Source organism: Carcharodon carcharias, chromosome 20 (genome assembly GCF_017639515.1).
Source record: "Carcharodon carcharias isolate sCarCar2 chromosome 20, sCarCar2.pri, whole genome shotgun sequence".
Lineage (NCBI taxonomy): Eukaryota > Metazoa > Chordata > Chondrichthyes > Lamniformes > Lamnidae > Carcharodon > Carcharodon carcharias.
This window is the reverse complement of record NC_054486.1, coordinates 31,803,886-32,018,031: the sequence shown is the minus strand read 5'-3', so window position 1 is coordinate 32,018,031 and position 214,146 is coordinate 31,803,886. Positions and strand designations below refer to the sequence as shown.

Below are 214,146 nucleotides of genomic sequence, written 5' to 3'. Positions count from 1 at the left end.
ATGTAACTTCATCTGAATAGGAACAGATGGAAACGTGTTTGTACTCAAAAGAGTTACAGCTGGGAAGTTGTCAGGGCCCAATGCCTTTGCTGTATCAAATGTGCTCAGCTGTTTTTAATTCTAGTCACACCACACTGTGTACACATTTCCATTGACTTCAATTAAAATGAAAAATCAGGAGAAATAATGCAGTCAGGTAACAGGCTATCACCCGTTTCACAATATGGCACAAAGTCAAGATATACTGCAACCAAAAGAGCTGAATCCCAGAGTTGAGGCTAGAATGATTGCTCTTGACATCAAAGCAGCATTTCACTGAGTGTGACATGAAGGAGCCCTAGCAAAATTGAAGTCAGTGAGGAATCGGGAGGAAAACTCTCAACTGGTTGGAGCCATACCGAGCACAAAGGAAGATGGCTGTGGTAGTTGGAGGCCAATTATCTCAACCCCAGGACATCGCTGCAAGAATTCTTCAGGCCAGGATTGTTGGGGCCACCCATCTTTGTGTTTCATCAGTGACCTTTGCTCATAAGGTCAGAAGTAGGGTTGTTTACCGCTGGTTGCACAATGTTAAGAACTTAAGAAAGAACATTATGAGCAGGAGTAGACCATATGGCTCCTCGAGCCTGCTCTGTCATTCGGTAGCATTGTTGCTAATTTATATACCAACTCCATTTTCCTGCACTCTTCCCATGTCCTTGATTCCCTTAGTGTCCAAAAATCTATTGATCTTGGTATGAATGTACTCTGACTGAGTATCTACAGATCTTTAGGGTTGGGAATTCCAAAGATTCACAACCCTCTGAGTGAAGAAGTTTCTCCTCATGTCAGGCCTAAATAGCCTGAGATTGTGACCTCAAGTTCAAGACTTTTCATTGAGAGAAAATAACCTGTCATCATCTATTTGAACTGGCCCTCTAAGAATTTCAATGAGATCACCTCTCTTTCTTCTGAACTCCAAAGAATGTAGTATCATTCTACTCAGCCTCTCCTCATAGCACAGGTGTCTCATTCCAGGAATCAATCTAGTGAATCTTAATTGAAGCCCTCTAAAGCAAGTATGTATTTTCCTTTTTAAGGAGACTAAAACTGTACAGAGTATTCCAGGTGTGGCTTCACCTATATGATTGCAGCAAGACTTCTTCACTGTAATACTCCAACCCCCTTGCAATAAAGGTCAACCTACCTTTGTTTGCTGTACCTGCGTGTTAACTTACATTGATTTGTGCACAAGAACCCCCAATTTCCTCTGAAAAGAGTTCCATTCACATTCCTCAGATAATGAAGAAGTCTGTGCCCACATGCAGCAAGACCTGGACAACATCCAGACTTGGACTGATGTGGCAAGTAGCATTTTCAGCATGTTAGTGCCTGGCAATAAACATCTCCAATAAGAGAGAGTCTAACCACCTTACCTTGAATTTCAACAACATTACCTTCATTGAACCCCACACACCCCCTCCCGCCCACCATCACATCCTGGGGTGGGGTTGGGGGTTCATCATTAACCAGAAACTTAACTAGACTACCCACATAAATACCTTAGATACAAGAGCAAGTCAGAAGCTGTGTGTTCTATGACACCTGGCTCACCTGACCCTATAATGCCTTTTCACCTCCTACAAGGCACAAGTCAGAAGTGTAATGGAATACTCGCCACTCGCCAGGTAATTGAAGCTCTAGCACCATCCGGAACAAAGCAGTATGTTTAATTGGAGCAAATACCACTGCCTTAAACACCCACTTCCTCCACTACTACCACACCATGACTGCAGTGTGTACCAAGTACAGGATGCACAGTGATAAAATCAAAAAACTGTGGATGCTGGAAATCCAAAACAAAAACAGAATTACCTGGAAAAACTCAGCAGGTCCGGCAGCATCGGCGGAGAAGAAAAGAGTTAATGTTTCGGGTCCTCATGACCCCTCCACAGAACTGTGACTGACGAGGTTTCTTTGATAGCACCTTCCAAAGTTGCAATCTCTACCACCTAAAAGAAAAACAGGTGCATGGGAACATCTCCAGCTGTAAGTCCCCTCCCATGTCACACACCATCCTGACTTGGAAATGTATCATTTCTGTTTTGTCACTGGGTCAAAATTCTGGAAATTCCTGCTTAACAGCACTGTGGGAGTACCTTAACTACGTGGAATGCTGTGGTTCAAGCAGGAGACTCATACCTCTTTTTCAAAGAAAACTAGGGATGGGGAATTAATGCTGGTCTTGCCACCCACAGCCCAAGAATAGGCAAATCAGAAATTAAAAATGATGTATAGAGTCATGGTGTGACTTGGATTGTATGTGGAGTGATGGTATGACTGATTGTGAAGACTGTTGTGAATAGGTGTGTGTTTGGAGTGATGGCGTGGCAGGGATTGTGTCTGGAGTGACGGTGTGGCAGGGATTGTGTCTGGAGTGATGGTGTGGCTGGGATTGTGACTGGAGTGATGGTGTGGCTGTGATTGTGCCTGGAGTGATGGCATGGCTGGGGTTGTGTCTGGAGTGATGGCGTGGCTGTGATTGTGCCTGGAGTGATGGCGTGGCTGGGGTTGTGCCTGGAGTGATGGCGTGGCTGGGGTTGTGCCTGGAGTGATGGCGTGGCTGGGGTTGTGTCTGGAGTGATGGCGTGGCTGGGATTGTGTCTGGAGTGATGGCGTGGCTGGGATTGTGTCTGGAGTGATGGCGTGGCTGGGATTGTGTCTGGAGTGATGGCGTGGCTGGGATTGTGTCTGGAGTGATGGCGTGGCTGGGATTGTGTCTGGAGTGATGGCGTGGCTGTGTTGTAGTTGTGTGAATATTCTCTTCAGTAGCATTGTCCATTTTACAATTTGGCTGGTGTCTCAGTGTAAATTAAGTTCATCATTGAACAACTTTGCCATTCAATCCTGAGCTTGCTTCAAAAAATAGTATAAACATACTTCCATGTGATGGAAACACCTTTTTTATTTAATTATTTTTCAGTATTAAAAGAGATTACAGTACTAAATATAATGGGAAACAGGGTTAACCTAATATCACAGTGACACCAGCTCAATTCCATTTAGCACAAACTAATCTCAGCAGTTCTAAAAGCACAGCTTCCATTGGGTATGATTTAAAACTGGAGCACGGTCTAATTTGCATGATTGACAACATTTATCTTTGTGGTATTTGGAGCAGGAAGTAATAATGCCAGTTATTAAATCTATAGCTGAAATATAGCATCTCTTTGGCAAGTGACAGATTTACTAATGATAGAAGCAGCTCAGTCTCTCCCTCCCTCTGAAGTGAAATGGACTTTTGAAGTATTTCTTTAGCAGTTAGTCTATTTATCCTGGTTGGTTGCGTTGATTCTTTCAGCAGTAGGATAGCACAAAGTGAAGATGGAAAGTTGAGCATATGTTCCAAGGATTCAAGAATGGAGTTAAGAACAGGTCCACTCAGTGTGAGAGAGACATGCAGGGGAATTACTCAGTGGCAATTTTGAGTTACATGCTTCTGTTATGGTTAATTCTGAGAACTTTACTCCTCGTCTTGTTTTACCTTGTACAATCTTGGCTATGGAGGAGGTGGTTTTTATGTGACTCCCAAAAAATTCACCCACCTCCTGACACTAAGTTCTAAATATTGAATCAATAGACCAGAGATCTGAAGGAGCCTGTTGGGCAGTACTTGTACCTGTGTCACCACCTTGAATACAGTGGCGGGGGGCAGAAAATAGTAAACAGGGAGGAGAAATGTTTTGAAAAGATACAATGCTGACAGTTTCCTCAAACTTACTTCCACAAACAAGAAGCCCCCCTGCATCAGTTTAAAGCATTACATCAGTGGGTTCTCTATGGCATCAAGGCCTTTCTTGGTCACCTTGAATACGTTGATTTCTTTGTCTGCAGTCCTATGAACAATTTCCGTGTTAAAATGTTGCGGGAGGAGCTTCTCGTGAAATTCAATAGCTCCCATGCTCTCACGCATCTTGGAACAGAGGTAAATGACAGTGTTTTGGTTACTCAGATGCTGCAAGGTCTTTATCAGAGCAGGGAAGTCCCGTGAATTATAGACAATATCTGAACCCAGGATGAAGTCGTAGTTTATAGGAAACTGATCCAGGTTATCACCCCAAAGGAGAGTAGAAACTTTTGCACGCTGCTGAATGGAAACAGGGATGTTGTTGGTGATGTTGAACTGTATTTGATTCAGAACCATCAGTTGGTCTGTCAAGGTTACATCTCCACCTGCCAAAAGAATGTTAAATAGTAACAAGGCATCTCCACATTGTTTCCCCTTTGGCAGCAATCGGAAAATGGGAAATATAGGCAAATGGAATTCTGAGGCAAAGGAGGTTAAGTAAAATGATTAACTTTTGCAGCTGTCACAGTACTGAAAGATGCATTTTACAGCTGAGAGGCAGCAAATTAGATATTTAAACATAACAGCGGTGGAATCATGGAATATAAAAGAATTGCCAAATGGTTAGCTTCTGGTCCTGGCTGGGTAGTGGAAGATATGGTAGGATATGGGGAGTGATGTGCTTTATAGAGTCATTACAGCACAGAAGAGGCCATTTAGCCCATTGCCATTTCTCTGTAGAGCAATCCAGTCAGAGTGGGAGATTGGGACTTTCTCAGTCACCCTGTAAGTTTATTTGCCTCCAGTGTCTGTCCAATTTCCCTCTGAAATTATTGATCATTTCCACTTCTGCCACCCTCATACTCTGGAAATTCTGTGCTAGAAATTCTTGCTTTCCATTTATCAACTATTTATGGTTTGGGCAGCGGAACAAAAAGAATGATGTGGAGGTTTGCTGCTGATATATTAGGGAGCACAGGAAACAATAAAGTGGGAGATTGCAGCTGGATGTAGGGGTGAGGGCATAAAGGAGGCAATTACAGTTTAATGCAAAAAGATGTGAAGTATATTTTGCGACAAAGATCAAAGCTTTGCCAAATCAGTAATATTAACAGAATGGGAATAAACTGCGGGAGGAGTGCTCAGCAAATGAGATTCTGAGTTTTATCACACTGGAACATTGTGTACAGAAGGAAGTGATATAGAATCTGTACAAGACACGGTTTCTTTCTGTCCATTCATTCACAGTCAAGTGGCCAGCCCAGCGTCATTCTTTCTAGGGGCTTGATTAACTGCGGGGCTTGCTGGGTCATGTCAGAGGGTAGTTAATTATTTTAGTCTAAGTCTCTGGGTTAACAGTCCAGTAACACAACCACTATGCGAATATAATAGGAGCAGAACTTGGTGAAGAATAGAATACTGGTAAAAGAGTTTTGGATGAGTTGAAGTTTATGAAGGGTGGAAAGTGAAAGGTGGGAGGCTGGCCAGAAAAATCACTAGAATAGTGGAGTGTGGAGATGACAAAGGCATGGATGAGGGTTTCAACAGCAGTTGTTCAATAATTCCAAACAGTTGCAATATCCTATACAATTCTGCTCAACAAGCTTCAAAAAGGACATTGGAGACGTTACAAAGAACAGAAGCAGGAATGATCCGAAGTGTACTGGAGATGAGCTACGAATAAAGGTTAAGCCCTATTGTCCTCAAAGAGGCAGACTAAAGGGAAGCCTGTTTAAGTATATAAAGTGCTAGATCAATATTACCTCAAAACAAGTTGAACTAGTGGTATAAAAAGCTACAATGAAAGAAGTAGCATTGTCCTCCACTCCTGCCTTATCCCACCTGCTGTTGAAACCGTCATCCATGCATTTGTCACCTCCATACTCTACTATTCCAGTGATTTTTCTGGCCAGCCTCCCCCTTCCACCCTTTATAAACTTCAACTCATCAAAAACACTCTTACCAGTATTCTATTCTGCACCAAGTTCCACTCCTATCATATTAGCATAGTGGTTGTGTTACTAGACTGTTAACCCAGAGACTTAGACTAAAATATTTAACTATCCTCTGACGTGCCCCAGCAAGCCTCACAGTTATATCAAGCCCCTGGAAAGAATGACGCTGGGTGGACCACCTGACTGTGAATCAGGTGTTGAATCAGGAAACAAAAAAGGCACAAGCAATCCAGTCAACCCTGCAAAACCTCAGTCATATAGAAGCAACACTTAAAAACATAGAAAATTTGCAGCACAGAAAGAGGCCATTCAGCCAATCCTAATCTCAGCTTAATCCCACTTTCCATTCTTGGTTCATAGGCCTATAGGTTATGACACTTCAAATGCATATCCAGGTATTTTTAAAATGTGATGAGGGTTCCTGCACCCTTTCAATCTGAGTTTCAGACCACCACCATCTCACGGGTGAAAAAACGACTCCTCAACTCACTTCTAGTCCAGGGTTCTTCTGTTCCCCTACATTTCTCAGTATCCTACCATTTATTGTGTATTCCCTTGCCTTCTTTGTCTTTCCCAAATGCATTCCGGAAAAGTGATTTTCCAGATTAAATTCTATTTGACACTTCTGTGCCCATTTGATCTGCCCATTGATATTTTCCTGGAGTATACAACTTTCTTCCTGTCAACCACATGACCAATTTTCATTTCATCTGCAAATTTCTCAATTATGCCCCCGACATTTAAGTCTAAATCATTGATATATATATACCATGAACAACAAGGAAACCAGTACTGCTCCCTGCAGAATCCCACTGGAAACAGCCTTCCAGTAACAAAAAACACTCATCAACCATTATCCTTTGCTTCCTGCCATTGAGCCAATTTTAGATCCAACTTGCCACTTTCCCATGAATCCCAAGAGCTTCAATTTACTGAACTGTCTGCCATGTGGAACCTTGTCAAAAAGCTTGCTAAAATCCCCGTAGTTTACATCAACTGCACTATCCCCATCGACCCTCTTGTTACCTCAAAAAATTTAATCATGTTGGTTAGACACAATCTTCCCTTAACAAACCCATGCTCACCTGTCCCTTCTAAATGATGATTTATACTGTATCTCAGAATTTTTACCAATAATTTGCCCACCACCAAGGTTGGGGCTGTAATTAGTGGGCTATCGCTTCTTCTCTTTTTAAACAATGGTACAACCTAAGCAGCCCTCCAGTCCTCTGGCACCACACCTGCAGCCAGAGAGGATTGAAAAATGATGGTCAGAGCCTTCGCTACTTTGTCCCTTGCTTCTCTTAGCAACCTGGGATTCATTTAATCATCTGTTTTCAAGGATGTTAAACACACTAATATTTTCTTCCTCACTATATTTATCCGATCCAATATCTCACACCCCCTTCCCTCCTTAACTTTAATTCACCCCCTCTTTTATGAAAATGGACACAAAGTATTTATGAAGGACCATGTCCATGCCTTGTTCCTCCACACACAAGTTACCTTTATGGTCTCCAGTTGACCCTACTTCTGCCTTTATCCTCTTTCTCTTTCTGTGTTTACAAAACATCTTTGGGTTTTCTTTGATTTTACTTGCCAAACTGAATTTGGTTTAAAAATACAAAAGTAATAAGATGGTTTTGGTAAAAAGAGTAAATCTCAACCTTGTGCGAGACTATAAATTGCATGATAGGTTAGCAGCCCACTTTACACTGGGAAACCAATGTCAAAAGTTGTTCTGCAGAGTCTTTGCATCCATTGATAAAGGAATCTAAGTGCTAGTGACGTCTAATGGTGTAACATTGGCATAATAATAACCCTTGGTTGTTACTTAGGGGCATGTTTACTGTTTCATGGTATTTAATTTGATTACCAGTTGGGTGCTGGACACATGATTGGCGCTACCAAGGACTCAGAAACATTATTGAAGGCTACAGCTTCCCTTTACAATGTCTGATCAGAGGCAAGATGTTCAGGGTGATGTGGAAATGTCACATTGTAAGTAGCTAGTCCATTTCTGACATTAGCTATTATCATTATTGGCTATCCCTCCAAAGATGGCTGACGAGGCACTTTATGGCATTTGTTATCATGTGGGATGGCTGTTATTAATTCATGTCATGGTGTGTTGTTTTTGCCATTCTCGTTTTTTCTTTTCATTTTGCTGTCTTAGGGTCTCAAAATGCTGGGATCCTTCCCACGGACTCTTCTGCCATCTGATTCAATCCAAGGCAATGGTCTCCCAGGAATAGATGTCAATGTTGCATTTCTTCATGTTGGCTTTCAGCACATCCTTGATCTTCTTCTGTCCTCCTCTGGTGCATCTGATCTGACTGAGCTAGGAGAAGGAGACCTGCTTTGGGAACCTGATATCTGACATCTGAACCCAATGAAGCTGATGGCAGATGATCATAGCCACAATGCTTGTGAGAGGACATTAATATTGGTGTGTTTGTCTTTCCATTTAATGTGTACGATCTTCCGCAGGCAGCATTGATGATATAACTCCAGTGCCTTGAGTCCATACTTCAGCCCCATACAGTAAGGTAGGGATCACGACTACATGATAAACCATGAGTTTGGTTTCAGTTTTGATTTGCAGCCTTCAAATACTCACTTCCTCAGGTGACCAAAGGCAGCACCAGCAGACTTCAGGTGATGCTGGATTTCTTCATCAATGTCAACCTTCTGTGAAAGATAACTTCCGAGGTACTGGAAGTGTTCCACATTTTTCAGGCACCCCTCATGAATCCTAATCAATGGGGCTGGGGTGTGTGCATTTGGAGCTTGCTGATGGAGGACTTTGGTCTTCTGAATGTTGAGTGTAAGTCCTATATTCTCTCATGCCTCAGTAAATATGTCGACGATTCTCTGGTGATCCACTTCTGACACAACACTTACTGCAGCATCATCAGCATATTGGAGCTCAATGATTGAGGTCGAGGTGGTTTTAGTTTTTGATTGTAGTCAGCTGAGATTAAATAGTTTACTGTTCATTCGATAAATAAGCTGAACTGTAGCAGGAAGCTTGTTTCTAATCAGACGGAGCAATGCAACAAGGAAGACTGAAAAAGAGTTGGGACACAGACACAACCTTGTTTGACTCCTGCCTTAACCTTAAAAGGGGCTGTAATGGAATCATTGTTAAGGAAAATCGCTCACATATCGTCATAAAGCAGGCAAAGGATGATAAATTTTGGAGGACACCCATACTTCAGGATCTTCTAGAGTGCCTCACAATTTACAGAGTTGAAGGCCTTTTTCAAGTCAAAGTATGCTATGTAGAGAGACTGATGTTTGCGACATTTTTAGTGTAGTTGGTGAGCTGTAAAAATCTTTTCGGCCATGCCTCTTAATGGCCTAAACCCACATTGAGATTTGGGAGTAGCTCTTCAACAAGTATATAAGTTATTTCAGAAGAGCTCTTGAAATGATCTTTTCTGCAGTGGAAAGCCAGGCGATGCCTCTGTACTTCCACAGTTGAATTTGTCCCCTTTTTTGAAGATTGCCACAATCATGGCGAGCTTGAGATCATTCAGGACTTCCTCTTCATTCCCTATCTGTAGGATAAGAGCATGGAGCTTTAATGTTAGTTTCTCTACTCTGTGCCTAAAGATTTTATAAGGTATTCCACCACCTCCTGCTGCTTTGTTCCTCATCATTTGTGTGATGGCTTTTATCACACCCATAGTTGTTGTCTCTGACTGGATATGTGGAATGGAGTTGAAAACACTCATGTTAACAATTGATTCTTGACTGAAAACATCTTCAAAATGCTCCCTCCAACAGGCGTTGATTGCTTCCTTTCCCTTGATCAGTTCTCCCCACTGTCCTTAGGCTTCAGAGGAGATGGTCCTGGACTACTTGGGCCATAAATGGCCTCCGTACCAGTGAAGGAGCTGTGAATATCATTCATGTCAACGAGATATTGAATTTCTTTTGTCTGCCCACCACATGTTCTTCATGTGCCTTTGCTTGTTGCTAAGCCAGTTTCTTCTGCTTCAAGTTTGGATCATTCCACCAGGTACAGAAAGTCTCGTGCTTGCGATCAATTAGTTCATTGATATCCTGATCATTTTCATCAATCTAATCCTGATGTTTCCTGACAGAAAATCCAAGTGCTTCTTTGTAGGCATTGATGATATTGGACTTAAGGACATTCCAAGCACTGTGGACACTTCTGTTCCTGATTGAAGTTTGAAAGTTTTTCCCTAAGGCATTGTTGGAATCAGTCTCTTTTGATTGGATCCCTCAGAGCTTTGACGTTGATCTTTCATGGACATCTCTTCTGTTGCACCTGTTGTTTGGGAGCCAGTTTGATGGGTATAACTGAACAAATAAATCAGTGATCGGTCCAGCAGTCATTAGTTCCTGTCATTGCTCTGGTAGTGCAGACACCTTTGTGATTCTGTATATGAACGATGACATAATCGATCAGATGCCAGTGCTTTGACCAGGCATGTTGCCATGATATTTTGTATTTGTTTGTCTTGCAGAACAGGGTATTGGTGATGATAAGCCCAAGTTCTACGCATTTGATAAGGAGAAGAATGCAGTTGGAGTTGGCATTCCCAATTCCTTCCCTGCCAATAGTTCCATCCCAGAATCTTCCAACACTGGCATTGAAGTCTCCAAGAAGAATAAACCTGTCCTCCTTCGGAACCCCACAGAGAATTTTGTCAAGCTTGACATAGAAATCTTCCTTGGTTTCATTAGTGTCCAGAGTTGGGGCATATGCACTGGCCATGGTGGCGAATTGGCTCCTTGCCAGTTTGAGACGAAGAGTCATGAGACACTCATTTGTTCCAAGAGGGAACTCATCAAGCTAGTTCACAAGTTTATGCTTGATGGGAAATCCAATTCAGTGAACTCTGCGTTCTTCTTCTGATTTCCCTTTCCTAAAGAAGTATAACCGCCTGGAGTTCCTTGAGTTGGCCCTCTCCACCTTGCCGGGTCTCACTCAGAGCAGCTATGTTGATGTCATTGCCAGAGCTCTTGGGCAACAAATGCGGTGTGATACTCTGGGTGTTCTCTTGCAGCTAAGTACAAGAGGGTTCTGATGTTCCAGGTCCTAAACTTTATTACTTGTGTCTTTTGTATGTTTCTACCGCATAGGGTGATCTCTCTGGGTATGGCTATGTTTCAGGCACCTTTTCTAGCCCCTTCCCCGTTAAGGGTTAGGCAGAGTAGATCCTAAAGAAGGTTGCTCAGCTACAGCCAAAAGGCACCCATGTCTTGTCCAAGTGCTAGATGACAATCTTGTAACTGCCGCCTCTGTGCCAGATCGTGATGAGAAGCTTCCAGACAATGCAATCCTGCTCCTGTCGCCCATTTGCTGGTTGCCAAATAGCTTGGGAGATGCACTTGGAAAGAAAGGCGTCTGTGTGTGGAGAAACCATTGCTCATCAGCTTCCACACGTGCCTTAACAGAACAAAATCTTGATTCAATGGCAAAGAAACGAAGACAACCGGAGGTTTTGTTCTGCTGCAGCCTTTGTCTGCCAGAACAGCCATTGAGATATTCCAGATGGCACATCATCCACTGCCTGTTCTGCCATTGAAGACTTGTTTGCCAGAGGCCCATCAGCTGAGTATTTCTCCTAAACAAGCCTTCACAGTAACCAGAGTGGCCCAGTACATATGGAGTCCCATCAAACTTCACCCTGTTTTGATTGACCCTTTGTTACTGATTGCCCATGTTCCTCAGCGAGGACAAGAGGGTGGACTTTGGAACCTTGACATTATTTAGTCCTCAGCTTAGCAGCTAAAGGAGAAATATGTTCACTTTTATATTTATTGGAGTTTTTTCAGGTCAGCAGCAGCACAGTTGCGATACTGTGCCCGCCAGAAGGGAGGAGGGACTTGTTTCATAATGGTAGGTGAACTGGGAGAGTCTGGATACTGTATAGTTTTCTTGGGGAATTATTTTTTATTTCCTGAGGTAAGGGTATTTTGCTTTGAAAGCATCTCTTTGAAACAATAAATGTTGATGCTAACAACATCAATACTAAAAGCCAAGAACTGTTGTTGGAAAGGACCACAAGAGAAAACAAAAATTGAAACACTTATCTATAACTGGGGATTTATTTACCCTAATGATTCACCAGATGGGTTAGCATGGTGGGCATGACATTAGAAAAAGTGATCAAAAAAGTATAAAGACATTTAGGATAGAAGGTGGGAAGGGGGGTGGGGTGCGAAATAATTGATAAACTAATCAAACTTAATGAGGCTAAAACCCTCTGGTCTGGATGGATTGCATCTGTGCATAGTAATTGCAGAACCACTACTACATGACTGGGAGAACAGGTGCAGTTCTTCAATAAGGTATCACATGGTAGAGTCATGGTTAAGGCAGGAAAGTGTGGAGACCTAGGATGAGAAGCTAAATGGATAGCAAGCTGGCTGCAAAGCAGAAAATAGAAAGTAGGGATTAAATAGTTGCTCAGACTGGCAAAAGCTAGAAAGTGGTATCCCACAAGGATCAGAAGTGGGATCACTGTTGTTCACAATTTACATAAATGATTTGTATTCAGAATTACAATTTCAAAATTTGTGGATGACACCAAATTGAGGGATACAGAAAAGGAATCTTATCAAGAAAGATTGAACAAGTTGGTGGTTCTCTTCTATAGAAAAGAGAAAACTGAGAGGTGACCTGATGGATGCCTTCAAAATTATGAAGGGGTTTAATAAGATAGGCGTAGAGAAGATGTTTCCATTTGTTGGGAAAGCTAGAACCAGGAGCCATAAATAAAAGATAGTCACTGATAAATCCAATAGGGAATTCGGGAGAAATTTCTTTAACCCAGACAGTGGTTAGAAATAAAAACAGAAAATGCTGGAAAAACTCCAGGTCTGACAGCATCTGTGGAGAGAGAAACAGAGTTAACATTTTGAGCCTGTATGACCCTTCTTCAGAAATAAAGAGAAGTAGAAACATGATGAAATTTATACTGTTTAAGGGGGTGGAGCAGGTGAAGCTGGAAAGAAGGCCAGCGATAGGTGGGAGCTAAGGAGAGATTGACAAAGATGTCATGGACGAAAAGACAAAGGGAGTGTTAATGGTACTGGTAATGGCTAAAGAAGGTGCTGATAGTGGCATTAAGGTAAGAAAGCAGAATATGTTAAAAGCAGAACAAGGGTAAGACTCTGAAAGAACAACGTGGACCAAATAACAGATGGCCACTTTGGGGGTGGGGTGAGGGAGGGGGTGGTAGTTGGGAAAAAGGGTGGAAAAGGGGATAAAACAATAAAAATGAAAATAAGTCAATACAAATAAAAATAAATATACATTTTTTTAAAAGGGGATTAAAAAAGGGGTGAGGAGAGAGTTCATGGTCTGAAGTTGTTGATCTCAGTGTTAAGTCCAGAAGGCTGTAAAGCACCTAATCAGAAGATGAGGTGCAGTTCCTCCAGTTTGCATTGGGCTTCACTGGAACATTGCAGCAGGCCAAGGATGGACATGTGGGCATGAGAGTAGGATGGTGTGTTGAAATGGCAAGCGACAGGAAGGTCTGGGTCATGCTTGCGGACAGACCGATGGTGTTCCGCAAAGCGGTCACCCAGTCTGCGTTTGGTCTCCCCAATGTAGAGGAGACCACATTGGGAGCAGCGAATGCAGCAGACCAAATTGAAGGAGGTGCAAGTGAAGTGCTCCTTCACCTGAAAGGAGTGTTTGGGCCCTTGGACGGTGAGGAGGGAGGAGGTAAGTGGGCAGGTGTTGCACTTTCTGCGATTGCATGGGATGGTGCCACGGGAAAGGGATGAGATATTGGGAGTGATGGAAGGAGCAGACCAGGGTGTCCCGGAGGGAATAGTCCCTACGGAATGCTGATTGGGGGGGTGGGGGGGGGGTCGGTGGGGTGGTGAGGAGAAGATGTGTTTGGTAGTGGCATCACGCTGGAGTTGGTGGAAATAGCAGAGAATGATCCTTTGAATGCGAAGGCCAGTGGAGTGTAAAGTGAGGACAAAGGGGACCCTATCATGGTTCTGGGAGGGAGGGGAAGGTGTGAGGGCAGAGGCGCAGAAGATGGGTTGGACACAGTTGAGGGTCCTGTCAACTACAGTGGGTGGGAAACCTAAGTTAAGGAAGAAGTGAGATATGTCGGAAGCGCAATTTTGGAAAGTGGCATCTTAGGAACAGATGAGACGGAGGTGAAGGAACTGAGAGAATGGGATGGAGTCCTTACATGAAGCAGGGTGTGAGGAGCTGTAGTCAAGGTAGCTGTGGGAGCCAGTGGGCTTGTAATATTGGTGGACAGTCCATCACCAGAAATGGAGACAGAGAAACCAAGGAAGGGAAGGGAATGTCGGAGATGGACCATGTGAAAGTGGTAGAGGGGTGGAAATTGGAAGCAAAATTGATAACTTTTTCCAGGTCCAGACAAGAGCAAGAAGCAGCACCAAAACAGTTGCCGATGTACCGACAAAAGAGTTGTGGGAGTGGTGCTGAGTAGGGCTGGAGCAAGGAATGTTGCACATACCCCATAAAGAAACATGCATAACTGGGATTCATGCGGGTACCCATAGCCACACCTTTTATTTGGAGAAGTCTGATGATAACCATGAAACATTTGCCGATTGTTGTAAAAGCCCATCTGGATCACTAATACCCTTTAGGGAAGGAAATCTGCCATCCTTACCCGGTCTGGCCTACATGTCACTCCAGACCTACAGCAAGGTGGTTGATTCTTAACCGCCCTCTGAACAAGGGTAATTAGGGATAGGCAATAAATGCTGGCCTAGCCAGCGATGCACACAACCCATGAACAAATATATATATTAAAAAAAAAGAAAGTGAGACAAGTTTAAGGAGAAACTGTTCAGTCAGAGAACATGTTCAACTAGACGGAGGAGAGTGGTGGTGGATGGCGATTGTTCGGGCCTCTGTTCAAGGGAGAAGCAAAGAGCCCTCAGCCCATCCTGTTAGGGGATGGAGTGTAGAGGGATTGGACGTCCATGGTGAAGAGGAGGTGGTTAGGGCCAGGAAACTGGAAATTGTTGATATGACTAAGGCATCAGTGGAATCGTGGGTTTAGGTGGGAAGAGACTGGACAAATGGGGAGAGAATGGAGTCAAGAAAGGAAGAAATGAGTTCCGTGGGGCAGAAAGAGGGTCTACTGAGACAGTCCTGTTTGTGGATTTTGGGAAGCAGGTAGAAGTGGGCTGTCCGGGGTTAGGAGACTGAGGTTGGAACCTGTGGAGGGAAGATCTCCAGAGGAGATGAGGTCAGTGACAGTCCTGGAAACTATGGCTTGATGTTCGGTGGTGGGGTCATGGTCCGGGGGAGGTAGGAAGAAGTGTCTGAGTGTTGGTGCTCAGTCTCTGTGAGCTAGAAGTCATTACGCCAGACAATAACAGCACCACCGTTGTCAGCAGGTTTGATAAAGTCAAGGTTGGACCTAAGAGAATGGAATGCAGCAAGTTCAGAAGGAGGCAGGTTAGAGTGGGTGAGAGGAGCAGAGAAATTGAGACGGCCAATGTCATGCCAACAGTTCTCAATGAAAAGATCAAGAGCCAGTGGAGGGAGAATACTAGAGGCAGGTGGTTAAAATGTGGAACTCGCTACCACCAGTTGACTAACAAAGATGCATGTAAGTAGGAGTTAGCCTAACATGAGGGAGAAAGGAATAGAAGGATATATTGATGGAGTTAAAGAAAGATGAATGGGAAGAGGCTCAGCTGGAGCATAAACACTGGCTTGTCTTTATTGGGCTGAATGGCCTGTTTCTGTGCTGTAAATGTTTTGTAATACTACCTAGTCCTTCTCTACATGACCCATCCTATACTCCATTGCTCTCCTTCACATCTACAAAGTCACTTGGAATCTTTAACTCACCTAGTAGAGCAGCAAGAATCCCTACGATCCCAGTGCCCGATCCCAATTCAATCACTTTCTTCCCAGAAAAACTGATCTTTTCTTGTTCAAAGTACCGGCAGAGAACAAGGCCCTGAAAAAAATGTTGTATTAACGTTAGAATTAGTTGACCAACAACTTTCACAAAAGAACATAAACCCAGGATGCCAGGATGGATATAATCTTGTACATGGTGCTGAGAAGGGTATAAATATAGCACAAAATACCAAGGAGGGTCTAAATCCAGCACATAAATCCAGTAAGGCTACAAACGTAGCACATGGATCCAGGAGGGTTTAAACCAGCATGTAGCTTCATAGAGGATGCAAAGGCAAATTTATGCTGCAAGAATGGTGTAATCCCACTCCATGGTGCCATGAAGGTTACAAGACTAGTACGTTGTGGCATGAAGGGTAAAAAGCAATTGTGTAAGAATGGTACAAGTCTAGCATATCATGCCAGAGAGGCTAATTCCAACACATGGTGCACAGGAATGCACAAATCCATTACACGGTGTAAGAAAGTGTTCAAGCCCATTATATGGTGTCAAGGACTGTAGAAAAGAAAATAACTTGCATTTACACAGTGCCATTCACAAACTAAGGATGTTCCAAAGCTCTTTACTGCCAGTTTCCAACTTTTTCAATGGTGCCATGAAGGATAAGAATCCAGTAAATGGTACCAGGGAAGCTGCAAACTGAGTGTATGGTGATGAGAATGATAAAAACACAATGCACGTGCTCAGAAGGATATAAATCTAGCATATGATGTCATGGATAGCATCAACACAACAACTTAATCCAAAGAGGTTGTAAATCAATTACATTTGGTGTTGAGGGTACAGGAAAAGAGATATGATGGAGGAAGGGTATAAAACTAGTACATGTGCCTGGATGCTAACCCAATCCAGGAGTATACAAACCCAATAGATGGTGTACAGGAGGCTTCAAACCCAATATATAGTGCTCAGGAGGATGGAAACCCAATATATGTTGTGCAGGAAGTTTCAAACTCAATAAATTATTCCCAGAAGGATAGAAACACAGCATGTTGCTCAGGAGAATATCAATCCTGTTCATGGTACCCAGAAGGGTATTAACCCTGCACATGGTACCCAAGAGGGTATTAACTCTGTTCATGGTGCCCAAGAGGGTATTAACTCTGTACATGGTACCCAGGAGGGTATTAACCCTGTACATGATGCCCAGAAGGATATTAACCCTGTACATGATGCCCAGAAGGATATTAACCCTGTACATTATGACTAGAAGGATATTAATCATGTATATCATGCCCAGGAAGGTGTGACTTTGACTCAAGCACAAGAAGGGAGATTGGCAAACGAGAAGTGTCCCTAGCCTACTTTCAGTCAGACTGATTTTGCTGCTTGCAAATGGTTGGTGAGATGTTGGGTGATACACTTTGTGGTCAATGTTATCTCTTGGAATTTCTTTGTGGTTGCTTTCTGGAATTGGTAAGGATTTCTCCAGAATTATTCTTTTTGGCCTAGGATTGGGTATCTGGTAATTTGAGTGTGGTGAGCATAGCATGTTTGCTAAGAACAGATAACTTTGGACTTATGGTTCCCAAAGCTCTCCACCACTAGGTCTCACCTCATGCCTGGGCCTGTTTTAGCCTCATTGATGGAGATTGAATATAATCATTGATCAACAACTCCAATATAGGTGTATCATACAAATACCAGGATGGTAGAAGGAAAACTAGGTGATCTTTCTTCATCTACCAATTCCTATCTTCCTATGTGTATTCATTTATTCACTGCATCAAATGAGTTGGGTGTTTGTAGTAGGAAGCAGATGCCACAAGGGAATCAATAGATTTGCATCAAATTTTGGACTTACAGCTTCCCAGATTATTGCTGATATCCCAAGGTTACTGCTGAAGTCCCGAGTGATCCTTAAAGGGTGCCCGCAGAACTGATAGCGACTTTCTAGTTTGCTGATTTCTTCCTTGGTGTAGGAACTGCTGGAATAGTTATTTTCCTGCTGTGCTTGCATTGTCCTCTCTGAACTCACTTGACACTGTTCTGATCCTGGTTGACTTTCTCCAATATACAAGCGACTTCCTTCCAGTGTCCAGATGTGAGTCTGTTTCAGTGCGTGCTGTCCGCTTGATCTATAGTGGACAAAGCAATAGATACTCAGGGTCTTTCTAGTCTCACTCAGATTGTACCCGGAAGCAGTTTCTTAGAACGCAAAAAGAGTTAGCTTGCTTATCATATGACCTCCTCTCACCAACTAGCCAGTTACCTAAACATGGTCACATCAAGCTGATTCCAGGTCCATTTTTAAGAATGATTAGATTATGCCTGCTGGAGTTCCCTTCTCCAAAGTTTAATAATTGAGTCTAATGGCTTGGTCCACACCCAGTTGAAAATACGTGTCTGGATGTTTTGTGAACGGTCCAGGAGATGGATCATTCACACTTGTCTAAGTTGTTGTCTCTGGTGGGCTACTTCAAGACAGCCTGGCTCCTTTCAGATGGCTTTGCAATTTGTAGGGTACAGCTATGTAAATGTTCAGCCATCTTAGGAGCTGCTGCTTAGTCACTTAAAATACTGTTGTTCAGCCTTTTAAAACGTATCTTGTGATTTCTGTCCACTCAATAAATAAAGTCATTTTCGATATAAAACATGATTTTAGAACAGGAACCCTATCATGCTTCTGGGAGGAAGTGCAAGGAGTGAGAGCAGAACTGTAGGAAATTGGACGGACAGGGTCGAGGACCCTGTCATCCACAGTGGAGGGGAATCCTCAGTTGAAGAAAAAGGAAGCCATCAGAAGCACTAGTATGGAAAAAATGCAATGGAGGCAGAGGAACTGGGAGAATGCAGGGAAGTGTAGTCTTGTTAGTTTTGGGAGTCAGTGGGCTTATAATGAATATTCATTGATCTGCCACTCCCAGAAATGGAGACAGAAAAGTCAAGGAATGGAAAGGAAGAATCAGAAATGGACCTTGGGAACGTGGGAGAATGGGAGAAATTGGAAGCAAAGTCTATAAAATTTTCCAGTTCAAGACACAAGCAGGTAGTGGCACCAATCTAGTCATCATGGTACTGGAAAAAGAGACGAAGGAGGATGCCTGTGTTGGACTGGAACAAGGAATGTTCCACACATGCCACAAAAAAGGCAGGCATGGCTAGTACCTATGTGTGTACCCATAGAAACACCTTTTATTTGGAGGTAGTGAGTGGAGTTGAAGGAGAAGTTGTTCAATGTGAGAACAAGTTCAGCCAGGCTGAGAGAGTGGCGGTGGATGAGACTGGTTGAACTCCAGTTCAAGGAAGAAGTGGAGAGCCCTCAAACCATCCTCATGGGAATTGAGATGTAGCGAGATTGGATGTCCATGATGAAGAAGAAATGGGTAGGGTCAGGAAGCAGGAAATTCTTAGAGGGATGGAGGACATCGGAACAGTTATGGATGTAGGTGGGAGAGACTGGTCGAGAAAGGAAGAAATCAGTTCAGCAAAGCAGGAACAGGCTGAAACGATGAGTCCACCAAAGCATTTGTGTTTGTGGATCCTAGGAAGGATGTAGGAATGGGCTGTTTGGAGTTGGAGAATATGACATTGGAAGCCATGGAGGGAAGATCTCCAGAGGAGTTGAGGTTAGTGACAGTTCTGGAAGTGATAGCTCGATGTTCAGTGTTAGGGTCGTGGTCTGAGGTAGGTAGGAAGAAGAGTTGGAGGGTTGATGTTAAGCATCTGCAAGATAGAGGTCAGTTTACCAGACAACTACGGCAGCACCTTTCCAGCAGGTTTGATGACAATGTTAGTGTTGGACTTAAGAGAACAGAGTGCAGCAAGTTCAGAGGGAAACTGGTTAGAGTGAGTGAGGGGGGCAGAGAAATTGAGAGGGTAGGAGGTTAGATGAAGGGGTCTAGGTGGACAGGAATATTGGAGACAGGCAAACATGTCTATTGACACTTGGCCAAAGAAGTGGGCGGGGAGGTGAAGGCAATGGAAGAAGAGCTGATCATCACGCTGAGCTCAAAATGCATTGCGATGGGAGCATAAGGAGGTGAAGCTGAGGCCTTTGACCTGGACAGATTTAGGGTCAGAGAGCGGAGTGTCAGAGGGTATCATGAATACACAGCAAAGGGTAAGATTCAAAGAAGGAATGGGATCAGAGGGAAGTGAAGTGGATGAAGAATCTGAGAGGCATTGGTAAACAAGAGTTGTTAAAGCTTGTGATCCATAAACATCTGAAAGAAAGGAAAAAAGTCCTTTTGTTAAAACACCATGAGGAGAATTGAAACTAAAAGCCAGGACAGTTTTGAGATAGAGTGAATCAGTGCTGCTGAAGGGAGAGGTCGAGAGCATGCATGCGGCAGTGCATGAGTGCAGATTTCAGATGCGGCAGGGAGAGCGATTCAAGGAATGCTGAATGTCTTGGAGCTATCTGTAATCATGAGTGGATCCAAAACATGAAGGGTGGAATTTCAATTGGAATCCATGTGGAATAAGTTGGAGCTGGAGACGGTTGCAGAGGAAGGGGATAGAACTGTAAAAGTAAGTTTTGGTAGATTTCTGATCAAACGCAAAAAGGGAAATAGAAAACAGTGAAGGTGAACAAGATAAAAGAACCAAACAGAAATCCTGTTGGAGGGAAGAACAGAACTAAGATGGGCATTCCTGGAAGAGAATTGACTGTGAATTAAACACTAAAATAAAATCAAAATACTGCAGATGCTGGAAATATGAAATAAAAACAGAAAATGCTGAAAATATTCAGCAGGTCAGGCAGCATCTGTGGATAAACAGTGGGCAGAATCTTCGGCGAGCGGGAGCGGTGCCCGTTTGCCGAGGCATTAAGTGACGCGCGGTTATGTCGGGCATGCGTCCCGACGTCACCGCTTGTCAATTAGATTTTCAGTTCAGCAGGCGCGCAGCCAACCAGCTGCACGCCCGCCGAACTGTCAAAGGCCTATTAAGGCCATTTAAAAAGCCAGTAAAGCAATTAGCTGAGCTGCCCGTCTAATCTTAAGGTTGGCGGGCAGGCGAAGAGCCCAGGCAGCCTTCACGTTTTTCCTGGAACCTCATCCACAGGCGGGATGAGGTTTCATGAATGTTTTTAAAGTGTTTGAAAAAATTGTAATAAAATTAATGGACATGTCCCAGCTCATGTGACAGTTTCACATGAGGGGACATTCCAGAAAATTTTTTTTTACCTTTAATCAATATTTTATAAGTGAAAGTAATCTCTCTGAGGCACCTCTGTGCCTCAGGGAGATTTCTGTGCTCTTTCACGCACGTGCGCGAAAGAGCGCGCTCCCTGACTCAGGCAATCCTCCCCACCCGTACAGGGAGAACTCAGCGCTTCCGGGCATGCATCAGGCTGGGTGGGCCTTAATTAGCCCACCCATGTAAAATGGTGGTACCCCAGCCAATCGGGAGCGCCGATCAGCTGTGCGCCCGCCCCCGCACAACCCCACCTTTGGGAAGAAAATTCTCCCCAGAGTTAATGTTTCAGGTCTGTGACCTTTCATCAGAACTTTGAAAAGTTAGAAATGTAACAGGTTGTACCCTGTCTTAATATCTGGTCTTAAGATGTAGCAACAGTTCAGGATGTCTGTAAACTCATGAGTGCCCCTTGAAAACTCTTGAATATTGTGTTAATGTGTCATTACCAAATTTATTGATGAGATAAAATTTATGTTGGTAACAGGGAGAAGAACTTGCAATCTCTCTCTCTCTCTCTCTCTCCATCTATCCTGCAAGCTTGTGCCCTGCCTGTTTTTTGACCAGCCACACACTACAGGCAGTGTGTTAAATATCAATCCAGCAGCTGCTGACTCCAGAAGAAAAGACAGAAATTGTCTGTGAACATCTTTAAGTCATCTCGACGCAGAAGCTGGAAAGACCATCGAGCCCATTCTGAAAACATCCAAGTCATCAATCTGCAAGCTCCATATACAATTGAATGAGTGAGTGTGTGCGTGTGTATGTGAGAAAGAGAGAGAGTTAGAGCATTTTTATTCTTTTATTTAGATCGTGTTACAGACAATAAATGTTATTCCCTTTTTTAAAACTTCCAAGAAAACCTGTTTGTGTGTGTCTTTTAAAGTTGCAGTACCTAAACATTAAACACTCACTGAATTGGCAAGCGTATTCTTTAAAAAATGTGGTCAGCTGAGGGGCAGAAAGAGAGGGGAGCCATTCAACCACTTCTCACCTGACGCTAACAGTTCTCCTTGTCCTCATCTTCCATCCCACCAGTGTCCAAACTCAATGGATAATCCCCACCATTTCTGCTACCTCCAGAGCACCACCAAACAAATAGCCCCCTCTCCTCAGCATTCTGAAGAGACTGTTTCCTCCACAACATCCTAACCCACTCCTCAATACCCCCATCATTCCCTCCCCTTCCCAAGACACCTTTCCATGCAAGCACAGGAGATGCGAAATCTGACTTTTTACCTCCACTCTACTCACTGTTCAAGGCTTCAGACATTTCTTCCAGGTGAAACAGCAATTTACTTTCAATTTAGCATGCTGAATTCGCTGCTCACAATGAAGTCTGCTTTACATTGGAGAGACCAAACGCAGAATGGATGACCGCTTCATGGAACACCTGCATTCAGTCCACAAGCATGACCCTGAGCTTCTAAACGCCTGCCTTTTTAATTTCTCCATCTTGCTATATTGCTGACCCCTCTGTCTCGTCCCTCTGCAGTGTTCCAATGAAGCTCAACACAAGCTCGAGGGATGGCACCTCATTCTTCAATTAGGCACTTTTAACAGCCCTCGGGACTCAACATAGTTCAACAATTTCAGACCATATCCTCTGCCCCCATTTTGTTTCCCTTTTTTTTGTAGATTTTGGTTTTACTCTCTTATTTTTCTTTTTTTGCCTTTGGATGGCAGCTGTTCACCATTCTGCCATTCACACCTCCTCTAGACACATCTCTTGTTTCTTTACTTGTCCCATTACCGCTCGCTTTGGTCTTGCACCAGCAACTCTTTTGTCAGTCAATCCCTCCTGCCTTCCAGCCTTATGTTCTTTTTCCCACCTACCTTTTCACATGCTTGAAGCCTATTACATTTCTAACTTTTTGCGTCTGATGAAAGGTCATCGATCTGAAAAAAAACCTTCTTTTTCTCTCTCCACAGATGCTGTTTGACCTGCTAAGTATTTCCATCATTTTTTGTTTCCACCTCTTAAGACAGGGGCCGGTTTGCCTTGTGGGAACCTGTGTAAAGGTTTATTTTATGAGACAATGATACTAAATATAACTTGTTTAATCTAGCGACAACTCCACATTTAGAGGTAAATGTCCAAAGCCGGTTCTGCTATTGCTGAAATTCCAGACACGGGATGAGGTTGGAGAACTGATCCAGGACAGCTCCCTGCTGATAATGAGTTTATGGGAAAAGATAGGTTTGCCGAGAAAATTTTAAGTAACATACAACACAAGAGTAAGTAAAGTTGAACTATATTAAAGGTCCTGAAACACTGATATTATTTCAGTATGATTCCTGTGAACATGACAAAGTAAAAATAATTAATTGGGGGAGGACCAATTTCAATGGTGTGAGAACACATCTGGCCTAGATAAATTGGGGTCAAGGCACAACTGTAACTGAACAAGGGGCAGCCTTAAAAGAAGAAATTGTCCAAGTATAGGTGAGGTACATTCCCCCAACTGGGAAAGGTAGGACAAACAAAGTCAGAGCTCCCTGGATGATGAAAGAGATAGAGAATAAGATGAAATGGATAAGATGTTGGGTTGATAATATAAAGTGAGAACCAAGCTAAATATAGAAAGTTCAGGGGGGAAAGTGAAAAAAGGAAATAAGAGCAGCAAAGAGAGAGTATGAGAAGAAACTGGAAAGCATCGTAAAAGGGAATCTCAAAGTCTTCCATTGACATATAAATAATAAAAGGGTAGAAAAAGCAGGAGTAGGGCCAATTAGGGACCAAAAACAAAATTTACGCAGGATGATAGAGGGCATATGGCTGAGGTGCTAAATTTGCACTTGTCTTTACCAAGGAAGAAAATGCAGCCAAAGTCATAGTGAAGGAGGGGAAGTTGAGACATTAAAAGGGCATTGATAATGAGTTGGTATGAGAAAGGCTGGCTGTACTGAAACTAGATAAATCACCAGGAGCAGATGAGATTTATCCATTCCTCCTTAGATACACTGGTGGTCCCAGAGGACTGGAGAATTGCCAATGTTACATCCCTGTCCAAGAAAGGATGTAAGGATAAATCCAGCATTTGCAGACCAATCGGTTTAACCTCAGTAGTGGCAAATTTTATAGAAATGATAATCTGGGACAAAATTAACAGTCACCTGGACAAATGTGGGTTAATGAAGCAAAGATTGCAGATATTGTTTAAGGGCAAATTGTGTTTAACTGGTTTGACTGAGTTTTTTGATGAGGTAACAGAGAAAGTTGATGAATGTAATGCAGTTGATGTGGTGATACAGTGGACTTCCAAAAGGCATTTGAAGTGCCACACAATTGGGCTTGTCAGCAAAGTTGAAGCGCATGGAATAAAAGGGACAGTAGCAGTATGGATGCACAGTTGGCTAAGTGACAGGAAACGGAGTTATGATGGAATGGATGTTTTTCGGACTGGAGGAAGGTACAAAATGGGGTTCCCCAGAGGTTGGGACTATGACTACTGCTCTTTTTGATCTATATTAAGGACCTAAACTTGGGTGTGCCTGGGTACTATTTCAAAAGTTACATATAACACAAATTTTGGAACCATGATCTGTGAGGAAGATAGCTATAGATAGGCTGCTGGAATGGGCAGACATGTGGCAGACCAAATTAATGCAGAGAAATGTGAAGATATACATTTTGGTAGGAAGGACAAGGAAAGGTAATATAAAACAAAGGATATAATTCTAAATGGGGTGCTGGAGGGGAGGGACTGGGGGGGTATATGTGCACAAATCATTGAAGATGGCAGGAAATGTTGAGAAAACAGTTAATAAGGCTTACAGGATGTTGGGTGTTATAAATAGAGGCATGGTGTACAAAAACAAGGAAGTTATGGTGATCCTTTATAAACCATTGGTTCAGCCTCATCTGGAACACTGTGTCCAGTCCTGGACACCACACTTTAAGAAGGATGCGAAGGCATTAGAGAGGGTGAAGAAAACATTTATGCAAATGTTTCTAGCAATGAGATACTTCAGTTATTAGTTTTAACTGGCAAAACTGGGGCTGTTCTCTTTAGAGAAGAGGACGTTAATAAAGGTGTTCAAAGTCATGAGAGGTCTGGACAGATGGAGCACGGGATTTTTCAGATGGCAGGGTTTCCCACCCCACCACCAAAAAAGTCGGCAGGGAATGCTTCCCTGCTGATGTCGGCAACCCCCCAGCCATTTAGTGCTCCGTGAATTGTCAATTGACTGGAGATGAGAGTTCCACCCTCTCACTCAGGAGGAAGTCCCGTCTCAGAGAGCTGCCAGCCAATCTGATTGATATAGGTCAAGAAGGTAGGCTGAAGAGGAATCAAAAATGAACATAAAAATTATATTGATGGAGGGGAAACCCCTCTGAGGTAATCTCTGGGGTTGTGGGGTTGCCTTGCCTGCCCGTCACCTCCTCATTAAATAAAAAAACTTCCTCCTGGCTGCCACTGGAAGGCTGCCTGCATTCAGCGGGCAGTCTCCATTCAGTGAGGAGGTCGCTTTTGTCGACAGCCTGGTAAAATGGCCCTCAATAGGGCATTTGAATATTTAAATTTGCTTCCTGCCTTTTTGTGGCAGGACCTGTCCAAAGCCGGTCCTGCTATTGCTAAAATTGCGGACATGGGACATAGTCGGGGAACCAATCCGGCACAAATCCCCCGCAATTTTATTGCACCCTCTGGCGTGATCCTGCCTCATGCCGGCCAGTAAAATTCTTTCCAGAGAGAAACTGTTTCCATTTGTGGAAAGGTCAAGAACCAGAGGACATCGATTTAAGGTGATTGGTAAAAAGAACCACAGGTAACCTGAGGAAAATCTTGTTCACGCAGCGAGTGGTTACAATCTGGAATGCACTGGCTGAGAATGTGGTGCAGGCAGATTCCATTGTGGCTTTCAAAGGTGAATTGTATATTTACCTAAAGAGAAAAAAAGTAGGTCTACAGTGAAAAGGCAGGGGAGTAGAACTAGCTGAGTAGCTCTCACAGATAGCCGGCACATATGTGAGGCTGAGTGGCCGCATTCTATGCTTTAATCATTCTATGATTCTATGACAACTCAGAAACTAGCTTCTAATGTTTCAATTGCAGCAAAGCCTGATATAATACCGGGGGAATCAAATGGTACTTACAGTTCATAAAAACTGCATTTCATCTTCCTATCCACTTCAAATGTATCTATGAGAGAGCTGGTGGGGTGGGTGAGAGGGTGAAAATGGAGTGGGAGAGGGTGAGTGGGGAGGGTGAGAGGTGAGTCGGTGGGGGTATCAAGATCAGATCTTGCTGTAGGTTGCTGCATGTCTCCTGATTACTACTCTTATTATAGGAGAGCAGCAAATTTTCTGCTCTCCTTACATACTCTCTTCTCAGTAAATAAAATTTAATGCGGTGTTTAATTGTTTATGCAAATTGTTTTTTTCCACCTTTAAGGTTTAACTTAAATGTTGGGGAGAAAGGCTTGGTATTAAAAAATTATCATTGCATAAGTCTCTCTGCTTCATGAAAATGCTGTTCATACTATGATTATATCCCCTGGTGCAGAACCGCCTATGAAATTGTTGGCAAATTTAGGAATCCTGAGTGTCAGTACTGCTTCCATTTAACTAGTATACACTCCAAGACTGAGCACTTCAGGCCATGTGACCAGTGTCCATGTCAAGACTGACTGGTCTCAGATTAGTATGCACAATTTAACTACACCTTAAATCATTTCAGTTAAGTTAAACAATAGTTACAATCTTCATCTTAAATTTTTTAACTTTACTATCAGTTTGTATCATTGAAAATTGGAGGCTGGAGCAGAAGAGCTTTTGTTGCAAATGGTGGTATCAAAAGCAAAATACTGCAGATGCTGGAAATCTGAAATAAGAAGTAAAAAATGGAAAAACACTCAGCAGGTCAGACAGCATAAGTGGGGAGAAAAACAGTTATCATTTCAGGTCAATGACATTTCATCGGAACTCACCAGAGTTCATCATCTGTACAGATAGAACATATTGAGGCTAATAAGAGAGTAAATCATGAGCTCCGAGGTGAAAGCAGTGTAATGAGAGGGAAGAGCCTGGACCGTGGTTATCTACAAATTTTAAAACATAGCTAGAAAACTTACTTTGCAATTCCTCTGTGCCCCTCAGTGATGTTGAACCCTCTTCAATACAGTTGACCTGAGACTGCCAAGCTCTCATCGATAGCTCCCACTGAGCACTGCCTCCAGTTTTAACTGGTCACAATCTCTTCAGATTGCTACATCCTCACATTTTGTCCTACAGTTGTGAAATGGTTTGATGCATCAGCTGGACTAATAGGAGGTATCAAACGCAAAATATGTTTTCTTGTGGTGGTAAACTCCCTTCATTTGGTATCCTGCTGTTAAGTTGTTGCATGGGAACATCCAGTCCTAGGCTGAGATGAGTCAAGAGTGTTCCATTCTACTGAGAGTCTCTTCCTGTCCCTGTCTCTGTCCATTTGAGTGCAGTTTTTATCAGTTCTGACTTCTACTATTTACAAAAAGAAACACCCACTGGTGATTATTCTTGGTCACCCTATCTGTTGGTTATACTTTGCAACTCCTTGGCAGCCCAAGAACATCCATGTTTCCTTGAATGCATCACCACTTTACTCAAACTTTACTAGATTGTTTCAAAGGAGTTACTCAAGTAATTTGCCTGGATCTCTGTTCCATACAAGTCTTTATTTTTCAATTAGAATTAGTTCATTTCTTGTGTTCCTGTCCATGATAACTGAGAACCCTAAACATTGGAGTCATTCTTGGACTTCTCAGCTGTTGTCATTGCATTATTAGAAATTACAGTGGCCAGAATTGGAAACAATGTTCCAAATGTGTCATCACAAATGGCTTATCTAAGGTTCCAATGACGTGTTTCAGTATATGTCCTTGAGATACATCTTGTACTTGAGCAACATTATCCCTGGTGTACTGCCTGAGTCCGGGATCAAAGAGTCCTGTGGTGTATCAGCTGCAGTGCAACAGTAACTTGACTTCTTAGCCTCATGTACACTGACAAAGGCAGAAAGGGATACAAGGGCCAACAGAATATTAAAGAGGAGGCTTTTAGCTCAGGCAACATATGGACAGGTATAGGCCTTTCAGCCCCTTGGGCCTCTTCTGCCATTTAATTGGATCATGGCTGAAATGAAACTTATCTTAAACTACCCGTGATTTCTCCATATTCACAATCCCTTACCTAACAAACATTTGATCTCAGTCTTGAAAATGTAAATCATCCTAGCATCCACAGTTCCAGATTACCATTACCCCTTGTGTACCAAAGTGCGCCCTCATTTTAATTTTGAATGATTTTAGATAGTGCCTCTTGATCTGCAGACCCTAGCCAGAGGAAATAGCTTCTAGGCACTGAATCCATCTGTTTATCATTTTAAGGACCTCAACTAGATCACCCCAAAGCGGCAAGCAGGGATTGACAGCACCTCATTGTGAAGAGCCAGCAACACTGTCCATACAACACGTGCTAAGTCATACATAAGGATACAGCGGCCTAAATGCTCAATCTCAGCCCTTAAATATTGTCCCAGGCAGCATGCAAAATTCCTGTTGCCTGCTCATTGCCATGATTCAGCTGTGTAGCCATTGTTACTTGCACTATTCATTGGCTGATGCCTGTTTGGGAGGCAGGATATCAGGTGATTGTGATGTTTAGGCATCTGACATATCTCAAAAAGGAGATGCACTCTGGCCACAGAAGGATGGAAATGCAGAAATGGCTGCTGCAAGTACACCAAAGTGCTCCTATGCAGCCTTGGACAACCTGGTGCAAGCTGTTGTCTGAAGGTGAGAGGTCCTGAAGGCCTCCTAGGATACCGCTCTGTTGCCGATGACAATACGTCACTGAGGAGGTGAATTCCAGGAGCTTAGATCCAAGGATATGCCTCAAATGCTGCAAAAGAAATTCAATGGTCTCACTAGAGTTGTTAAGGTAAGAATCCTGCTCTCTCACTCTCTGCTCACACCTCAACTACCTCCAGCCTCATGATTCACAATACCCTTGCTTCCCTTCATTCACCTGCAATTACTACAGTGCACCACCTTCTCACCCTATTCATGGTAACCACCATTGCAAACCTCACTTCCCCACACGTCACATCTGATACATTGCATACAGCTATTCTCACATGATAGACATGTTCTTTAAATACCTCACAGGACTCTTATTGACATGTTCCCTTATTTATTGCTGGAGAAGGACACATACAACTTGTTAGAGTGATTTAAATGATCAAAGTATTCCAACATCCTTTTCCTTAGCATTGTTAGCATTAGAGTCAATGTGTAGGAAACGGAAAATATTAACCTTGACTCTATGTAGGAACAAAAGACAGTTTGTAAATGCAAGGACAAAGGATGATAAACATCCAGGTCAAGGAAAGGTTCATACCCTGCTAAGAAACTAGTTATCAAGAAGCCATATGATATAATAAACAAAGCTTGTAGAATAGATTCAAAGGCTGAAAGGATTAAAAGGGGCCAATCACCTAAAAAGATAACCTCAGCAAAACATGTAACTATGTATCATATTTTATGTAGGTTGTATTTTAGTATGTATAAGACCTATTTTAAAACCAGAGCATTCTCAAGGTGTTCAGGTGCCATGCAGCCATAAAGAGCCAGAGCTGGTTGCTCCAGGCTTAGGAACCAGGCTGTGTTGTTCTTTTGGGATCAGAATGTGCATGTGAGATTGACAGACCCTACTTGCATTATTTGCATGTCATTTAATATAATAAATGTTAATGGTTGATGCATAAAAACTCGTTAAAAACCACTTAGGTGTGTATCATGAGCGGAGTTATTGTCGGCAAAATAACAAACCATTGTTATGACAGTAATAATGAAGAAATCTGCTATCGTTGACATTATGTGTGGGCAGAAAGAAATCATGATTTGACAAATTAACTTCTTGGACTCTCAAACAGAAACACAATAGATTCCCTATTTTTCTTTAAACAGGAGACCGTGGTCTTCAGGACCACATGAATATTGAGGGCAGTGCATGATCACTGAAAGTAGTTCTTTGACAAAAATTGCTTCATAGAGTTACAAAATGACTTTTGAAAAATTTTTTTTATTCCTTCATGACAGATCCCAAACTGAGCATTGGTGAGCAGGTTTTTCAGTAAGTGCCGCTTAATAGTACTGTCAATGACACCTTCCATCATTTTGCTGCTGTTTGAGAGTAGACTGCTGGGGTGGTAATTGGCTGGATTGGATTTGTCCTGCTTTCCGAGGAAATGTTATACGTGGACAATTTTATAGCTAGTGTTGTAACTGTATTGGAACAGCTTGACTAGGAGTGTGACTAGTTCTGGAGCACAAGTCTTCAGTGCAACAGCCGGATGGATGTTACTGGGGCCCATAGCCTATAGTTTTAAGAACTCTGATAATAGGTCATCAACCTGAAATATAAGGGGGATTTTGTCAACAGTGTGCCACCCTGATGGTAAAACCCAAAATGTATTCCGCTTCCACTATCTTGCTTTTTCCTTTTTCCCACATGATTACAATTAAAATTTAAAGTGCCAGCTGCATGCATGGGAGACACCTGCGATCATGAGATGGGGAAAGCTTTTTAGTGGTGAAATCCACCATCAGCTGACAATACACAGCTACAAGTGGGCTATAAAAAAGCCTCCTGGTCAAACAGGGAGGCTCTTCTTCACAGCCAAAAGTTTTCCTGCCCAACTCCTTTGCCATTAACTTAAGACTTGAGAGCACAAAGGTGGCATGGATGCTTTTCAAAATTAAATATCACTTGTGAGCTCAATAAAATCTCTCCCGTTAACTTTCTTTCTCCACAGATGTTGCCTGATCAGCTGAGTACTTGCAGCATTTTCTGTTTTTATTTCAGATTTTCAGCATCTGATTTGTATTACTTGCATGTCATTTATTAAGATAATGCAGAACTTTTATCTGTCTCTGTATGAAAACTTATTATAGAAACAAGTTGGCCATGAATTGTAATCAGAGTTATTGTTGCTGGACTAACAACCCTTTGTTACAATGGTAACTACAAGAAAATCAGCTTGAGTAACTCCTTAGGATGTGACCAGAGGAGAAATCGAAACCTGCCTCCACATCCTTTTCCCCATTGGGCTATCATGGGCAGGGGCAGAGTCATGACAACTGGCAATACTGGAGGAGATGCTTCACAGGGACTTCACCCTAATTAATTCTATTTCACAGCACATGCTCACTTGCCACCTCCTCCTCCCTACTCTCCCATCACACTAAAACCTAACTCTCATTCCTCTCTTTTATTTCAGGCATCTCTACCAGTGGAAGAAGAGTTCAGCCTTCCTGAAGATGCATCATTAGTTAATCACACTCTTGTGTAAAATTCACCAGTTCAGGGTATGAAAGGCCAGAATCTGTCAAGAATGTGTACTTTACTAAGTCTAAAGAATTTTACTTAACGGTCAGGCATGGCACTTTTACCAGAAAGAAAGAAGTAGTTTCTCATGCAGTCTTTTCCTGGTGAGCACAATTCAAGAAAGGAGGAGTAATCGGGTCCAAAAACAAAAATAGCTGGAAAAACTCAGCAGGTCTGACAGCATCTGCGGAGAGGAATACAGTTAATGTTTCGAGTCCGTATGACTCTTCATCAGAGCTAAAGAAATATAGAAATGAGGTGAAATATAAGCTGTTTGAGGAGGCAGGTAGAGCTGGATAGAGGGCCAGTGATAGATGGATGCAAAGAAGAGATTGCCAAAGATGTCATAGACAAAAGGACAAAGGGGTGTTGACAGTGGTGATATTAGCTTAAGGAATGTGCTAATGGTAACATTAAGGGTAGAAAGCAGGACGACCAAGTGACAGATAGCCTCACTGGGGGTGGGGTAGGGGGAAGGGATCGAAATGGGCTAAAAGGTGGAGATAAAACAATGGATGGAAATAAATATAAAAATAATAGAAATAGGTGGGAAAAGAAAAATATATGAAAAAAAATTATAAATTATTGGAATAAAAGGGAATGGAAAGGCGGTGGGGATGGAGGAGAGAGTTCATGATCTGAAGTTGTTGAACTCAATGTTAAGTCCGGAAGGCTGTAAAGTGCCTAATCGGAAGATGAAGTGTTGTTCCTCTAGTTTGTGTTGAGTTTCACTGGAACATTGCAGCCGGCCAAGGATGGACATGTGGGCATGAGAGCTGGGTAGTGTGTTGAAATGGCAAGTGACAGGGAGGTCTGGGTCATGCCGAAGGTGTTCTGTAAAGCGGTCACCCAGTCTGCGTTTGGTCTCTCCAATGTAGAGGAGACCACATTGGGAGCAGCAAATGCAGTAGACTAAATTGAGGGAAGTGCAAGTGAAGTGCTGCTTCACTTGAAAGGAGTGTTTGGGCCCTTGCACAGTGAGGAGAGGGGAAGTAAAGGGGCAGCTGTTGCACCTTCTGCAGTTGCATGGGAAGGTGCCGTGGGAGGGGGTTGAGATGTAGGGGGTGATGGAGGAGTGGACGAGGGTGTCCTAGAGGGAATGGTTCCTATGGAATGCCAACAGGGGGGTTGAAGGGAAGATGCTTTTGATGGTGGCATCATACTGGAGTTGGAGGAAATGGCGGAGGTAGATACTTTGAATGCAGAGGGTTGGTGGGGTGATAAGTGAGGACAAGGGGGACCCTATCATGGTTCTGGGAAGGAGAGGAAGAAATCAGGTCCTTTGTCTTGGGTGACCAGAAGGTCCCTCTCCTGCACCATCTTCTGGATCTCCTGAAAATCATTGTATAACAATGCATTGTTTTATATAATTTTTTTTTTGGTTCAGCTACTGGACATAGTACCACACTTGGATTTGCTTTCAATCCTAATAGTTCTTTAGGTCTCATTTCTTATCTCTGCAACTGCCAGTGTTGTTGGAAAAGTAGCCTTGTAGCTTGAGAGTGAGATGAGAGTGACTGCCCTTGACATCAGTGTGGTATCAAGGAGCCCTAGCAAAACTAGAGTCAATGGGAATCAGGAGGAAGATGCTGTCATACCTAGCACAAAGGAAGATGGTTGTGGTTATTGTGGGTCAATCATCTTAGCTCCAGGACATCACTGCAGGAGTTCCTCAGGGTAGTGTTCTTGGCCCAACCATCTTCAACTGTTTCATCAATGACCTTCCTTCCATCATAAGGGTCAGAAGTGGGGATGTTCACTGATGATTGCACAATGTTCAGCACCATTCACGACTCCTCAGATACTGAAACAGTCCATGTCCAAATGCAGCAAGACATGGGCAATATTCAGGCTTGGGCTGACAAGAGGCAAATAATATTCGTGCCTCACAAGTGCCAGGCAATGACCATCTCCAACAAGAGAGAATCTAACCATCGCCCCTTGATGTTCAATGGCATTGCCATCAATGAATCCCCCACTATCAACACCCGGGGGTTACCATTGACCAGAAACTGTACTGGACTAGCCATATAAATACTGTGGCTACAAGAGCATGTCAGAGGCTAGGAATCCTGTGATCAGTAGCTCACCTCCTGACTCTCCAAAGCTTGCCTACCATCTGCAAGGCACAAGACAGGAATCTGATGGAATACTCTCCACTTGCCTGGATGAGTGCAGCTCCCACAACACTCAAGAAGCTTGACACCATCCAGGACAAAGCAGCCCGCTTGACTGGCATCACATCCACACACATTCGCTCCCTCCACCACTGACGCACAGTGCACTGCAGAAATTCACCAAGGCTCTTTAGACAGCACCTTCCAAACCCACGACCACTTCCACCTAGAAAAACAAGGGCAGCAGATAGATGGGAACAGCACCACCTGGAAGTTTCCCTCCAAGCCACTCACCATTCTGACTTGGAAATATATTGCCACTCCTTCACTGTCACTGGATCAAAATCCTGGAACTTCCTTCCTAACAGCACTGTGGGTGTACCTACACCACATGGACTGCAGCGGTTCAAGAAGGCACCACCACCTTCTCAAGGGCAACTAGGGATGGGCAATAAGTGCTAGCCTAGGAAGTGAGGCCCACATCCTGTGAATGAATTAAAAAAAAGCTTACCAAGATTCTAGCCAGTCTTGCTAACACATGCTTGTCTCTTCAAGTATCCTGCACAGTAAGCAAGGCACATTGGATGCACTCTGATTACGACTATGTTAGCAGTTCTGTGTTGCATTCCCTTGTTGTTCATACTTTTAATCAAATTCTGTCCTTTACCAAGTCCATCCTTTTATTTACTTCATGATTCCATCAATGGAACCTCTCCTGATAGCTCTCAGAGCTGCCTTGGAAGCTCAAATTACTTCACCTTGGTTTCAGAGGACAGCACTAAGAGGGGCACCTCACTCCAGCACCCTGTTCTTTCGCAGAGCCCAAAGAGTGCTAAGATGTAGCCCTGAGAGAGTGGCCTAGGCCCCATGGGAGAGGCACATGCTGTCTTCTCTCAGGATGGCAGCATGCCTGCTCCCCCCACTACCACTTCCTTTATCAATGTCACACCGCCAGCTGGCACAGACTAATCTGGCTCACACTAATGTGCAAGTTGCTCGAGGTCATCCACCATGGCTATCTGAAAAGTGCTTAATGCAAGTTCAGCAGCCTTTCGCTCTCAAGTTGTAACCACTGGAAAACACTTTGCTATCAGTAGCTTATGTAAATGACCACACAAGACAGGATTGAAAAGGTTCCACATTTGATTAAACTTTCACAAATAGCCCAAGGACAGTTGGCTACCATAATTGCACGTGCGTTTTTACATTGGATGTTGGTGGAATTGGACCAAGTGCAATGGTCCCGGAGTATTCCACAAATGGTTAGATGGTACATGATGTGTATGAGTCCTGAATATTTTGCATGTGTCTGGAGCGTGCACATGCCTGGAGTGTACACATGTCTGGAATCTACATGTGTCTAAAGCACCAGGCACTTGTGCTCTGAGGGGAGGTTACGATTCCTTTTCCTTTACTCCTGTAGGTGGATGCTAGTTTTTCCACTGTCCATTTTAACTGACAGTGTCATATGCAGAGTTGCAATGATGCCTGAAGCCTGAGCCTTGTGGAAAGTGAATAAATTCCCACTATTAAAGTCGGTTCCCAAGCAGGATTACTGGCAACAGTTTAGTAAGTCACCACTGGTCGCACTGCCAAGTGGAAGTGGTTTATTGGTGGACTGCAAGTTCTGACTGAATTTGAAATCCTGCGCTTGAAGTGGAGGCAAAGGTTGTGACTCGGAACCACTCGCCCAGGCCAGCAGCTGTCAAACTGTGGTGCAGAAATTAGACTGGCAGCTGGGTTAGAGTTAGGGTTAGGATTAAGGTGAGGGTTTCATTCAGGTTAGGTTCAGGATGGCAGCTGGCTTAAAGTTAGGGCCAAGGTATCGGCAGAGTTATGGTTGAGTTAGAGTCGGGGTGGTGGCAACAACTGGATTAGGGTCAGGGTCAGGTTGGTGGCTGGGTTAGGATTTGATTAAAATCAGGGCTATGGTGACAGCTGGATTAAGGCAATAGTTAGGCTGGTTTAGGGTCAACTTGGGGTGGCTGCTGGGTTAATGTTAGGGCTAGGGTTAGAGAAGTGAGTTGATTAGGATTAGATTCACAGTGACAGCTGGTATAGGGTTAGGATTACTATTGCAATTGGGTTGGGTCAGGGTTTAGGTGACAGCATAATTAGGGAGTGTATGTGCGCAGTCAGATAATTGTTCTCTCTTGTTTTTGTATTCTTATATCTTGAGTTTTTTTTGTTTCATTGATGCTTGCCAGTATTGTTAGGCTGATGCTTTCTATTATTTTTTATTCAGTCTTACTTGCCATTATTTATCCCTGTCTGGGGTTATAATAGTGGGGTTCAGTTCACATCAAACTGTGATTTCCTGTATTAGGATTGCTTAATCTGGGGGTGCAATTTATTTGCATGTTGCAGATGGCTTTAGTATTGAGAGTTGGTGTCCAAGGTATATGTTAGATTCTTAAAAGAGGGTATGTATATTTGAAAACACAGGCATGCTTAAGAGCAAGATAATGATCATGGTTGAATTATTTTAGGTTGAAGGATTAGTCTCATACTTTTTTAGTGTGCTGGTCCCTTAAATTCTTTTGCATGGCAACTTAAAAGGGCTATTTGCATAGAAAGCACAGCTTCGAGGGAACATTGGTCATTTGGGTAAGAGTCATGTTTAGGATGCTGCTGAGTCAGGGTCATGATAGGGTTGTAGTTAGAGTTAGGATAGCAGTTGAATTAGAGTCATGGTTAGGGTTAGGATGGTGGCTGGGTTAAGGTGATGTTGGGTTCATATCAGGGTTAGGGTGGGGTTAGTTAGTAGTAGGGTTGGGTAGCTCTGGGTTAGTATCAGGGTCAGGTCAGAGTTATGGTAGGGCTGGGGTTAGTATCAGCTTTAGGGTGAGATTGGGTTAGTATCAGAGTTAAAACATCCTTCAAAGACATGCCATTACCACACCTTTTGCATCTGATTCTCATCTTCACCATATACACTACATCTGTAGGATTCACACATTCCTCAGAGTCACACATAGCTCTGTCATACTCCCTTTGCAGAAAGAGGGACAGCACAGAATTCCAGGGAAAGAGCCAGGACTGGTGGAGGGCCACAAGACATAGTTGAAGTGAACTGAATGGAGAACCAGGGAGTTGATATCAGCAGCACTCTAAGCACCTTGAGAATTGGTAATGGTGAGGTTGGCAGTCCGGCAGAACAGAGTTACTACGTTAAACTTTGAGACTTGCATCTCCTAAAAAACAACTTCTCTGTCAGCTGACTTCAACACACTAACAATTCTAACCATGTGACTCACAAACATATTAATATTTTCAAAGTATCATGACTAAAACTTATCCCTTTCTTCCATCCTCTAGCACCGTCATCCAAAGCCAACAGTCATCACCAGGAAAGGACAATGACTCCTCGTCATTGCTCCACCATGTGAGGTTGCACCATCACAGGATATGTTTGACCTATGCACCAGCGCAGTTCCCAGCACATTGATTGGATATCTCAGTCGGGTAGACGAGATTACACCAGTGATTCTCACAGCACAAGTGAGCATGAGCAGACTGTTTTGGCAGGGTCAGCTCAGGAGAATCTATGTGGGAGCGTGCTACCCTCTCCCCAACAGAACAGAGATGCAGAACCTGAGAGGGCCAGTGACGATAAGGAGAATAAGGGACACACTGGAGTAACTGTGTGAGATGTTGGCAGTCCTGCCAGGCAAACTGTCCACAACGGCAGAGAGGATGGAGAAGCCCTGTATAGGGTTTCTCCAATCTGCAGGGGCCATGCAGTATATGGCCATCTTCATGGAAATTGTAACTGAGACACTGTCACAGGCTCAGATGACTGCTGTGCAGCCTCTGAGTGTGAACCTTTGTTATAGATCTGAGAAATTGGTGGACAGGATAGATTAGGGGTTCAAAGATGTCACTGATCTTCTTTTCTGCTCTCCTGCAAACATGTAGGACAGATGTCCAGCTATCCAGAAGAGAGGATGGAGAAATGTGAGGGACAGGATGTCTGCACAGCTAATTTATTTCTTTGTGTTGGCTCTCAGCTGTTCAATGGCCATCTGCTCAATGGAAGTGCAGCAGCTTTTCACCTCTCAAGCTGCAGCCCTTGGGGAAAAACTTTGCAGAATCTTCATAAGTGTCATCAAACAAAATGTGACACTGAACCGCATAAGGAAATATTAGGACTGGTGGGTTTAAAGAGTGTCCTAAAGGAGCTGGGAGGGGTGGAGAGATTTTGAGAAGGAATTCCAGAGCTTAGGACTCAGAAAGCTGAAGGCAAGGCCACCAATGGTGGAGCAATTAAAATCAGGGATGTGCAAGAGTTAGACTTGGAAGAGCCCAGATATCTTGGAGAATTGTAGAGCTGGAGGAGGTAACAGAAATAGGGAAGGGTGAGGACATAAAGGAATTGAATACAAAGATGAGAATTTTAAATTGTCCCAAATATAGCATTGGTGAGGGTATCACCAGAGATGAGGTGAGTAGTGTAAGCTGGCCTAGATTTTAGATTTTATTTTAGTAGGATTTAGTTTGCCTAATATTGACAATTTTTAAAAGTTTACAACACGTGTATTCTGCAGTAGGCTATAAACTTAAGTCACCACTTTGTACTAACACATGATCTAAAAGAAGCCATTTTGTGGTTTGAACATCTGCTGACAAAGTATGCAACATTTTGGTACTGTACACTAACCACCTGTATTATAAAGTAGCAACTGAATGGCAACAGATGATTATTACCAGGCCATGGTAAAAGAAAAGGTAATTGAGACATTAGATGGGTTTAAAATTGAAAAGGAGGAGGTATTAGATGGGTTATCTATACTTAAAGTTGATAGGACACCAGGATCTGATGAGATGCATCCAAGGATACCGAGGGAACTGAGTGTGGAAATTGCAGAGGCCCTAGCCCTAATTTTTCTGTCTACCTTAGACTCCTCGGTGGTCCCAGAGGACTGGAAGATTGCAAACGTTACACTCTTGTTCAAAAAAGGGCGTAAAGATAAGCTCAGCAACTACAGGCCAATCAGTTCAACTTTGGTAGTGGGGTAACTTCTCAAAACCATCATTCAGGACAGAATTAATAGTCACATAGACAAATGTGGGTTAATTAAGGAAAGCCAGCATGGATTTCTTAAGGGAAATCGTGTTTAACTAACTTGCTGGAGTTTTTTGAAGAGGTAACAGAGAGGGTTGATGAAGGCAATACTGTTGATGTAGTGTACATGGACTTCCAAAAGACATTTAATATAATGCTACACCACAGTTGCCTTCAGCTTTCTGAGTCCTAATCTCTGGAATTCCTTCTCAAAATCTCTCCACCCCTCCCACCTCTTTTAGGACACTCTTTAAACCCACCTGTCCTAATATCTCCTTATGTGGTTCAGTGTCACATTTTGTTTGATGACACTTATGAAGATTCTGCAAAGTTTTTCCCCAAGGGCTGCAGCTTGAGAGGTGAAAAGCTGCTGTGCTTCCATTGAGCAGATGGCCATTGAACAGCTGAGAGCCAACACAAAGAAATAAATTAGCTGTGCAGACATCCTGTCCCTCACCATTTCTCCATCCTCTCTCTCCTGGACAGCTGGACATCTGTCCTACATGTTTGCAGGAGAGCAGAAAAGAAGATCAGTGACATCTTTGAACCCCTAATCTATCCTGTCCACCAATTTCTCAGATCTATAACAAAGGTTCATACCCAGAGGCTGCACAGCAGTCATCTGAGCCTGTAGCAGTGTCTCGGCTACAATTCCCATGAAGATGGCCATATACTGCATGGCCCCTGCAGATTGGAGAAACCCTATACAGGACTCTTAATATAATATAATGCTGCACCACAAACTTGTGAGCAATGTTATAATTATTGAAATAAAAGGGACAGTAGCAACACGGAAACAGATTCGGCTGAGTGACAGGAAACAGAGAATAATGGTTAATGGATTTTTTTTGTGCTGGAGGAAGGTTTGCAGTGGAGTTCCCCAGGGGTCAGTGTTTGGACTCTTGCTTTTCCTGATATATATTAATGACCTAGACTTTGGTGTGCAGGGTACAATTTCAAAGTTTGCAGATCATACAAAACTTGAATGCATTGTGAACTGTTAAGAGGATAGTGTAGAACTTCAAAAGGACAAGTTGGTGGAATAGGTGGACAGGTGGCAGATGAAGTTCAATATCGAGAAGTGTAAAGAGATTCATTTTGGTAGGAAGAACATGGAGAGACAATAAAAAGTAAAGGATCCAGTTCTAAAGGGGGTACAGGAGTAGAGGGATCTGATTGTACATGTGCATAAATCATTGAAGGTGGCAGGACAGGTTGAGAGAGCAATTAATAAAACATATAGTATCCTGGGCTTTATTAATAAAGGCATAGAGTACAAAAGCAAGGAGGTTATGTTGAGTTGACGTTTCGAGTCCTCATGACCCTTCGACAGAACTTGTTCTGTCGAATGGTCATGAGGACTCGAAACGTCAACTCTTTTCTTCTCCGCCGATGCTGCCAGACCTGCTGAGTTTTTCCAGGTAATTCTGTTTTTGTTTTTGTTTTGGATTTCCAGCATCCGCAGTTTTTTTGTTTTTATATAGGTTATGTTGAATTTGTAAAGTCACTAGTTCGGCCTCAGCTGGAGTATCGTACCCAGATTTGGGCACCACACTCTGGAATCTTTTCTGCACCCTCTCCAATGTCTTCATATCCTTTCTAGAGAATGGTTCCAGGTATGAGGAACTTCAGTTATGAATATAGATTGGAGAAGTTTGACCGTTTCCCTTAAAGAAAAAGGAGATTTGATAGAGGTATTCAAAATCATGAGGAGTCTGGACAGAGTAGGTAGGGAGAAACTGTTCCCATTCATGAAAGGGTTAAGAACCAGAAGACACAGATTTAAAGTAATTGGTCAAAGAAGCAAAAGTGATATATGGAGAAACTTCTTTATGCAGCAAGTGGTTAGGGTTTGGAATGCTCTGCCTGAGAGTGTGGTGGAGGCAGGTTCAACTGAAGTATTCAAAAGAGAATTAGACTATTATCTGAAAAGGAAGAATATGCAGGGTTACAGGGAGAAGGCAGAGGAATGGCACTAGGTGATTTGCTCATTTAGAGAGCTGGTGCAGATGTGATGGGCCAAATGGCTTCTTTCTGCACCGTAACAATTCTGTGATCAAAAGTACCTCAATTACTCTGTAATTGAAGGATAAGTAATTAATAATGAAATAGTTAATAGAAGTTGGATTATATCTATTTCTGTATTTTTACACTAACATTTCTATGTTAGAATCGAAGTCTGAGACTTAAACATACTGTGACAGCATTTGTGAGAAAGAAATCTACAATATCCAGTAGAGGCCCTTATTAGAACACAATGTCCTTGACTAGTTTCGTACTGGGCCTAATGGTTAAGAAATCTGTTTCGTTTAAGATAAAAAATACATCTTGAAATAATCCATTGTTTTATGTTTATAAGACTAGAATCAATTAAATTAACCCTTACAATATTATTGACCAATTGGCTATTAACAACTTTAGATCAAGGTGGGTGATAGCAGAATTAGATATAAAAGAGAGCTTCGGGAACTATCTTGTTTGTGTATTGTGTATTGCCCTGTATTGTGTTTTCTCAGAGGCAAAGGTAGAATTCCTGTTGCATGAGAACGGTTGGTGTAGCACTGGGCTGAGGGACAGAGCCAGAATTCCTGTTGGCTGGACCCTGGGATATTACAGTTTCCTTCCAAGACAGAGGCAGAATTCCTTTCGGCGAGAAGATTTGAGGTTGTTTTCCACTTCTTCTGGACTCCACTTCTTTGAAATCTGTATTATTATTGACAAGTATACCATTTTGTTCCTTTGTTCTTTCAGTTAATTGCTAAGTGTATTGATGTTTTGTTTTATCCTTTATTAAACAAACTTGGGTATTATTTGCTAATTCAGTGTCTTCATCTTGCCTGATGGTTATATCTTTAAAAAACAGTTTAAAGGGTTAATTTGGGATCCAGTAATTAGGCTGCAAGCAGCTAAATTAAATCAAGTCTGAATTTATTAGAACAAACTTTTTAAACATACAGCAGGGGTTGGGTGATGTTACAGAGGTGGAAGTCTTGGTGATAGAGGACTAAAGTGGTCAGAAGCTGGTCTCAGGGTCAAAACAATGGTCTGGTTCAGCCTCAAACAGTGATCAGGGAGAGGAATGGAGTCAGTGGTTAGGGAACAGCGTTTGTAGTAGAGCCCAAAGAAAATGGCTTCAGTTTTCTCATTACATGGTTGGAGGAAATTTCTGCTCATCCAATAAAGGATGTCAAACAAGAAGTGTGACAAATCAGAGGTAATTGAGAGAGCTGGTGGTGAGGTAGAACTGGGGTCAGTATACATGTGGAATCTAAAATTGTGTTTTTGGATGATGTTGGCTTGGGGCAGCATGTAGATGAGACATAGGAAGGGGGCGGGGGGGCAGTCACCAAAGGTTTCGAGTTGGTGGCTGAATTAAGTTTGGGTTAAAGTCAGGGTATGATGACAGCTGGGAAGAATGGGAAGAGAAGCCATTGCAAGTGATCTTCTGGTTACGACTGGATAGGTAAGAATGGAACTAGATGAGGAGAACAGAGAAGAAGTTTGGAGGAAGGAGAAGGAAGGGAAAGAACATCCACATGTAAGATTGACTGAATATTTCGATTCTAGATATCAATTGTAGGTGTGTGGTTGCATCAACAAAGGAGGAGGAAGAACAAGAGGTTAGTGTTGATGGTTGATGCATTTTCTTTGGGGAATATCAATCGCAGTAATTAGAAGAAGGAAGAAAAAAGACAGAATAATGAAGGCAGGAATGGTGAAATTAAAAACACGCTATCATAAACATTCCCATTGCTTGATCCTGGATAGTTAGAGCTGCCTGGGTGAGGTTTCTTTCCCAAACAAGCTCCTGTGAGGTACTGAGCCAAGTAAGTGTCACCTATCAGGGTGAAGACATCTCCTTCTTAACAAATAGATTATCTAGAACATCAGCCATCTTAAAGTGCACTCCCCACCACCCACCCACCATACTCTACTTTTGTAGCAAACCACCCTGACCCAAACCACTCTTCTTTTGAAGTGAGCTGCTTTTTTGATTTAAAAAGGGTAGAGGGCCCATCTCCCATTTCCATTAGGTCAAGAAGTGTTGTCTTTCTTTTTAAATTTCCTCCCAATAATTATTAAAGACCACTATAAAATCAGACCTGAGATTTGGAGTGACTGTAGCTCCCAATAATATGGTGACTGCATTTTTGCCAGTGCTGGGTCCTGGCAGGGACATGCACTATTATGTGACATCCCTATTATACCTCCTATAATTTGATAGTGAACAACACAGGTAAGGAGCTAACTCTTCCCAACCAGGATATAGGGGCAAAGACCATGGCTGGAATTGTCAGGCTCTTAGCCTTGTTGCTGCCTCTAAAATCCCTGGAGGGCAGTGTTCTCTGTGAGGCCTGATTAGCTGGTGTTTCTGGCTCTCAACAAGGGGCTTGTGGTGGGCAGAATCTTCCTGCTGGTGGACCCTGTCAAGGACACTGCATAGAAGATTGTGATATCAAACGTTCCATCCTTTATCCCCAGTGAGCTCCTCATCCCCCGAACGGCATCTACGGGGTGAGGTGAAGTTGGGACTGACACCGTCAGCTTCAGGAGACCAGCCATCACTGTTACGTCTTCTTCTGGTTATTTATCCAATCAACGTAAGAAGAGGACGCTGAGTGTGGATTCCACATCCATTGACAGGGGACTGCCTGTTGTGTCTTCTGGATGTTGGACAGTGTGTGATGCCGTGCTTATAAGGAGGTGGAGCATATTCATCAGAATGAACTGTCTCCCAGGCTACCAAATGGGCAAGATAGCAAGGCTGGTGTTGCCTTGGCTCCTGCTCTGGCTCCCCCCCAGCCCAGTTCCAATCACCTTCATTCTTTCTTGCCTCATCTCGCATCAGATCCTGCCCTCGGGATTGTGGAAGAGGGTAAGGGGAGAGGGTGGGTAAGGACAAGGCCCTTTCTCCCTGCCTCTGACTTTTGGTGTCGGTTTTGCTGGTGGGACTGTGGTTAGACCTGTTCCTGATTTTACCAGGAAGGAGAATCTGCCACTGCTGCTGGGGATGGGATGGTGACAGTTGTGATGTCTGGTGTGCCTGATCTGGCCACTTACCCTGTGGGATGGGTTGAGCAGGTCTCTGCTCTCTGTGTGGTGGGGACAGGGTCTTCCACTATTGTCTGGAATTGCCATTGTTCCAGCCATGGCAGGAAAGTGGAGTTGAGGATTATCAGATCAGCCGTGATCTCGTTGAATGGCGGTGCACACTTGTTGGGCTAAATGGCTTACTTCTGCTCTTACGATCTTATGGTCTGTGTGGTTGGCTGGGGGGGGTGGGGGTTGTTGGTCCAGTGGTTGCTGCTCTTTGTGTAATAGGGAGGTGGAATGTCAGTTGTGGGTGGTGACAGTCTGGAGGATTACAGCTTGGTGATGGCAAGAGAGAGGCCTCAATGCTGAAGGTGAGCATGTGTTGCGCTTTTTTTGCAGGAAACCCACAGCATTCTGGGAAATGAGGCGATGTGGCTTTTGAAGTGGGGAGGTGGATGTGGGGTGTTTTTGCATCAGTTAGCTCACCGCTGCTTTAAATGGGGTGGCTATCTTGTTAATCTTGCCTTTTGGGCCAGAGATCTTGGGGGTCAAGAAACTAGTGCCAGGCCACTTGTCCCATGTTACCATGGGACATGCCACCTCACTGGAGAATGTGTTGGCCAATCACACTGTTCCTGAGTCCTTTTTTGTTAGTCTTTCAGCATTTTATTCTAGACCAGCATTGGTAGCCTATCCCTAACTGCCTCTGAGAAGGGGTGGCCTTCTTGAACCGCTGCAGTCCATATGGTGCAGGTATGCTCACAATGGTGTTAGGGAGTTCCAGGATTTTGACCCAGCAAGTGAAGGAACAGCAATCTAATACCAAGTCAGGCTGGTGTGTGGCTTGGAGGGAAACTTGAAGGTGGTGGGTGTTCCCATGCATCTGCTGCCCTTGTCCTTCTAGGTGGTAGAGGTTGTGGATTTGGAAGGGGCTTTGAAGAAGCTTTGGTGAGTTGCTGCAGTGTATCGTGTAGATGGTACACAGTACTGCCACTGTGCGTTGGTGGAGAGAGTGAATGTTTAAGGTGGTGGATGGGGTGCCAATTAAGTGGGCTGCTTTGTCTTGGACACTGAGCTTCTTGAGTATTGTCAGAGCCACACTCATCCAGTTAAGTGGAGAGTATTCCATCACACTCGTGCCTTGAAGGACAGGCTTTAGGGAATCAGGAGGTGAGTTAGTCACCACAGAATTCCCAGACTCTGATTTGCTCTTGTAGCGATAGTATTTATATGGCTGGTTAAGTTGTTTCTGGTCAATGATAACCCAATGATTGTTGATAATTGAGGGTTCAGTGATGGTAATGGCATTTAATGTCATGGGTGAAGACATCACCTCCTCTGCCTGAAGATCATTTAATGTTATGGGGAGATGGTTGGGTTCTCTCTTGGAGCTGTTACTTGCCAGTTATCAGCCCAAGCCTGTTCAGGTCTTACTGCTTTTGGGCTTCAGTATGTGAGGAGTTGTGAAGGTACTGAACATCCCTCCCTGAGTTTGTTGCCAAAAGTTTAGTTGAGTTGACTTCTTCAGGGGCCCAAGTTGTCCTAGGTTATCCGGAGGGAGGGAGGAAAGATAGTCCAGTCATCCTGGGTTATTGGGAGTGGGGAATCAGTGATCTTTGGTTAATGGGATGGGTGGTGAGAGGGGTGCTGGGTGGGGAAGGATGTGATGATGGAGGGAAATATTGTCCTGGGTTACCAAGACTAAAATGCGGGGGGAATGGGGGTCACCAATCTGAGGAATGGGGCAGTTGCCCCAGGTAACGGAGGGGGGGGGGGGGGGGGGGGTGGTAGCTGTTGATGACCCGGACTTGCTTGGTGGGCCGCGGTTGTGGTTCCGGGTGACGCCGGGCCGGCTGCCGGAGAGGCTCTGGTCGGGGCCTCAGCTGGAGTTATGCCGAGGGGTCACTGGAGGCTGCAGGCCGGGAGCTGCGGCTGGCGAGGAGCCCGTCTCACTCCTCCCCCGTACCGATAACGGCCCCAGGTCGGACCATGAGCGGCCAGGAGCAGGAATCACACTCGGAGCAACAAGAGACCGAGGTACAGGCCCTGAGCTCCATTTACGGCACGGACTTTAGGGACCTCCGGAACCAAGACCCATGGAAGGTGAGAGGAGAGGACAGGAAGGTGTATGAGGGGGTTGTGGCGGAGGGGAAATGGGGGGCGGGGGGTGAGTGGAGGGAGATTTGTCGGGGGCGGGGGAGATTTGTCGGGGGCGGGGGAGATTTGTCGGGGGCGGGATGGGGGAGATTTGTTGGGGGGGGATGGGGGAGATTTGTTGGGGGGGGATGGGGGAGATTTGTTGGGGGGGGATGGGGGAGATTTGTTGGGGGGGGGATGGGGGAGATTTGTTGGGGGGGGGATGGGGGAGATTTGTTGGGGGGGGGATGGGGGAGATTTGTTGGGGGGGGGATGGGGGAGATTTGTTGGGGGGGGGATGGGGGAGATTTGTTGGGGGGGGGGATGGGGGAGATTTGTTGGGGGGGGGATGGGGGAGATTTGTTGGGGGGGGATGGGGGAGATTTGGGGTGGTGGTGGGGGGGGATGGTGGAGATTTGTTGGGGTGGTGGTGGTGGAGGGGCATGGGGGAGATTTGTTGGGGTGGTGGTGGTGGAGGGGCATGGGGGAGATTTGTTGGGGTGGTGGTGGTGGGGGGCGATGGGGGAGATTTGTTGGGGTGGTGGTGGGGGGGATGGGAAGATTTGTTGGGGTGGTGGCGGTGGGGGGGATGGGGGAGGTTTGTTGGGGTGGTGGGGGGGGATGGGGGGGGTTTGTTGGGGTGGTGGTGGGGGTGGATGGGGGAGATTTGTTGGGGTGGTGGGGGGGGATGGGGGAGATTTGTTGGGGTGTTGGTGGTGGGGGGGATGGGGGAGATTTGTTGGGGTGTTGGTGGTGGGGGGGATGGGGGAGATTTGTTGGGGTGTTGGTGGTGGGGGGGATGGGGGAGATTTGTTGGGGTGTTGGTGGTGGGGGGGATGGGGGAGATTTGTTGGGGTGTTGGTGGTGGGGGGGATGGGGGAGATTTGTTGGGGTGTTGGTGGTGGGGGGGATGGGGGAGATTTGTTGGGGTGTTGGTGGTGGGGGGGATGGGGGAGATTTGTTGGGGTGTTGGTGGTGGGGGGGATGGGGGAGATTTGTTGGGGTGTTGGTGGTGGGGGGGATGGGGGAGATTTGTTGGGGTGTTGGTGGTGGGGGGGATGGGGGAGATTTGTTGGGGTGTTGGTGGTGGGGGGGATGGGGGAGATTTGTTGGGGTGTTGGTGGTGGGGGGGATGGGGGAGATTTGTTGGGGTGTTGGTGGTGGGGGGGATGGGGGAGATTTGTTGGGGTGTTGGTGGTGGGGGGGATGGGGGAGATTTGTTGGGGTGTTGGTGGTGGGGGGGATGGGGGAGATTTGTTGGGGTGTTGGTGGTGGGGGGGATGGGGGAGATTTGTTGGGGTGTTGGTGGTGGGGGGGATGGGGGAGATTTGTTGGGGTGTTGGTGGTGGGGGGGATGGGGGAGATTTGTTGGGGTGTTGGTGGTGGGGGGGATGGGGGAGATTTGTTGGGGTGTTGGTGGTGGGGGGGATGGGGGAGATTTGTTGGGGTGTTGGTGGTGGGGGGGATGGGGGAGATTTGTTGGGGTGTTGGTAGTGGGGGGGGATGGGGGAGATTTGTTGGGGTGTTGGTAGTGGGGGGGGATGGGGGAGATTTGTTGGGGTGTTGGTAGTGGGGGGGGATGGGGGAGATTTGTTGGGGTGTTGGTAGTGGGGGGGGATGGGGGAGATTTGTTGGGGTGTTGGTAGTGGGGGGGGATGGGGGAGATTTGTTGGGATGGTGGTGGTGGGGGATGGGGGAGATTTGGTGGGGTGGTGGTGGGGGAGATTTGTTGGGGTGGTGGCGGGGGGGATGGGGGAGATTTGGTGCGGTTGGATGGGGGCGATTTAGGGGAAGCTGTGGGAAGTGGGCAAGATGGGGGGAAGTGGGAGATTTTGGAGCAACGGGTGGGAAGGGGAGATTTGGGGGGCAGAGGGATGGGGGATATTGGGGTGTTGGATGGGGTTTGGGCGAGATCTGGGGAATGGGGTAGATCCAGGGGGTTGGGGAGATTTGGGGGTGAGTGGGTGGATGGGGGCGATTTGGGGGTTGCGGGTCTATGGGGAGATTTTGGGGTGAGCAGAGGGATGGGGTGATTTGAGAGGTATAGGAATGGGGGATATTTGGGGGAAGCAGGGGCAAGATGGGTGATTTGGAGGGTGTGGGGTGAATGGGGGAGATTTGGGAGGAGCGGAGTTGATGGGGAGATTTGTGGGGATGAGGGATGGGGGAGAATGGGTGGGGTTTGGGCAAGATCCAGGGAATCGGGTAGATCCAGGGGGTTGGGGAGATTTGGGGGTGAACGGGTGGAATGGGGAGATTTGGGGAGGGAGCGGGTTGATGGGGTAGATTTGGGGGGAGCGAGGGAGATATGGGGGAGATTTGTGGGGGAGCGGGAGGATGGTGATTTGGAGGGTAATGGGTGGATGGGAGAGGATGGGGGAGATTTGGGGGAGGAGCTGGAGGATGGGGGAGATTTGGGGGGGCAGTGAGTGGATGGGGGAGCAGGAGTATGGAGGAAATTTGGGGAGGAGCGGGGGAATGGGGGGGATTTGGGAGCAGGGGGATGGGGGTAGATTTGGTGGGGTATGGTTTGGGTGAGATCCTGGGAATGGGGTAGATCCAGAGGGTTGGGGAGATTTGGGGGAGTGGGTGGAATGGGGGAGATTTGAGGGGAAGCGGGCGGATGGGGGAGATTTGTGGGGGCGGGGTGGATGGGAGAGATTTGGGGTGAAGCGGGCGGACGGGGGAGATTTGGGGGGCAGTGGGCGGAGGGGGAGAATTCGGGGCAGCGGGCGGACGGGGGAGATTTGGGGTGAAGCGGGCGGACGGGGGAGATTTGTTGGGGTGGTGGTGGTGGGGGGGACGGGGGAGATTTGTTGGGGCGGTGGAGGGGATGGTGGAGATTTGTTGGGGCGGTGGTGGTGGGGGGGACGGTGGAGATTTGTTGGGGCGGTGGCGGTGGGGGGGGGACGGGGGAGATTTGTTGGAGTGGTGGCGGTGGGGGGGAACGGGGGAGATTTGTTGGGGCGGTGGGGGGGGACGGGGGAGATTTGTTGGGGCGGTGGTGGTGGGGGGGGACGGGGGAGATTTGTCGGGGCGGTGGCGGTGGGGGGGGACGGGGGAGATTTGTTGGGGCGGTGGCGGTGGGGGGGGACGGGGGAGATTTGTCGGGGCGGTGGCGGTGGGGGGGGACGGGGGAGATTTGTCGGGGCGGTGGCGGTGGGGGGGGACGGGGGAGATTTGTTGGGGTGGTGGCGGTGGGGGGCGTCGGGGGAGATTTGTTGGGGCGGTGGGTGGGGACGGGGGAGATTTGTTGGGGCGGTGGATGGGGGAGCGAGAGAGATTTGGGGGGAGCAGGAGTATGGAGGAAATTTGGGGAGGAGTGGGGGAATGGGGGGGGTTTTGGGAGCAGGGGGATGGGGGTAGATTTGGTGGGGTATGGTTTGGGTGAGATCCTGGGAATGGGGTAGATCCAGAGGGTTGGGGAGCTTTGTGGGGAAGCAGGCGGATGGGGGAGATTTTGGGGGAAGCGGGTGGAGGGGGGAGATTTTGGGGGGGAGCGGGCGGAGGGGGGAGATTTTGGGGGGGAGCGGGCGGAGGGGGGAGATTTTGGGGGGGAGCGGGCGGAAGGGGGAGATTTTGGGGGGGAGCGGGCGGAGGGGGGAGATTTTGGGGGGGAGCGGGCGGAGGGGGGAGATTTTGGGGGGGAGCGGGCGGAGGGGGGAGATTTTGGGGGGGGAACGGGCGGAGGGAGGAGATTTTGGGGGGGGAGCGGGTGGAGGGGGGAGATTTTGGGGGGGGAGCGGGCGGACAGGGGAGATCCAGGGGCTTGGGGAGATTTACGGGGGGTGTGGTTAGATGGGGTAGATTTGGGCTGGGGGGGGGGTGCGGGGAAGTGGGTGGATGGGGTAGATTTGGGGGGCAGCGGGTGGATGGGGTAGATTTTGGGGGGCAGCGGGTGGAGGGGGGAGATTTTGTGGGGGAACGGGCGGAGGGGGGAGATTTTGTGGGGGAACGGGCGGAGGGGGGAGATTTTGGGGGGGGAGCGGGCGGAGGGGGGAGATTTTGGGGGGGAGCGGGCGGAGGGGGGAGATTTTGGGGGGGGAGCGGGCAGATGGGGGGAGATTTTGGGGGGGGAGCGGGCGGATGGGGGGAGATTTTGGGGGGGAGCGGGCGGATGGGGGGAGATTTTGGGGGGGAGCGGGCGGATGGGGGGAGATTTTGGGGGGGAGCGGGCGGATGGGGGGAGATTTTGGGGGGGAGCGGGCGGATGGGGGGAGATTTTGGGGGGGAGCGGGCGGATGGGGGGAGATTTTGGGGGGGAGCGGGCGGATGGGGGGAGATTTTGGGGGGGAGCGGGCGGAGGGGGGAGATTTTGGGGGGGGAGCGGGTGGAGGGGGGAGATCCAGGGGCTTGGGGAGATTTACGGGGGGTGTGGGTAGATGGGGTAGATTTGGGCTGGGGGGGGGAAGTGGGTGGATGGGGTAGATTTGGGGGGGCAGCGGGTGGATGGGGTAGATTTGGGGGGATGAGGGAGATCGGGAGGTGTGGGGTTTGGGTGAGATGCGGGGAATGGGGTAGATTCAGGGGCTCGGGGAGTTTTGCAGGGGGTGCGTGTAGATGGGGTAGATTTGAGGGTGGATGGAGTAGATTTGTGGGGGGGGAGCGGGTGGATGGAGTAGATTTGGGGGGAGCGGGTGGATGGAGTAGATTTGGGGGGAGCGGGTGGATGGAGTAGATTTGGGGGGAGCGGGTGGATGGAGTAGATTTGGGGGGAGCGGGTGGATGGAGTAGATTTGGGGGGAGCAGGTGGATGGAGTAGATTTGGGGGGAGCAGGTGGATGGAGATTTGGGGGGGTGGTGGGAGGAGGGAGATGTGGGCAGCGAGATGAGGGAGGTGGCATGTGGTGCTGTGTGAGGAGGGAGGTGGCATAGGGAGATTTGGGGGGGCATCAAGAGATGTAGAAATGGGATGGGAAGTGGTTGAAGGAGGGATGGGGGGGTGGCGGGAGCAGGGAGGTGGGATGGGAGTGCACTGGTAGGAGGGAGGTGGGATGGGGTGCGGAAGCAGGAGGGATGGGGCAGTGCAGCAGCTGGAGGGGGAAGTCGGGATGGAAAAGAGGAATGGGGATGTGTGAGAGGGGGAGGGGAAACGGCTGGGTGTGGGGCAGTGGGGATGAGTGAGAGGCGAATAGGAGTGTGGGATTTTGGTCATTGGGGGTATTTGGGGAAGTGGAGGTGGGGTATTGGATTGGGCGAGTGTGGGAAGGGTATAGGGGAGTGGGGAGGGTGAGAGGGAGGGAAATTGGGGAGGTGGCAGGGGGATTGGGGAGCGTCATTAGGGGAGGAGGAGATGGGGGATGAGGAGGGGGAGAGGTGGAGGGGGGATTGGGAGGGGGAGAGGGAGAGGTGGAGGGGGGATTGGGAGGGAGAGGTGGAGGGGGGATTGGGGAGGGGGATTGGAGAGGGGGATTAGGGGAGGGGTAGAGGAAGGGGAGAGGGAAGGGAGGGATATTGATGGAGAGGGATTGGGGAGGGGGAATGGGGGAGAGGGAGGATGAATGGCGGAGGTGGGGAAAGGGGAGCAGGAGGGGAATTGGGGGAGAGGGGAGAGGTAGGGTATTGGGGAGGTTGGACTCTGGGAGAGGGAGGGGAATTGAGGATTGTGGGGATGGGGGAAGGAAGATTGGGGGAAGGGGGATTGTGGAGGTGGATTGTGGGGTGGGGAAGAGGGAGTGGGATTGGGGAAGAGGGAGGGGGATTGCCATATGGGAATGGGGAGGGTTTATGGAGTGTGGACAGGGATGGGCTGAGATTTTTGCAGTCGATAGCTCACCCCTGACGCCCTGAAGTTTCTCCTACACCTACCCTGCCTGTTTGCAGCGCTCATAACACTGAGGAAGCTCAACAACATCCAGGACAAAGTGGTCAATTTAATTGGCAACTCTTTGCCACGTTAAATATCCACTGCCTCCATTACAAGCATACCTCTTTTGCTATGTGTACCATCTCCAGATGCACTGAAGCAAGTTGCCAAGGCATGTTTGGCATCATCTCCCAACGTATGACCTTCAGCTCTTAGAAGGCCAAGGCGGCAGATGCAGGGAACACCCTCATCGCCAGATTATGCTTCATGTCACATACAGTGTGATGCTCACTCCTTCATTAGTGCTGGGTCATAATTCTGGAATTCCTTATCTAACAGTGCAGTGGGAGTACCTTTTCCACATGGATGGCAGCGATTAAAGATGGCAAACCACCACTTTTTCAAGAGCACTAGGGATGGGCAATAAATGCTGGACTTGCCAATGACATCCATATCCCGATGAATGACTTAAGCAAAATGACTGCATCCCCAGCACTACCACTTTCTGTGGTATCTTGGAAACAATGTAGTTTAAGAAAGAATTTGCAATTTAAAAAAATCTCTCATATTCTCAGGATATATCAAAAATGTTTCATTGTTAATGAATGAATACTGAAGAGCATTCACCTGTTTTGTAGACAAGTTTCCCAGCCAAATTATGCATAGATAGGTTCCCCCAAATAGTAAATATAAATGACTAATCTATTTTTTTTTATGGCTGAAAGCTCTTTTCCCCCGCAAAAAATGCTGAGATCTTTTTTATCTACCTGAACAAACAGGTAGAGACTCAATATAAAGTCTCATCTGAAACATGACAATGGAACTCACTCTCAGTACCAGGCTGCAGTGTTAGCCTAGATTAGGTATTCGAGTTCCTGGAGTGGGTTTTAAATCCAGAACCTTTTGACTTGGAACTGAGAGTGATAGCAATGGAGCCAAACTGACACTAGTGAGCTTGTGTTTTGTCTCGAGTGGCGTGCTATTTCTATTCACCTTCCTCTTGGGCTAGCCTGAAATCCATTTGTTTTTAAGTAGCTAGCAGAATGACCTCATTCATCATTCCACAGCACAAAAGGCTATCTTGAATTAGTGCTCAGTGCTATCCGGACATTCGACATTTACCACAGTACCTTCCGCAATGGGCCAGTTGTCTTATCTGACAGTAGAGTTTGCCCTTTTTGCTTCTGGTGCTGAATCTTATAAATCTGAATCAATGTTTCTGTTCCAGGTAAAACGTCCCCCAGAAATTTGTATAGTGCTACACCCTCAGGGATTGATCAACGTGAAAGATAGCCATGTTGCAGTGGATTTACATGTTAGTTGCCCATCCAACTACCCAGATGTGTGAGTACCCGATCCTCTCTGTGCCAGACCTTTCGAATTCATGCATACAATTGACAGGCTGTGCAGTTGAATCACTGAACCTGTCTTTGCCCTTACTGTTCGATGCGCAACAAGTTGTACGCTGGTGAGGCTATCCAGGGACTGGTGACCCTGAAATGTAATTTTAAAAAATGCTGAAGAGTCATAAGGACTCGAAACGTCAAATGTGTTCCTCTCCGCCGATGCTGCCAGACCTGCTGAGTTTTTCCAGCTATTTTTATTTTTGTTTTTGTTTCAGATTTCCAGCATCCGCAGTATTTTGCTTTTATTATTAAAAAAAAATGCTGTTGGTTGAAGGAAATTTGCTAAGTCTAATTCCAGGAATTGGGAAAAAAAATCAAGTAAAATGTTAATAATATAAATAGGAAACATAAAAATCAAGGAGCTTACATTAATGAAAGAAATCTGACAAATAAGACCTGAGGGCCCGAGTGATGGCTGGTAGGCAACCCCACCGGGAGAGGAGGGCGCTGCACAGTCAGGCGAGTGAGAGGGTGCCTCAACATGGCTCTCTGTTGCCTGCAGAGAAGTCATTAAATAAAGAGGCCCAAAATTGGTAGGGCTATTGGGGTGGAGGAGAAACCACTTTGTAGTTGTGGTAACTGTTGCGGTTGCTGCCTTTGATCCTTGAGGCCCTTTCATTGGGGCATGGAGCCTCTGGCTTTGATGGTTAATTGGCCTACCACCTCCATTCGGCTGGTGGCCTCCGCACTAGCTGGGGCGCTGTTCAGATGGGAAAATATTGTTGCCATTGCAAAATAACCCCGGTGGGGCATTGATGGCCATGGCCCCAGCCCACCCCTGGAAAAGTGCCCTGGAGGTGAGAATGCATCGGAGACCTGACTTGACATAGCTATTTTCCACCTCTGCCTCAGGGCCTGGAAAATTCAGCCCAATAACTTTGTTTAGAATTAATAGATGATAACCGAGGTGAGCTATTATTTGGAATATGATATAGACTCCACAATCTAGTTGAAAATCTTGATCTAGAAATGTGGGATGGGATAAGGAAGGTTATTAGTAAGGAACCAACTATACTAGCTGGAGATTTTAACTTGCCAGAAATTGACTGGGATAACAATATCTTCACTGGAAAGGAATGGAAGTGATTTCTGAAATTAATAGGAAGCTTTTTTTTGAATCAGTCTGTGAACAAGTAATAGGGATAATCAAAGCTCTAATGCAAAGGTGGATGAAGCTTTAAGTATTAGTCATTATAGTCTCATCACATATGGCAGAAAGTTTGGAGAGGTTATAAAAGTCCTAGTAAAATAGCTAAATTTTAAGATGATGAGCTTTGTGGATAAAAGTCTTTTCCGAGTGCTTCTGGCTAGTTTTGTTGGAGCTGTCCAAGCTTTTATTGACATTGGTAAAGGTGAGGGGCTTAAAGCATTCTTGGGTGAGGTATTGCATATATGTATTGAGATTCCATTTCCCTTCCCCATAAATTGTCTCATAATCTGAATCTGAGGGCAAAGATTCCTGACTGTATCATTGTGCCATCTAGATTTCCCACATCCAACTGCCTCTGCCCCGAGTTTTATTCTTTTGATGTATGTCTACTATGAACTGCCCAAAATCATGGCAGTTAGGGCTCTTTCAGCTGGACCAGATTGGCTTCAAACACAATTTCAAGAGACAAATGACAGTTATAACTGTGCTTTGTGCAAAGTTCAACTGATGTGAGACTGTCTCCAAGGTGACTTTGCACCACGAAGTTATAGTATTATTACACTTTAAATCACCACACCATCTAGACTCACTGTGCTAAAGTTAGAGTTTAACTTGTTTATAGGGACCTCTGCTGTGTGATGGATTTAAGTGAAGTTTGTCATTTATACATTCAATTTTGTGTTAATCAGGGTAGACTACATTACTGTGCCGAATTTAGACATAACCCTGACTTTAGGGGATTGTGTTTGCAGTAGTCTCTAATTTAAATTTGTTTTTGTCTGAAGAAAATTGGAACCTGATGCCAGTCCAGAGAGACCTGTTATAATTTGAAAATTTAATTCCTTTTTCCAAACACCATCTGTGTTCATAGCTAGAGAGCACTATCCATAAGCAGACTGTATCTTCTAAGAACCCATCGGAATCTTAATTCTACTGTTGTGAATGGGTTCATGCAACCACAGTTCAACAATCACTGGTCGATGCCCACCATGTTTCTCCATCACATCAGCAGGCAGAGAATATCACACCACCAGGTAAATACCTTCATAGACTTCAGGGGCGCAGATATAGACTAAAACAGCACAATTATTAAAAGGTAGTAAATAGGGTCACAGTACACTTTCTCAGTAAGCTGCTCTTGGACACGTTTTACAAACAGCGGGTCTTCTGGCTGGAGTTGTTTTAGTCCTTTAGTAGATCTTAAGGATGAGATGCAGTTTGTAAATGGTGCAATTTCCAGTTCATTCACAGAATTTGTTGCTCTTGTGCTAGAACTAAAGAGCCGCAACCCTCCCATGGAATTCCTTGGTTGTAGAAAGCATAATAAACAAGTGACCAGTGATGCTAATGCCCTTTATACTTTGGTAATTGAGAATACAGTGCCCTGATTTCTGCATATGCTGTCTCCACACCAGTGATGACTAGGAATCGCAGCTGTCTGCCAAATCATGTAAACTAACCATCAAACCACTTTGTGAATTTTCTCTGTACACAGGGCTCTTGCAATTTCTAAAAGTTCAACCATCTGCTGTCTTCCATTAGTGCCATCTGGAGTATTGTGGTTTGTTTTGAACATTGTGTCTTGGGAAGGATAAGTTGGTCTTAAAGGGGCATAGATTCACCAGAATTAATCCAGAGGTCAAATTAAAGGGTCATGTTATGCAACCTGCTTTAGATTAGAAGGTTGACAGGTGATCTAATTGAAGTGTTTAAAAATTATAAAAGGATTTGATAGGATAGGTAAAGAAAAGCCATTTCCATTGGTGGATGACTACAGAACAATGAGACACAATTTTAAAATCAGAGAGAAGACATTTAGCACAAGGACCTTTTCACACAGAGTAATGAAAATCTGGAACTCGCTCTCCAAAAGACTGGGTGGTCAATTGAAATTTTCCAGACAGAAAGACAGATTTTTCTTTCATAAGAATATAGAGGGAGATGCATCAAAGGCAGATAAATGAAGCTAAGAGTCAGATCAGCCACAATTTAATTATATGGTAAAATTGGCTTGAGGGGCTGAATGGTCTACTTCTGTTCCTATATCCCCTACTGATTGCAACTTTCCTATGCTGGCTGCTGCCCAATTCTCCCTCTCTGTATGCTGCCCCTCTCTTGTCCTTCTCCCCATTCCCCTTCCTACTTTGTCTGTTTGTCCTGCTAGGTTCAGCCCATATTTTATAACTCTGCCTATTTTAAAAAAACCACAAAGCCTTTACTGTGTTTGCAAGTTGGGCTGAGTCACAGTTCTGAGGACATTTGGGTAATTTGAACAACGTTCAGAATGGGTTACCGCATTCATATCTCAGTCTTGAATAAATGACAAGGACCCAGATACTGTAACATGTACATATTTTTAAATTTTAAAGGCTGTCAAGGTTGCTGCCAGTATTTTATTCTGTTATTAATAGTTTTATTTGCAATCTGTGCGGGTAATTTGTGGATTCACTAAACTAATGTGGTTTTAGTTTGCATTTTTTGATAGTGTTGCCTATTAAGTCCAGTCCCTGATGGATTAGCAAGTTTATGTAGTGTAAAGCTGAGCCAAGCAGCTCATGATATTGATGGGCTCAAACTTCCCCACAACCCCACAGTCACTAAGCTCTGTTCTTAGGGTGACGAGAGCTGGAGCTGAGAGCAAAATTCTATGGGGCTTCCCTGCTAAGGTTAAGGGTGTGTGGATGTCTGGTCACAAATGGATTTGACTCAAAAGTGATGTTCTTTAATGAGTGGTATGTTGTCAGTATCTGATGGCTCAAGCACGAAAATTAACTGCTTCAGCAACGTAGCAGCAGTGTCGAGTGCCCTCTCATCAAGCATACTCCTGTAAATAATTAAAGTCTTCAGTCAAGGGGAAGGAGATGCAACGGGTGAGAAAAATGTTAATAAAATGACAAACCCAGTAGCAGCGACATTTTTGATGTGCCCCTTTGTCACACTTGGCAGCGTGGTGAAATACAGTGTTGCTGGCTGAAGTAGAGGCCAGCTTGCTGCATAATGCTCTGACTTTGATCCTGTAGTAATGCTGCTCCACTGTCATTCCCACAGACCTCCAGAAATCGAGCTGAAGAGAGCGAAAGGCTTGTCTACTGAAAAATGTAATCAGCTGCATGCAGAGCTGGTGAAACTTGCCAAAGGTCATTGTGGAGAGGTAAGGAAATAAATGCCAAGAGTCTGACGTAACTTGAACCCAATATCATAATATAATGTTTGCCTTTTATTTTATGTACACTATTCCAGCTGTCTGAATATTCACCTGTGCTATATTATTTTTGTCCTATGTGAGGGCCTAAGGGCTTTGCTTTAGTACACACAAAGTGTTAACTTGCCATTGATGCAAACTCTCAATCTGCTATTTCATTGTACAGCATGTTGGGACTGCAGTGAATTGTGTCATGAAAAGCAACTTAACTTGTGAAAGAGCTCATCAAGGGCCAACAATGTGGTAACATTTGTTGCTGAATGGGAGCACACTAATTTGTCAGCAGCCTTACTATCCTTACATAGTTAACTGTGGAGCAGTGATGGGTGATGAAGTGCCACTTTCGGTACCATTCAGAGAAACACTGCAGGGTTTTAATGTAGTGTATTGTTCAGTTGTGTTTTAAACCTTTAAGAGAGTCCATTCTTTTTGCTTTTAGGAAGTGCTAGCCAAGGCCATTTGCCATCCTCAAGTGTCACCATTTTGTTATATTTAGGGATCTGCTGATTCTTCCAATCTCCACCCCTCCATCATTTTCACGTGGTCCATCTCTGACACTTCCCTTCCCTTCCTTGACCTCTCTGTCTCGATCTCTGGTGATAGACTGTCCACGAATATCCATTACAAGCCTACCAACTCCCACAGCTACCTCGACTACAGCTCCTCACACCCCGCTTCCTGTAAGGACTCCATCCCATTCTTTCAGTTCCTTCGCTTCCGTCACATCTGTTCTGATGACGCTACCTTCAAAAACAGTTCCTCTGACATGTCCTCCTTCTTCCTTAACCAAGGTTTTCCACCCACGGTCGTTGACAGGGCCCTCAACCGTGTCTGGCCCATCTCCTGCGCATCTGCCCTCACGCCTTCTCCTCCCTCCCAGAAATATGATAGGGTCCCCCTTGTCCTCATTTATCACCCCACCAGCCTCCGCATTCAAAGGATCATCCTCCGCCATTTCCGCCAACTCCAGCATGATGCCACCACCAAACACATCTTCCCTTCGCCCCCCTGGCGGAATTCCATAGGGATCGTTCCCTCCGGGACACCCTGGTCCACTCCTCCATCACCCCTTACTCCTCAACCCCCACCTATGGCACCTCCCCATGCCCACGCAAAAGATGCAACACCTGCCCCTTCACTTCTTCTCTCCTCACCGTCCAAGGGCCCAAACACTCCTTTCAAATGAAGCAGCATTTCACTTGCATTTCCCCCAACTTAGTCTACTGCATTCTTTGCTCCCAATGCAGTCTCCTCTACATTGGAGAGACCAAATGTAAACTGGGCGACCGCTTTGCAGAACACCTGCAAAGTCTGTCCAGAAGAATGACCCAAACCTCTCTGTCACTTGCCATTTTAACGCTCCAACCTGCTCTCTTGCCTACATGTCTGTCCTTGGCTTGCTGCGTTGTTCCAGTGAAGCCCAACGCAAACTGGAGGAACAGCACCTCATCTTCCGACTAGGCACTTTACAGCCTTCCGGACTGAATATTGAATTCAACAACTTTAGATCTTGAACTCCCTCCTCCATCCCCACCCCCTTTCTGTTTCTTCCCCCTTCCTTTTGTTTTTTCCAATAATTTATATAGATTTTTCTTTTCCCACCTATTTCCATTATTTTTAAATCTTTTATGCCCCGCCACCCCAACTAGAGTTGTACCTTGAGTGCCGTACCATCCATTCTTAATTAACACATTCGTTTAGATAATATCACCACCTTCAACACCTCTTTGTTCTTTTGTCTGTGACATCTTTTGATTATCTGCTCCTATCACTGCTTGCTTGTCCCTACAACCACCCCCCCTCCCCCCAGCCACCTTAAACCAGCTTATATTTCACCCCTCTCCTTGGATTCACCCAGTTCTGTTGAAGGGTCATGAGGACTCAAAACGTCAACTGTTTTCATCTCCGCCAATGCTGCTGAGTTTTTCCAGGTAATTCTGTTTTTGTTCTGCTGTTTAATGTTGGCAGAGGTCCAGCCACCTTGACCTCTGTGGCACAAAGAGGTCAAACTGGGGAAGCAAGAAATGGCAGACTGCTTAAATTTTTATTCATTCAGGGCATGTGTCTGTTGCTGACATCTGCATTTAAGCTCTTTCAGCACCTTTTTTAGTCTTTAACATTACCATTAACACTCCCTTTGTCCTGTGTCCATGACATCTTTGTCAAATTTTTCCTTAGCTCCCACCTATCGCTGACCTTCTATTTTGCTCCACCTGCTCCACTCCCTCTAAAACAGTATAAAATCCATCACAATTCTACTTCTCATTAGCCCTGAAAAGTCATACAGACTCGAAACATTAACTCTGTTTTTCTCTTCACAGATACTGCCAGACCTGCTGAGTTTTCTGTTTTTATTTTTGATTTTTAGCATCTGCAGTATTTTACTTTCTTTTCTGCATTTATTATCCATTCCTAATTGGGATCCCTAATCCCTTGAGAAGATGCTAATGAGCTGCCGCATTGGACTGCCACAGCCCATGTAGTGTAGGAACATCCAAAGTGCATTTAGAGAGTGAGTTCCAGTATTTTGATCCAACAACAGTGAAGGAACAGAGATATGGGGCAGAATTTCCCGCCTGTCAGACGGGCAGGGAGCTGATCCCCGCTGCAGAAGCTGGCTCCGCCGCTATTTCACATGGGCAGGCCAATTAAGGTCCGCCCAGCGTGATGTCCAGCGGGAAGCGCTATGTGCTTCCTGTGTGGGTTGGGGGGCATTCCCCAAAAGCGAGAGTGCACTCTTTCGCGCATGCGCAAGGTGCTACCTCAGAGAGGTCGCTGACACTTTTTAAAAATATGAAAAATAGAAAAAAAACAATTCCCTAACATGTCTCCCTCATGTGACAATGTCACATGAGATGGGACATGTTCATAATTAACATAATAAGTTTATTAAACTTTTTAAAACCCTACCTGAAATCTCATCTCGCCGGTGGATGAGGTTTCATGTTTTTTCTATTGCCTGCTGGGGTTCCTGGCCTGCCCGCCAACCCTAAGGTTGGATGGGCAGGTCCTTTAATTGTATAATCGATCCTGTCAATGGCCTCAATTGGCCATTGACAGGTTGGTGGGCCCGCAGCTGATTTTGCTGCGGGCTCACCTTCCTGAAAACTTAAATGGGGCGGGATGACGTCGGGGTTTCCTCCTGGTGTTATCCCGCATCATTTTACGTGTCAGGGAGCGGGCCCCGCCCCCTGCTCACCGACGGCAAAATTCTGCCCATGGTTCCAAGTCAGGATACTGTGTGACCCGGAGGGAAACTTGAAGCTGGTGAATTTTTCACACAGCTGCTGCCATTGCATCGACATGTAAAAGTTGTGGGTTTGGAAGGTGTTGTTGAAGGAGCCTTGGTGTGTTTCTGCATTGCGTTTTGTAGATGGTACACATTGCTGTCACTGTGCACTGGGGATGAATGAGGAGCTAATTTGTGGTAGCAACTTTGTGGTAGGTATGATTCCAACGAGTAGAGAATTTTCCCCTGATTTTATATTGACTTCAATTTTACTAGGGCTTCTTGGTCAGACACTTGGTCATGTGCTGCTTTGTTGTCAAGGCCAGTCACTCTCACTCTACCTCTGGAATTCAGCTCTTTTGTCCATGTTTGGACAAAGACTGTAATGAGGTCAGGAGCCCAGTGGTATTGGTGGAACTCAGACTAAATCTTGCTGAGCAGGTTATTGTTGAATAAGTGCAGCTTGATACCACTGTCAATGACACCTTCGACACTTTACTGATGATAGGGTGTAGGCAACTGGGGAATTAATTGGCTGAATTGGATTAGTCCTGCTTTTTGGGGACATGGCATAAGTTTGCGATTTTCCACATCGTCTGGTAGATGCCGGTGTTATAATTCTCCTAGAACAGCTTAGCTAAGGGCGTAGTTAGTCCTGGAGCATAAGTCATCTTCACTACAGCTGGGATGTTGTTGAGACCGATGACCTTTGTTGAAGCCACTATACTCAGCCATTTCTTGATACCACTTGCAGTGAATTGAATTGGCTTTGATCCTAGCGCTCTCAGGTGGAGGCCGAGATGGATCATTCACTATGAACTTCTAGCTGAAGATGGTTGCAAATGCTTCAGCCTTGTACTTAATGCTGACATGCTGGGCTCCACCATCATTGAGGATAGGAATGCCCGTGAAGCTGCCGCCTCCCATTAGTTGTTTAATTGACCACCACCAATCGTGCAGGATTGCCGAACTTTGAAATGATCCCCTAGTTGTGGGATCGCTTAGCTCTGTCTATAGCATGCTGCTTCCGCTGTTTAGTATGCATGTAGTCTCATATCGTAGCTTCATTAGGTTGACACCTCATATTTGGGTATGTTTGGTGCTGGTCCCGGCATACCCTTCTACACTCCTTAATGAACCAGAGTTGATCCCTTGGGTTGATGGTAAAGGTAGAATGCTGGGGTCAAAACAATTTATTTTGAAGGCTCTCCTTGAGATTCTCTCCATCTACTTTTTGATTTGTGGGAGCTACCTTTTGGTTTTCAGTGTCCCCATTTTCATTCTCACTAACTCCTTTATTAGATGGTTTAGTCACATAGTAATATTACCTTTTGTCTTTGTGTTAATTTTTTTTTAGGGTTTCCTTCTTTAGATAGAAAAGCTAGCACAAATAACTAATGGAAAGATGATATAATATATAGCAGCTATCCAATCTCAAGCCAACAATTAATCATGTCAAAATAGTATGCTAACCTAATCAATGCTAGATTAAAAAATTATTTTGCACAGTAATGCCTTTATTTTGCAACACATGGCTTGTGCAATTTACAATAATAAATTAAGATCAAATTTATCTAAAATTCCAACTATTTGATGCAATGAAACAGAAATCAGACAGGCATAAGCAGTTTAGGTCAGTTAGTAAAAGACCAAATGAATCTGCATGGATTCTTTTCTCATTGCCTTCCCTGTCCCCACCACTACCACCACCACATAAAATTAAAATGTGACGGACCATCTCTCCACTGGTTCCTGTCTCAGTTCTGGATACAGCTGGGTTCTCTGGGCCTGTTCCTGGCCTCCTTTCTGGGTTTCTGGTGACCTCCATCCTTTTTCTGCTCTGTTTTTCTTCCCCCAGATCTTGCCCTGGTCCCGGAAGATGTCAAAAGTTCGACTCAAAGTGGTCGTCATAGTCCCAGAGAATACGGAATGCTTTGAGTCGAACGGATTGTCATCTAAGATGATGGGTGGAATTGTCCCAGATTTGCACTAAGTGCAGTAGTGGATCTACACAGGTGGCTTTTCACGCTGTACCATCCCAAACCTGCCGCATTAATTATACATTCCTGGGAAACATGCCATTTCCATGGCTGGCAGGCTCTCATTCACCCGCTGTGCCATCACCTCGCCGCTTCATCGCTCCAGGCGCTATATTTAAAGTCCAGCTGTGCGCACACCCCTCAGAGCTTCCAGCTCATGACTGCTACAAAGAAGACATGGCCCTGAAAGTCAAAAAACACTCCCGCCCCCAGGTTCAATGACACATCCCTTGAGCGCCTTTTGGATGCAGTGGAGACTTGCTGTGATGCCCTCTACCCCTGCTTTGGCTCAGGATGGGCAGCAACCTCACTAATCTGGCTTGGGAGGTGATGGCAATGGTGGTCAGAGCCAATGCCCTGTTAAGGAGGACAGCCACCCAGTGCCACAAGAGGATGAATGATCTCCTCCAATTTGCCAAGGTAAGTCACTCTTTTCATCACTCTCAACTCTCACATTCACAAACCCAGAGGACGCTTGTCAAGATCATCATTGACAGGGCGTAGCAGTCTGCAGGCTGCCTCCACTGCACTGTGATGTCTGGGGGAGCACCAAGACATAGTGGCAGGATTAAGAAGATGTAACTCTTTTGTTACACAACAAATAAACTAACAAATCAAGGGACAAAGTAAAAGACAGCCCCTTTAAAAGAAAACTACAAAAACAAAAGACAAAATGCAAAGGAAACTTACCAACATAAAATCAGAATGTGATTAAAGGGGTTGATAAAGCACCCCAGTCCCCGTGGTGCCTACCGAGCATGGAAGATCTTGATGGTGCCGGTGGACACCGCATGCTCCCTCTCCAGGGACACCTGGCCACGAACATAACCACAGAAGAGGGGCAGACAGTCAGGTCGGACAACCCCCTCAATTGCCTGCTGCCTGGATCTGTTAATGGCCAATTTGGCCAGGCCCAAGAGCAGGTTCACAAGATGGTCCTCCTCACTCCCAGCCCCCCTCCCCACCGCCCGCCCATAGATTAGGAGCATGGGGCTGAAGTGCAAATAAAACAACAGTAAAAGGTTTTTCAAGAAACTAAAAAGGGGTTGTAGCCTACAACAACCAACATACACGTGGTCCATGGACTCCACAAGGCCACAAAAGACGCAGGCATCTTGGGAGTCCGTGAAACGGCACAGCCTATGATTGTATGGGACTGCTGCATGTAACACCCTCCACCCCAGGTCCCTGATGGAAAAGGGGAGGACATCTCTGTAGAGGGCCCTCCCCTGGGGACGTCCCTTGCCGGATGGCAAAAAGGCACGACACCCCTCCGCGCCATGTCACAGGGCATTTCCACGAGGCGATTCAGGTTGCGGGGCACTGGCTCCCAAGGGAGGGTTCGTGGCTTGGGGCCAATGTGGAATTCCGTCCAAACGGGTGCACTTGGACGGAAGACCACTGCACACCTGCGTCACCTCAGTCCCAATATAACATGGGCGTCGAGCAAGACTGTCCTAACGTCTTTGATGGCATTGGTCGCGAGCCGGACGTCCACCGTTGCACGTTGCGCCAACTCCTGGGGAATCATCCGGCCCACTCCTCCGCCGCCCAGCACGTCCTCGATCCTGGTCACCCTGGCAGCCATAGCCCTCCCCCAATCCAGCCACTGAAAAGGGCGGAGGTGCGGATTCCTGAGCAGCAGCTCTCTGACGATAGCCGCTACTCCTGACGGTGGAGAGCTGCGTCGTGAGGTGACCATGTTCCAGTCTTTGATCAGGTCCTGGTAAAAAACAGGCAACGCCTGCAAGGAGCCATGAAGGCCCCTCAGGTCTACAAACAAGAGCTGCACGTCATAGTTCAGGCCGTGCACCAGGCGGAATAAATACGTTGCCAGGGCGCACCATCTTGTAGGGGGCTCGACGTAAAGTTATCGCCGCAGGGCCTGAAGATGGAAAGTCGCCATCTGGGTGCATAGGCACACCAATGCCTGACCGCCTTCCCTAAGCGGGAGACTCAGAATCTCAGCAGCGATCCAGTGCAGCCTTTTGTCCCAGAAGAAGTCGACGAGCATCCTTTGGATTTTTGTGACAAAATCTGGGGGAGGGGTCAAAGTGACCAGCCGGTACCACAACATGGCGGCAATCAGCTTGTTTAAGACCAGCACTTGACCCCGGTAAGACAGCACTTGGAGCAGTCCTGTCCAGCGCCGCAGGTGAGTGGTGACTTTGGCCCCCAGCTCCTGCCAGTTCACCGGCTAGGATTCCTCAGCAGGGTAGAGGTGGACCCCTAGGTAGAGGAGGCTGGTTCTGCTCCAGGTGTAGGGCCTGAGCTCCTCAGGTAGGGGATCCATCTGCCATTGACTGACCAGGAGTCCAGAACGCTTGCCCCAGTTGAAACTGGCAGAGGACGTGGCAGAGTAGACCTCCTGGCACTCGCGCGTCCTCCACAGGTCAGTCGGGTTGGTGAACATGAGGAGCACGTCATCAGTGTAAGCCAAGAGGACCAACCCGAATCCCAGCCCACGCAGGACCAATCCCGGCAACCTCTTCTGCAAGAGGCTCAGGAAAGGCTCCATGCAGATGGGATACAATTGTCCAGATGGGGTAGCCATGATACACTCCTCTTCCAAAGCGAAGGGGCTATTAGGGATCCAATAACCTTAACTAGACGCTCTGTGGTAGCGTACAGAAGCCGGATCCGGGTGACAAAATGCATCCCGAACCTGAGTGCTCGCAACGTCCCAAATAAGTAATCGTGATTCACCCTGTCGAATGCCTTCTCCTGGTCAAGAGACAGGAAGGCGCTAGACAGACCTGTCCCCTGGGAGAAGTGGATGATGTCCTGGACCAGATGGATATTATCAAAAATAGTGCGGCCGGGACCCTATAGGACTGGTCAGGGTGGATCATGTGGTCCAGCACGGTGCGAATTCGAGAAGACATTGCCCTGGCAAAGATCTTGTAATCCTGCTTTGGCAGCAGGGCAATCACCGTCTTGTGCCACAAGAGGGGCATCTCTCCGGTAGTGATACTTTCCCCCAGGACCCCCACGTCCGAGAACGCCCTGAAGAACTCCATGGTCAGCCCATCCAGCCCCGCGGACTTGCCCCTGGAGAGGCTGTTGAGGGCGCCGATCAGCTCCCCCAGACTTATAGGGGAGCCAAGCTTTCCGGCGCCCTCCGGGCCAACTTGCGGCAGGTCCTCCCATAAAACTCTGAGAGTATCCTCGCTGGACAGATCCGGAGAGAACAGGGCAGTGTAGCAGGTTTTGGCAAGTGCCCTGATGCCCTCCGGATCCGAGACAAGGGATCTGTCATCGGCCAGCAGCGTAAGGAGCTGCTGACGGACCATGTGCCTTTTTTCCAGTGAGTAGAAGAAGGGGGAGCTGCGGTCCGGGTCCCGGAGGAACTGGATCTGTGACCTCACGTACATGCCGCGGGACCCAACCAGTTGCAGGTCCCGCAGTGCGCCCTTCTTCTTTTCGTACGCCAGCCGCAGGGCCGGGTCCGCATTGGGCTGACGGAGACATGCCTCCAGGATGAATGCCTCCTTCTCCAACTCCTCGATCCTGGATTTCCGCCTCTTTGTCGACCCCTCGTGTATCCTGACAGAAGACACGGATGTGAGCCTTGCCCACATCCCACCACAGCCTCAAGGAGGGTAGCCTCCCCACTTTTTTCTCCAGCCAGCTCAGAAATGATGAAACGAGTCCAGGAACTGCTTGTCCTCCAGCAACAGGTTGTTAAAGTGCCAGTGGACCCCATCTGAGCGCAGAACGGAACGAGTTCCGCCCACACCAGACGGTGGTACATGCACGGCATCTGCTGCACAGAAGCCAAAGGAACGTAGGACATGAACGCCTTGGAAACATAAAGGCGGTCGAGTCTGGACACTCTGACTCCAGGTGACACAAAAGTGAAAACGCTGAAGTCAGGATGGAGATGTCGCCAGACGGTCCAACCAGGTCACACCTAGCGTGCGGTGCTGGACATCGTGTCAGTCCATGGCCTCGAGGGTACTGTTGAAATCCCCCCTGAGGACAATGCACTCGCATGCGTCGATGGAGCTAAGATGAGTGGACACTTGCTTAAAGAAGCTCGCTTGCTGCTGCGTGCCCAGGGGAGTGTACACATTCACAAAGTGAAGCGTCCCGCCTCCTAGGCGCACAGTAAGGTGCAACAATCGGCCTGGCACTGGATCCTTGATCCCCAAGATCTCTGGCTGAAAATGTGGGAACAACAGGATAGCCACCCCGCCAGAATTGGAGGCCAGGTGACTCATGTAGATACCCCCTCACCATTCCAGGAGCCATGTAGCTTTGTCTTCTGGAATGGTAAGGGATTCCTACACAAAGCACACTGCATACTTCCCATCACTGAGGACTGAGAAGTTCTGGAACCTGCGCTGTGCGTCCCTGCTGCTGTTGTTGTTGAGGCTAGCTATGATAGTCTTCATTGTCAGAAGTAAGTGCTACCATCACCATGCCTTGTGTAAGAAGGAGAGGACTATTTTAATCCTTCCTGTCCTCCAGGAGCCCAGCAAGAAACTTGTGGACCCTCTTCTTAGAGCTCCGGTCCAGCCCAGAGGCCTTGAGGGCTTTGCAGGTGGACCAGAGCAGAAGAAAAGAATTCCACCGGTCCAGGGCTTAATGGACCCTGTCACTGCAACTACGATTACACGTTTAAAAAACCCTGAAGCTCATGTAAAGGGATGAGGGGAGAATTGATTGGGGGCACCAGGGGATCCACCACATCACCCAACAACGATTCTAAGTCGTCCCCAGTGCTCACCAAGGAAACCCTGTCCTCCAGGTCGTCGCCTCCAGCTTCCGACCCCTCCCCTGTATTGAGTATAGGGGCTGTTTTGGAGCTGCCAGTTGGCTCCACCCCCAGCTCGATCCCACCCCCAGGATCAAGGGCAGAGGGGTCGTCTCTGGTCTCCTCTTGGGGATATGGGCCAAAGGGTGGTGGCGACTCAGAGCCCTGCTCCCCCTTGGGCGCCGGGTCACCCGGCGAAACTGGAGAAAGTTCTGGACCTAAGATGGAGGTCCAGAAGGAGAGAGCGAGCAGGCCTTCCTCGCCATCGTTGCCTGATGACTCAGCAGTTGGGGCCATGAATAGACTGCCGCAGTCCCCTGGCAGGCCAGATGGCATTTCGGGGGTACAAGGTGGGTCAGGGTGGGGCACCACTGCAGGGGCGATACCCTCACCGACCCCTGAGGGATCTTGCTCAGGGGACTGCAGCAAGGGGTCAGGGATTTGGGCTCCCTGAGAGGGCAGAGCAAGGATTTATGGGATGGAGATGCCACCACCTTTTCATTGGGGGAGGGCACACATCCGACCTCACAAGTTGTAAGGTCCTCCCACTCTGAGGGGTGGTGTCTCTTCTGGGGCAGGCTGGGGCCTGGGGAGACCTGTGTCTGTGAGGCCCCTGCCGCCTTGTCCAGCACTTCCGGACGCTCTGCTATCTGGGGTCTTGGCTGGCCTATCCTTTTTCAGGACGACCACAGGCTCGGGTTCAGGCGCCCCATCGCCACCGGACCTGGGATCCCACGCATGAATGACGCCGGGCCCAGCACTGAGGCACACACAGGCCCAGGAGCATATGCAGGCATGTCGCCAGGGCCGGTTGATGATTTTCTCACTGAGCCGGTGTCCCTGGGTGTCTGTGGATCAGGGTTTGTTTTGGGGGTGGTTTGAGGGGCTGCCTTTGCATGGTGGGTCTTCTGTTGTGCCTTCTTCCAGCACAGGGTTTCTCCCCCCATCTCGACTGCCAGTGGCACCTCCCCTTGTGGGGAGCAAGATGGAGTGGTGGCGTGGGGAGGAGCAGCGGTGTGCCAGCTGCGGTTCCTGAGTGACATTGGAGGCCTTGGAGGCAAGCCAGTTCTTTCGGACGTGCCGCACCGCCTTACAGGCATGGCACTGCACGCTGTCCGCTGACCAGAAGATGCGGTAGACAGGCCCCTCAAAGGTGACATCAAACCGCCCCTCCATGCACTCCTCCCGGGCCAGGCGAACAAAGACCTGGCGCCAGAAGGAGTAAGCGTGTCGGAGACTGGGCTCCCTGAGGCTGAGCGGGATCGGCACCACCCTGGACCTGACCTCCCCCAGTTGGTGAAGGTGGGGGAGGAGCAGCTCACCGGGAACAAAGGGCAGGACGTTGGATAGAACAAGCCTCTCCGCGGTGGCCTCAAGAGGATCCATCACCAGATAGGTCCTGCCTACAGTGAGCCCCTTGGCCAGGGCCAGCTGCACCTCCTGCTCGGACTTCAGGAAGAACACCGCCTTCCCATACATGCGCCAGACTGCAACAATGGCCGACAACCCCGGTGAAAGCCTTCACGCACATTTCTACAGTCATCTTGGGGTGAATGTAGCTCTTTACCCTCATGGTTCTGGTCAGGATGATGGGGCTGCGGGAGCAGCGGAGGCTACGGAAGCAGTCACTCCCGCATAGTTGGTCTTGTCGGGCCCTGCCACTGGTGATAGCGTTGCCTCCACAGCTGTCCTGGAGGGCCCTGCCACCGGTGACCCCGCGGCAGCCATTGGGGGATGAGCCACACCCACCCTGAGCTCTGCTGGTAGTAGCAACAGTGTATAGAAAGGGGGCGAGGGGGAAAAGAAGGATTACTGTCTCTCTCCTGATAGTGTGTAAAGACAGAAGAGGCGAGAGAGAGAGTGAGGGGAAAAAGGACTGGGAGGCACAGAAGGGGAAAGGGTAATGGGTGCAGGGTGGGTGGATGTCCCTGGGTGGAGTGGAGTGGGGTGGTGGGGGCCTAGTTGTTCTTCTCTTAGGGGAAGGGCAATGTCTTCGCCAGGCAGCCGGTACTGCCTGGCACACGAAGTCAGGTCCGTCCCTGTTCACCAGGTAGCACCAGCACCACGCTGCTACCTGGAATTGGACATGGGCGGGGGAGGGCAGGATGTTAAATGGACACATGCATGCACCCTTTCTCCCCGAGTCCCTTCAGTAGTCGTCTTCCTCCCCCTACAAAGCAACGCGGTCTTCACAGCCCCCACCAAACAAAAATCCAGACACCTAACGCAGATGTAATAAGAAAAGTCCTTGCCTCCTGGCCGCTCTGTCTTGCAGCGCCCCCTGTCTCTCTCTCCTCCAATTCTTCAGGCCTTGCAGGCCCCTGCAGCCCCGGCAACAATAACAGCAGGAGGCTTCTCGTGTCCTTTGGGCAGCAGCAAAACCAGAGCAGCTTGTAAAAGTCCAGAGGAGTATGTTGGAAAAAGCAATCGTAACAGCAGGGTTGTACCTCCTCTAATAGCAGCAGCCACAGCCAGCACACAACCTCAGCTCCCACTCAGGCAGGAATGAACTGCAGCTGAGCCCAATCAGGAAGCACAGCCTGGGCACAGGTGTTAATCACTTGTACAGACTGTTCACCATTGTCAATAAACTCCCAAGAATGTCTCCCTGCCTGTGGCTCCTTGTTCTGATGAGCAATGTTCGTGTCAGTCAGATGTGAAACCTTTCTGCAGAAGATAAAGGCGGGTATCTCAGTCCAGGGCCTCTTCCCTTTGCATTGTGCAGCCTTCAAACCAAAGTGGTGGTCCAGCCTCACACTCCCTGGACACATTACTGATGCCTGCACCTCGACGGTGCCAGGCCTTTCTGCCAGAATATTATGGGCAGGCGTCGCAGCGTTCCATCATTCTCTCTGTGTACTCTCAGCACCTTTAAGGTGGGGCTGGCTCCCATCTTTTCAGCATCTGTGACCAGTGATTCTGCTCCTGAAGGGGTCAGGTGCTGAAGTTGGACAAAGGATCAGATGCTTTTAAAGTTTCATGGCTGCATCTCCATGATGTGACCCTGATCACAGAGCGCAAGCGAGCTGCCCCCGGCCAGACAGGAGTCAGACATTCTCAGAGGCTATGTGAAGATCTATGGTGTGTCCTCACTGCATGTCCTCATCATCCTCTTGCAATGGAGAGTCTATTAGGGCGTCCACTGTGCCTCCATGACAGAAGAGGGCATGTGCGCTGCCAGAAGCCAGATTGGAGTCAAACATTCATAGATGCAATGTGAAGATCTTATGGTGTCTCCTCACTGCATGTCACCATCATTCTCCACAAATCTGGCAGCTATGGGGGCCTTCCGAGCATGCCTGCCTCGTCTGGCCAGTGCGAGGGCCTTATCACCATCATCGTTGCCTTTGAGGACCTCCTCACCCTCATCCTTATTGATGTTGTCCTCATCAGAGAAGATCACCAGCTCCTGCATTTCCTCCTCAGTCAGCTCCTTTCCAGGTTGCAGTGCCAGGTTGCGGAGGGCGCAGCAGGTGACGACGATGTGTGACTATATTACAGGGCTCCACCAGACCGGCCCAGGCACCGGAACTTCGTTTTCAGCATCCCCATGGTTTGCTCTACCAAGTTGTGAGTTGCAGCATGAGCCTTGTTATACCTTCACTTTGCTGCAGTCTGAGGCCGCCGCATGGGTGTCATTAGCTACATCCTCTGCAGGTAGCCCTTGTCCCCGAGGAGCCATCCTTGCATCCTGTGTACCCTGGAAGATGTCAGGGATCCGAGACCAATTGAGAATGTAGGAGTTGTGCACACTCCCTGGAAACCGTGTGCAGGCCTGCAGGATGTGTACTAAGAACCTGTCTTGGTTAAGTCTGAACGCCCCTTTTATGCATGCTGGAGAGTGCTGGCCATCACTTGAATGGCCAGAGATTAGTGCATTGCGTGGCTGTCTGAAACCCCACCCTCCTCCACCCCACTGCACCTGTTTGGCAGCAGCTTTGCCATTGGACTTCATGAGGTGCACCCATTTCAGGCACAGGCATTCTCCTAATCCGCGCTGCAAAGCTCCACTGTTAGCTTGAACCATGGTGGAGAGTAGTCCAAACTGGGATGATGACATTGCAAAGGGCTGTGTGCACCTCCACCAGTGAGTGCTCCACAGCCAGCTTTAGCAAGCAGATTGTACAACATGCTCAGCCGCCCAACTGTCCTGCAGCCCACCAAAACACTTATTAGTTTGCAGTCTGTACCCAGGGCATGAAAAGCTCTGGAGCACTTAGTGGCACTTTGATGCCTCTGCATTGCTTGAGTGGGCAGATAAGTTAGAGCCATGACTCCAATCATATCAATGTGGCAGCACTTGAACTGTCTCAGCTGCAGAGGAATGGTAACTTTATGCAAGGTGTCCCTTGTATATGAGGCCGCTTCCCTCGCCCCCCCCCGACCCCACAGGTGCTTGTGCGCTACCCGCCCCCCCCCCCCCCCCCCCCCCCAAAGTCGCCACAACTGCGGGGCAGCCTTTGCCCCCACTCCACCAGCAACGCATCTCAACCTAAAGTCCAACAGGCGTCCCTCGCGAGTGCTCCACAACATTACTGTGGACTCACCTCCAAGTTTCCATCATAGTGCAGCCTGCCAAGTGCACCCCTTTTATATGCTGTTGTGAAACAACTTGGCATGCAATCACGGTGAGGGGGGGGGCGGAATGAGTCTAGCGGGCTAGCCTTATAAAGATATGCTGATGTATTAGAATGAGGTTCCCGATGTCTGTTGGCGGGAAACATGGCCCGCCATCGATGGGCTGAGTGGATGATCGCAAACTGGTTTCACAACGACATGGAACCGATTTTTGGCCTTCTCGCCATATTTGTCTGCTTATGCCACCGAACATGTCTGACACCAGTCGGCATGGACAATTCCGCCCAATTGCTCTAGCTCCTCCAATGACTGACTGAGGAAGCTGTGAAGAAGAGTCATATGGACTTAAAACGTGACCTCTCTTTCTCTCTCCACAGATGCTGCCAGATCTGCTGAGCTTTTCCAGCATTTCCTGTTTTATTCCTCCCATGACTGGTTCCTCACTTCCCAACCTTGCTGCTCCTCCAATCATAGCTTCTGCCTCTGGAGGAGCAGCAAGGTGGGGAGGTAGAAAACCTGCTTTTGGAGGAGCTGGAGCAGTAACATGGGAAAGATGGAATCTGTGATTGGAGGAGCAGCTCCTCAGATTCTGTCTTCCAGGCTCGGTCGCTGCTTCATCAGTTAAACTGCATGTTGTTTTCCTGCTCTCTGTGCCTGTGATTTTAATTCTTTAAAAGTAGACCAGAGGAGCCATGATGTAAAGATGGGGCGACCTTCTTTGAATTTGTCGCCCTGTCTTCACTTTTTTTTAACCAGGCTACTAGTGACGTTTTGGGGTGAATTTGCCTGCCGCTCCCATTTATTTTGAATCCTAGTAGTGTGAGGGATATGTTGGGCTGTGAAGTTACACATTGTGGTGAACACGTTTCTACTCCAGCTGATAGCTCTCAGTGCTTCATGGCTGCCTAGTTTTGAGCTGCCAGATCTGTTCTGAATCTATCCCATTTCACACGGTGGTAGTGTTACACAGCATGGTGGAGGGTATGCTTACTGTGTGGTGCATTTCAACCAATGCTGTCATGGATAGATGCATCTGCAGCAGATGAGGACAGGGTCAAGTAAATTTTTCCCACTTGTTGGTTCTCTTACCACTTGCTGTAGGCACAACCTAGTATATATGTCCTTCTGGACTTGGCCAGTCATAGTGCTACCAAGCCACTTTTGACGATGGGCATTGAAGTCCCCACTCAGAGTACAATCTGTGCCCTTGCTAATCTTAGTGCTTCTTCCAAGAGATGTTCAACATGGTGGAGTACTGATTTATCAGTTGAGAGGGTGGTTGGTGGTAATCAACAGCAGGTTTCCTTCCTGATGTTTGATCTGATGCCACAAGGAGTCTGGAGTTAATGTAGAGAACTCCCATGGTCTCTCCCTTTTGACTGTATACCACTGTGCTGCCATCTCTGGTGGGTGTCTTTTGGTCATGGGACAGGACATGCTCAGGAATGATGATGGAGCAGTCTGGGAATTGGCAGTAAGGTATGAGTTTGACAATGTCAGACTTTTGCTTGACTAGTCTGTGGGACAGCTCTTCCAAATTTGGCACAAGTACCTGGATATTATTAAGGTTCGACTGGGCAGAATGTGCCCTTACCGTTTACAGTGGTTGATGCTGGGCAGTCAGTCCAGTTTTATTCTTCAACCTTTTTGTAACATATAGATACAACTGAGTGGCTCCCTAGGCCATTTTGGAGAGTAGTTAAAAGTCAACTACATTGCTGTGGGTTTGGTGTCATGTGAAGATCAGACTGGGTGAGGACAGCAGATTTGTTTCCCAAAAGAACATTAGTGAACCAGATGAGTTTTTATGACAATTCTGCAATTTTGTGGTCACCATTACTGGGACTAGTTTTTTTTATTCCAGAATTTAAATTCCCCTTCCTGCTGCCTTATCATGAATCTTATTTTGCTCTCACCCAACATTTGCAACAGCTTATCCCTAGGTGGTCTCAAATCACCAACCTTTCAGTCAACATGCAAACGCGCTGACCAATTGTGCCACTGGCTAAGTTCATACTTCACTATCTGCCGTGGTGGGATTCGAACCTGGGTCCCCAGAGCATTACCCTGGGTCTCTGCAATACCAGTCCATTAATAATACCGCTATGCCACTGCCTCCCCACCCAACATTTGCACATGCACTTTTCAGAAAGGCTCACATAATTGTAAGGTGATGAAGTTATGATTGTAGCCGTGTTTCCCAGTGCTTTTGTATGTGGCAGAGACTGGGGCCATTTCTACTTTTCATGCTGGCTTGGAGAGAGCAAACAACATTTGTGTTAGTAGTTTTACAACATGGTTTACTCTGTTAGTCAATGGGAATTTATATATTTTACAATTATTGGATCATACTTTGCTTATTTTTTGGAATGCCCCAGTTATAAATTTCCCTTTCCCAGCTAAGACTGAAAAGTTAAGGTGGCAATCAGTCAGTCTGCTTCCAGGCTATTACTGATAAATCACCTGATACATCAAGAAGAATGAACTTAAATTTATGACTACCAGTGAATAAAAATAAACACAGACAAGATAAAACAAAGGGATGTTGAAGCTGTTTTTTTTCACCCAGTCACCTTCTTGTCAGTCATTGACTGGTGATGAGATACAAGTTTGGAGCTGGGAGGGAATGAGGACCCTACTTCATCCAAATAGAAATTCTTCACATACAAGCTCCATGTGTACTCTGTGGACAATTTAACTGGAAAAGGCATCGCAGCTGAGCCACTTTCTGTCCAACAACTGTGCATTTTCATATTCCAGCAGGAGTCATTGGAAAGCAATCCAGTAACTTTGCCCCTTCCAAATGTGGGGAGTTGAGACCAAAGCCCTAGCTGCAATCATGCCCAAGATCGGTTACCTCAGCATAGTCAAGCGACATAGCGAGGCATCAGCGGTCATTCACACATTTGGCCTATGTGCACATAATGCTTTCTAAGTGCTACATTTTGTAAAATAGCTGTGGCATCTCAAATGCCCTTCCTGAGGAACGAGTTGCTCCTTGTAACCCTGTGTTATGGTGTTCCTTCTTATAGGTGATGATATTCCTCTTAGCGGATCACGTGCAGGCATTTCTCAGTGAAAACAACAATCCTCCCTCCAAGTCCTTTTACGAGGAAATGCTGAAGAACCAACAGGAACAGCAACAGCGGCTAGCACAGGAGGAACAGCGCAGAATAGAGCAGAAAAAGAAGAATGATGAAAAAGTGGTGTGTGATGCATAATCTATTCCTTTATCTTCTCATCCTTCTTTTAACACTTTTCCTTGCTGTGATAATTGCAAGTTAGTTCCTCCTCTGTGCTTTATTTTATTTCTTAACTCTGCTGACTCATTGGCAGCTTCCACAGGCAGACAGCAGTTTTCACCCAAGTGCCCATATTCAGGGCAGCTTGACTATTATTGTGATGAATTTCACTCAAGCTAGATTATATCTTCATCTAATATCCACATATTTGCTCATTTCCGACAAGCTGGATAGCAGCCAGAGGCTGCAGAGTTCCCACTGATCCTCTTTAGTTTAACTTCTTTCTGTGATGCCACCCTGGATAAGAAGAGCTGTTTCAGGAAAGCCTAGACTATGGAATGAACTAGTTAAGTCAGTTGCACACTGGATTGGCCATTTAATAGATTTACAATGCAATGAGAAGAATATTCAGCAATCAGTATTATTAGAATCCAGCTAGTGCTACTCTTCTGGTATGACCTTGTCTTCTCACTGCAGCTTGAGCTGTGAGTTTAAAGTACACAAACATATGGCTGTTTATCAGTAGAATGTTCCATGGTGGCTGGCGCAGTTTTGCAGGAGCCTATTCTGAATCCAGTTTCCTTACTGGTTTGAGGGTGTTTTCAACAGGGCTGGATTGAATATGACGATTTATCTCAACATTACTTTTAATTAGAATGGGTTACTTGATAAGTTTAATGAATAGAGGTTGAGAACTCCATCTTGAAACTCCTGGATGTGAAAATTCTGTAGGGTTCTGTTGTAGAATGCACTTCCGGGCTGAGTGGTTGAGGTAGAAGATAAAGGAAAAACAGTTGAAGGGGAAAAAGGAACAGGATGGATAAATGTGATTAGAACTGTTTAAATGGAGAGTAAACTGCACCATGGACTGGTTGAGCTGAATGGACTTGTTTTGTAATTTTATGTACTGGACAGAGTCTCAAGTGAACTGAATTTGTGAAATTGACATTCAACACTTTGGTTGAGGTAGGTATGACTGGTAAAGGTAGAGAATGGGCAGAGAGTATTTCAAACCACCACCCCCCCCCCCAAAAAAAAAATTATAGTTATGTTCCTCTCTCCTTTCACAACACACCCACTCAAAATTCAGGAAATTGCCCCTAATATCCCCAAACTCTTTTATACTTGTGTATCTCTATCCTCCCCTTCTTCGAGGAATAGAATTTCCACTGATAGTACTACAGTCCCACAAATACGATTCTGGATGTCTGATCACTTAGCACTTTAATCCTTTGTCCTACTCTCACACAGACTTCTGATCTTATTCTCCTACATTGTTCTAATAAAAATCTATATAAGGTTAAGAAACAGCAGCTCATCTTTCTAATAGTCATTTTGCAATCCCCTGACCTTAGCATTGAGTTTAATAATTTCAGACATTAAGTACAACTCTCATTTTCTCTGTGACGACAGGTCTTAGTAATGTAGGATGAGTGTACCTCAGGGAGTGGGGAGGTTGTGAGGCAGCAAGATGGGAATCTCCCAGGTGGCAAGCTGGACGCATAACTAGCGTCGACCTGCCCTTTTCTTTCACCGTGCTCACAGATGTTATGCTGGCGATTCTTTATAAGACGGTTATGTTTAAACTGTATCTTTTAATTTAAGGTAAAATAGAATGCTTTGGAATGTTGGGGATAGTGTGAAGTTATACTGAACGATGCATGGTGACAAGTCCATGTGCCCTGGTTTCCATGGGGACAGGGGCCCAGGTCAGAACTTATTCAGTCAGGTGCGAGCTTTAACATCTGGACACAAAAGAAACAGCAGCAGGCCTTACTGTTGCGGATTCTCAGACTCTCAGAATCAGTCAAACCAAAGGAATTGGGAAAAGAAAACCCACAACAGCTGCTGCTATGCCAAGCAGAAGGAAAGGACTACTTTTGGAGTGATCAACAAGCAAAGAGGATGGAACCCAGGTTTGAGGAAACGTGGATTGTGGAAATTTAGAGACAATGGAATCACCAGTTGGAACCTTAGAATGAGGGGTCCATTTGATTACATTCAGGGTTGACTGAAGGAAAGTTTGTTAAAAGGACACTGGAAGATTCACCGTGGTGAAGCAGGGAGAAGGGATCCTGTTACCACTGGGAGAGGTTGGACTTTAAGCTTAAGGCTACTTGCCTATGGCGAATGTGGTATAACATATAAACACGGCATGGGTTTTTCCTGTTGTGTTAAAGAGGGGGATACCTGTTCTATAATTTGGTGTATTAGCTGCCTACCAATTAATGTTTAGTGGTTGTTGATTTTAGTTTGTTTTAACAAAAGTTCTATGGCAGAAATCCCCCCCAATCAGGGGGGTTGTGCGGGGGTGGGCGTGAACCTGATTGGCGCTCCCAATCAGGGCCGCGCCACTATTTTATGTGGGTGGGCCAATTAAGGCCTGCCCAGTGTGACGCATGCCTGGAAGCGCTGAGTGCTCCCTGTGCGGGTGGGGGCGGATTCCCTGAGTTGGAGCCTGCACTCTTTCGCCTCAGGGAGATTAAGTTCGGAATAAATGTTTTTATTAAAGACGGAGAAAAATTATTTAGACGTCCCCCTCATGTGACAGCGTCACATGAGCTGGGACATGTTTATCAAATATTTGAAATTTTAAAATTTAATTAATAAACCCTTCATGAAACCTCATCCTGCCCGTGGATGAAGTTTCATTAAAAATGTGAAGGCCGCCTGGGCTCTTCGTCTGCCTGCCAATCTTAAGGTTGGACAGGCAGCATTCTTAACTACTTTAATTGCTTTTTCAATGGCCTTAATAGGCCTTTGACAGTTTGGCAGGCGTGCAGCCCACTCGGCTGCGCGTCTGCTGAACTGAAAATCTAAATGACTCACAGTGACATCAGGATGCCCGCCCGACATCACTGTGCGTCATTTTACACGTTGGCGAGCCCCCACTCGCTGACCCGAAAATTCCCCTCTTAAAGCATGAAACCTTGTCTTTTGATCCTTTAAAATGATCACTGGCAAATTCAAATGTCTTGGTAAAAGTCTCTGGGGATTGTAATACAGGTTACTGGCGCCATCTCTGCTTTGCTATATTTTCCACCCTTTTCTCCCCTTCTATTTTGCTGTAACAATGACCGCATCCTCTATCCCTTGGATACATCTTTTATTTCCCTAATTTCTCTCATTACAGTATACTTGTATTGCACCGTTATTAGTTCTGTTATTTATTTATCTCCTGTCCTCCCTTAACATAGGTCATGTAGTTTTTGTTCTTCGTGCCCCTTTTCTTTGGCTCTGTTCCTCATTACAAGCTTTAACAGCTTCTCATTCTGATGTAAGGTCATCAAGCTGAAGCATTATCCCTGCCTTTCTTCGTGGATACTATCTGACCTGCTCACGGTTTCAGTATTTTCTGTTTTAATTCTTGGAACTCTTTCACTTCAGGCATCCTTTACAGCCTTGGTTAAAGTCTTCAGGAGTCTCTGCCCTATTCTCTGGAACTCAATAACAACAACTTGTATTTATAAAGCACCCTTCACATAGTAAAATAGCTCAAGGCACTGCACTGGAACATTATCTGTCAAAAATTGACATTGAGCCAAAGAAGAAGATATTAGGACAGGTGACTAAAAACTTTGACAAAGGAGGAGTATCCTGAATGAGGAGAAAGAGGTTGAGATGCAGAGATATTTAAGGAAGAAATTCCAGAGATTAGGGCCTAGGCAATTGAAGGCAGGGCTGCCAATTATGCTAAGGAAGTGGGGCACATACAAGAGGCTGTAGGAATGTGCAATGCTCAGAGGGTTGTAAGACTTGAGGAGCTATAGAGGTAGGGAGTGGGAGGGGCTAAAGAGATATTTGAGTCAGTCATTTACAGCATGATAAGAAGCTGTTCGACTCATCGTGTCCATGCCGGCACCCCACAGAGCACTCCAGTCAATCCCACTTCTCTGCTGTAGCCCTGCAAGTATATTTCCTTCGAGTGCCCATCCAACTTCCTTTTGAAATCATTGATTGTTTTTTCATCCACCACCCACATAGGCAGTGATTTGCAGATCATTACCACTTGCTGTGTAAAAATGTTCTTCTCATTTCCTCTGCATCTCTTGCCCAGAACATGAGGATGAGAATTTTAAAATTGAAGTATTGGCTGCCAGTCAGTGCACACAGGAATGTTGAATAAATGTTTCTTGGTGCGAGTTAGGGATACAGACAGCAGAATTTTCAATGAGCTCATGTTTATGAAGGGTGGAAGGTAGTTGGCTGGCCTGGACAACATTGGAATAGCTGATCTGGTAATAACATGGAGGGAGGGTTCAGCGGTATACGGTCTGAGGTATGGATGGAGTTAGGTGATGTTACGAAGGTGAAAGTAATTGCTCTTTGTGATGGATTGGTTATGGGGATGGAAGCTTGGTTCAGTGTCACATAGGATGTTGAAGTTGGGTACAGTGTAGTTCAGCTGAAGCAGTGACCTGGGAGGAAGACGGAGTCTGTGTCTAGACAGAGCAAGTTGGATGCGTAACTCTTTCATTGTACAGCAACCCTCTTCCTTTAAAAGTTCCCTCAAAACCCTCCTTTTGAATGTACTTTCAGTTACCTCTCCTATTGATCAACATTTGATTTTACCTGATGAAATAACTAAGGGTATTTACTGTTACAGGTACTATATAAATGCAAATTATTATGGGGTGCCTAGACTACCTTTTGGGCTCAATGTTATATCCACAGAGCTGAGTATCTGTTGGACAGGAGAAAAGACTTAAAAGGTGTGGTCCAGGTATTTAAATCTTTCCTCCAGCAACAAGCAGGATAAAGTCCTCCCCTTTCAGCAATCCCCAGGGACCACCCCCTCCATGAAAACCTGGGCCATTTTTCTAGCACCTTCCATGCAAGCGTAGGAGATGCAACACCTCCCCCTTCACTGACTTGCTTCCCACCATTCAGGGCCCCAAGCACAACTTCCAGGTGAAGCAGCGAGCTATTGGTCCTGCTTTCATCTTGGTATTCTGTGTTTACAACTCATGATGTGGTTCTCTTTATACTGGGGAAACCAAGTGCAGATTGGGTGATTGTTTTGCAGAACACCTCCATTCAGCTTGCAGGTGTTATCCTGAGCTTTTGGTTGCTTGTCATTTCCATTCTCTGCCCCACCCCCAGTCTGATTTCTTTGTCTTGGTTTCCTAATGAAGCTGAATGGAAGTTCAAGGAACAGGCACTTTACAGCCTCTGGACTCAACAGTGAGTTTGAAGATTTCAGATCATAACTGCTACCTTTTTGTTTGGATGGGATTTGCTGGTAATGATTCTGCTTTTGTCATTTTCAGCTCTTCCAGACCCATCTTTTGTTCATTTTATTGTCCCATTGCTTTCCCTTTTTGCCTTACAACATCATTCCTTTTGTCACTTAATCACTCTTATGTACTTACTGAAGACCTGTTATATCTCTAACTTTTTCCAGTCCTGATGAAAGTTCACAGACCTGAAACATTAACTCTGGTTTCTCTCTCCATAGATGTTGCCTGACCTGCTGAGTATTTCTAGCATTTTCTGTTTTTACTTCAGATTTTCAGCATTTTTGCTTTGGATTTAAAACTTTGGATGATTTGGAATGTAACAAAGTTGTTAGAACTGGAGTGTGAGGTCATAATTTAGGGGGGTCAAACAGTTACAGGGATTACAAAATAAATGGGAATATACTAAGAGGGGTAGATGAAGTGAGAGAACTTGGCATACAAGTACACAGTTCCCTGAAGGCAGCAGTTCAACTAGACAAGATTGTAAAGAAGGCATATGGAATGCTCCCCTTCATTGGCAGAGGTATAGAATATAAAAAAGTAAGGATATAATGTTGGAATTTTATAAAACACTGGTGAGGCTACAACTGGAGTATTGTGTGCAGTTCTGGTCATCACATTACAGGAAGGACGTAATAGCTCTGGAGAGAGTGCAGAGGAGGTTTACAAGAATGTTGCCAGGGTTAGAAAAGTGTAGCTACGAGGAGAGATTGGATAGGTTAAGGTTATTTTCCTCAGAACAAAGAAGGCTGAGAGGTGACTTGATTGAGGTGTATAAAATTATGAGGGGAATAGATAGAGTGGACAGGATAAAATTGTTTCCCTTGGTGGAGAATTCTAGAACCAGGGGACATAGATTCAAGATAAGTGGCAGAAGGTGTAGGGGGGACATGAGGAAGAACTTTTTTATGCAGAGAGTAGTGGGTGTCTGGAATTCGCTGCCCAAGTTGGTGGTAGAGGTAGAAACTCTAAACTGTTTTTAAAAAGTACCTGGATCTGCACCTTAAGTACTGTAAGTTGCAGGGCTATGGGCCGGGTGCAGGAAGGTGGGATTAGAAAGGGCACCTGCGTTTCCTCGGGCTGGCATGGACAAGATGGGCCGAATGGCAGCCTCCTGTGCAGTAACTTTTCTATGGTTCTGTGGAGAATATAAACTAAAACATTTGTAATATTAGAGCCACAAGTAGTGGATGCATAGAAAAGGCCCCTTCCAAAGCACTGAAACCCCTAAGGAGCTTGATGAGCACTGGTTAGCAACAAAGCGTAAGGATAAGCACTAATGTAATCCAATATGCTGCAGCATTCTGTTTCCAACTGTACTTCGGTCTGCACTGTGTAACAATTTTTGATCAACTTCCATTGGATTTTAGGAAGTCCTTAGCCTTATTTAATGCATTCTGTTCCATGAGGAGAGTCCCTGATGGTGCAGATTATAATATAGGAAGGTGTGGGATTGATGGGCTGAAATGGTTTATTCTCGTTACATAATTTGTTAAAAGACTGCAAATGACGTGTTGGATTTCCTTTTACTGGGAATTCAATCAGTGTGTCTTCAACTTCCTTCTCCAGCTCTTACTGAGTTTCAGTCACATTGTGTAAAAATTATTCTGTACAATAAAACATCTGATTGATTTCAGTTTTAAACATTTAGGCTCACTTTTATTTGTTGGTCAGCTGAATATCTGTCACTCATATAAGCTAAAGAACCTCAAGAATTTCTGAAAATCTGCACAGGCAGTATTTTTAGTTGCTTGTTTCTGATATTCTCTTTTTGTAGGGATGTACCAAAAGCCTGAAGAACTTAAGTTCATTTGATCTGTCGTGCCTGAGCCAGCTCCCTGAAAGAGCTACCAATTAGTCCCACCCTGCTGTTGTTCTCCCGAAATGTTTTCTTTTTTAAGTAGAAATCCAATTCCCTTTTGAAAGTTACTGTTGAAACTACTTTCACCATCCTTTCAGACAATGCACTCCAGATCATTGTAACTTGCCGAGTAAGGAAAGAAACTCCTCATTTCTTTCTTGCCTTCCTCCCTTCCAGCTCCACCCTCCCAACCCCCGTAACCCTCATCCCGTGGCTTTTTTGCCATTTGTTTTAAATTTCTGTTCACTGACTTGTACTGAAACTTCTGTCAGTGGAAACAGTTTTTGTTTTACTTACTTTACCAAAGTACCTCATAGTTCTTGAACACCTCTATTAAACCTCTCAACATATGAACATACAAATTAGGAGCAGGAGTAGGTCACTTTGCCCCTCGAGTCTGCTCTGCCATTCAATAAGATCATGGCTGCTCTGATTGTAACCTCAATCCCACATTCCTGCCTGTCCCTGATAACCTTTCACCCCCTTGTTAATTAAGGATCTATCTAACTCTGCCTTAAAAATATTCAAAGACTCTGCTTTCACCGCCTTTTATGGAAGAGAGTTCCAAAGACTCACTACCCTCAGAGAAAAAAAAATCTTAGCTCTGTCTTAAATGAGCGACTCCTTATTTTTAAACAGTAACACCTGGTTCTAGATTCTCCCACAAGAAGAAACATCATCTCCAATTCCACCCTGTCAAGATCCTTCAGGATCTTAAAGGTTTCAATCAATCTTACTCTTCTAAACTCCAGTGGATACAAGCCTAACCTGTCCAATCTTTCCTCATAAGACAACCCATCCATTCCTGGTGTTCTTCTAGTAAACCTTCTCCGAACTGCTTCTAACGCATTTTTTTTCCTTAAATAAGGAGATGAGTACTGTACACAGTACTCCAGATGTGGCCTGACCAGTGTCCTGTATAACTGAAGCATAACCTCCCTAATTTGGTAATCAATTCCCCTCACAATAAACAATAACATTCTATTAGCTTTCCTATTTATTTGCTGTGCCTACATACTAACCTTTTGTGATTCACGAACTAGGACTCCCAGATCCCTCTGAATCTCAGAGCTCTGCGATCTCACCATTTAGATAACAACCTTTTTTATTCTCCCTGCCAAAATGGACAATTTCATTTTCCCATGTTATACTCCATCTCCAGATCTTTGTCCATTCACTTAGCCTATCTATATCCCTTTGTCGCCTCCTTATCTCCTTTTCACAACTTACTTTCCTACCTATCTTTGTGTTGGAAGCAAATTTAGCAACCATTGTTTCAGTTCTTTCATCCAAGTCGTTTATATAAATTGTAAAAAGCTGAGGCCCTAACTCTGAGCTCTGTAACACACCACCCGTCACACCCTGCCAACCCATTTATACCAGCTCTCTGCATTCTGTTAGCTAGCTAATCTTCTATCCATGCCAATATGTTACCCCCTATACATGAGCTTTTGTTTTCCGCAATAACCTTTGAAGTGGCACTTTATCAAATGCCTTCTGGAAATCTAAGTACATTACATCCACGGGTCCCATTTATCCATGTGACACTTTCAAAGAACTCCAATAAATTGGTTAAAGGTGACTTCCCTTTCACATAACCATGTTGACTCTGCCTGATTGCCTTGAATTTTTCTAAGTGCCCTGCTATACCATCTTTAATAATAACTTCTAACATTTTCCCCATGACACATGTTAGGCTAACCTGCCTGTAGCTTCCTGCTTTCTGTCTCCCTTTTTGAATAAAGGAGATAGATTTGCTATTTTCCAATCTAATGAAACCTTCCCCAAATCTAGGGAATTTTGGAAAATTAAAACCAATGCATAGCTATCTCTCTAGCTATTTCTTTCAAGACCTCAGGGTAAAGTCCAACTGGACCTGGGGATTTGTCAGCCCGCAGCCCCAATGATTTGCTTAATGCCACTTCCCTGGTGATTGTAATTTTCCTGAATTCCCCCCTCCCTTCCATTTCCTGATTTACAGCTACTTTTGGGATGTTACTTGTGCCCTCTATAGTGAAGATAAAGCAAAAAAAAAAACTGCTTAATTTTTAAAAATTCACTCACGGAATGTGGGCTTCGCTGACTGGGCCAGCATTAATTGCCAATCCCTAGTTGCCCTTGAGAAGGTGGTGGTGAGCTGCCTTCTTGAACCGCTGCAGTCCATGTGGTGTAGGTACACCCACAGTGCTGTTAGGAAGGGAGTTCCAGGATTTTGACCCAGCGACAGTGAAGGAATGTTGATATATTTCCAGGTCAGGATGCTGAGTGACTTGGAGAGGAACTTCCAGGTGGTGGTGTTCCCATCTATCTGCTCCCCTTGTCCTTCTAGTGATTGTGGGTTTGGAAGGTGCTGTCTAAGGAGCTTTGGTGAATCCCTGCAGTGCATCTTGTAGATGGTACATGCTACTGCGCGTCGGTGGTGGAGGGAGTGAATGTTTGTGGATGTGATGCCAATCAAGCGGACAGCTTTGTCTTGGATGGTGTCGAGCTTCCTCAGTGTTGTAGGAGCTGCACTCATCCAGGCAAGTGCGGAGTATTCCATCACGTTCCTGACTTGTGCCTTGCAGATGGTGGACAGGCTTTGGGGAGTCAGGAGGTGAGTTAATTGTCACACGATTCCTAGTCTCTGACCTGCTCTTGTAGCCACAGTATTTATAAGGCTAGTCCAGTTCAGTTTCTGGTGAATGATAACCCCCAGGATATTGATAGTCAGGGATTCAGTGATGGTAATGCCATTGAACATCAAGGGGCAATAGTTGGATTCTGTCTTGTTGGAGATGGTCATTGCCTGACACTTGTGTGGTGTGCATGTTACTCGCCACTTGTCAGCCCAAGCCTGGATATTGTCTAGGTCTTGCTGCATTTGGACATGGACTGCTTCAGTATCTGAGGATTTGTGAATGGTACTGAACATTGTGCAATCATCAGCGAACATCCCCACTTCTGACCCTTATGATGGAAGGAAGGTCATTGATGAAGCAGCTGAAGATGATTGGGCTTTAAAACACTACCCTGAGGAACTCCTGCAATGATGTCCTGGAGTGGAGATGACTGACCTCCAACAACCACAACCATCTTCCTTTGTGCTAGGTATGACTCCAACGAGTGGAGAGTTTTCCCCCGATTCCCATTGATTCCTGTTTTGATATCATACTCGGTCAAATGCTGCCTTGATGTCAAGGGCAGTCACTTTCACCTCACCTTGGCAGTTCAGCTCTTTTGTCCATATTTGAACCAAGGCTGTAACGAGGTCAGGTGCTGAGTGGCCCTGGCAGAACCCAAAATGGGCATCAGTGAGCAAGCTATTGCTAAGCAAGTGCTGCTTGATAGCACTGTTGATGACCCCTTCCATTACTTTACTGATGATTGAGAGTAGACTGATGGGGTGGTAATTGGCCAGGTTGGATTTGTCCTGCTTTTTGCTGGGCAATTTTCCACATAGCTGGGTAGATGCCAATGTTGTAGCTGTACTGGAACAGCTTGACCAGGGGCGCGGCAAGATCTGGAGCACAAGTCTTCAGTGCTATTGCCGGAATGTTGTCAGGGCCCATAGTCTTTGCAGTATCCAGTACCTTCAGCCGTTTCTTGATATCACATGGAGTGAATCGAATTGGCTGAAGACTGGCATCTGTGATGCTGGGGTCCTCCGGATGAGGCCAAGATGGATCATCCGTTCACTTCTGGTTGAAGATTGTTGCGAATGCTTCAGCCTTATCTTTTGCACTGCTGTGCTGGGCTCCTCCATCATTGAGGATGGGGATATTTAAGGAGCCACCTCCTCCAGTGCATTGTTTAATTGTCCACCACCATTCACGGCTGGATGTGGCAGGACTGCAGAGCTTGGATTTGATCCGTTGATTGTGGGATCGCTTAGCTCTGTCTGTCACTTGCTGTTTGGCATGCAAGTCTTATAGCTTCACCAGGTTGACACCTCATTTTTAGACATGCCTGGTGTGCTGCTCCTGGCATGCCCTCCTGCACTCTTCATTGAACCAGGGTTGATCCCCTGGCTTGATGGTAACAGTAGAGTAGGGGGGTGTCCCATGTCATGAGGTTACAGATTGTGTTCGAGCACAATGCTGCTGTTGATGGCCCACTGTGCCTCATGGATGCCCAGTCTTAAGTTGCTAGGTGTTTTCAAAATCTATCCCATTTAGCATGGTGGTAGTGCCACACAACACTACCTTATTTCCGCCCAAACTGGTTCCACATCATGATCTATTGCACCAATATCACTGCTCACCACCACACTGATACCTTCCTTTATTAACAAAGGTACCCCACCTTCACTAATAACACTAATTCATCTGCCATTTCCCTACTTTCAAAGTGTGACAGGAAGGGGCAGAAAATATAAGCAAAATAGCGCAGCAGAAATTAGAACCAGAATGAGTGATGATAGTAAAAAGTCAAAGCTAAAGGCTCTTTATCTGAATGCACGCAGCATTTGTAACAAGATAGATGAGTTGACGGCGCAATTAGAAATAAATGGATATGACTTGATAGTCATTACAGAGACATGGTTGCAGGGTGACCAAGACTGGGAACTCATATTCAAGGGTATTTGACATTCCAGAAAAATAGGCAAAAAGGAAAAGGAGGTGGGGTAGCTTTGTTAATAAATGAAGGTATCAGTGCGGTGGTGAGTAGTGATATTGGTGCAATAAATCGTGATGTGGAATTAGTTTGGGTGGAAATAAGGAATAGCAAGGGGAAGAAGCCATGGGTGGGGGTTGTCTATAGGCCCCTGAAAAGTTGCCTCACTGTAGGACAAAGTATAAATCGGGAAATAATGGAGGTGTGTAAGAAGGGCGCTACAGTTGTCATGGGTGATTTTAATCTGCATATTGACTGAAGAAATCAGATTGGCAGGGATGACATGGAGGACGAATTTGTAGAGTGCATCAGAGATCGTTTCTTAGAGCAATAAGTTGCAGAACCTACTCGGGAACAGCCTATTTTAGATCTAGCAATGTGTGATGAGGTAGGATTAATAAGAGATCTCATAGTTAAGGATCCTCTAGGGGGTAGCGATCACAACATGGTAGAATTTTAAATTCAGTTTGAGGGTGAGCAACTCAAGTTTCAAACTAGTATCCTCAACTCAAATAAGGGCAATTAGAGAGGTATGAAGAAAGAATTGTCTAAAGCGGACTGGGAAAATAGACAAAGGGGAAGGTCAGTGGATGAGTGGTGGCAGACATTTAAGCAGATATTTCATTACGCTTAGCATAAATTTATCCGGGTCAAAAAGAAGGATTCGATGAGAAGGATGAACCACCCGTGCTTAACGAAGGCAGTTGGAGAGTACCCAATCAAAAATTATGGCATACAAAGTGGCGAAAACTGGTGGTAGGCCAAAGGATTGGGAATTTTTAAGGAACCACCAGCGGATGAATAAAAAGCTAATAAAGAGGGGGAAAATTGATTATGAAAGTAAATTGGCAAGAAATATAAAAACAAACAGCAAGAGCTTCTACAGATATATAATAAGAAAGAGTAACTAAAGTGAGCGTGGGACACTTGGAGGATGCAACTGGAGAATTGATAATGGGGAACAGGGAAATGGCAGATAATTTAAACCAATATTTTGTATCTGTTTTCACAGTGGAGGACACTGTAAATATTCCAAAGATATCAGATAAACAAGGAGCCAATGGGAAGAAAGATCTTGTAACAGTCTTTATCACGAGGGACAAAGTATTTGACAAACTAATAGTTCTAAAGGCAGACAAGCTGCCAGGACCTGATGGCCTGCATCCAAGGGTTTTAAAGGAAGTGGCTGCCGAGATAGTGGAGGCATTGGTGGAAATATTCTGGAACTCACTGGATTCCGGGAGGGTCCGAGTATATAGGAAAACCGCTAATGTGATGCCCCTGTTCAAGAAGGGAGGGAGACAAAAAGCAGGAAACTATAAGCCAGTCAGCCTAACATCTGTCTCTGGGGAAAATGCTAGAGTCTATTATTAAGGAAGAAATAGGACATTTAGAAAAGCTTAACGCAATCAAACAGGGTCAACATGGTTCAGTGAAAGGGAAATCATGTTTGACAAATTTACTAGAATTCTTTGAGGATATAACAAGCAGAGTTGATAAAGGGGAATCAGTAGATATAGTGTATTTGGATTTCCAGAAGGCATTTGATAAGGTGCCACATAAAAGGTTATTGCACAAGATAGGAGCTCACAGTAATGGTCGTAATGTATTAGCATGGATTGGTTAACACACAGAAGACAGAGAGCCAGGATTAATGGGTCTTTTTCAGGTTGGAAAGATGTAACTAGTGGAGTGCCACAAGGATCAGTCCTAGGGCCTCAATTATTTACTATCCATTATAATGACTTTGAGGAGGGGGCAGAGTGCAATATCCAAATTTGCTGATTCTACAAAAGTAGATGGGATTGCATGTTGTGATGAGGACGTAAGGAAACTGCAAAGGGATATAGACAGGTTGTGTGAGTGGGTAAAACTTGGCAGATGGAGTTTAATGTAGGAAGGTGGGAGCTCATGCACTTTGGTAGGAAAAATCAAAAATCAGACTATTATTTAAATAGAGAGAGACTCCAAAAAAGTGCAGCACAGAGGGATCTGGGTGTTCTTGTGCATGAAACACAAAAAGTTAGCATGCACATGCAGCAAATAATTAAGAAAGCAGATGGAATTTTGGCCTATAGGGAAGTCTTGTTACAATTGTATATGGTATTGGTGAGGCTGCGCCTGGAGTACTGTTGTACAGTTTTAGCCCCTGTATTTAAGAAAGGATATACTGGTATTGGTGGCAGTTCAAAAGAGATTCACTAGACTGATTCCTGGGATGAGGGAATTGACTTATCAAGAATGGCTAGACAGGTTGGCCTTTATTCATTAGCGTTTAGAAGAATGAGGGGTGATCTTATTGAAACGTACAAGATTCTGAGGGGGCTTGACAGGGTAGATGTTGAGAAGATGTTTCCACTAGTGGGGGAATCTCGAACACCTTTTAAAAAATATTTTGCTTTTCTTTCCTACTCCTGCTCCTATTTCTTATGTTGTTTCCATTATCAGTTCCCCATACACACTTTGTAAAGGACCAACACTCACTTTGTTAACTTTTCTTATTTAAGTATCAATAGAAAAACTCTTACTATCCATCTTACTACCTAGCTTTCTCTCATACTCTATTTTTTCCCTCCTTATTAATCCTTTTGTCATTCTTTGCTGTCCTTTATATTCTTTCCAATCTTTTGACATGCCACCTGTCTTTGCTTAATTATATGCTTTTTCTTTAAGTTTGATACAGTATTTAACTTTTTTAGTTAACCAAGGATGGTGGGTCCCCACCCTTGGAATTTTTCTTTCTCATTGGAATGTATCTTTTCTGTGTGTTATGAAATATCCCTTTAAATGTTTGCCACTGAACCTCTATTGACCTATCCCTTAACTTCATTTGCCAGTTCACTTTAGCTAGCTCTGCTTTCATGCCCTCATAATGGCCCTTATTTACTTTTAACATGCTAGTCCTGGATGCACTTGTTTCTCTCTCAAAATTAATGTAAAATTCAACAATGTCATGATTGCTGCTGCCTTCATTATGAGGTTATCAGTTAATCTTATCTCATTGCTCAATACCAGATCTAGTATAGCCTGTTCTCTGGTTGGCTCCAGAACGTGCTGTTCTAAGAAACTACCCTGGAAACATTCTGTGGACTCCTCACCTATGCCAACTTTACTATCTGATTTTTCCAGTCTAAATGTAGATTAAAATCACCCTTGATTATTGCTGTATCTTTCTGATAAGTTCTCATTATCTCTTCTTTTATACTCTGTCCTACCATGTTACAATTAGGGGGGCCTGTACACCACTCCCATGAGTAACTTCTTGCCTTTATCATTTCTCATCTCAGCCCAAACTACTTCTATATTTTGGTCTCCTGAACTTAGGTTATCTGTCTCTAATGTGCTAATACCATCATTAATTAACAGAGCCACACCTCCACCATTTCCTAACTCCCTGTCCTTCCTAAATGTCGCATACCCTTCAATATACAGGTTCCAATCTATGTCATCCTGTAGTCATGTTTCTGTAATGGCTGTCAGATCATAATTATTTATTTCTATTTGTGCTGTCAGTTCATCTGTTTTGTTTGGAATGCTACGTGCATTTAGATACAGAGCCTTTAGTTTTATCCTTTTCTTAAACATCCAGCCTTATATGCTGATTTACTCTTAGATTTGTACTCTCTGTCCCTTCTGTTTATCATTTCCCTTATTAATACCTTTCCCTCTTCCCATGTCTCTACTCTTTGGTTTGCTACATCTTCCCAATTTTGATCCCTTGCCCCCACTATTCATTTTAAAACATTCTCTACTTTCCTAGTTATATAGCTCGCGAGGACATCAGCCCCAGCATGGTTCAGGTGTAGACGTCCCAAAGGTACAGATCCCACTTTTCCCAATACTGGTGCCAGTGCCCCATGAACTGGAACCCACTTCTCCCACACCAGTCTTTGAGCCATGCATTCATTTCTCCAATCTTATTTGTCCTATCCCAATTTGCACGTGGCTCAGGTAATAATCCATAAATTATTACATTTGAGGTTCTGTTTCTGAATTTGGTGCATAGCTTCTCATACTCACTCTGCAGAGCCTCCTTCCTTATCCTGCCTATGTTTTTGGTACCTACATGGACCATGACCACTGGATCCTTCCTGTCACACTGCAAGTTCCTCTCCAGCCCTGAGCAAATGTCCTGAACCCTGGCACCAGGCAGGCAACATAGCTGCCTGGACTCTCACTCCTGGTTACAGAGAGCAGTGTCAATCTCCCTCACTATACTGTCCCCTATTACCACTATGCTCCTTTTTGCTTCCGCACTTGAATGGCTTCCCATACCCTGCTCATTCACCCTGCAGCCCCCACTCTCATCCAAACAAGCTGAAAGTACCTCAAACCTTTTGGACAATTGCAGAGGCTGACACTCCAGCACTCCTGCCCTCTGGGTCCCGTCAGCTGCCTCAGCTACAGTCACATCCTGCTGTCCCTGACCACCTTACAAATCATAAGATCCTATCCTAATGGGTGTGACCGCCTTCTGGTACAAAGTATACAGGTAACTTTCCCCCTTCCTGCTGTGTCGCAGTTTCTGCAGCTCAGCCTTCAGCTCAATGACTCTGAGCCGAATCTCCTCAAGGCACAGACACTTACTGCAGGCGTGCTTGCCCTCGATAACACTGGTATCCAGGAGCTCCCACATGCTGCAGCCATGACACATCACCTGTGCTTTAATTAAATACTTAATTATTTTATTCAATTATTTACTTTCTTTTATATCTTTACTAATCTTATCACAAATTCCTGAACTATTTTAAACCTTAAGAATAGAATAGACCTTGACCACTTAGCAAGAACTTGTTCCTACGCAGTGAAAGAGTTAGAAACAGGGAAGGAGTAAAATACTCACCAACCTATCACTTACCTGGTTCCCTGTGATGTCACCCTTGATTTTCTCCGAATCTGGTCAGTCCACAGATTGAGACCCACCAGCATCACCTACTTATTTTAACTCCCCGGCTCTCAGACCTGCCCCTTCTCGCGCTCTTTTAACTCTCCGGCTCCGCTCTCAATCTTGCCCCTTCTTGCGCTCGTTTAACTCTCTGGCTCCACTCTCAATCTTGCCCCTTCTTGCGCTTGCTTAAACTCTCCGGTTCTGTGCTCAGTCACACCCCTTATCACGCTCTTTTAATTTTCCAGCTCCACTCTCAGTCTCACCCCATCTTGCGCTCTTTTAACTCTCTGGCTCCGCTCTCAGTCACGCCCCTTTTCCTGTTCATTTAATTCTCCTCTCCACTCTGCTCTCAGCCTCGCCCCTTCTCGTGCTCTTTTAACCCTCTGGCTCTGCTCCGAGTCACCCCATCTTGCGCTCTTATATTCTCCCGCTCCGCTCTCAGTCTTATCCCTTCTCGTACTCTTTTAACTCTCTGGTTCCAATTTTGGGCTTGCCCCTTCTCTTGCCCTTATGTTCTCCGGCTCCGCCCTCAATCTTGCCCCTTCTCGTGCTCTTTTAACTCTCCATCTCTGCTCTCAGTCTTGCTACTTCGCTTGCTCTTTTAACTCTCCGGCTCCGCTCTCAGTCTCGCCTCTTCTCACACTCTTTTAACTCCCCAGTTCTACTCTGTCTCACCCTTTCTCATGCTCTTTTAACACTCTGGCTCCTCTCTCACTCTCTCCCTTTTCTCACGCTCTTTTAACTCTCCGGCTCCGTGCTCAATCTCACCCTTTCTCATGCTCTTTTAACTCTGGCTCCTCTCGCTTGAGGACAACCTCAGCTTCTCCAGTGTCTGCAGATAACGGAAATCCTGCATCCCTGTTGTAGACTCATGATCAATTTCTAATATGATTAAAAATAATAAGATTCTTAAACTTTTTTTTTGAAGCAACGTCAAATTCTTGAAGAAATACAGAGACTCGAAGAGGAGAAGAGAGATGCAAAGAAACTAAATCAGTTGGCCAAGCAGGTACGTAGTGGATATCTCCTCAGGATTCTGCTTCATGAGAGGTTGATGAGAAGGTTGATTGACTTCTTGATGAAGAATTGAGAGGGTTGATGATGGTAACGTGGTTGATGTTGTTTACGTGGACTTTAAAAAGGCATTTGATAAAGAGCCATGTAATAGATTTGTTATCAAAACAAAAACCCATGGGATTAAATGAGCAGTGGCAGCATGGATGCGAAATTGGTTGATGCAGAAAGTGGAGAGTGGTGAATGGTTGTTTTATCAGAATAGAGGGAAGTATACAACAGTGCCCCTTGGGTTGTATTGGGGCCACTGCTCATTTTGTTATATAGTAATGACCCGAACTTGGGTACATAAGGGAAAATTTCAAAGTTTGCAGATGACACAAAATGTGGTAAACAGTGAGAAGGATAGCAGTCGATGTCGGGAGAATATTGGCAGACTTCTGAAATAGGTGAACACATGGCAAATGAAATTTAATACAATTAAGCATGTGAAGTAATGTAGTTTGGAAGGAAGAATGTGGAGAGGCAACAATAACAAAAGGTAAATCTTAAAGGGGTTGCAGGAATACTGTGAGCTGGAGGTTTACATACAGAAATCTTTGAAGGTGATGGGACAAATTGACAATGGAATCCTTGGCTTTCTAAATAGAGGTATAGAATTTGAAAGCAAAGAAGTTATGCTAACTCAAATTGCTGCTTAGACCTCAGCTGGAGTATTGTCCCCAATTTTTAGGCACCACCTCTGGAATTCAGCTCTTTTGTCCATGTTTGGACCAAGGTCTGGAGCAGAGCGGTCCTGCTGGAACCCAAACTAAGCATTGATGAGTAGGTTATTGCTGAGTAAGTGCTGCTTGATAGCACTTTTGATGACATCTTCCATCACTTCGCTTATGATTGAGCCTGGGATGAGGCACTAATTGGCTGGATTGGATTTGCCCTGCTTCTTGTGGATCGGATATACAAGGGCAATTTTCCATATCATCAAGTAGATACCAGTGTTGCAGCTGTCCTGAAACAGTTTGGCTAGGAACATGGCTAGTTCTGGAATGCAAGTCTTCAGTACTACACCTGGGTTGTTATTGGGACCTGCAGTCTTTGTTATATGCAGAGCACTCAGCTGTTTCTTGATTTCATATGGAATAAATTGAATTGGCTGAAGACTGGCATCTGTGATGCTGGTGACCTCAGGAGAAGGCCGAGATGGATCATCCACTCATTACTTCTAGCTGAAGATTTTAGTCTTGTGTTTTGCATTAGGGTGTTTAGCTTTGCCATCATTGCTTCTTCCTATTGGGTGCTTTATTATCCACCACCATTCACAAGTGGGTTTGGCAGGGCTGCAGAGCTTTGATTTGATCTGTTGGTTGTGGGATTGCTTAACTCTATCTATTGAATTCTGCATTCGCTGCTTAGCATGTTTGCAATCTTTTAGCTTCACCAGGTTGGCATCTCATTTTTAGAAATGCCTGGTGCTGCTCCCAGCATGTTTTCCTACACTCGTCGTTGAATCAAAATGGTGCTATTTGGCTTAATAGCAATGGCAGATTGGGGAATTTGTGGGGCCATGAGGTTACAGAATGGTTGAATACAATCCTGTTGTTGCTGCTGATGGCGGCCCACATCGTCTCTTGGCTGTCCAGTTTTGAACTGCTAGATCTGTTCTAATCCTATATTGTTTAACATGGCGCTCATGCCACACAGCATGATGGAGAGGATCCTCAGTGTGCTGATGGGATTTCGCCTCCACAAGGACTGTGCAGTAGTCACTCCCAGATTCCTCCAGCTGCTGTGGATCTGGAATGCACTTCCTGAAAGCATGGCGGAAGCAGATTCAAAAGTTACTTTCAAGAGGGAATTGGATAAATACTTGAAAAGGACTTTGGGGAATGAGCAGGGAAGTGGTACTAATTGGATAGCCCTTTCAGAGGGCCGGCACAGCCAAGATGGGCTTGAGAAGGCCATTCAATCTAGAGTGGCAAATGTAAAACTATATAAATCTGCTCTCCCTTATTATGTTATCTAATAAGTAGGCTCTTGACTGCAAGACTTGTGACATCGCTAGTTTTCGTGGAGATCTACTCCAAGTGATAGATGTACAAAATTACAGAACAGTATTTGAGAAGATATACAAAGGGATTTTGGAAAAAGGGGAAATGGGCTAGTGTACTCAGCTCAAGTTTAAAGAGATAGCCAGGACACAGAACCAATGGATCAAATGACCACTGTGGGATGGGGAAGTGCAGTGGTGGCTAATTCTTGTCCTTGCCTGACATCCACACCTGCATGCTTCCACCCAGGTTTACTGTATCACAATTAGATTTCTTTTCCCCTCCAAGCCATAGTGACACCGAGGCTGTGTGGTGTGTGGTGTGTGGTGTGTGGGGTGTGGGGTGTGGGGTGTGGGGTGTGGTGTGTGGGGTGTGGTGTGTGGTGTGTGGGGTGTGGTGTGTGGTGTGTGGGGTGTGTGGTGTGTGGTGTGTGGGGTGTGTGGTGTGTGGTGTGTGGGGTGTGTGGTGTGTGGTGTGTGGTGTGTGGTGTGTGGTTGGTGTGTGGGGTGTGGTGTGTGGGGTGTGGTGTGTGGGGTGTGGTGTGTGGGGTGTGGTGTGTGGTGTGTGGTGGGGGGGGGTGGGGGGGGTGGGGGGTGGGGGGGGTGGGGGGTGTGGGGTGGGGGGGGTGGGGTGTGTGCGCGCATGCCTGTGTATTCTTTCACTTTTACTTTTTCTCTTTGCTTACACCCCCCAGGAGCGGCGGGAAAGTGCACAAGTGACCATTCCAGGAAATCCTTCCAGAATTCCTGCTTTAAACAGGCAGTCTCCTGACAGCTCGAATGAAAAAGTAGCGGACCAAGTTGATCACAAAAAAGGAGGGAACAACCGACATCGAACAAATTCCAACATCCGCTCAAAGTACGGGGTTTGTAGCAGAATTTAGGCAGTAGGAACATAGGTGCCAAACCGAGGTTGAGCCTAGTTGAATTAAAGCCCAAATAGTTTACCAGCCTGGTTTCACAATTTGAGGCATTCTCAATATGGTCTATTATTGATATTTAGTCAGATTTAAAGATTTGTGTGGTTTCCTTCTGCACTTGAAGGATGTCAGTATTGGAAAATGGATCATGTTTCCACTCTGAAAGCTCCTAGGGTGCCTAAGGGTAAGCACTCTCCACTTGGTCCAACAAGCTGTTTCAGCGCCAGCCTCTCTTGCAGGGCCAACTTTGATATTTCCATTTTCTCTACCCTTTCAGCTTCGGACAAAGTTTTGTGATCAGCCATGGTTCAGTTGTCACCTTTGAGTCACGAGATTATCTCTCAGATTATCTGGTCATTATCGTATTATATTTCAGCCTGTCAGATTTCAGTTTTCAAAAGTGGTATAATCAGTTCACTGGGGAGGATTTTACCATATCAGCCCAGTGGGAAACTGACCAGATTGGAATACCTGCCTGTTTACACTCAGCTCAATTGCACTTTCTATCAAAGTCAGTGGAAAGTAAATTTGGGCAGGATGTAAAATGGACATTCGGCCAATCAGTTTCTCAATGGATGTGTTTGATTAAAATTACCTCTATTGTCTCTATTTGAAAGCCTCACTGGGCCAGTCGACAAAGAAAGCTTCTTTCCTTAATTCTCCTCTCTTAAGGGAACTAATTCAAAGTGGTTCAATGGCTCAATGGGATTTGACACTTTCTGATGCTGCTTAACTGGCCAGATTTGTTGTGTAAGCCCAAATAGTGGCTATCAGAAGCCTATTGGACCCATCGTAGCCAAGCTGACTCCAACCTATGAACTTTATAGCTTTTAACTACTGTAGTAATTGAGATTATTGTGAGGTTTCAGTTGAAATTCCTTTTACAAGGAGAGTTATATCTTCCCTTTCATCCCATTTTTGCGATCTTCTGTATGCCCGTACTCTCCTCCCCACCTTCTTTTGCCATTGTTGCTAATGACTTTGTGACTGCATCAAATTGGCTTTGCATGGCTTTCTTCCTAGGAAAGTAGGAACAAGATTATACCACACAGCCCCTCAAGCCTGTTCCCTTTCAAATCTATTCTGCCATTTACAGATTATAGCCAACCTTTATCTTAATTTAGCCACCTTGATTCCATATTCTTCAGTACTCTTGTTTAACAAAAATCTATCATTTTCAGTTTTGAAATTTCCATTGATCCCCCAGCCTTTGAACCTTTTTGGGGAGAAAGTTCTAGATTTATGCTACCTTTGTATGAAGAAGTGCTTCCTGTCATCACCCCTGAATAGTCTAGTTCTAGTTTTAAGGTTATGCCTCCTCATTCTGGTCTTTCAGGTCCAAGGAAATAGTTTCTCTCTGGCTTATCAAATCCTTCAATTATCTTAAAAACCCCTTAGTCTTCCATGCTCAATGGAATACAAACCTAACCTATGCAATCTTCATAATTTCACCCTTTTAGCCCAGTATCATTCTGTATTCCCTCCAGGGCCAATATATTGTACCTGAGGTATGGTTCCGAGAACTGAATACTGTCTAACAAGAGCTTTATAAAGCAGTATATCATAACTTGCATTCATTGCATTCTCGCCCCCTTGAAAGAGAACATTCCATTAGCATTTTAATTATTCTTTGTACCTGTCCACTAGTTTTTAATGATTTCTGTATGTGAACCTAAATCTCTGCTCCTTCACAGTTCCTAGTTTCTCACTATTTTAAAAATACTGATCTATTTCTCTTGAGTTCAAAGTGGATGACCTCACACTTCCCCTTGTTGAACTCCATCCACCACAGTCTTTCCCACTCACTTAATCTATCAATGTCCCGTTGCAATTTTCTGCTCCCATCTGAAGAATTTACTGTGCCACCTAACTTGCCATCATCAGGAAACTTAGATATATGGCTCTCTAGTTCTTCATCTTGTGGCAGCCTTCTGTCTTGTAAGATGATGGTTTGTGCCATTGCCTGGTATTGCTCAGGAGCCCCACTCTGGCATGGCAATGTCTGTTGCATTTGCTGCAGAGGAAGACATTGGCTAAGAAGGTGCATGATTCACTGGCCTCTGTTTTTTCTGGGCCCTCTTCTCAACCAGCTCAGCTTCTTGTTTTTGCTCACCTCTTCAAATGCCCTTCCAAACAGTTAGCCTCCAGAGGTCACAGCCATCAGTGATTGTCTCTCAGTTGTCAGTGTCAATATCTGCCACCTTCATATATCGCTTGCAGGTGTCCTTGTAGCCAGGTGGCAGTGGCCCAGTAGCTAATTCATTGGACAGAAGATCTTTGGAAATACTGCCATCATCTATCCAAGGAACATGATTGAGCTAGCGCAGGCATCATTGGCTTAGTAATGAGTATATGCTCGTGGAATTATGATCCAGGATGTATGAGCTGTTTACCTTGTCTTGCCAAGAGGTATCTGAGACAGCGAAGGAAACGGTTCAGCCTTTTTTCCTACCTTGCATATGTTGTCCATGTCGCAGTGCTGTAGAGGAGTGCAGTGAGGATGCAGGCTTGGTAGAATTACAGTTTGGTGTTCTCAGTCAGATTGCTGTCCCACATTCTCTTACTCAGCTTGGACGTTACCGCTGCAGCTTTTGTGTTGTTGATTTCAGAATCAAGTGTCAGATTGTTGGTGATTGTGGAGCCTGGATATATGAAGCTATCAAAAACCTCCAGCGTCACATTTTCAAGGCTCTTAGGTGGTGGTATGGCAACATCCTGGACCATAATGTTTGTCTTCTTGATGCTTATGGTCAAATCAAACTTTTTACAGACATGAGAGAGTCCATCCATTTGCTGCTGCTCAGTATGGAATGTTTGTGTGGTATCGTCAGAGTAGAGCAACTCTCTGATGAGGATTTGGCGCATCCTTATCTTGGATCTCTGGCAAGCAAGGCTGAACAGCTTTCCAACAGTTCTGGTGTGCAAGTATACACCCTCTGTAGATGATTCAAAGGCATATGACAGCAGCAAAGAGAAGAATATGCTAAAGAGTGTTGGTGCCAGAACAGAACCCTGTTTGACCCAGTGCAGATCTCAAAGGGTTCCGATGTTGCCCTGTCATAGCTGACCTTACCCATCATGTTGTTATGGAAAGCAGAGATCATACTGAGCAGCTTTGGCAGACAGCCAATTTGCTCCAGCAGCTTAAATATGCCCACTCTGCTCACATGGTTCATTGCCTTGGTGAGACTGATGAAGTCAACATATAGTGGTTTCTTTTGTTCACAGCATTTCTCTTGTGGCTGTCAGACTGAGACAATCATTTCAGTTGTAGGTATTCCAATTCTGAATCCACACTGGATTCGGGTCGATGCGTTCAGCCAGGATCTGCAATCTGACCACGCCAATATGGGCAAATATTTTTCCCATGGTGCTCAGCAGGGAGATGCCGCAATAGTTGTTGCAGTTGCTGCAGCCGCCCTTGTTTTTGTACCTGGTCACAATCTTTGCATTACGCATATTTGGGGTACTGCCCCCTCTCTCCAGCAAACTCAGAAAAGTTCATGCAAATGCTGGTTTCCTGTGCTTGATGAGTTCAGGTGGTATAGCATCAGCACCTGGAGCTTTGCTCATGGCAAGTGAGTCAGTAGATTTGATAAGCTCCTCCATTGTTGGTTTGATATTCAGCCCTGCCATGATAGGCAGGCTTTCTATGGTGCCTAGAGCTTCCTCAGTGACAGTGTTCTGTCTAGAACAACTAAAGGTAGTGTATCACCCATTTCTCTAATTGTTTATTGCAGTCATTGATGACCTCCCCGGCTTTTGATGTCAATTTCTTTGCTGATGCACCTGTTTCCTTTAAGATCCTTCATATATGCCCTAGACATTCCCTGTGTCAAAAGACATCTGGATATTTGTAACCAGTGGTCATTTGTGCACAGCCTAGCAGTCTGTTGGACTTCACTTCAAGCTGCTCTTAGTGCATTCAGAGTTTTCTCATTGAGATCTCTCCTGTAGTTATTGAGGGTGGACCATTTGGCTTCAATGACAGGTTCCATTAGAGTGATGTTAGCCTTGAACCAGTCAAAATTTTTATGCTCTTACTTCCCATATGTTGAGTGTGAGATATTGTAGATGGTGTCTCAAATTATGTTCCATTTTGCTTCTACGCTCTGTGTGGGAATGTGGAAGAGTGCCTGTTCAATCGAGTTGTGGAACTGTTGATTTTTATCTGGGTTGGCAGAATGGCTAACATTGTTTTGAATGAAAAAACTTCAAGGGCTGAATTTTCCCCCTGTCAGGGGGGAAGTTGATGGGTGGCCATGTGCAGGCGCGCTTCCGATCGGGGGCGTGGCGCTATTTTATGCGGGCGGGCCAATTAATAACGGGCCAATGACATCTGCATGGAAGCCCTGTCTGCTTCCTATGTGGGCAGGGGGGAATGTCTAAAATCGAGAATGCGCTTTTTCGCGCATGCGCATGAAAGAGCGCTCTCATCTCCCTGAGGCTAAGTGCTGCCTCAGGGAGATCGCCTCTACTTTCAAAAATATTAAAAATAGAGGGAAAAAAATTCCCTGACGTGTCCCCTCATGTGACAACGTCACATGAGTTGGGACATGTTCATAATTTTCAAAAAAAAACTTTATTAAAATTTTTGAAACCCTACATGAAACCTCATCCTGCCTATAGATGAAGTTTCGTGTTTTTTCTACTTCCTGCCAGGGCTCCTGGCCTGCCCGCCAACCTTAAGGTTGGATGGACAGGTGCACTAATTGCTTTAATTGCTCCTTCAATGGCCTAATTGGCCATTGACAGGTTGGCAGATGCGCAGCTGATTTTGCTGCACCCCTATATTCCTGAAAATTTAAATGGGGCGTGGTGATGTCGGGAGTTCCGCCTGACGTCACCATGCGTCATTTTACACGTCGGCGAGTGGGCCCCATCCCTGCCCCTGCTCGCCGACAGTAAAATCCAGGCCCGAGAGTTGCATCTTCACCCTAGTGCACACCATCATAGTCAACACTGTGGTAGCTGCAAGTGTTGAGAATGCTGTTCTGATGATTGTATCTGGTGATGATCAGGTGCAGCTGGTGCCAATACCCTGGTCTTGGATGTCTCCATGACACCTTGTGACATGGTTTCTTCTGAAAGAAGGTGTTAGTTACGCAAAACTCATGGTAGCAGCAAAGCTCAAATAGTCCCCGAATCCCACCAATTTGAATACATAGCCATGATACCTAGTCTCTGCCTCTTAACCCCCAGCAATTCTCAACCCAATTCAAAAGATTTCCTCCATTTTTACCTACTTTCTTTTTCTCTGACGACCTTTTGTTTGGAACCTTATCGAATGCCTTCTGGAAGTTCATATAACTAATTTGAATAAAATCATAGACCCTCTTAACCATCACATTGGTGACCACCCAAAAAATTCACCTGGATTAGCTAGACATGTCTAATCCTTTACAAATCCATATGTGGTCTCTCTAAAAGTTAATATCTCGACAACTGACGTCTCTAGTCTAATATGCCTATATTTTCCTGGTTTATCTTTCCTGCCAGCCTTAAATAGTGGAGTGACGTTGATAGTTTTCTAATCCAAGGCGCCAGTTCCTGAACGAAGAGAGTTTCTTTGGGATATGGTATGCTTGCACAATAACCTTAATGAAATCAGGAGTTCTTAAATAAAGGAATTTGGTGCAATTTCATACGCTGGGCTGGATTTTCGCCACCGAGGTGGGTAACCTGAGTCGGGAAATTTGCCGACTTGGCAGACCTGTCTTGGTTTACAGTGCTGGTCACACACATTTTGTTCTGATGGTTGGGGGGAGTGTAGGTAGCAACTCCGGGATAAACAGCCAACAATAGTACTGTGGAACTGGGAGCAACACACCTGCTTCTCAAAAATAAAAATACCTGGAAAAACTCAGCAGGTCTGGCAGCATCTGCAGAGAGGAACACAGTTAACATTTCGAGTCCGTATGACTCTTCAACAGAACTAAGTAAAAATAGAAGGGAGGTGAAATATAAGCTGGTTTAAGGGGGGGTGGGACAAGTAGAGCTGGATAGAGGGCCAGTGATAGGTGGAGATAGCCAAAAGATATCGTAGACAAAAGGACAAAGAGGTGTTGAAGGTGGTGATATTATCTAAGGAATGTGCTAATTATGGGTAGAAAGCAGGACAAGCAAGGTACAGATAGCCCTAGTGGGGGTGGGGTGGGGTGAAGGAATCGAAAAAGGCTAAAAAGTAGAGATAAAACAATGGATGGAAATACATTTAAAAATAATGGAAATAGGTGGGAAAAGAAAAATCTATATAAATTATTGGAAAAAGAAGGGGGGGTATTGGAAAGGGGGTGGGGGATGGAGGAGAGAGTTCAAGATCTAAAATTGTTGAACTCAATATTCAGTCTGGAAGGCTGTAAAGTGCCTAGTCGGAAGATGAGGTACTGTTCCTCCAGTTTGCGTTGAGCTTCACTGGAACAATGCAGCAGGCCAAGGACGGACATGTGGGCATGAGAGCAGGGTGGAGTGTTGAAGTGGCAAACGACAGGGAGGTTTGGATTTCCAGCATCCACAGTTTTTTGCTTTTACCCCTGCTTCTCCTGTGTTGCACAGAAGGGGAAATAAAAAAAAACTCTCCCCATCATTTCTTCAGCTTTAAGTAATTGTAGAACTGGAAAATCTAGCTGGAGCTTGTACAGTGCATGCTCCACCTAGTTTATTGCCTGTTTTACTGAAGGGCCCTGAAACAGACCAAGATACATTTATGTACTTAATTTGATCCAACACTGTTTCCAGTTGTTGCCAGGTGTACCTAAAAACCGTGATAACAATTATATTTTTGTACAAATGGGATTTAATTTGGCACTCTGCAGATTGGTTGCAAGACCTTGCATCCAGAAAATGGTATGAATTGTGCCCTTTTTGGTCCCATAACATAAGCAATATTCACGCTAATTTTCTACCCCAGTGTGTCCAGATAATGCCTGCTGAATATTGTCCATAGTAAGTGCCAGGCTGCTGGATTAGGCCCAGCATTTAAATTGAGTTTGTTTATTTTGTAACTGGAGTTAACATGTATTTCTGCCCTGCCACTGAGCTGATGTGCTCTACAAACTGATTGATTAAAGGAACTATGTAGTTCTACTGGTAATAAACATTGTAATTGAAAATATTTTTCAATTTGCAGACGAGAACGGCAACTTTCTGTATGTAGCAATGAGGACAGTTCCCAGCTACACAAGCTTACACATTTCAATATGGGATCATCCGGAGGGTTCACGGTACACAGGGGAAAGCTTGTCGGTGAGGAACACTTTTAGTTAAATGTATTGTATTTGCTCAGCATCTGTTTGAACCATTTGATTGCTGAACCTTGGTTTTACTGTTGGTTGGTGTGGTGTTAAATTAGGAGGTGAGAGGAAAATTACTTGTTCATCTTCTTGTGACAGGTGAGAGCGAGCAGTTGAGCCGGGCTGTCTACAATGCTTTGGAAGAATTGACAGGAAATTTTGTGGTAATCTATGAATGGGTTCTTCAGTGGCAGAAGAAGATGGGCAGGTTTCTCACCAGTGAGGAGAAGAACAAAATTGAAAAATGTAGAAAGCAGGTATTTATGTTGGTTTGAAAAGGAAATGTCTGATTTTTGAGCCAAGTGATTTAGTTTAGCCTGAATTACATTTTTAGACTGAGGATGTCTGGTGTGGGAAATGGATAAATTCATCATGAGGCAATATTCTAGGCAATGTAGAGGAAGCTTTTCTTTGCACCTAACCATTCCTGATATTGATAATAGATACTTTCAAAATAAAATGCCCAGTTCAACTTTCTCTGCCTTTGTAAAATACTCAGTTCAACTTTCTCTGCCTTTGCAGGAAAATAATCCATATGTTAAAATATAATCTTATTTATTTGTGGCCCTCCATTATCATAGTTCACTGCGGTCAGTTCCCTTCAAGTGATGGTTAGGTGGTTAGAATCATAGAGGTCCACAGTGCAGAAAAAGGCCCTTCAGCTCATTGAGTCTGCGCCGGTCAAACAAATACCTAACTCTTCTAATCCCTTTTTCCAGCACTAGGCCCATAGCCTTGTATGCCATGGCATCACAAGTGCACATCCAAATAATTCTTAAATGTTATGAGGGTTTCTGCCTTTACCACCCTTTCAGGCAGTGAGCTCTAGATTCCCACCACCCCCCGGGTGAAAAAATTCTTCCTCGCATCCCCTCTAAACTTCCTGCCCCTTACCTTAAAACTATGGCCCCTGGTTATTGATCCCTCCGCCAAGGGGAAAAGTTCCTTCCTGTCTACCATATCTATGCCCCTCATAATTTTATACACCTCAATCATGTCCCCCCTCAATCTCCTCTGCTGCAGGGAAAATAACCCTAGTCTAGCTAATCTCTCCTCATAACTAAAACGCTCCAGCCCAGGAAACATCCTGGTAAACCTCCTCTGCACTCTCTCTAGTGCAATCACATCCTTCCTATAATGCGGGTTCCAGAACTGCACACAATACTCTAGCTGTGGCCTAACCAGCATTTTATACAGTTCCAGCATAACCTCCCTGTTCTTATATTCTATGCCTCGGCTAATAAAGGCAAGCATCCCATATACATTCTTAACCACCTTATCTACCTGTCCCGCTACCTTAAGGGACCGTAGACATGCACACCAAGATCCCTCTGATCCTTGGTACTTCCCAGGGTCCTACCATTCATTGTGTATTCCTGTGCCTTGTTTGTCCTGCCCAAGTGTATCACCTCACATTTATCCAGATTAAATTCCATTTGCCGCCCATCTGACCAGCCCGTCTATATCCTTCTGTAACCTAAGGCTATCCTTATTTACCACCCCACCAATTTTCGTGTCATCTGCGGACTTACTGATCAGCCCTCCTACATTCAAGTCTAAATCATTTATATATACCACAAACAGCAAAGAACCCAACACCAATCCCTGTGGAACCCTAATGGGCACAGACATGCAGTCACAAAAACACTCCTTAACCATCACCCTCTGCTTCCTGCCACTCAGCCAATTCTGGATCCAATTTGCCAAATTGCCTTGGATCCTATGGGTTCTTACCTTTGTTATCAGTCTCCCATGCAGGACCTTATCAAAAGCCTTCCTGAAGTCCAAGTAGACTACGTAAAATGCTTTGCCCTCATCTACACACCTGATCATTTCTTCGAAAAAACATTGCCTCCCCTTAACTAAACCATGCTGACTGTCCTTGATTAATCCCTGCATCTCCAAGTATAGATTAAATTTAACCCTCAGAATTGCTTCCAGTATTTTCCCCACCACTGAGGTTAGGTTGACTGGCCTGTAGTTCCCTGGTTTATCCCTTCCTCCCTTCTTGAATAACGGTACCACATTGGCTGTCATCCAGTCCTCTGGCACCTCTTCTGTGGCCAGAGTGGTATTGAAAATTATTGCCAGCGCCCCTGCTATCTCCTCCTTTGGTTCACTCAACATTTAGGGATACATTTCATCTGGGCCTGGAGATTTATCCACTTTTAAGACTGCCAGACCACTTAGAACCTTCTCCCTTTAGAACCATAGATCCATAGAAAAGTTACAGCACAGAATGAGGCCGTTCAGCCCATCTTGTCCATTCCAGCCCGAGGGTACCCAGGTGCCCTTTCTATGCTAATTTCTTTAATTAGCTTACCTCGACTACAGCTCCTTTCTGTAAGGACTCCATCCCATTCTCTCAGTTTCTTTGCCTCCGTCGCATCTGTTCTGATGATGCCACTTTGAAAAACAGTTTCTCTGACATGTCTTCCTTCTTCCTTAACCAAGGTTTTCCACCCACGGTGGTTGACAGGGCCTTCAATTGTGTCCAGCCCATCTCCCGTGCATCCACCCTCACACCTCCCTCTCCCTCCCAGAAACATGATAGTGTCCTCCTTGTCCTCACTTATCACCCCCAGCCTTTGTATTCAAAGGATCATCCTCCACCATTTCCACCAACTCCAGCATGATGCCACCCCCAAACACATCTTCCCTTCACCTCCCCCGGTGGCATTCCGCAAGGATCGTTCCCTCCGGGACACCCTGGTCCACTCCTCCATCACCCCCTACACCTCAATCCCCTCCCACGGCACCTTCCCATGCAACCGCAGAAGGTGCAACACCTGCCCCTTTACTTCCTTTACTCTCCTAACCGTCCAAGGACCCAAACACTCCTTTCAAGTGAAACAGTATTTCACTTGCACTGCCCTCAATTTAGTCTACTGCATTCACTGCTCCCAATGCGGTTTCCTCTACATTGGAGAGACCAAACGCAGACTGGGTGACTGCTTTGCAGAATACCTTCGGCCTGTCCGCAAGCATGACCCAGATCTCCCTGTCTCTTGCCATTTCAACATTGCACCCTGCTCTCATGCCCACATGTCCGTCCTTGGCCTGGTGCATTGTTCCAGTGAAGCTCAACGCAAACTGCAGGAACAGTACCTCATCTTCCGACTAGGCATTTTACAGCCTTCCAGACCGAATATTGAGTTCAACAATTTTAGATCTTGAACTCTCTACTCTATCCCCACCCCCTTTCCAATACCCCCCTTTTTTTTCCAATAATTTATATAGATTTTTCTTTTCCCACCTATTTCCATTATTTTTAAATGTATTTCCATCCATTGTTTTATCTCTGCCTTTTAGCCTTTTTCGATTCCTTCACTCCACTCCACCCCCACAAGGGCTATCTGTACCTTGCTTGTTATGCTTTCTACCCTTAATTAGCACATTCCTTAGATAAGATCACCACCTTCAACACCTCTTTGTCCTATTGTATATGACATCTTTTGGCTATCTCCACCTATCACTGGCCCTCTATCCAGCTCTACTTGTCCCACCCCCCCCTTCCACCCCCCCTTAAACCAGCTTATATTTCACCTCTCTTCTATTTTTACTTAGTGCTGATGAAGAATCATACGGACTTGAAACGTTAACTGTATTCCTCTCTGCAGATGCTGCCAGACCTGCTGAGTTTTTCCAGGTATTTTTATTTTTGTTTTGGATTTCCAGCATCTGCAGTTTTTTGCTTTTATCTTTAATTAGCTTGATTTCCACATCCACAACGTCCCTCTCACTTGTGAATACTGACACAAAGTGTTCATTTACAACCCTACTTACATTTCCTGGCTCTGCACACAAATTACGACTATGGTCCTTAATGGGCCCTACTCTTTCCTTAGTTATCCTCTTACTCTTAATGTACGTAAAATAACTTTGGATTTTCCTTTATTTTACATGCCAATGTTTTTTCATGCCCCCTTTTTGCAATCCTAATTTCCTCTTTAAGGTCCGCTCAACACATTCTATACTCCTCTCGGGCTTCCGCTGTTTTGAGCCCTCGGTATCTGCTATAAGCCTCCCTTTTTCTCTTTATTCGATCCTATATATCCCTTGACACCCAGGGTCCCACCCTTTATCTTTACTAGAATATCTTTACTCTCCCTATTTCCTTCTTGAATGAGCCCCACCGATCTGATGCAGATTTACCTAAAAGTAGCTGCTCCCAGTCTGCTTTGGCCAAATCATATCTGATCTTGTTAAAATCGGCCTTCCCCCAATTTAGAACCCTGATTTCTGGCCCATCCTTGTTCTTTTCCATAACAACCTTGAATCTAATGGAGTTATGATCACTATCTGCAAAATGCTCCCCCACTGATACCTCTACCACTTGCCTGGCTTCATTCCCTAAAATTAAGTCCAGGACTGCCCCCTCTCTTGTAGGACCTTCTACATACTGACTTAAAAAGCCCTCCTGGATGCATTTTAAGAATTCAACTCCCTTTAAATCTATCACACTATGACTAACCCAGTTAATGTTGGGGAAGTTGAAATCCCCCACTATTACTACCCTATTATTTTTACACTTCTCTGAAATTTGCCTACATATCTGCTCTTCTATTTCCCTCTGATTGTTTGGGGGCCTATAGTACACTCCCAGCAATGTGATTGCTCCTTTTTTGTTTTTCACTTGTGGCTTAATTTGAGGAGCCTTCTAAGATGTCATCCCCTCTTACTGCTGTAATTGATTCCTTGATCAATATTGCGATACCCCCTCCTATTTTACCTCCTTCCCTGTCTCGCCTGAAAACCCCATATCCTGGAATATTGAGCTGCCAATCCTGCCCCCCTCTCAACCATGTCTCTCTGACAGCAATGATATCATACTTCCATGTGTTAATTTGTGCCCTCAACTCATCTGCCTTATTCGTCAGACTCTATGCATTAAAATAAATACCATCCAACCTTGTCAAACTCCCTTGTGCCTTAACTGGCCATTAACTTCTATGCATTCCAGACTCACTTGCTCTCTCTTCTAATTTTGGCTGTGCATCTACCCCTGCTGAACCTTCTCTCAGGATCCCATCCCCCTGCCAAGTTAGTTTAAAACTACCCCCCCCCACCCCCAGCAGCACTAGCAAACCTCCCTGCAAGGATGTTGTCCCATTCCAGCTCAGGTTTAACCTGTCTGCCTTGTACAGGTCCTACCGCCCCCAGAAATGGTCCCAATGTCCCAGAAATGTAAAGCGTGGCTGCACTCCCCAGAGGAACTGACACTCTCACCATTTTCCAACACAGAAAAACGGTTCTTGAGCGAGATGCACCTTGAGGATTTCCTGACCGCCTGTCTGACATCTTTCTTCTGACTGATGGTCACCCATTTCATCTCTGTCTGCATTTCCGTAAACTATGGGGTGACCACATCTAAAAATGTGCTATCCATGAAACTCTCAGTCTCGCGGATGCACCTTAGTGCTCCAACTACTGCTCAAGCTCCAAAACTCGGAGCTCAGGTAGTTGTAGCTGGTGGCACTTCCTGCACACGTGGTCGGTCAGAGCACAAGGAGCATCTAGGACTTCCTCCATGTAGCAGGCGGTACATAACTTGGGACTGAGCAGCCCTGCCATGCCTCCTGTTGAAAAAAAAAACCCTTACTTTAAGTTAAATACAGTAAAAAAAAAGTTAAATCATTTATGTATTTCAAATAAAAACTAGAACTCTTATCTTTCCTTAGCTTAATCTATTTTAAACTGGAGAAAAACACTTACCCATTACTCACCAATCAGCTCTCACCTTTATGCTGATGTTACTTTTTGAAACTTCCCCACACTCGCGCTGATTCTGATCTCTCCACCGTTCTCTCACGCTGTCTTGTGATGTGACTCTTGTTATTTTCAACAAGAACTGACTGCAGGACACTCTTCCCAGACTGCTTCATCGCAATGCTGACTGCAGGACACTCTTCCCAGACTGCTTCACCGCGATGCTGACTGCAGGACACTCCTCCTGGACGGTTTCACCGCGATGCTGACTGGAGGACTTTCTGCCACTGGTTCCACTCTTCCTGGTTAGCATGCCTCTGGCAGCAATAAATGTGTTTGAGCAAAGGATTGCGACAGTGTTTAGGTCCATGAACAGGCAATATGGGGATTGTGGTTTTGTGCCTATGATTTCTCACTAGCTGCTTGGATGGGTTTGTGCCTGTGATTTGTACGCTTTTGATCTCAACTGAGATTTTGGAATTTGAGATTTATCCTTACTTGCCCCGAGAGCATTTAAGAGTCACCAAATAGTTTGGGACTAGCTCCATGAAGGTCAGACTAAGTTGTGGTGGCTCTTGCTTGAAAGGTCGTGAAAGAACCAGGTTGGTCGTTATGATAACCCAGGAGCTTTTGTGGTGATTGATTTCTGGTGCTACAAATTTCAAAATTTGCAATGGTAGGACTTGACTTTGTTATCTCTGGGTTACTAGTTCAGTACCATAACAACTAGGCTACTTCAACCAGCACCACCTTCCTTCTCCTGAGCGAGAGAGAGGCACTAACCCCTCCAGGAGGTGTTTTCAAGAAGGCTGCAGAGAGTGGCCCAGCTTCCTGGACTCAATGTTTTGGGAGAGAAAAGGCAATCAAAAGAATGAGATGTTAACGGGGGATGTTGTCAGTAGATATGACTAAATTTTGCTTTTAATTTTCTAGATTCAAGGTGCAGAAAGTGAGTTTAGTTCCTTGTTGAAACTGAGCCACTCTAACCTGGTGCATTACATGGCAATGTGCTGCAAGGAGCAGGAAAACTCCATCGTGATCAACCTTCTTGTTGAATATGTCAACGGCTCCAGCCTCTCAAATGCCCTGATCAAAGGGACCCCCATTGCAATTGAACGGCTCCAGCACTACACAGTGCAGCTTCTGGCAGCCTTGGACTATCTCCATAATAACTCTGTGGTTCATAAGGTCCTTAGTGCCTCAAGCGTTCTGGTAGATAGCGAAGGCAACGTGAAGTTGACGGATTACAGCATCTCGAAGCGGCTGGCTGATATTTGTAAGGAGGACGTGTTTGAACAGACCAAAGTGCGATTCAGTGAGAATGCTCTGCCTTACAAGAGTGGTAAAAAGGGAGATGTGTGGAGGCTGGGCCTCCTTTTGCTGGCTCTTAGCCAGGGCAAGGTTGTAAAGGAATACCCAATAACTGTGCCGAACAACCTGCCCAGCAACTTTCAGGATTTCCTCAGCAAGTAAGTTGTACATTGGAATACTGCTATAACGTTGTTCACAGGCTCCAAATCTTAGGCCTGTGCTATAGATGAGACCACGTTATTTCATAGCTGGTTGCTTGCACTTAGGCTCGATCCTGCCATGCCAGGGCCGATATTGAGTGCAAAGTGCCCCGCAGTTTCCAGTCCATGTGCCCTAAAATAAATGAATAAAGCATATCCTGTGTAAAATCAACCAAATTATTAAATAATTGTTTTTAGTTTTTCTTTTGTTAATGTAGTTGACTGTGTTCATAGAGGGGGAAGGCTTGTGGCTACATTTGCAGAATGAAAATTTTGGGGTCCAAGACCGACTCATGCTATAGCGAATTCTGTGATGTAGCGAGGCCTCAGTGTATATTGTCACTGTACATCACTCCCCCTACCCGGCCCCCCCAACCAATTGGTGGTATGACAGAACCCATCTCCAGTTGATGCCCACGTAATCAGGGGTTGCTGGATAGTGGACAGAGGCAGGAGCACTATATGGTTTCCACCTTCTTCAGTAGCTTGGGACTGCTGATGCCTATTGTGTTGAGCTAACTCTGCTTTGGCTGAGATCAGTTAACTCAGCACGAACCTGAACATTCTGGCCATGCCATGAGAGAACATCAGCTAGTTTATAACAATAGTTGGGATGTCTTGAGTTTGTTTCCACGCTAACTCGCTCCCACTTAATCCTTTGATAGAAATCTTTTCTTTGATTTTGTGTGAATGAACCAGCAACAACAGTGAGTGAACTGCAGGTCCTTGATAAGTGATATTCACAGTAGAGGATAAGTAATTGAGGTGGTGGTGTTGTTGTGGATTTAAAATCGATAAATATTCTACAACTTATTACCAATAATATGAATGAGAGAAGGAACTTGCATTTATATAATGCCTTTCACATCCTCAGGATGTCTCATGGTTAGCCCACTCATTCTCTCTCTTTGGCACTCTCTGTTCCATCACATTTGGGAAACAGTTGACCTCTCCTTTGCCACAAGTGTGACTGAGATTGGTACCTTAGTAGAGGGGGAATCCTGATACTGATCCATTCTCCCATGTTACATGACTATCTACCAAAATTCTAGCATGTTAAACTGGGTGCTACATCTGCATCTATCTGATGCGTCAAAAAAGGGAAGTAAAGCAACATGTAAAATAGTGTATTTAATGTGTGAAATGCATGTCTCTTGCATTCTCAATTCATAATCTCAAATTGCCTTGTGTCTGCAGCTCAGAATGCTTTTACTGTACAGTCTTTCAGTTTGGACGGACAGATTGCCTAATTCTATTACTAGGGTTTCACAACTTGGGCAAATATATGAAAGATTTTACACATTCACCAGTACTTTACTGAGATCTTAGTAGCAACTTAGAAATTTGAGCATGTTCCAATCAATCCCCTTAAAAACTTTGAGTATCTTGCATGGCATCCCAGACAAAAAGACAAACAAACCTGCTCCATTACCCTTGCTTAAAGCTTTTTTCAGGATGTATATGCCCCATGACCTCTTCTCAGCCCTTGAATTTTGCCCATGATTCACCATAGTGAGTCTCTATCTCCTTGCCAAAACTGGAAATCCCTGTGGATAGAATTAATAGTGCATTCCTGTATCCTCACAATCATGGTACAAATGAATGGGTACACAAACCAGCAACACTGTTTCATTGGCTCTGCAATGTAAAAAGTAGCCCCTCACCAAAGGGTGCTGAGAATGCTGTATTTGAAAACTGCCTTTGAACCCGTAATCACAATGCATTGTCCTCAACCAAATATTCTGTGTATTCAGGCTGTGTGTTTCACTGGACAAATAATTCAAACATTTAGAAAGCAGAATGTTTCTTTCCTTAACTCCATCCCCCTCCTCGCCCCCTGTTACTCTTTTGAAGGCAGTGATTTAGTTCAAAGCATAACTTTTAATTGACTAAATCAATGAAGCTTTGGGCAGTTGGTGGTCATGAAGTAGCTCGCAAGGCATGTTTTGTCAGATGATGTTTCTCACGTCGAAATCTGTTGTAGGTGTGTGTGTTTAGAGGACAAGGCACGCTGGAGCCCCCAGCAGCTACTTGAGCATTCCTTTGTGAAGCCCCCATTGGTTCCTGCTCCCTCGCCCTGCAATGAAGACAGTCCAGAAGGTAAATGGTCTATCACCATTGCGCATCACATAAACATTCTTCCTTCACCCCAGCTACACAGTGGCAAGTGTCAGAAAAGTCATGAGCCAGGAAAGGCATTCAGCCCTTCCAAGTTCCGTGATCTGGTACTTCAGCTCTGCTATAAAGGCATTTAGTTGTTATGATTAACCCTAAATTTATTGGTCACCTTGTTTAGTCAATTATCCTAACATTTTAGAAGTATTGCTGTTATCTAATCTAGTTTTTTAAAAATAATTTTCCCTTATAACCTCTGCTCCTATTTTCCTAGAAATCAACTAGGTTTTCCTTAACTGTGGCACTTGTTATTTTTCTTAATCCCTTCTTCCTGACTGTAGAACATAAGCCTAAGTAAAACCCAATTCATTGCTTTTCTTTTAATGGATTTATACCTTCTTTACTAATGAGTAATCTATCTGAATTGTGTGTTTTACTTTTGCTTTGAGGCACTCAGTGATTCATTCTTAATTTCCAGTGTTGGCAGTTTATGCCACACCTTTACTGGGATTTCAGAGGTTCAGATTTTACCCTTTATATTTCATTTCATAAAAGAATATTGTCTGTGTAGCTCCAATACAAGGAACGACCTGTGTTTTTTCGTTTGGGCATGGTTGGTAAATTGGAGACATTCCCCAAATAGTGTTGCCTCTATTTTTGCTTTAGCATGGTTACTGAACATGCTCAATCTTTTTTTAAAAGCAAACTGCCACTTCGTTGCCTTGCTCACTGACCTTGCTACCCTCCCTCGCTCCCGCCCTCTTGTAACCCTTCTGCTGGGCGCTTGCTCACAGAAAAGGTTCAGGAGAAGGAGCGGCAAGCAAAATAGCAAATGGGAGGGTCTGAGTGGGAGGCAGCGAGTGCAAGGATTGCAGGGAGGTGGTGAGTGGGAGGCCAATGAGTTGGGAGAACGTTTTTAAAGAGTTAGTAAGTTATAATAAGAGTTAGTAAAATGAATTTTGGGGCAGTTAGGTTCAAGGCAGCCAATAGGTTTTTAATGTAAAAATTACAAGTCAGGAATTTAACTCACCCTAATTACATGTTTTATAATGGAAAAGTGATTTTCATTTAGCCCATTTTTGTTTAGCACACGTTTTTTAGGAATACGAGGTGTATATGAGGGATAGCTATATACAATGCTAATTTTTTTCCTTTCCCATTTGTTATTTACACCTTACCAATGTGATACGTTGGTCCTGTTACCAGATTCAGCAGGAGGAACAGACTGTGCAGAAACTGTTATCCCGAACAGCCAGCTCCTCGCTGCGTCACTTTACACAGACACCCAGAGGCAGTTGTCGCGCTATTACAATGAGTTTGAGGAGCTACAGCTTCTAGGTGAAGGTGCCTTTGGCGCTGTCATCAAGGTAATTGTACTTAAACTGCTGCATCAAAATCCTGAACTGTCTCCTGCATAATTCCTTGGAATAACCTCTCATAACGTGCAGATTTATGACTTAATTTACGTTCTAAATGTCAATGCTTTGATTTAAAAAGAATCTTGCCATCAGTGCCCTGTTTCAAGAATGAAGAAGGCACAAGAATTAATTAGCTTTAAAACTGTTTCTTCATTCTCCCTTCAGTGGGATTACACAATAACTGGACTAGACATTGTGATAGAGCTGAAACATTAATTGGTTTCATACAGAGTTGAAGTCTGTCTCCCTACCTGTTGTCTAGGCACATTATAGAATTACGTAGAATGTATAACACAAAGCAAGCCATTTGACCCACTATTTCATGTGGGTGTTTATGATCTACTCGTGTCTCCTCCCACCCTATTTATCTAATCTTATCAACATATCCTTCCATTTTTTTCTCCCTCATGTGTTTATCTCGTTTCCCCATTGAAAACATAGATTTTTATTATACCTTTCATGTCCTCAGGTTGTGTCAAATCATTTAATGTACAATTAATTACTTTTAAAATGTAATTGCAGTTGTAAGGTGGGCAGACATTGCGGGGAGTTTGTGGACAGCAGTATGATAAATGACCAGTTAATCTGCTTTAGTTTTGGTTGTGGAATAATGTTGGCCTTTACATTAGAAAATATTCTCTGCACTTCAGATAGTCCCATGTCAATTGACAATGTCTCAGTTTAATATTGTATCAAATGGTGTCTCCTCAACAGTGCAGTACTACTTTGGTATGTAGTGGAATAAATTGTGCGCTCAAGTCTTGGATTGGGACTCGAACACACAACCTTCTGATGCAGAAGCAATAGCGTGCCACTGAGCCAAGCTTACACATACCAGTGTGCATTTATATATCACCTTTAAAGTGGAAAACGTTCCCAAAGAAGAATACATTGATTAAGGAATTGGAAGGTACACGGCATTTGTGGAAGTGAATCCTAGCATGAATCAGTACTTTTAGGAGAGAAAATTGGAGACAAGAGGATGGAGAAAAACCAACCAATATTGAAGTTATCGTAGTTTTGCGTAGCTACTGTATTAAAAGGGCTGTTGGGGCTGTTGACACTGACAAACCCTTTAAATTCTCCTCTTACTATTTCACTTTTGCATCCAGCAGCAGTCACGGTAAGACCTTCCTCCTCCTCTCCTTCAATTATTTGCTTCTCTTCAATTTGAAGCAGCTTTCCCCCTCCTATTCCTTCCCATTGTGTTTATAACATGAAAAGGGTGACTCTGTTCAAGAAAGCCAATTGGCAAAGGATAGCACTGGAGCAAATCTTTATTCAGTCTAACACTTCTTTACAGAGTGAAACCTTACAAGCCTACTCCTCTTAACCACACCACAGTTTTATGGGGTGTCTCTTTATATCTGCTGAAGTGAAATTCCAATTAATGCCCTCCACCTGCATATAATTAAACACAGTTGATATACAATTAACAAATCTTCCTTGCATATAGAGAGGAAGAATTGCAGAACTCCAATGGAGAGGGTGATCCTAGCTAAACAAGTGGTAGGAAATATACCAGCGCTGTGTGTCGCTATACTGTTTGATGTAAGCCAACAGTGCCCCTATAGACTAGTGATGGTCCCTAAGCTTTTGCAATTGCTAATTGTTTGATATGGCAGGTGGTAATTGTCGGGCTGATGAATACTCAAAGGAAAATTTGGTCAGGCAATTGCATCGATTTGCAATTTGTTTTTATTACGAGAAGTTATGAGTACTGAAGTCAGAAGTAAAGATTGTACTACCACTTTTGGAGATTTTAAATATTAAATTAAAACATTCATTAACAAATTAAAAGAAAACTTAAACACACAAGATTATAGTTATACAGTTAAATTTAATCTTACATTTCTGAAAAGATTTCTACTTACCTTGACTCACAAATAAATACCCTTTTCCAGGCAACAATCCCTATAGATTCTTAATCCATAAAGAAATCCAGTAATATTACTGCAAGGCACCCGCTGTTGCTATATGGGAGGTATTTCACAGGCTTCTCTCTCCCTCTCACTTGATATTAGAAATCCAAGGCTTGTATCAAAACCTAATAAACACTTCTCTGGGGTGGCTAGAGGCTGCTTACTTCACATGTTTGTCCTTGCAACAGCACACTTCTCAAGATCACATGGCCACCACCCTTATTCAGTCCTTCCTTCAATATGTTTTTAACTCCTTCATCTTTAAATCGATTGTTCTTAACTTTCTTTGGAAGTTACCTTTCCCAGAATATAAAAATCTTTCATGTTGCTTTTATGGCCACTACTTTTGGGAAAAATAAATAACTTTGCTCTATTCATTTATGATCTTTGACAGTTCTAAAATTTCCTTTCTTCTCTTTGAAATTCAACAGCCAAAAATTCAACTCCCCACTCATCATCTAATGCAAATTTCTATTCATTCTATTCTACTGGTATCTCATCTTAGCTTGTCCACCTCCACTTCAAAAAATGTCTGCTTTCACACCTAGCCCTTTGATGGTTAAACCTTGCAGTCTGACTGATTTCAGTTTAATTAAATTAATCTCACACACACACAAACATACACAGCCACCACAAGCCTGCTTCACAGTATCCCACAGTAGTATTGTAAAGAAAAACATTTTTTTTCCCATAATCTAATCCAAAATTCAATGGGCTTGGGCAAATTGTGTGTCTTTCCTTTCTCCTGTATGGATAATTGTTTAATCATTATTTCAGACAATTGGCTGAACAAAGAAACAAATTGTTTTAGATGGCTTTGTCCAATACCATGCAGGCTTACGACCTTATATAGTTATTTAAGTATAACATTGTGTTTGATTTCAGGTGAAGAATAAATTAGATGGCTGCTATTATGCTGTTAAGCGCATCCTGGTGAATCCCACCAGTAAACACTTCCGCAGAATAAAGGGTGAAGTGACACTGCTCTCACGTCTAAACCATGAAAACATTGTAAGGTATTATAACGCCTGGATTGAGAAACATGAAATCCAGTCCGCTTCGAATCCAACCACAGAAAACTCGCAACAGACTCCATCCTCACCTGAGTTGGACCATCAAACAAAATTGAGTTCATTAGATGACATTGAAAAAAATGCCTCACCCCAAGTCACAACCAGTTCAGTGGAATGGAGCACATCATGTGAGAGATCATCGAGCATCAAATGCACTGAGAGGGAGTCAAGTGATGAGGATGATGATGAAGAAGATGTGTTTTGTGCATCATTTTTGTAAGTATAGTGCAGAATTCGGTGGTTAGCTAGTATTTTTGTGAAAGGCAAATCATGTTTGGCTAACTTATTGGAGATCTTTGAGGAAGTAACAAGCAAGTTGGATAAAACCTGTAGATGTGGTACACTTGGATTTCCAAAAGACATTTGATAAGATGCCACATCAAAAGTTACGACATAAAATAGCATAATAAATGGTGTAGGGGGTGACATATTAGCATGAATAGAGGATTGGTTGGCTAACAGGAATCAGAGAATAGGGATAACTGTGTCATTTTTGGGTTGACAAGCTGTAACTAGTGGAGTGTCACAGGGATCAGTGCTAGACCTCAACTATTCACAATCTATATCAATGACTTCGATGAAGTGACCTAATGTATGATTGCTAAATTTGCTGGTGAACCAAAGACAGGTAGGAGAGTAAGTTGTCAAGAGGACATAAGGAGCCTGTAAACGGTATAGATAAATTGTGAGTGGGCAAAAAATTTGGCAGTTAGAGTATAATGTAGGAAAATGTAAATTTGTCTACTTCATTTGGCAGGAAGAATGTATGGAGTGAGACAGCAGAACTCTTTATTCATTCACGGGATGTGAGCTTCGCTGGTTGGGCTAGCATTTATTGCCCATCCCTAGTTGCCCTTGAGAAGGTGGTGGTGAGCTGCTGCCTTGAACTGCTGCAATCCACGTGGTGTAGTTACCCCACAGTGCTGTTGGGAAGGTAGTTCCAGGATTTTGACCTAGTGACAGTGAAGAAATGGCGATATGTTTCCAAGTCAGGATGATGAGTGACAGGGAGGGGAAGTTCCAGGTGGTGGTGTTCCCACCTATCTGCTGCCCTTGTCCTAGGTGGTAGTGTTCGTGGGTTTGGAAGATGCTGTTGAAGAAGCCTTGGTGAATTCCTGTAGTGCAGGTACAGAGGGGCTTGGGTGTCCTGGTACATGAATCACAAAAATTTAGTATGCAGGTACAGCTAGTGATTAAGAATGCAAATAGAATGTTGATTATATCAAGGGAAATGGAATATAAAAGTAGGGAAGTTTTACAACAGTTGTATAAAGAATTAGTGAAACCCCACATTTGGAGTTCTGTGTACAGCTCTGGTCTCTTAGGAAAGGATATAATTGCATTAGAAGCAGTTCAGAGAAGGTTCACTCAACTGATCCCTGGGATGATGGGGCCACCTTATGAGGAAAGGTTGGACAGGTTGGGCTTGTATCCATTGGAGTTTAGAAGAAAGAGGAGTGACCATGTTGAAACATATAGGATACTGAAGGGACTTGACAGATTGGATGCTGAGAGGATGTTTCCTCTTATGGGAGAGACTAGAACTAGAGGACGCAGTTTACAAATAAGGGACCTCTTACTTAAGATGGAGATGAGAAATCTTTTTCTCTCAGAGTGTAGTTAGCCTGTGGAATTCTTTTCCCCAGAGAGTGTTGGAGGCAGGATCATTGAACATTTTGAAGACTGAGTTCGATTCTTGACTAGCAAGGGAGTCAAGGGTTATAGACAGGAAAGTAGAGTTGAAGCCACAATCCGATCAGCTATGATCTTATCAATTGGTGGTACAGGCTCGAAGGGCCAAATGGCCTACTCCTTCTAATTTGTAAGTTTGTATTTTTTGGATCTGATGTCAAATTGGCTTCTTGGTCTAGGGTACCATTTGCAAGCCATTTGAAGTAGCAGTACAGTGTAAACTAAGAGATCCAGTGGTTGCGAGGGCCAGTCTACTGTTCCAAATATTGTTCCCCCTCAGGTTATTCCGTCTTTTCTTGTCTCTCCTGAAGGCGTTGACTGATGCTGCGGTCGGGTCACAGATAACTGCAGCTTTGTAATATTTTGTCTAAGTGAGCTTGAATAGTGTGTGTTGAGGACTATTTAACTGGAACATCTCAGCTACATCCAATCATTTCTTCATCTGCAGTCCATGTGCACACTTTCCTATAGGAGTCACTGAATACAGAGCAGACGCATTGAGCTCCCTAATTTTCTTTAAAAAGGGAAATCAAGGAAAAAGCCATTCACTCAACTGTTCCTTTTGAGCACCCAGTTATCTGCAATGCTAAGACACTCATCACCAAGCTGTGGCAGCAGAAAGCATTTGCACAGCACTTTTAACCCAGTACAATGTCCCAAGGTGCTTCACAGGACCATTATTGCACAAAATGTCACACCAAGCCACATAAGGAGGTATTAGGACAGGTGACCAAAAGCTTTATCAAAGAGGTAAGTTTTAAGGAGCATTTTAAAGGTAAGATAGAAAGGTGGTGAAGTTTAGGGAGGGACTACCAGAGCTTAGACTAGGCAGCTGACCGTCAACAGAGGGACAAAGGAAATTGGGGAAGCACAAGAGGCCAGAACGGGAAGAAAGCAGTGTTCGAGGAGGGTTGTAGGACTGGAGGAGGTTACAGAAGTAGGCAGGAATGAGGTCCTGGAAGGATTTGGAAACAAGGATGAGCTCAAGCTTACGGAGGGGTGACGAATGTGAAACTGGCCAGAAGAACTTTGGAGTATTTGAGTCTGAAGGTAACAAAGATACGGATGAGGATATCAGCAGCAGATGGACTCAGGTAGATATGGAGATGTGCTATATCAGGGAAAAGCAAACCTCCAAACCAAACCCCCTTCCTTTAATTTAAAGGGGAGCAACACACAACCTACTCAAGCTTAGAGAACACAGGCAGATCAGCAACAATGAAAACTCAGGGATCCCCAAGAATCTGCAGGGGTACTGCTGGCTAAAGTCACACTGTTTACAAACATGCAGCACCTGTATGTTTCCTGCTTGGACTGCCTTCCCCATTTGAGCATTGCCTTGGATGATTCTTTGAAGCAAAGTGGGATGATACCCAATGCCCAGCAAAAAGTCCATCTCTCCAGTGTTCTTGACTGCGATCAGCCAGGGATTGAACTTGGCACCAGCCTGGTTTCATGTTCCATGCCTGTATTATGCAAAGCTAGGTGGGGATGTAAGCTGTGAGGAGGGCACAAAAGAGCCTGCAAAGAGATATAGACAGGTTAAGTGAATGGGCAAAAGGTGATGGATGGATTATAATGTTGGGAAGTGTGAGGTTATTCACTTTGGCATCAAGGATAGAGAAAGCAGAATACTTTTTAAAAGATGTGAAACTTTTAAATGTTGATGTTCAGAGATTTTAGTGTGCTCGTACAGGAAACACAAAGTTACCATGCAGGTACAGCAAGCAATGAGGAAGGCAAATGGCATGATGGCCTTTATTGAAAGGGGATTGGAATACAGGAATAAAGAAGTCTTGCTGCAATTATACAGATTATACAGGACTTTGGTAAGACCACACCTGGAGTACTGGATGCAGTTTTGGTCATATATTAAGGAAGGATATACTGCATTGGAGGCAGTACAGTGAGGTTACTAGATTGGTTCCTGGGATGAGATGCTGAGTAAACTGGGCCTATTATCCTATTATCCCTGGATTCTGAAGGAGCTTGACAAATTAGTCACTGAGGGATTGTTTTCCCTGGTAGGGTAATCTAGAAAAGAGTACAGTCTCAGTGTAAGGTGTTTGATTATGTAAGACTGAGATGAGGAGAAATATTTCCACTTAGCGTGTTGAGTTTTTTAAATTGTCTACCTCGAGGGTAGGCAATGGGAAGAATGTCCTGCAGTCAGCATCATGGTGAAGCAGTCTGGGAAGAGTGTCCTACAGTCTGTATCACTGAAGCAGTCTGGGAAGAGTGTCCTGCAGCCAGCATCATGATGAAGCAAAATAAAAACAAAAAACTGCGGATGCTGGAAATCCAAAACAAAAACAGAATTACCTGGGAAAACTCAGCAGGTCTGGCAGCATCGGCGGAGAAGAAAAGAGTTGACGTTTCGAGTCCTCATGACCCTTCAACATGAGGACTCGAAACGTCAACTCTTCTTCTCCGCCGATGCTGCCAGACCTGCTGAGTTTTTCCAGGTAATTCTGTTTTTGTCATGATGAAGCAGTCTGGGAAGAGTGTCCTGCAGCCAGCTCTTGTAGAAAATAACAAGAGTGACATCACAAGACAGCGCGAGAGAGCGGTGGAGAGATCAGAACCAGTCCGAGTGTGGGGAAGCCTCAAAAAGTGACGTCAGCACAAAGGTGAGAGCGGATTGGTGAGTATTGGGTAAGTTTTTTTTCTCCAGTTTAAAATAGAGTAAGATAAGGAAAGGTAATGTTTCTAGTTTTTGTTTAAAGTACATAAATAATTTAACTTTACTGTACTTAAAGTAAGGGTTTTTTTTCAAGTAGAGGCATGGAAGGGCAGCTCAGTCCTGTTTAATGTACCACCTGCAACATGTGGGAAGTCCTGGGTGCTCCTTGCGCTCTGACCAACCACATGTGCAGGAAGTGCCACCAGCTGCGGCTACTTGAGCTCCGAGTTTTGAAGCTTGAGCGGCAGCTGGAGGCACCGAGGTGCATCCGCGAGGCTGAGAGTTTCATGGATAGCACGTTTTTAGACATGGTCACCCCACAGCTTAAGGAAGTGCAGACAGAGAGGGAATGGGTGACCATCAGTCAGAAGAAAGGTATCAGGCAGGTATTCAGAAAATCCTCAGGGTGCATTTTGCTCAAGAACCGTTTTTCAGTGTTGGAAAACGATGAGAGTGACGGTTCCTCTGGGGAGTGCTGCCACGCTCATGGCACTGTGAGTGGCTCAGCTGCACAGTGGGGCAGGAAACAGAGGGGAAGGGCAATAGTGGTAGGAGACTTGATAGTAAGGGGAACAGACAGGCATTTCTGCGTCCATATACGTGACTCCAGGATGGTATCTTGCCTTCCTGGTGCCAGGGTCAAGGATGTCCCTGAACAGCTGCAAGGCATTCTAAAGGGGGAGGGCAAACCGACAGAGATTGTGGTGCATATTGATACCAACGACATAGGTAGAAAGAGGGATGAGGTCCTGCAAGCAGAATTTAGGGAGCTAGGAAGCAGATTAAAAATCAGGACCTCAAAGGTAGTAATCTCTGGATTACTTCCAGTACCACGCGCTAGTGAGTATAGAAATAGGAGGTTAGTCCAGATGAATGCGTGGCTGGAGAGATGGTGCTGGAGGGAGGGCTTTAGATTTCTGGGACATTGGGACCATTTCTGGGGGCAGTGGGACCTGTACCAGGCGGATGGGTTGCACCTGAACCGGATTGGGACCAACACCCTTCCGGGGAGGTTTGCTGGTGCTGTTCGGGGGGGTTTAAACTAACTTGGCAGGGGGATGGGGTCCTGAGAGGAGGTTCAGCAGGGGGGGAGATGCACAGCCAGAATTAGAAGAGAGAGCAAGTGAGCCTGGAAGGCATAGAAATTATAGGCCAGTTAAGGCACAAGTGAGTTTGGCAAGGTTGGCTGGTATTTCTTTTATTGCAAGGAGTCTGACGAATAAGGCAGATGAGTAGAGGGCACAAATTAATACATGGAAGTATGATGTCATTGCTGTCACAGTGACATAGTTGAGAGAAGGGCAGGATTGGCCGCTCAATATTACAGGATATAGGGTCTTCAGGTGAGTCAGGGAAGGAGGTAAAAAAGGAGGGGGTATTGCAATATTGATCAAGGAATCAATTACAGCAGTAAGGAGGGATGACATCTTAGAAGGCTCCTCAAATTAAGCCATATGGGTAGAATTGAAAAACAAAAAAGGAGCAATCACATTGCTGGGCTTGTACTATTGGCCCCGAAACAGTCAGAGGGAAATAGAAGAGCAGATATGTAGACAAATCTCAGAGGTGTAAAAATAATAGGGTAGTAATAGTGGGGGATTTCAACTTCCCCAACATTAACTGGGTTAGTTATAGTGTGATAGGTTTAGAGGGAGCGGAATTCTTAAAATGCATCCAGGAGAGCTTTGTAACCTGCTATGTAGAAGGTCCTACAAGAGAGGGGGCAGTCCTAGATTTAATTTTAGGAAATGAAGCCAGGCAAGTGGTAGAGGTATCAGTGGGGGAGCATTTTGCAGATAGTGATCATAACTCCATTAGATTCAAGGTTGCTATGGAAATGGACAAGGATGGGCCAGAAATTAGAGTTCTAAATTGAGGGAAGGCCGATTTTAACAAGATCAGATGTGATTTGGCCAGAGTGGACTGGGAACAGCTACTTTTAGGTAAATCAGCATCAGAGCAGTAGGACTCATTCAAGAAGGAAATAGAGAGAGTATCACAGGGCCAACATATTCCAGTAAAGACAGAGGATGGGACCAACAAATCTAGGGAACCCTGGATGTCGAGGGATATACAGGATTGGATAAAGAGAAAAAGGGAGGCTTATGGCAGATACCGAGGGCTCAAAACAGCGGGAAGCCTAGAGGAGCATAGAATGTGGAGGCGGGAACGTAAAAAGGAAATTAGGAGAGCAAAAAGGGGGCATGAAAAAACATTGGCAGGTAATATAAAGGAAAATCCAAAATTATTTTACAAGTACATTAAGAGTAAGAGGATAACTAGGGAAAGAGTAGGGCCCTTTAAGGACCATAGTTGTAATTTGTGTGTGGAGCCGAAGATGTAGGTAGAGTTCTAAATGAATACTTTGTGTCGGTGTTCACAAGTGGACGACGTGGGTATGGGAATCAGGCAGAAGGAGTGTGATATAATTAAAGAAATTAGCATGGAAAGGGAGGAGTTTCTAAGTGGTCTGGCAGGCTTAAACGTAGATAATTCTCCAGGCCGAGGTGAAATGTATCCCAGAATGTTGAGTGAGGCAAGGGAGGAGATAGCAGGGGCGCTGGCAATAATTTTCAATACCTCTGTGGCCACAGGAGAGGTGCCAGAGGACTGGAGGACAGCCGATGTGGTACCGTTATTCAAGAAGGGAGGAAGGGATAAACCAGGGAACTACAGGCCAGTCAACCTAATCTCAGTGGTGGGGAAAATATTGGAAACAATTCTGAGGGACAGAATTAGTCTACACTTGGAGAGGCTGGGATTAATCAAGGACAGTCAGCATGGTTTAGTTAAGGAGAGGACATGTCTGACCAATTTGATTGAATTTTGCGAAGAGGTGACCAGGTATGTAGATGAGGGCAATGCATTTTACGTAGCCTGCTTGGATTTCAGGAAGGCTTTTGATAAGGTCCTGCATGGGAGACTGATAACGAAGGTAAGAGCCCATGGGATCCAAGGCAATTTGGCAAATTGGATCCAGAATTGACTAAGTGGCAGGAAACAGAGGGTGATGGTCGAGGGGTGTTTTTGTGACTGCGTGTCTGTGCTCAGTGGGGTTCCACAGGGATTGGTGTTGGGTCCTTTGCTGTTTGTGGTATATATAAACGATTTAGACTTGAATGTAGGAGGGTTAATCAGTAAGTCCGCAGATGACACGAAAATTGGTGGGATGGTAAATAGTGAGGAGAATAGCCTTAGATTACAGGAGATATAGACGGGCTGGTCAGATGGGCTGATCGGTGGCAAATGGAATTTAATCCGGAGAAGTGTGAGGTGATGCACTTGGGCAGGACAAACAAGGCACAGGAATACACGATGAATGGTAGGACCCTGGGAAGTACCAAGGATCAGAGGGATCTTGGTGTGCATATCTACCAGTCCCTTAAGGTAGCGGGACAGGTAGATAAGATGGTTAAGAATGCATATGGGATACTTGCCTTTATTAGCTGAGGCATAGAATATAAGAGCAGGGAGGTTATGCTGGAACTGTATAAAACACTGGTTAGGCCACAGCTAGAGTATTGTGTGCAGTTCTGGAATCCACATTATAGGAAGGATGTGATTGCACTAGAGAGAGTGCAGAGGAGATTTACCAGGATGTTTCCTGGGCTGGAGAGTTTTAGTGATGAGGAGAGATTAGATAGACTAGGGTTATTTTCCCCACAGCAGAGGAGATTGAGGGGGGAACATGATTGAGGTGTATAAAATTATGAGGGGCATAGATAGGGTAGACAGGAAGGAACCTTTCTCCTTAGTGGAGGGATCAATAACTAGGGGGCATAGATTTAAGGTAAGGGGCAGGAGGTTTAGAGTGGATGTGAGGAAGAATTTTTTCACCCAGGGGGTGGTGGGAATCTGGAGCTCTCTGCCTGAAAGGGAAGTAGAGGCAGAAACCCTTATAACATTTAAGAAGTATTTTGATGTGCACTTGTGATGCCATGGGCTTAGTGGTGGAAAATGGGATTTCAATAGTTAGGTACTTGTTCGACCGGCGCAGACTCAATGGGCTGAAGGGCTTTTTCTGTGCTGTCGACCTCTATGACTCTATGGTTGTGGATGCTCCGTTATTGAATGTGTTCAAGGCCATTATAGACAGATTTTAGTGTGTCGGGATATAGGGAGCGGGGGGGGCGGTGGGGGGGTGGTGAGTGGAATGGAGCTCATGCCAATGATCAGCTGTGATAGTTTTGAATGGCGGAGTCAGCTCGACGAGAGCCCTATGGATTGGTACTGAACCTATTTCTTTTATTTTCCTTTTCCATGGAAATTACAAATTAAGATTGGTGGTTGCTTGATCATCACCCTTATCATTATCTCTAGATTAATCATTGAATTTTAAATATGTGAAAGTTATATCTGTTGTTTGTACTCGCCTGTGAGTCACGAGGGTCAACAGTGCTGTCAGATGTGCTGTCAGCTCATAGAGCACAAAATCAAAAGTATGCACATGGTGAATGCCGAGCTGGCTCAGGTTATTGTTATAAACTAATCCAAGCTTCCTCATATGATCAGTGGCACCCTCCAGTGTTACCCTAATTAACTTTGTCCAAGGTTCAAACCCAGTATGTGCTGAATTAGTTGATCTTGGCCAGGGCAATAGTTGAGGTGCCTTGGTTCAAATGGTCACACCTCTCATCTCTGAGTCAGGAGGTTGTAGTTTCAGACCCCATTTAAGGTTTAAGCATATAATCTAGGCCAGCACTTCCCAGGCTACTTTTCAATACGACCCCATTTTAACACTTGCATATTAACTTGACCCCAAATGCCAACAAAAACCAAACAGCAATAAAGCAGCATAGTAGTATTCAGTATATAATAATTAGTTTGAATTTTATAGATTAATATATTAAACGTAATATTATGAAAATCCCGGGCCCTTTGTGACCAGGCTGCTGCTGGTTGCTAAATGCACATCTGCCTCCATCACTGCTGATCTGAGAAGTCGCTCCAGGAAACCTGTGACGTATTTACTTGGACAGATAGTTATGTCACAGCAGTCCTGGTTAAAGCCATTGTAGCTGAACAAAGTTTCCAATGCCAAGAGTCTGTCTTATTGGCTATTGCCTGTACAATATAATGGCACGAGTGATAAACTTGATTTTATTTCTTGCTACCCCATTTGCTGTTTGTTGTGTGTGCAAATTGGTTGCAACGACATCCTACATTACAACAGTGGCAACCCTTCAAACTTACTTGGCTGTGAATTGCTTTGAGATGACCTGAAACATTATAAAAAGATACTTTCATCTTTAACTGGACGTAACATGCTTGGGTTGGGTAGGGGGAAAATAATTTGTCCGGCTCCTGATCCTGGTTGATATGCAGAGACCCCTGTTGGAAAGGGAGCATGTATGGAGATTAAGTGAGGTTTGGTTCTGGCTCAGCAGCGATGTCTCTGATTGAATAACTGCCAACATTTGTTTGTCAAGGATGTATGCTTGATTGGCATTCCATCCAGCAGCATAAACGTTTACTCCGTCCACCTCTGGCACAGGGGCTGCTGTGTGTATGCTACCTAACAGCATTGTGAATGTACCCAAACGTGGACTGTGGTGGTTCAAGAAGGCGACTCACCACCACCTTCTCAAGGGCAATTAGGGATGGGCTATAAATGCTGGCCTAGCCAGCAATACACTCATCCTGTGAATGAGTTTAAAAAAAACGCATGCAAAGAATGCTACTTTGTATGTAAATAAAAGCCTGTATTAGCTGGTGAGGAATGGAAAACACTGAAAAGAAGCAAAACTAAAATGAAAGCTACCTGTCAGTGAAAAAGGGCCCTCTGTTCAAATTGCCCTAATATCAATCTAGCTTTTATTTAATCAAATTTCCTTAATTTTCATGTCTTAATTCTCTCGTCATTGCCTGACTGCCTTTCTCCATTCTTGTTCATCTCTCTCCCTCTCTTGGTTAATGGTGAATTCTGCAAATAGCGTAAAACCGTTGTGGGTCCTTTTTTCACCTAGTGGGTCACAGGGACGCTACCCGAGAAGAATGAAATGCACAAATTCTTAACAAGAATATATATTAGAAATAAGTTTTTTTTTCAATAAAATTTTTGTAGATGAAGTGGGGATGGGTGGTAAAAACACCCTTCTAATTTACAATTTTGACAGCAATTCAATTCAGGCATCTGTGAAGCCAGCTCCTGCTTGTCCTCTTTTTAACCTTCTCCTCTGTGGGTGGCCTCCCTCAGCACTAAACAGTGTGGTAGGTCGCACTAAGCTCTGTGGTAGGTCCATGCTTTCTGCTGCCTGTAATGAGGAGGGTTTGCTGCCAGACCTCCTCACAAGCTTGCGCAGCAATTTGCTGTCAGTGTGGCTGGCTGACCTGCCTGCTGGAAGCTATGGGAGGTCCAGTATGAATCTGGTGTATTTGCATATCCTATTACGCCAGTCAGCTGCTTAATGTAAGCCAAAATCTTTAATTGGGGGACTGTGTTGCATCATAAATATTAAGCTGCAATTTTTTTAGCATAAGCAGTAATCTACATAACCACGTTCTTAAAGTTGGGGGAGCAATGGTGAAAACCCGTGAGTGTTACTAAGGAGCTGAATTCTTCTCAGGACAAACAGTGCCTGTGGTGAGTGCAGAGCCTTGTAATTGTTTTTGTTTGCCTGAGTCTGCTGGTTTATTCTAAAGGTCTGCACTGGAAGGTTTTGTTCTTCTGTTTTATTTAGTTTTTTTTGTTTTTCTCAGTTTTGGGTGCTGTTTGTAATAGTCTAGTTGGTTAAAACTATACTGTTTGTTTATATAATGTCAATTTGCAGTTTTTAAACATGCTTGAACCCTCACTGAGAATAACACTTTGACAAGTGCTATAGGAGTGTCTTCCACAGTCCAAGTAGACAAAGTTTCACACATTAGTTATTACACTTTACAGAAATATGAATGGCAACTTGTCATTTATGCAGAAGCCATTGTGGAGAGTGGAGAGTTGGATAGGAGAAGAGAGGCAGCATTTTAAAATGGAAGTGAATGAATGTCTTCCTGTGATTTATGTTAGCAATCAGTGTATGCTGGATTGTTAAATTAATGGCTACAGTAGAGTCCATCTCGAGTGTTTGGAACATCCACTGAATGGTGGAACAGTAAGCTGAATAAAATAAACAGAAGGTAAGTTACACTGGTGGCAGCGAGTAACTGCGAAGAGTTCTTACTTGAGTGCTACCATTTGTTTCATTGTATAAGCAGAACTTAAAGAAACAACTTTTGTTTGATGTGATTGGGTGGTAATACTAGGTTTGACCAGCAGAAATCCAGATGGTGTAAAGGCAGAGCAGTACATTAAAGTTCTGTGCCCATTTTTGTCCAGCCTAGCTGAGACTGCGCACCCCCACCTGTGTGCTGATGATGCTCTGTGACTCTGTGCCCTGGAGTGTACTGCAACATCCTTAGCATACAGTGCTGGAAATGCACAGCTGGTCAGTCAGTGATGGAGATGAATATTCCAGCTGAGATCCTCAAAACCGGTCACATTGAAGATATTCATGAATGTTGACTCACCCAATACAATTCCAAAATTGGAGGTATTTATTTTTGATTAGGGTACATTGGAACATACAAATTAGGAGCAGGAATTTGGTGCCTCAAGTCTGACCGTCATTTGATAAGATTATGACTGATCTGAATGTGGCCTCAACTTTACTTTCCTGTCTTCCCCCATAATACTTGACTCCCTTGTCAATCAAGAATTAATTGTAACCAAAAGCCACTCAACACAAAATGACAGAATTGGATTGGACACGTGTTTTATACTTTGCCTGATTTATATTCCACTGATGTCATTTAATCCTATTTAAATTAAGTTTAATAGATTTTATTTAATATTGGAAACAAACCTTCTGATACTTAAAGAATTTGAGTGAATTGTGAATATGGTTCTAACAAAACAAAATTCCAAATTGTATAAGCAGAAAAGCTTTGTTCTTTGCCTGATTATGCTCATTGGATTCAAAGTGTCCAACACCTTACTTTCTTAAGTGTTTTTTTTACTCCATGTACTCTACTGTCCATATAAACATGTCATTCTGTAATTGCACCCTCCACCCAGTTGAGCATATGAGCATACAAATTAGGAGCAGGAATAGGCCACTTGACCCCTCGAGCCTACTCCACCATCAATAAGATCATGGCTGATCTGCTTGTTATCTCAACTCTGTGTTCCCAACCTCAGTTCCACATACCCCTGGTAACATAGGAACATAGAAAATAGAAGCAGGAGTAGGTCATTCGGCCCTTTGAGTCTGCTCCGCCATTCAGCAAGATCATGGCTGATCCTCTATCTCAACACCATACTCCTACTCTCTCCCCATACCCCTTGACGCCTTTACAGTCTAGAAATCTATGTCCTCCTTAAATATATTCAGTGACTTGGCCTCCACAGCCCTCTGTGGTAGAGAATTCCACAGGTTCACCGCCCTCTGAGTGAAGAAGTTTCTCTTCATCTCAGTTCTAAATGGCCTACCCCATATCCTGAGATGGTATCCCTGTGTTCTAGACCCCCCCCAGCCAGATGAAACATCATCCTGCATGCAGTCTCTCCAGCCTGTTGGAATTTTGTACGTTTTAATGAGATCCCCTTTCTTTCTTCTAAACTCCAGTGAATACAGGCCTAGTTAGCCCAATCTCATCTAATACAACAATCCTGCCATCCCAGGACTCAGTCTGGTGAACCTGTGCTGCACTTCCTCGATAGCAGGTATATCCTTCCTTAGGTAAGGAGACCAAAACTGCACTTGATATTCCAGGTGTGGTCTCACCAAGGCCCTGCACAGCTGCAGTAAGATGTCCTTGCTTCTGTACTCAAGTCCTCTTGCAATGAAGGCCAACATAACCATTTGCTACCTTGACTACTTGCTGCACCTGTGTGCTTGCTTTCAGTGATTGGTGTACAAGGACACCCAGGCCGCTTTGTACATCAACATTTCCCAATCTGTCACTATTTAAATAATACTGTGCCATTCTGCTTTTCCTACCAAAGTGGATAACTTCATATTTATCCACGTTATAACCTTTCAGCCCCTTGCTTATCAAGAATCTTAAAAATTATCAAGAACCTTAAAAATATTCAAAGACTCTGCTTCTACTGCCTTTTAGGAAGAGAGTTCCAAAGACTCTCTACCATCTGAGAGAAAAAAAAATCTTCATTTTTGCTTTAAATGGGTGTCCCTTTATTTTTAAACAAGATTCTCCCACAAGAGGAAACACCCTTTCCAGATCCACCCTCTCAAGACTCCTCAGGGTCTTATACATTTCAGTCAATTTGCCTCTTACTCTTCTAAACTTCAGAGGATAGAAGCCTAGCCTGTCTAACCTTTCTTCATAAGACAACCCTCCTTTCACAGGTATTAGTCTAATAAACCTTCTCTAAATTGCCTCCAACACATTTACACCTTTCCTTAAATAAGGAGAGCAGTACTGTACACAGGACTCCAGATGTGGTCTCACCAATCTTGTGCATAACTGAAGTATAACCCCCCCCTACTTTTGTATTCAATTCCCCTCACAACAAATGATAACATTCTATTAGCTATGCTAATTACTTGATGTGCCTGCATGCTAACCTTTTGCGAGTCATGCACTTGGACATACAGAACCGTCTGAATCTCAGAGTTCTGCAATTTCTCACCATTTAGTCAATATGCTTCTCTTTTAGTCTTCCTGCAAAGATGGACAATTTCACATTTAGCCACATTATACTCCATTTGCTAGATCTTTCTTTGCCCAGTCACTTAACCCATCTATATATCTTTGTAGCCTCCTCCTGCCCTCTTTACAATTTACTTTTCTACTTATCTTTATATCATCAGCAAATTTAGCAACCATATCTTCGGTCCCTTCATCAAAGTCATTTATATAAATTGTAAAAAGTTGAGGCCCCAGCACTGATCCCTGTGGCACACCACTCCTTAAATCTTGCCAACCAGAAAATGACCCATTTATGCCTACTCTCTGCTTTCTGTTAGCTAGCCAATCTTCTATTCATGTTACCCCCTACACCATGAGCTTTTATTTTCCACAATAACCTTTGATGTGGCACCTTACCAAATGCCTTCTGGAAACCTAAGTACATTACATCCATCGGTTCCCCTTTACACACAGCACATGTTACTTCTTCAAAGAACTCCAATAAATTGGTTAAACATGATTTCCCTCTCATAAAAAATGATGTTGACTCTACCTAATTACCTTGAATTTATCCAAGTGCCCTGCTATGACATCTTTTAATAACAGCTTCCACCATTTTCCCTATGATAGATGTTAAGCTAATTGGTCTGTAGCTTCCTGCTTTCTGTCTCCCTTCCTTCTTGAATAATTTGCTATTTCCCAATCCAATGGAACCTTCCCTGAATCTTGTGAATTTTGGAAAATTAAAACCAATGCATCAACTATCTTACTAGCCACTTCTTTTAAGGCCCTAGAATGAAGTCCAACAGGACTGGGGATCTTGTCAGCCCACAGCTCCAACAATTTGCCCATCACCACTTCCCTGGTGATTGTAATTTTCCTGAGCTTCTCCCTCCCTTCCATTTCCTGCTTTTTTTTATAGCTTTTTCTGGAATGTTACTGGTAACCTCTATAGTGAAGACCGATGCAAAATATCTGCTATTACCTTATTTTCAATTATTAATTCCGCAGGCTCACTTTCTATAGGACCAATGCTTACTTTGTTCACTCTTTTTAAAATATCTATAGAAACTTGTACTATCTGTTCCATATTTCTAGCTGCTTTTCTCTCGTACTCTAATTTTTCCCTCATTAATATGTCATACTCTGTTTTTTATATTTTATTATATTTTTATATTCTGTCCAATCTTCTGACCTGCTACCCCATCCTTGCGCAATTATATACTTTTTCTTTAAGTTTGATACTATCTTTAACTTTTTTAGTAAACCACAGATGGTGGGTCTTCCCATTGGAATTTTTCTTTCTCATCGGAATGTATCTATTTTGCACATCCTGAAATATCCCTTTAAATGTCTGCCACTGCATCTCAGTGACCTATCCCTTAACCTAATTTGCCAATTCATTTTAGTTAGCTCTGCTTTCATGCCCCCATAATTGCCGTCATTTAAGTTTAAAATACTAGTCTTGCACCCACTTTGCTCTCCCTCATGCAATGTAAAATTCAATCATGTTATGATCGCAGTTACCTTGGGATGCGTTCACTGTGAGGTCATTAATTGACCCTATCTCGTTGCATAATACCAGACCTAGTGTAGCCTGCTCTTTGGTCGGCTCTGGAATGTGCTGTTTTAAGGAACTGAAAATGTTCAATGAACTCCTCATTTAGGCTACCTTTGCCTATCTGATCTTTTCATTCTATATGTAGATTAAAATCGCTCATGATTATCGCTGTACCTTTCTGATAAGTTCCCATTATTTCTTCCTTTAAACTCCATTCTATTGTGCGGGTACTGTTAGGGAGCCTGTACACCACTTCCACAAGTGACTTCTTGCCTTTATAATTTCTCATCTCTAGCCAAGCAGCATTTACATCCTGGTTCCCTGAACTTAGGTCATTTCTCTCTATCATCAAATATCATCAATATTTAACAGAGTCACCCCTACACCTTTCCCTAGCTTCCTGTCCTTCTTTAATGTCATGTACCCTTCAATTTCCCAATCTATGTCACCCTGCAGCCATATCTCTGCAATGGCTATCAGATCGTACGTATTTATTTTTATTTGCGCTATCAGTTCATCTTTTGTTTTGAATGCTACGTGCATTCAGATACAGAGCCTTTAGTTTTGTCTTTTTATTATTTTTGTAACCTCTAACCTTATCTGCTGATTTACTCCTAGATTTGTACTCTCCCTGTCACAGTCTGTTTAATATTTCCCATATTAGTACCGTTCTCTCTTGCCTTGTCTCCACTCTTTTGATTTACCACACCTTCCTAAATTTGATCCCTTAACCCTACTATTTAGTTTAAAATCCTCTCTACTTCTCCAGTTATGTTCGCTAGAACACACGGTCCCAGCATGGTTCAGGTGTAGACTGTCCCAACAGTATGGCCCCACTTTTCCTAGTACTGCTGCTAATGTCCCAGGAATCAAAACCCACTTCTCCCACACTAGTCTTTGAGCCATGCATTAATTTCTCTCAACTTGTGTGCCCTATGTCAATTTGCGCATTGCTCAGGTAATAATCCAGAGATTATTACTTTTGAGGTTCTGCTTTTTAATTTGGTGCCTAGCTCCTCATACTGACTATGCAGAACCTCTTTCCTCATCCTGCCTTCATCGTTGGTACCTACGTGGACCACGATGACTGGATCCTCCCCCTCCTACTCCAAGTTCCTCTCCAGCCCTGAGCAGACATCCTGAACCCTGGCACCAGGCAGGCAACACAGCCTTCTGGACTCTCACCCTTTGCTGCAAAGAACTGTGTCAATCCCCTTCACCAAACTGTTCCCTACTACCACTACATTCCTTTTTGCTCCCCCCACTTGAACGGCTTCCTGTACTATGGTGCCATGGCCAGTCGGCTCATCTACCTGCAGACCCCACTCTCAACCAAACAAGCTGAAAGAACCTCAAACCTGTCAGACAAATGCAAAGGCTGCACTCTTGCCCTCTGGGTATCCTTACCTGCTTCACTAGCAGTCACACCCTCCTGTCCCTGACCACTGACCAAATCAGAAGACCCTATTATAAGGGGTGTGACTGTCTCCTGATGCAAAGTATCCAGATAACTTTCCTCCTCCCTGATGCATTGCAGTGTCTGCAGCTCAGCCTCCAGCTCAATGACTCTGAGCCGAAGCTCCTTGAGCTGCAAACAGTTATTGCAGACGTGTTTGCCCTAGATCACAATGGCACCCAGGACACATCACCTGCCCTGCCATCCTTAATGTGTTTTAATTAACTATTTGATTATTTTATTCAATTATTTTCCTATTTTATATATTTTATTAACCTAACCACCAGTTTGTATACTATTTTAAACGTTACGAATAGAATAGACCTTAACCACTTACTGTATACTTACCAAATACTCAGCAAAAAGCTAGCTTCTTCCCCAGTAGTAGAGCAAGAACCAATTCCTACAGGGTGAAAAAGTTAGAAAAAGCAAAGGAGCACCTCCTTCCCCTAACTCCCTCACTCACCCAAATCCCAGCACTCCTGTTCAAAGTTGCATTGCAGTACTCAGTCGCACTGAGAGCTCCAGTAGCAGGAAAAACAGTTTAAGTTGGTTTCCTTAATTAACTAACTTCAACTATTCTCCAGTAGGGAGCTTGTATATCCCTGCTTAAGCCTGAATGAAATTTAGAATTTAAACAGTAAGTTTCAGTTGGATGTTAAATACAAACAAAAGTAGATTTTCAGAAGAGATTAAGATTCTCTAACTTACCCAACTCCCAGCACTCTTGTTCAAAGTCGTTGTTCAACAATTTTCATCATAAGTATAGACATAGAAATTTTATATATGATGGAAATCTCAAAATGGAAATATAAAAGATTTGTATGACTGTTAAGTTAATTTCCTGATCCAATTCCTGCCCTTTAACCACTCTAACCTATCTAACAGCAATGTGGGTGTGCCTAGATCACTTGGGCTGCAGCAGTTCAATAAGGTGGCTCACCACCATCTTCTCCAGGGCAATTAGGGATGGGAAACAAATGCTGGCCTAGCCAGCAACACACACATCATGAACAAATAAAAAAAACTTTTACCTGAAGATTAGACTTGGTCTTGAATCCCTATATGTAATGTTCAACTGCCCTTGTGAATTTGCACCAGGTATCATTGAACAATGATCCAGGTTGGTTGATTCCTGACCCTTCCTTCTGCCAGCCCAGCCAAGAAGCACTTCAGCACCCTTCTAGCTGATATTAGCCGCCATGAATGCAAGTGCACAATAACTCTCCTCTGCACAACTGTGTACTATATTTGCTGGGACATGTACCCATCAAGCCAGTGCAAAGGATAGAATTCTATGTTTTCACCTTTGCTTTGGACTACTTCAAAGAGAGAAATAAGGCCATCACAAAACGAGCTACAGTGGCATAAAACTGCTTAATGTAGCACAGTGAATCCAGCAATATCTGTGCTTGAAGTATTGGGATTGTGGGTGTCAAACTGCTTGAAGAATTATGTCTGTTGTGATTAAATTCATGAAAATTATAATGCGGTGGGGTGTGGTTTTGATCATTTTTAGGATCTCATTTCAGCCTTTTATTTGTTTGCCAACAGTGCATGGAATTCTGTATTAAATTTGTTCTGTTTCCACAGACCAGTTGACATTGATTCAGACAGTGACATCATCTTTGAGAATGGCACTGGAAACAGCAACAACGGCCCTGTGGTGAGGAGTTAGTATTTTACTCATGAATATTGTGCATTTAAAAACAGAAAATGCTGGATAAACTCAACAAAATCGATAAACTGTTCCAGGACCAGATGAGAGCATGAAGCACCATTGCCATTTCAATTCACCATTTTGCTCTCATGCCCATCCTTGGCCTGCTGCAATGTTCCAGTGAAGCCCAATGCAAACTGGAGGAACAGCAGCTCATCTTCTGATAAGGCACTTTACAGCCTTCCGGACTTAACATTGAATTCAACAATTTCAGATTATGAGCTCTGTCCTCCACTTTGATCTTTTTGAATTTTTTTTCCCCAGCTCCCTACAGGGCCATCTGTAACTTGTTCTTATATTTTGCTTTCACAGAGTGCTGACCCTTGTCCTGCTATTAACACACTCTGCTATCTTACATTTATGCCACTATGGGCAACTTCTTTCATCTTTAACACTACCATTAACAGTCCCCTTGTTTAGTGTCCATCACATCTTTGCCAGATCTCTCCTCGGCCCCCACCTATCCCTGACCTCCTGTTTTGTCCACCTGCTCCAGCATCTCCACCTCCCCTTCAACAGTATAAGACCCATCACATTTCTACCTCTCTTCAGCTCTGAAGGAGAGTTATATGGACTCAAAACATTAACTCTGTTTCTCTCTCCACAGATGTTGCCAGATCTGCTGAGTTTTCCAGCATTTTTTGTTTTTATTTCAGATTTCCAGCATCTGCAGTATTTTGCCTTTATATATTGTGCATTTAGTCAGCTTGGCTCAATTTGGGCATTTCTGCCTTGAGTCAGACTGTTACGGATTACAGCCATTGCACTGCCCTGTCCCTGTTGTTCAGATTTTACTTCATTCTCTGAAATTTTGTTTTAACAGTGACTGTGGATGACAATATTGACAGATGTGACTCAGAAGTATTACTGTGTCTAATAGCATGAACGAGCTGGATTAATAGACAGTCAAAATGACCAGAACCCTGTGGCTTCTTATATTCCTGGCTGCCTGTTGATATTCAGCTTTCTTTACACTCCTGGTCTCAGTACTTTATCCAAGTGAGATCCCTAGTGATGTCAGTATAAAAGCTAAGAAAGATGACCCAATGCTGCAATTAATTCAGTCACTCTGGGACCTGGTTTGAATGATGCCTGAACTGAGCAGCAGGAAGTCATTACCTTTTGGTCATTGGAGTGTTCCTAGGTAAAACAAACAGGAGAAGACTGAACAGTTATTGGAAACACGTGACATCTGGAATTCAAAGCTGGATCATCCAGGAATTAATCTTGCAGTGGAATCAGCTATTTGCAGTTGTCTTTTTTCTGAAGTAGTTATTTGTACCAATCAAAACTGCATGTAATTTAGCACTAAGTTGCCATTCTCACTGTAGCTGTGGTGGGGGCAGAACAGGAAGAGCTGAAAGGTGCTTACATACCAACAAGCTTTTCATCATTTTAAATTAGGTTAGAAATCTAAAACTATAGGTTCTATGTATATTCAATGTATGCACACACTTGTTAGAATATGTAGAACTGGCTGAATCTCAGATGTTGAGGTTAAGCAAGTATATGTATACACTGACAAATACATAGAAGTTACAATATGAAATAGGTCACTTGGGAATTTACCCATGACATGAGCAAATATTTCCAATCTCCTTTACCGCCCTGTTCCCTATCTTTTCTACCCCTTTTTGTTCATCTTCTGCAGGCAGAGTTGCATTTGTTATGGCTCAGCGGATGATAAATGCTGAGCTGCTCAAATCCCAGAGGGAAACTTGAAACAGTTGCCACAATTGTTTTTATGATTTGTATTTTTATTTCGAGATTTGTGCTTTGAATTCAAAAATAATAAGTCCACTGAGTCTTGAGGGCTTTTACAACACTAAATCAAACATTTATTAATAAAATAAATGATTTTAAGCACATACATAGGTCTACAAATTACTGCTAACTTCTAGCTCCCCTAAATAATCTGACTTCCAGTGTGTAACTGGCAACAGTAAAAAAACATAAATTTCAACAGATCCAGGCAAAACACACAATACCCTGAACAGTGATATTCACAATGAGTTTTCTTAGCTTCGGTTCCTGTAGGTAGCAACTTGATACTTAGAGGCTTTTCACACTTGTTAGATCTTAGAATGCCTTCCCCATACACAACCTCAGCTCCTTTAAACATGTTTCTCCCTTTTTAACGTAAATCCCATTGTTCCAATATGCCTTTGCAAATTTACTTTTTCCATAATATAAAATCTTTCATAGTACTCGTATTATCAGTAATCTTTGGGAAAAATAAACACACTTTTTGGCTTAGTCTTTCATGGCTAGGCGTAACACCTTACCACCTCTTTAAAATTCACAACTCTGGTGTATCTGAAAATGCAAATGTTCCTTACACTTCACTTTCTAAAACTTAGCAATGTTTATGTATTTAGCATTTCAAACCTTTTGAACACTCAAAAGCTCCAGGCTAGCTGTCTCTAACTCAATTAAATCCCCCACACTCACATCCACACAGAGAAACTAATCCAAACCCCACTATTAATCTACCTTTACGATAAATCACAATAATATTATGAAAATGATTATATTTTCATGACCCATCACATTTTAGTCACTGCATTTGTGAAGGGAAGCCTTTGTGATAACAGTAGTGGTGGAGATTGTAGCGATGGTGTCCGGCCACCAATGCACAGTTATGGGAATTGGTACATTCAGTTGCCAATGTAAGTGCATGGTAGGAATTTGAGATCCATTTTAAAAGCTGGTTTTCTGCTCCCACCATGCTGTGCAAAGCTGTCATAGTTAGCTTGGAGCTGGAACACAGTATTCTCAATATTCCTCTGGCTGATATATAATTATATTTGACTCATGTTACATCTGAGCTAGGTTTGTTTGATAGCGAGTGTATAAAGTGTGAGAGTTTCAACCATTTGTTTGATCAGCTTTATTTTGGTGTATTAACCTCCTGTCCAAAAATCCCATCTGACAAAACTAAACAGTAGATGAAATCACAACACCAAATTTTTGAATGTTTAATGTGTTGACAGCAACTGCTGTTTAAACAGATTCCAGAGTATAGCACTGGGCCATATGGGCTACGTTTGATTGCCGACCTGAGTTAGCTGATCTCAGTTGCTGCACCTTTTAATTAGGGAGAGCAAAACTCAGATAGCCTTTCATGTGTGATCACAATTCATGGTCCCCTATGTGGAGGTTTGTTGAGTACATGACTGGACTTGGCCACGATGCCCTGCACAGTTGAACAGTCCATTGATTTTCATTGTCTAGGCTTGCACGCAAAGAATCCTCACTTGTGTGTGGCAGCAGAAGGCTTCTGGCACTCCTGAACTTATATTCCAGTGAGTGATGGCCTCTCCAGACTGGAAGGGTGGAGTTAGAAAACCTTTTCTCTGGAAGATTTATTTTGGGTACCAGAAATGAAGTTTAGTTTGAGGCTCTATACTGTTATGAAGCAGGTACTATGTCAGCTACGTTAGAGTTGACTTGTCGCCATTGGCAAATTGTCTGTAGCCATCTGGATGCAACCAACATCAAGTGCCATCCCAGACCACAAGATCAGCTCTGGTGCAACCACTTGTATTTATAACATTGGATGATTTACCTTTATGGTTCAGGTTATACTGTCTGTGCCCATTTGGGCACCATCTTATAATGATGCTGTCTCTCTTCTTTAGGACTTCCGACCCATTGTCTTCTTCTCATCCTTTTCTGAGCTGGTATGTGAATGCAATGAGTGCTGTGAGAATTGAATGCTGTAGTGGCAAAACATTTTAATTAAGTGCAATGTACATAAAGCTGCAATGACTTGTGAATAGTTTCCCAAATGGCCAGATCCCATAAGAAAGTAATAAGAATTCATGAAAATCTAAGGCAGAAGCGTTCAGGAAGTAGGTGTGTGTGTGTATACCTGTAGAAAATGTTAGGGTTGAAACTTAACTCCCCAAATCAGGTGGGTTGGGGTTGTGTCAGAGGTTACAATGTAAAAAACCTGGAACAGGAACTGAACCAGACCATTTGAGCTTTTCATGGAGGTGGAATGAGGGGTGGATAATCAACCTGCTCATTGGATGTTTGTTGGTCTTTTAAATATCATGAAGCTGTATTTTAACAGTGATTCTAATTTTAACTCATGTTGACACGGTCATGAGACTCTGCAACTTAAAGGAGGTGAGAGGTGTTGAATCCATGAGGTAAATGCCTTTACTCCTACGACCTCTCATTCACTCCTTCAATACCTACTGTTAAAGGCTTTGACCCTCTGAAGCTGACTTTCCACCCAAAAAGCTTCCAGTTTGTCAATCAGACAGTCTCTGGGCAGGAACCCTAATTAAATGAGCCCTGCAGCTAAATTCTGCAGGACATTTGGGAAATCAGTTCTTTCGATTTTCCAGACCTCTCAGCAGCTCTCCCGCACAAAACTTGTTTTCAGGCTAAAATCAGGCCTAGAAGCATGCAACACAGAAGGCGTCCATTCAACCCAATGAGCCTGTGCTGGCTCTTTGGAAGAGCAATCCAGTTAGTTCCACCACCCTGCTCTTTTTTCTGTAGCCCTGTAAATATTTCCTTTTCAAATATATGGTCCAGTTCTCTTTTGAAAGATACTATTGAATCAGCTTTCAATCTGCATTCCAGATCGTTAAAAACAGTTCCTGTTTCACTCCTGGATTTTTTTGCCAATTACTAATCCTCCTATCATTGTAAAAACTTTCCCCCATCTACTCTATTAAAACATCTCAATTTTGAATATGTCCCCTTAACCTTCTGTGCTATAAGAACAATCCCAGCCAATTGAGACCAGGTTGTTTGCAGTGTGGAGGGTGAGCAAAATGGGGAAGATTATAATGGAGGCCAGGTGGGGTTGGGGCAGGGGGAGATCATGATGGAGGCTATTCTGGGAGGGAGATGTATTATTGAGTGGAGGCTTTTGCCACTCCCCAGAGGTAACATAAGCAAGAAGCCTCAGCTGAGGTTTCCAAGAACAAGTTCTCTGAGGCCTCAACTGTTAAAAGTTCAATGATTCAGGATTATAGTTCTTGTAGGCAGGTAGTGATGACACTCTCTCCTCTCATTGATTTTTAAAATTCATTCATGTGCCCTGGGTATCTTTGGCAATGCCAGCATTTATTGTCTAGTCACCATTACTTAATTTACATTGTCTTTCATACTTTATACAACTGTGGTGATGTCCTGGACCTACAAGTACTTGGTCTTGGGTTCTCAGTAAAAATGCACTGATTAGAATTTATTTTACAAAGTTCCCCCTCTCCTCTAATGGTTTAGTTGGTAAAGGCTGAGTCATACTGACTAAGAGGTTCCATATTTGGAGCTCAAGTGATCTCAAGTTAGAGGGAAAAGTCATTTGTGAAGTTGCCTGTTGTCCAGTGGTTGTTGATGAAGTCCATGTCTGTTACTATAAGATGAGGACCAGATGTAATATCCATCAGGTTGGAGCTACTAACTAGTGCTTACCTGTCTGAACTTGCACATGAAACATGGTTTCTTTTGTAAAGTATAGAGGGTGAATTGGCACCTATGACACTATACAGTTGCATGAGTCAGCATTTTGACAGGTGACAAGATAGGCAAAAAAAAATCTAATATTTATCTGTCTGCTGCCTGCACCTTAGCAAGAATGTGCCCTTCTTTCTCATTCTCGTAGCAATTTGAATGTAATTTATGTTTTAGTTAATGCGTCAGACTACTTTAACTGCAATCTGATAATGTCTTGTATATTCTGTGATTGTTGATCTGCAGGGCAGGGAAGCTGCAAATGCAAAGAATCCTGACATTGAGAAAATGGAGAAGGCAGAGGTCATACTGCTACCACAGACAGTGCACTATCTATATATTCAGGTAACAGATTCTATCCAGACTCTACACTATTTATATATTCAAGTAACACTGTACTCCAGATTGTGCAATATTTATGTTCTGGTAATACATGACCCTGACTTTGTGCTATGTGTATATTCAGGTAACATACTATACCCACAATGTGTATATTCAGGTAACATATGTATGTAATCTGAACAAGAGTTTACTCAAGTCAGATGATTCAGTGCTGAAGACTGCTTGTTGTTACAATGCACCATGCCACCTACCACTTGGAAAGGAACAACTTAAGCCCCCTCCTGTGCCATGAATCGTGCCTGACACCGACTGGATATATTTTATTGACATTGTAGATTTCAGATTAACTGGGATCATGCTGTGAAAATTGACAACAGCATTTATAGTATCAACATAAGTGATTACAGATCAGATGTAATTAATTTCTGAAGCAATTTGGGACATTCTGAAGATGTGATAAACCACTTCATTACCTCTTTCTTTTTCGCCATCTATCTTTCTTTCTCTCTATCTTTGTGTACACAAACCAGAAAGGCAAGTATGGCCATGTGGAAGGTCAGGTCAGATGAAATAGTTCCTGCATCTGCCAGACATAGCAGTTGTGAATTTCCTTGGGAGGAGTAGGGGTGGAGTTCCTGATTGGCTGCCAGGATGCCATTTACATGGTGTTTAGATGGTAGCTGGATGGGAGAAGTCTTGAGGAGATTTACAGAAAATTTCTCCAGACAACAAGATACACCCCTCCAGGAAGGAATTAAAAATACAATAACTCCACAGCCAAGAAAAGAAATACAGTAACTTTACAACTGCGCTAAAAGTAAGGTCATGTGAGTGGAATTCAGTAGACATGAGTATGTGCCCCTTGACATAAAGTTAAACAATTATACCCTGACAGAGATGAAGACCTTGAAAATCCTGGGTATACGCATTCAAGCTGACTTGAAATGTGGTGGTCAAGTGAATGGTATGCTTAAAAAATGATGGATATAAATAGATAAAAGCAAAATACTGCGAATGCTGGAAATCTGAAACAAAGTATTTGAGTATAAATATAAATAGATATTCATTCTCAGATCCCTCATCCCTTTTACACTCCCTGCCTATGACCTGTTGTTAATGTAAACCAGCTACATTACCTTGGTCAGTTACGCTGTGTGGCCCCCTGGCCTCTCACACGCACAAACCACCCGAATCGAAAGAATACAGAAGTGCACACTGAGATTGATCTTAGGTCCTCAGTACAAATTGTATGACAAAGCCCTTCATGTCGCAAAGCTCAAAAGTCTACAAACAAGAAGAGTTAATATTTGTGCTAAGTTTGGGAAATCCCTTATGCAATCTACACAAATTAAGAACTGGTTACCCCACCAAGCCCAGAACAATCAAGGCAACTCAGAAGTTTGATTAAATTCAACCCTGTAAGATGCAAGACTGATGTGGCCCTATTCTTTACATGGTTTGAGTCCTCAATGCAGTACTTAAATTATGACATTTATATACTCTTCAGTGCCTTTAATGTAGAAATGGTGTATTGGTTTGTAATTTTATTATAATTTTAATTCAACATTACCCTTTGTAATATCCCATCCACCATTTCCCTGTTACCTGCTGAATCTTTTTGTCTATTTTTGTTACTACATGGTCGTTCGATGTTTACATGCGTTTAACCTGATTACTTAGTCTATATATGAAATTTTTAGTGTAAATTACACTGCAATTCAGCCTTTGGGTTGCATGTGATTTCTTGAATAAGATACCGTTATTACTATTTTGTAACCAAAAATCTTTGCATGTTATGAAGCGTAGCCCATCTGCCAAAATGGCTGAGAGATCAATAATTGTGATGGTGAGACTCTGCCTTGCTTTTGAGTTGCAGCTGTGAGATTTTGTGGATATAATTCAGTTAAATAAATGGCCTTGCAGACCACCCAGTGACTTGCATCCAAGTTGCTGAATATACAGAAACATTGCTACATGACTTGCAAATGATAGACCTTATTTTCTTGGCTTCTTTCAGATGGAATACTGTGAGAAAAGCACATTACGAGACACAATTGACCAGGGACTGCATAGAGATATCAATCGTCTCTGGAGGCTGTTCCGGGAAATCCTTGATGGACTAGCTTATATCCATGAACAGGTTAGTTTTGCTGAATGGCTCTTTATAAGGGATCTGTGATATCTAATGTATATAAGCTTCCAAAAGGCTTTTGACAAAGTTCACATCATAGGGATCCAGTTTAGAAGTTAGAAAGGAATAATGACCGTTAAAACCACTTGTGCAGAAATATAAGGCAAGTGCATTGACCATAAAGCTAAAAATTACATAGCTAGAGAGTAAGGTCTACAGTACAGAAACAGACTGTTCGACTCAACTGATCAATGTCGATGTTTATGCTCCACGAAAGACTCCTCCCACCCCATTACATCTGACCCTAATAACATTTCCTTCTATTCTGTTCTCCCTCATGTGTTTTATCTAGCTCCCCCTAAATTGCATCTATGCTATTCATCTCAAATACCTCTTGTGGCACCGCATTCCATATTTTTAACACTCTTCCATATTGGATGCACAACGAATGGAAACATTTCCCTTATGCCTAGCCTATTAAACTACTTCATTATCTTAAAGACCTCGATCAGGTCACCCCTCATCAAGCTAGAAAAAAGATAACCTAGCATGCTCAATCTTTCATGATGAGCATATTCTCTAATTTCTGGTATCATCCTTGTAAATCTTTTTCACACCTTCTCAAGTGCCTTTTTATAAAATGAAGACCCAAAACTGTGCACATTACTTAAGTATGGTCTAACCAAGGTTTGAGGGTAAGTCTAACATAACGTTTCTGCTTTTCAATTCTATCCATCTAGATGTGAACCCAAGTGCTTTGCTTGCCTTTTTTTGGCTTTATTAGCCTACATCACTAAGTTTCATGATCTGTGTAACCCCATCCTTGGATCCTTTTGCCCCTCTGCTCCATTCAGACTCCTAATATTCAAGCAGCATGTGACATCCTAATTCTTCTTACAAAAATACACCACATTATGCTTATATTAAAATTCTTTTGCCATTTGTGCATCCTTTCTGCAATTTTATTAATGTTCTCCTGCATTTTGTTGCATTCTTCCTCAGGGTTAACTATGCCACCCAATTTGGTGTCATCTGCAACTTTAGAAATTGTACTTCTGATTCTCAAATCTAAATCATTAACGTAAATTGTATTGTTTTAGCACCGATCTCTGTGGAACACCACCTCTCCTTTGGCTAGGTTGACTAGTTACTCTTAATCACTACATTATTTTTCTGAATTGTAGCTTGCTATCCATTTTGTTATTTATCCCCTAATTCCACTGGCTCTGATTGTAGTCATGATTCTACTATGTGGTACCTTATTGAAGGCCTTTTGAAAATCCAACTGTATTAAATCTATAACTTTACCCTTGTCTACTCTTTATTACTTCAAGGAATTCAATAAGGTTGGTCAAGCATGAACTTGCCTTTTAAAATCTGACTTGATTTTCAGTTTTTGGATGTTTCTCTGTTACATCCTTGAGTAAAGATTTCATTATCTGTCTTATCACTGATGCTAAGCTAACTTGTCTACAGTTCTGATGAGAGGCCACAGACCTGAAGGATTTAATTCTGTTTATCTTCCTACAGATGCTACCTGACCTGCTGAGTATTTTCAGCATTTTCTGTTTTTATTTCGGATTTCCAGTATCTGTGGTATTTTGCTTTTGAACATTGAAATATTTAGTTCTAGAGGTAACAAAGGCACAGATGCGGGTCTAAGCAGTACATGAGCAGCAACAGGGATGGAGATGGGTAATGTTATGGAGCTGGAAGTAAGGCAACTTTGGTGATAGAGAGGACATGGGGTTGGAAGCTCACCCGAGGGTCAAAAAGGGTGCCATGGTTGTGAATAGTCTGGTTCTGCATCAGACAGTGAGCAGCGAGTCTGGTCAAGTCAAGAGCAGGTTAAGTAGGCCAAGATGGGATACTTTTCCATGGTCACAGTTACATAACATGTTATTTGTGACTTTGATGAAAACTGTTTTATGGTAAGGGTAGAGACTTGATTGAGCATTTCAGACCTTGGAAAGATGGGTACAGATTTGGGAGGTGACAGCATGTCCGAGGACTTTGGAGAGGATAAGGAGGTCGGAGATGGCACAGCAGATTGCAAGGACAGAGGAACCAAGGATGTTTTTTTTTGGGGTGGGTGATGATGGCAGATTTGAAAGGAAGAGGGACAATATCTGAGGAGAGGAAACTGTTAACAATATTGGCTAACATGAAGGCTTGGAAGGAAAACGGATAGTCAGCAGTTTGGTGGGAATAGGGTTGAATAGCTGAGCTTGGAGAGAAATGAGAGAAAAACATGAGTTGAAAGCTAGGTTTCTGGCAGCGAACCTTAGAGAAACTTCAGCGTGGCGGTCCAAGGGAAGGAAGGGAAGTGGAAGAGGCAGCTAAATGGATTGTATCAATCCTAGTGAGAGAGAATTCCGTGAGCTCCTTGCACTTGTGTTGGAGGTGAGGGTAGAGGGGACAGGGAAGAATGATTTAAGAAAAATATTTTGTAGTGGAGAGTAGCAGGAGAGATGGTGCATCTAGCCAGATTTGGTGATGAATGTCTAAACTATTCGTCCGCCTTCAATGTTCAAGCCTGCATTCCTTGGACGTAAGGATGTGAAGATGGGAATTATATGGGGAAAGACCAAGGTGAGAGAGAGTAATGGTTTTAAAAGCAAAACATGAAATTTCAGAAATGACATATTTAAACATTTTCAGTGGGAAAGAGAGAAAGGCAAAAGAGGGAACCAGACTTGCTTTGCCTGAATCCAGTTTGAATCTTGACTAAGATATGAGGAATCGCGGGTTCCAGTTCTGCTGATGAACCTCTGGGCTCACCCTGTCCTGACCAGCTGTTCTGTCCTCTTTATATTTCAGGGTATGATTCATAGAGATCTGAAACCTGTTAATATATTTTTGGATTCCAATGATCACGTGAAAATAGGAGATTTTGGCTTAGCCACAGATCATCTTTCTAATGTGGTAAGAAGTGACTTGAAAAGGAATTAAACATAACCTGTTTCACATGGATAGATTATGAAGGAAGCACTTTCTGTTTATGATGCATTGTGTGGTGCAGTTATGTCTGTGTTAGGGAATGGATATGTGTTTGCTGTGTATACTTTTGGGGAGATGTTGTTCTGTGGCACACTCACTAAATTTATATGTTGTGATCAAGGAATTTTTAAAAGCATTTTTAAAAGATTAAAATCTAGGACACCTAGTAGCCTAAAGTTTTACAATTACTTTGCAATTCTTTGTCACCCTCCTGGCAATTGCTGTCATCCATCTGGTACACTTATGATGGGTTTCACTGTCTTTGTTTTGTTAGATTGTGAAGTGCCTCATCTATTGGGAAGAATCTGTCTCTCTCTCTAGAGCAAAGATACATTGCCTGCTGGCACTAGAAGCTGGAGGATGAGTCTAGGTCAGACTGGCCTGCTAGCTGAGAGGTCACTCATCAATTTCAGATGAGTAGAAACTAAGAATGTTTAGTTAAAGGAAACTGCTGTTGGCCAAATGATCAAGTCCATGTTAGCAATCTTCCCAACAGTCTTCTCTTAATCTCTTCTCTCCAGAAGCTTTAAATATCCGCTCAGAATGTTTATGCTGTCCATTTTAGTGTCTTTCTCATGAACTTTGTTACCCATCTTTTATGTTTTTGGTGAAAAGTTTCTGACAAACTTCCCTTCTTCCTCCTGATTTTCTGATTTTTTAAAAAAAACTTGAGTTTCTGGGATATGAACTGCCTTCATGAACTAGGAACTGGGTTGTGACTACTAAAGTTCAATTAATTAGTGACTTGGCCAACAGGAAATTTTAATCCTATCCAACTTGACTGTCTGGGCCTGTCGCAATCCTGCAAGGTCAGTTATCTGACTATTGCTCATCCAGTCTACCAGAGTAATGCTAATGTTGGTATTTCATCAGTAATCCTGTTCACATTGATACTCTTGAGGATGTCACTTGTCTGTTAAATTGCTGCCTGTAATTTCTACTCAAAAGTAGAAAAGATGACAAGTTTCCTAAACTTGGCTTGTATTCCTGTGATTTTAAAAGGTACTTAGAATGATAAAGGGATTTGAAACAGATAACCTATTTCCTCAGGTGGGGAAATCCAGAACAAGGATACATAACCTTAGAGCTAGGATACTCAGGCATGAAATCAGGAAACACTTTGTCACATAAAGGGTAATGGAAATCAAGAACTCTGTCCCCCAAAAGGATGTGGATGCTGGGTTAATTGTAATTTTGAAGACTGAGATTGATGGATTTTTATTAGGTATGCGTATCAATGCGTATTGACCAAAGGTGGATGAATGGGGTTGAGATATAGATTGACCATGATCTGATTAAATGACAGAACATGCTGGAGGGACTGAACTGCCTTACTCCTACTCCTATATTCCTGGAGGTCTCTTCTCTAAATAAAATGTGCCCAACTTCCATAATTTCTCCTCATACATTAAGTTCTTGATACTGCAAATTCTATTTCTTCCTAGTATGTCTACCTTAAGAAACCACAAATAAAAACCTTGATTTTAAAATATTCTTTCCCACAGGCAGGTGACAGGCAGGAAACAGATGGCAGTGGATCTATTCATTTTATCAAACCTGACCCAGCAGGTGAGGCTGTTTCCTGAAGCATCATGTCAGGATACCACTGGATGGCATCGAGGATGGATTGATACTGACTTGTGTTCTAGCTCTCACAAAGCCACCTTGTGGCCCATACAGTGCAGGTCAATTTAGAGTTAGGAACTAGTTTGTGACTAATAAGAGTTCAATTAATCAGTGACTTGGCTAACAGGAAATTTTAATCCTATCCAACTGGACTGTCTGGGCCTGTCGAAATCCTGCAAGGTCAGTTATCTGACCATTGCTCATCCAGTCTACCAGGGTAATGCTAATATTGGTATTTCATCAGTCAATCCTGTTCACATTGATACTCTTGAGGATATCACTTGTCTGTTAAGTTGCTGCCTGTAATTTTTCTCTGCCTGAGATGCTTTTTAAAGTGTCAGTTTGATTGAGTTGGGAGCAACTTTGCCTCCTTGTGTCTTGTGAATTCAAGTTACCGACGCGTAAAATGACGCGGGGTGACGTCGGGTGAAACTCCCAACATCACCCCGCGTCATTTCAATTTTCAGGTCGGCTGGGGCACAACTGAATCAGCTGTGTGCCCGCCGACCTGTCAACGGCCAATTGAGGCCATTTAAAAAGTAATTGCACTAGTTAAAGGACCTGCCCGTCCAACCTTAAGGCAGCGGGCTTCAGAAAAAGCATGAAACCTCATCCGTGGGCGGGATGAGGTTTCATGTAGGTGTTTAAAAATTTAATAAAACTTTAATTAAAAGTGTTGGACATGTCCCAACTATGTGACAGTGTCACATGAGGGGACATGTCAAGGAAATTTTATTTTTCTATATTTAACATTTTTAAATTTGGCGCTGATCTCCCTGAGGCAGCACTTAGCCTCAGGGAGATGGGTGCACTCTTTCGTGTGCATGCGCAAAAGAGTGCACTCTTGGATTAGGGAATCCCCCACCCCCGCCTGCACAGGGAGCGCATAGCGTGACGCCGGGCAGGCCTTAATTGGCTCGCCCACACAAAATGGCGGCACGCCCCCAAATGGGGGCGCCGATTGGAGGCGCGCCTGCACGTGCCCACTCCTGAACCCCACCCCCTGACTGGGGGAAAATTCTGCTCATGGGTGCATAATCTAAATATATCCTTTAAAAAGAAAAAGCCTCTCTCCAGTTTTGGTTATCTGCTTTAGCTTGGTAACTGTTTTCCTTATACCTCTGCGAAGAGAATTGGGGTGTAGTTTACATTAAAGATGTTGAATCATTGCATGTTACTAATAATCCAGTGTGTAATTGAAGGGGTGTTGTCAGAATTGTTGACCTTTAGCTAAGCTGTAAAGCCAAGTGCCTGGCTGTTCCAGTGATTTAAATGGGTGTTAAAGTCTGTTTGAAGAATAAAGAGTTCCCTGGTGTCATGGCAATACCATGAACTAAAACATGAACAAATTTGCACTTTTTGTAACGCATTCACACAATAAAAGATTCCAAATCTCTTCACAGATACAAGATAACTAGACATGGAGCAATTATGGGAAAAGGGTTAAGGATGGCATCCAAAAGCTCCAAATCCCCCATTCTAGTTCTGTATTTCTGCTTTGATTCCTGGAATCATTATGAATAACACAAAGTTACAGCTCAGCATTTGTTTCAATTACAGGGAATCTGACTGGAATGGTTGGTACTGCCTTATACGTGAGCCCTGAGGTACAGGGCAACACCAAAGCCTCCTACAACCAGGTAATACATTGTGTTATATATCAAGAACATAGTCAATAAATACCAGGATTACTTACTGGGCTGAATTATTCCGTTGGTGAGCAGGGGATGGGGCCCGCTCGCCGATGCGAAAATGATGCGGGATGATGTCGGGGGAAACCCCCTATGTTATCCCACCCCATTTAAATCTTCAGGAAGGCGGGGACACAGCAAGATCAGCTGTCCACCCACCGACCTGTCAATGGCCAATTGAGGCCATTGACAGGATAATTAAAGGACCTGCCCGTCCAACCTTAAGGCTGACGGGCAGGCCAGGAGCCCTGGCGGGCTTCTGAAAAAACATGAAACCTCATCCACCGGCAGGATGAGGTTTCATGGAGGGTTTATTAAAGTTTGAGTGAAATTTATTAACATGTCCCATCTCATGTGACATTGTCACATGAGGGGGACATGTTAAGGATTTTTAAATTTTTCTATTTTTCAAGTTTCTAAATCTATTGGCGATCTCTCTGATGTAGCACTTAGCCTCAGGGAGATGTGCGCTCTTTCGCGCACTCTCGCATTTGGGGAGTCCTCCCCTGCCCGCACAGGAAGCACATAGCACTTCCTGCCGGGCATTATGCTGGGCGGGCCTTAATTGGCCCGCCCACTTAAAATGGCGGCAGGGCCTGCTTCTCCAGTGGGGATTGGCTCCTTGCCCGCTGGAGTTTGGGTTGGGCCCGCCCGCCCGACAGGCAGAAAATTCTGCCTGCTGGCTGTGGTCCGCTGCTTGTCTCCTGGTAAATGGCTTATTCTCTAAGTATCACTATCTGTACTGTACCTCTGTGATTGTCACATAATTCTGAGGTGTTTACTTTTGCAACCCGAAAGGTTTGCCCTTGTCTCCTACCTTGTCCAGATGGGGTTAGTTTGGCACACTGTTTGGACTGCTGCTGAGGTCACGTCACTGGGAATAGAGCCTGCAATTTCTCATAGTGGGGAATTCCAAGCCACCTGTGCTTGATGTGTGGTGACATTGCACCCCTTTAGCTTTGTTTGGCAACTGTCCTTTTTGCTGGCAAGGTGACAGCCTGAGCTGAGTTGGAGCCTGCTCAGTTCTCTTTAAAAAAAAAAATCTCATAAGGGCACATGTCTGACATGAAGTTTATTTACAGCTGTCCTAAACCTATCCTCACCAACTGTTAGCCGGTATTTCATAGAGCTATTAATTTTAAAAGAAAATCTGTGCATGAACTTCAAGAATTGCATTGTGTAGCAGAAGCCGATAGTGATTCCCTGCCTTTTGTCTTTGTGCACCATGTGTGGCTTCAAATGAAAATGTTGGGCATATCAGTGGATTGGAGTGTAGTGATCTTGTTTAAGCCGGGTTGGGGGCTTGGGTATTGAAACCTCTTGGATGAATCAATAGGCTTTAGAAAAAATTGTGACATTTAACAGAGGGGCAGGTGTAGGGCGAGCTGTCCTGCAAAGTATGTCACATCAAGAGAGAACAGTGACAATGATATCATTGGAAAAGTAGTATGTTGTAAAAGTGAGTATTACAGAATATATACTGCAGACTAATGTCACCAGAAACATTTGTGATCTGTCATTATTGTCCCATCCTATTTATTTGTGTGTGTGTTACTTCATTAAATTACAGCTAATTTCCTGCCATTTGTTTCAGAAAGTGGATCTCTTCAGTTTGGGAATTATTTTCTTTGAGATGTCGTATCATCCCATGGACACCGCATCTGAAAGGATCTTTGTACTCAGCAAGCTACGAATGGTAGGTGCTAACATATTGACCCTTAATGGAGATATATTGGAATCCAACTCATTGTAACCATCAGTAAATTCCTCTCTGCTTCAGAGAAATAACCAGGTTGTGTTTTCAATTTCGGTAAGACTGTCCAAATTGTAATATAGGTTGATATTCAAGAATGGTAGGAAATCTTCTCACTATCCATTATATGCAGTTCTGAGTGAAAGGAGTTTGACCATTTTTAATCTTGTTAGTTTGGTGACTCATAATCTTACTTTTAATCCTCAGAGATATTTGTGCTCCTCCAACTCTGGCCTCTTGAGCATCCCTAATTTTGATTGCCCTGTCTTTTGTGGTAGTGCCTTCAGCTGCCAAGGCCATAAACTCTGAAATTCCTTTTTTAAGTCCTTCTACCTCTCATTCCTTTTTTAAGACAGTCCTTTAAACCTACCTCTTTGACCAACACCACGTCTCCTTATGTGGCTTAATGTCAAATCTTGTTTCTGAATGCTCCTGTCAAGCGCTTTATGACACTTATCTCAATTAAAGATGGTATATAAATGCAAGTTGTGTTGTTCCTAGAAACACACTTGGACAGTAATCCATTGAAGTGATACAACAGGACAGTGAATTGCTCGATGTTTAGATAAGATATATGTAAAACAAATAAAATACATCTTAAATAAATGTACTCAATATTTCACAGTTCAATAAACATTGTTAAAATGTCTCTCATTCAGAAGTGCTGGTGGGGTGCTCTTCTGAGATTTGAATTGAGACTTTGAACCTGAAGGGTCATTTATTCTACATCTGATCTAGCAATGTTTGGGGCATAGTGAATGCTAATAAGAGAAAAGCAACCCAATACCTAGCACTGGCTTCCCTCACCTCAGTGCAAAATTTGGAACAAAAATATAATTGTAAACGTTAGGGGGCGCATGGTTGGGGAAGTGGTAATGGGTGGTGAGCACAGAGAGCAAATATTGGTAGGGAAAAGACATCACAATCCAGTCAGATCATGTCTGTATGCCCACAGGATTGATTGGACTATCTGGTTAAGGTGAGGAGTTGCAATATGAGGGCATCTTGCACTGTTCTGTCCACACATGACAACACTGAAAAGCCCTGTGTACCCTCTTAGGTTTTGAGGATTGCAGTGGTCCACCTAGGAGTTTGGGGTAAATGCCCATTTGCCTTTTGAAGGAAAGTACCTTGTTTTTCAGTTTATTGATGGAAGTGTCTAATCTAATTAAAGTTACCTTTTCCTCTCCCAGCCCACGATTGAGTTCCCTGAAGATTTTAAAGTGGAAGAATATTCAAAACAGGTACAGTCTTTAGCTTTCGCCTCATTGACAGTTGTATGCACTGTTGTGAGAATGCCTCTGGTCTACAGGTTGTAAGGTGGGCAGTTTTTTTTTTTCAGGAATGGAATACAAGACATGAACCATTTACCATTTTGTTGTGCCACTCAAAGAATTTTCTAGGATTAGCCAAGAGCTAGGGTAAGGTGACCTCAAACCTGAAAAGCAATGCGCAGTGTCACATTCTGAAAACAAGACAAAAGTTAGGACATATGGAGTCAGGTGACAAATAACTGAATGGATAGTAACTTGGCTGAAAAATAAAAAGCAGAGTGTAGGGATAAAGAGTTATTATTCAGATTGGAGGAAGATACAAAGCTCTGTTCTACAATTACTTGCTGACTCCATTGTTATTCACAATTTGATTTGGGAATGTGTAACTCGATATCAAAACTTTCAAATAATACCAAACTGGGGCACATGGCTAATGCTGAGCTAACCCTCCATGGTCCCATCCCTCCTGTGTAATCCCCTCCAGTCCCTTAACTCTTCAAGGTATCTGCGCTCATCCCTAATTTTAATTACTCCACCATTGGTGGCTGTGCCTTCCGTTGCTTAGGCCCTATGCCCTGGAATTTATCTCCATACTCTCTCCATTTTCTCCAACTTGCTTTTCTCTTTTTAAGACCCTCCTTGAAACCTACCTCCTTGACCAAGGTTTTGGTCATGTGACCTAATATCTCCTTGTGTGTCTTGGTGTCATTTTATTTTCCAATGCTCCTGTGAAGTGCCTTGGGATGTTTTATTACTTTAAAGGTGATATATAAATATAAGTTGTTGAGGAAGAATGCAACAAAATACAAGACTCTGGAAAACTTCCAGACTGGGTAGTTAAGTGGCAAATTAACTTTGAATTGATACATCTACACCTTAGAAAATTAAAAAGAAAACCTGAATGTGGTTGAAAAGCAAAGACTGAGAGTCGACTGAATAGAGGTCTTTAAAATTATGAACGGGTTGGAAAGGGTAGATGCAGAGAGAATGTTTTCACTTAGAAAATATAATACTAGGGGCTATAAAGACAAGGTAGTTACTAATAAATTGAGTAGGGAAATAAGGAGAAATTTCTTTACTTGGTGGTCAGATCGTGGAACTTGCTACCAAACAGTTTTTAAAAATTCTTTCACAGTATTTGGGTATTGCTGGCTAGGCCAGCATTTATTGCCCTCGAGAAGGTGCTTGTGGGTCACTTTCTTGAACCACTGCAGTTCATGTGGTACAGGTGCACCCACAGTGCTGTTATGGAGGGAGTTCCACGATTTTAATCCAGCAACAGTGAAGGAATGACCATATAGTTCCAAGTCAGGATGGTGTATGGCTTGGAGGGGAAGTTGCAAGTGGTGGTGTTCCTGTGCAGCTTCTGCCCTTTACGTTCGAGGTGACAGAAGTTGTGGGCTTGGAAGGTACTTTTGAAGGAACTTCGGTGAGTTGCTGCAGTGCATCTTGTAGATGGTACACACTGCTGCCACTGTGCATTGGTGGTCGCTGAGGTGCCAGTCAACCGGACTGTTTTGTCCTGGATGGTGTCGGGCTTCTTGAGTGTTGTTGGAGCTGTACTCATGCAGGCAAGTAGAGAATATTCCATCACAATCCTGACTGTGCTTTCCATATTGTGGGCGGGCTTTGGGGAGTTAGAAGGTGAGTTACTCTCTGCAGAATTTCTGATCTACTCTCGTAGCCAAAGTATATATAACACCTTGGTTGTTGATAGTGGGGGATTCAATGATGGTAATGCAATTGAATCTCAAGGGAATGTGGTTAGATTCGCTCATTGGAGATGGCACTTGTGTGGCGCGAAAGTTACTTACCACTTATCAGCCCATACCTAAATGTTGTCCGGGTCTTGCTGCATATGGACACAAACTGATTCAGTATCTGAGGAGTTGCAAGTGGTACTGAACATTGTGCAATCAACAATGAACATCCCCACTTCCTTATGATGGAGGGAAGGTAATTGATATGAAGCAGCTGAAGATGGTTGGGCTGAGGATCCTGCCCTGAGGAACTCCTGCTGTGATGTCCTGGGACTGAGATGATTGACCTCCAACAACCACAACCATCTTCCTTTGTGCTAGGTATGACTCCACAATCCGGTTGACTGGCATCTCATCCACCACCAGTGCACAGTGGCAGCAATGTGTATCATCTACAAGATGCACTACAGCAACTCACCAAAGTTCCTTCAAAAGCACCTTCCAAGCCCACGACTTCTATCACCTTGAATGTAAAGGGCAGCAGATGCATAGGACCACCACCATTGACTCCAGTTTTGCTTGGGCTCCTTGATGCTACACTTGGTCAAATACTGCCTTGATGTCAAGGGCAATAGCTTAGATGTTTTCAAAAAGAAACTTGATAAATGCATGAGAGATAAAGGAAATTAAAGATATACTGAAAGACTAAGATGAGGCAGATGGCTTGAATGGTATATAAATTCCAGCACAAACAAGCTGGGATAAATGGCCTGTTTCTGTGATGTGCATTCTGTGTAATTTGATGTAATGCATGTGTAGCAGTAATGTCCTATATCCATAATGCTAAAGTAACATTGTGACGCATAGGCCTGTAATTTCTGATTCTGGAGCAGACTCCAGAGACTTAAGCACAATCTAGGCTGACTCACCCAGTGCAGTACTGAAAGAGTGCTGCATTTTTGGAAGTGCCATCTTTGGGGTAAGATATTAAACCATGATGTCGTATGTCCTTTAATGTGTTGATATAAGATTCCAAAACACTACTCTGAAGAAGAGCAGGAGACATCTTGGCATCCTCCAACATTTATCCCTTGACCAACGTCATTTAGAAAAAGATTATCCTGTTTATAGAGCCTTGGCTGTGGTATTTTTTACATTTACTGCATTTCAAAAGTATTTTGTTGGCTTTGAAGTGCTTTGGGACATCCTGATGCCCTATATAAATGCAAATCTTTGTCATATGTAGTAACATTGTAGCTCTTTGATTGGAGTTACTGACTTGCAATACAAAAGTAAGGAAGTTATGCTTCAGTCGCTTCAGAGGCTTAGTTAGACCTCATCTGGACTACTGCATTCAGTTGTGGGAACTATACCACAGGAAGGATATATTGATCTTTGAGAGGATGGAAAGCATATTCATCAGAATTCCATCTTAAGAGGTAAATTTATGAGGATAGGTTAAATAGGAGCAGGAGTAGGCCAAGTGGCCTCTTCAGTCTGCTCCACCATTCAATATCATGGCTGAATTTCTACACCAACACCGCTCTCCTGCCCTCTCCCCATCTCCCTTGAATCTCTTTTTACCCAAGAATCTATTTATCTCATAAACATAGTCTTAGCACCCACGGCTGTCTGGTGTAGAGAATTCCTAAGATTCACAAACCACTGAGTGAAGAAACTTCTCTTTATCTCAATCCTAAATGACCAACCCCTTTACCTGAGACTAGCCCCTGCAGCCAGTGGAAATAGCCTCTCAGCATTTACCCTGTCAACCCCTTAAAAGAATTTTGTACATTTCAATTAGATCACTTCTCATTCTTCAAAACTATATAGAAAAAAAGCTCATTCATCTTAAGGTCGCATAAATGTAGTTTGTATTCATTGATTATTAAATATTGAAAGTGATCTAATTGAAGTTTTTAAATTGATTTGATAGGATACACAAAGAGAAACAATTTTCCCTGACGGGGGAATCAATAAGTTGGCATAATGTTAAAATTGGAAACAGTCTGTTCTGGGGTGATTCTGGAAACCCTTTTATACACAAGGATAGTGGAAATCCAGAACTCTTTTTTTTTCTCCCAAAAGGCTATGAATGCTGGATCAATTAAAGCTTTTAAGATTGAGATGGTAAATATTTTGTCTGGTGAGGGTATCGAGGTTATGATCAAAAGTGGGTAAATGGAGTTCAGGTACAGATCAGCCATCTAATTGAATGGTGAAACAGATTTGAAAGGATGGATAGCCTATTCCAGTTCCTATGCAGCTCTATCCATTCTCACACAAATGTACGTGAGGTATGAAAGCTGTTTTGACCCACAGTTAGTGACCTGTTGTTGCTGTTTTCTTCAAAGAGATTGATAGTTGGCTGGCTGTTAAATCATGACCCGGCGAAACGTCCCACCGCAGTAGAGTTGCTGAAAAGTGAGCATCTCCCCCCACCCCAGATGGAGGAGTCGGAACTACATGAAATGCTGCACCATGCACTGGCAAATACTAGTAGCAAAGTTTACCGGACATTGCTCACCCAGATATTCTCCCAGCATATCACACCTGCTATGGATTTCACCTATGATATTGATGTTCACAAGGTAGGAAATTAATATTGTCAAACACATCCTCCACTGGGGACACTGCAGCATTGTCGCTGGACTTGCTGAATGTATTGGGAACAAAATTAAATTTAACCCAAAAGTAAAATACTGTGGATGCTGCAGGACTGCCAGCCTCTGTCTAGTGGGAAACGGAGTTGGTATTTCAGGTCGATGATCTTTTGTTAGAGCTAATCTTACCTTGATTCAGCTTTAATTATGACTCCAAACTGAAGTATAATAGTATTTAATGTACCAATGTGGCCTAGAATTTATCAGCAGGCTTTTGAAGTCAGTAGATACCGTGAAGAACAAAATAAAATAGATAACTATCTTTTGCATGCTGACAGGCTGCTACCAGGATGCATTTACAATCTATGCCTTTTCTCATATACATGTAATATTGAGAAGTACAATAACAAAGCAAGTATAAGTCATGCAATTCAGTATAGAAGTCTGCCCGAGACTTGCCAACAGCAAAAGAAGACTGCATTCTTATCAGCTCTACCCTTTTGTATTTTACATATGCAACACAAGGTATTGACGCCATTGTGTTGTTTCCTGGTCAATGAAGCTGGTGATTTATCACTGAGAATTTTTTTTCTCTGAAAAATCACCCCAGCTACAGTCTAAAATGGTGGGGGTAGGACATGGAGTAGAGATGTGGAACTCCCAAGTCCTTCCTACTGGCTCCCAAATTGACACAACTGCCTCAGCTCATCTGCTGAAACTGTCATCCATGCCGGTAAGCTAGTGAATTACTTATTATTTACTGTCTGAGGAAACAGCGCCAATACAAACATATTAGTTTTTTTAACTACCTATAATCTTCCTGTCCTTTTCAAAATCTTGCATGATACTGGGTTTAAAGGCAAACATTAACCTCTACCACCATCCCATTCTCCTTAATTTACAGTATGGCAGCATCCACCTGCTTTCCTATCTCCATACTGTTGTATAAACCTTACAGCTACTGGGTCCAGCTCCTGGATCTCACTCACCTATTTTAAATAAAACTCCACTCCAATCTCACTTCTTTCTGTTGCCAAAGTATAATCCTGTTAATTTAAATAAATGTTTTTCTGCTGCAGATTTTTAAAAAGAATAAAATTGGAACTTAACCCCTGCGTCTAGTCTACTTTGGACGAGGGAAAAACTCACAAAGCATCATATCCTGCTTTTAAACCATAAGCAATGCATAGTCGTTCACTAACATGTACTCTACTGATATTTTGGCCAGCTGCTGGCAGTAAGTTAGAAACAATGATCAGATGTCAGAAGCTACACTTTGGAGGCTTATCTATTTTTCTGCTGAAGTATTAGCTGTGGCTATTCTGAAAAACCCATGCCAAGTGCAATCAGATTGTAATTTATGCACTTTTTAAAGAAAACTTAAATGTTTTTCTTTCTTCAGGGCAATTTTTCAGCACACTACACTATGCTGCGGCACTTCGTATATGAGACTGTGTGCCGGGTATTCAAAAGGCATGGTGAGTGTAATACATTGCATTTAGCTAACTCATCTAGTAGCCCCGTCTAGTGTTTTATGCTGCTTGTTTTCTGTTACCTTCTCTGTAGCCTATCTGAGTTGCTTTAATGTTCAGAGCTCTGTTCAGAGTACTGTGTACAGTTCTAGTCGCCGTAGTATAAAAAGCATATAGAGGACTGGAGACGATGCAGAGATTTACAAGGATGCTACTAGAATTGAGTAGGTATACATATCAGGAAAGAATTGACAGACTGGGTCTCTTTTCACTTGAACAAAGATGGTTGAGGAATGACCTAATAGAAGTTTTAAAACAGTATTTACCAAACCATTTTCCAATGTGACCCCATTTTAACACCAAAATTAAGGTGATCCCAGACATCAAAAACAAAACAGCAATAAAGCAACATATTAACATTCTGTATATGATTATTGAAGTTTGCATACTATAGGTCAATATATAGTAATATAATCATATAAATATGAAAATCTGTTTTTTAAAGCACTTTGTAAAATGTTATTAATTTATGAAATTCATGTAGGTTTCACTCAAGCTCTCCATATTCTGCGGTGACAGAAGACTCAGTGAAGCCCCTCTGCCACACCTCACCATCACAGACACGTTTGTAATCAGCCCCTCTCCGCCCACCACACACACATGTACATACAGGCCCCCCTTCTTCCCCCAATTCCCACCTTCCCCCACTCACTCAACTCAGCAGCTCCTCATCCCAGCTCCCTACTCACTCAACAGTCCCTCTTCTCAAATCCCTCACCCTATTCGCTCACTCAGCAGCTCCTCTTCCAAACCCCCTCCCCCCACTCACCAACCCATTTGCCTTCCGCTCCCCCCCCAGCCACCATTTTAGTCTATTTGCTGGTACCTTTGAAGCAGAGTCACTGTCCTGGAGTAAGGAGCCTGAACAACAGCCAAACAGGAGTAGAAACACAGTTTGAAACTACTACTCACCTTCCTGGATCATCCGCACGACCTCCTGGATTTTTCCACACTCAGTCAGTGACTGAGTTACATTTGTGGGCCTCTAGCTGTGCCAAGTTGACACACAAACATCCCGGAATCCCTTGTACATGTCACTGGAAGTGTTTTCTGAAGTTAAAAGAGTACTTTGGGCTCACCATCCGCTCCATGCTGTTTGGTGGAATTGATCCAGTGGGTCCAGGGCTGCCTTACTGGAACCTCCAGACTGGGTCATCTCCTCTCTACAGTCATCATTGCTGCTTGCAGGAGGGGCAGCTCGTGACCCCAAATGTGAAATTGGGTTGCAACCCACTGTTTGGAACTTCTGCTTTAAAATTATGGAAGATTTTGATAGAGTGAGTACAGAGGGAATGTTTCCTCTTGTGAGAAGAGCATATTTAAAGACCATTAGTCTAAGATAGCCACCAAGAAATCCAATGGAGAATTAGAAGAAACTTCTTTACCCGGAGAGTGGTGAAAATGTGGAACTCGCTACCACAGGAAATATGGATGCATTTTAGAGGAAGCTAGGCAAGGAAACAGAGGGCTATGATGGTAGATTTAGATGAGGAAATATGGGAGGAGATCGAGTGGAAGATAAATGCCAGAATAGACTGGTTGAACCAACGGCCTATTTCTGTGCCATGTACCCTCTGTAATCCAATATAATAATGATGGGTGAAGCAGAGCAAATAAGAGAAGTGTCAGGGAATATCTAGGCAAAAGTGATCCCAATATGAGGTTTAAAATAATAGTTGAGAAAGACATAAATAAAGCAAAGATCTGGGTAATAGATTGGAAAAGTTTAATTTAATTGATTAAGAAAGGAACAGAAAAGGTAAATGTTAAAAAATGATTAAGAGATAGCTGCAGTGGGAAATATTTCAAAAGGTGACCAATAGAGTTTAGGAGACATATGTTCCACTCATAAACAAGAACAAACTAACAAATAATGAAGCATCACGTCAAAGATGCACTGTAGAAACTCATCAAGGCCCCTTAAGCAGCACCTTCCAAACCTACGACCGCTACCATCTAGAAGGACAAGGGCAGCAGATACATGGGAACACCACTACCTGGAAGTTCCCCTCCAAGCCGCTCACCATCCTGACTTGGAAATATATCATCGGTCCTTCACTGTCGCTGCGTCAAAATCCTGGAACTCCCTCCCTAACAGCACTGTGGATGTAGCTACACTACAGGGACTGCAGCAGTTCAAGAAGGCAGCTCACCACCACCTTCTCAAGGGCAATTAGGGATGGGCAATAAATGTTGGCCTAGCCAGTGATGCCTACATCCCGTAAATTAATAAAAAAAAGAGAAGGGGAAATTTGAAACTAATTTAATTTAAAGCACTTATTAGGTCTCAGCTGGCATATTGTGCTCAATTCTGGCACTATACTTCAGAGAGGATATCAAAGCATTAGTGGATGCAAGAGAGATTTATTAGAATGGTATCAAGGATGAAGGAATTGATTTATGTGGAGAGACTGGAGAAGCTGGACTTGTTTTTCTTGGAGCACAAAAATATTCTTGGATATTTGATGGTTGTGTTGAAAATCATGAATTGTTTGATAGAACAATTGAAGAGAAACTGTTTCCAGTGGCAGACGGGTCAGTAATCAGAGGGCACAGATTTAAGTTGTATGGTAGAAGAACCAGATGCGACATGAGGTAACTTCTGCAGTGACTGAATGTGTGACAGTGGCAGATGTAATACTAAATTTAAAAAGAGAATTGTATAAGTATGCGAAGGTTAAGTCTTTACAGAGTTGTAGGGAAAGAGCAGGGTAGTGGGAATAAATGGATATCTCTTTCAAAGAGCTGACAAAGGCATGATGGACTGAAAATGGCCTCCTTTTGTGTTGTATGATTTATGATTCTATATGCTTAATTACCCAACCCCTGGGATCAATATGCGAATGCTGACTCTTGGGATTATTGTCTCAATACCCAACCCCTGGCATTAACGTTCTAATGTACTGAAATGCCTGAATATTTCTGTAACTGATTAAAGATACAAAGCTTTGCTTCAAAACTGAAGTTGTTGATCTTTTACAGGTGCTACTTGGTTGCACACGCCACTATTTATGCCAAAGAACAAGAAGTTATATGAGGGTAGTGAAGGAGCCTATTTCATGGACCACAGTGGCATGCTGATCATGCTGCCCCATGACCTCAGGGTAAGTTGTGTAATATGCATTGACAGCATTAGTCACCCTGCGTGCATGTCATGTGATTGGTTTTGGCGAGGGGCACTGAACAGCAGTAACACTCCATGGGCAGAATTTTTTGTCCCGTGGGCGGGTGCGCTCCCGACCTGATCAGGCGTATAATAGTGTGCGATGACGTCGGGCGAGGGTCCTGATGTTATCGTGTGCACTCACCATCTTTCGGTTGGCAGGCATGTGCAAGGGTCGGAAGCGTGCCCGCTGATAATTAAGAGGCCTTTTTAGGCCCTTAAACAAGTAATTCATTTGTATTTTTTGCTGCCCACTCAGCTGTTTGGTTGGTGGGCGGGCGAATAGCCAGGAGGCCTTTGCATTTTTTGAGAAACCTCATCTACGGGCAGGATAAGGTTTCCAATGGTAAATAAAAAAAACAATTTTTTTTTAACATGTCCCTCTTCATGTGAGTGAATCAATGTGAGGGATATGTTTATATCATTTGTAAAATCGTTATTGTTCATTTGAAAATTCTTCAGCTCTCTGAGGCAGCTCTGTGCCATCAGGCAGCATTCTGTGTGCACTCCCCTGTGCATGTGCAGACGTCAGTGATCGTGCTCCTCCTGCCCACACTCCGGCAGCTGAGGCTCTCAGCGTGCGTTTCATGCTGGCTGGCTGTTCATTAGCCAGCCTGCGTGAAATTGTAGTTGGAGTTCAATCGCGGGCAGTGGTCCATTTTGCGGCCGTTCCCAGGCCCGCCCGATGAAGGGAAAATCCTGCCTCATGTTTGTTGCGTCCTCCTGAACTAATAGTGATTCAGCCTGTCCTGAGTTAGGTGCAATTGTATTAATTAATGCTTTCCAGCGCTGTTCTTTGAATTATTTCATTGTATGTAATCGGAAGTTTAAAAAAAAATTCACTTTCAAAAAAATGCTTTTTAAAAAAATGAATAAAGTTAATTATTTTGCAATTCTGAAATTTAGCTACGCTAAAGCCAAGAGTCAATGTTGTGTATGCATCTCTTTTTTCTCCCTTTTCTTTAGGTGCCTTTTGCGAGGTTTGTGGCAAGAAACAACATCACCAGTTTAAAAAGGTGAGCAGATACAGTAACTGGCTGCTGTAATGGCACAGTTAGTGAAGGCATTGTCTATTTGAGGTTGAAGGCCATGTTAGTTTCACAGTTTGTGTCGAGTTGATTGACCTTGGTTGTGGTGACATACTTGGCCTTTGTACCATTTCAATTAAGGAGAGGCAAAACCGACCATTGTTTCCTTTGCTGATTGCTATCCAGTGATCCATACTTGAAAGTGCTTGTGTGAGCAGGTCAAGTGATGATAGGATCAGGCTGAGTTGTGATGAGTTAAACAGTTAAATAATCTACTAGAATATACTGTCTAGGTTCACATAATGAGTCACTGTCTGGTGGTACAGGGAGTTTCATGGGGTTTTGGGATTTGCGTGGTGGCCGCGGTGCCAGAAGGGCAGGGGTGGAGTGTGCCTTCAGGAGAATGGGGAGAAAACAATTAAAATATCTTGTTGGATCAGATCTATATAAACACTGGGCTGTGGACTGAATTCCAGTGCAGAGATACCACCTGATGATACAGTGGTCAAATATCTACTTCTGGCTAATTGACTTTTCCTCTTGCTAACTGGTGGTTGGATTACAATCCGATGCAGGGCAGATGTCATTCAAATCTGAGTGAGAAGTAACCCCACAGCTCCATCTATTGAATCCGTGGTACAGTGTGCCAATGAGATATGTCACAAGGTGCCCGTAATTTGTCTCACAGCAAGTTTTGGTTTTGGTGCCATAGTGAGGGAAGGGTGGACAGCAGGTCAGTTGAAGACACTATTGTCCTGCCCTGTAGAGGATTGACCAAAGTCTCAATTCAGCTCACCTGCCCACAGCATGAGTCGGGGTGTTGTGTAGATCAACAAAAATGGGAACCTGTAATGCAGGTGAGTTTAGTGTCATAGTAGAATAACTCCTTTGGATAAAATCAAAGTACTGCAGATACTGGAAATCTGAAACAAAAACAAAAATTGCTGGAAAACTCAGCAGGTCTGACAGCATCTGTGGAGAGGAAGACAGGGTGAGAAAAAGAGAGATTTATTTCTGATGAAGAGTCATACAGACTCGAAATGTTAACTCTGTCTTCCTCTCCACAGATGCTGTCAGACCTGCTAAGTTTTTCCAACAATTTTTGTTTTTGTTAACTCCTTTGGATCTGAGTTTGAACATATCCCTGGATTGATGGGATGGAAGTTTCCTCTTGCTTTAAGGATATTATGTAAAATGAGTTTGGCCTATGCACATGGTTTGATTGAGCCTCGTTCTTAATAGACATAAAAAAAACATTCTATAGTTCAGTTTGGCAGAAACTGACATTAAATTGGGAATCTAGGAGGCCATAACTATCACATGGAGGCTCTATCTCTTGGCTCAGTATGATGCTGTTTTGAGATTGAAGTAAACATGAGCTGAATTTGACCAAGAGTGCTTAATAGGGCAGTGTAGAGGGAATTTTATTTCTTAACTATCCTGTCCCTGAGATGGGTGTGGCTGATGGTTATAATGTACAGAGAACATTGCCCTGCATCTAATATGTGCTAGAACTGACAAGGTGCCTGATAGAGCTTTACTTTGTAGCTAACCCATTCTGGAGTATATGATGGGGAAATTTAGAAAGAGCTTTACTCATGCTTAATATTAACATACAAAGTGGTGATCCCCTGTTTTATTTAAAAACCTCTTCTGGTTGTCTTAACCGCCTTACCCTTCTTTCTCATCACTAACAGCAATTGTGAGAAATTCATTGATTTCTTTGTCACCAAGATTGAAAACAGCTGCTTCTTCATCTGCCTCCCTTCTCTGAGCATAGGAAACTAAACTTCCTTTCCCATCTCCCCACGTGCCCTCTCCAAGCTCACCTTGTGCATGAGACCCAGCACTCGTATCCTCTTGACTTTATTTCCACTAAACTCCTGACCACCCAATTTTCCTTCCTGGCTTCCATGTTAGATGTCATTACTATCAGTGTTCTCTCCTCAGGTTCTGTCCCTCTTTCCTTCAAATATACCGACTTCACCCCTTTCCACAAAAACCCAACTCTTGATGCCATAGTCCTTGTAAACCACTTCTCCATCTCCAACTTCCTTTTCCTATTCAAAGTCCTTGAACATGCTGTTGCTTCTCAAATTTGTGCCCATCTTGGAACTCATGTTTGAACCCCTCCATTCAGGTTTCTGCACCTGCCAGGATACTGAAACAACTTTTATCAAAGTCACAAATGACATCCAATGTTATTATAACAAAAGCAAACTTTCCCTCCTTGTCCTTCTTGATCAGCCTTTGACACAGTTGATCATACCGTCCTCCTCCATCGCCTCGCTGTCATCCAGCTGTGTGGAAGTGTACCTACTCACCTGGTTACATTCTTATTCAGCTAATCATAGCCATAGAATTGCCATCAATGTCTTCTCTTCTCATTCTTGCACCATTACCTCTGGTTTACATGCTATCCCTCAGTGACCTCATCCAAAAACACGTCAGTTTCCACACTGAAGACACCCAGCTTTACCTCACCACCACTTCTTCTCTTGACATCTCCACTGTCTCTGAATTGTCAGACTACTTGTCTGACATCCAGTACTGGATGAGCAAAAATTTGGTTAAGTTAAACATTGGGAGGTTGAAGCCATATTCTTTAGTACATGTCACAAATTGCTTCCTCGCTATTGAACTCGTTCCCTTCATTGCCCACTGAGATTGAACCAGACTGTTTGCAACCTTGGTGTCACATTTCACCCGGCGATGAGCTTTCAACAATATATCTGCACTGAGAAAACTTATTTCCACCTCTGTAACATCACCAAGCTCTGTCCCTCCCTCAGTCCTTCTGCTGCTGAAACCCTCATCCTTGGCTTTATCTCCCGACTTGACCTTTCCAGTGCATTCCTGGCCAACCTCCCACTTTCTACCCTCTGTAAACATGAGGCATCCAAAGCTCTGCTGCCAGTACTATAACTTGCACAAAATCCTGTGCACCCATCACCACTGTATTCTTGTCCTACACTATCTTGATTTTTAAAATTTTCATCCTTATTTTCAAATCCCTCCATGTCTTCATCCCTCCCTGTAACCTACTCCAGCCCTACAAACATCCAAGATATCTGCGTTAGTCTAATTCCAGCTTTTTCAGCATCCCCAATATTAATTGCCCCAATGTTGTAAACCATGGCTTCAGTTGCCTGGGCCCTAAACTCTGGAATCCTCTCCCTAAACCTCTCCACCTCTCTACCTGGTTTCGTCCTATAAGACACTCTGTAAAACTATTTACCAAGCTTTTGGGCAACTGCCCTAATATCGCCTTATGTGACAATATAAATACAAGTATCGTCATTACCCATTTGATCTGTTCCTTGTTCATAGATACTGCATTGAACGGGTATTCAGACCCCGAAAGCTGGACCGCTGTCACCCTAGAGAACTCTTAGAATGTGCATTTGACATTGTCACGCCAATTACAAACAACTTGTTGCCAGATGCAGAGGTGATCCACACCATTGTCGAAATTATTCAGGAATTTCCTGTTCTGCAGGTGGGGAGTTAGTCCATATATTGTTAACCAGTTCCATCCAATACAATACTTTCTTCTTATCTTTTAGGAGTGAAGGATTTGCAGTTCAGATTCATAGTTTATAGTAACATCCAAATGACTGGGATATTATCCATGATTTATTTGGCTATCATGTGGTCATATTCTCCTTTTGAGAGATTGTTGCATTTATTTGTTTACAGAAGCGAAACTACAGAATCCATCTGAACCACACTAGCCTGTTGAGGGCAGTGATTCTACACTGTGGGATACCAGAGGACAAACTCCAGCAGGTGTGCAACATCCTGTGTGATTCTATGGTGAGTTCTGTTGAGCTGCTTAAATTGCCTCTGTAGTTGAAGATACCAAAACTCTGTTCCTGGATGTTTTGTGTTTTAATCCTGATACCATTGTAAACACTACCAGTCAGCTCTGAAATATACAGCACAGGGAACAAAAACTGTTTTTGGTTTCTTCTTATTCCTATGTGAATTTTGTACTCCTCAAGTAAATAGCATGAAGTCGAGCTCGCCAGAATACTCCTAAATAGAGTACTTACTAAACTCGGAGGATTTGGTGAGTGAGGGTGTTTTAAGGGTTGATCTCTTTCTAAAATCTAGTCAAGTTTTGTGTTTAGTAGCTAACTTAACTTTAACTTGTAGTTTCTTTCAGTCTTAGTCAGTGGTAAACAAGCTGCCTGCTGGTGACAGCTGCACAGTTAGTTAATTAGATAAAAACAAAAAACTGCGGATGCTGGAAATCTAAAACAAAAACATGAAATTACCTGGAAAAACTCAGCAGGTCTGGCAGCATTGGCGGAGAAGAAAAGAGTTGACGTTTTGAGTCCTCATGACCCTTCAACAGAACTGAGTGAATATTAGGAGAGGGTGAAATATAAGCTGGTTTAAGGTTGGGGGGGGGCGGGGGGGATGTTGTGGTTGTAGGGACAAGCAAGCAGTGATAGGAGCAGTTCAAAACATGTCACAGACAAAAGAACAAAGAGGTGTTGAAGTTGGTGATATTATCTAAACGAATGTGCTAATTAAGAATGGATGGCAGGACACTCAAGGTACAGCTCTAGTGGGGGTGGGATGGAAAGACTAACAGGGCATAAAAAATTTAAAAATAATGGAAATAGGTGGGAAAAGAAAAATCTATATAAATTATTGGAAAAAACAAAAGGAAAGGGGAAGAAACGGAAAGGGGGTGGGGATGGAGAAGGGAGTTCAAGATCTAAAGTTGTTGAATTCAATATTCAGTCCAGAAGGCTGTAAAGTGCCTAGTTGGAAGATGAGGTGCTGTTCCTCCAGTTTGCGTTGAGCTTCACTGGAGCAATGCAGCAAGCCAAGGACAGACATGTGGGCAAGAGAGCAGGGTGGAGTGTTAAAATGGCAAGCGACAGGGAGGTTTGGGTCTTTCTTGCAGACAGACTGCAGGTGTTCTGCAAAGCGGTCGCCCAGTTTACCTTTGGTCTCTCCAATGTAGAGGAGACTGCATTGGGAGCAACGAATGCAGTAGACTAAGTTAGGGGAAATGCAAGTGAAATGTTGCTTCACTTGAAAGGAGTGTTTGGGCCCTTGGATGGTGAGGAGAGAGGAAGTGAAGGGGCAGGTGTTGCATCTTTTGCGTGGGCATGGGGAGGTGCCATAGGTGGGGGTTGAGGGGTGATGGAGGAGTGGACCAGGATGTCCCGGAGGGAACAATCCCTACGGAATGCCGCCGGGGGGGTGAGGGGAAGATGTGTTTGGTGGTGGCATCATGCTGGAGTTGGCGGAAATGGCGGAGGATGATCCTTTGAATGTGGAGGCTGGTGGGATGATAAGTGAGGACAAGGGGTCCCTATCGTGTTTCTGGGAGGGAGGAGAAGGCGTGAGGGCAGATGCGCAGGAGATGGGCCGGATGGGATGGAGTCCTTCCAGGAAGCGGGGTGTGAGGAGCTGTAGTTGAGGTAGCTGTGGGAGTCGGTAAGCTTGTAATGGATATTGGTGGACAGTCTATCACCAGAAATTGAGACAGAGAGGTCAAGGAAGGGAAGGGAAGCATCAGAGATGGACCATGTGAAAGTGATGGAGGGGTGGATATTGGAAGCAAAATTAATAAATTTTTCCAGGTCCCGACGAGAGCGTGAAGCAGCACCAACGTAATCATCGATATACCGGAGAAGGAGTTGTGGGAGGGGGCCAGAGTAGGACTGGAACAAGGAATGTTCCACATACCCCATAAAGAGACAGGCATAGCTGGGGCCCACGGAACTCATTTCTCGTTATCTTGACTCCCTTCTCTCTCACACGTGTCCAGTCCCTTCCCACCTACGTCCATGATTCCTCTGACACCTTACGTCACATCAACAATTTCCAGTTCCCTGGGCCCAACCGCTTCCTCTTCACCATGGACGTCCAATCCCTCTACACCTCCATCCCCATCAGAATCGTCTGAGGGCCCTTAGCTTCTTCCTTGAACAGAGGCCTGAACAATCCCCGTCCACCACTACTCTCCTCCACCAAGTTCTGGCTGAACTTGTTCTCACACTGAACAATTTCTCCTTTAACTCCTCTCACTTCCTTCAAATAAAAGGTGTGGCTGTGGGTACCTGCATGGGCCCCAGCTATGCCTGTCTCTTTATGGGGTATGTGGAACATTCCTTGTTCCAGTCCTACTCCAGCCCCCTCCCACAACTCTTTCTCCGGTACATCGATGATTACGTTGGTGCTGCTTCATGCTCTCGTGGGGACCTGGAAAAATGTATTAATTTTGCTTCCAATATCCACCCCTCCATCACTTTCACATGGTCCATCTCTGACACTTCCCTTCCCTTCCTTGACCTCTCTGTCTCAATTTCTGGTGATAGACTGTCCACCAATATCCATTACAAGCCTACCGACTCCCACGGCTACCTCGACTACTGCTCCTCCACACCCCGCTTCCTGTAAGGACTCCATCCCATTCTCTCAGTTCCTTCGCCTCCGTCACATCTGTTCCGATGATGCTACCTTCAAAAACAGTTCCTCTGACATGTCCTCCTTCTTCCTTAACCGAGGTTTTCCACCCACGGTCGTTGACAGGGCCCTCAACCGTGTCCGGCCCATCTCCCGCGCATCTGCTCTCACGCTTTCTCCTCCCTCCCAGAAACATGAAAGGGTCCCCCTTGTCCTCACTTATCATCCCACCAGACTCTGCATTCAATGGATCATCCTCTGCCATTTCCGCCAACTCCAGCATGATGCCACCACCAAACACATCTTCCCTTCACCCCCCCTGACAGCATTCTGTAGGGATTGTTCCCTCCGGGACACCCTGGTCCACTCCTCCATCACCCCCTACTCCTCAACCCCCACCTATGGCACCTCCCCATGCCCACGCAAAAGATGCAACACCTGCCCCTTCACTTCCTCTCTCCTCACCGTCCAAGGGCCCAAACACTCCTTTCAAGTGAAGCAACATTTCACTTGCATTTCCCCTAACTTAGTCTACTGCATTCGTTGCTCCCAATGCAGTCTCCTCTACATTGGAGAGACCAAATGTAAACTGGGCGACCGCTTTGCAGAACACCTGCGATCTGTCTGCAAGAAAGACCCAAACCTCCCTGTCGCTTGCCATTTTAACACTCCACCCTGCTCTTTTGTCCACATGTCTGCTTGCTGCATTGTTCCAATGAAGCCCAACGCAAACTGGAGGAACAGCATCTCATCTTCCGACCAGGCACTTTACAGCCTTCCGGACTGAATATTGAATTCAGCGACTTTAGATCTTGAACTCCCTCCTCCATCCCCACCCCTTTTCCGTTTCTTCCCCCTTCCTTTTGTTTTTTCCAATAATTTATATAGATTTTTCTTTTCCCACCTATTTCCATTGTTTTTAAATTTTATATGCCCTGTTAGTCTTTCCACCCCACCCCTACTAGAGCTGTACCTTGAGCCATCCATTCTTAATTAGCACATTCGTTTAGATAATATCACCACCTTCAACACCTCTTTGTTCTTTTGTTTGTGACACCTTTTGATTATCTGCTGCTATCACTGCTTGCTTGTCCCTACAACCACACCCCCCCACCTTAAACAGTTTATATTTCACCCCTCTCCTAATATTCACTCAGTTCTGTTGAAGGGTCATGAGGACTTGAAATGTCAACTCTTTTCTTCTCCGCTGATGCTGCCAGACCTGCTGAGTTTTTCCAGGTAATCCTGTTTCAGTTAGTTAATTAGATGGCTAGTTAGAAATGGTTCCCTGGACAGCATTATCTGACTCTGGTCTTCGGACTGGCTGTGGTCTTTGGAATTCCAGTTATTTTAAACACAGGAGGTTTTGCTTATGCACAAATTAAATAGCACAAAGTCCAGTTCAGTGGAGTACTGCTAGAGAGAGCACTTACTTAACCTGGGGGGTTTGGTGAGTGAAGGAATTTGGTGCAGTGAGGGAAGGGATGCTGTTCTGGTCTTTGTAGTTTGAAAGATGGAACTGGAAGCCTGAGAGCTGAAGTCCAGAGGGTTTAAAGAGGTATACAGCTAGTTGATTGGTTGGTGAGCTTTAAGGTTTTTTTTTTTCCCTAAACTAGGACATTAGTTTAAACTAGAACTGGGCAAGAATAAGTATTGAATTAAATTTATAGCTTAACTAGTTAAATTACTTGATATAGCTGGAAATAATTGTTGAATAGGGAATTTAATTAGTTAAATAAATAAGGCTATTCTAAGATATGACTGAGTGGGTTGTATGCCTGGACTGCAAAATGTGGGAGTTTGTGGATGGCGAGACTGTCCAGAGCAAACACTTCTGCAGCAGTCATTGAGCTGGAGAGACTCTGACAGATAGAGGAGGGGGAGGAGTCACATCCCAGGGGAAAACACATGTTCAGGAAAGGGAGGGTGTGACTGATTGGCGGCTTGATAGCAGGGATTTCGGAAAGGCCGAGAAGAAGGTCCTGCAGGCACTCATCCTGTCCAACAGGTACAATATGTTCACTACCTGTGAGGACAAGGCGATAGAGTGCAGGGCGGACAGCCACACCACAGACCAAGGCACCATGGCTTAGAAGGCTGTCCGAGGAAGTGGAGAGCAGAATAGAAATGTTGGAGTAACAGTGAACATAATTAGTGTGATAGATAATGTCCTCCACAGCCAAGAATAAGAATCCCAAAGGGTGTGTTGCTTACCTAGTGTCATGGTAAGGGATATCTCACGGCAGGTGGAGAGGAACTTGGAAAGGGAAGAGGTTAATCCTGTTGTTGGGTGGAACAAACAAGAGGGAAGAGTTCCTATTGAAAGAGTTTCAGGAACTAGGCTATTAATTAAAAAACAGGACCTTGAGGATAATAGTATTTGGATTATTGCCAGAGGTACGTGCAAATTGGCATAGGAGCAGACAGACCAGGAGAAAAACCATGTGGCTGGTGTGGGAAAGTGGGGTTCTTTTTCATGGGACACTGGTTCAAGTTCTGGGACAGGAATGGGCTGCATTGACGGGATGTACTTCACCTGTACCAGGATGGGATCTGTGTCCTGGTGGAAAGGGTAAATAGGTGGAAAAAGCTTTAAACTAGGTAGTGGGGGGAAGGGAGAAGGGATCTACAGGAAATGTAAGCAGTCTAATATAAAGAAAACAGGCTGGGAGAACATAGGAAAGAATAAAGAAAGGAGGACAATCATAGCAAGGGAATAAATAGACTTATAGAACTGGAGACTAAAAAGGTGGTTAAACATAAAGCGAGAGAAGTCCAATTAAAATGTGTTAAAATGATTGTACAGCAATGTACACAGTGTGAGTAAGGTGAGAGGAGCCAGACATAATAGGGATTACTGAGACATGGCTACAGAAAAATCAGGACTCAAATTTAAACATTGTAGGGTATAACAGATTTAGAAAAGGTCAAGACAGAAAACGGGGAGGTGAAGTAGCTGTACTTCTTTTGGATAACATAATGGCAGTAGAGAAAAGGGACTCAGCTATTTGCAAGAGAATAAGGGAATACATATTGGATAGAGATAAAAGATAATTGATGCACCATCACACTTGTGGGTCTTGTCTACAGACCACCTGGAGGAAGAAATATGCAGACAAATTAGAGAATTAAGTAGAAAAACATAGAATAAAAATCATGGGCGATTTCGACTACCCTGATATTAATTGGACAGAAAAGATAGGTAAAAGGATAAGCAAATGGTGTTCCTACAATGTGTACAGGGATCCTTTCTAACCCAATATGTTAAAAACCCAATAAGAGAAAATTCGCTATTGGATCTAGTAATGGGGAATGAACCAGACAGGTAAAAGAAGAAAAAGCAGGGAAACATCTAGGCAATAGTGACTATAATGTAATGCACTTTAAGATGATGATAGAGAAGGACATAAAGATGCGATAGCCAAGTTAATAGATTGGAGAAAAACTGATTTTGAGGAGCTTAAAATAGAGCATAGGAAAATGAACTGGGCAACTACAGTGGCAAACAACAATGTAGAACAACTATGGGAATCATTTAAAATGGTGTTCAGCAGGGCACAGGAAATGTATATGCTGCCACAAGAAAAGAAACTAAATACTGGTGAGATTCCATGAATGACTAAAGACATAAGGGAACAATTGAGGGTTAGAAGGAAGGCATACGTTGAATGTAAAGGCAGCAGAGGAGTGCAGGATAAGAGAGAATACAAAGACATTAGGAGAGAAGTCAAAAAAAACAATTAGGAAGGCAAAGAGAAACTATGAAATTAAGTTATCAAGGCATATAAAACAAAATAGTAAAATATTTTGCAGGCACATCAACAAAAAGGAAGGCTATGAAGGGAATAGGACCATTAAATGATAGATGGGATAATACTACGGGTACTGGTAGAGAGATAGCAGAAGTAGTAAATAATGGTTTTGCTTCGGTATTTGGTAGAGATGACATTGAATGATGAGATGAGCAATGAGATAAGTGCATTTAATACAAAAAAAGTGGGATGTATTGAATAAACTAAACAAGCTTGGGCATTAAAGCCTCTGGTCTGGATGGATTTTATCCATATGTTTTAAAAGAATCAAGGGAAAAGATAGCATTTTTAATACTAAGATAAAAGCAAAATACTGCGGATGCTGGAAATCTGAAACAAAAATTGCTGTAAAAACTCAGCAGGTCTGATAGCATCTGTGGAGAGAAAGACAAGAGTTAAAGTTTCGAGTCCGTATGACTGTTCCTCAGAACTAAAGAGAAATAGAAATTTGGTGAAATATAAGCTGTTTAAGGGGGGTTGGACAGGTGACGCTGCATAGAGGTCCAGTGATAGGTGGAGGCAAAGGAGAGATTGCAAAAGGTGTCATAAACAAAAGGCCAAAGGGATGTTGATGATGGTGATATTAGTTAAAGAATGTGCTAATGGTGACATTAAGGATAGAAAGCAAGATAAGCAAGTGACAGATGGGGGCCCTAGTTGGGGGGTGGGGGGGGGGGGGAGTTCGAAATAGGCTAAAAGGTAGAGATAAATGGAAATAAATTTAAAAAATAATAATAGAAATAGGTGGGAAAAGAAAAAAAATATATAAAAAGAATAATTAAATAAATAAAAATAATAAATAAAATATTCCAGCAATAGTACTGAAGAATTGTGCTCCAGAACTTGCTGCGCCCCCTAGCCAAGCTGTTCCCAGTACAGCAACAACACTGGCATCTACCTGGCAATGTGGAAGATTACCCAGGTATGTCCTATACACAAAAAGCAGGACAAATCCAACCCGGCAATTACTGCCCCATCAGTCTACTCTCGATCATCAGTAAAGTAATGGAAGGAGTCATCAACTGTACTGTCAAGAAGCACTTGCTTAGAAATAACCTGCTCACTGACGCTCAGTTTGGGTTCAGCCAGGGCCACTCAGCTCCTGACCTCATTACAGCCTTGGTTCAAACATGGACAAAAGAGCTGAACTCCCGAGGTGAGAGTGACTGCCCTTGACATCAAGGCTGCATTTGACCGAAAGTGGCATCAAGGAGCCCTAGCAAAACTGGAGTCAATGGGAATCATGGGGAAAATTCTCTGCTGGTTGGAGTCATACCTAGCACAAAAGAAGATGGTTGTGGTTCTTGGAGGTCAGTCATCTCAAGCTCCAGGACATCAATGCAGGAGTTCCCCAGAGTAGTGTTCTAAGCCCAACCATCTTCAGCTGCTTCATCAATGACCTTCCTTCCATCATAAGGTCAGAAGTGGGGATGTTCGCTGATGATTGCATAATGTTCAATATCATTTACGACTCCTGAGATACTGAAGCAGTCCATGTCCAAATGCAGCAAGACCTGGACAATATCCAGGCTTGGGCTGACAAGTGGCAAGTAACATTCATGCCCACAAGTGTCAGGCAGTGACCATCTCCAACAGGAGAGAATCCAACCATCGCCCCTTGATGTTCAATGGCATTACAACCACTGAATCCCCCACTATCAACATCCTGAGGGTTACCATTGACCAGAAAGTGAACTGGACTATCCATATAAATACTGTGGCTACAAGAGCAGGTCAGAGGCCAGGAATCCTGCGACAAGTAACTCACCTCCTGACTCCCCAAAGCCTGTCCGCCATCTACAAGGCACAGGTTAGGAGTGTGATGGAATATTCTCCACTTGCTGGATGAGTGCAGCTTCAACGACACTGAAGAAGTTTGACACCATCCAGGACAAAGCTTGATTGGTATGGCACCCACAAACATTCATTCCCCCCACCACAGATGTACAGTAGCAACAGTGTGTACCATCTATAGGATGCATTGCAGGAATGCACCTTCGACAGTACCCTCCAAACCCACAACCACTACCATCTAGAAGGACAAGGGCAACAGATAGATGGGAACACCAACATCTGGAAATTCCCTTCAAAGTCACTTACCATCCTGACTTGGAAATATATCGCTGTCCTTTCACTGTCGCTGGGTCAAAACCCTGGAACACATTCCCAACAGCACTGTGGGTGTATCCATACTACATGGACTGCAGTGGTTCAAAAAGGCAGCTCACCACCACCTTCTCAAGGGCAGCTAGGGATGGGCAATAAATGCTGGCCCAGCCAGCGAAGCCCACACCCATGAATGAATAAAAAAAAATAGAAATACACCTAGAAATGAGAAATATAATAATGAATAGTGAGCATGGATTTGAAAAGAGAAAGTCTTACTTGACCGACTTATTGAATTTTTTTGAGGCAGTAACAGAGAGGTTAGACAATGGTAATATATTAGATGTAATTTATCTGGATTTTCAAAAGGTCTTTGATAATAGACTAATGAATAAGGTCAGAGAATGTGGATTCAGGGGACAAATGGCAGAATGGATTACTAACTGACTTCATGACAGAAAGCAGAGAGTAGGAGTCAATGTTCAGAGTGGCAGAGTTAGCTATTGATGGTGACAGAAGGTGGGAAGTGGTGTTCCATAAGGATCAGTGTTCTGATCACTGCTGTTCACAATTTGCAGTAACAATTTGGACCTTGGAATCAAAAATATAATTTCTAAATTTGTAAACGACACCAAGTTGGGGATGATAGTAAATACAGAGGAGGACTGCAACAAATTACAGAAGGGCATTAATAAACTTGCAGAATGGACAAATAATTGGCAAATGAAATTCAACACAGGTAAAGGTGACGTAGCACATTTTGGTAGTAAGAATGCGGGGGTCACTTATTACTTGGAAGGCACAAGTCTAGGTGGGATAGAGGAACATAAGAATCTCAGTGTACAAATACATCAATCACTAAAAGGCGTCTTTGGTTAGAAAGGCCATTTTTAAAAAAAAGCAAACCAAGCACTAGTTTTATTTCCAGAGGATAGGATTGTAAAGTAAGGAAGTTATGCTAAATGTGTGTCAAAACCTGGTTGGGCCACACTTAAGAACTGTGTGCAGTTCTGGTCACCAGATAATAAAAAAGATATAGAGGCACTGGAACGATTGCAGAGAAATGTGTGGGTATATGGAGGTCTTTAAAATTATGCAAGGTTTTGATAGAGTGGAGATGGAGAGAATGTTTCCTCTAGAGCATAACTAGAGGCCATCAGTATAAGATAGTCAGTGAGAAATCCAATAGGGTATTCAGAAGAAACTTGTTTAGGTAAAGAATTTGGAAATTGTTACCACAGGGAGTGGTTGAAGTGAATTTTGTAGATGCGTTTAGGGAAACTAGACAAGCATATGAGGGAAAAGAGAATAGAGGGTCACGATGGTAGATTTAGACGAGAAAAGATGGGAGGAGGCTTGAGTGGAGCATCAACACCAGCATGGACTGGTTGGGCTGAAAGAGCTGTTTCTGGGCCATATACCCTATGTAATTCTATGAAAGTAGTGATAGAGAACCAAATTGCTCTGGTATGGCATATTAAGTATTGAGTAAAGCACCTTTTACTTTGTTACACCCGCATGCCTCAGTCCTACCTTTATTTCTACCTTATTGCGATATGTTTTCATTTACCAAGGCATCCATTCTGTGACTCCACTGAGTGGAATTTGCAACTTTGTGCTGAATAAAGGATCTTTTTGTGTTTGGAGTCCACATCCACTGGTACCTGACTGAGACTGCACAAACTCATTTCACATAGGATTTTCACAGCCACTGGGAGAGACTCTTATCTGAATAGCCTAAGCTATAAACAGATTCTGGAATGACAACCTGCTGAGCATCCAGTTCTCCCATTTTTGTTCAAAAAAGAAAAATGTGCAGTGTAATTAAAAGTACACATTCAGACTCTGGTTTTGCACCTATGTTGGTTGAGAGTTCTGGCACCACATTACTGAATTTAGCCAATAATAAAATTACAGTCTGCACAGATCCCGGGACTTGTTAACGTCTCAGTCTCCTGATTCATCTATAAAAATTCTAGATTGCCACTACCCCCACATCTGACTGTGCTGCTCCATTCCTGTAACAACAGTGATGCTGTGAGGAACTTGCCTCACAGGTAACCTGAAATTGTCCAGGAGATTTATCCGGTGATCAAAATCCCTGAAGATCAAAGGGTTGTGTAAGTTCATGTGACTTGACTTTCATTTCATATCTGTTGTATTTCAGTGGTGCTTACTTAAAGTGTGTTTTTAAACAATTCTCTATCAAATACTTATATTTGGTGTATTGTCAGATTTACTCATTTCTTTCCATCTCCTTTAATATATAACAATCCCTCTTCCATGGCAGATGGGGAAGCTGACCAGACAAGAGGTAGAAGCCAAGTTCTACAATCTCTCATTGTCACAAAACAATGTAAGTCGAGTGGCTGCTTATTGCCATCTGCTTAAGTCTAAAGAATTGCATAGAACGTACAGTGCTGATATAGCCCATTAGGTCCAACTGGTCTATGTGAATGTTTATGCTCCATGTGAGCCTCTTCCCATTGTACTTCATCTCACCCTATCAACCTTATCTTTCTCTTCCTTTTCCCCAGTGATTATTTAGCTTTCTCTTGAATGCATCTGTACTCTCTTTGTGCTGTGGTAATGTCTGGTTATATAGAGCTTAGCAGGGAAGGCCACTTCTGTTGTTAAAGTGCCATTTCTCTCTCATCCAGCTGTTGCTCCTACACAAGCATATTGAGAATAAATTGGATCTGGAAGAACTGAAAGTTATGCTGACACCTCTGATGAAGGGGAAGTTGGTTGTTTGCCAGTTGGTAAAACAGGCCTTAAAGGAGCTTGAGGAAGTGATGGAACTCCTAAAGAAACTCGATGTCAAACTACAGGTTAGTTGTAACTGTCATCAGTGATTTTAAATAGCCAATAGGCATTTCACCTAATAGCTCAATGTGTTAAGGCAGTGAGTGTAGCTGAATCATACAAGCTGGGCCACTGCCAGTTTAGTTGGTGCTGAGTTAGCTGACATAAGCTGGGTACAATAAGTGAGCTAGAATTGGTTTCTTTTGCCCTCCAGGGTCTGGGGTGCCATCAGTTAGCATTCACCCCAATTGATCACTATGTGACTCAGAACTGTGGGCCCCACTTCCTCCACAGTTGAAGACACTGCTGATTTCAGTTCATACAAGATATGGTACTGAACAGCACCTGTAACCTGTAGAACTGCATCGACACTAACTTTAGGAGAGGAAAATTGTTCAGAGTAGCATGCAGCAAAAAGATGTTCCAGATTTGCAAATTTGATAGGTGGCAAGTGGGACAGATTTATATGCCCTTGGAATCTCAACAAGTTTTTCGCTGGTAATAAAATCAGAAATACTCAGCAGGCCTGGCGGCATCTCTGGAGAGAGAAGCAGAGTTAATTTTTCAGGTAGATGACTCTGTCTGAACTGAGAGTACTTAGAGGTGTAACAGTTTTTAAGCAAGAGGAGAGAAGAAAAGGTAAAATTTGTGATAGGGTGGAAGTCAGAAGAGAGTGAATGATAAGATGGATGATAGTACAATATAAAAAGAGATGGTAATGAAACAGGTAATGCAACAAAAGATGTGTCTAGAGGAGGTGTAAATATGAAAAGCAGAATTATCAACAGCAGCTACTGTCCAAAAAAACTAACAAAAAGAAAAACTGGGAGCAGAGACTACGATCTGAAATTGTTGAATTCAACATTAAGTCCAGAAGGCTGTAAAGCGCCTAATTAAAAAGTAAGGTACTGTCCCTTGAGCTTAAATTCAACCTCATAGGAGGCCAAGGACAGAAAGGTTAGAGTTGGGAGTGAAGGGAAGGTCAAAAGACCATTGATCTTAACACCTGCAGTGTTTGAGTAGTGAAGGTGTGTTTCTTGCTTTACAGGTGGTAATTAATCTGGGCCTTGCCTACAAGGTGCAGCAGCACAGTGGAGTCATTTTCCAGTTTGTAGCACTTGTGAAGCGGCGACACCACATTGTCCCGGATATTTTAGCAGCTGGAGGGAGATATGACAGTCTGGTGAGTTTCTTTTGGTCCTGACTTTCCTTAGCTGCATTAGTTACCTGTTGCTGTGTAAGATTCTGTTCATCCAGATTCAGAGATATTTTGTTGCACAAGCACACTCTTGTCAACGTGGTATTAAGTGCATACTATAAGCAATTGTGTACCCTTTTTGAGTACTAGCAAATAGTGGCTTCAGTCAGTCACTGGCACCTCCTTCAATAAAGCTGTTTTGTTCTTTGAGGTATTGCTGCTGTATTTGGTTTGATCAGGGACCATAATCCAGGCTTGTCCAACCTTCCCAGATTGGGGGTGGCCACATTTTAATTTTCTCACACTTAGAGTCATAGAGGTCTACAGCACAGAAAAAGGCCCTTGGCCCATCGTGTCTGTGCAGGTCAAACAAGTACCTAACTATTATCCCATTTTCCAGCACTAGGCCCATAGCCTTGGCATCGCAAGGGCACATCCAAATACTTCTTAAATGTTATGAGGGTTTCTGTCTCTACCACCCTTTCAGGCAGTGAGTTCCACATTCCCACCACCCTCTGGGTGAAAAAATTCTTCCTCACATCCCCTCTAAACCTCCTGCCCCTTACCTTAAATCTATGGCCCCTATTGATCTCACTGCCAAGGGGACAAGTTCCTTTCTGTCTACCCTATCTGTCCCCTCATAATTTTATGCACCTCAATCATGTCCTCCGTCAATCTCTTCTGCTCCCAGTCTATCCAATCTCTCCTCATAACTAAAACTCTCCAGCTCAGGCAACATCCTGGTAAATCTCCTCTGCACTCTGTATAATACAATCACATCCTTCTTATAATGCGGATTCCAGACCTGCACGCAATACTATAGCTGTGGCCTAACCAGTGTTTTATACAGTTCCAGCATAACCTCCCTGCTCTTATATTCTACGCCTCAGCTAATAAAGGCAAGTATCCCATATGCCTTCTTAACCACTTTATCGACCTGTTCCTCTACTTTAAAGGACAGGTGGACTTGCACACCAAGGTTCCTCTGATCCTTGGTACTTCCCAGGGTCCTACCATTCATTGTGTATTCCCATGCCTTGTTTGTCCTGCTCCGAGTGCATCACCTCACACTTATCTGGATTAAATTCTATTTGCCACTGATCAACCCATCTGACCAGCCTGTCTATATCCTCCTGTAATCTAAGGCTATCCTCCTCACTATTTACCGCCCCACCAATTTTTGTGTCATCTGTGAACTTACTGATCAACCCTCCCACATTCATGTCCAAATCGTTTATAGATACCACAAACAGCAAGGGACCCAACACTGATCCCTGTGGTGCCCCACTGGACACAGGCATCCAGTCACAAAAACACCCCTTGACCATCACCTCTGCTTCCTGCCACTTAGCCAATTCTGGATCCAATTTGCCAAATTGCCTTGGATCCCATGGGCTCTTACCTTCGTTATTAGAGTCCCCATGCAGGACCTTATCAAAAGCCTTGTTGAAGTCCAAGTAGACTACGTCAAATGCATTGCCCTCATCTACACACCTGGTCACCTCTTCGAAAAATTCAATCAAATTGGTTAGATATGACCTCCCACTAACTTGGGCGGGCTGGTGTACAAATTTCAGAAAGATAAAGTTTGGCACAGCATTAAACATGTATTTCAAAAAAGAACAGCTGACATATGAAAAGAAACAACTTGCTGAGCAATAATAAATTTGTTACTCATTTTTTTAAAAATTAAGATGACCAGTCAAGTGTGAACGGTTGAGGTGTGTGTGACCAGCTCACTCCCAGTCTCAGGTTACTCAATTACTGTCCCTCACCACTGTGAGAGTGCCTTTGGTGTGTGGGGGTGAGGGTGAATGAGAACACTGAGACTGGGAGAGAGACAGGCACACTCCCCCCTCTCTCTCTCTCCATGCGCTCAATCTCTCTCTCTGTCACACATATATACGCACACTCACCCACAATCCACACAATCACCCTCTCCCTCTCATGCACAAACACATACTCACCCTCTCTCTCTCACACACGCACACATACTTACTCTCTCCCTTGCTCGCTCACTCACTCTCTCACACTCACACACACACACACCCTATCCCCCTCTCTCATGCATATACACGTGCACACACACCTACGCGCACACACATACTCACCCTCGCTTTCTCTTTCACACACACTCAACTCATGGACTGCAGTCCTCAAGAAGGCAGGTCACCACCCTCTCAAGGGCAAATAGGGATGGGCAATAAATGCTGGCTCAGCCAATGAAGCCCACATCCTGTAAATAAATAAAAAAGAAACCCTTTCTCTCTCTCTCTCTCTCTCTCTCACATTCGCTCTCTCTCTTTCTTTCCCTCTCTCTCTCTCTCTCTCTCTCTCTCACACACACACACACACACACACACACACACACACACTCTCTCTCTCTCTCTCTTTCTCTCTCCCTCATACACACATACTCACCCTCTCTCTCTCACACACATACTCACCCTTTCCCTCTCTCAAACAACCACCCACTCTCACCCACTCACTCATCTTCACTCACTGACTCACCCACTCTCACTCACCCACTGATCTACCCACCCACCCTCACTCACTCACCCACCTTCGCTCACCCACCCTCGCTCGCACACTCCTTTTCTCACTTCCTCACTCACCCACTCATCCACTCTCTCACCCATGCACTCCCTCATTCACCCACTCACTCCCTCACTCGCCTGCTCTCTCCCTCGCCCGGAATCAGTGGTAGTAGCTCCAGCAACACTCAAGAAGCTTGACATCATCCAGGACAAATCAGCCTGCTTGATTGGCATCCCCTCCACAAATATTCACTCCCTCCACCACCGATGCACAATGGCAACAGTGTGTACAAGGTGCAGTGCAGAAACTCACCAAGGCTCCTACGGCAGCACCTCCCAAACCCATGACCACTACCATCTAGAAGGACAAGGGCAGCAGACACATGGGAACACCACCACCTGGAAGTTCCCCTCCAATCCACTCACTAACCTGACTTGGAAATATATTGCTGTCCCTTCACTATCGCTGGGTCAAAACCCTGGAACTCCCTCCCTAACAGCACCATGGGTGTACCTACACCGCAGGGACTGCAGTGGTTCAAGAAGGCAGCTCACCACCACCTTCTCAAGGGCAATTAGGGATGGATAATAAATGCCGGCCTAGCCATTGATGCCCACATTCCGTAAACAAATAAAAACTCACCCTCACTCACTAAATTGGGGGTGGGGGAGGTGTGATAAGCATGGAAGAGAGGCCTGGAGTGAGGCTTGAGGCCTTGCGGCACCCGAACTCGAGTGCTCACCCAGGGAAGCACTGAGAGTCAGTTGGGGGTGGGGGGGGGGGGGGGGGGGGGGGTGTGTGGGGTGTGGGGGGGGCGGTTGGGTACTTGGTGGAATGTGGGAGGAACCAGAGAACCCGTCTGGAGCTAGGGGAATGTGGCCAGAGCCGCTCTGAAGGACTGTAAGCCGGAGTGGGTGGGGCGAAAGTGTGGTGAACTGAGGGCCTGCGCGCTCCAGAGTTGCTAGTGTTCGCTATTCCTTTAATCACAGCCTGGCTCTCTTCCATGTTTGATGCTGATTGGTTCAACAGTGAGCCTATCAGCAGCAAACGCAGGAGAGAAACGGGCTGTGACTGGAGGAGCAGTCCCCTGCAGAAATTCTCAAACTCACTGACCCATCCTACCGGCATTTTTAGCTAACACTCCAGGGGCCACATGGAGGGGCTTCCAGCCCACGGTTTGGACAAGCCTGCCGTAATCAGAATAAATGAGTTGCTAAAACATAGCATCTTGCACATGGCTCAGTGTCCCACATTGGTCCAGACCATTGAATATTTTTCTGCTCTCCTTGCATACACACACAGTCACGCATACTGTATGTTCTGCTCTCCTCTTATGCCATCCCTTGCTTGGGTACATTTCCATAAAACGGTGTAATTCTTCATGTGTCAAGCTAAATACTGAGTGCTGTTGGTTTATTTGAGCGTGGAGAACGTAGTGACTGACTTCCACCCTTGCTCAATTATCATTCACATGATGCACTTCCCAGCAGTGCTAACTTGGTTAATATTTCCTTTCTTTAACTTTGAGGTACTGAGGCTAATTTGGAACCCCTGATGCAGCTCTAGATGAGCTGGCTGACCTTAACATACATTGCATGGCTCAGTTCCAAACTTCACCAACATTCCCCCTTACTGATGCTATAAATCTCATTTCTCAATATGCACTCTTGGACAGGAGGAATGCACACCAGGGTAAAGGTTGACACTTTCCTCCCATCGAGCTTGGTATAGCTGGTGTTCATTTCCATGTCACTCCTGCACATAGATCTATGAACTGTGCATAACAATGCAAGTTATTACCATAGTATGACTGTTCAAATGCAAGGTGATCTTATGCTGATGAAAGAGTTGATATTGACTTGTCTCTGAAGTATATTCCTGGATCTGTGGCACATGCCTGTCCTATGAGACATGTACCAAATTAGTTCTACAGATTCTGCCTCTAATTAAAAATCCATGTGATTGAGGTATTGCCTGGTTATTATGGTGAAAACCTAAAATAACACTCATTCTTTCAAGTGATCTGATCTTGATAAGGTCCCAAGTAGGAATAACACAGTTGATTCTGGGTACTTGGAAGGATAAATCAGCTGTGATTTCTACTCCCTCTGACACCTGTTGTAAGTCACGTGAGTGGAAATTGTGCGAGAATGGTGGTTGTATCCATGCTGGAAGAGGCAACCTCTCTAACCCCACCTATGAAGGATAGTCACTTGGGTGAGGGACAGGAGGTGGCCTGGCTGCTGTGGACCCATAATTTAGGAAGAGTCTACACCTCTGAGTGCAGAAAAGCAAGGCAGTAAACTGCCAGGTAGTTGCACAGCACAGAATTTATCAAAGCTCTGTTGCACTTTCCTGCAAAGCAAAAGGCTGTGGATTGATCATATATTCACCCACAATATGATTTGTGCTCTCAGTTGTACTGTTGTAGAAAGGTACCTGGTACTTAAACTGATGAGGGAAGAAAACCAACAGAATGTCGGCTTTGTTTGTATACCCGTTAGCCTAGTTCCAGAGTGAGCATTGGAAGCTGCTTCCTCCTGCCCTGCCATGGGTTTTGATGCAATACATAGTTGTTGCTCATCAGAGCACCCAATTCCTTTCTCTCCCTTTTCCTGATTTTCTCTGGACACAAGATGGGCAGTCGTTTGGTATATTGCCTAAATGACTATTATTTGTGTAAGACAGCAAGCAATGGCTTCAACAGTGAATGGTATCACTGCTGATCCTAACCTTATCCAATGATATCCACTTATTCAGTTTCCAGCAAGGCTGACTGGAGCAAGAACTCTAAGATTTGTTGCTCCGTGGTTCCCCACTTGCTTCTTTATCAACCGCACCTGAGGCCATTTGTAGTGGTGGAGGTGGTGGCAGCAGCTGCCCTAACTGAGATCAGCTACGTCAGCCCTGATCAGAAATTGAACAAGGAAATAGATATCCCAGACTACGGGAGCCACACCAAGCACTGCATTTATCCCATCCACCATTTGCAGATCTCTTTAACACAATGTAAATCTAATTGTCCTTTTCAAGAAATTAAGATTGTAAAAATGTTGTTCTTCCTTAGATTCTCGAGTTCCAGAGACCACAAGTCGTAGGACCAGTCCCCTCTGCCGTGGGAGTCAGCCTTGCCTTGGATAAAATCCCTGCGCTTTGTTTCACATCTGAACTGGTGAGTTAGTGTAGCAAGAGTTTTGCTTCACTGACGCTTTGCACTTTATATCTTTGCTAGCTTCATATGTAATATATCAGCCAAACAAGAGTATTTAGTGACCAGTTAAGGGACGGGAGTTGGAGAGAGAACTCCGGCATGAACACTTTTTCTCCTCTGACTTGTACCAGTGACTTTTTTGCAAACTGTGTGTTGATAACTCTACAACCTGCTGTCTTCCATTGCAGCCCGCTTTCTGTCATTTTGAGACACTGGTGGTTGCAGTGGGGAAGATGTCGCTGGAGAGAGCCATCAGCATCATCCAGAACTTGTGGAAATTCGGCATAAAAGCTGAGTTGCTTCACAATGTCTCTCAGGTAATACATGCAATAGATTTGGGATGCTGGTATAATTTAAGAGGCTGGAGCTCTGTTGATGGAAGCTGACCTACAGGCAGCTTGATTTAAGAGGGTGGAGGAGGCAGAAATACTTGCGTGATTACCACCATGATTTCTCAGCTTTTTTGTATAGTTAATGGGTGTAGTTGGTGCACTTTTCATCCAGACAATTTGCAGAGGTGACAGAGAACTACGATGTACAGTGCTCCCTTCCGCAGGTTTGGCTATAGGTCCAAAGACACTGGTAGCCCTTGTGCACCATGGCCATTTTTCATGTATAAATACATGACCATTGTCGGAGGAAAAGAGAGGAAGCATCACAACTGAGCTGGATTGTCTTCACCTGACAGCCACACATGTGAATTGTGGTAGTGCTCATTGAACAGTGACAGGAGTGGGAATACAGATGGACTTCTTCATCATCTCCATCACTGTTAACTCAGCTGAGATCAGTCAACTCAGCACTGACAGGAGATTGAACTTGTGCCTATCCTGTCTGTATGAATCAGTATGACATTGTTATGTATTTACTGAACCAATCTTTGTTTATATTACAATAAATCTAGCTCTGGTCACACTTTAGGAAAGATGTGACAGTCCTTGGGAGGGTGTGGAGGAGATTTATCAGAATGGTTCCAGGGTTTGGGGGGTAGTTTTAGTTACTAGGTTAGGTTGGAAAAACTGGGGTTGTTCTTCTTGGCACAAAAAAGATTGAGGGAAGATTTGATAGAGATGTACATGGATATGACAGGCTTAGATAAGGTAGGCAAGGAAAAACTGTTCCCATTAGCTGATGATACAGGAATAGGGGACACAGATTTAAGATTTTGGGCAAGAGATGCAGGGGGAATGTGAGGAAGAACTATTTGATGCAGCGAGTGGTAATGACCTGGAACTTGCTGCCCACGAGGATGGTAGAACCAGAAACAGTCAATGATTTCAAAAGGAAATTGGGTGGAAATAAACTTGCAGCTCTACGGGGATCAAGCAGGGGAGTGGGACTGACTGGATTGCTTTGCTTAGACTTGAGGGGCAGAATGGCCTCCTTCTGTGACTTCTGTGGCTGTATAACTCTGTAACTGTACTCTTTGTGCTTTATGTGAATTGAAGCTGTGTTTCTGATTTCAAGCGATTGTTGTTTTCTGTCTCAGGAAGAAGTTCAGGAGCATTGCAAACAGACTGGAATCAGTTACTCAGTCCTAGTCTCAGATAAAGAGAGTAAACATGTGAAGGTAACGAGCTATTCAACTTTTCAGATTCATCTCAATGTTAAAACCCCTAATGCCCCTTGCTTATAAGTAAGTATGTCCAAATGGATCTCCTGTGGTGTTGCTTGCTGTTTCCATTGCTAATAAGGACAAGAGTGTGTTACACCATGCAAGCACAATGTATTATTCTACTGTGGTGGAGTGGCATCCTTTGAAGGCCACAAAGTCTAATTGGTAATCGCATAAATAATTACGTGGGTCATTGAATTTAATTATCAGTTAGTCAATAATTTTGCAGATTGGAATGTGCTTGCAATTTCAGGCTGCCACTCAGATCCACCCAACATATATCGATTACTGTGGCATTTGCAACGGACAGTATCTCTGCTTGAATCTATGCCTTCAGGAGGGAAGGAAATGGGGAAGAATGGAGTAAGAGAGGGAAAGGAAAAAGAATTGAACAAGCAAAGATAAAACGTGCAGAAAAATGAAACTGAAATTTCTGCCTAAGCTTTATCCTTTTCACTCTGTCTGACTCCAGTCAGGTAATTGAAGGCAACTCCAGTATTATTGTCACAGCCTGTGTTATTGAACCCTGCCTGGTTGGTTTAATTCTACAGATGACATTTCCATATCAGCAGCAGAAATGGTGCTACAATATTCCCAGAAAGTGATTGTCTGCCAGTAACTATCAGCTGCATTTTCAATCATCCCTGATATATAAAACTAGAACTCTTCCAGGGGATAAATTGAATTTTAGCACTGATTGGTTTTTATGAGAGCCTGTCCCACATATTAGTTACAAACATGATGCAAGCTCAGTCTTGAGATGTGGTAACAGAGCATCTAATAGTTCTCACAGTTTAAATCCATCAGAAATCTCTCCCTCAATGAAACCAGTATTTTTGTTGGGAGTGTTTTGCAACCGTCTTCTCATCAAAAGGTTGTCTGTAATGGGATTATAGTACAATGATGGTTAAGCAACATAAAAGGTCTGAGAGTAATACTTTCTGCAGGGTTATAGAAATTTGAAACACATAGAAGTTGCTCCTGCGTTAAGTGTTCTGTGTTCTCTGTGCTGTGAATGTTCTGAATCAATACCTGCTTTGCTGTTTCTTCTTTTCTTGGGTATAGCCCTATGTCTGGTCAGGGAGGGATCAGGTGGGCACCCTATGATTGGGGAGAGGGAGACCCTGTGTGTGGTCAAGAGGATGGACACCTAGAATATATGCATGGTCGGGTGTAGGGGCTGAGTTGGAGACTCTGTGTGGCTGAGCAGAAGAACACAAGAAATAGGAGCAGGAGTAGACTTTATGACTTGTCGAGCCTGCTTTGCCATTCAGTACGATCATGGTTGATCTTGGCTTCAACAACACTTTCTTGCCTGCTTTCCAAATCCCTTGATTCCCTGAGAGACCAAAAATCTGTCTATCCCAACCTTAAATATATTCAAAGATGGAGCATCCACAACCCTCTGGAGAATTCTAAAGATTCACCACCCTCTGAGTGAAGTAATTTCTCCTCATCTCAGTCCTAAATGATTGGCCCCTTATCCTGAGACTGTGCCTCCCATGTTTTGGATTCCCTGACCAGCAGAAGCAATCTTTCAGCATCTACCTTATAGAGTCAGAGATCTACAGCACAGAAAAAGGCCCTTCGGCCCATCGAGTCTGCACTGGTCAAACAAGGCAAGCCCCTTCAAAATTTTGTAGGTTTCAATGAGATCACCTCTCATTCTTCTAAACTCCAGAGAATATAGGCCCAATTTACTCAGCCTCTCATCGTAGAACAGCCGCCTCATCCCAAGGACCAACTTAGTGAATATTCTCTATGCCGCCTCCAATGCAAGTATATCCTTGCTTCAATGTGGAGACCAAAACTGCATACAGTATTCCAGACGTGGTCTCACCAAAACCCTGTACAACTGTAGCAGGACTTCTTTATTCCTGTACTCCAATCCCCTTGCAATAAAGGCAACCTGCCACTTGCCTGCCTAATTCCTGTACTTGCATGCTAACTTTGTGTTCCTTGTATGAGCCTACCCAAGATTCTTTGAACATCAATACTTACAAGTTTCACACCTTTTTAAAAAATATTCTGTTTTTCTATTCTTATGACCAAAGTCAATAATTTCACACTTCCCTACAATATACTCTACCTGCCATCTTGTTGCCCACTCACTTAACCAACCTATGCCTCTTTGCAGTCCTCCCCACAGCTCACCTTTCCACCTAGCTTGGTATCATCGACAAACTTAGATACTCTCTGTCTCTTCATCTAGGCCATTAATACAGATTGCAAATAGCTGAGGGCCCAGAACTGATCCTTGCAGCACTCCACTATTCACTGCCTGCCAACCTTAAAAAGCCCCATTTATGCCCACTCTTGGCTTCCTGTCCATTCTCTATCCATGCTAATATATTACTCCCTACTCCACGAACCCTTATTTTGCTTAATAACCTTTTGTGTGGCACCTTATTGAATGCCTTTTGGAAAGCCAGGTACATGACATCTACTGATTCTGTCCCTTATCCATTCTACTAATTACATCCAAAAGCTCTAATAAATTTGTTAAACAGAATTTCCTTTCAGTAAAACCATGTTGACTTGTTTTAATCATATGCTTTTCTAAGTGCATTGTTAAGACTTCCTTAATAATAAATTCCAGCATTTTCCCAATAATTGATGTTAGGCCAACTGGCCTGTAGTTCCCTGTTTTCTTGCTCTCTCCTTTCTTGAAACGTGGTGTAACATTTGCCAACTTCCAATCTGATGTGATTGTTCCCGAGACTAAGGAATCTTGGAAAATTGTAGCTGGCGCATCAACTATCTCTGCAGCTATCTCTTCTAGAACCCCAGGGCATAGGTCATCAGGTCCTGGAGGTTTGTTGGATTTTAGCCCCTTAAGTTTTTCTAATACATTTTCTTTGCTGATATTAACTTCCTTAATTTCCTTCGCTCTTTTTAGCCCCTTGGTTACTGTCTATTTCTGGTATGAAACTTGTGCCTTCTACTATGAAGACAGACACAAAATGTTCAGTGCCTCTGCAATTTCCTCATTCCTCATTCTCCATAATTTATCCTGTCTCTGCTTCCAAGGGACCAACATTTACTTTAGCTACTCTTTTCCTTTTTATATACTTATGAAAGCTCTTACAATCTGTTTTTATATTTCTGGCTAGTTTACTCTGATATTCTATTTTTCCCTTTTTATCAACATTTCGATTGGCCTTTGCTGGTTTCTAAAAACACTTCAAATCCTCAGACTTGCTACTGTTTTTTTGCAAGTGAGCCACAGATGGGTCTTTCTTGAAAAGTTTTTGTTTTTCAATGGAATGTATTTTTGTTGAAGATTTTGAATCGTTTCTTTCAATGTTTCCACTGTTCATTTACCTCCATACCTTTTAGTCTATTTATCCAATTGACTGTAGCCAGTTCTTCCCTCATACTTATGTAATTGACTTTGTTTAAGATTTTTGTTTATGACTGGAGTATGTCACTTTCAAACTTAACATGGAATTCAAAGGTATTATGACCACTCTTTCCCAGTGGATCTTTTACTACGACATAACTAACTAACCCTGTTTCATTACACAATACTAGATCGAATATAGCTTTATCTCTAGATGGTTCCACAATGTATTGCTGAAAGAAACTGTCACAGAAACGTTCTACAAACTCATCTTTTAGATCATTCTTGCCTATTTGATTGTCCCAGTCTATATGAAGATTAAAGTCACCACAATTATTATATTGTCTTTGTTACAAGCTCCAATAATTGCATGTTTACTGCTCTGTCCAATGTTGTAACTACTGTTTTGAGGAGGTGACCAGGTGTGTAGATGAGGGTAGTGCAGTTGATGTAGTTTATATGGATTTCAGCAAAGCCTTTGACAAGGTTCCACATGGGAGACTTATAAAGAAGGCAAATGCACATGGGATATAGGGTAATTTGATGAGGGGGACTCAAAATTGACTTAGTTGTAGGAGAACAGAGGGTGATAACAGAAAAAGCTTTAGTGACTGGAAGCCAGTGTCCAGTGGCGTACCACAGGGATCTGTGCAGGGTCCCCTATTATCCATCATTTATATAAACGACATAGATGACTATGTGGGGGGGAGGATTAGTAACTTTGCAGATGACACAAAGATTGGCTGGGTGGTTAACAGTGAGGCTAAGTGTCTTGGGCTACAGGAAAATATAGACAGGATGGCCAAATGGGCAGATAAGTGGAATTTAACCCTGAAAAGTGTGAGGTGATACACTTTGGAAGGAATAATTTGACAAGGAAGTATTCAATGAACGGCATGACACTAGGAAGTTCTGAGGAACAAAGGGACCTTGGCGTCTGTGTCCATAGATCTTGGAAGGCGGAGGGGCATGTTAGTGGGGTGGTGAAAAAGGCATATGGGACACTTGCCTTTATCAATCGACGCATAGATTACGAAAGTAGGGAGGCTATGTTGGAGTTGTATAGAACCTTGGTGAGGCCACAGCTGGAGTACTGTGTGCAGTTCTGGTCACCACATTATAGGAAGGATGCGATTGCACTGGAGGGAGTGCAGAGGAGATTCACCAGGATGTTGCCTGGGATGAAACATTTAAGTTATGAAGAGGTTGGATAGACTTGTGTTGTTTTCATTGGAGCAGAGAAGATTGAGGGACAACCTGATCGAGGTGTACGAGATTATGTGGGGCGTGGATAGGGAGCAGCTGTTCCCCTTAGTTGAAGGGTCAGTCACGAGGGGACATAAGTTCAAGGTGAGGGGCAGGAGGTTTAGGGGGGATGTGAGGAAAAACTTTTTTACCCAGAGGGTGGTGACGGTCTGGAATACACTGCCTGGGAGGGTTGTGGAGGCAGGTTGCCTCACATCCTTTAAAAATTACCTGGATGAGCACTTGGCATGTCATAACATTCTAGGCTATGGGCCAAGTGCTGGTAAATGGGATTAGGTAGGTAGGTCAGGTGTTTCTCACGTGTCAGTGCAGACTCGATGGGCCGAAGGGCCTCTTCTGCGCTGTGATTCTGTGATCACCCCTGTGATCTCTGTTAGCTTAAAGCCCTGTCCACAGCCCTAGTGTTACGATTGGCCAGGCCACTGCTCGCAGCCCAGTTCAAATCCAGCCCATCCTAACGGAATAGTTCTCTTCGCTAGTACTCAAGCAAGTGCCCCATGAATCAAAACCCCTTCATCCCACAGCACTCTTTGAGCCACATGTTTAATTCCCTAATCTAATTGATTGGTGAGGTGGCGGTGGTAAGACCCTATGTATGGTCAGGTAGGGGTGGGGTGATGGGGAGAGGAAGACATCTGTGTGGTTAGCGAGGGAGGAGGGGGAATGTGGGTGGAGGTGGTGGTGCGAGACTCTGTTTATGCACTTGGAAGCATTGAGGAAATAACCACCCCTGCCCCCTCCAATAATTAGGGAGGAATCCCCAGTGACATGGATATGGTAAGGCAGAAGGGGATTTCCTCACATTATGATGATGTTTCGTTTGCTCTTTTCAGGTGAGATCATTTGAAAAGGACAAACAGACTGAAAAGCGGATTCCGGAATTGGAGGTGGTAGAACACTTCCAGAAAATCAGGTCCAGAATGTTGGAGGAAAAGGGAAACAGGTGAGAGTTGTATTGTAGACCGGAGGGCAAATGATTCTCATTGGCAGGGACTTGCTGTTTGGTATCTAGTCATTAGAGGACACTAGCCAGTAGAGGTGGTGGTGAGACTTGAGACCAGAGCTATGTTCACTCGAGTAGAGAAGGTCAGGTCAGATCAGATAGTGTTCTGAAATGCAGGAGAGTCAACAGTAAAGGATTATTGCTATTGATTTGCAAATCAGAACCACGGGACATGGAATCTGAATTAATACTGGAAACGCAAGAGCAAAGGGCAAAAACAAACCTTGGTGTTATTTTCATTGCTAATTGTGTTTGTTGCTATGAGACTGTGGATTATCCACAATGAGCTATTGAATCTGAGTGAACTGCAGTGTTGTATGGAACTGGATTAACACTTGGAGTAAAAATATTGAAGGGAAGAGTTCCAGTTCCAGTGAGGGCTAGGTACTGTTGGCAATATCAAAATTCCTGCCATATGTCTACTGATTCAGTGAAGGGTCGTTGATGTTGGAATTGAATGTGATGTCTAGGGTTAGTACAGGGTTTGACAGTACTGCATTTTGGGGAATGTGGGGATCAGGTTTTTGAAGCATTGTTCTCATTAACTTGCAAGCACTGTAAACTGCAAGGAGGATAGCAATAAACTTCAAGGGAACATAAGCAGGTGGAATGGGTGGACATGTGACAGATAAAACAGAGAGGAATAGGGATATATGTGCACAAATTGTTGAAGAAGGCAGGGCAGTTGAGAAAGTGGTTAACGAAGCATACGGGATCCTGGGCTTTATCAATAAAGGCATAGAGTACGAAAGCAAGGAAGTTATGATTAACCTTTATAAAACTGGTTTGGCTTCAACTGGAGTATTGTGACCAATTCGAGACACCATGCTTTAGGAAGGATGTGAAGGCATTAGACAGGATGCAGAAAAGATTTACAAAAATGATTTCAAGGATTAGGAACTTCAGTTACATGGATAAATTGGAGAACCTGGGGCTTGTTCTCCTTAGAGGAGGGAAGTTGAGAGAAGATTTGATAGAGATGTTCAAAATCAAGAAGTGCTCAAAATCTTGAGGGGTCTAGGCAGAGAGAAACCATCCATCTGGTCGAGCTGTTGAGAACCAGAGGGGACAGATTTAAGGTGATTGATAGGACAACTTTGTACGCAGTGAGTGGTTAGGGTCGGGAATGCATTGCATGAGAGCATGGTGGCGGGATAACAATAGTGACTTTTAAAACAGAATTGGATAAGCACCTGAACAGAAAATGTTGCATGGCTACAGGGAGAGCAGGAGAGTGAGACTTAACAGTGGCTCTTGCAGAGAGCGGGCATGGACTCGATGGGCTGAATGGCCTCCTATGCAGTAACTATTCTATGATTTCTCCAAACAGAAAGCACAGAAGTCCTTTATTTTCTGTTCGTGTTTTGGTTTGAAAACCAGGCCTTTGATTAAAAATTCTAAATGTCTAAAGCTGAGTTTCACCAGTTAGACGAGGGAAGAGGTTGTTGCCTCTCATATAGGAGAAAAGTAACAGAGTATCCTGCCCAACCCAAGTAACATACCTATTTTCTCACTGCTGGTTATAATACACCTGAACCTGTATATCATGCCTACCAGCTGCAACAGAGTGGCCTAATTGAAAGCAAGTTATTCAAATGAGAAATTTCAACTTGTCTTGTGAAAAATGGAAAAATAAAGGCCATCAGTTCGTGAAAACTAACTACTGCTTCCTGACCTGTCTTCACCAGACGGGAAAATTTCCAGCAGCTTGGACTAATGAATGATTGACTTCTCGGTTGGATGGGAGAGAAATATAAGGAAATAATTTGCTTAAGATTGGAGGAATAAATTCCCTGAACTCTCAGGTCTGGCCAGTGCCAGAAATTTAAAAAGGAAACAATTATTGCTTCTGTTGTGAGCTTGCTTTTCCTAGGTTGCTTTCTGTTCACTATCTTTCTTCCTTTTGTTTTCTTTTGAGCAGGGAAACTCCAGAGAGCCCTATCTCACAGAACCTAAAGGGATCACTCTGCAGTTCTACAGGTACCACATCCTTCCTTGTGACCAAGTGATGTCACAGTTCTAACACTTCTGCCTGTTTTGCATAAAGGATAGTGTAATAGTTTCTCCCTGGGAAGCGAGGCAAATGGGTTGAATAATGGAAATGAATGAATAACAATATGGATGACTGAATCTCCATGGTTGGAGTCACTGGTTTCACGCCCTGGGATTTGTGTAATTTTTGCTACTATTTTGAGTCAATTTCATAAACAGACGCCTAGGCTTAGTGGTTTTACAATAGAGACAGGAGTGCTTCCGCTTATCTTCAAAGATAACTCCAATATTGCAACTGCCCCGAGCACCCTGAAGATAACAATGATCCTAGATGGGTTGAAGTCAAGGCTTTGGGAGGCAGTGTTTCAATCCAATTTGTCACCACGCTGTTACATTTGATGATTAAAACATTTTTTTTTAACATTACTGGATCTCCTTGCAGCAACACATATTTTAGCAAAGGCTGCCCTAGAACTGTGCTTGGTGTTCTTGTACCTTCACAACTGATGCAGTATGAAAATGTAACTTTTTTTTTAGAGAAAATTCATTTTGGCCCTTCTTGTAAGTGCATTCTTTTTATTTCTTCATGGGGTTGGGTGTTGTTAGAAAGGTCAGCATTTATAGCATGTCCTCAATTGCCCTTGAAAAGGTGATAGTGAGCTGCCACCTTGACTCACTGCAGTCTACGTCTTGTAAGTACTCTACAGTGCTGTTAGAAACTTCCAGGATTTTGATTCCGCAACACTGAAGGAACACAATATAGTTTTAAATCAGAATGATATGTGACTAGGATGGGAACTTACAGGTGATAGTATTCCCATGTGTCTGCTGCCCTTGTTCTTCTAGGTGGTAGAGATTGTGAGTTTGGAGGGTGCTGTTGAAAGAGCCTTGGCAAGTTGCTGCAGTGCATCTTGTAGGTTGTATTCATTACAGCCTCTGTGCACTAGTGGTGGAGGAAGTGAATTTTGGATGGTTGCTGCTCCTTTTTCCTGGATGGCTTTGAGCTTCTTGAGTGTCATTGGAACTGCACTCATCTAGGTAATTGTAGAGTGTTCCATCACATTCCTGACTAGTGCCCTGTAGATAATGGGCAGGCTTTGGGGAGTCAGGAGGTGTGTCACTCTCTGCAGAATTTCCAACCTTTGACTTGCTCTTGTAGCCACAGCATTTATATAGCTGGTTCAGTCTGGTCAATGGTAGCCCCAAGGATGTTGATGGTGGCAGATTCATCAATGGCAATACTGTTAAATATCATAGCGAAGTGGTTTGTTTCTCTCTTTTGGAGATGGTCATTACCAGGCACTTGTGTGGTGTGAATGTTACTTGCCACTTATCAGCCCAAGCCTGAATGTTGTTCAGATCTTGCTGCATGTGGGTGCAGACCTCCTCATTATCTGAGGAGTTACGAATGGTACTGAACACTGCGCAATTATCAGCAAACATCCCTACTTCTGACGCTATGTTGGAGGAAGGTCGTTGATGAAGCAGCTGAAGATGGTTGGGCCAGCGACAGTACCCTGAGGTACTCCTGCAGTGATGTCCTAGGGCTGAGATGATTGACCTTCAATAACCACAACCATCTTCAATACTATTAATGAGGATTTGTCAGGGCTCATAGCCTTCACTGTACCCAGTGCCTTAAGCTGTTTCTTAATATCATATGGAGTGAATTGAATTGGCTGAAGAATGGCATCTGTGAAGCAGCAGACCTTAGGAGGAGGCTGAGATTTAGCATCCATGCGGCACTTTCGGCTGAAGGTAGCTGCAGATGTTTCAGCCTTGTCCTTTGTACTTACATGCTGGGGTCCACCGTCAGTGAGGATGGGGATGTTTTTGGAGCCTCCTCCTCCAATTAGTAGTTTAACTGTCCGCCACCATTCAAGACTAGATGTGGCAGGACTGCAGAGGTTTGATTTGATCCATTGGCTGTGGGATTGCTTAGCTCTGCTGTCTAACATACAGGTAGTTCTGTGTTACAGTTTCATCAGATTGACATGGCATTTATAAGTATGCCTGGTGCTGCTCCTGGCATACCCACCTGCACTCTTCATTGAACCAGGATCTGTTCCCTAGCTTGAAGGCTATGGTAGAGTGAAGGATTTGCCATGAGGTTACAGATTGTGATTGAATGCAATTCTGCTGCTACTTGTGGCCCATAACACTTCATGGATGTCTAGTTTTGAGCTGCCAGATTTGTTCTGAATATATCCTATCTTACACAGTGGTAGTGTCACACTATGTGATGCCTCTTGATACAATGTGAAGATGGGATTTAGTCCCCACAAGGACTGTGCGGTGGCCACTTCTACCAAAACCGTCGTGAACAGATGCATCTGCAAGAGGTAGATTGGTGAGCACGAAGTGAAGCAAGATTTTTGGTCTAGTTTGGTTTCTCACCACCTGGTACAGGCCCAGTCTGGCAAATATGTCTTTCAGTACTTGGCCAGCTTAGTTTGTTGCAGTGGTACTGAGCTATTCTTGGTGATGGACATTCAAGTCCCCCACTCAGTGTACATTCTGTGCTTCCAAATTTGTGTTGAAAGTTCATTGACCTGAAGTGTTAGTGCTATTTCTTTCTCCACAGATGTTGCCAGATCTGCTGAGCATTTCCAGCATTTTGTGTTTTTGTTTATTTCATTTTAAAAAGAGTGCGCTGTTCTTGATCTTGTAACACTGTGGCCGCAATAAAATTCTGGTTTACACAATTAATAAGTTAGTTAATCTCAATAACTCGTAATTTAATTCAGCAATATCTTAAATACACAGCAGTAAAAACAGTGAATTACATAAGTTTTCTTTTTGGTCTTTCTTCTGGCACCTTTCTCTACTTCAGAGGGTTATTGATAAATGCATTTAGGGTTGAGAAAGATTTTTGGCCTCTCAGGGAATCAAGGGATATGGGATGCAGGCGGGAAATTGGAGTGAAGGCCAATAATCAGCCATAACCATATTGGATGGTGGAGCAGCTTGAGGTGCTGTATAGTCTACTCCTCATATTTCTTATGTTCTTATGAAGATAGAAACTATCTATGTAAATTGTTATAAATTATGTGATAAGAATTTGTGAAAAACATGAAAGTAAGGACTTTAAAATAGGGATTGAAATATCTCTGCATCCTGGCCAATAATCTCCTTCCCCATTACAATGCTTTCTCTCAAACCCTGTATTAAATAATGATAGCATTGCATTAGTATAAGTAATGATTACATTTGCTCATTTAATTACTTTCATATACCTGATTATCAGCTTTATCACTGTTTTTTTTACTATTTCACCTTTTCTCCCCAGGGCCTTTTGAATCACATGGAAGTTCCTTAGTGCCAAATTTGAATTTAATTTCGCCTGAAAAGTTGTCATCCAGCACTAAACGGCGATACGAGGAAAAGGTAAGGGACGACCTTTCTAGTGCTCCTATGCCTTATATGGGGCCTAAACCAAACTGTAGCTGATATAGGCTTGTTCGATGCTGAGACTGGAAAGAAAATACCACATTGCCAAATAATGTGGGGAAGTGTGAACAGGTTACTGTAGATTTGAAAGATTGGACCCTTTATCAGAAGCCATTGATGATGGATCCTAACTGAAATGTTACTTTGTCCCTGTCTTTGGATGCAGGCTGACCTTTTTGTTAGTAACTTCTTTTTGATTTCTGTTGTTGGTAATTTATTTACTTACTTTATTCAATGCTTCATTCCCATGTTCTAATATTCCCCCATTGACCCAGCTCAAAATGAACATCTTGTCCAGGGTTGTAAGTGGATAATTGAATGTCCCTTCCTACAAATGTTTTCAAGCACCCTCTCCCAAAACACATGCCAGTATGGTTATTGTCAGGGCTTGCTCCCACTAACACCTTCAGGAAATATTTGCATTTTATGTTCGAAGTGCTATTAGAATACTTCTCCATGTAGGTGATTTTGAATCTGAGAGGGGAGATCCACTTGTCAGTTTGAGAGGTTGGTCTATATAATGCCTTAAATGAGAAATTCAGGGTTAAAATCCCATCAACCTTCAGTTTCATTTGCAATAGAAGCAGTTGGACTTATAGATGGCAAATAACATTCGTGCCATACAAGCGCCAGGCAATGACCAGCTCCAACACGACAGTGTCTAACCATTTCCCCATTCAATAGCATTAATATCACTGAATCTCACACCATCAATACCCTGGGGGGGGTCTCCATTAACCAGATATTTAATTGGACCAGCCATGTAAACACTGTGACTATAAGGAATAAGACTAGGAATTCTGTGGTGAAAGACTCGCCTCCAGACTCTCCAAAGCTTTTCCACCATCTACAAGATACAAGTCAGCAGTGTTTTGGAGGATTCTTCACTTGCCTGGATGAATGCAGTTCCAACAACACTCATGAAGCTCGATACCATTCAGGGCAAAGCAGCCTGATTATGGCTGCGGTGTGTACCATTTGCAAGATGCACTGCAGCAACTCACCAAGGCTTCTTTGGCATCCCCTCCAAACCTGTAACCGCTACCATTTCAAAGAACAAGGGCAGCAGACACATGGGAACACCACCACCTCCAATTTCCCCTCCAAGTCACACACGATCCTGACTTGGAACTATATTGCTGTTCCTTCAAAGTCACTAAGTCAAAATCTGTAACTCCCTCCCTAACAAGTGTACCTACCAAATTGACTGCAGCAGTCCAAGAAGACGGTTCACCACCTCCTTCTTGAGGGCAGTTAGGGATGGGCAATAAGCCCTGGTCTAGTCAGCAAGGCAAACACTTTGTTAATGATCAAAAATATAGATGTTTTGAAATCCCATGAAGAACTCACTGGGAAATCTTTAGTTACATTCTAATTTAAGTGCTAGCAGACTAAATTCCTCCCTCTTCCATGGGCTGCTTCGCTTTGATAAAATGCTCTAGATCGAATTACCCTCTACAGAAAGCAATTAGGAATGGGCAATAAATGCTAGTCTAACCAGTGAAGTCTGCATCCCATGAATGAATGAATAAGAAAAAAGTTCTCTTCACACTCATGCAAGTACTAAAAACAGTATGGTCCATGCATGTGAGCGCAACTCTGTAGACAGATGTGTGCATCACTCTCCAGTAGGCATGTAGTTTATCAAAACCTCATACTGTCAAAACTGATTGGTCAAGAGTGAATGCCTTTAGGAGAGGAGGGGAGTTTATTCTAGGTTGTTAATGTGCTGCACCACTTGTCCCTGTCTTTAAGTCATTCTGAAAGCAGCTGTTTTCTTTCCAGGTTCTGTCAAGACTTCAAACCTTTGTCACCAACCTACAGCAGAAAAGCAGTGACATTGAAGTTTTAGCGGTGAGTCAATGACTGTTAGGCAGTGCTGGTGTTGGGCAGCATTTACACAAATCTGAAACTGTGTCATTTAAGGCCCAAGACTTCACTAGGCAGTTGACTTTAGATGATGACCGGAAAGAGAGCCACTGATTACATATTCAGTGCCTGAAGAAAAACAATGAGACAAAGGGAATAGGGAGAGTGATGAATGACCCATTTCTTAGTGTGTCCCCTCTTCCCATTAAAAAGCAGGTTTCCATTTAAATGAGCTAATAGCCTCATTTAGTAGGAGTACAGTAATAGCAGAGCCATTTTGAAGTTCCTACCTTTGATAATGAGGTCATGAGTGCACACAATCATACTGAGAACTTTGAACCTAAGCAAGATAGATTAGTGTACTTTCTAAATGACGGAAGTTAGGGACTGTGGAGGAGCAAAGAGGTTTAGGAGTACATGTTTAGAAATCACTAAAAATTAATTAGTGGATAGGTACAAAGGCGAATGCAATGTTGGCCTATATCTCAAGGGGATGTATCAATTGTATAAAGCACAGCTTAGTCCCCATCTGGATTACTGTGTTCAGTTTTTGGGCACTGTAGCTCTGGAAGGGTATATTGGCCTTGGAAGGGGCATAGCACAGATTCACTAGAATAACACGGGGCCAAAAGCAGTTAAGTTATGAGGATAGGATGATAAAACTACACTTGAACCCTCAAGTATAAAACATTAAGTAGTGATCTAATTGAGGTGTTTAAGATGATTAAGAGATTTGTAGGGCAGATAGAGATAAACAATTTTCTCTGTTTGGAGAATGCAGAACAAGGGGCCATAACTTTAGAATTAGAGCCAGGCCATTCAGGACTAATGTCAGGAAGCACTTCTTCACATGACAGGCAGTAGAAATTTGAAGCACTGCCCCCCCCCCCCCCCCCCCCCCCCCCCAAGTTGATGAGGTTGGGGGCCAATTGAAAATTTCAAAACTAAGATTGATTGATTTTCGTAAGGCAAGGGTACCGCACTGAAAGTTCAGCCTAGATTTGGTAACATCTGGAATGTGGCTTGAGTCCAGATCCTTCTGACTGACAAGCGAGAGAGCTATCACTGAGCCATTGCAGGATTTGAGAGACACTGCATAAAACAAGGCACAGCAACATTGCATACACTTTCTCCTTTATTACTGAACTTTCTAAAGGGAATAATCGAGTTGTCCACCAGTAGGAACAGGAGACCCTGATTTTCTGCAGTGACTTCTGTTCCTGCTCCTGCACCATTGTCTTTGGACTCCCCCAGAGATCTATCTTTGGTTGACTGCTGTTTCTCCTCTACATTTTGTTCCTTGACAACATCATCCAAAGGCACAAGTCAGGTTCCTCATCTACACTTGTGACAGCCACTGTACCTCACCACTGCCTCTGTCATGGCAGTCTGTCTGAGTCTTGGAAAAGCCTGAAATTTCCCCCAATTAACATTGGTAAAACCAAAGCCATTGTCTTCTGCCTCTGCCACCAATTCTGTTCCCTAACCACTACCCTACCCTCCTTCATAGCCTCTATCTCAGGCTGAACCAGATTGCAACCTCGGTTTTCAATTTGACCCTAAGCTGAGCTTCTGAACTCACCACCTTCATCGCAGTGAGCAGCTACTTCCCCTTCCATGATATTACCCATCTCCATCCCCTCAACCTATCTACTACTCAAAACCTCATCCATGTTTTTATTATTTCCAGACTCGACCATTCCAATGCTGGCCCATTTTCTGCCCTGCAGAAATTTGAGCTCATCCAAAGTTCTACTCCCTGCATCCTAACTCAAAAAATTAAGCCCTGCTCACCAATCACCCCTGTGCTTGCAGATCTACATTGACTCCCAATTCAGCAATACCTTGATTTAAAATTGCTCATTCTTGTGTTCAAATCCCTCCATCGATTCATTCCTCCCTGTTTCTATAACCTGCTCTAACTATACAACCAACCTTCTTGAGTTCTCTGCATTCTCCCAACTCTGGCCTTCTGTGCATCCTCCCACTTCCTTCATTCTAGTATTGGAGGCAGCCCCTTCAATATCTAAGCATGTGGGCCTCCATTTGAATTCCTTGCTATATTGTATAATTGTCCTGCTCCCCTTGTTCCTTCACAACAAGCTCCCTGCTGGTGCTGAGGCTGTTTTTTCTACTCTCAGCTGTGAGGAAGCTGTAGCAGGGGGTTTCCTAGTGTTACCTGATAGTTTGTGGGGTTCATGTTAAGGTACCAAGAAGGATCCACAACTTTGAGGACTCCCCTGTTCAGGTGAACCCTTGAAGTTGAGAAGAGTTCAGGGAAGAAGTGAGGGGAGGATGAGAAATTCAATCAGTTGTACAAACAAATGTGTGATTTAATTTGCAGGTTGATGTATCAAAGGAAACTCTGCTCAGCTTCTTATCGCTGGAGGTAGGATTTCATCTGCGCAGTACTTTGTAAATGACTTGTTTCATAAGCAGTTTGGTGGTGAAGAACAGCCACTGCTGTATTCTTTCAGTGGTTATAAAATCTGCATACCTGCCCCTCCACCGTTTTCTCCCAGATCTCCACTACCCTGTAACAACACGGGTAAGGGGATGCATAGTCTGTAACTAATCCATTCACACACCCACTCGCTCCTCAAGACAGTGTGTGTTAGCTGGCTAATTGAAGTATGACTGGTATCACAGCCCAAACTGATTCCGCCTTGCCCACACATCTAGGGACAGGGGCACCCTGGTTACAGTTTATCCTTCCCAAGCCTAGAGCCACTTCATCAGCAACACCTTCATCATCATCTAGTCCAAGATCAGCTCTCTCCCTGATCAGTCTCTGGATCTTTTGGTCTGTATGGCTCAACTAGAGTTTAAATACCAGCATGGACTAGTGGACCGAATGTGGCCTATTTCTGTGCCGTTTACACCCTATAGCTTGATGTATTGCTTAGTACCAAACCTGATAATGGACTATCATAGAATCGTTACTTCATACAAGACCATTCAGCCCATCATGTCCATACTATTGGATGACTTCAACCCTCGCCATATGCATTGCCATGAAATGAATGGTTTGTTGGATTCTCCTGCCCTGTGCTTGCCCTGATTCTCTATTCCTGCTTTCCCAGTACGGTGGAGATGAGCAAACATTCAACGCCAGTGTGCAGCATTTGCTCTTGCGGTCAACTAAACAGCGTTACCTGAAATCCATTTGTGACCAAATCCATCACTTCAAGTTGATCAAGAGGTAAGATAGGAGCATACCTGAGTGCAGAAATGTCAGAGGAGACTCCTCATGGGAGTAAGATTCCTGTGTGCTGAATTTGAGGCATTGGATTCCTGGCTGTTATATTGAAGCATTGGGGAGATTCCTGGGTGTTGTTATGAGGCATTGGGAACGTTCCTGGGGGCTGTAATGTGGTGACTGGGGAAAGTAGGAGAGGATACCTTTTACTTATGCTGAGCTCTTGTCAGCTTTTGTGGTGGAATATGAACCTATGACTTCATTGACAGGGGAGTGGAATACAAGGTCAAGGAAGTCTTGCTACAGTAGAATATAGGGTTTGGTTAGACTATATCTTAAGTACTGTGCACAGTTTTGGTCTCCATGTTTAAGACAGGATAGATTTGTATTGGAGACAATATAGTGAAGGTTCACTAGATTGGTTTCTGTGATAAGAGAGAAGGTTGTCCTATGATGAGAGGCTGAACAAATTGGACATATATTCTCTGGAGTTTAGAAGAATTAAGAGGGTGATTTCTTTAAAAGATACAAGATTCTGAATGGGCTTGACAGGGTAGACACTGAGAGATTTTCCTCTGGCTGGAGAATCTAGAACACATTAGCATCAGGTGTCAATCATTTAGGACTGAGATGAAAAGGAATTTCTTCATTCAGAGGGTTGTAGATCCTCCATCATTGAGTATACTTAAAAGCTGAGAAAGACAGATTTTTGTTCACTTGGAATGAAGGGATATGGGGAATAAGTGGAAAAGAGGAGTTGAGGTAGATGATCAGTTCGATGGGCTGTATGGCCTATTCCTGCCCTATTCCTTCTGTTGTTCCTATAGTTTTAGTAAAGCTCCCTCGAAACTTGTCCCATCAAACTCTCCCAGGGCAGGGTCAGCACAGTTTAGATACAGCGTAAAGCTCTCTACACAGTTCCATCAAACACTCCCAGGGCAGGTCCAGCATGGGTTAGGTACAGCTTAAAGCTCCCTCTACACGTTCCCATCAGACTCGCAAGGCAGATGCAGCAAGTGATACATAAAGCCCCCTCTACACTGCTGAGACGAGGTTCCCGACTTCCAGCCTGAACAGAGCATTATCTGTTCAGTCGGTGATATTATTCCAGTCCTATACCATAGGCATTACGTGGGCCTTCTGAGAGATCGTTAAGTTAGATGTGGATTGCGACTGCATGATTGATGACCATACTTCATGATGGCAACCTATGCCCACAGTAAGGAACCAGTAAATCAGTAATAGGCTGTAGGGTATAGGTTGCCTGTACCCTACAACTAGCTCTAACCATGATCTGCAATCTGTAATTCTGTTAAATCTAATTTGTTGCACTTTTTCTGTCTCTACAGAGTATCCTTGCTGGTTCTGTACAGTTACAGAGACGACTACTACAAGATTCTGTTTTAATGAGGCACCCTCTTTGAAGTTTGTGCAGAAGAGCTGTACTAACCAGGGGAATTGCACCAGTGGAGTGTCACAAGCTGGATATCAGCGCTAGGAATATTTGAATTAATACAATTCTTCTTTCCAGATTAGTGACATCCCTGTTATGTGTTAAGTCATGTGCCATCCAGTCAGCCCTCCTCCAGATTGTGTTCTCAGTCCTGCACTTTCAATTAGTTTCTCCAAAACTGCCCCCCTCCCAATGCAAAGGTAGTGATTGTTGAGGGCTCCATTGCTATGGAGACTGTAGTGCTTCCTGTGTAGCCACTTTCCCATGTGAGAGTGTCAGTGGATTGTGACAGGCATCAGGGTGCTACATCCTTTCACGTAGCAAGCATTGGAGTGTGAAATAAGTGTGGGTCCTTTCACGTCACAAGTACCGTGTGCTCTCCTGACTAAGTCATGGTGTCTGCAACCCTGCCAGGCACAATGTAACCCTTTTTCAAGGTAAAAATTTACTGTCTGTAAAATGAAATGTGTTAGTAAACAGTTCCTGTGTTGTTTTTCTCTATGGTATGTTGTTTCATGTACCTCTGTAGATTATCAGTGTTTGCTCCACCTGCTGTCCCTAGTCAGGCATTTTTCAGCTAAAATTAGTTTCATAACAGCCCACTGAGAGACATGTTACTTCCCTACTCTCAGCTGTGAGACGTTTGAGTTCTGAACAGTCACCACCACCCTGAGCCTCAGCTAGTGCTTGCTATGACACTTGGAGCCTGCAGTGTTGCCACTCACCCTAGCTGCATCTTTCCACTCAGATCATTTTGTCTTGGATAACCATGTGAACAAAATTACATATGCTTGAGTGGACAAAAAGTGCCTTTTAAATCCATTTCCTAGTGGTCCCCACCAATTGATGTCGCTGTCAGTTTAATCCTGGGCATTAAAAGTTAATTTTCTGACACACTGTACTGAATTTGAAGGGTACATTGGATCTCTGTGCTGTTTAACTATTAACCTGCTGGAGATGAATTTTTCACATATGGTTTAGTTAAGAATCATGGAGTATGATTTTAAACTGGAGTATTCCTAAACAAAATCTAATTTCCATGTGAATGTAGTATCACCTTCAATAACAGGCCAACTCATGAACAGGCACTGGGGCCACATTGAGGAACTTAACAATAGTTTGACTTGTGGCCAATCAAACTCTTGAGTGGCTCAGCTGTAATGGCACACGTTGGCATTTAGCCAAACTAAATTGCTGCTGCCCCTTTTCTCAGTCACTCACTCTGCAGTTCCATTTCTCAACTCCTTTACATATAGGTTGCTGAGTACAGCCTTGTATCACTGCCACTAACTAGATCAGGGCTGGGAACAATGCTGAAGCTAAGTTTGTAGCATCTATTGAATGTTCCCTATTTAGTCAAAAGTATTTAGGAAAATAAACATTGATTGGTTTGTTGTGGCTCATGTTCAGTTTAGGAATAAATTAAGATGAAGTCTGTAACCACTGCATTTTTATCATGGACTATCGATTGATCATTTGGAGCTTTCCTCCTGCCTTGGTGCTGGAGAGGAGGGTGTATAATCGCAGCAACAAGGAAATGAGCCCTGCAGTTCCATGGGGATTTTCCCCAATCTCCTGGTGTAACTTGGCAGTGGATCAGTGGGACTTGAGACCTTACGGGATAGAAGGAGGTCATTTGGCCTTTCAATTCCATGACAGCTCTCTGAAGAACAGTCCAATCAGTCCCATTGTATCCCCATCGCCCTGCAAATTTATTTCCCTCAAGTGCCTATCCAATTTCTTTTTAAAAACATTGATTGTCTTTGCTTCCACTGCCCTTGCAGCCAGTAAGTTCTAGGTCATTGCTGCGTGCTGCATAAAAAAAAGTTCTTCCTCACATCCTCCCTGTATCTCTTGCCTAAAATCTCAAATCTGTGTTCCCCTATACCTTGTACCATCAATTAATGGGAACAGCTTTTCTTTGTCTAACTTATCTAAACCTGTTATAATCTGGTACACTGCTATCAAACTTGCTGGTATCTTGGAGATCAGAGCAACCTTTAGGGAATTTTGTGTTTACATTTGAGACTTAAATAATTATGATGCTGTGAATTTAAGTTGTTTACTACAGAGGTTTGAGGAAGAATAAATCATTTATCTGCATGTGTGTGATTGATACTTGGTGTGTTTAAGAACATAGTTAATAAGTGATAGGATACAGGAAAAATTAGTGAGTATTAATTAAAATTTCTAATTGCCGAACACAGATGTGTGAAGAAGCAGGCAGTGCTGTGGGTCTTTTTAGTTTGTGTGTTATTAAACCTAGCCCAGACTGGTGGTATATGGCAGGTTATAAAAATCCTGTTAGCAAATTAGATTGAAAGATGCTTAATCTGGTTTGAGTGTATACTCACTGCTCTAATGTGCAATTTCCCATTTCTAGCTACTGTGGGAAATTAAAAGCTAGCGCTGACAAGGAAAACATGCTTTAGCAATGGTCATTGTGGCACTTTTGTCTGGCCAGATTAAAGGAAGTTTAGCTCTACATGCCCTACACCTGACTGAGCAAACTAACAGCTGGCATGAGTTATGAGGGTAATGCATAAAACACCCAAAGTTTTACCGAGGTGTTCCATTATACAGTTATACTTTATCAACATCTTTGTTTCAGTTCCTTAATTATGTTTTTTTGTGTCTTTTACAAATCCAACCAACACCTATCACTGTTGCTTCCATTTGCATTGTTTTTGCCATTTTCTTGGGATCTTAAATTGAAGTTCGATATTTCGTATGCTGATGTTTTGTGCATTTTCTCCCTCAGCAGCTCAATACTATAAACAGCAAATGTTGAATGTTGCTTCTGGGGTTAGAGGAGTTCTTCAAGCACCCCATCCGGCTAAGAAAATGAAAGACATTTGCCTCTTGCTTGGCTTTTTCCCTTGTTACATGGGGTTGCCACAATACTGGTTGATTCTCCCTTCTCCATCACCATTCATATTAACCATCGTTTTTTGATTTGGCAGGTGTTTTTTTTTTTAACAGCCAAATGCCCTTCCAGTCATTAGCCCTCCCCATTTCTCTGGGCTGGGGACTGGTACTGATGCACACTGACTTGCCCGCACCAGTTGTTAGGTTCTTTTGTGGCCAACAAGTCCTGTAGTGGAACTTGAACTCAGAGGATGATTGCTGTTGCACTGAAAGAGCAATCCGCCTAATCCCACTCCCCTACCTTATCCCTGTAACCTTGCACGTTTTCTTTTCAGATAGCAATCCAATTTCCTTTTGAATACCTCAACTGAACCTGCCTCCACTACCCTTTCAGGAAGTTGGTTCCAGACTCCAACCACCCTCTGGGTGAAAAAAAGTTTTCCTCACGTCACTTCTACTCCTTTTGCCCATTATTTTGAATTCTTAAGAGGGAACAGTTTCTCACTATTTACCCTGGCCATACCCCTCAAGATCTCGAAAACCTCTATTAAGTCTCCTCTCAGCCTTCTTTTCTCCAAGGAAAACAGTCCCAACCTCTCCAATCTATCCTCATAGTTACAGTTGTTTATCCCTGGAATCCTTCTTGTGAATCTCCTCTGTACCCTCTCCAATGCCTTCACATCCTTCCTAAAGTGTGGCACACAGAACTGGATGCAGTATTCCAGATGAGACCTAACTAGTGTCTTATACAAGTTTAACATGACTTCCTTGCTCTTGTACTCAGTGCCTCTATTAATAAAACCTGGGATATCATATGCTTTATTAACTGCTCTCTCAACATGCCCTGCTACCTTTAATGACTTATGTGCATATACATCAAGGTCCCTTTGTCCCTGCACCCCCTTTATTTTATACTGTCTCTCCATATCCTTCCTCCTTCACACTTCTCTGCATTGAACTTCATCTGCAATTTGTCTGCCCAATCCACCAATATGTCTATGTCCTTTTGAAGTTCAAGACTATCCTCATCACAGTTGATAACTTCCAATTTTCGTATCATCTGCAAATTTTGAAATCATGCCCTGCACATCACAGTCTAGGTTATTAATATATATCAACACTGATCCCTGGGGAACTCCAGGACAATCCTTACCCCAATATGAAAAACAACCATTTATCACTACTCTGTTTGCTGTCACTCAGCCAATTTCTTACTCAAGTACTTACTTTCCCTTTTATTCCATGAGCTAGAATTCTGCTCACAAGTCTGGTTGTGTGACACTGTATCCAATGCCTTTTGAAAATCCACATCAACAGCATGGCCCTTATCAACTTTCTCTGTTACCACCTCAAAAAACTCCCAAGTTAGTTAAATATGATTTTCCCTTAATGAATCCATGATGGCTCCTCTTAATTATTCCACACCTGGCTAAGTGACTATTGATTTTGTCCTGAACTGTAGTTTCAAGAAGTTTCCCTATCACTGAAGTGAAACTGACTGGGCTATAGTGGCCAGCATTATCCTTGAGAACCCCTTTTTGAACAAGGGTGTAACATTTGCAATTCTCCAGTCCTCCATCGCTGTGTCTAAGGAAGACTGGAGGATTATCACCAGTGCTCCTGAAATTTCCACTCTCACGTCCCTCAGTATCTTTGGATGCATCTCATCCCAGTCCTGGCACCTTGTCTATCTTAAGTAAAGAGAACCTTTCTAACACCTCCTCCTTCTCAATTGTAAATTCCTCGATTGTATCAGTTACCTTGTCTCTCACCTCAGCCTGGGTAGCATCCTCTTCCTTTGTAAAGACAGATTCAAAGCACTGATTTAATACCTCTACTACTTCTCCTGCCTCCACATGCAAGTCTCCTTTATTGTCCCTAATCGGTCCTACCCTTTCTTTTACCGCCCTTTTATTATTTACATGCCTACAGAAGACTTTGGGATTTCCTTTTATGTTAGCTCTCAGCCTCGTTTCATGCTCCGTCCTTGCTTTTCTGATTCGTTTTTTTCACATCCCCTCTGGTCCTTCTATATTCAGCCTGATTCTCCATTTTATTTTCTACCTGACGTCTGTCACACACATATACTTTCTTTTCATATTCACCTCTATCGCTCTTGTCATCCAGGGTGTTCTGGATTTATTTGTCCTACCTTTCCCCTTCAAGGGAATATACTTTGACATTGTTTGTAATACTATCTCTTTGAAGGTAGCCCACTGTTCAGCCACCGTCTTTTCAGCCAACATTCCAACTCACTTGACTCAGATGCATTGTCATCCCTTCAAAGTTGGCATTGCCCCAATTGATTATCCCTGCTCTGGATTGCTCCTTGCCCTTTTTCATGGCCAACCTAAACCTTATGATACAATGGTCACTGTCTCCTAAATGCTCTCCCAGTGTTATTTAATCCACTTGGGCCAACTCATTCCCCAAAACCAGGTCCAACAGTGCCTGCCCTCTCGTTGGAATGGAAAATACTGCTGCAGAAAATTATCTTGAATACATTCCAGGAACTCTTGCCTTTCTTGTCCATTTATACTATTCCTATCCCAGTCTATATTTAATTGAAATCCCCCATTACGATTACTCTATAATTCTTGCACCTCTCTGTAATTTCTTTGCAAATGTGTTTCTCTATATCCCTTCCACTGGTTGATGGTCTATATACTACACCAATCAATGTTATTGTACTTTTATCTTCCTTACCTCTAGCCAGAGAGATTCTGTCTTTGACCCCTTTGGAACATTCTCTCTTTCTCCTGTACTGCAATACCATCTTTAATCAATACCGCCACTCCCCCAACCCCCTCTTTTCTTCCTAAATACCTTGTACCCAGGAATATTTAACGCGCAGTCCTGCCCTTCTTTGAGCTAGGTCTCTGTTATAGCAATAATATCATAGTTCCATTTGTCAAACTGTGCCTGTAGTTCACCAATCTTATTAGCCACACTCTGTGCATTCAAATACATGCAAATTAATCTTGATTTAGGCTTTTTAACTTTTCCCCCTTGTTCTGATCCCATCTAATGACTTACTGTAGCCTACTTGAGTTCTATCAAACTCTCCAAGTATTCTATTTATCTTGATATTAGTCTGATCTATCCTCCTTTTCAGTTAATACTTCTCTACTTCCTACTGCCAGTTTTTCTCCTCTCCTCTCTGAGTTTCCCCTCAGGTTCCCACCCCTTGCCAATCTAGTTTAAAGCCTTCCCAACAGCACTAGCAAATGTCCCTGCGAGGATATTAGTCCCACTCCTGTTAAGATTTAACCTGTCCTTCTTGTACACGTCCCATCTGCCCAAGGACCGGTCCCAATGCCTTAGAAATCTAAAGCCCTCCATCTTACTCCATTTCTCCAGCCCCATATTGAACTGCTCAATCTTCCTATTCTTACGCTTACTAGCATGTGGCACTAGGAGTAATCCTGAGATTACTGCTCTTGAGGTCCTGCTTTTTAATTTCCTTCCTAACTCCCTAAAATTTGCATTCAGGACCTCATCCCTTTTCCTGCCTATGTCATTGGTTCCAATGTGGACCATGACCTCTGGCCGCTCGCCCTCCCCCAAAAGAATGTCCTGCAGCTGCTCAGTGACATTCCTGACCCTGGCACCAGGGAGGCAACATACCATCCTGGAGCCATGTCTACGGCCACAGAAATGCTTTTCTGCTCCTCTAATTATGGAATCCCTTACCACTATAGCACTTCCACTCTTCCTCCTCCCCTCTTGCATAGCTGAGCCACTCGTGGTGCTACGAACTTGGCTCTTGCTACAGTTCTCTGAGGAACCATCTTGCTCACTAGTATCCAAAATGGAAAAGTAGTTAGAGAGCCAGATAGCCTCAGGGGATTCCTGAACTACCTGCCTGTTGGCCTTAGATACTCTGGTGGTCACCCATTCCCCCTCTGCCTGTGTACTACTTAGTGCGGTGTGACCACATCTCTAAACGTGCTATCCACGGACCATGCACCACAATGAATCTAGCTACCACTCAAGTTTCTGCAGCTGGTGACACTTCCTGCAGAGGTAGTCATCGAGGGCACTTTGTGCCTGCATGACATCCCACATCCTGCAGGATGCACATTCCACATGCCCAAGCTGCGCTGACATACCTTAAACTTTATATATGAAGTGTTTACTCACCTGTCACTCACCAATCGTCTCCTCCTCTCCCTCTTGCGCCTCTTTATGAAGTCTTACTGCACTCTCCCTCTCGTGTTCTTTTATCTCCTGGGCTCCTCTCTAGTTCCCTATGACTTCACACTTGATTTTCTCCAAGTCTGGTTGGTCCATTGAGACCCATCACCAGCACCACAGCTAGCTCCTTTTGAACTCCTGGCTCTCTTTGCGCTATTTTTGAACTCCCTGCTCCTCTCGCGCTCTTTTATTGTGTGTTAATTAACAAACCCTACAACTTAGGATAAGCTTACTGCTATTTATGAACCTTACTGATACTAATAAAATCTTACAATTACAAATAAGTGAGTAATTTGAAAGACAAACAAGCAAAGCCAATGGGTACTCACCAACCAATCACGTACCTGCTCCCTTGTGCTGTCACACCTTGATTTTTGTTTTAGAGTGCAGAGACTGGTTAGAGGTCAGCCCTCGCTGTTTTTGCCAACTCTCGGAGTGAACTCCGGCTCGCTCTCTCCGCACTTTCAGCCCCTGCTGTTCTTGCCGACTCTGTGTCAATTTTGTCTGATGTCAGTTTACGCTTCAGTTTGGGATACTCTCAGCCTCACGCTGACTCTGCTTCTCTGGGACAACTCATCTCACTCGAAGGCCATCATTTATATAGGCTGTTTCAGGATGTCACAAAGTACTTCATAACCAGTCACTTGTTTCTCAGTAATATTTTCAGTTTGTGCACAGCTATGAGATGAATGACCAGCCTGTGGTTTGAAATTTGTAGAGAAAACTGAGATCTTTTAGATCCATGTGTATCCTCAGTTTAATATCTTGTCCAAAAAATTGCAGTACTCCCTCAGTACTACAAGGAGGGACATCCTAGATAACTTTCGGATAGATTTCTTTCGGCTTCAGAGGCCATGACCTCAGCCTCGTTTTAAAACCCTGGATTGTCATCACCTGATCACCATTGCTTTGATTTGCTTCTGTTTGTCCACTGTTTTCAACCACTGTATCCATCCCTTTACATAGGTTTCTCAAAAGTTTGTATTTCATGATGTAGTGCGAGAGAGGGGGAACACAAATAGGAACAATAGGCCATTTGGCCCTATGACAGGGGGATATTATAGTTAGGGGAATAGATACAATTCTCTGCAGCTGAGAGCTGTGTTGCTTGTCCAGTGCCAGGGTTAAGGACATCCCAGGGTTAAGGGCAGGAGTGGAACTTGGAGTGAGGGGGGATGGAACCAACTGTCATGGTCCACGTAGGTATCAATGACATAGTAGGACCTTTTTCTTAGTCCCACCTAAGGGAGACTGAGCATCTAGGGGCTCAATTAAAAAGAACCAGAAAGGCAATAATCTCTGGATTATTACCTGAGCCATGAGCAAATTGGCAAAGGATAAATATGATCAGCGAGTTGAATGGGAGGCTCAAAAGAGGGCACCAGTACTAGGGAATGAGGGAGCTGTACCATTGAGACAGCCTTCATCTGAACAGCACTAGGACCAGTGGCCTGGCAAATCGTATAACTAGGAGTGTTGAGAGGGCTCTAAATAGTGAAGAGGAGAGTTCACATGAGAGGAGATTCAGCAAGTTAATGAGAAAAGACAAGGCCAGGGTAGCAATGCGCGTTATAGTAACCAGAGTCTGACATGAAGGAACAGAGTGTGCAAACATAAGAGTTCAGCAGCAAATGAGGTCAGACTAGGCAAAAATGGTAAAAGGAAAGAATTTAAGGTGAGAACCAAACATTAGGAAAAACATTACCCTTTAAATTGCTCTGTTTTCAGTGGTCTACTTTGTGAGTCTACTATAAACACCTGTCTGGAATAGAACAATTATTATCCTGTTTAAAATATTCTATAGAGAGGAATAATGGGTATGAATTTATCTTTGTTGCAAGCCCTGATTATTTCTTGATGTATACTCTATTCTGCAGTGTAGCTACTGTTAGGAGGTCTAGACATTACCCCCACCAGTGACTTTCCTTTGCTGTTTCTTACCTCCACCCAAACTGATTTCACATCTTGATCTTCTGAATCACTATTGTACTGATCTCATCCAGTATTAACAAAGCTAATTTGTTAATGTATTGACCAGTATGCTAAAATATTTTTTGAAGAGGGAATGTTATGATCATGTGATCTCTGACCCTCCTGGCCTGCAGGATTAAGGTAACTTTAAAAGCCCTTCTCAGGCTCGCAGCGTTCCTAACAAGATGCATGATTTGATAGCACAAATAGAAAATAACTAGTGTGATAGCACAGCCATTACAGAGACATGGTTGCAAGGTGACCAAGGCTGGGACCTGAACATTCAAAGGTGCTTGACATTTTGGAAGGACAGGAGGAATGAAAAATGAGGTAGGGTAGCTTTGTTAATACTGGATGAGATGAATACAATTGTGGTTCAGAAGATTAAGATGTGAATCAGTTTGGGTGGAGATAAGAAACAGCAAAGGAAAGAAGTTGCTGTGGGGGTAGTATCCAGGCCCTCTAACAGTAGCTACACTGCAGGATACATCATGAAATAATCAGGGCTTGCAACACAGGTACTGCAATGATCTTGGGTTACTTTAATCTTCACACTGATTGGACAAATCAAATTGGCAAAGATCACCTGGAAGATGAGTTCATGGAGTGTATTCGAAATGGTTTCCTAGAACAATACATTCTGGAACCCACCAAGGACCAGAGTATTTTGGACCTGTTAATGTGTAATGAGACAGGATTAGTTAAAAGACCTCATAGTAAAAGATCCTCTAAGCAAGAGTGAGAAAAAAGATAGAAATTTGCATTCAGTTTGTGAGTGAGAAATGTGGGCCCACCAAGTCAAATAAGTTTGCAGCGGACTGATTTACCCCACTAGTTAGAGTAACAAAGGCATTAAACCATGGAAGGTGTTCATTCTATGATTTGATACAACTTTATGGCATTCTACACACAATCTAAACCTTGTTAACTCATGGTTTATACAAGGGTATGAAGACAGAGTTGGCTAAAGTGGACTGGGTAGAAAAGTTAAAAGGTAAGATGGTGAAGAAGCAGTGGCAGTCATTTAAGGAGATATTTCATAACTCTCAATAAAGGTATATTCCATTGTAGAAGAAAGGATGCACAAACTGTGACTAAGGAAGTTAAGGGTGGTATCAAATTGAAAGAAAAACCTTGAGTGGAGGCTGGGTCAGCTGCCTTCCTCATTAATTGC

The 214,146-nt window shown here is 43.9% G+C and overlaps 2 protein-coding genes across 8 annotated transcripts; one reads left to right on the top strand and one right to left on the bottom strand.

The window, feature by feature from the left end:
- Nucleotides 1–3,799: 3,799 nt before the first annotated feature.
- On the bottom strand, nt 3,800–17,661 carry LOC121292312 (EEF1A lysine methyltransferase 3-like). The gene is made up of 3 exons (XM_041214163.1): nt 17,506–17,661; nt 15,626–15,737; nt 3,800–4,212 (listed from the first exon to the last, which is right to left on the bottom strand). Exons 1-3 carry the CDS (start codon nt 17,659–17,661, stop codon nt 3,800–3,802), a joined length of 681 nt encoding a protein of 226 aa, XP_041070097.1.
- A 27,601-nt stretch (nt 17,662–45,262) lies between these two features.
- On the top strand, nt 45,263–206,039 carry eif2ak4 (eukaryotic translation initiation factor 2 alpha kinase 4). 7 transcript variants are annotated; one of them, XM_041213965.1, is made up of 40 exons: nt 45,263–45,534; nt 52,602–52,717; nt 56,978–57,080; nt 74,769–74,942; nt 92,492–92,572; nt 95,320–95,483; nt 102,674–102,789; nt 102,936–103,093; nt 109,479–110,014; nt 112,041–112,156; nt 113,378–113,538; nt 116,397–116,800; nt 135,200–135,272; nt 138,968–139,009; nt 141,048–141,146; nt 143,161–143,283; nt 146,095–146,199; nt 147,780–147,843; nt 149,461–149,540; nt 151,186–151,287; nt 152,538–152,588; nt 156,673–156,909; nt 158,324–158,399; nt 161,436–161,557; nt 162,583–162,632; nt 165,975–166,143; nt 166,344–166,460; nt 177,285–177,350; nt 177,655–177,825; nt 178,848–178,982; nt 184,603–184,707; nt 184,935–185,063; nt 186,236–186,316; nt 191,804–191,913; nt 193,895–193,953; nt 197,255–197,352; nt 199,201–199,269; nt 201,629–201,673; nt 202,368–202,486; nt 203,833–206,039. In XM_041213965.1, the coding sequence occupies exons 1-40, from the start codon at nt 45,421–45,423 to the stop codon at nt 203,888–203,890; spliced, it is 4,998 nt and encodes a 1,665-aa protein (XP_041069899.1). In that variant the 5' UTR covers nt 45,263–45,420; the 3' UTR covers nt 203,891–206,039. The 7 variants fall into 7 exon arrangements, with proteins under 7 accessions (XP_041069899.1, XP_041069906.1, XP_041069900.1 ...); XM_041213972.1 differs by lacking the exon at nt 52,602–52,717; XM_041213966.1 differs by lacking the exon at nt 138,968–139,009.
- Nucleotides 206,040–214,146: the final 8,107 nt, after the last annotated feature.

What these genes read in the sequence shown, in the direction of transcription:
- eif2ak4 (XM_041213965.1), top strand. Translation starts at nt 45,421, where the DNA reads ATGAGCGGCCAGGAGCAGGAATCACACTCGGAGCAACAAGAGACCGAG. An exon ending in TAAATCAGTTGGCCAAGCAG is followed by an intron (nt 92,573 to 95,319) that starts GTACGTAGTGGA and finishes TACACCCCCCAG; the next exon opens with GAGCGGCGGGAAAGTGCACA. An exon ending in GAGGGAGATATGACAGTCTG is followed by an intron (nt 178,983 to 184,602) that starts GTGAGTTTCTTT and finishes GTTCTTCCTTAG; the next exon opens with ATTCTCGAGTTCCAGAGACC.
- LOC121292312 (XM_041214163.1), bottom strand. Translation starts at nt 17,661, where the DNA reads ATGCAAGCACAGCAGGAAAATAACTATTCCAGCAGTTCCTACACCAAG. An exon ending in CAGCAATAATCTGGGAAGCT is followed by an intron (nt 15,738 to 17,505) that starts GTAAGTCCAAAA and finishes CATTTTTTTCAG; the next exon opens with GGCCTTGTTCTCTGCCGGTA. An exon ending in GATTCTTGCTGCTCTACTAG is followed by an intron (nt 4,213 to 15,625) that starts GTGAGTTAAAGA and finishes TTCTTTTGGCAG; the next exon opens with GTGGAGATGTAACCTTGACA.